General features: G+C 39.4%; 8 protein-coding genes and 1 non-coding gene across 42 annotated transcripts; 3 read left to right on the top strand and 6 right to left on the bottom strand.

Annotated features, from left to right (window-relative positions):
* The first annotated feature begins 67,591 nt into the window (after positions 1 to 67,591).
* On the top strand, positions 67,592 to 74,185 carry tardbpa (TAR DNA binding protein a). 3 transcript variants are annotated; one of them, XR_008607248.1, is made up of 7 exons: positions 67,592 to 68,316; positions 69,586 to 69,749; positions 69,875 to 70,015; positions 70,208 to 70,378; positions 70,937 to 71,021; positions 71,822 to 71,968; positions 72,740 to 74,185. XR_008607248.1 is itself a non-coding variant. In XM_055049804.1 (6 exons), exons 1-6 carry the CDS (start codon positions 68,076 to 68,078, stop codon positions 71,914 to 71,916), a joined length of 897 nt encoding a protein of 298 aa, XP_054905779.1. In that variant the 5' UTR covers positions 67,592 to 68,075; the 3' UTR covers positions 71,917 to 74,185. The 3 variants fall into 3 exon arrangements, 2 of the variants coding, with proteins under 2 accessions (XP_054905779.1, XP_054905778.1); XM_055049804.1 differs by having other exon boundaries at positions 71,822 to 74,185; XM_055049803.1 differs by having other exon boundaries at positions 70,937 to 74,185.
* Positions 74,186 to 74,973: 788 nt separating this feature from the next.
* On the top strand, positions 74,974 to 75,189 carry LOC129372581 (small nucleolar RNA U3). The gene has a single exon (XR_008607261.1). It is a non-coding gene; the product is annotated as a small nucleolar RNA U3 (small nucleolar RNA).
* A 2,558-nt stretch (positions 75,190 to 77,747) lies between these two features.
* pgd (phosphogluconate dehydrogenase) lies at positions 77,748 to 86,671 on the bottom strand. Its single transcript, XM_055049532.1, has 13 exons — positions 86,546 to 86,671; positions 86,067 to 86,142; positions 85,778 to 85,957; positions 82,521 to 82,586; positions 82,310 to 82,428; positions 82,117 to 82,186; positions 81,901 to 82,035; positions 81,621 to 81,810; positions 80,622 to 80,752; positions 79,760 to 79,893; positions 79,515 to 79,614; positions 79,053 to 79,175; positions 77,748 to 78,276 (listed from the first exon to the last, which is right to left on the bottom strand). The coding sequence occupies exons 1-13, from the start codon at positions 86,551 to 86,553 to the stop codon at positions 78,157 to 78,159; spliced, it is 1,452 nt and encodes a 483-aa protein (XP_054905507.1). The 5' UTR covers positions 86,554 to 86,671; the 3' UTR covers positions 77,748 to 78,156.
* Positions 86,672 to 87,190: 519 nt separating this feature from the next.
* kif1b (kinesin family member 1B) lies at positions 87,191 to 147,580 on the bottom strand. 26 transcript variants are annotated; one of them, XM_055049504.1, is made up of 55 exons: positions 147,285 to 147,571; positions 145,640 to 145,794; positions 130,801 to 130,877; positions 130,524 to 130,703; positions 130,201 to 130,269; positions 129,812 to 129,990; positions 129,115 to 129,226; positions 128,114 to 128,191; positions 127,953 to 128,018; positions 127,759 to 127,776; positions 127,395 to 127,470; positions 126,933 to 127,011; positions 126,712 to 126,854; positions 126,102 to 126,143; positions 125,579 to 125,650; positions 123,776 to 123,987; positions 122,867 to 122,946; positions 121,855 to 121,930; positions 121,572 to 121,625; positions 120,980 to 121,042; positions 120,712 to 120,791; positions 120,242 to 120,348; positions 119,679 to 119,762; positions 119,352 to 119,532; positions 119,188 to 119,260; positions 108,942 to 109,047; positions 108,827 to 108,844; positions 108,089 to 108,237; positions 106,541 to 106,719; positions 106,067 to 106,207; positions 104,532 to 104,786; positions 102,580 to 102,698; positions 102,265 to 102,350; positions 101,976 to 102,105; positions 101,528 to 101,681; positions 101,269 to 101,359; positions 101,054 to 101,172; positions 100,485 to 100,540; positions 99,989 to 100,189; positions 98,669 to 98,777; positions 98,499 to 98,565; positions 98,276 to 98,360; positions 97,829 to 97,934; positions 97,504 to 97,530; positions 96,664 to 96,778; positions 96,456 to 96,589; positions 95,705 to 95,766; positions 95,477 to 95,622; positions 94,253 to 94,513; positions 94,103 to 94,174; positions 93,899 to 94,020; positions 92,999 to 93,151; positions 90,978 to 91,170; positions 90,095 to 90,213; positions 87,191 to 90,010 (listed from the first exon to the last, which is right to left on the bottom strand). In XM_055049504.1, the coding sequence occupies exons 2-55, from the start codon at positions 145,743 to 145,745 to the stop codon at positions 89,968 to 89,970; spliced, it is 5,925 nt and encodes a 1,974-aa protein (XP_054905479.1). In that variant the 5' UTR covers positions 145,746 to 145,794; positions 147,285 to 147,571; the 3' UTR covers positions 87,191 to 89,967. The 26 variants fall into 26 exon arrangements, with proteins under 26 accessions (XP_054905479.1, XP_054905483.1, XP_054905481.1 ...); XM_055049508.1 differs by lacking the exon at positions 125,579 to 125,650 and having other exon boundaries at positions 123,776 to 123,909; XM_055049506.1 differs by lacking the exon at positions 97,504 to 97,530.
* Positions 147,581 to 149,743: 2,163 nt separating this feature from the next.
* On the bottom strand, positions 149,744 to 164,817 carry ube4b (ubiquitination factor E4B, UFD2 homolog (S. cerevisiae)). Of its 2 annotated transcripts, XM_055049533.1 has the most exons (29): positions 164,506 to 164,817; positions 162,794 to 163,013; positions 161,270 to 161,405; positions 160,977 to 161,064; positions 160,635 to 160,779; positions 160,285 to 160,510; positions 159,626 to 160,093; positions 158,972 to 159,082; positions 157,999 to 158,140; positions 157,615 to 157,715; positions 157,379 to 157,493; positions 156,757 to 156,840; positions 156,446 to 156,502; positions 155,930 to 156,046; positions 155,605 to 155,703; positions 155,404 to 155,517; positions 155,016 to 155,214; positions 154,717 to 154,855; positions 154,544 to 154,643; positions 154,196 to 154,323; positions 153,965 to 154,063; positions 153,594 to 153,829; positions 152,802 to 152,928; positions 152,536 to 152,680; positions 152,230 to 152,364; positions 151,868 to 152,059; positions 151,526 to 151,700; positions 150,165 to 150,311; positions 149,744 to 150,024 (listed from the first exon to the last, which is right to left on the bottom strand). In XM_055049533.1, the coding sequence occupies exons 1-29, from the start codon at positions 164,527 to 164,529 to the stop codon at positions 149,960 to 149,962; spliced, it is 4,134 nt and encodes a 1,377-aa protein (XP_054905508.1). In that variant the 5' UTR covers positions 164,530 to 164,817; the 3' UTR covers positions 149,744 to 149,959. The 2 variants fall into 2 exon arrangements, with proteins under 2 accessions (XP_054905508.1, XP_054905509.1); XM_055049534.1 differs by lacking the exons at positions 158,972 to 159,082; positions 159,626 to 160,093.
* Positions 164,818 to 166,107: 1,290 nt separating this feature from the next.
* rbp7a (retinol binding protein 7a, cellular) lies at positions 166,108 to 167,487 on the bottom strand. Its single transcript, XM_055049544.1, has 4 exons — positions 167,265 to 167,487; positions 166,885 to 167,063; positions 166,652 to 166,753; positions 166,108 to 166,564 (listed from the first exon to the last, which is right to left on the bottom strand). The coding sequence occupies exons 1-4, from the start codon at positions 167,335 to 167,337 to the stop codon at positions 166,505 to 166,507; spliced, it is 414 nt and encodes a 137-aa protein (XP_054905519.1). The 5' UTR covers positions 167,338 to 167,487; the 3' UTR covers positions 166,108 to 166,504.
* A 1,438-nt stretch (positions 167,488 to 168,925) lies between these two features.
* Positions 168,926 to 173,688, bottom strand: nmnat1 (nicotinamide nucleotide adenylyltransferase 1). Of its 3 annotated transcripts, none has more exons than XM_055049540.1 (5): positions 173,598 to 173,685; positions 173,151 to 173,290; positions 172,016 to 172,199; positions 170,738 to 170,862; positions 168,926 to 169,769 (listed from the first exon to the last, which is right to left on the bottom strand). In XM_055049540.1, exons 2-5 carry the CDS (start codon positions 173,263 to 173,265, stop codon positions 169,366 to 169,368), a joined length of 828 nt encoding a protein of 275 aa, XP_054905515.1. In that variant the 5' UTR covers positions 173,266 to 173,290; positions 173,598 to 173,685; the 3' UTR covers positions 168,926 to 169,365. The 3 variants fall into 3 exon arrangements, with proteins under 3 accessions (XP_054905515.1, XP_054905517.1, XP_054905516.1); XM_055049541.1 differs by lacking the exon at positions 168,926 to 169,769 and adding an exon at positions 169,777 to 170,622 and having other exon boundaries at positions 173,598 to 173,688; XM_055049542.1 differs by lacking the exon at positions 170,738 to 170,862 and having other exon boundaries at positions 169,658 to 169,769; positions 173,598 to 173,687.
* Positions 173,689 to 173,748: 60 nt separating this feature from the next.
* On the top strand, positions 173,749 to 176,982 carry lzic (leucine zipper and CTNNBIP1 domain containing). The gene is made up of 7 exons (XM_055049543.1): positions 173,749 to 173,945; positions 174,172 to 174,297; positions 174,391 to 174,526; positions 175,480 to 175,578; positions 176,145 to 176,240; positions 176,410 to 176,491; positions 176,589 to 176,982. The coding sequence occupies exons 2-7, from the start codon at positions 174,197 to 174,199 to the stop codon at positions 176,642 to 176,644; spliced, it is 570 nt and encodes a 189-aa protein (XP_054905518.1). The 5' UTR covers positions 173,749 to 173,945; positions 174,172 to 174,196; the 3' UTR covers positions 176,645 to 176,982.
* Positions 176,983 to 178,454: 1,472 nt separating this feature from the next.
* On the bottom strand, positions 178,455 to 212,299 carry clstn1 (calsyntenin 1). 4 transcript variants are annotated; one of them, XM_055049535.1, is made up of 19 exons: positions 212,198 to 212,299; positions 197,058 to 197,180; positions 194,075 to 194,104; positions 192,410 to 192,605; positions 191,401 to 191,609; positions 190,791 to 190,940; positions 190,513 to 190,698; positions 189,514 to 189,762; positions 188,625 to 188,746; positions 188,371 to 188,533; positions 187,859 to 187,909; positions 186,789 to 186,946; positions 185,796 to 185,944; positions 185,422 to 185,666; positions 184,082 to 184,252; positions 183,849 to 183,994; positions 183,616 to 183,751; positions 182,779 to 182,963; positions 178,455 to 182,218 (listed from the first exon to the last, which is right to left on the bottom strand). In XM_055049535.1, exons 1-19 carry the CDS (start codon positions 212,277 to 212,279, stop codon positions 182,024 to 182,026), a joined length of 2,946 nt encoding a protein of 981 aa, XP_054905510.1. In that variant the 5' UTR covers positions 212,280 to 212,299; the 3' UTR covers positions 178,455 to 182,023. The 4 variants fall into 4 exon arrangements, with proteins under 4 accessions (XP_054905510.1, XP_054905512.1, XP_054905513.1 ...); XM_055049537.1 differs by lacking the exon at positions 194,075 to 194,104; XM_055049538.1 differs by lacking the exon at positions 187,859 to 187,909.
* Between the last annotated feature and the right edge of the window lie 17,582 nt (positions 212,300 to 229,881).

Genomic DNA, 229,881 nt, shown 5'->3' on the forward strand with positions numbered 1-229,881 from the left:
CACATCAGAACAAAGCAAGCCAACAGAATAAGCAAAAAAAAAAAAAAAAGATAGCCAGAGTTTCTCCACAAATGCTATAAATCACTGCCACTTTTATAGCTTCTAATAAGTTGATGCAAAGCCATTTTTCTTCCCGCCCATCGTTCAAACATTTAGGGCATATTTACAAGGAACTTGTTAAAATATTTAATAATATTTAGTGGCAATTTTGAAGCAGCCTGTCAGAGTGAAATTTACAGTCTTAAAGTGTTTAAAAAGGCAATGACATGAATAACAAAGTGTCAAAATTCCCTAATTTGCATGGACAGGCTATAACTCCTGATACCTTGCTTAAAAAAAAAGAGGTTTTTAACAAAACGAGTCATAAAAGAAGCATTCAAAGTGAATGATGGCAAAGACTCATCCACAAAGTCGCACCCCCACACCCGCATAGCCCCCCCAAACACACACACTACAGATGCCTCTGAGATCAAGTCAGCCAATAAAAGGACATATATCCTGCTGGTTTGACTTATTTATCCGGTGTGGATGAGCTCAAGATGGAATATCTCCTATAGGCAAGCTTAATTAATTGTGATAAAAGGCCTAATTTAGAGTCTGCACAAGAAAAGGGAGCCAAACAATAATATTCACTACAAATCATCTCTGCCTGTCAAATATTTCCCCCATAACTTTCTATTTCAAAGTCATCCGGACGTGAGGCTTTTGTTAAGGAACTTCGCAGAGCCAAAGCAAGGAAAAAAGAAAAAAGAGAGAAACTCCCACACATCTCTGCTGCTCGGTCCGCGCTCCTGACAGATATCATCAGATGAACTCGCAGCTGCTTCACGTCACTTGGCCTTTGATGCACTCGAAGGAGACGGTCAAGTTTGAGGCTGGCTCTTCCATTGTGTCTTACTGGTTTCAGTAAGGCACGGTGACCTGGGCCTGCCCTGTCTGTCCCAGTCAGAAAAAAGGCCCCCGTTGACACTGATTGCAAGGCTATGAGTAGTCTCTCCCCTGTGCCCTCTCAGTGCAACTCTAATTAATAGCCAATTCATCTTCTCTGATCTGAGCCAGCACATGGAGTAATATATCGTTAGTTTGGCAAGCGAGCTATTAAAGTGTAATAACCAAGTACCAGCACTCGATTTGGAAGAGTAGCACATACTTAACCATGAAGTGGAAACAATTAATTTATTGGAGGATCTCCTGTAACCAATCATTTACTAGCACTCACACCGCGATGCAAAAGCCATCTCCTGTTGTGTGTGGCACACATCAGTGACATATTTTGGGCTCAGTGCCTCAAACCTCTTGCACTATGACCAGTAGTTAATGTAGGATTCATTTAAACACCAATGTCACACTTTGTGCCTGCATGAAAAACCTTTCAAACGGCCGGGCAAGACGTTCATTACAGATAAGATCCGGTTACAGATCAGTATCTTTTTATATTACTGCCAGAATTATGGTTTTAATCTTTTATTCTTTGTCATTGCTTCGATTTTAGCTTTTTAATTTTCTGTTTAATGTTTTCTTTCTATTTTGCACCGTAGTTTTTATTATTCCCCATGAAGCATTTGTAACAGGTATGCATGTTTCATCACACGTTGCAAAAACAACCATGTAAGGTTAATTGGAGGTTTGAAATTCCCAAAGGGCTGAATTGTGCAAGCGTAGGTTTTGTCTCATGTGTCCCTGCGTTGGACCTGCATTGGACTGGGGATCTGGCCAGGATGAACGCCACTGCCTGCTTGTAGAAAATTTTTAAATTAAGGTAATTTTGTATAGAGTTTGCTGTCTCATTTGCAGTTCCTTTCAAACTCCAACAAAACTCATGTTCGTTTGAGATTTTAAAGCTATTTACACAGCAGACAAATGTGACACATATCCTGCTGGTTAAGTTTCAGAGAAAACTTAACCACCCAATTCCTATCTTTTCACAGAAAAAAACTGAATTGTGCCACATCCATATGTGACGTTGAGTCGAATATGTATCCAATTATCTTTAAAGCGTTTGCGAGACACGCATCATAATCTGCACCACAAGAAGCCAGATGTAAAAAATAGCTGATAATTTTAGTTTTGAAAACTATGACAGAAGTCTTATGGCATGAATTGTTAGAGGTTGTAGCAAGAATAAAATGCAAAACTCACATATAAAGACATTCACACAGGAATTCAAACCGAGGACCTTCTTGCTGCAAGGCTCCCCCACTAATAACTGCACCACTGTGCAGCAAGCCGACAGTATTATCCTGATATCGTAATGATAATTTAATCTCACACAAAAAGGTGGAAGGACTTTTTTTTTTATCTTCATGATGATGGTGTTTTAGACAATCCATCCCAAAGATATTAGAAGCAGCACAGACCAGGATTAGTTATATTCATTGCTTCCCTAAACATGGCCTGATTAGTACAAATATTTAGCAGGAAAAAAAAGGAAACTCCATAAAACAAAAATAACAAATCAAGAAAATTAAGAGAGAAAAAAAACTAGGGCTTTGGTGTCATCCGTAATGCACCGCAGAACAATAAATCCCTCCTCCAAACTCTAATAATTGCAGGAAATAAATGAAAACACAAAAGACTCACTGTGCTTTTGGTCTTCCTCTGAAGCAAAACATTTAAAACCCATTATTCTTTTCCCAAGAACTAATGACATTTTTTGTCTCTTCAGCTTAACGCTCTAATTGACACTTTTTTTCGAAGAATAGCCCAGATGGAAAAATAAGTACCTCCTTAAAGACCCAACTCCCTTGCTCATTCTGCAAGCTTTAAGTCTCTTATTAATTAAACTTTCACCAAGTCAGGATTTTTTTATTAAAAAGATAAAGTCTGCCGTACCGTTAAACGGAGCTATCCTATTGTTTCTGAAGCTAAAATTTTACTTCTATAAATAACTGAAACTTTTTAATATAGTCAGAGGTACTGGGACCAGAGGATCTACATAGTGTAGTAATTAGATGAAGATTTTCATCCAAAACACTCAGAAATTGGTTAGCTTTGCCCATTAAACATTGCTCCAAATCAAATACATATGCTAAAAACACTTAGCATCACAGGATAATATTCAAACAGACGCAGAATTATCACTCTCAGGCAAACACAAAGTGTAAATATGTGTTTTGCCATCAACATCGGTGTAACAGTGCATCTTTGATGTCCCGGTAAACTGTCATTGTGAGGGGAAATAGAGCTACAGCCAAATATTGACTGCAGTTTTATGATCAGTCATCCTCTTGATCAATCAAATCCCTCTTGTGTCATATAGTTTGCAACAATATTTGTCAATCAGCATCATAACACGGTGACTGGGTGACTGGGTGGCTTCAAAAGGGAAAGAAAGCTCTTTCTTAGAGAGCAAAAATGAAAAAATAGGACAGGCATGCAGAGTGCCTTAGGTGACCTCAAGGTTGAGAATTATGATGCTTTTATTTCATGATTTATTAATCAGAACTGATAGTGTTTTGGTTGCCTTTAGATTATAGGCAAATTTGTCCCACAGAATCAAACTAAACTACTTTGAGCTTTGTATCTCCCAGCTTCCTGTGCCATCATAAACTTTTACAAGAATAAGCATAATGCTGAGTGGGGCCACAATATTCCATAAATCTAAATACAAACAACCAAAAACTTCCGATCCTGGAACCAGACTTTCATGTTTCGCAAAATTATTCTTTAGACTTTGATCAAGTGTGATTGAGAGGTAAATCAAATGGGCTTTTTGGAACACTGACTTTCAACATTTTTGTTCACACTAAATTTGGACACGACTTTAACAGCTATAGAAGTCCAATTTGGGACTTATTTTTAAACAGTTAAATTAATCTGAGTTTAAAAAAATAAATAAATAAACATTCAAAATTGAAATTAAAAGCAGTAATAATTCAAAGTATGCAAGTTTCTTCAAAGAATGTCTTAACATGGAGATGGCTGTGGGCAAGAGGGGTCTGGAGCAAAATAAACAACAATACTGGCCAATCTTTTAAAGCCAAAATATGTTAAGTAGAATGATGTATTAATGTGTTACCTTGGTAATTTTTCAAAAAGAATTTAGAGAAGATTTTAATAGTTTTCTCTATAGAAATGGGAAAATTGTGTCTGAGAGAGGATGCTAGAGGCAGTTACAAATGAGTCCTCGGTGGTTGGTTGTGGTTCGTCCCTTGAGTTTACCCTCTTTATTTCTGATCGGGTTAAAAATTAAAGATTTTCAGAAGCTTGGGTTAAAAATTAAAGATTTTCAGAAGCTTGAAAAAGAAATATTTCAGGCAATTACAGAGATCTCAACAAATCATTTAAGGAACCTAAAAGAAAGAAAACAGTATTTAATGACCAGTGTAGAAGTAGCTGCTCGCTCCATCCATCCACACTCACATCCGAGGTCAATTTAGAAATCTATACATCTCCGTGTTTTGCTTTCATTTTAACTTCCTGGTAAATGAGACTACACATTCAGCGATTCAAAGTCAGACTCCTGATTCATGAACTTGCAAACATTTTGTGGAGGATTGAATTAAACATGCTCTTGACCAAAATCATTGGGGAAAAAATAATACCAACAATTGTATTGCTTACTTTTCTATAAATAAAGCAGCAGAAAACATTTGTCAAGAAAATATTGTGTGCTTCACTCAGGGGTGTCCAAGTTCAGTACTTGAGGATCACCATCCAACAACGAAGGCCTCGTCTGCACAGAGCTAGTTTTCAGTGAAACTGTGACACTTTTGTTGCAATCCAGTTACAACTCCAGATGTCGGAGTGTCTGGCACCAGCTTTTTTTGAAACAAGATCGCGGAGTGGAGCTTTTCAGCTACAACCGGCACTGAAGTGCAGGATGCATGGCAGGTTAAAAGCACACGCTTTGATCATTCAACGATAAGCTGGCATGACAACTACAGCAGATTCAAGAAATCTTGGTGGGCTCGTCTAAACAATATTACACTGCCATCTAAAGGTAGAACTTTTCCCCAACCAACATCCAAAAATAGCAGAAGTTTCCAACAGCGGCCTCATGTTAACAAAGCCTTAAATACTGTACATCCCTTCTCCAACACACCTGAATCAATGAATGGCTCCTTGCCAAGAACTCTGTAGAAGTGAATGAGCAGATGATTAGTGAATGCAGCCATTTGTGTTGGATACGGGATGCATGCTAACGTTAAAGGATTGTTGCTCTTGAGTGGGGCCTTTCTGATTTAGTTTATCATCCAGCTTTTTAAAATTAAACATTCCCCCACAAAAAACAATTTTTTCACTTTTGATCTAAAAAAAAAAAATCCAAAATGTTGTACTTTGAACTTGACAAAATGTTTAAATATTGAATCGCATTAGAATCAAATCTGTGCAGCTACATTCTATAGTTTGTTGATGCAAAACAACAATTTTTCAAGTGAGAAATATTTGTCTTTTGTATTTTTATATACTCACTAAATAATTAAGGCAAAGAGCAGAACTCCATACTAGACAAAAAAGTGGTTGCTGTGCCAGTAAACGTCTCTTAGCTGAAAAAAACACTTTTATGTGTGTATTGGTGAGTAAAGTTGCAAAATATGTGGTTCATAGTGCTCACCTTACTACACCAAAGCAACAGAAACACCTCTAGCCCTTAGAAACATAAGATGGAAGGGGAGAAATTGGTTTGAACTGAGTATTTTTACTTCCGCTGTACAGTCACTGCTTCCCAGCCAGCAAATCACAATCAATTAAGAACCCTTTAAACTTATGAGTCAAGAATCTCTTGTCATGCTGTCCATAAAGTGTTTTATGGATATAAGCCGTCATAGTGGTTACATTTACTGAAAATGTTGCTCATGAGAAAAAAAAAGAGTGACTGTCTTCAGCTTTCTACAACAAAAGAGAGGAAAGAAAAGAAAACATTCATGGAGATGCATGTTTGATCCGATTCCATCATTTAATCAGAATCACACTTTTAGCTTATTCCGGGAGATGAACAGTTCAGGCCCGTTTCCCAAATTTTTTGTGTCAGTTTTCTGTTTTCCGCTAACGAGTTGTCACTAATACGTACTGGAATGCTGTGTGAGCAGACAGTTTGATTGGCCACGACAAACTTAATGATGTATGCCAAATGTGAGGGGACAGCTTCTAAGCACGTATTTTTGTAGACAAACATAGCTGTTGACAATATTTTCCACCCAGTTTACCATTTCTGTCAGGCTGAAAATCTAAAATTAAGGACAAATGTTTTTTGCCTAGGTAACGCATCCGTTAACAAATCAAGTCGAATTAGCATTTCGCTGCAATTGGTCCGATTGTGAGGGTGCATTATTAAAAGATGGCACTTAGCGAGTGGAGGATAATAATTAAAAGAAAAACAGAATTCTTGCATGCACACATTTGGTGGAAACAAATCTGTGCAGCTTAGTTTCTTTCACCCAATTAAAGAAAACATCACATGTGATCTATTCAACGCAAATGCATCCAGTTATTGTGATGTGAAATTTGTTGTATTGTGCACAAAGCAATGTTTTTTAGGTTAATTTGTGCCACTGTGTCTTCCTGTTAGGAGACCCAAGTCATCTTTAAATGGCTTCATTTAAAATGCAATTTGATTATCTGCCAAATTGCTACCAAGTCTTTCCCTCCGCAGCTTGGGGACGGGGATGGGGGTAAAAAAATTTTAATTAGCATTTGTGCATAAAAGAGAAGTCTTTGTAGCAATGCATTTGAACACGGCATCCCAGAATGACCAACACTTTCAAAGAGTCATCACCCAAATGATTTCAAACTAATAGATCCAAAGGGAGAAGATCAGTCCTGGCACCGAATGGGTGGGAGCATCACAGAGGTCTTCAGTGTGGCGATGAAAAAAAAGGGACCCACAGGACATGGTATGTTTAAATAATCCAAAACTTTTCTTTAATCAGAGTTTAGAAAATTGGCTGGGACCTTCAGCAGGAGACAGCTGCTCTGCCCCAGAGCCATTTAATGAGATTCACTGAGGGTTTTCCTTAAAATATTTACGCTGTCCCATGGCACTGCAATATTGTCTTAGAATGGGGAGATAAGAGCCAAGGAGGTGTGTTGAAGTTCTCCTAATCAATTTACTAATTACTGGAGCAGCAATAGGAGAGAGGAGAAAGGAGTACCTTCTGGCAAGCTGTATTCTAATAAATGCTGAAAAATTTATTTACTCTCTTAGCCAAGAGGAATTGTGAAGTGGGATTACAGCGGAGAGCTGATTGAGACGGAGCAGTGATGTGGTTGAGGTCGCAGTTAAAGGAGCAAGGAGAGGTCTCCAAACATAAAAGGATCTCTCAGGACCTCCACCTTTGCATCTGCTCAGGGAACAAAGACAGCAGCCTCTTACAGACTTGGCATGAAAAGACCTGACTGCTAAGGCTTACGTATCAACAAATATTAATGAGACTTGTGGCTCTTGAATATTAAAACAGGTCAAACTGAGAGTTCCAGTATCCAGCACACGGCAGTGATCCCAAAACCAAAATAAAAATGATGAATGGAATGTGCGGCTCTTCAATATTTTTTTGTACATATGAGCAGAGTGCAGGAGGCCTAGACATTACACCAGACGTTAGGGTTATGAGTATGAAGTCCCCCCTGGGGCCTCTGGCACAGGCTGACCTCTTCCGCACAACCTCTGAGACGGAGGGCAACCCTGAATCTGTCACAGGACAAAGCCCACATCTACCTTGGGGTTGAGGGCAAAAGCTGCTCCACCTTTTCAGTGCCACATTTCCTATAAGAGCCTTCCATCTTCAAGGTGTGCAGCCAATAGCATGCTGCAAGGACCGTGGAAGATCACCATCTTCATCACCATAAGTTGATGAAGAGCACCATCAGCTTATTGCTCGGAGGGAATTACCATCAGCTAATCACGAGATGCAGCGGCAGAAACAGAAGGACCCTTCAACATTCTGCCTTCGTAACATCTGAAGAGGACAGGTTTTTAAAACACGTGGTTTGAAAACTACAAAAATCCTCCATCAGTTTAAAGTACATATTATGATGTTTCTAAGTTATTTAAGTGCCCAAAGGTCTGTATTATCGTTATTATTATTATTGTTTTCATTTCAGCAGAAATAACAAAATTATATGATTCTCTTCAGCTGAACAGACAATAGAATAGCACAATTAGCTGTTTTAAACAGGCTGCCCTGGATTACAGAAAAGACTAAGCAGTTAGAATAATTTCTTGTATCAATAAAAGTGAATATTCATCATGTGGAAATTAAAAGGCCGCCACCCATCACTCTGACTGAGATAACAAAGTTTTAAAAGAACAGCAGCAGACCACAGGCTTGCTACTAGAGCAAACAACCAAGCCAAAATTACTGGGAGCTTGTCAAAGTCCCAGTGTTGCTAACTGGTTTAATATTTAGCACCATAAGAATCTTCACCTAAACATGACTATTATCAAGCGCTTTGCTACATTGTAGCTTAAAGTTATCTATCACAATGAAATATACAGTATATTCTGCATATTGCGAACCCATTGAAACAAAAATATTAAAGATTATCTCTTTAACAACAATTTGTGCTTTTTAAACATGAATTGAAGAATTCTGGGATTATATAGAACCACGTGAAATTTAGTTAATTTATTTGTTGAAAAAGCTTGTGTAAGCCCAGCATAGGAACATCAATATATAGTCTAGTTAAATCTGGACTGAACTATTCCAAAGAGATTAAAGTCTCTCAAAAAGTTTGTAATGTGTAAAACTATAACCCTTTACTGTACTTGCAGCCTCCTCAAATCTCCTCAAAATGTTTACTTTAAAAAATAATGTTGCTAATATCCCGTGTTCTTGAACTCAACATTACTTCATCTGAGCTGAATGTAATACCCTCCTTGTAGGATTTTCACTTAATATTATATCGAGTATGGTAAATATGCACAAATATATAGTTAGATCAAAATGATAGGTTGGCAATTTCAAAAGAAGATCCAAGATAACAAGAACTTTTTATATCATTTTTGTAGCTTTACTTTGCCAACAGTAAACTCACAAAAGATACAGAGATTACTGATTATCACTTAAGTTAATTATACTTAATTAAGACTGTTTTCAAAAAATCTGAAATGCATATTTGGAGTTTCTTTCCATGTTTCCCCAGTGAGCTTGTTTCCTTAAATCCCACAGTCTCCAGTGGCACCAAGAACACGTATCTGAGCAAATTTCCTCTGGGAACTGTGGCAAAAACAAAAACACACACACACAAAAAAAACAAAAAAAAAAAAAAACCTGTTGCTGTGACATTTTGTTCCCTCTCACCTCAACGCCAGTCACAATGGACCGGTGTATGTGAGATCTGTGTTCACATCACCATGGCGATGGCTCTCTTGTCTTCCCGGCTCCCCGGAGGTTCGAGGATGGTTGACAGAGGGGTGAAGAGGCCAACATTTGCCAACATAGCCGCAACCAAAATTCAGTTAAATAGGCAGAATCATGATGTAGACTTGCTTCTATAGGTCACCGTTCTTTGTGACGTGACAGACCAGGGTCAGTGTGTAAAACATCTAAAACGTAGGATTGAACTGAAAAACTGACGCTGTTCAAATCACCTGGACAAGTTACGAGTTAAAACATTTTGCTGCCCAGCTTTGAGAATAAAACTCAAAACTTTTTTTTCTATTAAGAAATTAAACTTTAAAACTGTACGACTTTAAAACAGAGATGACTCAGTATTGTTAATGAGCCTTTGCAGTTGTTTTGTGTGATAGCTGCTGTTGATGCTGCGCGTAATATAACCTAACTCTGTTGTCTCCAGGCTATCTAAAGAGAAAACGAAGTAAAACATCAAACCTTCAACTTTCCAATCCAGTAGAACTACTGGACAGTGTTTTATAAAAATGTCTTTGGTCAAGCTTAAATCCTTCCCCAAAACCACCCCAAGCATGTTCAAATAATTCATTCATCCAGGATATTTGTTCAAAAGTTTCGGAACCTGTTCAGATTGTTTCAGGTCATAAATTTTAGTGAAAGGTTCCCAGGGGCCTGTGCTGTGTGGATTTTCATCCTTTCTTCTGTCAATGTGATTGTTTTTATGTACTTTGTTGTCAACAGGTTTTGTGATTGTGTTCAATGTGGCCTGGAGGATGTGCCAAATTATTTTGTTTCAGTCCTCCTTTTCAAGGTGGTCACAGGAAATGGACTGTTATTTTACATAATACCACAGACAGACTATAAATTAGCTAAATATTTCACACAAGGAATGCCTGTTATTTATCTGTACAACCAAGCAAGAGATTCCCTATTTATATTTGATGAAGGGTGTCTCATTCACCACAGTTCTGCATTCAAAATTTGCTTTTGTATTTTACATGAACCTTTGCACCTGTGTATTTTTAAACTAGGAAAGCCTGATATTCTTGCTGTTTTTCATTCATGCTTTGGCAAAAATAAATAAATAAATAAAAAAACAGCTTTTTCTGTCTTCTATATTTGCGCGTAGACATAAAGTTGGACTCTTCATCAGAATTGTAATCGATTTTACACTCAATAATAGTAAAGATGACCAGCCTCATTCACAAATATGATACTTGTTCACAACAGAAGACTAACATTCTTTCCCAGGATTCATTTGATTAACAAATAGAAATGCTTTAATATTAATAACAGTGCTGTTAGACAACATTGAACTGTAAACTTAGTGCAGTATACTCCATCGGATTTCCATTAAAGCAACATGGCTGAACAACCACTACAAGTAACTGGCAATTTGTTAAATGACTTAATTGGTCACCAGTTTATTGAATTCATTTAAAGGGTTGCTTTCTAGACCACTCCCAAAAATCACTGAGCCAGACATAAACTACAGTCAACAGTTAGTGTGTATAAATATTTTTAGTCATTAGATATCACATTTTTCACCTTTTCAGGTCTTCACCTGAATTATTGCATATTTCTACCAGTCTAATGACCAAATATTGCTGTTTTTCACTCATATGCGGATCTGTTTGCTCATTAAATGCCAGGTGGCAGAGTCGAGGAAAAGCTAAAAGCTGGGGTAAAGGGCTCCTAACCTTTACACACCGTCCCCACTTTCTCCTTGAACATCCATCCTTTGCTGCGATCCCTGTCCTGTACCAAAGTGGCCAGCTGGAAACGGTGCGTGCGCATTGACGTCCCTGCTAACCTTGGCCGGTGTAAGGATTACCGTGCATTTACTCTCGATGCGTCTACTTTCCTTAAGACTTATTAAGAATGATAATGAGCTCGGAAAGGGGAAGCTTGTTTCTTTCTTAAGTCTGCAAAAGCTCCTCTTTCTGTTTCTCACTTGGCTCATTTCTGTTTGCGTTCCTCCTCTCCAGTCTCTCTCTGTTTGTCTCTTCCTTCAGCGTATTGAGAGGACTCAGGACAAATCACCAAAAGGGCCATTTTCATCTATGAACTGCAGGATTTAATCGATACTTATTTCATGCCTTCAAAATCAACCGTATATTACCGTTGTCTGTGTGATTTGTTTATTTTGCTTTGGAATATTCCTTGAGTCGAAGCGGGGAGAGAGGATTGGGAGGTGGTGGGGTGGGATTCGATGTAAGGGATGCAATTCACCTTGAACCTCCATTATATTGGATTTCTCTACTGGCTGATCAAGCATGCAAAAAGGACATTTCCTCAGCACTAAAATCAAAACAATAATGATGATTAAAAAAACATGTGCGCTATTTGTGCTGGTATGACCGTACGTGGTGGAGGCTGTATACTTTTGCCGGGAAGACACTATGGGTTGAAGCGACGGAAATTTGTATACAAAATCATTACACTGAGGGCAATTGATGAAGCTTATGTGCTAGGGAAACAAAAGTAATGGCTCCTGAAGCCTGTCAAATGCCACTAGGGATTACTGATGCTTATTTGACATCAAAGACCGGAGGTCCACAGCCAAGGTCAAACAGAAGAGGAATACACATGGGCTTAATTCTACACACACCCTGACAGATGCAGATGGGTACTTATGAGACATGAGGCATTTAACTGACTGATCGGGCTGCAAGCAATAGAAATGTTGGATTGTACGTCGTTTAAACGGCGAGGTCCTAACCCAGTTTAGCTACCCCCACAGGCAGCTACCGCAGTCTGTTTAAGAGACAGATTACCTTAAAGTCAAAAGGCTCAAATCAGATCAGATCTTTTTCCAGTCAGTGAACACACCATACCCAAATGCATGTAAGAATGTGGAATTAACAACACTCTTCAGAGCGGCTGCTGCTACTGAAGGATGAAGGCTCAGTGTTAGTCGTTTTGAGCGTGAGTAAGGCGTTTAAGAATGAGGTCAGAGGTAGACATGTCAGAAGCTGAAAAAAGGGAAGCAGATGAACAGCTCTAACCTCAAATTTGTGTTTTTTTTAAACAGCCTCCCCCCCACCTCATCTCCATCCCCTCCTTTAAAATGGACTCTGACTTAAAGTGTACAATCACACTTTTTACTTTTTACTACACTTGTAGTTTTCTTTTAAGTGATGCTTATTATTTGATATTCATTTACAGCAAAGGGAAGCAAGCATTTCATGGCATGATGTTGACCTGTGTTTAAATAGTATGTGTGACGCTAAACTTCCTGTACAGATAACAGGAAGGACGAACGTCTTACAGAAAATTGTATCTGTTTTATCTTTTTGAGCCTTCAACTTCTATTTCAGAAGAGTTTGGATTTTTAATCAGCTTTTTTGAAAATCGCAATGTTAGATTAGTTTGAGACTGCTGTTTTATCAATCCCAACAGCACCAAATGTGTTAGTCACTTAGAAAGGATGTTGAAACTAGGGTCTAAAACATTAGTTCCTTTAACAATTTAGGAAGAAATTGATTAAATTAATATAATTTTTGTTTTAAAATAAATCAAGTTTTTTACAGTAACATCACAGCATCACATGCTCACAATGTGATGCTGCAGCTCCTCCTAATACAATTATTAGTCTCTTACAGCAGAAAAGTGTTGAATTTTGCCCTGATGTCCACCTATGTTGTAGTTCCTAAAGGGAAACCACAATGAGCTAAAAATCCAGCAGGCTAAAACTAACAAACAGCCAATGATTTGAAATTGGCCACAAGAACTCGTGAAACCTTAACAAGTTGATGGTACGGGATTTGACTGACTTATCTGTTGAAAGGGAGGCAGAGGGAGAAAGCGAATGAGGGGCAGCATGTTTGACAGATGGATACTGCAGCATCTCATCAGAGTCGCAGAGAGATGAGAACCTGTACCGTAGCGGCTGACAGTGAAGGCTGGCTGGTGTCCAGCTAGAGATGGACCTTTGGACAGCAGACACGTGCCATCACTGCTGAGGGTTTCACTGAGGGACGAGAAGCTGGAAACTCCTCAGACTTAGTCACTTTGCAGCTCTGTTTGTACAAAGCACGTAAAAAGTACATCTACGATACGCCATCCGAAGCACTGAGCAGCACTATTGTGTCCCCTGCAGGGGTCACCTGCTGTTGGGTATTATATTTTGGTGACCTCAAAAAATGAAAGACATCACCAGAACAAACTTACCTTTACACTGGCTAATGGTTTCTATTCAAAAAAACACACAAAATGCAAGCCGATTTCATGTCTAAACATGTGTTTTTTTTAAGCGTGCCTGTGTAAAGTGCCAAGTGTGTGCTCGCTCTGCATGCATGAATACATCTGCAACAGTTAGGCTGAACAGCTGCTGCATCGCAAGGATACAATGAAAAAAAATACTTCAAAAGCGCACAGTGCACGCATAAATGCATCTTTTTTACATAAGAAAATGATCTGTTTTCAGGTGAAACGTAAAAAAAAAAAAAAGCATAATAATAATAAATTATGGCATGAAAGGAACATCAGAAGCTGAAAAAGCAAGTGAAAAAACTTTTCTTTACCTTTAGTTGTATAATAGCTGTGGCATTTTTAATATGAAAGATGGCTTTCCATCTTCCTCCCCTGATCTGCTTAAACCAAAGACAAGAGGGAAAGGGAAAAAGGGTAATTAATTACTTTTGTGAGCTATTGCACAGGAGAGACAATAAACCTGCCTGGTCGCCATGGATATGACATATTTGCTCTGAAAACAACACAATAATTAGCAAAGGAGAAGGATCCGGCGAGAATATGAGAAATCTGGGCTTAAAGTGCCAGTGATCTATTCTTGTACTCATTTGTATCTAGTGTTTATTATTATTATGAGTATTAATAATAATAATAATAAACACAAGAAAGCATACAGAAGAAATTTATAAACGCACAAGAGAACAAATGGTGACCTCTTTACCAAGGCATGCTAAATTAAATCTCAGATCATAAAGGTGTTTTGTACAGATCTAAACTAAGCAAACATGCAGAAAGCTCTGATAAGAGTTTTTTTTTTTTCTTCAGCAGATGGAAGTGAGAAAAACTGTCACTGGGGGATGGAGCTCTATTGGCTCAGCATCAGAAACAACTGAGGTTTACGCAGCATTTTGTATGAAACATTTTAGCAATTGTTTATTTATATCAATCAGTTATATTTTCTTAAAAGCTTTAGTCTCATTTGCACACAAAATCTAAATAAAACAAACTGTTGAGACAACAATTTTTATCAGCTTAACTTCCGCTATTCGGGTTTTGAAAATTTACTGCTTTTTTAGAAGTTCCTCTATTTACAGTAAGTGACACTCTGCTAAAGTCTTTACTACCTGTTTGGAGAAAACCAAAAGAGTTTCGACTAAAACTGCGACTTTCGGCGCACCAATAAAAGTCTCTCTTTTTTTATTTATTTTTTTTATTATTATTTTCAGTTCTTGGAGAAGTATGCGGCCACAGCAACAACTCGCAGAATAACAAATAAGGGGCAGCGTGTGTGTTTTATTTCTACTTGTCTTGGATTCACATTTCATAGAGGAGCAGCGCCTCGACTTGCGCGTAAAAAAAATAAATAATTTTTTAAAAAGTTGGATGTTTTTGTTTTTAACTCCGAAACGGGACAGTTCACCTCCAGCTCCCCTCCATTCTCTAAGAGCTCCGACTTTCCCCTGACTGTGAATTATTAAAGTTTATTCGTGTGGCTGTGTTTCAGTGGGTTTCCTCAGGCTGGATGAGTCGCTCCACACCGGCTGCTGCTGCTGCTGCTGCTGCTGCGGTCGGCGCTGCCGCTCCAGCGAGACGCGGACCGGGGTTTACCGACAGGTCTCGCACCCACGCAATGTTACGCGCTCCTTCGTATGTCTACGTGTCCCTGTCACTGTTGGACACCGACACAATTTGGTGTCATTCGCGTGTGTTTGGAAATGAAATGAGCGTGGAGAGTAGTTGAGAGGAAAAGGGAAACTCTCTTACCTGCGCTACTTCGTTGACTTCCAGTTAAAGGGACGTGTGTGGTTACGGTATTAAGCTCTTGGCCGTTCATTAAAAAGAAAAAAAAACTTCCCACATAATTTTCTGGGGTGGGGGGGTTTTAGGGTTTTATTGTAGCATTTTCTAATTTCTTACGGGGCAAGTCGCCCGGAAGATCTGCCCTGGAGACCGGCTCCAAGTGGGAAGAGGAGTCCTTTAATTGAATTTGTCGGTCTTCAAAGTGTTGCTCAGAAAACCTGAACTGGAGTCTAAAGGTGTCCGTCAACTTGGCTTTGCAGCTCAGGAAAGGCACTTTCTGCAAAAAACCTTATTTGATTCAGTGACTATTAATATTATCTTTAGAGCTTCTATCACAAAATCCTCAAGGAACACATGTTCAGCTCAATAAATTAGACATTATTGTCCTTTTAATAAATTTAAGTATTACCTTAAACCTAATGTGAATAAGAATAAAATTGGACTGGGAATTATACTGGATCCAAAATGCCCCCACCAGAATTAGGTTTTAAGTAATATTTCAATCCTTATTGTCTGCGAAAGAGTAATTTTAACAAGAAGCCTGAGCCACCTCAACAGGCTCCTCTCGATGTGGAGAATCAGTGGCTCTACTCTGAGTCCCTGCTGGATGACTAGGTTTCTTACCCCATTCCTAAGTGAGAACCGAGACGCCCTGTGGAGAAAACTCATTTCATTATTTAGATTGCCGATTGTAGAAAAGACAGGTTAGTACAGGTCTTGCATCTCTACACTACCTTTATCGGTCTATTAATCTCCCGCTCCATTTCTCCTTGATTCGAGAATCTACAGAAACATAGTTCTTTCAAACTGAAATTCTTTAAACACTATTTTATAAACTTTTACTGTCTTGTTAGTAACAAACCTGCCACCTACTGTACATATTTCACTCAGGAAGGGCATTGATAGTGGAATGGCTTCTATTTTCATTTCCGATGTGAACAATCTGGCTTCTATTTCAGTCATGATGGCTTAAATATTACAATGGATCGTATTTAAATAATGCACCATACTATGATGTTGGAGTTGTTTAACATGATCAAAGTGTTTTGATCTTGGCCAGTCGGGCCAGAACTTTCCTCCATTCGAGATCTATTGATAAATCCTGCTGTGAGCTTTCAGTTGTTTTCAAGAGTTCATTGTGAAGTGATTCACGCAAACTGCAATTTTCTTTGACAGTGTGGTGGGGACAATGCAATTAAAAGAAAAATAAAGCAAAGTAGCTTCGTTCTCCTTGACTGGGGTAATTTATGGGTGCATGTTTATTGCATACAACAACAAACACTTGTCTTTTTCCATCAGCCATTGTACCTCGTATACAGCCGTAAAATCAGTTGATCAAATATGCTCGTTTTCTAATAATGAAATGAGCAGAGCTCCTTTTGGGTAGGTGATGGGCCGGGCTCAGTTGGGGTTGCTAGGCACCAACAAAGCATTTACTTATTTCCAAAAAGTGGGTGGAAGTTATTTTGTTTGTTTGTTTAGTTCTTTGACTGGTCCAAATATAATAAAACGTTGTATAATAGAAGCCCTTTAACAATCCACAGCTTTTGAAAGACACAATAAAAGAAACAATACCAGTGTGAAACAATATATAAATGCTGCAGAAGCTCTGTGATAATACCACAATTGGCTAACCCTTCATAAAGTCAGCATCTACTTGGGTCTGCTAAACTTTACAGATTTTTTCAGTGTTAGTCTGGACTGTGTTTAATCATGACAAGCCAAAAATATAAAATATTTAGTCTAATTAAATTCTACACTGAAGAGAGATTTTTAATGTTTTTTTTTTTATCTTCACAGACAGCCTGAATGCTAACACACAAAATGTTACATTTTTATTGTATTTTGGGAGGCTTTTGGTGCATATTGAAATCAGAGATAAAGCAGCAAAAAATACAATACCAGAACTTGCCAAACCCAGAAAAAAATATATATATTACATAATGGAACTTTTTAAAATGTAATTTGTGAATTGTGAACTATTTACGCTATCTGTAAAAATAACTAAGTAAAAACTTGTAGTTTTTTTTCATCCCATTTTGTTTTCATAAAGCAAATACAGTGCTTCATCTCATCACAATACCAAACCAAATTTTGTAAAACAAAATAAAATGCTTTACCTGTTTCAGACTGTAAAGTTAAACAGAGGCATTTTCTGAGTAATGCAGTTCTGAAGGCACAGCAAGAAGAAAAAATGTCCTCCATTTATTCATCTTCCTGGTTGACCTTATCCAAATCAGGGCCAAGAATGACTTGTTCCAGTCCCAGCTACAGTTCCGTAAGGTTTGACACTCCAAAAGTCAGTAATGTACACCAGATGCAACATAGACAAACAGATTACATATCACTCACATTCACACATAACACATCCCATAGAACTTAGCAGAAAACCAAAGTGTCTAAAGAAAACATGTACAGGCACAGAAAGATCCATACAGAAACAACACAAAATAAACTTTAATACAGTTTAACGTTTTTGTCTTGAGAAAAGGCATTCACCTTTATTCTCAGAGAATATTTGTTGCAGAACACATGGCTATTTCATTTATTATTAATATAAATATTAATATTATTAAAATTAAAAACGTTAAACTATCTTCAAACAAGTAAAAAGAAATGAAGTCTTCACATGCTCCATTTTAAAACTTTAGCTATCTGTTTATATGACTCCACTGTCTCTACTGTCTGTTTTCGTTCCTCCTCCCCTTTTCGGCTACCTTACCTACATCAATAATTTACTGTAAATTATTCTGTGCATGAGACTCCTTGAAGCTATTGCAGGAGCAAGACCCACAGGAATAGAGGGGCTGTGATAATGTATTTTAAACTTGAACTTTCCTTATCTAAATTCTGCAGTCTCGTGAACTATTGACAAACAGATTATTGCCAATTAGCAGTTTTGTGATGTGTCCCCTTGTACATAATAAAGAATCAAGAGGATCGATAGTAAAGTCAACTAACAAGGTAGATAGTGCCTTAAGCTCTTCCTCTAAGGTTTAGGATTCGAGGATCAAGACCCACTCCCCAGCTCATTGGTTGTGTTAGGGGACTTATTTTTTTGTTTTTATATTACTGTAACATTTCCATTTTCATATCAGGGAACCTGACAAACTTTTGCACATCTTGTGAACCCAAAAGCATGTAACCAGATGAAATTTGAGGCTGAATCATTTTAATGGAAAACATTTTTGAGAGGATTAAAATATTTTGAAAGAATCTGGTCACCTCTCTGTGAATAGAAAGCCTCTAACACGGGAGCACATGTAAATTGAAAAAATTTAGCAAAAAATAAAAAATTAAAAAAAGATTTATGAAGGTTCTTCTTTTATAAATTCATCTCCTTTTCCGTCACTGTATGGTATGTAATTTCATTGCTTGTATATCCAGTGCAGATGAGGCCTTCAAAACTCAAACATTATCAAGAGTTTCAAAGATCCCTTATAAGAAAACACACCATATATTTTCATTCTGCATTCTTTAACAAACTCACCACGGTGACTGCTGTTGCCCGAGCGCCTCATCCATCAGTGAGTTCCTCCTGATGTTGCAATACGATGATACAGAATAATAAAGAAGTAAGAAAGACCAGAAAATCAATAGATTATTCTGCAGATCACTTGATTCAGTAATGACCCAGTCCATTTATCGCCAGCCGTTTATTCATAAGGTGGCCCTCAAGGGCGTGCTCAACCGACCCCTGCCCTGCTGACTCCTTTGTCATTGGAACGACTGACTACAAAACATTAAAAACTGCTCACAGGACATTCTGTTAGGAAAGACAAATAAGTATCAATTCATTAGAAGAATCTGGTATAATGTGGAACTTGAATTAGTTAAACAATTCAGGTTTTTCCTGTGAGTTTAATTATGTTTTTTTTTCTTTCCTACCTTCATTGGCAGGACTTTTCATACCAGCCATGCATTAAATCATACCTACTTTATCTTTGGCATGTTCTACACCAATTTTGACAGTCAATAATTTAAAATTACTTCCAATGATATATTCCTAATATAATGCTCTATAATGTGAGAAAATGTTGTTGTGTATCTATAATAGATTAAATCTATTATAGATATTATAGATACACGTGAGCAACAAAATATTGCTCACGTGTATTTTGACGTGTATTTTGCTTCATCAGTAGACAAGGGTTCCGGTGAAATATTTGTGGTAAGATCATTTTGAGTTAATAGAAGTTAGTTATCACAAATATTTGAAACAAAAAATGTGCGACATGGTATAACTATTCTTATAAAACTATGCTCTCAAATCATGCTTTTGAGTTGCACTCTCAAATCACACTTTCAAACACTTGTCTCTAAGAAATTTGATTGAAATTGGTGGGAATTTTGACAATTAGTTTAAAATTCAACTAGTTTAAAATTTCTGCCATTTTGTGATAAAGATTCACTCAGTGGTAGACAGCGCCACTCCAGCTCAGTAGCTGAACTGCAAATCAAGCTGTGATCTGTTCATGATGTGGTGCAGCACCATCACAAAAATTGCATTAAAAACGTTATGCAATTTTTGCTGGAGGTAGGCTATCTAGTCCTGCTGCTTTACAGACACACATTATTCAGAGTAAGAACAGTGGGTTTCTTTCAGCTTCCACAACGCAACTGTCTGCATTCCAGTAACCTAAAACACTGAATTTCCAAGCAGCCAAATTAGCATTTTGTGAACCATTTATACATGAACATGGAGATCTACTTTTTGATGTCAGAGAAGCACAAGACCATTTTACATCTATTTAGGTAAAACGATGTCCCAGTGGCCAACCCAAATAAAGCTTTTATTACCAAGACGGTAGGACTTTCAGTTTTTATTTAACCATTGGCAGTACAGGCCAATTTGAGCATGCCTGTAACCTACACTGCAGTAAACCTAAATTTGACACCCATGTTGCCTCACACACTAAAACTGAAAACTCGAGTCTGTATACTACTTTTTATTTTATTTTTTTGTTTTTTTAGCATTAACTCAGGCAATATTTTCAAGATTTTTAAGTTTGGAATATCTTTGTCTCGCTCACATGTACAAAAAGTGCTATTAGTAGGCTCAGATCTTTATGCAGCTTAAGCGCCAGCCTGGTGATGTCTAAATATACTATAAACTATATTTTACTCTGGCTATATGACAGTAATAGTTAGTTGGATACGCAATTGAATGAGCTGATGAGAACATGGTGTTGTTGCGAATTTCCTCCTGTGTCATTTTATGACAACTAAACCACCGTTTTCTTTCTAATTCCTTTGTTAACTTTCCCTGTATTTGTCATTGTGACCCATAAACGAGAAATGTTTTAACTCATCTCTTTGTCTCTGATCGGCACAGTTCACAACTCAGAATCTTAAGTCTTAACTTTGAAAAAACTCATAAGAACCTGAAATTCAAAGACCAAATGACCCTTTTTATTACCTGAAAGTTATTTGTGAAGTTTTTATTAAAATACATGGTTTCACATGGATTGGACTTCAAATTCAAAACGTTGAGTTTTCATGATAGGAGCTCTTTTACTCACACCCCTGCTGTCTCTCCTTTAAATGCATCCTGTTTTGACCTATGAGATGTGAAATTGCTATAAAACGTGTAATCTGACTCTGAGTAACATTTGTTCCAGAATGTCAGGCCTCTCATCTGAGAGTGTAATGCCAAACATTTATTGCTGTAATTTGCAGCCAATACACCCCAAGAGTTATTCAGGTGTGAAGAAAGTAAGCTGGCACGCTGAAGCGCCTTTTTCCAGTATTCTATTAAATTCCAATTATCTCCCCCTCACTGCTTATTGAGCACTGGTTTCTTAGATTTACCAAACAATTTGTTGAAAATTTGTCAAAAATTTAGCAGCTTTAAAAAATTGTTACATAATAAAAAACAAAACAGAATACAAATGATTGCAGCTGTCTGACAGTTATGTGTGTTTGACAGCAATATCAGCTCAAATGCCCATTTTACTGTCATCAAAATAAGTTTCAAATTGCAAGTAAGTGACACTATATTACACTGGGCCACAAGAAGATAGTTAAATATAAAGTGTTGGGAAGTTTAGAAGAAAGAGGAGTCAAACTGGCTTACGTTTACTGGATATTAGATCCATGCTGCTACAAAAATGTTTTCCCTGGCTCAAAAACTTTAACATTTTGTTGTTCCTTTTTTTATTTTGTTGTTGAAAAAATGAACAGTTTTGGCGAGTGGAAAAGACAAGCGTGCCTTCAGGGGCGACTGAACTGCACACTTACACGAGCCTGATCAAGGTCGACTTATTTTCAGTCACATTGCATAAAGGAGCCAATGAAGTGGCGTTTGCCTTAATTAAATAAAGACAAATGTCCTTTAGCAGGTGGCCGTCTTCTGGAAGATAACTGTGGTGGCAGCTGCCTATGTATGGTAAACAGAGAGCATTTTTGAAGAGTGGTGGTGGCTAGTAGGAAGAGTAGGAGGGCGGGAGGACGGTTGGACAGCTGTCGCCATGCCCACCTCACTGTGCTGACTTGGAGCTAAAGCCCAGTCCAGCCTTTGTATATGTTTTTCCAGAACATTTCACTGCTGGGTACACCTAGTGTTTGAGGCGGCGCAGAGGCACATTTGGTGTGACAGATGCACATAGCACCATGAGCAGCAGAGGACAGGAGCTGCAGAACATCAGCCTGTGAATAAAGAACCTTGTAAAAAAGAAAAAAAATGAAACTCTTTCTTATTTTGCCACTTTTCCTCACCTCAGATTTCAGTGGATTTTATTGGGATTTTCTGTCACAGACTGACACTGACTAGACCAGTCTAAAAAAAGCTATTATTTGATCTATATCATCCCAATGGATCTCTGGCAGTAAAGCTCTATCCCTATCACCTGTCTCAATCAAATAAGTGTACTCCCACAGCATAATGCTGCCACCATTCTGTTTTGCACTTTGTTTCACATGTTTGTTTTGCTCCCTGCATCGCTCATCCATCTCCAACATATTCACTATGTATGTATACACAGTTTTACATTTTTATTTACCAAAAATGTCACAAACAGTGGGCACTTTTTCTTCTGCTTCATTATTTGCTTCCTTGTGTGTATATGTCACATAAAGCCTTGGTTACAGGCATCAAAGTTTATGGATAAAACTTGATCAAATCGTGGGCGGGGGGGTGAAATTTCTTTCAGAGAAAAATGTCATATTTGTTGAACAAGCACAAAGCATTCAGATACAAATATTGTTTAAATGTCTCCCTGATCCCTGTTGTTTGCCTCTTCACTCATGGCGGCAATATGATTTCTCCATCTAAGATATTTACATGTTTAGCCAGCAAACAATGAGAGGTAGGTGGCTACTTCCTCAATCACTTCCAACAGGAAATTAACATGTGGGTCCTCAGCGAAAACCGCCGTATCGTGGCAATCTCAACTTTTCCAGAGACAAACTGTATATTCTCAAATAAGAGACCCATTTAGGTCCGTGTTCAAAGCGCATTGTGTGCTGCGATATCTCAGAAAAAATAATTACAGAATCTGTGATCACGTGCTCACAGTGAGAGAAACAGAGACAGAGAGAGAGAGAGAGAGAGAGAGAGAGAGAGAGAACAAATCCTTTCGTCAACAACAGTGCTGGCCACCACACCATATGGTGATGATAAGACGAGCAGGTAAAATCAAATTTTAATAAATTCCTAATCAGCTTGGAAGACCACTGAAACAACGTAGTTAATGCAAATGTGTAGAGTCAGCAAGGTCTTCCACAGCTGCGTTTTTTAATAAGATTTGAGAGGCATTACAACGCCACTGCAGTCAATGTCACGTTGAGCAGCTCCTTCTGTCTGTAACTCCTGCAGACTGGGGGGGAGAAAAAGATCAGACAAATAAGGGAGGCAAGAGGAGGAAAACATGGTCATCTGTTTCAAAAGAGCTGAAATCTGATCTCTGGAGAGGGTGAGAGAGGCATATTTGGAGGTACTGTATGGCACATATCATCTCCCTGTGATCATTCATGCTTTCTAATTACAGAAGGTGAAGAGGGCCATAATTTTATCGTATTTGTTTTGCATCACTGCAAAAATAGAAAATGAGGGCTTGCCAAGCTGCACCAATTTACTTCATTTCGACCTTGATTAACAAAAAATTTACTGCCACATCTCTCATTGTGTTGCATGCAGCATTTGGTGACGTGAATGGGGTGGGGAGAAGTGAACTGGTTGTTTCAAGAAATGTACATGTTGCTTTAATGTTCTTTTTGTTGCAGAAATCTACCACTCATTTGGGTTAATTGTAGTTTCTTTTGGAAGTGCTTGATTTTGAGCCAAACAGGCCAAGTTTATGAAGTTGCCTAAAACGTACCTAAAAACTGAGAAACCAAACCTGTTCACTTCCAAAGGTATCAGAACCCATTTAACTTCTTCACATCCTTAATGTGAAATCGTAAATAGACGGTAATCAGCAATTGCATCTGCAAAAACTTTAAGGTATAGTGGGAAGTATTCAGACCCCTTTAAATTTTCCACTCTTTGTTTCATTGAAGCCATTTGCTAAAATCAAACAAGTTCATGTTATTTCTCATTAATATACACTCAGCATCCCAACTTGAAAGATAAAAACTCGAAATCTAGAAATTTTTGTAAATTTATTAAAAATAAAACCTGAAATATGTGATAGCATGTAAACTATCCTGTTGTACTTCTGATGGTGTGTTTAGTGTCGTTGACCTTCCTAAGTCTTTTTGCCAGGAAAATAGACATTTTATAGCTTTTCTTTTAACATGGCTTTCTTACTGATTTCTACATAAGTGCTTCGCGGATTGGAGTTGTGGATGTCTGCAGCTCCTTCAGAGTTACTGTGGTCTTCTTGGCTGGTTCTCTGATTAAGGCTTCCATTGCTTTACCTGTCTTTTTAGGGTGGGTTTATAAGCTTGGTATTTTCAGATGGTGAGCTGGACAGAGCTCTGTGAAATGTTCATAGCTTGAGATACAAGCAAGCTCTGCTTCACACTTCATGTCATGCATTCCATGAGACTTTTCATAAGATTTTATTTTTGGGTATCAATGCAAAGGGAGATGAAAACAAATTACATGCCAAATGTTTTAGATTCTTTTGTCCTCCAAATTTTGGAGCATTTCTACTTCTACTTCAGAGTCATACACCGCTTTGTTTTGGTCTAAATCCTAATAAAGTACATTTAGGTTTGCAGTTGTAACCTGACAAAATATGAAACAGTTTGTGGGATATCAATGTTCTAGCAAAGCACTGAAAATCCTGTTCAGACTCCACCAGCCTTTCCGTCTCCTCCTCTCCCCGGGGCAACACATGTCTCCATGGATCAACTTCAGGAGTTTTCAGTAACCCACGGTGTGTGATTACATGAGAATTTGTCCCAGAGAGGGCTTCCAGGAGGAGCAAAATGCTAAATGCTATTTTTGAACTGAAATTCGCCATCAAGCGGCTGCACCTGTTTCCCTGGGAGAGTAAACAGAGCAGACACTTGACGGAGAAAGGCCCGTCCCCTAACACACACCAAAATCTGAAATATTTATTAGCTTTTGACACTCTTTAAAGTCGCAGCCCGGGACAAAGAGTACCCTGTTCCTCTTGCACTTGTTGGGCCATACATAACATCCCGCCCCTTTGCCTCACCCTGCTGCTCTCGCTGCTCATGTGACCACAGGGACAGAGGCAGGTTGACCCTACACCTATTTGCGGTTGGGTCCAATGAAAAGGTCTAAAACTCTGTGTTCTGGTGTGAACATGTCCCATGTTAATATTTCATGGTCAGTCTTGAACTTGCAGGCGAGCGCGGGGGCGCCGGGATCACTATTTGCCATGCCTCGTCAAGCCAACCGTCGTGACAGCGATGGGGACATTTGAATAATTGATTGAAATAATGTAAAGTAATCTGGCCAGCTTTCATTCTTGGCTCACCTTCCCCTAATTCTGAGATGGCTTTCAGTTGACAGGGGACAGTAGGGACATTTAAGGCCATGGGTGTAACATGGAGGAGGACATTTTACCCACCATTACCCATCGTCTCTTATTTCTGAACTAGTCTTAACGGTGAAGTTGTGGTAAATAAAATGGCGTATTACACCCGCCCCTCAATGAGGCATGCAATCTGTAATATGAGCAAGAATACGCACTCTCTTTGTGCGTAATATAAATATGTAGCGCTTTGCTGTTACTTCATGGGAGATTTAAGGAAATCGCTTCCCCTTTTGTTCCCTTATCCTCCACTTCTTCTTTGCTTGACTTAATAATTTTCACAAATAAAATAAAACCTGCATTAAAGCCTTTTGGTCATGCGTGACAAAGCATCCTTACTCACTGAGTTAGAGCTACCAGACAGCTGTCAGACTCACAGAGGGAGAATTTAGAAGAGAAGATGACTGAGAGTAAGAGGGAGTAACGTTTCCAGTGCTTCTCAAAAGTATTCACACCCCTCAAATGTATTCTCACCTTGTCGTTTCAGAACCCTGAAGTTCAAAATGTATTTTATTGGAAATTTGAGTGACAGATCGACACAAATTGGTCCGTCATTGTGAAAAAGTAATCTAGAGTGAGCTATACATTAGCATCAGCGTTAGGACCTTTTTACTCTTTACCTCTAAATAAAATCCAGATTTTATTTAGGGGTACAGAGATTTTCTTTATGCTTCATACTTGGTGTTTGTCTATATTACTCAAAGTTTGTGGGTGTAACGTGACATAATCTGAAAATGTTCATCTTATCTGACAGAATGAAAAAATCATTTAACGAACTTTGATTTTGTTGTGATCTTTGGCTCTAGTCAGAGTCCCGTCCCCCTTTCAAAACTTTCTGCAGTCACAACTAGCTGTAAAAAGGTTTTGTGACTGTTGAGATTCTGAATCTAAGAGCTCTTCACACTTTTAGGTCTCCTGAAGGCTAAACCGTTCAAATATTGTTGAGTAATGCTGGCGACTGAAAAAGACGAACACAGCCGTAATTTAAAAAGCAAAAAGGAACATATGATCTACCTGCGACTAGTTCTTGGCAGGCGTTTGGCTCTCGGTTAATAAGTGTTTAACTCCAGTTTTTCCTCACTTGCCGAGAACATTCTTCTTAACAAGTAACAGCTAATAGATATGTTCTTAAGTCTGACTCTGGGTGTCCTTCAGTATTTCACTGCCAGCTTCTGCAGGCATTTGCTGAAACACCGCGGGGACGTACAGCGTTCCTCACAGTGTTCTGGCGGGTACAGCAAATCACCTGATAGGCTGTTTATCCTTGAAAGCTTCATTGAATACCTAAAACTCCCCTGGCAGGAGCGCAACTTGACATATCTGTCCTCGCTACAGCTGCTATTGTGTGCACAAACCGGTGTCATTTAACACACGGCCATAATTCAGAGAGGATGTGAAAAAAGAAAACAAAAGGAAAGTTGAAAAAAAAAAAAGGAAAACTTAATCACATGCACGGGTGCAGTTTGTCTTTGATATGGCAGCCAATAGTTCATCCACTCCTCGTCTCTTATAGCAAATAGCAGGCAGCCACTGAAAGTGTTCAGTTTTAGGACATAGGGGTCACACCTGTTGTGGAATATGATAGAAGGCTTATTTATAAACTTTCTGAGCTCTAAATTCCTCCTTCAGAGAAAACGCTGACGCTCAGAGGGGCAAGGGGGGGAGCTGAAAAGCTGGTTTAAAAGCTCAGCAGCAAATGTACAAGCAGGAGAAATGAGCAAGACAAAAGTTACATGTTTTGGGTGAAAGAACGGGACCTTCGCGTTCAAGCGGAGCCATTTCTGTTTCGAGCTTTTGTGGAGTAAAGCATGCAGTTTTAAAATAAATGTATAATGCTCAATATAATACACGTCTGAGCTACGTGTCGTCCGGCGGTGTTCTCCTCTCAACTGCTACCGCTGTGAAAACACTCTTTAAATCATGTCACTTTGTGTATTCGGAATGACCTTCACTGAGTCTTGGTGGTAATTTGAAAAGCAAACACCACACAAGGATGGCCTCTGCTAGACACTGCGCTTTGTTCCCTAAAAAAGGCAAAAAGGTGCTATTGGGCGCACGGCGGAGCCTCTGAACATACTGCCTAAATTTAGGTGCTGAGTTATGGCTCAGGAGATATCTGTGTGAACTCCCGTGAAGGATGAAAAGGTCATACAATGCTGAGTGGATTCTGAGAGGAAGAGGGGAGAAGTTATGGCTGTGGGGGAGAGATCTGAAGTGACTGAATGGCACCACAGGTACAGCTTGATAAACATCCGACAAAGAAACCTTTTGCAGTTTAAAAAATAGATGTTTGGGGGTTTTATTTCTTAGCATGCTTGATGTTTTAACGTAACTGGGCATATTAATTGTTGCATATACACTGTGCAATCTTTTATTTAGTTGCAGTCTCTTGAAAACCTAATTGTACTCTGTGAAGATTTTTACATTTTGCCTTTTTACAGTCACAAATGCACCCGATAGAGGTGGCAAAGGCTGAGGTTTCTCCTCAAGCAAAATAAAGCCCCTGTGCAATTAGCCAGAGCTACAAAGGGATGCATTAGGTCAAAGTATGTGTTAGAATGACCTAGTCAAAGTTCAGACCTAAAAACCTAAAAAATCTTTTGTAAGACTTTCACAAGATTTATAGCCTGTAGATGTGCAAAGCTGATATAGAGTTACCCCAGAAACTTTCACCTGCATTTGCAACGTATACATTTTATACGTTACAAATAAAATGCAAATACACAATTTTCCAGTTCATAGTTCTTCCTCCTTCATAGTTATTTACTACTTAGTGTTGGCTTATCACTTGAAATCCCAGTAAAACTCCTTGAAGATTGTGGTTGTGACCTGATAAACACAGAAAAGCTCAAGGGGTCTGAATACTTTTGCAAAGCATTGAACAGGTCAAACATACATACAAAAAAAACCTGGAAAACCATACATACATTTAGCGTCAGAGGTGTCACAATCCAGATAATTTACAAAGTTTGGCTCTAAATCTTTCACCAGGAAGACACTAATAGAAGCGTCATCATATTCTGCTGAGCCCCTCTCTCCGTCACTCTTGCTGTGCCATGCAATGTTATGTTCCCTTAACATTTAGCAGGGTTCAAGTCATTCTGCACTGCTCAGGCAGCTGCGACGGCTAAGTAAGCAGACACTGCACTTTATTATAGACATCTGGGTATAATATTAGTCACCTCTGCCAATACCAGCAAACCCTAACAGGCGGACCACGTGACAAGGCGCAACAGCAGACAAATCGATGGTACAAAACAGATTGCGCTGCAGAAGATTCCCCCCCTTTTTGCTGACAGGCCGCGGGACAGTTTGTGCTTTAAAAAATAGCGACATCTTTTAAGGTGACCCCCAGAGTGCTTCTTATAAAATTACAAGAGACAGAAATCCATTTGCAACTGTGCTATAACACTGAGATTACATTGTTACTTTAGAGCCTCGGTGCAAATTAATTTGAGGTTCATTTCATGTATTATATAAATGGATGGTGGCGAGAAAATTAAATCCCAGCATTGCGCATTTCTTTATATTGTTTTATTTTCTGCAGAGGGTGTTTTAGATCACTGTGCTTTGCCATTCAATTGGCCAACGGGGCAAGGTTCCAGCAGATTTAACTCTTTTATGGCCTCAGCTGTCAGAAGGTGGAGAGGACAAAAACAATCAAGCACGTGTTGTTTGCGAGAATAAAAAGAAAGGACTAAATATCTCCAGATCTATGTCGTGGGAGGATATTTAAAGAGAATATCTGCTGAAAATGTGGAAAAACATCATGCTTGGGAGCACCTGCATTTTACTCGCTGGTGTTCACCTGCCACTGACATCCAGTTATTGTGTCTTGATGATTTAAGGTGTATTTACTCAGAGGAGACTGCAGCACTGTAAAATGAAAAGTTCTGTTATTGGATTACTTAGTTTGCCTTACACTTTTATTTTCAGCTGTAAGTCATGTCGTAAGTGCAACTTGTCAGGAAAGAATAAAGGCCGAGCTTTTTAAAAGTCCGGCCAATGATGAGACCGTTTTATGCAATTTAACGGGAGAGTTTAAAAATATGACTCATGCTTGTATGAGATTTATAACTGTAGTTTATAGATAATTTTTTTTTCTTTTTAGTATGTCTTCAAATTGGTAAAAAAAAAAAATAATAATAATAATAATAATGTGGAATTCATCAGTTTTTATTTTCACAATGTTTCAGTAGGATATTTTATTGGATGCTTTTTTATGATAAAGTGTCACATTAGCAAGCAACTCCCTTTTTCCTGCTCTGCTGCCTCCAGGATTCTGACAAATTGTAAAATTACATGCTTTTCAAAACTGTAATTCAGTATCTATAAAACATTTAGCTGGTTGTGCTGTGCTCGTGCATTCTTCAAAAACTCAGAAAGTCAGGTTTAGTGGTGTGAAAAAGGGATGAATTCAGTTTTGGACAGAATTTTAGACAGAATCTGATAACCACTATTTCAAAAGCTTTGTCACTATGAAAAATCTCGAATAAATACAGATTTTTCTAAGGTGGATCTCTGATCCCTTTGTTTTGTAAAAATTCTTAGAATGTTAATATGAGTACTTTACTACACACTTGAACTAAGTTTTAAACTATGTAGATTTAGAGTATTTTGTCTTTGTTGCTCCCAAAATGGTTGATTTTGCTCTGATGTGGCAAATCAAACACGAAAGTCTTATTTGATTACAGGTTGATCAGAAAAGCACTTTATTCTTAATAAACATAAAATGTTTGATTTTTGAATCAAGACCAAACTAGTTGTTCTTGTTTTCTTACTTCTGCAGCTTTGGAAAAAATAATCAAATCCATACTTTTCAAGCATGCGCAGAAACCTTTTGGGCCCGTTTAAACACAGTTCCTTGCATTGCTTCAGCGGCTTCTCGCTGGCTGGGCCCGGCACCCTTTGGACTCGACACCAGTGACACATATGGAAAGGGTTCAGAGAGTGTCGTCTGTGCCGCCCTGTCAGGTAAGAGTATCTAAGCGCCTCATCTCCTATCTGGGGACCTTGGAGCCATGTGTCGACATGCATCGCAGTGTTAGCTACATCGCCTGGTCATATCGGGGACAGGAAAGAAGTGGCGGAACAGAAGCGCTCCAGATGTTCTTCATCAGTGGGCCACAGGGGAAGTCTGTTACCGCAACACCTGGCTCGTTCTGCTCGGAGCTCGGAGGTGCAGCAGTGACGCTCCGCTGCAATCTGGCTACCTGACTGAAAATAGACTGCATCAGGATGGCACACACAGCACAAAATGCATGGACTGTGTGTCAGGAAGAGTAGCCAAATGAAACAATGGCATGTGCATGACATAAAGTGCTCATGTTGTCATTTAGAATCAATGTCAGAAGAGTTTAGCTCCAGTAATGTGCATCTTAAACTAGCAAAACACTAAGAAGCTTTCATTTTCTTTAATGTGAAGTTGTTTTATCATTCGAGTCAGTAATCTTGAGCATACCACATTCGCCTGTGCGGTATGCTCCCAACTTTAACCTTAACCACGACAGATTTGGAGCATTCACACCACAGAATGAAGAATCTGAGAGCATGCAGAGGACAGTGAGGAGGGCAGAAACCCAGGTTAAAACGACAGATGCCACGCTCAATAACACCAATGTTACCATCTCCTTGACCCCTCAGGTCATCAAACAGCGACCCAAACTTGTCTATATATTTTCCCTTGCAGGATCAATGTTGGCATAAATTTGAGGCCTCAATGACAAGAATAATTTAGAAGAGATCTATAAATGAGGCAATGTTGCTCACCATGTTTATTGATGCACAGCATTTGCCTTGATTGACAGTAAGCATGGGGCTGATTACCAGTGTCAAGGTGTGCCAAAGTTTCAAAACCACTACAATTTCCTATTAAAGTAAAATTATGGTTAAAATGACCCTTTAACATGTTTCCAGAAAATGTTGTGTGGAGAAGAGGAGTACAGTTCTCCCCCTCATATAGCCACACACCTGTTGCTGCGTGCTGCTCAACAGCTGGCTGAAAGGAGAGAGCCACACTTTTCGCACATAGGGGTAGAAGTTGTAAGGTTACAAAGGGACACGCAATATTCGATAAGTTGGTGAAATTTTTCAGAAACTTTTTTGTTTAATATAGGGAATTTTATAAATATTCCAAAGTCAGAGTTGGTGGTAATTAACTAAAATCTAAGGGTAATCCAAACAGAAATGCAAACATTTTGTTTATATCCAGGAGGTATTTGCAAGTGAGACTTTAATGACATACATTAAAATAAAATTACCACAAAAATATCAAAATGTATTTATCATTGGTCAGTGCTTCCACAGTCATGTTCAAGACTCAGTGAAGTGTCCTCAACAATCCAGGCTTAAATCATATGAGATGGATGAATGCATTTAAGTATTTTTAAGGGTGTGACCTTAATCACACTGGAGTAAGCAGCTACCTATATGTATGTAAATTTATGTCCTTAAAAGACTATTGTTTGACTCATGTTTTGCATGAAATGTTTATTTTCCCAAATCATATATCAAATTCCTGGTTGGGAATTTAAAATACGATTATAACTAAATGACAGGGTGGGGTTTCCCATATTCATGCCCACTTTTATCTAAAGTTTATGTTTGGCAATCCAAATAATAAATTTATAATTTAATTAGTGACATTATGACTGTATGTCATAGTATTTTAGCAGAAAATAGTCAGTTTTGAATATAAAAGCAGCTGGATGACACTCCTAGCTGAGTTCTGTTTAAATATCACAAAACCTGAGAGATTTGTGTAAAAATATCCTAACAAGAATTAAAATTTTTACAATAAAACACACAGCTAAATGTGTCTGCGTGTGTGTGTGTGCGTGCATGTGCGTGTGTGTGTGTGTGTGTGTGTGTGTTGAGCACACCTTACACTATTTGGTGGCTTCATCTGATGAGTTCAAGTGTATATTGAGTAATCGATGTGTTCTGATTTTCTTCTGCTTTTCTGCTCTGATCAGCAAAGATAGGAAGGACAAATTGTTTAAGGTGTCTGAATAAATAATTATATTTATGCTGAGCCCAACATGCACCACCTGCCACCCCCTTACTTAAGTCAAATGAGACTGACTTGAACCCCCTCCAGGGATCACAAGAAAAGCAATAAATGTGTGAAATGCAAAATGTCATTAATGAGCCTCTTTAAATTAATTTTTTTGTGTGTTTCCACAGTTTTAGATTTTTTTGTGTGTGTGCATTTTCCTAAAAATATTGTATAAAAACAGACATCTAAATAAGGATTTAAACTGCAAACCTGTCTAACAGAGCCTGTGCAGACACCATTTTCCTGCTTAGAGGACAAGATTATTGGACTTCACGCTAATACTGTTTTGCAAAGCATAAAAGCCTCTCGCTGATAAATATTAATTTGAGCCTTCATGATGTATTTGAAAATTCCAGCTAAAATGTCACCACATGGAACATTAATGTAATATTTCAAGGCCTGAGAGCAATACTCATATTGATTGCATTTATTCGACTCTGGGGAGGAGAAATAATTCTTCAGTGTGGAGACACATCTGGTAGCCAAAGATGCGGAGCAGGGAATGAGAAAATGCAAAATAACAATAAAAAATAATAGGACTTGTATTTAAATGCATTATCCTCCGGAATTGTTTGGATACCAATGCCCTCAGATTGCAGCCCAGAAAAAGACAGATGCAGACGGGTCTTTTTACTGCTACCTCTGAAAGGTTTAATTTTCTATAAAGTGTTTAATAACCAACAAGAGAGGCACAGATCGTTTGCATTCGGCTATTTTCTCTCTTAGCTGCCTGCCATTTGCAGCAGGTTCCCCCACCACAAGATAAAACTCAGCAGCCAGGGAAACATCTCATGAGCTGCTCTTTGCAGATCTGCAATTGTTCATCTGGAGACAACTTTCTCTGTAATCAAGAATCTGTCCTTTGTTAGCAACGATATTGACTATGAGGGAGTCGAGGCGTCAGAGTGTCTTTGTGCAAATGAAGAGAAATCTGAGAAACAGCACTTTGACCCTGAGCCCATCCATCATCAGTTCTGCAGGCTGTATTATTAAGAGGATTATTTGCTCGTTTGGGTCTTAAATTTGCTAACTTGTGTTTTAATTAAGCATTTTCCTTCACTTTATTGCCAAATGAGGGAGATTCTTTCTGTAAGAACCAAAGTAATAAACAAGATCACCAATAAAGTCTGTGTGCCCTTAAACCAAACAGTTAACAACTCAGAGACGCCTGCCTCCAAGGTGTTAGTTACAGTTAAGGGGGAGGAATGTCACAAACTTCTCTTAAAACATGTGGGACGGTCTTTATCACACTTCACATTGCGTACAGCAGAGAATATGACTGCACTTTTAAACAGATGCAACAAATAAAAGACACCTGACAAAAAAATCCAAAACTTTTTTCATGTTGAGCAGATTTGATACTCTAAGCTTGCAGCTGAAACGACACGGCTAAAGCGCCCCCCACTGGCGCATTTTGGTACTGACGCTTGTACTTCAAGCTCAAAGGGGCTCCAACAGATAAGATGTATGCAGCATCTATCTATCTATCTATCTATCTATCTATCTATCTATCTATCTATCTATCTATCTATCTATCTATCTATCTATCTATCTATCTATCTATCTATCTATCTATCTATCTATATCTATCTATCTATCTATCTATCTATCTATCTATCTATCTATCTATCTATCTATCTATCTATCTATCTATCTATCTATCTATCTATCTATCTATCTATCTATCTATCTATCTATCTATCTATCTATCTATCTATCTATCTATCTATCTATCTATCTATCTATCTATCTATTCTTCAGCCCGCTCAAAAACAGGAATGTAATGAAAACTTTGCAAAAAAAAACAAAAACACTGTTTAAATATGTTAATATATCCTTTTGACATTTCTGTTAATACGGAAGAATAATAATCTGTAAAGAAGAAACAGAGTAAACTGTGTCAGCTTAAAACATCCGTTAAAGTAAATTTCTTCTGCTGGAAGTCCTGGGACATTAGTCTAAGAAGTCAGATAATATTCTGTAAACGTGCCAAAAAATGGCTCTCTACTTAGACTGGCTCAGAGCAAAAGAAACTTGAGCTTAACTCTGGCAGAGCAGCAAGAAATTCACAGCTAATTTTTTACAATGTATTGACAGGGCTACTATTAACTACACTTTATAGAACAAAGGCAAAAGAAAACCCATCAGAAATCATGATTAAAGCTTCCCACAAGGTAGTGGGTACAACAAAACTATGTAAAAGTATTCTCTGAAAAGATCAAATCAAACCCTGTACATCAAATGAATACAGGCATCACCATGTTGAAACATAGGGGCAGCAGCATCATGCTGCAGGAAGACTGTTTTGAGGTTGTATTAGATTTAAACCTGGGGCATTGATTATGGTTTCGATTATGAAAAAGCTTGTTCTACAAAATAAGAAAAGGGCAGGGGGAGCACAAATTACTTCACAATTATGCGCTGCTTTTGTTGGTCTGGAGCATAAAATCCTGACAAAAAAAACACAGAAGTTCATGGATATAATGTTAAAATAGAGAACAGGTATAGGAGGCATACATACATTTTGCAAGGCTCTGTAAAATGAATTCACCAACCTAGGTGCAGACAGTTCCCTTCTTGTCTCACTTTTGACTCGAGCCTCATTTTCAAGCTTCCACCACGGCCCATCTGAACTCCCCCTCAGGGTGTTCTTTCACTCCTCCACGTCACAGGGAACCAACACGTTTTCTCCAAAATCACAACAATAAACATTCAGTCAAGAACGTGCTAAATAATGGATTTGCTCAAAAACCCAAGACAACTCCTTCAAAAAGCAAATACCTTTTACCACCATCTGCATCTGGCACCTGGGAAGATGGGCTTTGTGTGCAGCAGAGTGAGGAGGGAAATCAGAGTTTTGGCTCAGACAATGTGAACATTTAAATAAGAAATGGAATCTGAGCCCGACTGTTTACTTTGTTCCTCAATTCCCGCACCGGTTTATATATGAAAGCAACATGAAGGAAAAAAAAAAGGAAAGAAACAGAAACTTTTTGAGAGTGAAGAGCGAATAGAGATATCTGTCTGTCAATCCAGCTACAGATCCTGCCATCTAGACCTGCATGCTTTCGAACTATTACAACATGTGACATGTACCAGAAGTGTGTAGCTGACTGTTTTGGGCTAAACGAGTTGGCCAGGGCATCAACGGCCGCATCAGTGAGGTGGCTTCACAATGACAGGTGATTTAATGGCTGTCATTGCAGCACCACAAGAGAAGAGACACAGGATTCCAGTCAAAGCTAATGTTTTGTGATGAGTCGCTCTCATACCAGAGGTAAATGTAACACTAATAGACACAGGAATATCTACTGTTAGCCAGTTTTCCTAATGAGCGTGTTCTTTCAGAGAGGTGGTGTCACTTTTGTGGGTTGGATCCATACAGTAAGGAGGGAAATGAGGGAGCTTGTATTGGACAGGGTGTAACGAGAGTCACAGTCAAACAGTTGTGAAAAGCTCGACGGAGGAGCTCGAACGTTTGTTACAATAAGGAACAAAATGCACATATTTTATAGCATATGGCATACAGGTGCCCTGTGCATTAGAAGCAATAAATTGAGCTGCTGTTTAAGGTTTGCTACAGTAAAATCCTAAAACATTTGTTTGAAAACACAAAATGATTTTCTGACATGTTCTACTTTAGACATGTCAGTCTTTTAAAACTATGGCAGCCTAAATAACATTTGGGGAGGTAAGCCCTTTGTAAAGATGACCCTACTAGAATAACAGGCACCAATAGTTACTTTCCTTGTTGCCAATATATTTCCTTTTTTGGCATTGTGTTGACTGTTCTGGATGGGTAAGTAGCTGTAACCTCTTCTTTTACTCTGCTGTTGATCAACTACTTAAGTGCATTTGACTCCGTATTTGGCTCAATGTCTAGAATTTTCTATTGAATACTATATCAAATGTTTTTGGTCATTACTACTAAAAGACATTAAGATTTGTCAATGGTGGGCAGCAGCATTGATTTCACTATAACACTATCAATATTGCTGTTATTCCTTACTAATCTGCTGTAAGACCATTATCGCTTAATATTTTTACAACTAAGTTAGCTTGAAATACTTAGGTCTAAAATCAACCATCACTTTGGGATTTTAACCTCACAAAGACCAGATTAAATTAAGCACAATTTCATGTGATATAGGTTTTATTTACAGATAGTGTTGGTCGTTTTATAGTTGTGTATTTTTACTGGATGAGTAAAATTACTTTTTTTTCTTTTTAAGTGCAATTTATTTTGTTAGTATCTGTTTCATTCATTCTCAGCTTCATTATTTGTTGTAAAAAGAAAAAAAAAACAACTCAGAAAAATCCAATAAGTTTTCCCGTGTATAATTATATTGTTACCATTATGGGATGATGATAGTTATTACCAGGTCATAAACTTTCTCCATGTTGTCTTGAATCTAACATGTGCTTAGAAAACCTGTCATTGAACTTAACAAAAGCAAAGTGCAATGCCCAATGGCAAGACCTTGTTCAAAAGGTAGAAAAAGGACGACGTCTTCCATCTGAATAAGTGAAAAGTGGTTGGTTACTTAAAAGAGAAAAGACATCCATTTAAAGATGTCAAGTGATCATTAAATATTGTAAAATATGAAATCCTGGCTTTTGCCAGAAGCTCTTTAGTAAGGCTAGATTTAAACAAGTTAGTTTTTGACAATAGACAATGACAGACCAACCTTAAATAGTCATAAAAAGATCTCCATGGACCCCAAGTGTTTAGAGGTATGTGTGAGAAACTACGTCCACCTTTTCTCCTTCTATAGAAATGAAGGAGCCAAATGCTGCTGGTCAAATGCACTTAAGTAGCTGATCAACAGCAGAATAAGTGCATCCATAAAAGAAGAGTTTACAGCTATTTGCCTGTCCAGAACATTCAGTCTCTCAACACAAAGATTTTAGCAATTATCTAAGGAAAGTAACCATCGGTGCCGATTAATCTACTAGGGTCAACTCCAAACAATTTGGAGCCTAGAATCCGTGGGAAAGATCATTTACAGCCTTGAAGACAGCCACCAATCTTCCCAGACTGGAAGTCTCCAGCCTAGGTTACAGAACGCATCACTTGAGAAACTGAAACAAAGCCAAAGACCTTTGCTACGCTGATGCCCTCAGCGCACCAAGGGTAGCATCTTATCATGTTATCACAACACATTTTTAAAAAAAAACAAGTCATATGTGGCTCATTTTTATTTGATTTTGGTAGAAAGACAATGTTTTTAGAAATAGGCTTAGAAAGTTGGGTCTAAACAAACTAAAGAGGTTAGAAACTGTTTTCTTTGGACAGATGTGCAAAAGTGAACATTTCTAATGCTTTTGTTGTTGTCGATTTGTCAAAGACATGTTGCCTCATACAGCATGAGATTACAACAAAACTTCAGAAACCAGTTTTAGACACCAAAAATGTCAGATATAAGGCTGTAGCTTATTAAAGAGCATAGTTTGAAAAAAAAAAAAACTTTTTAACTCCTCTAAAACCTGCTAACATTAAAAGTGATCTGACTTTAAAATCTGAAATCTGAAATTCAATGCAGTCTTGTTTAATTACAACAACATTCATCACTTTAATATATGCTCAACTGGTCACAGTTGAAAACATGATTTTGCTTTTTCAATTTCAACCATTTTCAGAAATTAATCACAGTGACGTGGATCGTTCTTTGCAAAGTAGCTTTTTTAGATCCTGTCACCTGGAATGACATTCTTAATGCCACACTGCGTGGTGTCAGTCTGTAAAGTAGGGGGGCTTCTTTTTGCTGATTGGGAAGTGTTTGGTTTCCAACTCAGATCAGTCAGCATTAAATCAGGCCCGGTGATACTCAGAGTGGAGACTTTCTTTAAGGAGGAAGGTCATGGGAAGTGTTAGCGTAACACCGGGGCAAAAGCTGACACAGGCAGGAACAACCACCATTAGGTTGACTTGATAGAGTGACTCGAAAAACTTTTGAGCTTTTTTCTATTGAGTGACATAATGCTGCAGCAAGTTTAGTTTCTGTTACATACACATTCTTTAATATGTTTTCTGTGTTTGCAACGTGATTGAAGACAACATTTAAATTTCAACAATGTCTTCTTACCACCGGCTGTGCAGCTTTTTAAAGCCTTACATCCACTTCTCTCTGCGTTGTGTTGGTATGTCACATGACATCCCAACTATATAAATTTAAGTTTGTGGTTGTAAAGTGCCAAAATGTAAAAAACCAGCCCCTTCCATGGGATCAGACATATTGGTAGTCAACTAAGGAAACTGTAAGTTTAGATTTTCTTGTCTGATTTCTGGTCTTGCTTTAAATTTCCACACAACCTTTATGCCTTTAAGAAACACAGATTGTGAGAAAAGAAAACAAGAACTAAACTCCAGAGCTAAGAAAAAGCCCTAGCAAATTAAGGAGAGTCTTCTAACATTTTGTCAAATCACACCAAACCTTTGTCGTCCAAACATAACAAATGCAGAAGCTTGTCTGCTTTCTATCCTCTGCGCCTCTGCTAACATGCAGGATTTCTGATTCTCATGTGACATTTCCAGTCTCTCCAGCAGCTTTTGTGGGATCACAGACTGGTGCTTGTATTTCAATTTCATGTACCGGAGCCAATGTAGATTTACAAATGTGCCGATATAAACTGAGAACCACAAAAAAGCTCAAGTCACTGATCTCACAATTACTTAGTCCCGTTGGCCATCCACCCAGACTTTGAACTGCCTTCCTGCACTGGAACGAGATGTGGCAGTACCACATGACGTCGCTCGATTCACAGAGGATTCACAATTACTTCGTGGTCTGTTGCGATTTCAGAAGCCAAAAAAAAAAAAACAGCCGTGAAGCCTGTTGGCCTAATTTGTCTTGTTGGGGGTCTCGCTCAGCCCCCACCCTTGCACCCATGTAACTCACCGTATGCCTAACACTCGACCCCTTCCTACAATCCCCCTCACCCCAACACATTCAGCCTCGAGTCCTCAATTGCTTGTTTAACTTGACACATAATTACTGTGGAAATATTTGTGTATTTTGTATGAGTGCCACAAACTGCATTGCAACCGACTGCCAAGTCCTCGCAGCTCCCTCTGCAGCTATCGCAGCCAGAATCCCTGATTAAAACAAGATGCTTTCATTAGAGCCAGCTTTGGAAGAAATCACTCCCAGAGATGGGCCTCTCCCTGCCAAGCCCTGCTGCACTCGCATTTGCCATGTGTGGCAATGCCGACATGCTCGTTCTACCAAAAAGGGGCTCTCTTATTTTCGTTCGAACCCAAATGTGCTACTGAATCACGGCTCCTCCATCAAAGTGGCGCTCTAAGAGCCCACAGTGGAGCTCCACTCAACATGAAACATTGCTCCTAAAACCAAAAAGAGACATTATTACTGTAAAAAAACCCTTGGAGTTTGAGGTCACTGCTATAATTTTTCACAAAGAACCCTTTAATTTCGTACTTATTTAATAGCTTTTTATAATACGATTATGGTATTATGCATAAAATGAGCACTTTTAAAAAGACATAAAAGGAAATTAAGTAGACGCCTTAATTTTAATGACGCTCCTCGGTTTGTGCTTGCATTATTGCTATTTTAATTTTAGGATTTTTCCAAGAAGTCATTTCTTTTAAATTAAAGAAAAGTTCCACGCATTTATTTTCATATATTAAGGGCATATAAAGATCTATTACAAGTCAGTTTTAATATAAATTTATTGCCGTGTTCTCCACCTGAAGCTTGCATGTTAAAATGCCACATTCAGCTTTATTTCCAGTGTTTAAAAAATACTCAGCAAATGCATTTGGCAACACTATCGATGAGATCGTTAGCTGATCAAACATTGGGTTTCATTAAATTAAATTGTCGAGTTACAACAACAAACTTCAGTGTATTTGTGTTTCCTACTCTAGTACAAATTATTCAAATGACCAAATGGCCTCTTTAGCATTTAATCAACTTCTGCAGAGATCTGGTCGCGGACCAGGAAACATCTGAAACATGCAGGACACCACAACTTGAGAACTGGTTATGTAGTTTTTTTGTTTTTGCTTCATTCAATCAGATGACTTTCTGACTCATGATTCTTGTGTACATTTGTTGAACCAAACTCCACAAGAGATTTATCTCTTTCCTCTTAAATTTATGACTTCTCTTCATGTCAAATAGTTTTGTCAACAGATTATCCTTCATGAGCTGCTGCTTTTCTTTTTAGTGCTATCCTTGTATAGCTATTGAGATGACATGGACAGTCATCTTTTGGCAGTTTTGCATTTCTAAACATTTCTGGCAAATGTTCCAATTTTCAGACATTGTTTTATAATCTCACTCTATTTTATATCATTTTCCCTGACCTGTCTGCTGGACTTCTTGACTTTGTTGGTCCTGTTTGTTTTACAATGTTTACAAACCTGTAAGACCCAAAGAATGGCTCATTTTATGCTACATCGCACAGTGAGGCCTCTGCTTACTAATTAGTAATTAGGCAATGGATTTAATTTAACTGTATTTGATTTTTTTTAAAAAGCTGAATAAAACTCTATGTCATGTTTATAAATTGAAATTTGTGATTGTAAGTTGACAAAATGGGAAAAAGTTGAAGAGTTATGAACAGTTATACAAAGCGCTGCAATGTATGTTCAGCAAAATTATTGAGTCTGCTTTTTTTTGCTCGTAAATATCTTGCAAACAAGCAGTGGAGTGAGAGACATGACTGTAACAGGTGAAATGCTCTGTGACAAGCAGTGAAGTCATCATCCAGAGGCAGTGACAGGCGTCTGAAGGGTCAGCTTTGACTCACTGCTGGCCCCGAATCATCAAAGAAAAAAAAAAGAAATCTAAGGAGTCGCTTGATGTCTGTCGTACAACTTTTAGATCCCACTTTGTTTTCTCATTTTGTTCACTTGTTCCTTTTCTCAAAAACATTTGAGAAAAGGAAGCAAACGGCATCCGATTTCAGGAGCAAAATAAGTCAAATAGGGCTCTTGAAGCAGTGCCGGGGGGCACTTTTGAAGCAGTGCCGGGGGGCACTTTTGGGGTAAATTGGGACCTCATTCACAATATCCAAAGCAAATTATCTTCATTAGATTTCCAGAACCATAGCTGTGATTTGTCAAGCTGTGAATGATAATGAAGTTGTCTGGTTAATGAAGGACTGAAGATGCAGGCTTCCACAATCATGATCATCTTCTATATAACCCTTATGAATATTTAAGGATCTTTAATTCTGTGTACAGTATAATTACATGCCGGAGCCTGGCGTCACCGCAGACTTCACAGATAAAGTTTGTAAAGGAGGACGACAGACCTGGCTATATTTTATTAATCATTGGGATTAATTAACTGGTGATAATTTCGGATGTTACAGGATCGACGGGGAACCGTGAAAGAAGGAAATGTGCGATGAAGAAGATCAACGCATTTCTGTGAAATTTAAGTGTGAGAGCAGAAACAGAAACTCACCTTTGCATCTCACGCTGATGATGTTCAGTGCTTGTATACCAGACGAAATGTGGCTTTCAGGGACTTTGATTGTAAAAACAGTGATTGGGCCCCTGAATGTTTCTTATTCTTCACATTGCTCGTGTTATTTGGTTGGCAGCAAAGAAACGGGACATGTTCGTTTTCCTGCTTTGGGAGTAAACTGGAGAAGATTCGAGTCTCATCGTGGAAATCCTCAGTCAAATAAAACAAAGTGGGGCTGCATCGATGCTCTGTCTTGTTTTATATGATGGCTTGAAATAAATGAACTTTAAATGGAACCTTGGCAGCGATTCGAGCTATTGATCGATTGGAGCAGGAGCTGAAGTTTAAGGGCACAGCTTTGCCGGGGCTGGGGCTGTAACTGGAGTAATGAAATTGATTAGGCCAAGGGAGGGAGGGGTGACAAGCCAGTAGAGTCAAGCCCTTGATGTAAGGAAACAAGAGTGCCATCTAATTGGGGTGTAATATGGGTCTTTAGAGGACATTAAGCACACAAGTGGCGGAAGGAACGCCACTCTGCTGGATGGAGCCAAGATGATGTTGCACCGGTGTTATTATTTGGTAATTATTCACTCAGATGATTAGATTATGAGAATCAAAACTAAGAGTCCAGCCAAGGGTCATCTCGTCGCCAAACTGTAGAAGTAGTCTCAGCAGAGTCTCTAAAATTGAAATACTGCTCAAAGAACGGCAGGGAAAGAAATACAGATTGGTCAAATGAAACAGGGGACAGTGCACTTGAAGATGGGTTTCGTCTTTAGGTTCAACAAAACTTGTCACTTAAATGAATTACATAGTTAAACTTTATGCTCTGTTTCGTACCCTAACCAAGAGGTTGTACATCCTTTCTTTAGAGTATGTGGCTCTTACACAGTGTCTCTTAAAATCTTTGGCCAAAACCAAAAGAATTGAGAATATTAATTGAAAAGAAAGGTAGTAAAGCTAGTTTCAACTGTTTTTCTGAGTATTTATGATCAAATTGATCACCAGTATTGGAATGACACTGTACTCGATGCATGTCTTTCCTTTATTCTTGAAGCAGTCCTGTGGGTTCACAGGCGAACTGCAGCAGACCCAATGATAACCTCACGATTAGGCACAGATGGTTGAGGAGTTACAGAAAATAAAATTACTTTTAAACCTTCCTAAAGATGAAAACCTGTAAAACTGACAATCTTCTGACATGTTTAGTCTTAAACAATAAAAGATTTTTGCAAACAGTTTTTGAAAACATGCATATTCAGGTTTTAAGCTTTTGAAGTAAAGCAGAGTGATTCATTGTGATTAATCTGATAAAATGTTAGAATCTATTGACAGCACAGTTCTGGAAAAAAATAAGAGACCACTTTAAATATCAGTTTCTCTGATTTTACTCTTTATAGGTATATTATATGTTTTAGTAAAATGAATACTGTTCTTTTATTCGGTGAACTTTACAATTACAAAATAGAAGCAATGCTTTCAGACCTGAAATAATGCAAAGGAAAAAAAGCTCATGTTCATTTAGAAAAAACAAAACTAATGTTTTAACTCAGGAAGAGTTCAGAAATTAATATTTAGTGGAATAACCATGAGCTTTTCAATGGGGTTCAATGGGTTATTTCCAGAGCTGTATATCTGTATCAATAAATGTGGAGTTAAAAGTGCAATTAATATTATATTATAAGAAATTACAGAAGCAGGACTTGGGTGTTTGTCCAGGTGACGATATTCCCATCAAGAATCATTGCTGCACATTTTACATAATAAAATAATTTCTACTCCTCTGACTGATGCAAAGATTTTTTTTTATTTCTAATCAGTTTGTATTATTATTATTATTATTATTATTACTGTTTGTCTGACTACTTTCAGACACACAAAAGAAAAACACCCTTCCTCACGTCTCCATGGCTGTCATTAACTCTGGAGTAACTCCGGCTGGGATCACAGCGAGTGCACTGTCCCACTGCCAGCAGAGGACCTGTCCAGTGCATGGGGGCATTTATCTCCTGGCCTGAACTGTCTCTCTCAACAGGACGGCCAGAAGTTACGGTGCATTACAAGCACTTAGTGTAGTGATATCAAGGTTCACCTCCGATTTTCAATCTCAGGCCAGAATAGTGGGCTGGGAGGCCGTCATTAAAAAGCCATTACATGCCCATATTTCATATCCCAGTCTCTCCTGTGTTTCAAGGTGTTAAAAGCTCAATGTATATTTCCTCTATATTTAAGCAGCAGGACAACGGAGCAGCATATAGCATCTCACCAGCAGCCATTGACCTTGGCCTAGCCAGCCTTCATTAGCTTTTAGACACTTATCAGTCATAACTGGGTTTGTCCTCTCCGCAACGTTTCCTCCTTCACTTCACTTAGGCTGGAAAATAATGGCTGAAATCCATTTATCTGCCATTTCCAACAAGTGCGTGACATTAACAAATTATCTACTTTTCACTAAGTATGGCCAAGGTACCCTCTAAAGGATTCCTCCAGTCCGCTGGCCAAGGTCAGACCTTTTTCGAAACTGCCTCGTTTTGCTTCCTCCTGAGCTATTTTTTTCCAGCCCATCTTTAAATATTCATTCTGCTTTTGCATGCCGGGCTGAGATTTTATGAGCACCATCAGCCGTATTTCTCCAAACACACATCTTTATTTGTTTCTGAATATTTATGCTCCACTCTGACTTTATAACTCACATCCTAGGAAAACATTGATCCAAGAGGCAAATGAATCTAATTAGGACCTCTTTCTTCTGTGCTAGATATTGACTCGTTTGAAAGGTGCCTCTCTCCATTCCAAGCAAATGTCTCTGGAATGCTAAGTCCCAATCCCTTTAAGGAAAACTTCTAAACGCTGATGAGATATTTTGGTCCATAAATGCTGTCCTGCTCAGATCCACTGTGGCGCCTTGATAATGTATTGCTTTAATTGCAGGATGTCATCAGTGAGCTAATTTCCACTTTTCTGCGACCCCTGGGCAGCATAATCTTTTCTCCCCTTGTTGCAGACTTTTATTGTTCTTTTTGAATGCAGTGCTGTGAAAATGTATTTTCCCTCTTAACAGACTCCCACCTTCTGTCTTGCTTTTTTTGTCAGATCATAGAACAAAATTTAAAATTAGTTGAAAATCATCAAACCCAAAAGCAGTTTTCAAACAATGATTTGGACCATTGAGGGAATACAAAACTGTGCAACTTTCCCAAAATAGGAGTTTCAATTTTGTGAGCCACATCCAGACATGACTACTACCTGAACTGCAAGAAATCCCTTGATTATATAAAACCTGTCCTGCAACATGAAGTAGTCTAGAAGAGCCAAAAGAGTTCAAGGAAGAAACCCTCCGCCACTGTCTATTTCACATCATCATTATCGAATTATTGGGAAAATATTCTAACAAAGTAGGAAGCTCTATAAACCAGTACATCTGATGTGAAATCAAAGCAGCTTTCAGAAAAAGCTGTGCAGGGGTTAAGCACAACACACAGAAGGGAAGTCCTCAACGAGGCCGTTGCAGGTTCGATTCCTGGTCAGTATGTGTTTTTCATTATCATTTGTTTGTGTTAGAGCAACAAATTGCATTTCATTTATTCATTTTGAGAATTCACCACTTGTCTTTCCTTTCTTTCTTTACCTACTTTTGTGTCTTAGGACTTTCAAAAAAAAAAGCCACTGGAGCCGAAAAAAAGCTTTAAAAAAATAACATCATATCTAGACCTGAGCATGGCGGTGCTCACCAGTCCATGTCAAAAGCAACTCTGGAAATCCCTGTCTAAATAAAAATGAAAGAAAAGAAAAACCAAAATGAAGGTTTTGAAGGCCTAGTCAAAGCGCACACTAAACTCTGATTGGAAAAACCCTCCGATGTTGCTGAATTGAGCAATTGTGCAAAGAAGAGTGGATTAAAGTTTCTCCACAGTCATGGAAAAGCCTCATTGTCACTTTTCATAAACCCTTAATAATAATTGTTGCCCCTTACTGCCAACACAATTGATGAGGTTCAGGGGGAGATTATTTTTAAAACACAGCTGAGTTAAAAATTAAACTAACATTCAACTGAAGACTTTATTCTGATTTAAAATTGATCTCCAGCACAAAAGTGTGAAAAAACCTGTAAGGGGGCAAATACTTTTTCACCTAACAATAACTTTTAAAAAAATTCAAATTTTCAAGCGTCTTGTGAAAGCAAAGGCACAGTGTAATCTCTGCAGCACACACTCACACATGCAGAGTCTCGACCCGTCAATCTGGCCAGCAAGGACACCGGGGGGGAAGTGATGATGTACCATTAGTCAAGAATCATCTCAGCTGAGAAGAATCTTTGTTCTTGACACAGAAAACTTGTGCTCCGTCTTGATCAGCGAGGAAATGGGGCCTGGCGAGGCATGCGTCGACTTGCATTTGTCTTGAGTTGCTCTCCCAAGGCACCGGCGCTTGTTCACAGCATCACGCCGTCGGCTTTTGATGTAAAGCCCCTGCATTTTTTGCCATTTTGCACAAACCCGAATCTAAAATATTCTGTCGCATTCCATGTAGCTGATTCCTATTTAAAGCGGTCATGATTATTTTATTTTGCTACATTAATGGAAGTACATTTGGGCTGCAGGAGGACGGTTAGTGAGGAATTTGCAATTCACATTCCCCCCTGCATGATTACATTAAGAGTATGTTGTGTCATATTTGATTAATGTATCGTGTTTTGCTTAAAACAGGATTAAAATATGAAAAGAGGCAGAAATTATTCTATTACAAAGAATGATCAATTTTTAATCACCCACTCAGAGGAAGAAAAATGCGGCAGAGAGGAGTGCACTGATCGAGGTCCTGCAGTATTTTGTAGCGACGGTCACAGACACATTCAAAATAAACCCAGACTGAGCTTTTATTATGTGAAGCTTGACTACAATAGATGACTAACAATGCCTACTGGATGTATGAGCTGCACAATACTGCATGGCACATTTATGTTAAGCCTAACAAGCTCATTGTAGTGTGTAAAACCTTTTTCAACTTGTATAATCTTGTTATTTACTGTAGACATCCGTATAATTACAGAAGCAGTCTTAAAATTTAATGAGGTGTCTTTAATTTCAAGGAGTGACCAGAAATAACTGAGAAATACAAGCCAGAGAAGAGCTTTAAACTGGCAAGAAAGTGATTTTTTTTTATGAAATGTTCTTTCTATTTAGAAATTGTGAGTCATATTCATATAAAAGCTCAATTTAGTCAAGTAATTAACATGAATGTTGCAGAGTTGGAGTTTTTGGGTGTATCAGGAGGTGCTTTTTTTTTCTAGACAAAGTGTACGCGGTTATAAACACGGACATCCAATCCCACTTTCAGCCATTTAGCCTGACCATGGGTTGCTATGAATTAAAAAGAGGGGCCTTTATGTGTGACCCCCCAGCACAAAAGGCTACATCCATAACTTATAGAGACAGCGAGGCCATTAGCCGCCACTGCCGGGCCACCTTTACATAAGTCGGGGTGGGGGAACTAATAACTGAGCTGAGAAGTCAAACTGCGGTTGGATGTCCGCTCTACCCAGAACCCACAGCATTTACAAAGGAATCCAAAAATTATTAGGGGCACTCAGAAATATTCTTCTCGTGTGCAATATGTGTTCATTTGTTTGTGTTAGAGCAACAAACTGCATTTCATTTATTCATTTTGAGATTTCATGTGATGAATCATGTTGGTAGAGAGTTTTCAAACCACTTTTCACTGCAAATGTTGCTGCAAGTCTTTTGGATATGAGGAGAATTTCTTATTTACTCTTCTTTGCTAAGTAGCTTGATCTATGGCATGGAGAGCATCTCTGAACATAATTTCTTAAGCCTTTTAAAAAATATATCATTTGTGATGCACAGGGACAGTGTTTTCAGTGTTCGTGCAGAATTTCGTGTGCAAGTCAAGAAGTAACATTTTTCTCTCATCTACCCAAAGCACCCCTTTTCATATGCTTTCTGTTTCCTTTGTATGATTTGTTGTAAACTACATGGAATTTCTTCAGTAAAGGCCAGATTTTTGTAGAGCACAACCAATAAATGAGTTGCTTTTTTCAAGAGTATCTCCACTCGAGCTGTTCTTTACAGCAGTACCTCCAGAGTAACCACTGGCCTCTTGGTCAGGCTTTTAGTTAGGTGAGTAGATTTGTCTTGGTTTGTTTTCTGCAAAACATTTTTAATTTTTCGAAAATGGATTGAACAATGTATTTTACATTATTTTATACTGCTATCATGTTTGAAATAAAACATAAAAATTAAATAAATAAATATAGTTTCTTGATCTTCAGAAAGCAGAGGCCCCCCCAAAGGATGGTCAGGGTGTCCACAGCAACTGAATTTATTTTGGGCTTAAATTACACAAAGATGGACTCCATTTAGTTATTTCTAAAGTTAATATGTACATTGGATTTTATTTAAGGATATCACTGTAAATGGGCTGCAATACATATGTATAGCAGATGTTTTTGGCTTTAATTCATAAAAAACCTAGTGAAAACCCAGCTCTATGTTCTTCCCCTTAACAATATGAACTACTAACTATTTGTCTGTGAAATAAAGTGATGACATTTGGAAAGGTTTAAAGAGTCTGAATATTTTTCCCAAAGCGTCATAGCTCCACTTCGAGCAGTGTTTCAGGTCTCCTTATCCTTAGTTTAACTTTCACCATGTGAACGGAAGTCTATTTAAGATGGAAAAAAAAATCCCCATTCAATTAAATCCATATGACTTTCCAAATGTGGGGGAGAAATCAAAATGTCTCTGAAAAGCCAATTATTAATGCTGAAGTAGTGCTTTGTCAGAGGGCAAGTAAAGACAACAAAGAGTGACTGCTGAACCAGAACCACATGGACTCAGGGTGATGATACTGACAGAGAAAACAACAAACCATTAGCAGAGTGAATCCCATCTGAGCTGCACGTTGTCTGCAGTGTAACGACTGCTTGGTGACTTAATGTAACTACTTTTAGATTATCTTTATTTTCTGCTATTTACGAGCCATATTGTGTTTCAACTGGAGACCCCAGGAAAGCAGAAGCAGCCACTTTAACATGAGCGAATGTTGACGTTCCCTTTCTAATCTTCTTAAATAAAGTGTAACACAAGTGCATTTCGATTGTGCTTTATCTAAAGCGTTTATGCTCAATGTAAAGTTGCAAGTTCTGCAGAAATAAGGTAAATGATACCATGTATCCTCCTTAAAAAGGGTTTGCAAACCATTTGGTCTGACTGCTCTTCATATTACCTTAATGTCTCCCAAAAGGCCAAAGCCAGGAATGAATTATTGATAACCATCATATGGATTGCACACTGTGGCTCCACTTGCCTATTAGAGGGTTTTGTTCATTCATTTACGCTAGCTTGGACTGCTGCCTCGAACAACGCATCACTCGTCTTCTTTTACTTTTATCCATTAACTGTTAACAATAACTGACTTCATGCAGGTCGCTCTGGCTTTTGCTAAACAATTAAAACACAGGATTGCTGCGAGTTTGCATGTTGTGTGCGGTGCGATGAGGTGACGCTTTCACTGACTCAAACTTGACCTTTGACATGTCTGGTTAACCTGCAGACAACCTGAGACAAGCATCGGGGGTGGAACAAAAAGCTAGGACGTTAATTGCAAAGTTTAACAAAAAAAAAAAATCAGAAATCTGATTTTGCTGATTCCCCTGAGAACTAATGTTGGACTGTCTTATAAAAGGTCCCCCAGTCTCCCAGCAGTGATTTATTGCTGAATTCCAGTCATTTTCAATACATTATAGTTTTCAAATTGTGTTTAAATTGAGTGTAGAGGAGCAAAAGCCATTAGGAGATGCAGAAATGAAGATTATATTTAAATATTCATGTAGATGGTACCTTATTATTGAATCTGTACACTAACAAAATCAATATTAAGTGCAGCTTGACATAAATTTATTTATGAATTTCGACTTTCTAAGTACTTGCGTTTTTTCACTTAAAAAAGGATGAGCATAATGCTGTAATGATATCAAAACAGAGTGTCAGGGTGCATTAGTCTGAGAGTTTATGAACCCGCACATAAAAACTCAGGAGCGTCCCCGCAGAAGTGCTTACTGTGCAGAAATGTCGCTTTTTACAAACATCAGTCATTTTACAGCCCCGTATCGTGGCGTGCTCCTCGGCTGTGGGTGATAGTTAGAGAAAGATGCAGTCATCTTGTTTGTCCTAAATCAGATCTTTGCAGTAAGCCTACTTGTATTAAGGCTTGGGAGTGGGACTGTGTAACATTTAATTATAATGGATGTCTCTCGTCGTACCTAACCTGTCGCCCTAACTCCTCCTTGTTTCCAGGCCATGTCTTTGTTTAGACAACAGTCCAATGTGACATTTATGACATGAGGACGCTGCAGTTCAGAGGATTTTCTCATCGCAGGAGTCTTAATACAGCAGCGTAAATATCATGTGAGTGGCTGTCGCTTGTTTAAAACTTCAAGGATAATTATAAATGCTCTGCTGGTTATAAAGAATCGGCTTGCTGTCTTTCGGTGACTGTCAGATGATTAAACGAGAAACGGCAAAAAAAGAAATTGTCAAGTTTTTACTGTGCTTTAGGAACAAACTGTTCCTTTTTTGGTCTTTTATCTCAGTCAAATGTTTCACATTATGCAAAGAAAAATTATATTTTATGATAATGTAATTATAAAATGTATTATTTGACAAGTAAATACTGGACTAAACGTAATCCACAGATTGCAAACATAACTTTATTTACTCAGGGCGACATGAGCCATTCTGACCCCAAATCAAAAATAATAACTGCCCCCTATACATAATAACTGGTTGCACCACCATTTACCATTTGCACCATTTACAGTGACCATTTTACATTCCTGTGGAGGAATTTTGTTCTACTCTTCTTTGCAGAATTGTTTTAATTCAGCCAGATTAGAGGATTTTCTAACATGAATGACTGCTTCACATCATGCCACAACATCTCAATTAGATGAAAGTCTGAACTTTAAATAGACCACTCCAATACCTTCATTTTGCTTTTCTTGAGCCATTTGGAGGTTCACTTGGTCATAGAAAGCAGAATTCATGGTTCTGGTGCTTTAAGGAAAATCACACAGGACCACCAAACAACCACCACAAAGTTCAATTGCCATCATCATCTGTAGAGTCTTGAAACCTTTGAAATAGCTTTGTAAACCTTTCCAGGATGGCAGGTATCCTTTTTTCATTTCTTTATTTCTTGAATTTCTTTACATTTGGGCTTGGTGTGTTGCTTTTAGTGATATGTTAGCCTACCTCATGTTGTCAGACAGGTCCTGTTGCAGAGATTGTTTTTTGGTTGAACCGATCTAGCAGTAATCATTACTGGGTAACCTCTCCAACAAATGTGATTGATCACAGTTAGTTTAACATGTTTGGGGGGTTTTTTGTCATTTTTTATGTTACCTAGGTCAAGGTATGTTTTAGTTAGCTTCTTTTGAAACAATTATTTAAAAGATTAGCTTGTATTTAATTGGGTTATCTTTTTCTAATGATACAATATTTTCAATGAGTTGAGACATTTAAGATAATTTAATAACAAAAACAGAATAAATCTCCAATAGAGTAAATCCTTTTTATCAGCATCGTATGCCGATGACAGATCTCAAATCATTTTCAATTTTTCTACCTTTTCAAAACAGTTTCCCCTTCTTCTTTTTTATAGAAATGTGAGCAAAGTTAAAAGGCTCTTTATTGGGGCAGTCACATCTCTGGCACAAGATGATGCCATAAAAGCAGGAAGGCATTGAAAAGCAAAACATCAATCTGAACTAAGAGGGGGGAAGCAATAAATCAGTGAATCATAGCCTTCCGCCCCGCCTTTAAAATCATTTAAACAGATTCAAAAACCCCTGATTCTGCTCGAGTCTGTCTGTAAGCACCCTTATAAAGACTTTATGTGCCTCAGACACAGGGGATAAAACCGCAAAACCCCATTGAGAGACGAGGGGTGGAAAAAAGGGCATTGTTCCTGAGAAGTGGAGGTTTTAAATGTTAGTATCGATATCAGCATCAGGAGGCGGAGATGAGCGAGTTAAGATCGAGGAAGTCATCTATCCAAACCAATCCTCTCTAATAGGTTTTACAAACACTTTCAGGTTTCTGTTTCAGTGCATCAGTGCGCTCATATCTACAGTTAGAAAATGTACTTAGGTTTATCAGATGCACCGCACATCCGAATTATGACAATTTGCTTATTTTCCTGTTTAAAAACATATCTGGAGATGGTTAAGTTCAAGGCTGGTGGTTGGAGTGAATGGGGACATGTAAGTATATCTCTGAGTCATCTGATCTTCCCCTCTGAATATTAGATTATAGCAAAGTTTCAAGCAGAATAAGAACTGTTATATTACGTTTGGAAACTTCTGTGATTATAATAAATTTATAATAATAAAACTGCGGGAAAGTTTACAAATGAAATTATTCACGTGCCAAAGAACCGAAATATTTGAATAGACAAGCACATTAAACATCTATTACTTTAGTACAAGTTATATTGCCTTCAAATTTGAAGGGCATTGTAAATCTGTTTGTTGGTTTGTTTTGTTCACATATCTAAAAAAAATCTTATTATGTTGGGCTAAAACAGAAAAACAGAAGAGTATTTTTTGTTCAACTTTGTCAGAACAGGGCATATAACTTTTGATGTGTTGTCACTATATACATAGTGAGTGAGTGAATATTCATCTATGTAGACAGGGTGTCTGCATACCATTACAAGTAAAGTAAATATCTGGTCATTGCTGAAACATATTTACTTTTGTTGAATTTTTTTTTTTGGTCATCTTTTTATACTCCACCTCTCAGATTTAATTCCTGTTTTACATAGTTTTCCAGTTAAAATTTCAAGTGTGTTTTTTTTTTTAACAATCATGTTTGGGCTACTATTCTGTAATATTAGTAAAACACAAAGAAATCTAAAAACCTTGTTATATGCGCTTGCGTACAAAAATAAAGCTCACTTTTGTTCAAAGCAGTTTAGTCTAGAGTGAAAATGCTGTCAAAATTAATTGAAATGCAGTGTGGATTTCTCATTTTTAGAGGGAATGTGACAAAAGTACATACAACCTGGAAGGGGGAAAAATGTGTGAAAGACTGTGAATATTCGCACAATGTGTTAAACTTGATGCTTTGACGGGAATTAATTTTATTCAACATGAACCCAGAAAAACAGAATCTGATAATAAGGTAATAAATGCACAGCCCAAACTGCTAATAAGGGATGTATACAGGTGAAAGTTATTAACAGTAAAGCTTTAGTGCTTTTAGAGGAGAAGCTCATTTATTTTAACTGCTCTCTTCATTCATGTTTTTGCCTGAATATGATGTGTTTTTACCTGAAAGAGGTTTTTTCTGGTGGTAATGAGACCACAGTTTAGTGTTTCTCCACGCTGCTTATATGTCCTCTGTCTGTTTCAACCCCTCAGTCTTCCTACATCCCTGTTCACCCAAGAAATGGACTCATAAAAACCATTCATGCTAAATGAAAAAGGGCACCGTAAAGCTGCATTACACCAGGATACACTCCTCTGCACCTTCCATCCTTATCAATATCACCCTTCGTCTCCTCACATATCTCTCCTCTTCCTGGTCCTCTTGAAACAAAGCATAAAAGCCTTAGAAAGAGGCACAATCTGTCATTCCTGTAATATAAGATAAAAGTCTTTAAAAGCTAAAGCACAGTTTTTTTTTCTTTCCTCTTTCAGCCAGCAGCTTTAAGACTCCACCATGAGATTAGCCGCATAAAGAACAATATATTACGTCCAGAAGAGCTTAGTGAGCACTGTCTGCTTCCATACGTATAAGTCAATTTATATTAGAATTTCCATACATGCATTTTCCTGTTACCACCAATATGCAAAAATGGTATTTACTAACAAATACTGCATAATGCACTGGAGGCGAGGCATCAATAACTGTATTTTAGGACTTAGGAGAAAATGCAAAAAGGCAGAGCATAAAGATGGCTCCTATAAAAGTGCACCACATTAAACAGGAAAATGTCAAAAATAAAAAAGATGGCTCTGTGCTCGGGAGACGGCAAGTCATTTATCTGTGAAGAGGGAGGAGGAAATAAAGAGCTTCCATGGCAGCTCTTGTGTATTTCATACACTAACAAAGTCAGGTTATCTGTTTCCTGCTGCCAGTCCTCCAGCCTCCATCAGAGACCAGCAGAGAAAGAGGACAGGCTAAAAACATCCTTCATCTTCTGAGCTTTTCTGTAAAAGTTAAGAAAAATGCATCCTTTTTCCGCTTGCATACTGTGACAGTTGTCGTCTGATTCATTTATTTGAAAAGGGTTAAAACAGCTGATTTGGAAATGCAATCTTGAATAAAAAAAAAAAGAACTTTCATTATACCTAGTTCAAGCGCACCAGTACTCCACATAACACATGTTCTCCTCTGAGCAGAGAAACAATGCTCTGCAGGTTTTTGTGCCGAGGTGTACTGTTGCTTCTGTTGCATTTTCTCCCACTGCTTTGACATTCAAGATCTCTCAATTATGTATGAACGGCAAGCAATATCCTTTACCGCCAGGCCCCGATGCAACATATTTCATTTTCAGGGGCTGCGGAACACAATCAGACCCTCTGCATAATTACGACTTATTAAAAATGATCCCAAATTATCGGCAGGATCTGAGAGCCTGTGTTTGTGTCCAAACTGAAAACAGTTTCCCAGATTTTCTCCCGACAACTTCCCTTGGGTGAACTTCCTGTCATCAAACATCACTGTTCTTAGATCTCAGAAGACTATGAATTCATTAACTACAGTGATTGAATTTATACACATGTGCATGTTTATTCCACAAAGCACCAATTAATTATTTTTTTTTTCTTGGATGGTCAGACATGATTAGTCATTAGAAAAACTATGGCAGCCTAACTCAACAGAAACATGAAAGACAGAAATAAATTGGTTGCAAAGAATGTGTGTATATTTGCAGAAACAAGGATGCTAACAAATTATGTTGGAGGCTGTTGCGCAGACCGACAAGAGAAGTGGAATGAAAACACCACAACTGAAAACAAATCCTGTTTTACAGCGTGATCAAATGTTACCCCTAATGAGCGGAACAAACTTTTTAGAGAACTTTGAGGTCTACGATTGGTTTCTTTCATACGATGAACTTGAACTAATTATAAACTTTACTTAAAGGGGCAGCACTATGGACTTTCCATTCACAAAGTGCCATTTTATAGCACAATCGAGTAATTATGTTACCTTTAGTTCTGATGAAAAAAAGGCTTGATATTTACATATATATCAAACTTTGCAAAAAATTTTAAAACTTGTAATTAGCTTCTGTCTGGAAACAGATAATCTGGAAACATTAAACACCTTGCAGCATCTTGCAGTGCCCCAGTGCCTTGCAGCAACGGCATCTTGCAGTGCCCCTAGTGCTAATTAGAAACAACCAATCAGTGCCAGGAGGCGGAACATTGCGCTGTCAATCATGACCATGTTTCAGACAACAACAGAGAGGAGGTGGAAGAAATTGATCTTTTCTCATCACATACTGTTCACTGCCATGGTGACAGTTTTAGCAAATATGTAAAAAATATATTTGCTAGATTTTTTGTAAACGTTACATACTCCACCAACTATTCAATAATGATTGTTCAATCAATGGAGAAAATATTTGACTGCTTTTGACAGAAAAAAAATATTTTTTTACCCATTGAGACAACACCTCAGGAACAGTTGTGCGTGTGGGTGTGTGTGTGCGTGTGCTTGTGTGTAAGCAGGCACAGTTCAACTTGTTATTGCTCTGTCTTCAAACTTCACTTTTTTAACTGTCAAAACCCTCTGTGTGAAAAGTAACCCCTTTGTGAACTACTTCAAGGTGGGATTGCGAATTTAGTTTAAAGCGTCTCAGTCGTGAACTAGGAGCAAAAATTAATTAAGTTTTAACCTCTCTGAACCGAATTTACAGCTTGTCCTTGTTAGGGGTTTACTAGCGCTACAGTAGAAATATAAAAGCTGACATTAGCTCAGCATCTGCTTCTACAGGAAGTTAAAAAGCAGCAGTTTAACGCTTCCACTAGTTGTTGCTTGATAAAAAAGAAAAAAAGACGTTGTTTTTCTGGAGATTCATTGCAGAGGGTCTGTTCTTCGGTCTTGCTTAATGTTACCCATTTCATATTTTTGGTAAAACTTATGAACAAGTAAGATTTGGCTCAGTGAGTGATGATATTTGTTTTTAAATTTAAAACCCATTTCACTTTCTACCTATAAAAGGAGAACATGTGATGAGAGCTACTTCATCGGGTGCCCAGCAAAATCAAAACAAGATTTATGAGCGAAAATATCAACAGAGAATAAACTAAATGACAATAAGATGGCGACCAACATGGTCAGACTGTATTTGCGTTGTGTTGTCTGTTATTTGATCATGAAGAACTTTGGCATGTTTTTAATTTATGGTAATCATATTATAGGTGTGACTGTCAGATTTTTAAATACGGTAAAATCCATATTTACACAGTAAAATTCTGTGGTTGCCAGAATTTTACCATATTTTATTGTAAATAAGAGGCGTTTTATTTATTTGTTTTTATTGCAGTTCATGAATCTTTTTTGTCAGCATTCTAGACAAAGCACCTGACAGTGGTGTTATTGGTTAGAACATTGTGGGAAATATAATGAAACAGAAGTTCAGGTTTCTCATATGTAAAAATCCAATAGGCCTACAGTTGTACTACAGTAATAAATTGTTGGGTGTGTTATTATTTTTGTTTTTTTAATCAAATCTGTAGTACCAGCCCATGCCTGTTTGTTATTATCCTCTATTGGTAATTTAATTCATCACAACAAAGATCCACATTGTAAATTCTTCTTTTTTTATGTGATTTTGTTTTACATGTTATGACTTCTGAGGGAAATCAAATGCAATAAACCTGTATTAGTTTATTTGTAGTAATTTCCTCTTAGAAAAAAAAATAAATTTCCATCATTTCTGACCCTCAGTGCCTTGTTATACTTCTGTGACTAGTTTTCACTCCTGATACACAGTCTCACAATAAAGAAAACACCATTCAGCACAGAAAAGACATCTCAAACATCATGTTTACCCTTCACACAACACGGCGAAATTAAAAATGGATGAGTGCCCCATCCATTATTTCAGCCTCCAAATGGCAAAATCTGTATAAAGCTCTGAGTATCCGTCTGGGTGAAAATAAATAAATCAACTCTGCACTTCAGCATTTCCTACTCTTTTTTTTTCATGCAGATGATGTGTGTTTGCAGACGGCACAGCCTGCTCTTGAAAACATGATGAGTTTTCCAAGCTTATATAAATAACTAAGTGTTTTTCTTTTTTTTTCCTAATTAGATTTCACATCTTTTCTGTTAATTTGGCCGATTTTGTCACTTTTCCCAGGCAGCACATGTAATATTTAGACAACTCTGTACTTCTTTCAGACCCACTTTCCCAGTTGAATCCTCCCAATCTGAAGTCCCCTAATTTGTGAACACGGCGGTGTCAGAAGCAATTTTGCTGTAAAGTCACTAATTATATGCAACATCAACGCAATGTGTGGAGGAAAACGTTAAAAATTTAGCATCACAAGACAAATGGAAAAATGCGTGCTGAAACAAGGAAAACAGGCTCCAACATTCACGGTTTTCCAATAAATAATACATGACTTTTTAAATATTTTTTCATACTTCCTCGCTTTATGAAGACTCGCCCAGACTGGCTCCAGTGTCACTCTCATTTCTGTCCCCTAAAATAAAAAAATGTATGTGTTTATGACTTTTCACATGCAGCCCTGCTGTTTGCATCCACTCATTAAGGGAAAAGTTTACTATATGAGGCATTGTTCTCTTGAGCTGGATCCATTAGCAGGCTGTGTGTATAGAGCTGGAAAAACAATGGGAGGAAAAAAAACAAAGCGTGTTCATTTTAAACTAATTAGTACATGACAAAACACAAGTACATTCTCTTCCTCTGCAATAAAGCATTTGAGAAAATCCAACCTGGACCTGATCGGGGCCCTGCAATTTGGAGAGGGACAAATCGGAATTAGCGGAGTCAAAATGAGATGTACTTCTTCTATTTTACGGCAACAGCTGTAGCGTGGTTCTGCTGGCTGTGATAAGTGCAGCGTAAAGGTGACATCAAGTTTGATAGACTGTTGGTGCATCAAGTCGATGGCAGCACAACACAACCTGGCCTCTGACATGCCGGGACGGCGTGCAAACAACTTTTTGAAGGCATTTCTCACAGCTCCCTTTACACAGTAATTATATTCCAAATCATTATGTGTTGTAAAATCTATTGACCCCTGGTAAACTTGTATTTACCAAGCTGGAACAGTTAATGAAATAGTCTTTTAATTAGCTCTCCTCTTAAGGGTGGAACTTCTGACGAGGGTCCCCTGCTTTGTCTCCGTTTCGTGGCCGACTGAAGTGAGCAGATCCACTGTTCCAAGATAAAACAGCAATGTCTTAATTAAGACTTACCGTTTAGCTGTTTACAGTCTAACTCGCGCGGCGCCATTGTTCCATGGGGACGGCACCTGCCCGTTACAGAAATACTCACCACTCTACAAATCAATAATACTATATCATAATTTCTTCTTTTGTTGTTTTGTTTTTCTATTTTTGAAGGGTCGTTTTTCAAGCTTGACTGATTGAAAGTGGTCCGACTACTCAAGGTAACAACTGGAAGGGGGTGGTGGAGTGTGGAGTGAGGGCGGGTGGGTGGGTGAGGGTTCTTTGCAGCTTGTATAATGCAGTCTTTGGCAGGCTCTCTCTTTGTGTTGGATACATTAGGATGGAAATGTGCACCAACTTAAAAATGCTCATGTGAAAAAACATGGAATGTATTAAATTAATGGTCTCTTTTGCCTCGGGGCAAGTAATGAAAAGGGACCCCCAATGAGTTCATTTTTCACGGCTTTGGTTATGCATTCAACACTCTAATTGAATTTCAATGTAAGTTTTACAAAGTCTTTATTATAGCGACTCTTGATGTAAATTACATGTGATCCGTCGCGGGACTTTGGCCCATTAAGTAATTTAATTGTGACATGCACTTTCTATCTGCTCACTTCTTGCCTTTATGCCTAATTCTTCCTCATCTACTTTGTCAGTTTCTTCTGTTATTAGTGCTGTTCATGAGGATAGAAGAAATTAGCCTGCAAATGCTCTGCGCAGCTTTCAGGTTAGGAAATGTAGAAGCATACCTGATAGCTAAATGTTTTTGATATACTTACAAGAAACATCTATCTATCTATCTATCTATTTATATACTGGAAAAAGCTCTTAATGCCATTATGCAGTCAAACCCTTCTTACAATTGGTGACCAGATTTTTGCAAATTCCACTATTGTTTTGGCTCTTTTGCTTTGGTCATGACCTTCACATATTTGAAAATGAAATATTTCTCTGCCATGACCCTAATCTTTAACTCCCTTCAAAGATTCACTTAGTTTCAAGTTGAGGATGCGACTGGGCCAATCAAAAACGCCCAGCCTAAAGAAACCTAATAGCAATTTACTTAAATTACAATGACTGAAATCCTTTATCTGTCTGTGGTGTGAGTAATTTTAGAACAATTTTGGGCCTAACTGTATGAATCTGTATTTAATGTTCATTTTCATAAAACATTAACAGATACATGAAGGGACAAGAGAGTTCTCTACTTTCCTACTGACATACCGTAAATAATCTAAACATTTATAGAGTATTTTGTGTCCAACTAGCTTCACAATCCAGACTCATTTGCATAAACACTGCTAAACACAATTATTTTCTCCTTCCTACTTTCGTTATGTTCTTGCAAGCAGTCAGACTTTCTTGTAATAAGTTTAAGGTGGATCTTTATGTACTTTGTTGTTCGATGGTGACAACTTTTTTTCTTTCAGGTTTTTACAGAGGCCATGTGCCTCTATAAATCTGGCCAGGCAGAGCCTCAGATGGTACTTAGAAGTCAAAAGAAAGATATTTGCAGATAAGTGCACACATTTTATCTGAGAAAAGCAGATTATTCTATGAAGTGAAGTGGAATTCGCTATGATTTTCAGATTTATGCTTCTCAGAGATTCATTTCTCCAACTTTGCATGTGTAAAAAGACTTAAAACGGTGACCTCTAATTTCTTTTGAGGACATTTCCAAGCTGGGAGTCAGCTTTCTGTCTCCATCTAGTGTTTTTGTCAAAACTAGCTTATTGAGCTCTCAAACATCTTGAACATAAATAGAAAACCTCCCTTCCTGTGGCATTTTAGAAACAGAAAAGTGTTTAAAATAAAATGTATACACTCTGAGACGACGGAAATCTTCATCAGAATTTGTACACAAAACTGCAAGTCGACATGCGAGCGATCCATCTGAAGCACGGAGGCCGAATTGACCCGATCATTAAGAAAGGAGGAAGAGGCTTGACCTGATATTTCCTCTGTTGTTTGGTCAGGAAAGGGACGTTATTGTAAAAAGGCCTGTAAAGATAAATAACCCCTCTGTTGCCATGGCAAAACCACAAACAGTGGCGGCTGAAAACAAAAGAGCGCGGGACGATAAATCCAACACTGTCAATTTTGTTTAGTTTTGAGGGTGTTTTTGTGGGAAATATGGTTTCAAAACAAGTGGTCACGTCAGCTTTTCCTCACCGAAAGGGAAATCAGATCGGTATTTTTTTTTTATCTTTTTTTTTTTTTTTTGGAACCAGCCACATTTTCTTCTTGGGCCCTTTTTTCCAAGGTCACGACATCCTGAGTGGTAATAGGAACATCTGACAGCATATTTTGCCTCTGGATCAGGAAACTCCTTGTACAGCTGTATACATGTTTTTATAGCCTTTGGAGGAAAGGGTATTGTCTTTAAAGAAGGACGCTTTGTCCAGCCTTCAAATTTAAGTGGAAAACCATCCAAGCAACTATGTTTTTTTTCTCACATGCTCAACAATGATGAATGAACCAGGCAGATCTGTGAAATGCTTCAGGTCAAGAAGAGTTCGGCTTGTTGAAGATATCCTGGTTCAAAAAAATTATAACAATAATAATTGTCAACAATTCAGTATAAAGAAAGGAATATTTTTCAGGGTGTTCCTCAAAAACACCCATTCAAACAGCAGCTCCATCTTGCTTCACCTATAAGCACGTCCTCTCTCAGCATTACCCACTCTGATGAAGAGTGGTTATGTCGCTCAAATACAAGAGCAAGACACCAAAGAGTCTCTACAGCAGCACACAGTGAGGTCTCTGCCCTCTAAGAAACCTTAAGACATTGCCAGAGCTGTGTTTTATCTTGACAGTTTGTTTCACTTTGTTTGCTTTTTGTCTGTGAAGCTCTGGGATGAAAGAACAGCCTCTGTGAGCTGCGTCTGATTAGGATCTAATTGTTAACATTCGCTGCGCGTCATTTTTTTATTTTTTTTATTTTTTCTCCCCCGTCGTCAGGTATGGGCCTTTTCCCTGTTACGTTGGGGGACTCTCCCCTTTCTGCTCGCTCCTGTGTTTTACTCAAGTACTAGTTAGCACCGAGGTGGCAGGAGACGAGCCCCCAGCTCGACACCATCGACAACAACAACAACAACAACAACAAACAGGAATTGATGGCGAGTGTTTATTATCTGGTTTAATTGCTCCTCATCTGGAGGATCTGACAGTTGCGGTTAATGAGCGAGGGAGAGGAGGCACACGCTGCTGGCAGCCTGTTTCACAGTGGAAGACGTGGAAGTGTATGTGGGCGTGGGATTGTGGCGAGAAGAGGATGGATCGCATTCCAGCTCAACGGAAGATGAAACATCAGACTGAATTAGGCCGCTACATGGGGTTTTTGTAGCGTGCGCTCTGGCAAGATCACCTGTGCAGAACCTTGTAAAAGTATTCACACCTTTTGAACCTTATTCATTTAGGGTGTCGTCTGATAGGCCAGCACAGCTAGCACATGTATGTAAAGTGGGAAGCAAAAGGTTCATGTTTTGTTTGGTTTTTTTTTCAATAATATGTATTTTGTCAATCTTTACTGTGGTGCCCAATCCATTGCAACCAGTTGCTTTAGTATAAGTCAAGCTGTTCTGTGAAGTCTTCAGAGGTTTGTCTGAGAACATTAATTGCACAAATGCAAACTGTGGCTGTGAACCTTAATGACACGCTGGATGAAAAGAGCATTGGAGGAACAGTCAAAAGAACCTTGGTCACTCTGGAGTAGATGCAGAGATTCACTGCTCAGGTGGAAGAGTCAACCAAAGGGACAACTGTTAAAGAAAGACATGATAACTTCGCAGTTTGCTAAAAACTCAAGTGAGATGGTCTGATCAAGGAGAAAAAATATTTAATCCCGCACCTATAAATAATGTGTTGCTTAAAATTAACACACAGTAAAGCTATGTTGGAGAATAATTATTTAATTAATTGCCCTCCATTCAATCTCAATGGCCATTGAGTCAGTCTGTGCAGGTGAATTAACAGAAATGTCAGTCTGTTAGAGACACATATGTGATTCTACAACGTAACGACTCAGTGGAGCTAAATAGAAATGCACTTATTTGTTATCTTTATTTGTTAACGTTTTGCATCATTCCTCTCCTCCTTCAAAATAACACATTGCATAAAATCCTGCACACAGGTTTACAGGCACGGTACCAAACCAGCACAGTAGGTCTCCGCTATGGAGTGAGTCCTGTAACCAGATCATCTGCAAAGGCAGGATATCGTTACAATCGGGCCTCTTCCTCAGTTTTTCATATGGCCTGCAGAACACCTGGCTCACATCCAGTCAGGCACAGCTTGACTCAAAGAACTATTGTGATCAAGTAGAGAGGAGACCTGGAGGATCAGAGCCCTAAAACAGAGAAAAAAACTCATTTTGAATTGGACAAGGGAAGCCTGCTTTTACACATAGCAAAATAAACACACACCACCACAGCTATGCCACCAGAGACTCCCTCTCCCATTCATAAATTTCTCCTCCTGAGAAAAACCAGCATTTCTCAAACAGGCCATACCCACCCCTTGCCTTGCCTCTCCTTGCACTTCTCCGGCTCAGTGGGCCCACATGGGAACAATTAGTGGTGTGCATAAGTTTGGCCAAGATCTGTATAGCAACCGGCCACATCTGTTTTTATTTACCTTTTTTGCTAGAGAATGCCAAGAGGACATCTGCTACTGTGCAATGCAACTGTGGTTACATGCGTGGTTGACCCATGATTCTGTAATTACCCGCTGAAAGAGATGAAGAGGCTCGGCAAACCACTCAGAGCCACACATAGCCTTCCTCCAACCTCCTCTTCCTCCCTCGTGTGTCTCTCCGCTGGCATGTGAAGCCTGTCTGCCTGGCAGAAGTGTCATTTAATGGCATAAAGTTGCACACAATAGTGATTTTCTCTTCATGTTGGCATCACTAAGTCTCCTTTAATGACTCCTTATTTCAATCAAAGTGGGATTAAATGCATCTGCTTGAGAGGAAATGAAACGAGATACACTCACCTACTTTCCTGATCTGATTGCTTGTTTGTGGTCACATGACAGAAGCTTCACAGTTTTGTCGCTGAGCCTTCTGGTTTTATAACAGTGCGCAGTTTCTGTGGTTTTGCACTTTCATGGTTGAGTCTGCAGAAATGCTCAAAACAACGAGCGGCGGGTGAAGACAAGGAGATATGTAAAAACGAAGAAAGGAAAGACTACTGGTTTCAATTATTTTTCCAAAAACCTAAGACGACCAGTAAGGAGGACCTGTTTATAGCAGCGATGAGTGATTATCTGCAATGACAATGAAGACCATATATGGATCACTTAACAGGAGCAATATGTGCATGTGAGTGTTGGGGGCTGGGTGCTACCATGCTTAGCATCCCCCAGATGTGCAAACCATATGCTCCGACTAAAATTACAACAAAAAAGAAACAGTAGAACATGAAAGAGATTTTTTTAACTTTGTAAAGACACTTAACAGTCGATGCACAGAAAGGCTAATAGCCGCAATAGGCCACATGAAAAGAAGGATGTTGGTGTGCCTTTTTTTTTTTTTTTTTTTTGCAGCGCTTATTCCATTTCCTGTTCATGAGTTCACAGAGCAGATGGGAACCAAAGGCTCTAGGAAGTTTAGATTTTCTGCCCCATGGCCCATTGTATATGATGCATGTAACTGCAAAACACTGCGCTGCTGTCATCTACGGGAGCTTTGGTGCATGTCAAGAGGTCACGATAACAAAGGTGACAAGAAAAAAGGCTTATCTTTGGAGCAAAAACATATATTTCTTTACCTCAGATTTCTTCGCAAATATGCTATTCTGTTCAACATAATTATGTTTGTGATAAGGTGAAAGCAAGATAATGCAGCAAAAATACTGGAAATGCAATATTACCCTATGTAATTTATATTTTGAGTTATGACATGTTTGGAGTATAACATGATTTATGGCATAATTAGAAATGAGTGTTTGTGCGGGTACAAAAACTCGCAAAACTGGTTCGCTTGGAACAGGCCTAGAGGGCAAGATGCAGCCCATTAAAAAGTGCTGCAAAAAACAGTCAATACTGCCCTCTCCTGGCGGTTAGAAAGAGTGCAACTCAGAGCTGATTGAGACAACTAGAATAAGATACCAAAGAAACATGCCACGGTGTAACTAAAATGTTTAGTTTTATTCTGTTCAGCTGTGAGACGAAATGAGCCTGGTGCTTGTGTCTTCTGCTGCTCAGAAAAAGGGATGCGTTTATATTTTAGATCACCTGCACCAGTCTGTACTTCTGGATTATCCCCCCGGCTGGCAGAGGTCTGTCCATATTTCTGCTTAGTCAATCAACCTTAGCGAATGTAAATGTATGCATGGAATAAAGATGGCAATTTAAGCAAAACTGAAGATATAAAAAAAAAAATATGGATTTTAAAAAATGACACAACAAAGGCGAAAACTTTGTTTTTCTTCTTTGGAGAAGTATTCACACCCATTGGCTACGTTTTTCACATCATGTCAGGTTACAACATGCTTTACTTGTAACACCTGTTTTTTTTCCCAATAGAAATCTGACAATTGTGTGTTCATTATTGAGTCATATTTTTGTAGAGCCACCTCTGACATAGTGTTTCAGTGTATTTCTCTAGTAGTTCTGCGCATGTTGATGCTCATATTTTTTGCACTGAAAAGCTAAATTTCAGTCTGATTGTAAAACATTTGTGAGCATCAATTTTGAAGTCTTATAGATTCTCAATTAGATCAGTGCTGATGTGACACAAAGTGGCTCAGACTGTGAGATTAGGCCTGTCATTGTCCTGTTGGAACATGAATTTCTTCTCCAGTTTCAAGTCTTTTAAAGCTTCTAACCGTTTTTCTCCCTGAGTTACCTTGTATATTGACCCATTTATCTTTCTATTTTTGCAAACCAGTCACACATTACAAAAAACAGCTGCAATGCTTCCCTCAGCCCAAAATCTCTGGGTTCAAATCACCTGAGTCTTTGTGTTCATTTCCAGTCCTAAAATACTTTTCTGTTAGGATTCCTGAAATTGTCCAAAGCTTTAACTCTGCTTTACGCAGCAGAAATCTCAACAGACTCCAGATGTTCTTAGATAAACCAGACTTCTCAGAGACATTTTGCTGTAAAAGCAACAACTTGTCAATAGTAGATCTCAATTCCTAATGTTAGGCACTTAGTCTATTAAATCTCACTTTAGGCAGAGGCTGAAAAAACTCAGCACAAAGTGTTCAGGTTAGGCATCACTGAGTGACAAACAAAAACAGAGCCAAGTGTGGCTCTATTAAATGCAGCGGAGGAGCTAATGGTCACAATAACATCCAATAATTAATCACCTCTTTAGTTTTACTGTGTTCATCATCGGCACACTCACCTTCGGATGGCACTATGTTCTCCATGCTCCAATGCATTTTGTGATTTGTCTCTTTGAAGGTGAGCACATCTACTCTGTGGCACGCCTGCAGGAGATGTTTGTTATCAACACAGGGCTGTAATTGCTTTGAGCTACTTACCGCAACACATAACATTTGTGTTGCGTCATTTTAAAGTTTAGCCGAAAAATGTACCAAAACTGCAGCACTATCCTTGATTTGCAGTATTTGCATTGCAAGAATGGTTAGAGTCACAAATTGTCTGGTCTCCTCCTCGCTGAACACCAGTGAGCACCAGAGCTCCATCGTTGCTTTTGTCATTGCATTTTCTTTATCATTGCTTCCTTATCAGGTCAAACCCACGCATTATTTCAAAATTAGAACCCATGCCTGGGTAACATCAACTCTTATTTGGAAGTGATGTTATTAATAACATCAACTCCAAGAGGATAACAACAAAAAGTATGTTCTTAAAAGTGAAGAAAATAAATCAATAAGAGCAAATATCTGGAGAAACAACATGGGTTTAATTTGTTGTACATGAGTCTGAAAACTTCTGATCCTCTGTATGAGTTGGTGTCACTAAATTAGAACATGTTTACCTAAGCTCTGTCCATCTAGTCATATCAAAAGTGGAAAAATGTTTGGCTTGAAGCTCAAATTACTTCCCTTAATGTCCGACTTGCTCGCATTTTTTGGCCATCAGCAATCTGAATATGGGGCCACCTGGATTTCAGTTGCACTTTTCAGGTCAGTGGTAATTAAAAGTTATCATCAGTGATGTGCGGTGAGGTTCATGGCCATTGAGGCACTGACTTAATCAAAATTATAAAACCCCTTGCATGTTATTGTTTACATTAGGAAATTTACCCGCATGCAGACAACATTGAAGGGCAAAAAGACTATACTTTCACATACCATCCATAGCCGAGCTGCCAAGGCAACCTCACCTGTCTCCCCTGACCACACGTTACTGGTTATCATCCATTGGAGAACAAACAAGGTTCTCCAATGTCACACTGTCTGATAACAGCTCTGAGAACAGCACTATCTTGGGTCACAATGTCTTTTTTGTTCTGGCACTAAAACTGTAAATTAAGTGACTTTTGCTACACATCTTTCTCTACCAAACTTTTGCAGATACTTTCAATTTTATTTTAGTCTTCAACTTTGGAATTTAATAAATGATAATAAATGAAATCATTTTTTGTAAGATTGGACTCAAGTCAATCATGATCCAGTCTATACTTTTATGTTTGAGCCTTCTCCTTTCTGCATTGCAGAAAACACAACCTGCTTTACAGAAAGCCACATAAATCCAGAATTTAATTCATTTTCTTATGTAGAAAATGAAAGAATTTATTAATTTTACCTAATAGATGTAGGTTCTTCTAGCCATGTTTATAATTCACACGAATGCTTTATAATAATATATAAGCAGCAATAGAGCGACTGTATTGCTTGCTTATGCTTTCTGTATGTCTTTCTGATGTGACGCTCCAAACCAAAGTTCAGTTATTCTGTTTATTAGCAAGAATATTATGCAGAAAAATTATAGTTTGAAGGGATTTACCTTCAACATAACCATTTTATTTCTTATTTGTCGTATGTAATAAGTCTTCACACCAGCCTGTTTCATTTCAACATTGTCTGCACAGAATAAAGACTATACAGAGTTATTAATATTTATAACAATTGCTTTTTTCTAGGAATTTTGGATACAAATTCACAGTAATTATTTTTAGGTTTGCTACAATTTTTAAAAAGTATATATCCAATTTTACAGAATATGAACAGAATCCCTTTCGTTATGGTTTTAACGTGAGACGTCGTGGTTTTGCCTTAAAAAGACGTTACTACGCTTCAGATTTATAAATCAAAAACCGCACGAGAAAAACATTAAAACATCGTCAAAAACACGAACTGTAATTTATTAAAAGAGGTTACCAGAGGCAATAATTTTTATTTCATTTATTTTTATTTTTCGACCTCCCCTACAGAGACACGGAAGTGAGCTGTTCCACCACGATGATGTCATCTTCACAAGGTGAGCGGTCCGCGGCCATTTTGTTAGCCGTGTGTAGCTGTGCAGATTTCGTTCATCAAATTTAACCGAAAACAACAACTTCTGGAGGCTTTTGTTTACATTGTGTTTTCGATTACATACTTGTAAGTCGGGATGGGAATTGTTTACTCGCTGACATAAAGCATAGTCATTCATTTCCGAGCTGCTTTGAGTTTGCTAGCTCTTTAGCTAGCTAGCTAACTTGTTTACGTGTTCCGTTGAGAGAAAACATCGGGCTTTCATGACCGCCAGGTTTTAAATGTTACAACTGTCGAATGAGCACGGTTTGTCCGCTCCTGACTTCCGTTGCTGCACATTTGTGTGTTTTATTTAAACCTAAGAACATTTGAGCCTCGTTTAAGACCTTCCAACTCGCGTTGCGCCTCAGTGGTTAAGCAGCAACTTGAGCTCCGTCATCAGCTGACTGCTCACGGACCAGAGCTCAGCCGTCCCGGAGCAACATGTCAGAGCTGTACATTCGGGTGGCTGAGGATGAGAACGAGGAGCCCATGGAGATCCCTTCAGAGGACGATGGGACTGTTCTACTGTCCTCAGTATCAGCCCAGTTCCCGGGGGCTTGCGGACTTCGGTACAGAAACCCGGAGTCCCAGTGCATGAGGGGTGTCCGGCTGGTGGAGGGCGTCCTGCATGCACCAGAGAGCAGCTGGGGAAACCTGGTCTATGTCGTCAACTATCCCAAAGGTGAGACGGGATGTGCGTTTTCCTGTTGTTTATCAGCAGACTGTCTGCAAACTTCAGCCTGTATTCAAAGTGTGCAGTCACTCAGATTCAACAGCTTTTGCACAAAACCCTCTATGAAATGCCATTTTTATTCTGCATCACTAGTTGTGTTACTTTATAATCAAATAAAGATAGCAAAAGCTAACTCAAAGCACAATATAGAGGTTTTCTTTAGCCTTTGGTGTGAAAACAATACTTATCAACCAGATCAGCGCTCCTTCATAAATCCCTCAAAAACTTTTCACTGTTTCAGAAACAAATTCAAGGTTATCTATATAGATTGTATTTTTCAGACATAGTACAAAAAGTAGTATAATTAAGAAGACAACACAAAAGCACAAAACTAACTACAAAACTATAGTTGATTCAAGAAATCGCAAGTTACATAAGGTAAATGATCAACATGGTTCAACAGAAACATTTAGCTCTTCAAAGGTATTAAAAGCCATTCAGTAATGATTTGTTTTTAGATGAGGAGCAGTTAAAACATGTTTAAAATCACATATAAAATAAAGAATAAAAAGAACCAATTAAATGGTGGATCCGGTGTTTTAAATACAACAGAGTTCTAACTTTAAAAATGGATCCCCATGCGTCTGACCAAATCTGTTTGTCAAAGTTAAGGTTTAAATTAAACATCAAGCGTTGATGTGTGACTTTTGAAAAGGATGTAAGCCACCCAGATCTGTATGAGAAGTGTCAGAGCCAGCAAACGACTGAAACAAGACGTTATATGTTCTGAAGATGAAGCCTAAAGAAAATAAACAAGTGAGAGAGAGGAGCTAAAAAAGAAAAACAGCATCGAGTCCTGTCACACAGGTCAGACCCGAACCAGTCTGACCTAAGTATTGTGGCATTAAAGGACAAATTAAATTGTTGAATCAAAAGATAAAGTCAAACAAAGTTTCCTGAAACTGTAAACAAAAAAGTATTGAGTTTAAATGCTTTCAAAGTAAATCAGGAGGTGTGAGTGGCTTTTGACATGGGGTTTTTAATTTTTTTTTTTTTTTTTTTACAAATTTGTTACAAACCTGTCAATAAATCCTGACATTTAACCTGAAGCTGCATCATTAATAAACGTAGCTATATATCACATACAATGGTACAAAATAGATCATCTTGGTTTATAGTTGATTCTATGGATGTTAACTTTCCGTTCTTTGTGTCTAATGAGGTTTTTGTGATTGTGTTGTTTTTTTCTTATGCCAGAATATTATTTCTTCTTTGCAGATAACAAAAGGAAGATGGAGGAAATCGACGCGGCATCGGCTGTTAAAATCAAAAGAGGTTTTCAGAAAACGTCAGACCTCATAGTCCTCGGGTTGCCTTGGAAAACAACAGAACAGGACTTGAAGGATTACTTTAGCACCTTTGGGGAGGTCATTATGGTGCAGGTACTAATATCTCATTTAACTTTAAATACCCCTGTTTTTTTCCCCTCATGTTAAGCTCTAACTGTACTGATTACCAATTTTAAAGTGGAAATTAATTTGGCATTCTCACTCTTTGCTGTTTCCAGGTGAAGAGAGATGCAAAAACTGGAAACTCAAAAGGTTTTGGGTTCGTCCGCTTTGCAGACTATGAGACGCAAACTAAAGTCATTGCTCAGAGACACATGATTGACGGACGATGGTGTGACTGCAAACTTCCAAATTCAAAGGTCATCTGGACACCATAACAGAATACTCTGGAAAATGAGAATTTGATGTTTTCTTTCACTGTTAAGATTTAGTCGCGTTGCTTCGTTATTGCTGTTTAGAAGTTTTGAAAATCACTTTTTAAGTTATCACAAAAGATTGAACATTATCAATCGCCCTATCTATGATCTGACTGGGCTTCTTTTTCTCCCCAGGCATCTCCCGATGAACCGATGCGGAGCCGCAAAATCTTTGTTGGCCGCTGCACAGAGGACATGACGACGGACGATCTGAGACAGTACTTCATGCAGTACGGTGAAGTCACTGATGTCTTCATTCCCAAACCTTTCCGGGCCTTTGCATTTGTCACATTTGCTGATGATCAGGTAAGAGCTGCTACTCTTCACTTACACTGAATATTAGCTCAAATTTTAAGATAGCTGATTTTACAGTAAAAAATAAATAGCATTCATACCTCTCAAACATTTTTCACATGATTTATTTTACAACCACAAATGCTTGCGTATATTAAGCTTGAATTATTTAACAGAGATGAATGGGTTAAAACTTCAGTCTCAAAAAAGGCAAAGCTGGTAAAGACATACCTGAAAAGACTTGCTGCTGCAGAAATTATTTTTGTCTTCAAACACATTGAAGACAAATTCTGACTTCACATCATTTTTTTGTAAAAACAAATGAAGTACATACATTTTCTTTCCCTTTTTAAAAGTAAGAGTTGCCTTATAATTGATCTACCACCACAACTGTCGCTGAAATTACACCAACGTGCAGTTGTAATGCGGAAACATTTGAGAGGTGAATACTTTTGCAAAACATTGAATTAATGAAGAAAGCGCAAACTATTAGGAATAGTTTTGCTCAGCCGTAGACTGAAGTAAACAGCAACCCGTGGTGTTAAATGTTCTCCTTCTGTTCTTCCCAAGGTCGCCCAGGCTTTGTGCGGAGAGGACCTGATCATCAAGGGCGTCAGCGTGCACATCTCCAACGCTGAGCCCAAACATAATAACAGTAGGCAAATGATGGATCGGGGTCGGTTCGGGGCTGGCGGGTTCAGTCAGGGGTACGGCAGTAATCGTGGGGGCCTAGGCAGCGGTAGTGGAGGGGTTAACTTTGGGGCTCTGGGCCTTAACCCAGCGATGGTGGCAGCAGCTCAGGCAGCGCTGCAGAGCAGCTGGGGAATGATGGGCATGCTGGCTAACCAGCAGGGCTTGACCACAGCGGCAGGCACAGCCTCTACCACCAGAGATCAGACGTATAGCTCTGCCAGCACCAGCTACAGCAGCCCCAGCTCAGCCAGCCTGGGCTGGGCCGGAGGCACTAACACGGCCTCCAGCAGCGGCTTCAGCTCCGGCTTTGGCACGTCAATGGAGTCGAAGTCTTCTAGCTGGGGAATGTAGAGCTAGGTGAGAGTTGATGTTTTCTCTTGCTGTTAGGCAAATCTGGTAAGTATACCTACAGGAAGGAATGGCTTATATCTTATTTAAGAAAGAAACACTGCCTTTTATTTTATTAAAAGCGAACATTTCTACTGGTGTGACTGACAGTGTAGTCATGCATTGAATGGGTAAAACATTTAGTTTGTGAAATCCTCCTTCGTAGTTTTGTTTGTGAGAACATGTTACGAAGAGACGGCTGTGCATGCACCACAACTATTTATAAACATGCACGAGTATGTTGAGGTCTCGCTGCAGTCCGTCAAAAGCTGGCTGTCAGATAATTCTATATATTTATGCATCATATTGTTTTTCTTTGGTTTGTTTTATTTTTCTTTTCTTTTGGAAACACCTTCATGAACGTTTCTTCCGCAGTTCACCAACTCTTTCACAATTTCCCGGGAGGAGTCGCTTCATTGGCTGCAATGTTCGGCAGATCTCAGTATCCTTTCCCCTCCTCCCACGTGTAAATGCTTTATCATCCGAGAACACAGCTTCACTCTGCGTATACAGTTTTAGACGGTGGGTGTTGCCTTTCTTTTCTCTCCCCTCCCCCTCTTTTTTTTTTTTTCTTTTTTTTCTCTTTTCGGAATATAGAAATCTTGTCTGCCCCTGTCGCTTTTTGATCTCGATGAGTAGATTTGGTGTTGGACCGAATGAGAGTGAGCAAAAGGAAGGAAAGCAAGAACTGTTTGTGCTTTATTTGTATATTTTTTTGAAAGACAAATGCCTGGGAGAGGTGAGAAGAACCTGTGGCTTTGTGCGAGTGTGAGAGGAAGAAGCAAAGTACGTGTGTGTTCTCAGTGACCATCACAAGGACATTTCTTGTATCTCAAGATCCCTGAGTTTTCTGCTTACTCGTATTGTTTTTCTATCCATCCCTGATTTTTTTACATTTGAAAAAAAAAATCACACTGAATTGTCAAGTGCTATGAATATCTGTATCTTTTAGTAGATCTTTTCTTGCTGTCCAATGCGATGTGAATGCTCGTCTTATTTTCTCCTTGTTACCACCCTCTTTGTGTGAAAATGTGACTTTGTTTGTGAAGTCTGTGTGAAGGGAGGGGGAAAACACTGAAAGAGTGCTGAAGTTTGGAAGCTGTTCCTGGTGAATGTTTGAATAGTTCCCATTGAAAGTTTGTGTTTGAAGTGGTTTCGAATGCATTTTTCTATGTTTTGTGAATCAAAGGGAAGTGTGAAATAAAACTTAATTTAACTAGGGAAAATACCCTCTTGACACAGACTTGTTTTTGACTTTAATTGAACTGCCAACACTTTAATTCACATGTCTAGGGTCGTCGGATTTGGAAAAAGCCAGATTTTCTTCTGAGCCCCAGTTTGGAGTCGGCGAAGCTTGACGACGAAGCCGAAATCGCCTTAATTCTGGGAAGGATCAACGTCGCCTCATTAGCAAGAAACATTCGAGTGATATCAAAATTATATTCACATATTTGTTTGTTTTGACACATTGGGACCAAAGTCATCCTGCTTGTTAGAAGTTTCATTTTGTCCTCCAAAAACTGTTCAATTCTACCTCACCAGAACATGTTCATTAATACGTCACACAAGTTACTGGTATATGCGAGTATAAAACCTTACATTATTTATTGTGATCAAAAGTTGTATTACCATAGCAGGATATGTTGATAGCTGTTTACTTTCATGAAGAAGTGTATTGGCATTTTTTCAGTATAAAGATCTGAGCGCAAAATCACACTTTGTGTATTGATACTAGTGTTGCAATATGTAAAATAAAAAGTAGTTTGTTTTTTTAAGTTGTATGTGGTCTCAGTTTTGGTAAGCATGTTATTTTCTACTTGAGATAGCTGATAGTTTTGTAGAGTTGCATATTATTTATTCAGTGCTGTGATTTTCATTTAAGACCTCAGATTTACAACTTCTTTTTTTATTATTAGGTGAAATGAATTAATTGCATACAAAATTATATTCCAAGTGTTTGCTTTTTGTTTGTTTTTATGATTCAACACTAGAACTTCTTCAAATATTTTAATTTGACCTAAGATCGAGTTGGAATAATTTACATCATTAAATATTTCATATTCTGACCTCCTGACGCACAAGTCACAATGAAAAGGAGTCGTGTCCCCTCCCCCCCAACTATTGGTTAAGCAGTCATGCAGTTCTACAAGTGTTACTTTTTCTCAATTGCTTTGGTGCATTTTTCTGATTGGAATTTGTTTTATTTTTTAATCACAAATTCAACTTCCACAATGTGTCATTATTTTCCAGCAAATTGTTATTGCTTTCAGACATGAATCAATTGCTTCCATAAAATTCTTTGAGTTTTTAGAATTTCATTTGCTTATGTCAGTCCATATGAACTATACTTATGAATCCTGGATAGCCATTCCCTAGTAGTCATTTCACTGCTGGAATCGTTGCATACCAAACTGCTGAGCTAGTTTTCAAAATCTGTCAAAATTCTGTATTATGTTTTACTATTTCTTTAAAAAGTCTGCCCAGGTTGAGCAATTTCTCTCAGTGAACCTCAACTTTGGTTAATATTGTTTACAGTGGTGTAAAGTTTTCTCTGTTGTAAATAAGTTTGTACTTGGCTTATGCTTAAAAAACAACTGCATAGTGCGTAATGCGGGGAAAAAATGAAGCATTTGTATGCAGATCAAGGCTCTGTAAACAAAGAAGGAATTTTACTTTGGTTTTCAAGCACTCAGCATACACAGTATAAACTTTAGAGGAAATAAAGATCACTGAGCAATATGTACAAGCATTTGCAGAGATTTTTTTTAAATCATAAAGAAAAAAGGTTTGTTGTAACCATGCAAAAGTATTTATTTTGTTTCAGAGCAAACGACCATAAGTGTCCTGAATAAGTACAGCAATGTGTAAGTAAACTAGTTTGAACAGCTTTGCAAATAGCGCAGCATTCTTTAGCAATTTCAGCGAGGACTGACGTATTTGCATGAAAACATAGCAAAGCCACTTGACTATCTCCACAAACATGCCAGGACTTTTCTTTTAGAAGTCGTGAGTTTCATTGACTTACATAATTGCATGTGATCGAGAATTGCAGACTACGAGCTTTTAATTCCATTGATCATATACGTCATAGATATACGCCTTTCTATTTATCTATTTTGTTATTTGGCTTAATTTAGGAACACTGAAGACTGCACATAGCGACCCCCGTTTGCATATAGCAGACCGTGATAGCATATTAAACCACGTGGGACAGCAGCAACTGAGCTGTGGAGCATTGAAACGCAGTGCCTTATGGGTAACAATAGAAGACAAACTTATTTATATCCGAGTTTTTCCTGTTTTAATGCAGCATTTATATTCAAGTTACGGTTCAGTTTTATGCGTAGCTATTGTTTTTTATAAATAAACACCATTTACAACTGGATACTTTAAACTTGCAACTATTGTAATTGCAACCACCTGGATGTATTGTGTTTTACGACATGCCTGCTCAACGCGTTGTCTGCACCGTCACTGAGGAGGGTAAGGGGTTCGTACTAGAAGATGTGGAGGAGGATGGATGAGTTAAGACTATACTTTCAGGGATCATTTCTATAGTTTATGACTTGAGAAATGTGACTCTAATTTGTATGGTCTCGCTTACCACGATGAAGAGTTTCTAATACTCCATCCTGAGCGGGAAGCTTGCAAAGAATGGTGACTTCGGTCACGTGTTCTTTGCATTTGATGACCGTTCATTGTCCCCTGGGGGTCAGTGAGGGATGCAGTATGGTCAGAGTGGTTCTGCGCACTATGTTAAATTATCGTTCTTATTTAAGCTATAGAGGAGAAATTATAAATAATCTTAATATATATGTACTGGTCTGTGATGAACTCCACCAGTTTTTTCCCACTATGGTGTTAATCCTTCCTTCAAGCAATTTCTACTTGTACATTCAGATATAACCACTCAGGAGACATGAATCATGTTTTCTTTCTCTCTCTGCCTGAAGGCAAAACAGCCAAGTATAAATAATCAGACCCACAACCACAAGTGGGCTACACAGTGGCGCAGTTGGTTAGACTTATGGTTTTATCTTTGCATTTGGTAGCGATGAGTAATTTGAGACAGATTAAATATCCTTCCACAACAAATTGCTGGACTTTTGACCCCATTCCTCCTGACTGGAAGGATTTATCATGCTCTGCTAGGATAGCAGCAGCTACATGTTCACATTTGTAATGTCAGGTGTGCAACTTGACTAGTTGGAGCGTAGTTACAGTCTTCCTCCAGCAGGTTGTGCTGTTGCACCTTGGTTATTTCAAGGAATCTTTTTTTCAGCGTATTAAGGAAGCTTGACATTAGACTGCTTAATTGGTAACACCGATCAAATAGAAACAAAACGAAAAACGTTAACTAAAAGCAATAAACTACAAAGGATGTTAGTTATCAGTTGTGTCTTAACAAAGGATAAACTGGAGCCCAATGAACCTCATGTCTTTGGCTCATAGAAGGAAACAAGTGTACACAGTGAAATGTATCTAAATTGAATTTAGAAATGATTGAATTGTGATAGCTGATTAGAAAATGAAATCTGTATCATTAGGCTCAGATTTGGTGCTTGATTCACGCAGCTGGTGTTGTCAGCAGCTCTGGTTACTCACACGGAGGCAAAGGCTGCCTGGTCTACAGCTGTAGATTTGTGGAAATATCAATTACATATTATTGACTTGTTACTTGGTGTTGCTTAGAGATCTATTCAAAGTTATGCTCCAGCTTTTTTTTATAACATTTAAGGTACCTAATCTGTTGTCTGCTTCTTTTAAAAAATGGTTTGTTTTTAAGTTAATGTCACATTACTTGTGGGAAAGGTTTTTATGTCACAACCCCCCGGCATTTTAGTTGGAGGTTGTACTTTTTAGAGCCCTGTTATGCAAGAAATTGACCTGACCGCAAAACAATAAAAAAATAAATAAATAAAACTAATACGACTTTCACACTGCTGAAATAGTTCAGATTGGTTGCATGTCCATTGTGTGGATAAAGGGACATTGATGCAAGCAGCTGCTCCATTATGCATCACCTTAGTGTCTGTCCTCTCTCTAATGCAGATGAGTCAGTTTCACCTCCATAAGGCTTCACTGAGCTTCTGATGCAACAGCTGCTGATCAGGGGTCTGCAAGAAGACAAGAGCCGAAAAGTTTACCCAGTGACCCTCATCGAGTTGCTGAGTCTTAACATTGTGTAGTGAAGCTTTGTTTGCTGATTACCAGTGAGTGTGGTAACAGCTGTGTGGGCAGGAGCAGCATTGTTAGAATTATGTGTTATCACTGTCAAAAGGCAGAACTTGCTTTTTCTTTTTCTCTCTCCCTTCTGTGAGAATAAAAGGCAAGCTCAAACAGAAGGTTCCCAGAACTCGCTTGCAGGAGCTGTGCGCTGCGATTTCTCCTTCTGCAGAAGCCTGGATGAAAACGAATAGACGTCGTCTGTGGTTCTTTTTATGCAGGTTGAGAAAATACCTATCAAGTGTCCTTCCCATGTGGCGGGTGTCATAGCTGCTGCATTGCTCCATCTATTGCTGAAGCTGGTGAGCTAACAGAGAAGCCGTCACAGTAGAAAAAAAAAGGAGGACTTTGTTTTTAAAGCCCAATCTGGCCATCGGCTTGAAGATGTTCAGTGAATCGGTTGACTGATTTAAAGTCAGAGCATCGATTTAATTTTGGAGTTTCAATTTGAACCTTTTCTTCTCGATTGCTGTGATGATTACACAGCGAAATTAAATTGAAATGAATTTAAACAGGACGTAGGTGCAAATGTTTGACTTTCAATCAGTTTGAATTTTTTTGGATAATTTTTCTGTTGGAACGTCCAATCCAGTCAAAGTTTTAGTAATTGACCCAAACTGTCACCCTCACGATGAAAAATACTTTGATAATATTTACCCCAAATCATATCTAAGTGTGTTGACGCTGTGGGCTGGAAGGATCTCTGGTAGCAACAAACACAATTAAACAGTTTAAATTCCAATAAAATCCAACAAACAAATATGATGAGTTTACTCGGAGGCTTTGTTCACTCTGCAACCAGCAGCTCCAGGCCCCCCTGCTGGACAACAACTTCAATTACACTTTACCCCAAATTTATGGTTATTTATTTTGCTGCAAACTTGAAAAAGAGAATTTGCACGTCGTGACTCTCGATGTGTCAACGTCGTTCAAGCTTAACATTCAAATGCCTCCATTTATTTCCAGTCGTCTGTCTGTCTCTGTGCGACGAAATGAGTTTCCTAATTTAGAGTTACACACAAACAAACCTTTGTCTTGTTCACAGCTCACTCGGTGCAAGGACCATCAAAGCTAATTATAAAGGGATTGAGATCTTTATTTAGCCTTTTACAGATCAGTGCAACGCTTCACCTTAATCCAGTGTTAAACGTGTTGAACATTAGCCTGGTGTCCGGATGAGGTCAACGGGTTGTCGTGTGTGTGTGTGTGTGTGTGTGTGTGTGTGTGTGTGTGTGTGTGTGTGTGTGTGTGTGATTGTTGCTACATCAGAACAGACCAGAAGCACAAAGGCAACGCACACACCATTTCTTGATAAATAAAACTGCAAGAGGTCTCTGAAGAGTAAAAGTCAGGATGAAGCAGAGGTTTGGTTACGAAGCTGGAATGTGGGACACCGGCTCTTCTTTTCTGAGCAACGTCCTCTTTTACTCTCCTTATTTGTGGTTATTTTTATTTATTTCTTTTGCACCAGATGACTGCGGTTGTTAAGCGTTGTAGGAAGAAGAGGAGACGTTTCCTCCGTGGCCCGTCCAGTTGGTGTGGATGTAATGCCCGGGGTTTGAAAGCAGCTCGTATGTGTGAGCGCCAAAGTAGTCTCTCTGCGCCTGAAAACGACAGAATGGAAGCGACACGTCAGCGACCGATGACCAAAACTGATACCTTCACAGCACTCGATCTTCCTCACATCTCAACCACAAGTACCAATGACTTTAATTGTAGTTTTATGTGATAGATCAACACATTAGTACATAATTTGGAACTGGAAGGAAAGTTAATAGTTTTTAAATATTTTAATAATAATAAAAAAAAAGCAATTTGCTGCTACATAAAGCTAGATCAGCTAGATTTAGGTCCAGACTTTGACTAGGTCATTTCAACACATGCATATAATTTGCTCTAAACCAGTCTGCTATAGGTGCTTAAAGACTGGACACTGTTTTAAAAACAGTGTCCAGTCTTTAAAACCTCCAACAGGATTTCTTACAGGATTTATCTTCCCATCTGCCACATTTTACGACAGAGGTGATGGGCGTAAAACACTGAATGTTCTCTCATTCAGTGTTTTACGTGCACACCAAGAATTTCAACTTCATTCATTTGACGATAACTTCTGCTGTCTCTCCAGTCTGATTTTTTAACATAACGCCAACTCGCCTTATTCCAAAAATGGCTACTTCTCTGACTGAGCAGACTTGGTAACAGTGGTTGATGGATTGAACAGTGGATGTAATAGTCCAGCACGACTACATGTCCATGTACATGTGGTCACAGAAACAGTTCCCAACACAGTTCTGTGTGTCATCTGACTCCTCCTCCCCCCTTAAGACTCGACCCTCTGCTCAGCGGGGGGTCGATTCCCAGCAGCTGTTGCCATATTTACCTGCAGCAGGTTGGCAGGGAGCATGTCGTGTCTGTATCCGTCGTAGAAGGACAGAGCCGTGGTGAAGCAGGGCATCGGGATGCCGTGCTGGACGCCGGCGCAGACCGTTCGGCGCCACGACTCCTACAGACAGAAAGCAAAAAATGGCAGCTTCATCCAAGCTGCACATCTGGTCAGGAAGAACAGATTTTATATTTGCGGCAAGTCTAAATTAAAACAGGCTTAGTAAATTTTAAGACAAGGACGTCTAGAAATCGGCTGCCAGCCTTTGTTTTTCAGCAACTTGTGCTGAATTTACTTGATCCAAATGTAAAGAGATCTTAGCAGACAGCTGAAAGTTACAGCAATAAATTACAGCTGTAAGCTTTGCATCACAGTTTTTCTTTGTAACAAGAAGGAAATGGCCTTTGTCAATGTGGCTGTTGTAAGCTTGGGTTTGCTCGACTTCCCACTTCCTCATACCTGGCAGTCTTGCACTGCATCACTGAAAAAATTGTCCAGCAACAAGTTCTGCAGGTCAGCGTCTCGGTCAAACGCCTCTTTGATTTTACCGAGGAAAACACTGGAAAGAGAGAAACAGAGATTTATGTGATTTATCTTCCTTAACATCACAGCAGTAAAGCTTTTTTTCTCAGGCAGTGGAAAGACGTTCTACTGAAGCTGTGTATCTTTTATTAGAACATGCATGAAATGAGGATGAGTAGCACCTTCGGATGATGCAGCCTCCTCGCCACATCAGGGCGATGGCGCCGTAGTTGAGTGTCCAGCCGAACTCTTTGGCCGCCTGCCGCAGCAGCATGAAGCCCTGCGCGTAGGAAATGATCTTGGAGGCGTAGAGAGCCTGCAGAAGCAAAAAACAAATCGCTTTACCAGGGCAGAATATCCTGCTGCAATACGCAGGCGCTCACACTTCCACCTGCTCAGGTTTAAAACAGGAAATCTGCCGTGCTCCAGCACAAGTTGACTTCCCTGATACATCAATATTAGAAATGTCTGATATTCAACGACTGCAGCAAAGCAAAAATCAAACTCTCTTTCAGGTCAAATAAAATCCTCCTGTCAACAGCAACAGTAAACTTAATGATAAGTTATGGTGTTTGCAAACCTTCATTAGTGTTGACATGGTTTGTTTGCCAGGTTTTTGGAGCAACATTTGTGTTTGTCAGGTTCTGATTTCATGCAGATTCATCTCTAGCCAAAAATGCAGATAGATTTTGTGATACTTTATTTTCTCAGATAAGCTGCAGCATAATAAAATCTAATATGCAGCAGAATTTTAGCTCCACCCGTAAAGGAGATTTTGCAGGTAGCCAAAAGTGTACAAATTTTTAAATTTATGATCTTAAATATTTGACAAATGCTACAATTTTGACTTAATACTGAATATTATTGTTGTCGTTTTAACCCCTTAACTGCCAGCCTAAAAACACATCCATGTTATCCAAAAGGTCTGTAAGGACGCCAGAGTCCTCATGACAGCTAAGGGTTAAACAAATATTGACAAATAATAATAATGTATTTCAGGAGCCCGATATCCTGCACGGCAGATTATGTGCTGTTAATCTCCACCTTTCTAATGTCCTCCAGGAAAGCAGCCTTGTTGCCGTTGAATTTGACCCCCTGGGGGCCGGAGAGGCTGCGGCTGGCCTGGACCCGCTCTTCCTTCAGGGAGGACAGGCATCTGGCAAAGACGGCCTCCCCTGAGACGCAGGAAAGAAGGGAGGAGAAGAGGCCGGTGAATACGAAATCAGGGACAGACGACAATTAGGTTTCCTCAGAGCAGACGTAGAGGAGCTAACGCAAAGCAGCACGGCCTTATCAACAGAGCACTGTTCAATTACAATCAGCGTGACTCAGCATTATTTCTGGAGTTTAAGTGGGCGTGTCACAGAGCGCAGAAATCTTAAGGTTTGACACATAAATAATAAAATCCTTTTCTACTGTGAAGACTCTGTCAGCATGACTTTGCAAAAAAAACAAACTGGCCCAGTTAGATGATGCAAGAGAAAACTGGTCAGGACTCTGAAACCCCCCCAGGCACACAAGCCGGGACACTTCTCACACAATGAAGCTCTTTCTAGTGTGCGGCGGCCGGCAGCAGCAGAGCGGACAGCATTAAAACAAGCTAATCCTAACAAAGCCTGGATGGGTTTGGCAACTGGTCGGTTAATGCTGAAAAAAAAAAATCAACTTTTCGTCTACGAGCTGCTTTACTTACAGCCATGTCCTAAAGCGAGTTCTCTCTGTTTTTGTCATGTTAGCCTCACTTCCTGTACTTCTGAGGTCATCGCAACAACACAAAAGTAAACAACAAATCCAAATCCTTCTTATGTCACCAGAGAGGAGCGAGCAGCCAGAAAAGCCTCCAATCTTCTTAACCTGCAGCCTCGTATCGATCACATCTAACAAACGCTTGTTGACTTGAAATAAATCTGACCTTTACTCTTTAATAACTGTCTGACGCTGTAATCCTAGCAGGTGTGTCCTAATCCTTTTTACTGAAAGAAACCAGAACTGCAGGAAGATGACGAGGAACAAGAAACTTCCTCATTTCTGATATCCTCCTACCGATCAAAGTGACGGGTGTGCCGTACTCCAGGGCTGAAATGGCCGTCCATTTCCCCGTGCCCTTCTGTCCGGCGCTGTCGCGGATCTTGGGCAACAGGTGCTTCCCGTCGGAGTCCTTGTATTTAAGGATGTTGGCCGTGATCTCAATCAGGAAGGAGTCCAGCTCCGTCTTGTTCCAGCTGTCGAACACCTGGCCGTTTCAAAACAGAAGGGCGTTAACGCGACACCGACAAAAGACGGGAAAAACGACGTTGACGGACGCTCCCTTCCCAAACCGCACCTGCGCCATCTCATCGTGGTCCATCCCCAGGACGTCCTTCATCAGGTGGTAGGCCTCGCAGATCAGCTGCATGTCTCCATACTCGATGCCGTTGTGGACCATTTTTACAAAGTGACCCGCGCCCTCGTCTCCGACCTGCCCCACAAACGCACGACGACGTCAGCCGACGGCGCACAACCGATCCTAAATGTTTAAAGGAGAAACGGCCGCACTCACCCAGTCACAGCAAGGCTCTCCTGTCCCAACCTTAGCAGCGATGCTCTGGAAGATGTCTTTAATATGTGGCCTTTAAAAATGAATAACGTCAAATGTTTATATTTAACTAGCTAATTGCAAACATTCGTTTTTAACTACGAGAGAGAAAAAAAAAAAGAAAGGGCAACTTTCAGTATATTTTTTTAGGACCCACCAGGCCTCCTTATGTCCCCCTGGCATGAGCGAGGGTCCATAGCGAGCTCCCTCCTCTCCACCGCTCACTCCGCTGCCAACGAACAGCAAGCCCTTCTCTTTCAGGCTCTTGCACCGCCGCTGTGTGACCAAAACCCAAGAGCAACTTTGAACATTTTTTGCTGGGAAATAAAAAAAAAAGAAAACGTTTCTGCCAAACGCCTGTGACTTACAGTTGTGTCTCTGTACTCAGAGTTGCCCCCATCGATAATGATGTCACCGGCTTGTAACAGGGGAACCTGTGAAGAATGAAAGAAATGAATACAAAGTGGATTTAAGATGAAGGCATACCAAGCTTTTAAAAAAATGAAATTATTTCATAACCGTTAACAGCTTATGTGATAATGCTCCAAAGCTTAAAATAGAGACGCACCAATCATCTCGGCCGACAGTGAATTTCTCTTCCTTTTGAAGTCTGAGCGGATGATTTCAGATTTCTTCTCTACAGATTTTCAGTTTTAAATTCAACAAAAAATAAAATTATACAAATATTCTTAACTCGATTCCTTTTTTGAATGAAACTCCCAAAATTTGTCAATGTTTATGCTGTTTCATATTCAATGAGTATGAAAAATTATCACCTCTCTCTCTACGCCACATAAATGAACAGTTCTGCCTTTCCCCACCTTTCTACTCTCTCCTCTTGCTTACGAGAATGAAAAACCTGGCTGTTTAGTTTTCATTTCCAGACCTTAAATATAGCTGGTGTCTATTCTGCCATTTCAGCAGCAGTGGGAATAATTACTCCTTCTCTAGATAAGATGAGCTCAGGTTGGTTATTAGGCCCGAGCAGCTAAGCGCTGCGAAGGCCTATTGTTTCTGTACTGTTCATTATTATTTTTCTTCCCACCTCTTTGGGGGGCTTTTTGGGGGCCTTGTCATATTGGAAAACTCACCAAACTTGGCGGAGGCCTTGAGCCTGTTTAAAAATTTTGATTTTTAAGGTCATCACAAAAATCCCACAAGAAATGGCTCAATAGCGCCACCTAGAAATTTTCAAAGGACCCTTTGCTATTCACTTACTTTATCCTAGAGACATGAAATTTGGTACACTTGTAGAGCTCCCCAGGACGCTCAAAATTTACAATTAATGTCATAGTGCAAGTATCACAGGAAGTCAGCCATTTTGGATTGAAGGTCCAATTTTGAGGCCATTTTTGCCGTTTACAGCCTTCGTATATGATCGAACTCCTCCTAGGGATTTTGATTGATCAGCTTCAAACTCGGTCAGTCTGTTCATAAGGCATGTCCCATCTAAAGTTATCTAAACGGTGAGTTTTTGAGTATGTTGAAGGGGGGTTAGCAGAGGTCAAAGTTCACCTACTCGCCGTAAAAACATAAACTGCTATATCTCCTACACAGAAAATCACAGAGGCACCAGAGTTACTGTGATTAATCATCATTGGCTGCCCTACAATACCCTATGGTCGAATGATGACATCACTTAGACCACGCCCCCTGAGAACAGGAAGTGTCATGTTTTACTGAGAAGGGTCGCTATCTGACCCCTTTGACCTCATCAACATGAAACTGTGACCAGACACTGAAGACATGTTGGTGTATTGAGGATTCCAACCCCGACCAGCTTTGATGGAGCAGGTGGGCGTGGCGGCGTGACGAAGTGACCTGTAACGCCATCGCCATACGTTTGGCTCTCAATTCCACATTTTCAGGCCCAGCTGCTCCAAACTCACAAGGATGGTCCCTCATCCACTCCCTGACAGGAATCCATCACAATATTTGGTGGGCGTGGCCTAATTTCTCTAAAGCGCCCCCTAGAAAATTTTAAATGATCAGCCCCAAGCCATGCTTTAACCTACAATTACGAAACTTTGTACACATGTGTATCATGTCAGGACTTAAAAGAAAGTCTCTTGGAGCCATGGTCTAAACCCCACAGGAAGTCGGCCATTTTGGATTGAAGTTCAGATTTTGACCCCATTTTTGCCGTTTACAACCTTCCTATTTGATCGAACTCCTCCTAGGGATTTCGATTGATCGGCTTCAAACTCGGTCAGTCTGCTCATAAGGCATGTCCCATCTAAAGTTATCAAAACAGTGAGTTTTTGAGTATGCTGAAGGGGGGTTAGCAGGGGTCAAAGTTCAGCTACTCGCCGTAAAAAAATAAACTGCTATATTTCCTACACAGAAACTCACAGAGGCACCAATGTTTCAGTGATTGATCATCATCGGGTGCCCTACAATACCCTATGGTCAAATGATGACAAGACTTAGGCCACGCCCCCTGAGAACAGGAAGTGTCATGTTTTACTGTGAAAGGTTGCTATCTGACCCCTTTGACCTCATCAACATGAAACTGTGACCAGACACTGAAGACATGTTGGTGTATTGAGGATTTCAACCCCGACCAGCTACAATGGAGCAGGTGGGCGTGGCGGCGTGGCGAAGTGATATGTAACGCCATCGCCATACGTTTGGCTCTCAATTCCACATTTTTGGGCCCAGCTGCTCCAAACTCAAAAGGATGGATTCCCATCAACTCCCCGACAGGAATCCATCACAATATTTGGTGGGCGTGGCCTAATTTCTCTCTAGTGCCCCCTAGAAAACAGCAGCCCATAGGTTATGTTATGTTATTAATTATTTAAATATACATTATTATAAGTTTTTTTTATATATATATAAGTTTATTTTGTGGGTTACAGTACAAACATTCATTCATTTTTGCCAGAAATAATACAAAGAAAGTCATTCAGCAAAACTTATGACAGCGAAGTAAGACACTGGGATCAGTGTTGATGGAGTACCACTGGCGCCTTGTGGCAAAATACTGGTACTGCTGGTGCAATACCAGTATTTCGCCAGCAGGAGGCAGTGGTACTCCATCCCTGGAGTGCATATGATCGGCTCTAAATGACACGTGGATCATCGGACTGGCGACAAATTGGATACGTATGACCTTTGTTGACCTCTAAAGAGCAAAACAGCATTGAAATGTATTTTGACTACACTGCGCCCCCTACATTAATGCGCCAGCTATATTTCCTCGCTAAACCAATGAATCTATACCACATTTTTTTGCATCGTGAAGGATCGCCGCCGAACGCATCGATGCGTACCGCCTGGTGGACGGGCGCGGAAACTGCGCAACAACTTCTGTCTTAGCACGTGCGCAGCGTTGATGGAAACTGAGCAACAGCTTCCGCGGTGCGGGGGGAGGCGCTGAAAACTGCGTGAGAGCTTCTGTGGTGGCTGGCGTGAGGCGGCGGTTGCTCGTACCCCGCGGTGGCAATAGGCCGAGCGGCTCTTGGCTGCGAGGGCCGTTCGAGGCTGCTTGCAGCTTTAATTTTGTTTTAAATCTTTGTACAAATATATAGAAAGGATTGCATGTGTATTCAAGGGTATTATACAATTGGATTCTTAAGAATTCAATACTTCACACTTGACATTTTGGTAGAAAAACACCAACCAGTTTATCGATGAAGTCATCCACTGCCTGTCCAGCCTTAACCAACAGGATGATCCTCCTGGGCTTCTTCAGCTTGGACACCATGTCCTCCAGAGACTCGGCTCCGACCACCTTCGAGCCCTTTGCCTCGTTCTGCAGAAAGTCGTGCACCTTGGAGACGGTTCTGTTGTAAGCGCAGACCTGCAGAGCAGAGATGTTGCTCATACTGAGGAGAAAAGAAACCCCCACAACAACAGCAGAACGTGATGCATCAACGAGAAATATAAATAAAGGAAAGCCAGGGTCTTACCACAAAGCCGTGGTCGTTCATGTTCATGATGAGGTTCTGGCCCATGACAGCCAACCCAATCAGTGCAATGTCTGCTCTGAAATCAAGAGGAGTCTTATAATATATGCAGTAAGGACCTGATGGCAGATTGGCACCAGACTGGAGTACTAAAAAACGTTTACATCACTGTGGTATGCGTTTCCTGGCTCTTTTACTAAAATAAAGGGCCTAAAGATCAGAGTCCAATATTACTTCAATTCCCAGAGTACAATGTGATTACTGAGTCACTAATCCGTGTAGTTCTACATGTTAAACGTCATTTAAAATATTTATTTGTACTTATGCCGAGAGTTTTTCCGGCAAGAAAACGACTAAAACTTTGCAACGGAGAAGATAACCCCTTTTAAAAGCAGGCTAATGAACTGCTGAATCTAAAGTATAACAGCCAATCAATCGCTGTGCCACTGCAGAAATAATTACAGCGTATTCAGAAAACTTACTGAGCCATGATTTTCCTCGGGTAAAGTAGCTGAAAGGTAAGACGAGGTAAAATGAGAGTCGAGCTGCTTCTCCTCGGGTTCTCCTCTCTCGGCGCTTGCTTCCTCCTTCCCCCTCTCCAAACGCTATTCAACAGATTAAGTACACCCACGTACAGCATCCACCAATCAGAGGCCGCCTAGATGACACAACGCACATAGGCCGAGAATTCTCGTTGGTCCACATCGCTGACCAGAGGTGTCCCGCCTCCTATTGGCTGGTTCGGTGCTCAATCACGTGGCACCCTATGGCAGTGGTTACGCCCACATTGAAGCTTTACGGCGTGGCTAAAGTGCGCCTGTTCAAAATACTAATAAAGAATCAAAATTTCTTTATTATAACTTCAATAAAAAAAATGAAAGGCGGCCTCTCAGCTCAAGTTTTAATTTTATGTGATTAAACAATTCCATTAATTTCTAAACTCTTGACTGAAACTAACTTAAAAAGAAACTTAAAAAAAACAATAAATGTCACTTTAACTGTTCATACAAGTAAAAATAAAAGACGAAAATGTTTTCTTCGTTTTGATGATGGCATTTGACAAAATAAACTTAACTTGAAAAAGAGAGAGAGACAAAAAACAAAGCAGGCATCACACATTCTGCTAATGCAGTTTGCAATTTTCTCTTTTTTATTGTTGCCTCATTCACTAAACAATTCAGTTGTGCAAGATTACCATACACAGAGTTAGGATATCTGCATGACACATCTATGCTATACAGCGGATGGATTATAATTATTACAAATACAGTAAACATATTTACAGTTTAGTTCAAGCTCCGTACAACATAGATATTTACAAAATAAGTATGAAAATGAAACCAGTCTGACGAATAATGTACAGCGGTAAAATGTTCAGGTCTTGTCCTTTTATTCTTCTTAATGCACGAATCCCAAAGATACTGTCAGAGGGGGGCTGATGGAGATATCAGGACTAGTTTTGTTTGAAAGGCATCAACGGAAAAAAGAAAAAAAAAAAGTCACATTAAAAGAGTTCTATCATAATTTTAGTCTATAGCTATGATGTGTTATTTTCCCTGATATTAGATAAGATAAACTAATATAAATCACCTTTTATTAAGACTTCAGACACCTGGCCACCGTGCGTCGTTAGCACATATCTCTTCAAAAGACGAAAGCAGACTAATGAAACGCTTTCTGGTAAAGAGGAAGCACTAATGTAACTCGCCTCCATGAAAAAAAAAAGAAAAAAGGGTGCAGTGAGTCACATCTTAGGTCCCTTTTAAAGAAATGGTGGAAAACGACAAAAACCAAACACCCTAAATCCTACATTCAACTCTCTCTCTCTCTCTCAGTTCAGGCTGCCAAATCTTCATTTGGTTCACTAAGAGTAGAACAACTAAACCGCACAGACTTCACTTGATCAGTTAGTTGAGCCTTTTATTAATATGTGCAAAGAGCTGCAAAGAAATATGTACATCTTTTTAAAAACGATAAACACATAATCCATGATAATATACTTCTGAAAATCACCCACTGGGGTGAAAATGTTTGCTCTGATGTTCTTCCACATGAAAAAGCAGCACTCCCCCACATCATCTCCTACTGAATGCATAGATGCACAGTTTACATCCTAAGATGAGTTCTTTAAGCACTCCCTGACCATCAGGTTTCCTGACCTGTGATCGGAGATTAACTTATCGCAGGCACCTCTGTTTCTGCTCGTGTCAGGTGAGACTGCGAGCGAACTGCTGGTTGGTAGGCCAGAGTTTAACTACGCCCTTCTGCACAGAGACAGAGGCACCAAGCAAACATCCTCACCAACAACAACAACAAAAAAACCCTTTCTCCATGTCGTCCCTTTCATCTTTTCATCCAGTGTAGCTTTGATGTGCTCTCGTTCTAGTTCCTGAAGCTCGGATACAATCCTGCATTACCTGACCTTGCTATAGATGCGAGTTTATGTGCAACAACAAAAAGTGCAACACCAGTAAATGCTGGTTAAAAAAAAAAAAGTAAATGCCCTTTTTTACATATCAAATAACAAAATAAAAAAACTTTGAGAAATGAAAATTATTTAAAAGAGAAGGGGAAAAAAAAGGTTATATGGGTTGGAGAAGTTTCAATTCAGGAAGCTGAACGGAAAATGAAGAAGTGGTCATGTTTGTCGATGCTGAAATGGGCAAAACTTCATTTTAGAGGTTTTGCCCAACGAGGGGAACGTTTCATCATCCTCCTCCTCCTGCTCGGGCTGTGCCTGAGAAGCTTCATCACCTCTTACTCTCACAACCCAGCAACTTCTTCACCTCTAATCGCGTCTTTAGTTTCACACATGTGACAGTGGGGTAACAAAGTTGGGTTTATATCAGCTGTAGAAGCAGAAAGAACAGCTTATCATGGGATATGAGTATTGTAGTGTTTTAAGCAATGAGCTATTCTCTCTCTTTTACTTCTCTCCCGTACCTCCCCCTCTCACCTCCTTCTTGCGGTGGAACACCAAACGGAAAAATAAGTACTCCTGCAGGAGTTGTACATTTTTGCTTCTTTTTATCCAGTAAGCAAGTTTTTTTGTTTGTTTTTTTATGTTTACACAAATGCTGGGACTGAAACTGGCACTACCTGGGAGTTGGCGTACGTATGTACAGTGGCTGAGAGGCGGGGTCCAAGCATCACGGATGATTCGGTGCTGAGCTCGACAGAATTTCGCTTGTAATTTTAAGTTTCTCTTCGCAATTTTCTCCTAGCTAACAATAAAAAATATTAAAGCAATACTAATAGTAAGTAATAGAGCATAACTAAGAGATTGCTTTGATATATTTGCAGATTTTTAACTATTTTTTTTTTTTTTTGCAATTTGAGTTGTTTTCAGGGAGCAAACCTGGTGTTCTCCTGGGGACTGCTGCTGCACTTCTTATCCGAGCACGTTATCAAAAACCAAAAAGCAAGAAGTTAAATCAAACTTATTTTGGGAAACAAATAACACTGATAAGACGTTTTTTTTGTTTGTTTTTTTGTTTTTTTTGTTTTTTACAGATGATTGGGAAACTGAAAATTGAATTTTTTGGAGAGCCGTGCACACACAAGTAGACTACTACGACATGCTACAAGTCAGGAAGTTCAGGAATAACGACAAAGCGGAAAGAAATCAGACCGGTCGTAAAAATTTAAAAGACAAAAGCCGAGGGGGGGGAGGAGAAGAAGAAGAAGAGCTCGGGGTGCCGTAGGGACAGGAGGGGATGGGCCGGGGAGAGGCAAAGTTCAACGGAGCTGAAACGTTTAGTCGCATGAAAAGTAGAGACTTAAGCCACAAGTCTACTTACAAGAGGAAACCTTTAAGACTCACAATAATTAATAAGTGTTAACACTTTGTTTGATCAAAGGCTGCTCAGAGAGAGCGAGAGCCGCGGGGGTTCCTCGGCTCCGCTCAGTTCTTCGTCAGGCCGCTGCGCCTCCTCGCCAGCTTCGATCTGAGGGGGCGACATGTTGCGGTGAGGCAAAGGTACATTCATTCCAGAGGAGCTCAAGACGGCATATGTAAAGCGTAAAAGTACCTTATCGTCCCTGCCAGCAGAGGGTTAAAGGCGTACAGCCAGTCGTTCATATCTTTCTCATTGTTGGCCTGCAGAAGGATTCCTCGATGCTTTGTGCACACCGCAAACGTGTTGGGAGTCTGCAAACATCAAATATTCATCATGAGGCACAGCTTTATCAGACTGACTGGAAAAGTTACTTTTCCGAGGTGGAGGGACTAAATAATTAGATTTAAGCCAATGATTTTCCAAAAGAAGTGGGTGAACCGATATGCACTGAATGAAAGAAAAGTTGAGAGAGTACTCTCCTCTTTAGGCGCCACCAAAAAGCTCATAGTATAATTCTGCCTGGACATTTGATCACTCTTATCAGAACTAGCGGATCGTCTTTGAGTCGGTGGGCTTTCTGGCAAAGATCCTGCTTGGTTTTGATCAAGACGGTTCCAGAATTCTTTCTATCTGGGTTCTTCTCAGTCCATGTTGATGTGACGCTAAGCTCACCGCTGGCGACACCCGTGTTCCAGAATATTCCTGAGCTGTTCCTGAACATCACTTGTCTTACATTTGAGGGTCACAGTTCAGGCAAACTGAAGTAGCATTAAGCTTCAGGATGTTTTATGAACCAATCCTGCCAAAGGAAGAGGCCTAAAGTCAAAGCATCAGGTTTCTCTGCCTCCCACAGAGGGACACTTATTCTGATACGAGGTCTCGATTGATGAAAAGCCGCAATAAAGTAAGGTTCTAATTCATAAAAATGACTGAAGCTGTATGTTGCATAATCAATCCACCCTGGAAAAGGCAGCAGCTCAAACACATTAATGAAAACCCAAGGTCAATATGACATTTACACTTACTACGACTGCATATAAACTTCTGATTTAAAGAAGCCAAAACAGACGAGCACCTTGAGCATGGCCTGCTGGTCTTCACTGTATTCCACCTGGGCTGTGGAGAGGTTGAGAACGCCTCGCTCCACTGGATCCTTGTCGCTGTTGTAGATGAAGACATATGGGCGGCGAACGACCACAAAGTGCTTCACCCACGTGTTGGAGCGCGGCTCCATGAAGCTGAGGAAACCTTTCTTAGACACCACAGACCTGAAATGAAGCGTATATGTATATGTATTTCAAACGACCTTGTTACTTTGTTTTCCGAATTATCTGATCCTTTGACATCATCCAGGATGGACACATACAGTTAGGGCCAGAAATATTTGGACAGTAACAATTTGTGAGTTGGGCTCTGCATGCCACCGCATTAGATTTTGAAATGAAACCTCTACAACAGATTCAAGTGCAGATTGTAACGTTTAATTTAAAGGGTTGAACAAAAATATCTGATAGAAAATGTAGGAATTGTACACATTTGTTTACAAACACTCCACATTTTAGGAGCTCAAAAGTAATTGGACATATAAACATAACCCAAACAAAAAAGTTTTTTCTCAATATTTTGTTGTGAATCCTTTGGAGGCAATCACTGCCTTAAGTCTGGAACCCATGGACATCACCAAACGCTGGGTTTCCTCTTTCTTAATGCTTTCCCAGGCCTTTACAGCCGCAGCCTTCAGGTCTTGCTTGTTAGTGGGTCTTTCCGTCTGAAGTCTGGATTTGAGCAAGTGAAATGCATGCTCAATTGGGTTGAGATCTGGTGATTGACTTGGCATTGCAGAATATTCCACCTTTTTGCTCTCATGAACTCCTGGGTAGCTTTGGCTGTATGCTTGGGGTCATTATCCCATCTGTACTGTGAAGCGCCGTCCAATCAACTTTGCAGCATTTGGCTGAATCTGGCTGACAGTATATCCCGGTACACTTCAGAATTCATCCGGCTACTCTTGTCTGCTGTTATGTCATCATAAGCACAAGTGACCAGTGCCATTGAAAGCCATGCATGCCCATGCCATCACGTTGCCTCCACCATGTTTTACAGAGGATGTGGTGTGCCTTGGATCATGTGCCGTTCCCTTTCTTCTCCAAACTTTTTTTCTTCCCATCATTCTGGTACAGGTTGATCTTTGTCTCATCTGTCCATAGAATACTTTTCCAGAACTGGGCTGGCTTCTTGAGGTGTTTTTGGGCAAATTTAACTCTGGCCTGTCTATTTTTGGAATTGATGAATGGTTTGCATCTACATGTGAACCCTTTGTATTTGCTTTCATGGAGTCTTCTCTTTACTGTTGACTTAGAGACAGATACACCTACTTCCCTGAGAGTGTTCTGGACCTCAGTTGATGTTGTGAACGGGTCCTTCTTCACCAAAGAAGTATGCGGCGATCATCCACCACTGTTGTCTTCCGTGGACGCCCAGGCCTTTTTGAGTTCCCAACTCACCAGTCAATTCCTTTTTCCTCAGAAGTACCAGACTGTTGATTTGCTACTCCAAGCATGTCTGCTATCTCTGTGCTGGATTTTTTCTTTTTTTCAGCCTCAGGATGTTCTGCTTCACGTCAATTGAGAGTTCCTTTGACCGCATGTTGTCTGGTCACAGCAACAGCTACCAAATACAAAACCACACACCTGGAAACAACCCCAGACCTTTTAACTACTTACTTGATTACAGGTTAACGAGGGAAAGGCCTTTTGAGTTACTTGCAGCCTTTGGAGTCCATTGTCCAATTACTTTTGGTCCCTTGAAAAAGAGGAGGCTCTGCATTACAGAGCTATGATTCCTAAACCCTTTCTCCGATTTGGATGTGGAAACTCTCATATTGCAGCTGGGAGTGTGCACTTTCAGCCCATACTATATATAAATTGTATTTCTGAACATATTTTTGTCAACAGCTAAAATAACAAAACCTGTGTCACTGTCCAAATATTTCTGGCCCTAACTGTACATGTTTGCCTTGCAGCTGTAATAACTATTTTACTGCACAACTAATGCAGGTCAGACAATTCAGATGAGCCGCCATCATTTATTACTAACCCCGGCCTCATTTCCTCAATATCAGGCACCAAGTTTAAGAACTCGTTCTTTCCAGCTCGAGCAAGGTAGGACATCTCCAGAGTGGGAACCATTGGGAAGTTCTCATAGTCCGAGCAGGAGGGACTGGAGGCACGGGAGTTGTTCTCTGGGGTCCTTTAAGACAGAAAGCCAAGTTAATGTCAAAATTATCCACCATATGATTTAAATGTGCATTATGTTGTGAACAATGGCTTGCGACTTCCTTCATGTAGACAGATTGTTTTATATGATTTTGTTGTACAACCAAACTTGCTTTTTTTTTAGTAAATCTTTTGTATCAATTATTCTGACATTTAAATATAGTGTAGATAAAAAAAAATATTCTGACAATTTTTAATGTAAACCTTTTTTATACATTATTAAAAATACACTAAAAGATGGAAATAAACAAATAATTCAGTTCATTTTTTAAGTAAGAAGAATAAAGAAGCTAAAATGGAATAAAATGGAATACATCGCATACTGTTTTTTTGTTTTCATTTTGGTGTTTATTTTAACATAAGAACGTGATAAGTCCAGCAGTTTCTGCTTCATTTAATAAGGCTAATGTGTTGATTTTTTTGGGGGGATTAACTGATTTATAATCAGATAGCAAAATGTGCTGATAAAAGATAAAATAAAAGATTTTCTTTTAATAGAATTTGAACCAGGTGAAGCTAAAAATATGCTACTTGAAAGTTTTAGAGTATAACACAATAACAGACAAAAGGCTTTCTTTTTGTATCTTAAATGCAAACTGTGTATAGTTTTTGTTTACATTTATTTCGTAAATGTTAAAACTAGCTGAAAAAAATATCAAAACAGCTGATATACACATCCCCAGTGGCCAATAATGCATCAATGTCAGGAGAACATTATTACTTTTGGTCTAAGGAGCTGCAGCGGGAGTCAGCCAGGGAGGGGCACGTGGAGGAGGGCGTGAGGGTGGCGCTGCTTAAGCTGGTCACCGATGGATCTCGTCCGATGGGCGAGATGTCAGACAGCTGGAGAGAAAGGCAAAGCGTTACGCACGTTTACCCGTTCAAACGTGATCGGAGCGAGGAAAACATCTGAATCGCTTCTCACCTTGCAGTCGCTGATGCTGTTCACCACCTGGCTGTATTCGCTGTTGAAGGTGTGCGTCAGCAGGCGCAGACACTGCAACACAACATCTGTCAGTTCCAGGAAGCTCAGAAATCACCGGCGTGTGTCTGGCCATGTGGGATTTCTCCTCACCTTGGAGGCGAGCTCCTTCTCGCGGTCCACCAGGCTCTCAATGTCCGCCGAGTCGTAGCCGCTGCTCTCGCTGGGCGTGATGGCACTTTCGCAGGTGGCGCTGGAGATCTGCGAGGAGATGGAGGTGGAAGTGGACAGGGTCCCCGAGCTCATACTGGGGGACAGAGACTCGCTTAGGGACTTGGTGATGGTAGTCGTTCCCACAGGAGGCACCTCTACCAGCTTCTCCCTCAGCAGGAGGAGGTGACGGGTCTTCTCCACCTGACGGGAGGTACAAGTTGCGTTTCTTTTGTTTATACATCATCAGGAGTTATTTGTTTTCACAGCAGCAAAACAACATGACAGAGAAAGAGAACTAAGCCTGTCACAATAAGCAATTAATCACATGATAAATTAAACTGAGCTTGGTAACTTCCATTGTGATGATTAATATTTTTTTGAAGGGCAAACTTCATAATTAATTTCATTTATGGCTTTGCTTGTATATAGGTTGTTATTTCAGTTTTGTGTTTTGTTTTTCGTTGTTGTGTTTTATCTTGGATATTTAAAATGTCTTCCAGTTGCAGTGTTAAGTAGGGGTGCACCGATAAATCGACCCCGATTTCCTTAATTTTGGGAGATCCGTGATCATTCGATACTTGCATGTGGAACTGATCACATCCACCCATTTTATCTACTTTGGCAAAAAGTCTCAAAATCAGCCACTGCCCTCTTTTGCTCTGCTATGACAGAGGTTTAACTGACAGACCCACGCTTATGTCTGCACGTTTGCTATATTTAGCAACATTTCAGAAAAAAATTTAAAAATCACTATTCCTTTTAAAGATTGGTCATCAGCGACCATAAGAAAAACTGCAATAGGTGCACTCCAAATGATAAGTGCTCTTTACAAAATTAAAGTTACTTGATCTTTGAAGTTACAATGTTATGCAATTATCAATTAATCAACTTGAAAATTGACTCAAAACATTGCTCTGACACATTATTGTGCAATAATTACTGGGACAATTTATTGCCCAGCTAAATTTGAGGGGCATTTCACTTTTACACTTTGTTCTGTCTTTCACATAGGGTCAACATAATCCTACCGGTGTTTTTTTTTTTTTTTTTTTGACCAACTGGTTCATAAGAGTTTAGCATCCAACCTTCCTGTGAGTAATTTAAAAATGATTTAAAGCATATGTTTTAACATGAGAATGTGAAACCTGAGTTCCAAATTCCCACCTCGTGCAGCTGCTCGAGTTTCTCCAGCTCCCACTGGTGCTCCAGGATCAAACTGTCCCCTCTGGGCCTCCATCCGGCCAGGTTCTCCTCCCCTCGCACGTAGGCCACTGAAGTATCCAGAACCTTCCTCCTCCTCCGCTGCATCCCTGCGCAGGAGAACCCGGCTTGTCAACACAAAAGGTAAAAAACTCTTCAGATTTTTCTTTAAATGATTTTCTCCTTGTTTACCAGGGCTTCCGGTGTCAGACATCTTGCACAGGCTGAGCTCATAGATGCCGGTGACGCGATTGCTGTAACAAAGCAGCAAAAAAATAAATTATTTAAATGAAAAATTCTGCCAAAAGAGTATGAAGTATGGTAATAATTGGAGATTGAATTCAGCTTGAACAGACCTGACATGATTATTTGGTCAAAAACCAAAAGAATACAATCTACTTATGGTCAGTGAACACCCCATACCTAAATGCAACCACTTATCAAAGTGGCAGTTATTACCCCACAGAGAAGTCTTAATGTTAGCTATTCAAAGTACCAGAGAAGTAATAATTAATATATAAGAAGATTTAAAGCCATAAGAAGCTGTTTTCATGCCGTTTGTTAAAACTACTTTTAAGTTTCTGACCAGGGGATAACAGAAATACTGAATGTTTTACAGCAACATTTTCCCTCACTAATGGAAATGTGGAAATATTTGTTGCCATCTGTAAATCTCTGAGAAGTGTCCATATTCTCAGCCGAACAAACACAAAGATATCACAAATTACAATTACTACAGCCGATCATTTCATTTATTCTATGAGGCACTAATGACATGTTTTACACTCCCGGTCTAAAAGCAAAATTGTAATCAGCAGGCTAAAGTTGTACAATAAAACAGAACCTCAAAACTCAGATTGACCTTTTTTTATTGGAGTGTTATACATCTTTATTATTATTATTATTAATAGATGCACCAAAGTGCATCAACCTACTGGCTTACCAGTCAGGAGTTTTGGAGTACCCACTCCCAAAGAGGTTCCTGAGAGAACGGGGTGGGGAGATCTTAGCGTCCCGGGAGTAGAACACCATGCAGATGTCTTTAGTGATGATGGCGGGCTGGATGCAGTGGTCCAGCTGAAAGCAGAGTGTGAGTGAGCCAGCATCCGAGACGCAGCGAGATCGCTGTGAGACAGAGCGGAAAGACAAACCTCCAGATATGCAGACAGAGTCATGTAGATCTTCTCTCCATACGGAGTGACTCGGTTCAGCAACAGGGAGTTGTGCAGTGAGCTGTCCCACACAGCTTCAAAACGATAGAATGTTCTGAAGGAAAAAAAAACAGAGGAAAGCAACAGGAGTTGAGCTTTGGGAAATTGCACTTGAAACAACACTGCTGTTGTGTTTCTCATTGTGATTTGGCTAAAGAACTGGTGTGTGGATGTGCACAGGTCTAAATGGCTGAAAACAAAACTTTCTCACACTTTCACCGTGACAGGATGCGAGTACAAACACAGAGAAGACACAAAGACAAGACAAGACACAAAGTAGGAGCTGGAACATACTGAGAATAAAGTTCAGCATGATGCAACTAAAAGAAAAGCTACCTTTTTGAATATATTACTATGTATTCCTTGTAAAAATCAGTTCCCTTTTATCGTCATCTACCAGCAGGGCAGCATTTACCCACAGACAGTGACCTTACTGAATTTTAGGGTAGTTAACAAAACAAATCAAGAAAAGAATCAAATTGAGGCCACAGTAGGTCAGCTCACAACTTTTTTTATACTAAAGTCACAAACTTACAAAGGTATAAAAGTAGTACTGATAAGGGTGCGTTTGCATTTAGATTACCTTTGTCCATCAACATTTTCAGCTGAGATTTTTAGGAAATGAATGGTAATGGAAACAAAGATATACCTTATGCAACAAGCAGGGAAGGGGCTTAGGAACCAAAAATCTATTAAACTTATTTCTAAGAGTCTACAGGTTCTAAAAGAGAGACATAAATGTCCTTCATTGAAGGCCTTATGCTCTCTGATGAATGGTACCTATCAATATCCTTATCAATAGAAAGCCTGAGGACAATCAAGAGTCCAGCAGCAGCAGGAGGAAAGAGTGCACAGAATAAAAAGAGAAGCAGAAAGAGTCAGGCAACAGAAACAATAAAGCCCTTAAATAAAATAAAAAAAAACAACAGAAAGCTCATGCAATGAATTCATTTTACCCTCAGAAACTATAAAGACAAGAACATTTTCACATATTTAAACACCAAAACATGAAAAGCCTACCCAACAACAAACAGATGGATCTATCCCCTTGTCAGGTTTAGAGTTCATCAGAGCCAAAGTAACTCTCAGAGTTCAGTTCACATACCTGTTGGTGTTGTGGGATGACTTGATATTCTTGGCAGAAATGATGTTCAGGGACAGGACGGCGTCGGCTGCGCTGTCGTCCACCTCGGCCTTGTTCCTGATGCGACCTGATGGAGAATACAACGGCATGATGCGTCAATGCGGTCGCTGAGATTTCTTCTGGTGAGCAAGAAAAAGAAAAACCACACACACACACACTCTACAAACATCTGGACAGAGTCCAGAGGCTGAAAAATGTGAAATGTAATTATTTGGCCCATCTGTGGCAGCTGCAGTGTATAAAAAGCTTAGAATGAGAAGCAAAACAGAAGCCTCTCTTCCTTCCCAGAGGGGTGTGTAGTATATTCACAGTAAAGCCTCTGCTAAAGGGTTTATCCTAACGTTTTTTATCCCATGTTGCTGTCTAGTTTCCATTAGGTCAAGTGACGCTCACGGACAGGTGGCTCACCTACAACCAGCTCACGGACATCCTTCCAGTGTAGCTCGCTGCCCTTCTCGTGAATAAGAGTCACTGTGATCCTTCGCTGGATCCCCTGCAGAAAACATGAAAGGAGATCAAGATTACAGCTTAAAAACCACGGCAACAGAAACAACTTATACATGAGTATCACCATAGACAGACTCGTCTTTATCTTCTAAGTTTTGGGGAGTAGAAAATGTTCTGCCCTTACCTGGTGCAGAAGGTAGGTGCCATGGCAAGGCAATCCGGCACTGTGATCCACTATCGCCGGGATGTACCTGTGTGTGGACAAACCCAGGTTAGACTTTATCGATAAGAGTTTGATGCAATTTTAGAGGCTGGATTCATCCCTCTGGGAAAGGTGCAAAGAGACACACTCACTCTCCGGTCGGCTCCAGCTCGCTTATCTCGAACCAGACAAGCAGGTCGTACTTGCTGACACACTGACCCAGGTTCGACTTGGTGATGGTGTTCAGCTTGGTGGCCGGAACTATCAAAAAAACAAACAAACAAAAACAAAACACAAACACCCATCAGCTAAGTATTTTAAATTCTTAGCTGATACAAGCTAAGAGTCAGCTAGCAATTGTTTTATTCTGACATTGTGATAGAAAACAATAAAGCAAAGACAAATTTTAACAAATGAAAATATGAAAACTATAACTAGCAAAGAAAGTCCCTTGCAATCTAATCCAGATGATTGTTAGTGCAATGAATTCATGCAATGAATTCATTTTACCCTCAGAAACAAACCCTCAAACCCTCAGAAACAAACAGCTTCATGAAGACTAAGGCACACAGCCAACAGGTCAGGGACAAAGAAGCTGGTAAATCACCCTGAACCCAAATAAACCCCACAGTAAAGCAGAGGTGGCAGCATCATGCTATGGGCGCCCTGTTCAGACTGCGTGCCATTCCTCAAAAAAAGAGGTCGAAACTATTTGAGCCTCAACATGCATCCAAGCTACAATCTATAGATCAAAGTGTACTGATGTGCAACGTCGGCCAAGTCAAAGTCCAGACCTAAAATCCAATTGAGAGTCTGTGGCAAGAGATCATCACAGACGCCATTCATCTAATCTGGAGCCTGAGATTCCTTACAAAGAAGAATGGGAAAAAACTTCTGTTTTCAAGTGTGGCATGTATGTCCAAGTAGAAATGCATGCCACCTTTCAGATTTTGATTAGAAACAGCTTTTTCTTTTTTGAAAACCCACATATCATTGTTCTTCCTTTTATTGATGTGTTTTACTGACTGAAAGGTGGAGACAGCGTGAGGAGTTAAATAACAGATTACAATACTGACCGCTCCCTGCTGTCTGACACATCAGCAGGATTATGCTGCTGATGAAACCAGCTAATCTCTCGTTTGCACAATCGATTCTGTTATACATAGCTTGAAACTATTCAACTGCCCTCTGTAGTCTAATCAACTGTGTTTTGCGATAAATTTTCGCTTCATAACTTGGGATGCAATTTAAATTTACATCTACTGGAAGGTAGGAGCTCTGGTCAGTCTAAGCAGCCAGGGGAGGTTTGAGCTGAGCCGTCGGGACCCAAACGTGTCTGCAGCTATCATTGCAGTGCTCCAATATGCACCTGCAGGCACAGAGCAGCACGATAACAAAGCGCTAGTCTAGTCACAAAACAGCATCTAGTGGGGGGGGGCATCTAATGCCTCAACCGCTACCTGTGTACCAACCGTGGTGCTTAGGCACAGTGAACACGGGGTCGTGGAGCGCTGAGAGGAAGGGGAAGTGTGAGAGCTGGTCAGCCTCGTCCTCCAGGCTGGCCACGGCGGAGGAGGCGAGGGCGTTGGCGTGCTCGGATAACGTGTCCAGCACTTTGCCGTTAACATAGCCGCTCACGAGGTAGCGGATCAACTCGATCTTACGGGTGTGGTCTGGATGGGTGGTGTGTGTGTACGTGTGTTGCCGTGTGTGAACGGCAGAAAAGATGGGTAAATACATGTGTGGAGAAAAAAAATGAAGAGTGAGGGGAAAAACAAGGCAGACAGAGTTGGGTAAGAGGATTATAGAGATTGTAGAAAAATGATTCAATAAGACAAAAAGGGATCCAAAGGAAGCGAGAAATGAAAAAAGGACATGTGACGTATGGTTACATAACGAAGTCAAAGTTATGGGGACATGTTATGGGAACATTTCACTATATCGCGGTATTGTGTGATGATTTGTTACCTGGTTTGGACAGAGGCATGGGGATAGGGTAGTATTTCCGTGACGGTGTCGGAGGACTGTTAAAAAGAGGAAGAGAGGACATATGTATTTTAGTGAAAAACGTGTCTTCAATGAAGAACTTTTACCTTAACCCATGAACATTTCCAGATTTTGTTACATTTAAGTCACACATTTATATTTGGATTTAATATATTAGGCCATCAGAAAATAGTTCCTTGTGTGAATAATTTGTAAACCACATTTTGCTGCAAGCACTGAGGGATATATTTTCTCCCTTAAAGTGATTTTTAAAGACATTTTGTTTCAGGATATCAGAATAACAAGAGGTTCAAAATTCAAATGTATGGCAAACTTTTCAGAATTTTATCTGTAAAATCATTTAAAAAATTATGTTTTCTTTTCCTCCATTTGCACAAGAGTTAATCACTATGTGTTGCTCTTCCATCTAAAATGCAAACAAATCAGAAGTTTGCTGTTCTTATGCGACAACATGAGGAAAAAGATAAAGATACTTTTGAAGGCACTGTATTCTACATTTCTATAGAAGTTATTTTTTAAAAGCTACCAACCTGATCAGGTCCTGGCCGTGGATGTGCAGCGGGTGCTGCTGATAGTGGCCGAACACCTCGAACACGATGGGCTTGCTCTTAATGTACTCAATAAAAGACTCTGTGACCTCCACTGAAACCTGCAAAGGAAAGAAGAAAACAAAAAAAAAAAATTAGTTTCTGGTCAGAAGGAACAGTTTGGATTTAAGGAATGACGTCCACGTGTCTGTACTCACATTCTGGACATGGTAGAAACCCAGCGGAGCTCCTTTGCCGGTGTTCTTCAGCGGCTCGGTGGAGAAAGCCTCGTCGTGGCGATGGAGAAAACTGAAGCAAAACGTGAACACAAGTCAGAGTGATTCAATTAATTAAATTTGTACACAAACATGTAATGCTGTTGCAGATTTCCTAAGCTGAAGGCTTCGTGAAACATCGCAAACCAATATTTCAGGCAATGTAAACAGCGCTGCTCGTTTTTGAAGAATATTGACTCACTTGAACTGGCAAAAGATGTCGGCGTACTCAGGTGGGACGCCGCTTGCTTGGAGGACAGTCACACGGAAGGTGAAGATGCTCCCCACCTCCAGCTGACCCGCCAGACCTTCACTGTGACTCAGCTTGGCGTCTGGGATGTTGCCCAGCTTCAGGTCTGAGGAGAACAGCAGGGTCATCAAAAATGACCAAAAAAAAAAAAAAACTTACAGCTGCTGGCGTGTGAATTGCTCCTCTTTAATCATTATTCTTGCTGTTCACTCATTTTTATCTTTTTCTTAGCTTTGTAAAAATCCTCTCACACAACAAATAAAAGACGCTGCATTCGCCTCATTTACACGACAAAGCTCAACTTTGGATCCAGCAGGGACATCTGTCGAGCGTGTTCTCCAGCGAAGGGAAGAGAGGCTGAAAATTTACGAGCGGAAAGGTGAAAGTCTGGCGGCCGTACCCATGTCGTTGATTCTGTTGAGCTCCTCAGAGGGTGTGATGACCTCTGAGCTCTGACCCTGACCCTCCACAATGCGCAGTTCCTCCAGGGACAAGCCGGAGCGGGTCATAACCGTAGAGGGAAAGTCATTCTGATTGGATGGATAAAAGTCAGAGACATTAGCAAATAGCTGGTCTAGAGAGGGCTTGAGTTTCTAAAGTTTCTTTACCAAGTTGGTATTTTTGGAGAAAAAAAAAATAGAAATAAAGTGTCTGAGTTTCAAACTGCTTTCATGTGACTTCAGACTCACCTTTTTGAAGTATTCATCATCAAAGGAGATCTTGGCAGTCCCTGACTGTCTAACCCCGGAGCCGTAATCTGGAGCCTCCTCGTCAGCTAGAAAAGAAACAAACACTCCTTTTATCCCGATCTGTCACAAACCTAAACTGTCAAAGCACATCAAAGGGAATATATTAAAGGATCTGAGGGAATCTCTGCGTTGCCAGATCCCTCAGGACTCTCCCACATGCTGCCATTAGGATCTCAAAGCCAAACTTAGAGCTACACATATTTTGTTAGTTGCTGTAATGATCCCGGAGCATTAGAGATCTCATTAATTACTCACCAGCTATAGCCTGGACCCCCACGCGCAGGAAGCCTCGCACCTCGCCCTTTTCTGTAACTATGGCAACCCGGTGAACAAGCGGCACAGGATACAGCAGGTTGCTCAGGTACACAAAAGCTCTGAGAGCAAAAAAAAAAGGAGAAGAGAAACAATGAACAACCGCTGCAGCTGTGAGTCGCTACGCATAAATAACTGCAGCATTTATTTAGCATCTGAAGGTGGATTGACATTTTGTTTCGCGAGACATGATTTGCAATGGCAGCGATCCTTGTTACACGCTAAAACAACCTGTAGCACTTCGATGAAGACTAATGTCCAAAACCAAAACACAAGACATTTATCAGTAAAATAGTCAAAGTGATGCAGGGACCAACCTGCGCCCATGTGTTGTCTTATTTTGATGCACCGACACTGCTTATTGCTAAATTATGTTTTTAAGAGGAGCTTCTCCATTTTGTAAATTTTTGGCTACCCTGTAGTTACTTATGTTGCTACTTTTAATTCTGAAATTAAAAGCAGCAAATCGACTAGTCTGCCACAGGCCGTTTTTTTTACTGACCATGCATCAGTTTACATCCACTTCAGGGATATTTGTACATATATACAATTTTCTACCATCTATTGAGTCTAGAGTAAGTAGTGTAAGGTAAGGGGCCACAGGTTATTGTGATTGGATCCGCGGTGTAATTGATCACATTTCAGGAGCAACCAAACAGAACCAAAATAAATGTAAACGAGGTGGCAACACAAAGTTAAATATAATTAGGTAAGCGATTTCAACTCTTATGACTGTTTACCTCCAAAATTACTGAAAAAAAAAACTAAACTACATAATAAACACCTGATCATCACTGGTTTGAGCCTATGAGTATGAAGTGATACAAAATGAAAAGGCAACATGTTGGTGCAAAAATAGGGGCACAAACTTGGCAATTTTAACAGCACTCACAGGTTTATGAAACCTAACTCTATTCAATGCATTTTAATTACTTAAAACCTGCAAATTATAAGCTTCTTTACATCTATATGGCCAAATGCATGAACTATATCCAGTTTTAAAGAGCAAAACTAAATATTGAAAACCACTCTAATTTCCAGAGTTACTTAGTAAATTTTTTTAATCATCAGGAATCACTGGAAGCAAGATAACGCAACCAATACATAATAAATTAGGCACAGCTGTCAGCTAAACCATGAGTCAACTATATATATATTTTATTATTTTAATTTTTTTTACAAAACATATGAAGGATTAGCCTTCATATCATTATAAACGGTTTTAGACTACTTTAAAGGTATTTTTTGTTGTTTTGTTTTTATTTCAACTGCTAAACACACCCACTAAAGAAAGTATATGATAAATTGTTTTCCCCAATCGGTCAAATGATAAAAGTCTGAGTTTATACATTTCCGAAATAAAATGATTTCAAACACAAACAAACAAAAAGAAAAACCCCCCAAAACAAATCAAAATGAAAACAATCCAAGTGTAAAAACTGAAAAAGCCAACAAAAAGGACAAGTACTTAGTTTGCTTAATCAGAACAAACAGGCTGTTTTAACAGACAGATGGGAGTTAATGCAGTCAGCAGAGTGTGGTGGTGGAAGATGAGACATCTCACAGGAGGATGACGGCAGGAGGTGATGCTGGCTTTTCATCGTTCTTAGGAACAGAGTCCAAATTAAAAGTAGATTTTCAACAGCCGACCTCAGAGCACAGAAGGATGATGAATTATGTTAAATTAAACAAAATACTTCTCTGAGTCTGAGAAAAAAAAACAAATACTATTTTATGTGCCTCCGTTTCTTCAAATTAATTATTTTTAATTATACTCTTATCTTTGATACTTCAGCTACTCTTCACTGCAGTCAACTAAAGTAAAACAAGCCAACAACAGCTCTCCTGTCCCAGCCTCCGTGTGCAGAGGAAGAGGAAATGCCCAGGTCACCGACCTTCCCACCAGGATGAACCAGGGGGAGCGGTCATAGAAGGGGTCCTGCCCGTCGCTGAAGATGTCCGAGCCCTCTTCGGTGCCCGCATCAGAGCTCGTGTCGTCCACAAACGCCTCGTCATCTATGAAGTCCGACATCTCGCTCTGGCGCTCGTCCGCCAGCTCGGTGATCTCCGAGTCGGAGGTGGAGAACGTGGGCGAGGGCGTTCGGTCGGCCAGGTGCTCGTTGACGCAGCCGTTGAAGATGGGAGAGCTGCTGGGGGAGCGAAGGTTTGGGAACGGCGGCGAGGGTCACAGTCGAGTCAAAGAAGAGTCAAACAAAAAATACCTTCAGAAGCTTTGTGAGGCATCAGTGATCTCATTTCATTTTTAAAAATTCTTGCTGTTTTTCAAAGTTTTCAGGGTTCCTAGACATTTTTCATAGAATCTATTTTAGACTTCTGGAGACTTAACTCTCCAGAGATCTCAGTCCTTTGCAAAACATAAAATCCTAAAGCTTACTATAACTTTGTAAGAAATATTTCAAAAGTGGATTCAAATGGGGAATCTTCAAAAAATAAATTAACAGGATGGAAAGAGACAAAATATGACAAGTGAAAATATTTATCCAGATCTGAAAAATACTCAGATTAAGTTCCAAATTGTGTAGGAACCCTGCTTTAATTCAAATAAATAAAAAGGCAAATAGAAAGCCTCACTTTTCACTTGTATTAATTACAAGCATTAATTTAAAGCAAAAGCCACAAAATAAGCTTATCAGTTTAGGATTCATTTCATAAAGAGCCGGCATTAAACTAAGCGCAGGTGTCACAGCAAATACCAGAAATGGTATTTTAAACCAACATGAATAACAGCACATTAATGGATTAGCATGTAAATCTCTTCACATACGCCGTCGAAAGAGGATAAAACACAAAACGGCAACATTCCCACCTCATCCAAACTCCATGTTAACATAAATTACAGAACACATCAGGAAGAGCATGGCAACGAATGACGACACAAATTGAAGCAGAAATAAAGGGAACATAACAAATGGTCACAAAAACTCAAAATGTGATGTGAAATAAAATAAATACACATTCAAATGAAATAAAATAAAATAAAAAATCACAAAAACAAATAAAAGGGACAAACAAATTTAAATAATGAACAAAACATCATCTGGTGTAAATGACAAAACATGATGTGGGGAACATGTGATATGACTGATACATGAATCTCCAATGAGAAGTGATGGCAATGAAAAATAAAATGCATGAAGAAATCCTAACAGCGTCAGTACAGCTTTGGTAAATAATACCATTTTAAAACAAAAACTTAACTACAAATGAATAACAAACTAATTGCTCTTCTTAAAAAGTGTAAACAATGAAAAATGTAGCCACATTTTTTAAGCCAGCTTAAATACCCTGAAACAGGTAACCAACCCTTCCCTGGAACTGTTTAACAAATTTGTTACAAAAGCACACACAAAAAAAGCAAAAACCAAAACTATTTAGTTGAAATGTGTAGTGTTCATATTCGGCTACATACCTCCCCACGAGCTTAAACCAGTGGAAACGGTCGTAGAACGGATCGTTTCCTGTCAGAGCTCCCTCTCCGTCGCTGTCCTGGTGAGCGGAGGCCATTTCTCCAGCGCGGTCGTACATTTCCCTCATCTGCTCCAGCCTCTGCCTGTAAATGACCACATGCACTCAGGATTAATGGATGCAGGACGGGAATTTACAGCTCATTAAAAATAACCGGAGGGGGAGAAAAACTGATGATGTTCAGATGATTTGAATTTGACTATTTTCTCTGTAGAGATTTTAAAAAAAGACAAAAAATTCAAAACAATTGATTCTTAAGATACTGTATAAAATGATTTCCTTCACATTTTTGAAATTCCTACTACAGATGCCTATATCTAGAGTCAGAGCAATAATCGAACAGTTTGCAACAATTGTAATAGAAGACATCGCATAGTCCAACTAAACTCATGTGTGTACAAATTAAGGTAATTCTTACTTGAGTTTTTCCAGGGACCAGTAGTGTGTAGCTCCATTCTTCAAGTCCTGAACCTCGACAGCCACCACGGTGCGAGGGAAGGGTCTCGGGTCACGTTCCTTCTCCGGCTCTGGGGGCAGGAGCTCAGGGGGCAGCGGAGAGTACAGCGTGTCTGTCAGCAGGACGAACTGGAACTGGACCTGAGGAAGAGGGAGAATTTAGAAAGGACTCCAGCCTCAAACTATTATCAAAACGTGACTTTAAAACATCCAGAGATTGAAAATGCAAGATGAAAACCCAGTGAAAAGAAATTCTGTTGAAAGTGACTTTCTTGTAGCATCTTGCCGTTTATGTGGAGTGTAAATCCCTTCCCGGTGGAAGGAAAACTACAGTGAACCAGCTTTAGATTTGCTCCCTCTTCCATTTGTCTATGTGACAGTGGATCAATGCTGCATTCTGGATGATTTGAAAGTCAGACTAGAGCACATTTTTTTCTCCACCACATTCAGTCAACATAACATTAAAATGTCACATCCTTTATTGTAAAGGATGCCTCTCACAGATGAAAACCTGTGTGAGAGATGCAACGTTTCAGCTAAATAATATCAAAGTCCACCAGAGTTATCATGTGTACTTTGGACTCAGCTTTCTGTTGTGTCTGCCAAAAACTGTTAAACTTCTGAACATAAGCGGATGCTTTTGGTTTCCCTCATGATGCCCAGCATTGCCTGAAAACGTCACACACACACGTTTGTGTTTAGAAATCTAGTCGGCAGATTGTGCCAAGTCTCATTTCTAGTCACACAAACTATTAGAGGATCATTTAAAATCTGCAAGAATGAAAGATGGATGCCACCCAAAAACACCCTAAATTAAAAATTTAGGGTGTATTATTCTCATAATACAAACCAGTCTAATTCAGTCCAATTCAATTCAATCCAAAATTATCACAAAACTGATTTAGACTAAAACTGCCCATCTAAAAGTATTTATCCATTTTGCCTGATCATGCAATTAGTATTAAGAACAGGCCACAGGCTGTATTTTAACTGGATAATCCCAGAAACTCTCTGATCCAATTAAAGTTCTGACTTTGATCCACTGAGAAAAGGTCAAGGTAATACAAACCATAAATTACCCAACAGCTCCACTCATCAAGGATGATGTACATGTCATATTTATTTTTCGGAAACAATTTCCAGAACATTTCAGAAATATACCAAAAAAGAGAACCCAGGAAAAGACCCGACTTTAAATGAAAAAAACTAATTTACATCATACATTTTCTGCATTTCAACTCCAGCAGATGCAATTCGTCCACATTTTGCTCAGTCTCGTCTTGTATGTCATTGTGATTTCATCACCATTCTCCATCAGCTTTTGGCCTCTTGGACGTAGTTTACGTTTATTTATTTGAAGAATCAAAGTTTACCCAAATGTCTCATAATTGGCCTGCAGAGCGGGATTGCATTACCAAATATTGCATCAGACCAGTCCACTGTTACTGCAGTATCACACACATTGTTATATTGATCGTAACAACGTTAACAGCACCATGATTTCTCTCACTTTTTTCTTCAGCTCCACACTGATGGCGTTGGCCTCCTTCAGGTACACGGCGTTCCCCCACAGCTGGTCACGCAGGGAGGTGAACTGATGGTACCTCCACTTCCTGAAGGCCCACTGAGCCAGCTCAAACTCATGCTGTGTCCACGGCACTGTGGAAAATACACCAAGCAGAGGTGACATTAACATAATGCTCACAGGCATTTTGAAGGCAAATTAAACCAGGGAAAAAAATTTTGAAACATTTTTACAGAACAGTTTGGATTGTTTAAACTTCTCCACGGGTTCAAAGAATGTTAAATTAATGGAAGCAAATTGACATTATTCATAATGTGGAATCCTGAAGGCAAATTTTCTGCAAGAAATGACTGTGCAGAGACAGTAAGACCGTTCTGAAATCCAAACTAGACTATTTTTCCAATTCAGCTCCACACAATTTCTAAAAGCGTCAACTCACCAACAGCAGCTGGACTGAAAACTTCAAGCAGAAGCTTTAAGTAAGGTGTTATAAATGGAAAATGAAATCAGGAGGAACTACAGTTGTCTGACTTTTTAAGACAATTTGTAGCTGATGGGCTGAAACATTAAAACAGTACGGTCATTTAAACATCTAGTTAACCGTTATGTTGGATTAGATTTATGGATCTATAGTCTGATTTCAATTAGTACCTTGGGTGGGTAATTAAAATGACTATTAATATGTCAGAAGAAAAAATGACTATAGAAAAATTATATACGCACATCCCAGTAATTTAAGCTCTGGACACAGAATGTGGAAGAAAACACACAGCTCATTTATTTATATACTTTTCATTCATGGCGAATGCAGCAAAAGAAACATCATCTTAGTACACACCTTCCTCCTCTTCTTCCTCCTCCAGCTCTGCCTCATCGGGCGTCTCTGCGACCAGAGAGCGCGTCTCCACCTGCTTCTGGAGCTCCTGCAGTTTGCTCTCGTAAACCTGGACATCAACACACACAGGGGGACATGGACAGCTGTCCATCAGCTGCACACACTGGTGAAATCAGCAACACAATTGAGCCCAAATCACAGCCAAAGACTGATGCCAGGAACTTTGTTACTGAAAACGGTGATCATTTATCCAAAAAAATTGTCTGCAACATTGGCGTAAGTTTACATTTTTTGCATAATCTAGAAAGATGGGCAAGTAAGCATGTTGCAACATGTCAGTACACATTAAACAGCAGAATACTTCTGCACATTGTGTAAAATGTTAATAGTCTGGAAAATGTATTACTTGGAACAACAAAAAACAAAACAAAAATAACATTCCAAACCAGTTTGATTTGTAAATCAGAGAGCAAAAGCCATCAGCAAACATTATTAAAACTTCAGACGCCAAGTGTTTTTTATTTCTTTTTTTCCTTCAGTGGGAGAAGAAAAGAACCAGGAGAAGCCAAGTCAAATGTAATCCAATGAGGGGCGCCATCATCATCACCATCATCACCGTCAGAGAAGAACAAGCAGGCTGTGGTCCCGATGACCTCATCCTGTGTGTTCACAGTCTTCTGGGAAAACAATGAAGCCTTTTCATCTGGTGCTGACCTCCTCGCCTCGCTGCTGAGAACTACCGACAAACCGAAACCCGAACTCTCTGCTCCACTGAGAAGATTTACAGCATAAAGCTGGCAGAACTGTCACTGTCATAAGATACGTCATGCATCAGATTCAGATTCACAATGCGCATTTAAAGTGTTTAAATATTTTAGAAATGTAATACTTAAAGCAGACATGTCCAAAGTCCGGCCCGGGGGCCAAATGCGGCTCGTGGTCAATTTTCATCCGGCCCGCAGCCTCCGTCATAGAATCAATAACGCCTGGCCCGCGTGTAATACATTACTTGCGTGTTCTAAGTGCTGACATCTAGAGGCTCAAATAGGAACAGCAAATTAGTATGTGAGGCCCCCCAATTTTCTAAAATGGCGGCAATTAGCAAAAGGAGGAAAGTTGACAGCGAGGGCCGACGGTTCAAGGATGGGTGGAAATTGGACTATTTCTTCATTGAAATACATAACAACTGTGTTTGCCTCATTTGTAAAGAGACAGTGGCTGTTTTGAAGCGACATTATCAAACTAAACATGCTGAGGCATATGACAAGATCACAGGTAATGAACGCAGAGAGAAACTGAAACCCTTGAAGCTAGCTTAATCTCACAGCAGCAATATTTTACAAAAGCTCGAGAGTCAAACGAGAATGCTACAAAGGCTAGTTACGAGGTAGCAGCGCTGATCGCAAAGCATTGCAAACCTTTCACCGTTTCACTAGTGCGCAGCGTCCTGTCCCCGGGTCGCCAAGCGAGAGAGAGGTGTGCTAATCAACATTTATAGTTACTGTCATATTTTAAATGAGCCCTGCACTTGTTGATATGACAATTTCTCTGTTATTGTGTTTAAAAATTCTGTAAATATTAAACTCCCATTTTGAGATTATTTTTAATGTTTCAAATGTAATTTGCACCCAAGAGTACAATTACTTCTCTTCAACTATTACAAAAAAGTTAGTGTTAAAAAAGTGAAGTTAAATGAATATTTAATTTCAATTTTCAATGTCAATTGAATTTTGATATGTATGTTTCAAATGAACCAAAACATATGCTTAAGATGGCTGAAATTAAAATAAAAAAGCAAATGTGAAACACACAACAGCTCGCTGAAATGTATTTAAATTAATTGCTGTTATATGTAAAGAACGTCCGCCAAGGTTGGCCCCCCTATATTTTTAACACACCAAATCTGGCCCCCTTTGCAAAAAGTTTGGACACCCCTGACTTAAAGGCTTTGAAAGCCAAATGTAATCCTCTTTCCAACACACATGCATTTGTGCAGCACTATCAGTGTGTGATAATCGCTATCATGAGAAACAAAATGGATTTTAATGGATTACTATTCACATGAGTAGAGTACTGGACTCTCCCCTTTCGGTAAAGATCTTTCACAGCTTCTAAAATATTAAGTGCTGCATCCATCCTCATTGCAGCGTTTTCAATTTACCTGAACTAAACTCTGCTTCTGACACCTGTTTTGTTTGGGACTTCATTTCAGCCACACTCTTCTTGACCAAGTTTTCTTTTCTTTTTTTAATCACTTGCCATTAATGGGCTGCAAAGCTTTTATTACTGGATTGTATTGTTTTTGCTCTTTACAATGACATTCCCAGCAAACAGAGAGTGTGTTGGCTGCTGCACCATCCTGCCCTTCAGTGTCATGTGACCTGCTTCTGCAGACTGGCCTATATCTGTCTGCACAGGGAGCAGATGAAACAGTAGTTAAGTTTATTTCCCTTCAAATGCTAAATAGGGCTACTTGGTTAGGAAAAACAATATGTAAAATAATAATGAACTGACTTCAGGCTTAAATCATGATTACTAAATACAAAAAAATAGTTTTTCATTTAGGTATGCAACCAACATTGACCACCTGGATAGACAAAAATTGTTGACAAAAGCAACAAATTCAGTGATTTACCTTTTAGTTTAGCAATTTAAGTCACATAAAGAATATCATATTTACTCCCTGCCAAGATGAGGAGGTATGGCTCCAGCTGGTGATGGACTGGAGCAGCCAGGCATCATGGAGACCTGCGGGTTGGGGGAGAAGCCCACGACAGAACCCACTGATTGTTGAGCTGAGCAAAAACAGCATGTTCTTCCCCAAGTCTCCAAAGAATTTACATCACCAGAAAAAGCTGCAGAATTGTCAAAAGTCACAAAAAAAGTCAGGAGAGGCCTTTGGAAACTTGCTAAATATGTCAACAACATTGCTGACAGGAGAAGCACCTGTTCAGGTGGAAGTCTGTGGAAATACTGAAGCATAATTGCAGATCTGAATATAGCCAGAAGAATAAAGAATATATTTTTTATGATGATTACGAGGTATTTTGATTAATCTGGACACAGAATGTCAGGGTTTCCCTCGGTGTATTAAAAGCCTGGTGGTGTTGCGTCTTGACCGAAATCTTTACTTGTATACTAGTAGCAGTGACAGTAAAGACAGATTAAGCGAGGGTTTATAGTTGACACATTGAATTGTGCTTTTCCTTCATGCTATTATTTCACTTTATCATGCCTCCAAATGTTTTGTAACTTTCAATATTTTTCACCAGAAAAACACGATGAGCTGTTAGTGGACTGCCCAAGCGCTCCTACACCAGGCGTAGCAGGTAGTCTGGGGGAAACCCTGCCAGTGCCACGTTTATGAAGTAAGAGAACAGTTTTCTTTGTTGGATTTGTCCACACATTAACTGGGCTACCATTAAAATATGGTATGAGCCAAATCATTAGGAGTCATTCAGCGTAGCACTTCAGGCAACTGGAGACATCGGCAGCAGAAGGAAATCATGAATTTCTTTTAAAAAAATAATAATAATAATGTAAATGGGGTTCCACATGCTCAGTGGTAGAGCAGGCACATCATATTCACAGTCCTCAATGCTGATCCAGTTGCTATTCCGGTCAATCTACTAAGGAGTAAAGGCAATTAATTCCACACAGATTTTATGAAAATAAAAATAAATACTGTTGAATGTGTCGCTTTGGAGGCACCTACTGAAACAGAAGTCATCCTGCAGAGACTTGAGTTACTGCTGTCAAGACAACCTACCAATGCAGTTCCATGAACATCACTGATTTACATGGAACAATAGTAAACAATGAGCAGATGAAATTCAGAGCTTTGGGAATTTCACTGTCAAATGTCCATAATTAAATGAGTATGACGCAAGAAACTAAAAGTCCTGATTGGGATCTCTGTAGGTCTACAATTTTGTCCTGTGCAGCATTGAAGAGAAACAAACAAAAATAAAACTCTGTAGTAGAAAATATTCAAATAAAAGCAGGTAATTTTATTTCAGTCGTCATTTGAAAAATAAATTCTCCAGCAACACACTTGTGTCCTTTTTTTTTTTTTTGCAAATATACTAGTAAATAATATTCATCAGGTCTTATAGGTTTGGAGAAAATACCTAATATAGTGTAAAAGCAACAGCACACACAGTGAAAATGAGGCACATACTGATGATTCAACAACAAGATGTACAACACTTGTATAGAGGTTATGTGCTTTTCAGAAGAAAAGAGTCCTGTACAGAGTTCATTTGATGTTTTATGCACACTTTCCAGTCTAATTGGTCACCATCAGAACTGGAGCAATTCCGGAATCGCTTTTTTATATAAGGAGCAGGCCCTATACGTTTAGGACCTCTACAATATAACATGCAAAAATAGATAGTCATAAAGGGACAGTAATCATTACATTCAATCTGATAGTCTTTAAAACATATTCCTTAAGCATTTGTTTCTGATTATATGTTATGAAGGACATCTGATATCAAGTTATGAGAATTATTGGGATGTTTTAGAGCTACAGATGGAGCAAGTAAAAGTCATGAATAGGCAAACCTTTATGCTAAAACTATTCAAAGCAGCTACAGCACAGAACAATCGGAGGGAAAAAACAGATGTATGTCTCTGAACGATTGCTTTTTCTGTCTGGATCCAACAAAAACTAAACAGTCCTCAAAATCTCATTTGATGTGGACATTTCTCCTGAATAACAAGTACGCAAACATTTCAAGTCGTTGCCCTTCCTCCAACATTTTTTAAAGGCCAGACTTTGGGAGCCATGACAACACTCAGTGGGTATCCATTGACACAACGTGAGCTCTGTGCTTACCCAATGAACCACAAGACTAATATTTTAGGGCTGGAAAAAAAAAAAAAAAAAAACGCAGTACAATTTACATGGTGAAGATTTTATGACTTTGGGAAAAACTGCTGACTTCTTCAGAAAGGTTTGGACTTTAAACTTAATATCTCAGCTGTGTGTCTCAGCATTAAAACCTTAATGAGCTCCAGGACTTCAAGAAAGAATAGATAGGGGGAGAGTAAAAAAAAAAAAAAAAAAATCTTAAAAATCAAGTAAAAGGTTTAAAATAACCATCACTGTGCTCCCTGGGTAAATACACAGCTTACCAAAGACTTGGAGTGCAAAATACTTTAACAAAACTGGTGGCAGTTACATGAAAAAAAAGCACAAGAAAGGGCACAAATCAAAGCTGCTTGCAAAAACAACTGATATTTTTGGTGTGTTGTGAAGTTTCTTTAAAAAAAAGAAGAAAAAGAGCCAGCACAGTGAAAACATAGGAAAAGAAAAAGAAAATACTGAATTTAAAATGCATAGCAGGGTTAATAAAGTTAGTGCATAAAAAGGCACTTATTGATTATCACACATAATTACTACGATTTCAGTCTTGACTTAAAAAAGGCGCACCTTTCACCGGTGCTTCAAGTTCTTCAAATTTAAATGAGCAAGAATAGTTTGATTGCTAAGTAAGGAGAATGGTGATTTATGATTTGTATTAAAAGAAAATGTCTAAAATTGCAATAAGGACTCATTTTTTCCATCTGGAAGTCAGTCAAATGGCACAAAAATGAAATAAATCCCAACTGCTTTCTGTTTCTCATTTGGGCAATAACTTGCCGTAGTGCAGTGGCTTGAAACATTCGTCAACAAATCAATACTAAAATGGTAAAAATGTAAACTCAGAGATTCAAACATGAGCATAATTTTGGCAAATCAAAGCATGACTCATAAGTTGTCGTACATGCTGATAAATGAAAAGGCGAAGCATTGCTTTCCTGTTAAAAATAACCCCCTTATCGTCTTGTTGGCTTTAAATCCTTGTGACTCTCTTAATGCTACTGAAGACGACCAACACACACATACACACAATGCAGCAAAAACTGATAAAAATGAGGAATAACATGATCATAATGATGAGAAAAGGTCTTTTTTTTTTACATTTTGAACAACACTTGGATCAGCCAGTAACACATTTATCAAGTGAAATAGTTCCAGTCAGTTTTGATGTTGTGATCTGTAATGCATTTGCCTAAAAGTAAAAGTGTTTGAAACTAATTCTGTCCCTCTGTCAGTCAGACTGCTGTCTCTCTGCTGGCTTTTAGATTGGGAGCGGACAATTGCCTGCGCATTCGTGGAGGCGGCTGAAAGCTGAAAGGGGGGTTCGCATGGTCGGCGTGGTGGTACTGCTGGTAGCCGCCGAAGCCGCCGTCTGTGTACATCATGCCGTTGTAGTGGCACGGCGGATGCTGGTAGTGAGGTGGCGGCTGTGCTGGTGGGTTGGGGTGGTAGAAAGCCTGCGTGTGTCTCCTGTTTTCGGGCGGCTGCAGAGACTCCATGGATCCCGTAGGCCGCTGGCGGTGGTTAAAAGAGTTGCTGCGGCCGCGTTCATGCGGCTGTTGGTTGTTCCTATGGTTTTGTCTGTGGCCCTGGTTTAAACCTTGCTCCGAGTCTCTACGGCGATGAACTGAAGGGATCGGCAGAGGCGGGGTGAGGTGGACGACTGAGGCAGCCATCTTGTCTCTGGGCTGTACTGCTTCTTCAGCAGGGCTTTCTCCTTCCTCTTCCTCTACAGCTTCTTTGGGCACCTTTAGCTCTATAACTTGCTGGTCTGTAATAATTATATGAGTACCTGGACTCCATGAGTTGCGGTGCTTCGGGTTACTTTTGAAGGGGAAGCGCAGCTTACGGTCTTCTGGTGGTATAAAGCGGTGAGGTCCAGGATGTCGGCGGAGCTGCTTGGAGATTTCTTGCTGCTGGAGGTTCTTGAGGCGTACCTGCTCTTGGCGCATCCAGCGCATGTGACCTCGCTTTATGGTGGAGTCGTCCCCTGCGCTTTGGCATTTTTGTGCATCCAGGTCCTTCTCCTCAGGCTTCTCCTGCACCAGAGATTTTTCTTCCAGAGGGCTTGGGGTTCTAGTTGCACTAGAGGGAGCTCCTGCCACGGGAGGCTTTTCTTGGCCCTCTGGGGTGATGAGAGGAAGTACCTTTTCCATTTTCACCATTTTATTCCTGAGAGCACGGATTTCCTCGTCCTTCATGTTATTCTGCTTCTTCACCTCCTGCAGGATGTCCTCTAGTTTGTCAATGTGCACTTTGAGATCGTCCATCACTACTCCTCCGGGCCGAGCGCCATTTGTTATGACGTCCTCGATGCGCTCGTCGCCGACTCCCACAGTGTCCCAAACATCCCGAGCCACTGCCCTCCACGAGTCCCGCTCATTGGGGTCCTTCTTGCAGTAGCTCGCACAGAGCTCTTTCATCTTCACGATAGCCAGAGCCTCAATCTCCTGTCGTGTGTGGCGGAAATCATTCAGTGCTACCTCGTAACAGATCTCTTTCACCGCCTGGATCTTCAGGTCAGAGATGGTCACCCACTTGGAGTCCTTGGTGATGCGCCGGCGTTGGGGGATCTGGTACATTTTAACTGGTTCTCTTTTTTTCCCACTGCTGGGTAAGCCACATTTTTTCACTATGGTTTGCAGCTTGCTGGGTGGCAGCTTTTCCCTCAGGGAAGTGATCAGTCTCCAGCTCTCTTCACAAGACCGCTTATCTGAGTCATCCCCACTATCAGAGTCTCCATCCTTGAGAAAACAACAAACCAAAATGGTTCCCAAAAAAAGGAGAAATTACAATGGGAAATAAGGGAGAGGATGAAAGAATGGTTAAAAAAAAAGAATGACTACAAAAAAAGGTATGAATATGCAACATGGGAACCTAAACCTAGAGCAAAGTAGGAGTCATGGGCCAATTATAGAGAATTTCACTGGATTTGTAGGACTTTTTTTCCAAACAAATACTTTTTATAAATTATATTCTATGTATTTAGCCATAGGAATGTCCTGATCAAAGGAATGCATCAGACTTTGGTTGCAATCTGTTCTGATTAAATGGCCAGTGTTTTCTCATCAGGTGAGTCTCTGAATAAACTCATCTCACAATATCCGTTTTACTGTCTGTGATTGTGAAAACAAAGACTAGGAAAACTAGACTAGCTAGATTAATGAGCTTGGTGTGCTCAGATATTCACATGTATTAAAGAGCAAATTGACAAGTTTATGAAGTAATACAACTGCTCCTGAAAGCTTTCTGCACTAAATTCTTACAAGCCAAATTACCGGTAACGTATAAAACCAAAACTCTCTGAAAACATGTTAAAATTGGCCAATAAATTCAGAAAACCTCTTTACACCATAACCTTGTTCACAAGATTTAAATTTAAATTGACCAAAAACTGTGTCCACAAAATAACCCTAGTCAGAGAACTGAACCCTGCAATATCCAGAGCATCATTGATGATAAATAATAATGGAATATATTAATGCATGTAATAGTGTTTGACTGTATTTTAAAGATGCTGAATTTTCAAACATGTCTACAGAATTGATATTGGACATGGTATACATAAGTGCCTGCTCTTAAATGACAACAAATCATGATCAGGACATCCCTACATTGCATACATCGCAACGGTAAAAGATGTATGGCGCCATGCAGAGTCACCTCAGTAATTTCACTCAAACTCAAGATGGAAAAGAAATTCAAATGCAACAGTGGCTTCATTGACATTCTTCTCAGTTTTTCAGTATCTTTACCACTTAAACGGCCACAGTGGTATGAATTTATGTTTTGGTTTTTTTAGTAATTGGGAGCAAATTTTCAGATGATTGTTTTTCCTTTGTTGCATATTAATAATAAAAGTAAAAGCATGTCTATAATGATCAGAAAGGAAATAACAGATGATAGTTGCTGGTTGGAGTACTTCTCTAATGATTTGTGATATTCCTCTTCTTAATTGAAAGTTTTACGATTTGACAGCTGGATCCCAAACATGCGTCAGCGGCATGCACATAGGTGGACTTTGGAGCCTTAGTCCAGAAGGTTTGAGTGGCTTTAGTGTTAGTGGTGAGTTAGAAGACAAGAGTGTTGTTGCAGCTGATCAGAAAGTCAGTAGAGAAGACGACCAGAAGTGAAGGCAAGTGTTAATCCACTACAAAAAAGTTGTTAGTTGGAAAAACAAAATGCAGTTTCTCATTTTTTTATTTTTTTTTTGTAGACAACAGACATTACAGATCACAACCAGTCGGCACTGACGGTCAGTCTTTATGTGTGTGAGACTATGCCTGAAGCCAGAAATGGGCATGTGATGTCTCTGGTAAAGCGATACTTTAATGGCTGATGCTTTTTGCAGATGATCCCACCGAAATATGAGAAAGGTCTTTGTGTCGTTTAACTGTGAGCAGCGAGAACTCCATTGTGAAGCCGCGCCCTCAGTGCACTACGCTAACAAAGAGAGGTAGCCAAAGAAGTCAATGAGAAACCACATTGTCACTATCTGTCAAAAAAAATAAATCTACAGCAGGAATATTTTAGTTATCACAATGCATTGAAATACGTCAGCAACTGCATTGAAGAGATGAAACTCAGGACAAAAACCAGAGCAAGAAAACTAGAGGAGAGCTCTAATCCAAGCAAATCAACAGTCACTTCAAAGAGTTGAACAGCTCAGCGGTAAACACTGCAACTTAGTCCAGAACCAGTAGGAGTTAAGAAAACATGCTAATAACGTGAACCATGCAAAAGCAGCATCTTTTCAGAAGAGAAGGAAAACCTGTGGTTTAGTAACACCAAGTATTTGGTTTAAAAAGATTTTGTTTTTTTCATATCAAATCTGATTCATCTTCAAGGTGCTGTTTTGCAAGACTCAGATCCACTATCAGAAACATAAGAAAGGTGGGAAATGGGGAATTTGGAAAGTTGAGCAATCTAAGTCTTGATCGACTTTCTATGGAAAAATTTCAGTTAAACTCAGAAACGGACACAAATGAAAAGCTCATCTGTCTCAAACCAGAAAACTTCCATGCAAGAAGAACAGACATGCACCAGAAGTAAAAATGTAATTCACACACTCAGTACACAAGTGTCAAGAGTGAAAATTTGTTTAACTGAGGCTTAAAGGTCCCAATTTAAAATAGTATTTAAGAAACTAAGCAGAGCTTGGAAAGACCTAGTTTTGCATTTTCAATGTGGAAATACATTTTTCTCAAAAATCGCACACAAAACAACCCAAATTAGGTAAGTAAGTCAAGAAGCTGCTTCTAGCTAAAACAAAATTATCTTAAAATAAAAAGTAATATAAAAACCCACTGAGCACTAGTCTCTCTCAAACATTTTTAGGAAAGTCAAGTGGGTCTTGATTTTTTCCATCTTATCCCAACTCACCAATCGCTGTTGCTCCAGAAGCTGGTCCGCTTCTTCCTTCTCCTTTTTGTACAAAATTTCCATCTCGGTGAGCCTTCATAGGTGCAGAAAGTAGGTTGTGATAAAGTCAGACAAAAACAAAAACCAAGACCTTCCAAAAAATGAATGAAGGATGGCTCCAATACCTTTTCTCCATTTCCTGCTTCATGTCGATGCCCTGTTTCTCCAGGAGCTCTCGCTGAGCAAACGTCCAGTCCACAGGCTCGACGGGGGTCTCAGCGGTCGGCGTTTTCTCCCGTTCAGCTCGAGCCTGCTCCGGGTGATTAAAGCGGAACACGTGGTTCTTTCCCATAATGATGCGGTTGCCTGAGCAAAGGTGGATTCCAGGAGAAAGTTAACCAAACATGAACATCTCAAAAAAAAAAAACTACCCAAAACTACTACTACACAGATTCCAAAACATTTACTTTTCTAATTTCAATCGACAAAATAAAAAAACAAAGGACACATACCTGAACGAAGCTGGATTGCTTCCTCAACACGTTTGCCATTGACATAGGTTTCAGATCCCTCACATGGCACCAACATGACAATAACTTCAGAGTAGAAAAAAATAAACAATTATCAGACTTAATAAAATCAAAACTGAGTCAAAGAGTAATGGGTTTATGTTCTGATTTTAGACAATGACAGTCTATTTTTTTGCAACATTTATTAATTAACCACTTTTATTCACTTACAACACATGTACGGTAGCATCTGAGTGTATTTCTGGTGCAAATGAAATTCAAAACATTTAATTTTAGCTTGGTTTATTGCTCCCCAAATTATTTTTATTTGTAGTTTTTCCACTTTTATAAGATGTGGTCAAATGTTAAAACAAAGTACTGAGATAAAAATACACCAAAAAACATTGTGAGAAGAAAAACATTAACTTAATTTGACAAAGTTTTAGTTTTAAGTGCTTCCATCTTTAAAAAAAAAATCTACACCTTTCATCTACAACCCATTGTACACCATAATAAACAAACACAAACATTAAACAAACTGAGAAGAAAAATGATTGAGGTCCCACCATCTCCATTGGCATTTCTTTCGCTTCGGAAGATGCAGTGTTCTTCCTTGATGTGAGCTCCACTTAGTACAATGTCCTGCCTCCTCTCAGCGTCAGCCTGACCCACCCTGTCACAAATACAGAGTCCATTTTGAGAGACAAGGTCTTCTGTTTCGTTGTCAACCATTTAGAAAATGTAGCAGATGTCAATTAGACCCACTAAAGCAACACATGCAAGCGGCTAGATGTGAAGTGTAATGTTCTCATCAGTCAATGCCCCGCCCCAGCAGAGGAATAATGTAACCAAATATTTCAAAACAATAGTCTACCAAAAGGACAAGGAGAGGACAGTCATATAAGATGGAATAAAATGCTGGCCGTGCCAGATTTTAAGCCTCCGACTTCTTAGGTTTCCCTTGCTAGACATAAAACTTTAGAGAATGTGCAGATCCTCTGAAACATGTAGGTCTTATTATTCAGGTTTTGGTTACCTTGTAATCCCATCTTTGATATAGTAGAGCAGACACTCAGACATTAGAGGATCCTCATTCAGGTTGACCAGGTGTGGAGTCTGAAGATGAACAGAAAGGAAAAAAGAATAAAGATCACCACAAAAAAAAAAACCTTTCACCAGCTTCAGGCAGCTGTTCTACATCTTCTGTCACATCAGGGAAAAAAATAACAATTGTGGTTTTCTAAAGTATCTGATGCATCACAAATGGACTACGGGTGATCCTACAAATCCAAATCCAAACCAACCTTCTTTGGGGAAAACACCCCATTAAAGTCTGTATAGAGATCACAAGGCTTCTCTCTGAAATGCTAACCCATGGAAAGGAAGACAGCAAAAGGACAGAAATTTCAGTAAAAGAAATTGAATATGAAGATCTGAACAGAAAAGCAAAGCAGAAAATAATGTGCAGCAGTCAGGCACTATTTCTCTAAAACACAACATTTGGAAGAGGTTTGTAAATCCAAAGCTGATTATTATTTTGATTTTGTTAACAATTGCACACAAACATAAATTGGAGTTTTTACTGGCACCACACACTGCTGCTTCTACTTTCAGGGGAGATGAGGCAAATGGAAAGCCTTGTAAGGCTAATAGCTTAAATAAGAGACTTTGGCAGTAAAAGGTCTGAATCATCAGCATGGAACAGCGCAGCATTTTTAAATAATACACCACTGTAAATGATCTGACTTCTAACTAAAAACAAGTCATAGAAGCATAAAAGTTTAGTTCTCAACCATGGGAACAAGCACAGAATAGCTACTACATTAAGACCTCTAGTTCTAGGAACCAATCTACTGCTGGAAAGATACTTTTGTCTAATCATTCAACTAAACAAACCTTCTTGGCAGAAAAGCAATCAAATTGCTCATCTAATGCCCCGTCACAGCTAAGCTGAGTAGGGGGAAAAAAAAGAAAAAAGAAAGTGGAAAGAATGACAGAATGACCAAGTGGATTGTGAGAGAAATGCTGACAGTAAAGGGAGGGCTCTCTTGGGAGGAAAAGATAAGATGGAAAACAGAAGTGATGGGAGACAAGGCAAGTATCCACACCCAGAGGAATTATTATGACTTATTTCCCCTCCATCAGTGCCCGCTCAGCATGTCATCGTTTCCTTCCCTACCTTTTTAGGAGAGAACACGCCCAAAGTGCCTCCATCTTCACGGATTGCCACGCCCATCTCTGCAAGCAGGGCCTCCCTGTAATGAAGACAACATGTATGTATGTATACTCAGAAACAGCATTGCATATATATACAAGGACTTCATAAAGCATGTTACAAGGACTTCATAAAGCATGTTACACATCTTTCTGATGTCTTTAATTTCATAAAAGAAATATTAAATAAGAACTGGAAGAGGATGAGATATAACACTATACTAGAGTAAGTGATTTTGTTTGACTCAAAGGATGGACAGCAGCAGGACTGCAGCCACAGATGAGTGGATAAAGGAGTGAAAAAAAAGTGCAAGAAGGGTGTGCAGCAGCTCAAGGCAACCAAGACAGGGGAAATGGACAGAATTGGTGCAGCGGAAAGTGAGAAAAGCAGCAAAGAGGAATGAAGAGACAGTAAGTAGCAAGAGGTCTGATTGCAAGTTCTAAAGATTTAATGTCAGATAATGCTGAAAATTAAAGCCATTAAAATGTAAGCAAGAAGAAAGAAAAATGAGCAGTCGCGACAGCAGGGGGACGCGTCATTTACAAACAGGGCATTTTCCACTGAGCTCTCCAGGGAGACGTCAAGAAAACCACATTTAGCTTTACACACAATAATATAAAACAAATAAATAAAAAAAACACTGTTTCAAGCAACAGATTAATAGATGAAAGCAAAAAAAGAAAGAGATTTGTGTGAGACAAACAACGGCTGTCACATCCACACATAAAACCCAGCAGGAAATAGGCCTGCACAGCGGATTGCCTGATTGGGAAAGTCAAACACAAACAGCGTCTGACGTCACGGATGTGTGGGGGCTGCTTTTCAAAGCCGTCACACCAGCCGACGCGCATCGAAGGCAGACTATGAATCCCAATTAGGTCTGACGGCGTGGATGCACATGGAGAACACGCACTCCTTTTCCCCCCTTTCAGCATATGCATATGGAAATGAAAATACAGCGTCTGATTGTACTGACCTCTCCATGCGGATTGCCTCTGTCTTCCGTAGTTTCTCCTCCCAGGTTTCATTGAGCTCAGCAATGATCTTTTCTGATTCCTAAAAACAGAAGTGGAAAAAAAAATTACAGCTTAGCGTATTTTAGTTAAACAAACCTCTTTGTGGGCTTACTCTGATCTACGAGTAAAAAACAACTTTAATTATTTAGGCTGAGGCATTTTCTTTTGAAATTAAAAGGGAGTAAATTTGAACTCTGAAAGCAGGTCAAATTGTTACATTTTGCAGTCATTGGCTTTTTATTAAAACATCATAACAGTAAATATTTAATGAAGCAGCTCACAAGCAGACAGTGTAAAAACAGTGCTGGGGAGAATCACATTTATAAGAGGCATACATGTTGACCTTCACTAAAATGTTTATTGTTTTCATTCAACAAAACAAGATGATGTGCCTCACTGTGATTGCTACGAGCCAATAAGAATTGAATCTATTTTCGTCTTATTTCCTCTGTATTTGCGTCGGTGCTTGACGTCACTGGGATGACAGACAGATTGGGAGCCATGGTTGACATGGAAACTGCAGCTCCAGCTCAAGGCGGACTCTTGCAGCCTCTGTGTTGTTACCTTGTCTAAACAGCAAGAGCATACACAGGAGCGTAGGAGCAATATGAAGCTCCGAGAGGACACACGTGGATCTAGATGAGGAGTTTTATCGGTGTGGGGGCTAAGATTGAAGCCTTGGTATTCAGATATTAAACAATATTATTAAAAGCAAAAGGTGTGGTATTAAGATTTTTACTTGAAGCCGATTTCAAATTTGGAAGCTTAAAAATTACCCTCCGCTTCTTGGTAGCGTGCAGATGAAGTGAGCTGTGGTTTACTTACGCTTTATCTATTGCAGGAGCACAAGTGCTATTTACTCCAATTACCTTGAGTCTTTCAATGGCCTCCTCCCCTCCAGGTGTGGACATGATGCGTTCTTGGATGCTGGTGACCGACTGAAGACCCCCCTGGTTGCACAATGCGCCAGAGGACGGAGAAGCTGTCAGGGAACCAATAGGGGCTGTGGAGAAATGGCCAGGGCGTTGGTTCTCTGAGGCTATCAAGTATCTATTCTTATTGTTTTGAATGTCTTTGAGGTCTGAGCCAGCAACAAGAAAGAGAGAAAGATAGAAGTAGGGGGAGGCCCAGGGTTTAGGTTGGAGGGAGTAAACACATAAATGAAAGAACCAAACATTAAATAGGAAGATAAAGGGAAATAGAAAGATTTGGGTGGGGGGGAGAAAGGACACAGGAGGGGAAAGACCAATGTAAGACACACATTTTACATCAGAGGGATAAGACAAACAACCACAATGCAAATTATCTACAGAAAGCAGCAGCAGTTTTCACTCTAGGAGATTCACTGGTCCCATTCAACACCATTCAGAGAAGAATGACTGGAGCTCAGCATCCACTCAGATCCACTACTAGTTTAAATATGAGTCAGCATTACAGACCCTGTGTGAAAACTGCTGTTAATTTATTAACTACAGGATGGAAGAGAGATGGAGACTGCAAAAGAGTGCAAGAGAAACCAACAGACATGCTGCCAAAGTCCAGCCTGCAGATTGGTTGATTAATTTTCTCTGCACATGCAGTCGCAGAGCCAGAAACACAGCAAAGCTGCAGCTGCCTCACTGGAAGGTTAAAATGATGGCCATGAAGTTAATTAAGGTTCTCCAGGAGATCCAAACATTCAAAAAGAGGATAAAATTAGTAGTGATTATCTCACGTGGGGCATTTAGGCTTTGTTAAAACAGAAAACATTACATTAAAAAAACTGAGTAGCAGAAATGATTCATTGTTATTTACGTTTTGAACATGAATTATTTTCCAAGCTAATTGATGTACTTATAATTGCTTAAAATCTACAGTTTCAATGCAAGTCTTCCAGCCAACATAAGTTCACCAAGATGATTTATATACAACTTTATTCAATAAGTTCCTACTTGAAACAAAAACCTGTTACAGGTTAAGGATAATCAACTCACTGCTCATGGAGTCAACATTAGCTTAGCTGTCTAGCTGGAAACAACTATGTGATCCATGTTTAAACCGTACAAGCTAAACTTATCAGTTTCTTTATGAATTATTATAACATTTTTTCTTTGAACCCATTAACTAGTCCACTTGCAGAACTTTATATAAAGCTACATGGCAGCAATTGATAGTAAATTTTTAAAACTCAATAACTACAATAGCTAAAGCAATTAGCTTTAGTCTTACTAGCAACCTCCATTTTTCTTTTAACACTTTTGTGTATAGCTAATACACAAGAGCATATTAGCTATACACTTCTGTGTATAGCTAATGAAGTGAGGAAAGATGGCCATGTTGCTAATATTGCTTAGTTCGTTAGCAATTGTTTGTCAGTGAAGAAGAAAAAACTGATTAACTTTTACTCAAAAATTTGCAACGTTTTCATGTTCCTATGTATAAAACCAAAAAAACAAGGATGTGACAATTAAATTTTGAAATCGAACAACTTTTGAATTTCCTAAACTTTACACCACTCATTACACAGAGCAAGTGAGTGACGACTTTTGGTTCCATTTCCAGAGAGAGGGCAGAGGTGTGTTAGCAGAGGGCACACTACAAAATTATTCAAACTATTAAAGCACTCTACGTTAGTCAACTCCATGTACATACACACTTCTGAAGCGGCTACTTATAAGTAAAAGTATATGCACCTTTCCGTATGTAGATCTGAGCCTCGCTTTGAGAACTCAGAAGTGCCATTCTAAAGCTTTGAGCAGTGTCACCTGCGGTGGATGATTAGTGAAAGAAAACAGAATAAAAAGCAGCAAGAGCCACTGGCAACAAAAAAGAAGCGTCAGACAGTGAGTGAGAGAAGGTGACACATGATTATAAAATGATCCATGGCGGAGACTGATGTACTACTTTAAATTTATACATAGAAGGATTTAAACCTGCAAAAAAAGCAGCTGCCTCACCCCGTCATTCTAAAAAAAATAACAGAAGAGCAAGCACGAAGCATAGTAACCTACTGGCATGCTAACCTTTGTCAAATCAGATCACCTCCAAAAGCCTTGCATTTCTGAGTCTCATTTCTTAAGCCATTTATGGCTTTTAAGCAAATGCATGCAAAGCTGGCAGCAGACTTAATATATAAGCAGTGGGGGTCCTAAGCAATTAGCCTTTAGAATTTTGGCAAATAGTGATATACAAAGCATAACTGGCACATATACACACATTTGATTCCACTTCCTGGGTAATCATCCCCCATTGGATCAACTAAGGGAGGGAGCAGGAACAGATGAGAAGGATCAGAAGTCAGTGAGAGTATGAGAAGAATAACTTGGAAAAATATTTTAGCGCTAAATGGAAACGATGACAAGGATGAGACGCAAGGTCATAGACTGACTGGTTAGGTGCCAAGTTGTTACACAAGATATAAGCAAACATTAGCAAGTAGGCAGTTTGTTATACATTGCGACACTTGGTAATTATTCATGCTGACACTGCTGTCTTTTTCCTAATTGACGGGCCTGTGAGCCATTAATCTTGTGTGTAGCTAATGAACTGAGATATTTCCATCTGGTTTACTTTATGTTGTTAGGCACATTAGAGGAAAGCATACTTTCCATCAGGAACCCAAGTACCCATTTCAAAGAAGAAAATAATAAATCAATACCTACCAATCAAAGCGTATTTTGAAAGCATATTATTCTGAATTAAGCACAAGTACAGACACTTGGTAGGAGGGAACGTGAACGGCACAGAGCTTTGAGACAGTAATGAACAGAGAAGTTGTTGCCAGCTTGGTGGAGGCAGTGGCTGAACAGTGTGGCTGTGCACTCACTGTCCAGGATGTCTCCCAAGCCCTGAGCCCGGAGCAGCTCCTTCAGTCGGGCCACTTCGTCCTTCAGCTCACGCACCAACTTATTGTTGGGATCCTCATTGATAACAGCGTTGCATTTGATGTTCTTGGCTCGGTCAGCGTAGCTACCAAAAAAGAAAAACAATCCCCATCAGGATTTATTTGAGTTTCAGCTTTATGTGAGCTCATGGCAATAATCTTACCGAAGTGTACTGAGCGTTTCATCGTAGTTGATATCTGCAGGACTGAGGGCAGCTACCATGGCTGTTCTTGAATTACCACCTGATGAGAAACATTGAGGAGGCACTTCAGTCATTACTTTGAATTTTTTTTTTCCCACTACAGTAAATTAAATAGTAAAATTTATAGAATCAAAGAAGGGCTGAAGATGCACTCTGTGCTCTTTAAATGCCTCTTCCGAAGATAGAAGGAGCTTCTCGTATTATTAGTTTGAAATACAGTCTGCTGACAGTGTTCCTCTTAAACTTGGCTCAGGGTAAGGCACACTTGCTCCGGATATTTTTTTTTTTCTTTTGTATATTGCCGCTTCAGTTTCTGTTACACAAATGGGTCACTTGCTATGCAAAAATAAAGACTTCAAAAAACGTGAGAGGTGAAGATTTCAACAGATTAGCACATTTATCGAGCATCACTAAGGTTCATACCAAGGTTCTCCCTCAGGAGCCAGGTCAGAACAGAATCTCTGTAAGGGATGAAGTCCGTCTTTTTCTTTTTCTTGCTCTGCAAAGGAACAAAATTGCTCAAATTAAAGCTGGGAAATAGGTTTTAAGAAATTCTCAATATAATGATGTTTCATAAAAAATAAAAAAAAACTGCTGTGAATCACAATACAGGCAGAAAACTATTCTAATGAATATCAGCATAATTTTGCGTGTTGCCTAAAAGCACTGAACATTAGATGATGAAACAGGAACAGTTGAGTCTGTGCAACTTTATTAACAGTATGAACATCAATGAATGATTGTTTTTTTTTTTGGACATTTGTCCTTTAGCTGCCAAAGTGTTTACCTTGCTGGTACAGTTATCCTGTGTAAGCAGGCATTGAAAGGACAAGAGGAGAGAAAACAGAGGGGCAGACATTACAGCATGCCAGGTGACAAACACGCCCCCAGAATGCAGGGTCAAGTTCAAGAGAGGAAAGTAAGGCTGTAGGAGGAGGAACGAATTGGCAGAAAATGGAAAGTCAGGCATAAAGTACTTACCACTTCAGCCAAGGCAGAGATGACTTTCCCTAATGTGGTGAGAGATTTGTTGATATTTGCTCCCTCCTGCAATAAAATAAAACATATTAATTAGGACGCATGGGGATGATATCCACTCTCTGATTGGTGATGCTTTGTGCCACTTTAGATGAGACTCTTACCTTCAGTCTGGTACCTTTGGCTCCAGTGGAATCTGCACGTTCACTTCCTGCCAAGTCTACCAGACTAATTTTACTGACCTGAAGAGAGAGTGTAAATCTATAAGATGCCAGACTTTATAAATAAATTAGATTTGCATTAAGGAAGTCTAAAGGGTGCTAGGCTATGATATGACAAAAAACAAATAGATTTTTCGTCACACATTTTGATAATGTGCGTCGATACAAGAGGTTTTGATGAAATAATGATACATCTCTGATACATCTCTGAGTGATTGTGTTTTCTATGTTTGAACATAGAAAACACAATCACTCTTATACAATTTAGTCAGTGATTATAATGTCAGAAACATGATGCAGAACTAAAACTGAACGAAACATGATCACCAGATCAGATCAGAGTTAGTCTGACCTAAACATAGCACTTTAAACCAGAGATTACTGACATAATAAGAAGACCAAGTATTACAGAGAAATATCTACAACATTAACATTTATGAAGCAAGTGGTTAAAATTCATCCAAATACACACTTAAGCATTCCTGTTTGGTGAGATGCAGCCTGGCAGTAAAAACCGATAGAGTGGCTGGAAACAATGGCCATTGTTTTCAAAATAACAGCAATCTTTGTGTCTTTACAGCGTCAGAGGAAATGCTGGAAGTTAAATCTAAAATGGCTCCATTTCCCCCCCTTCTCCATTCATGGCTGAATTAAGCCATTTTCACAAATTCACTACAGAATGTAAATTTTCTGAACAGCTGTTTAAGTCAGTCTGGCAAAAGCAAAAGTAATTTTTTTCTTAAATTATAATACATCCTAGAAACTATTAAAAACTCCAATGTAAAGTAAACATTTAATAAAAAACTGCTTCTCCTACTTTAATTTCATAGAGGGTACCAACAATCACGCCACCATCAATTCTGTTAAAAACAATGAACTCTCAACATTTAACCACAGAGGATGAATGTTTCTAAGTATTGCGAAGGGTTACTGCCTGGTCTGACCTTTTCTGTGGTGAGGTCCGTCTCGCTGTCATGTTTCTTCTGTGTGAAGACGATGGTGAAAACTGCATGGGACCTGCTGCTGGTCTCGTTCATGTTTGTAGCAGCAACAGTTCTGTGTGTAAGCACACAGGGCATTGTTACCAAATCACATCAAAACAGACATTATACTGATGCTACCTCTATTAAATTAGTGCCTGTGAAAAAGGCTGTATGAATAGTTTTGGGTGTTTCAAGCGCCATCATCTCTGGACTTTACACCTATTAGGGTGAATTGAGTCCAGGGGATTAGTTTGTGTAGCGGAGGGGGATAATATTGTGAGGACTCCATATAGAAAGTGTACAAGGCACACTGAGAAGAACGGCCACAAGGGAGACGCAGGCTTTACACGCCACGTTCTGGATATAAGCCCTCTGAGTCAGCAGAGGGAGATTAAAGCAGAGTTCACTCCTCCCCACAGCAGCTTTCACAACACAGCAGAACATCCATGTATTTCACATTCTGTAAGTTCTTCATGTGTGAAATGTTGGTTAGCAGTAAATGAATGAGAAGTGATTTAGCATAACTGGAGGACTCAGATCTAGCATCTTAAACTATTCAGTCAGTCACTTTAGCGTTGGGGTCAATATTGTTTTACCCATCATCCTATATATCCCCATCTTCCCTCATGTTTCACCTTGACATAGTCGCTTAACTCACCTTGCTTTGTTTCCTGCATCCATTAAATCAGCAATGTCTGTGTAGGATGTGACAGCTAGCTTGGACAGGTCCTCCACATAGGGACCCAGCAGCGGATGCTCTCGCACCCTCAGGTTCCCTTTGTTCTTAGGATTGAGCAAGTCTCGCACCCGTTCACAGTAGATCTCCATGTAACTCACCTAAAAATTTTTTACAAAATATGTCATTTTAAGTTTAAGCCTCAGCATTTATATTCTGGAAGCCAGAGGATTTTAAAACAGGTACATAAATCTATATTTGAAACTTTCTGGGAGAGAAAAGCCAAAAAAAAAAAAAAAAAACTGCTACATGTTGTCAGTAAGTCACCAGGTTGGCAAAAGTGGAATGACTATTGTAAATTGTAAATGTACCTCCACTGAGTAGGACAGTTCCTCTTTGTTGCAGTCTTCATTGATCTTCTCAAATAGATCTTCACAAAGCTGGAACCCAGAAAAAGAAGATTGTTGATTTACATTGACTGAATTTGGAAATAATAAACAGAAGGGAGAAAGAAAAAAAAACAAGTGAAAAGGGCAAACTATTTAACCACTTAATCAAATGATCTCAATGATTAATAAAAATGCACAGAGAGAATGTTTAAGAGAACACCTCTAATAATTCAGACAAAAAGTGTTGTTTTTAAAGGTGCAAAACCACTTTATTCTGTGTAAAGCAATCTTAAAAAAATGCAAACCATAGGAATGATTCCTTCCTGTCCCTCCTCCTGCTTGCCCATCATGGTGTAGGATTTGCCAGCTCCAGTCTGGCCATAGGCAAAGATGCAGACGTTGTAACCCTCGAAAGCATGCTCTAGCATTTCCTTTCCGATGTCGTTGTACACACGGTTCTGTGACGCAAAGCAGGGGTCTTCTGGCTGCAAGGTGGGACATAAAGCATTAGGATTTGCAACTGTTTAGGCTACTAATAGATATTAAAAATAAATTTTCCAGCAATCTGTATGTCTTACTCACCGTGGTGTGTGACCAGTAGGAGTAATCAAAGCTGAAGGTTTTTGCTGGTTCTTTGGGGGCTTTGGGGTTCAAGATAGCTGAGGAGATGATGGAAAAATCAGGAAAAAGGTTAAAAACATCTTGGGTGGTATGATTCGCCTATCACATCTTTATTCATACAGTTTCAAATAAAACCTACAGCGAGAGAGTAACATGTACAATGAAACCAAAGAATAAATTACATATTCCCTTCTACGGCTTTTAAATGTCAACTAAAAGTTTTAAATAAATCGATGCAGCATAGAAAATTTAAGAAAAATTTGTTAGTTTTAAAAATACTACCCGTTTACTACTACACTTTTTTTCTCTTTAATTAAAGTAAATAAAAATTTGAATCAGCAAGTCAGACCTCAAAAAAGGACCAGACATTTCTAATATGCATTTATCCAGAAATGCATATTATCCAGAAATGCATATCATCCAGAAATGCATATTATCCAGAAATGCTGCCTAAGAGGAGCTTTTGAATCCCAGCACCAGGCGTGATATATTTGAACTTAAAAGTCACGAGTCAGTGACACATTACATCTGCTTTTATCTTTTTTAGGGAACATGAAACGGTTCAAGGCTTCCCAACCAGCATGTCTTTGTTCTCTAATGAAAAAAGACACACTTGTGAAATAACTAATAGATTTGAGTAAACCTGTCGTAATAAGCAGTGAATCACATGAAAATTAAAATGGCCTCTATTATTTCTATTGTGATGATTAATATACTTTGAAGGGTGATTTTGTTTACCGTCTATCACAGTGATTTCTGGGATAGTTTATTTGCTATCACCTATCTTTTAGCACCAACATACTCAACTTCTTCTGAAATATTGCTTCAAACATGCTGACACGGTGTTTCCACACAGCGCAGCCGGTCCCCAAGGCCACACACACATTTCTGCTACCATGTCAGGTATGTCGCCCCCCTCAATCACGCTGGTTGGTACCCATAGGACAAGAGTCCTAGCTTCAAGGCTGCACGCTGTAAATGTTAATGTAATGCAGAAGGATGCTGCTGTTTATATGTACACACGCTACAGCAACCGAAAGCTTAAGAGTAAATGTTTGCTCGTCTTTAATTTAAAAACATTACAAGGGAGCCCAAACTATTATTACGAGCAAGATACTAAATGTGTGCATGCTGCGTTTATATTTGCAATCTTCCAGAAGAGGTGTGTAGTGCCAGCTCCAGGGCTGTAATTAGCGTTGTTGTATTTCATTGTGTCCTGAAGCTGATGAGCAAATTCGAGCCCCTTTGGCTACTTCAAAACAAGGTGCTTGAGAGGCTTTTTGCATTGAGAGTGCCTTACACGCTCAGAGGATTTCAGCGCACTTATCAATAATGCAGGAGAAGAGGAAGGGACAGGGATTGCATATCGCCCTCCATGGGTCACATCATGCTGACAGAAAAGCACTGCGTGTCCTCTGAGCTGCTTTGCATTTAATACGCAGCGTTTACGTCTGCACCGAAACGAGCTTTCTTTAAATAAAAACGATGCATTTGCTTCCGCGCTCTGCAAGTTTCAGGTTAAGGTGCTCGGCCGCTGCTTCCATATTGGGCCCTGGAAGAGGATACAGAGAGATGGGTGGCTAAATAAAGACCATTTCACCTCTGACCTGCCTCCGGAGGGAAACTGGAGAGTTGGCGTGAAGAAATCAAGGGGGGATTTAGGTTACCGATGCCCCTCTTGCCCTTTCCTGGAACAATCTACAGTTGCTATTAATGAGCTGCCAACCTTAGCTCGAGAGGCTACACAGCAATACGAATGGAAGATATTGGGACGGAAGAGCTTTGGTGGTAGGTGGATGGGAAAATCTCAACCTAGGGAATCAACAACTGCATTCCAGCAGGATAAATCACTTTCTGAAATTCCTAAAGAGCATTTCTGGATTCATATTAGAGGTATGGTGCTACTATTTAGAATAAAAAGGTATTCAATCATTCTTATGTAGCATGTTTGGCACTTTTGACCACCCAAAGCATAAAGTGAGTCATTACGTCAATGTATCAGATGAGTAGGGTCTTATTAATGAGAAAGATAGCAGGGGGGGTTTGATGCTATTGAACACAAAAGTAATAAAAAATATTCTTTTGGACCAGAAACCAGCATATAGCCTCTGATATTTTACAACTCACAACATACTTGGATGTTACAAATTGGCTGAATAAGAAAACAGACCCAGCGGGTCTGAAGTGAACGCAGACACATTTACCAGGAGTTGCACTCCTCCATCTTGAGACGGAAGACGCATTTTTGCTGCCTCATAAACAACGTCATAAAATCTGTCCCTCTCAACCATGGCAACAGGTATAGGACCAGACTCCGGTTGCCATAACAACTTCAACTTGGCAGAGTCGGGGAGGTGGGGTGGGTTGGAGGATGCGGCACGCTGCGTTCCCTTTTTCTCTCTCCTCTCCAGCTTTCCTCATCGCCGATCGCTGAAAATTGCTTTAAAATACAGATCTGTGAACAATGAGTGTCAATTTAAGTATGGATTTATGGCTTATGGCAGTTCCAACACAGGAAACGTACAGAAAAGCCGGTTCTGAAAAGCTGTGGGATTTGTAACTTAAGACATTAAGCCACTTATAGCGTCGGATCCCATAAGTGATGATAACTTTCTCTACGCAAGGCTTTTTAAATAAATCACTGATAGAAAAGGTGTGCAGGTGCAGCTGTTCATGTCATATACTTCATATATAGTTAGAATTCATCATTGATTTTTACTTTCTTTAAAGAATCCAGATATCATTGAGACAATTTATTCAGAGTATACTGAAATGTTATGTGATGAAAAACTACTAAAGGCCAAAAAAGGCCATGAGAAACCTTATTTTCTCCCAATTATAGCTGCACTGCATCCATAGATCCTGTCCAAAATTAGGACTGGGATTATGCGAGCACACCACAGGAGCTCTCTATTTCAAAGCAAGGTATGTAGCTGTTAACTAACCACATCCTGCCATCTAGAGAGCATCACTCAGCTGGTTATAGCTGGCAGACATTTTCTGCTACAGCGTACAACATGGGGTCTCATAATCCAAGCAGGAAAGCTTAGAAGAAAAAAAAAAAACACCTCCCTAATTAGGCTGTTAGGAGGTCTCCAAGCACCAGCTGGGGACTAAAAGCTTTCGCCTTTCACCTGAGACAGGCCGAGAGTCTAAAATGGCTGAACACATCAGCCTCTCTTTTCAAGCGAACCTCTAGGGAAGTGCTAGCTGTTCGCTCAGGCTGATCAATGCCAATTTGGGATCACAAGAAGGGGAGGGTGGCAGGAAGTAAACCCTCATGTAGACTTTAAAAGGAAACAAAGAAATGCCCAGCTAAAAACAGACAATGAAGAGGATCTGCAGTTATGTAGAACTGAAAGAAAAGAAAAAACAAGCAAACACCAAGGCGGCTGCAAGAACTGAACGCACGCTGCAGCTTAAGATGTTTGGTTCATGCGAGGAGTTTTAAGAGGGTCAGGCAGTTCCAGAAAATGTTCTGCTCAATGAGATGTCTGTTGCTGAATACAAAGCTTCTTAGTCTATCCTTACACACCAGCTGATATCGCAGTAATTCATTTGAACATTTCATTTCCCATGGCAACCTTATTTCATTTAGAGCGAAGGGAACCTGACTCCAGTTGCCACCGAGTTGGAGGAGGCAGCCAACACCATCGACACGTCTCCTGATCTCACATTAAAAGGACAGGTGAGACCCCCTTATGGACAATCCTGTGGCAGAAATACTGTCTTTTCAACCCAACGTCCACGTTTGAAGATGAAGTATCTCATTTAGATTTTCTCCTTCAACTCAATTCAATTAAGAGATCGGTAAAAACAGAACGATGAAACAAAAACTTTCTAAAAACCTGGTATATCTTGATGCAGCCCTTAACCATTGAGGGAGAAAACAGTCTAAGGATTTTCTTTTAGTGAAAAGAAAATTAAAGCACCTAATTAAAGCACGAGAACAAAATTTGAAGAATTTTTGACCTTCTATCATAAGTTAAGTATGAACATTTACTTCAACTCTGACTTTTTCCTGTCACCTCCCTGCTACCTCTGTGAATGACAAATGAGCCAATAACAAACTTCTTACAAACCCCACAAGAGCAACACAATCCTTCAGTAAGTGGCAACATGAGCATTTCATCCTGACACTGATTAAACCAGCAGGATACAAACATGAATAATTATGTGAGTAATACCAACAAAGTTTCGCAGGGTTGTTTCTTTCTGCTCAGAAAGTTTCCTTAATTGACCTTAACCACGGTGAGTTGTTAAGACATTTACTTGGCAACATGTTCAGCTGGCTGAAAGGAGACCAACACTTTCCCTTTGGGAATAAGGATGACGCAAAAAAATAAATGGATCAATTAATTTTATTATGAATTGAAATGAGCTTTGTAACTTCAATTTTATCCTACAAGATAAAATAATGCTGTTATCAATACATTAGAAAATGGTGTATTGCAAACCATATTAATTGAAAATGGTCTCAAAACAGCAATAGTATTGTTCATCACAATAATTTCTGGGACAATTTATGATTCAGTAAAATTTGTTTTCATGATGGCCCAACTTGTCCACAAGAAAGATTCACCTGTTTGGAAATAAGACAGAACAGTCGATGAAGGTGTGAAAACTAAAATAACTCAGGTAATGTTATTTTAAATGTAGAGTTACGAAGATATGGGCTGCATTGTAGAAGCAATCTTTTAAATAACAGCAATAAAACTGTGTTTCACATTTGTTAGATTTTTTTTTTCTGTAAGTAAAATTAAAACTGTTGAATTTTTACTCGGACTTATTCACAAATGCCTGTGACTAAAGCTGCAGAATGTCTCATTGTTATATCAATCTGTGCCAATCACAGATGTTCAAATGCAATATTTGGTAGATAAATTAGATTTCAAGTGCCATGCAGATACACACTACATGCTAAAGATACATTTGGCCAGTTGGACAAACCTTCATTATTCACAAGTAAGCTTGTTATTATACATTTGACAATAATATTGTTGTTTTAAGATCATTTTCAAGTAATATAAACTTTCATTTTATAAAGAATACTTAAGACTGGAACTGGAAGATATTTTAAATATCCAAAATAAAAACACATCAACCAAAAACAACAAAACAGAAATAAAAAACACAAAACTGAAGGCATGGATAAAATGGATTGTGATGTCACCGTAAACAAAATTGCAGCTAAAACCAAAAAAAACCAAAACATATATATATATATATATATATATATATATATATATATATATATATATATATATATATATATATATATAAAACCAAGTTTATGTTAAATTATCATATGATTGATCGACTAGTTGATTATTATGACAAGCTTATTCACAACCAATATTGTTACTGCAATATTCAACAACATTTTCAAGTGCATCTTGTGCAGCCTTATATATATTTACTGGATTTCTGAAATAATTATCACCCGCTGAGTATTTTATTATTTGATAGCACATAAAAGAGTCACTTCCTTTGTTTTTTTCTCACCATTTCCAGATGACTCAGAAACTAAAATCCAGCAGCATATTAGAGCCGCATGCCGTTACCCTAAACAACTTCATAGTCTGCCTGCCTGCATCACCATTTCTGCATGAGCGCCGAAGCAAAACAGCTGCTGACATGAGGCCAAGCTGAACCACAGTAACGCTAATTTGGTTATTTAGTCTCCAACAGGAAGCACAAGGCTGGAACGAGGTGGATGCTGAGGTAACCACAGAAATGTTCTGCGCGTTTTCATTTGTGCTATGGCATACTGTCTGTGTGTGATGACCGTAACCAAGGCTGCAGCGCGGATGACAGAGTTGTCACTAGATGCAGGGCTAAAAGTAGTGTGTGAGCACTGCTTGGCACATTTGACAAACAGCTGAGCTTGCTGCAACCACAACACAACCCGTACAACATCTCCAAAACAGAAAACATGTCCCACTGATTGCACTGCTATTTCACCAGGGGTCTAATAAGTATTCCATAAATGCAGAAAACTTTCCAGTCAGGAGTTTGTCTAGTCATAGGAAGAATGTTCTTTACTAAATCACTTGTGACAAGGTTTCTGTTCTCTAAAGCGCACATTTGGTTCAAACACCTGGAACTCTGAAGGGAAGTACCAAAAGTTGAAAACAAACTCCAATGTTAGAAGGCAGATCACATCATTTTTCTCTTCCTACTGAAGACAAAACAAAAGGTGAAAAAAAAAAAAGGAGGGCAGGAAGACACCAGGACAAAGCGTTGAATGGAGGGTAATGCAGCTGACAACGGGGTCTGCAGAAAACATTAGGTAATGTGTTATGACAAGGCTTTATGTGCCCGGTCCTCCTCTGTAACAATGACTCTTTTCACACGGCTGTCCTCCTCCCTCTCCCTTTGTTTAAAGAAAAAAGAAAAAAGGTCCTCCAACTGGATAATTCGGCTTTAAAGTGATGAAGTTCTATTATATATAAACTCCTCAACAAAGACAAAGGGCTACACTTGTTTTAAAAAATTAGAATAACTTACTTATGATTGTGCCCAGGTCTAACTCGAGCAGGACAAAGTGCTACAGGAAGTCAATGTTGAAGCGCAGTAGTCTGCAGACCTAGAGGATCATTGTTCTGGAAGGTTTGGGTGCATCCCTGCTCCAGCTTGTCTGAATCAAATCAATAAACATGCCAACATCAGGTGTGTTGCATCCAGATGTTGCAGGATGCTGGCCATCCAGGACTTGGAGTTGCTGACCTCTGTGTGGATCAGGATTCCCATTTAACTCCTACAACCTATCAAACTTAAAAGGATTGTGTTGGACATTTAAGGTCGCAGCAAGTAGGAGAGAGCCGGTTCGACACATTTGGCAACAGGTTTTCCCTCTTCTTAATCAAGTGGAGTAAAAACACAATCCTATAAGCTACTGACAGAAATTCAAAGCAGTAGCTGAAAGCATATCCAAGAACATAAATTTGCATTTAATCTTAAAAAAGAAAGAACTTTGATTTAGTCCCCGTCCCAGATTTACGCCAAATACAGACAAAAAAAGTGACGCATACATGTAAATAAAGCGACTATAGACAGGGGGTCGCTCGCTGAACTAGAAAGCAGTGGAGGAGGTCACAGTGTTGGTCTTTACGCCAGCTGTTCCCGTTCTGCTCTGCTGTCTATTTATACAGCAGCAGATGGCAGTTAGTGCTTCGCATGCCGACAGACTGTCAGTGACAGGAAGGAATGGACAGATTTCAGCCGCCCAATCTTTCCGCTGAACTCCCGAGCCAAGCCTTACATACACCGCTCCCTGATACCAAACCGGGGGCGCAAGCGCCTTTGATAGCAGCAGCTTAGACGGGCTCTGCGGCCGGGATCAGAATAACAGCAACTAAAGGGGAGGTTTCTAGAAGAGAAAACATGCTAAGTCAGCGGGACTCCATTCAGAAGCAAAACAAACAGAACTTCAACAAAGAGAGGGGCCACAAGGCAGCCCGTCAGCTGATGTGTTGGGTTTAAACTCAGTGGGGGGAAATTATTAACACAACGGCAAAATTAAAAAAAGAACAAATTCAAACCAAAATTAAAAATAACATTTGTTTTCCCAGTCAGCAAATGCACTAAATGCCATCATTTTGCGGCAACAATCTTTGGTGCTGACGAGGTTTCGTTGTTTTAAATCCATTCCTTTAAAAGGAAAACTAGTTTTTACACGTGGTTGACAAAGCGTGCCATTTCAGAGATAACATGGCACAGACATAAGCTCTACTTGATTTCAACTTGATTTGGAAGATGCAGAACTTGGAAATGTTGGAAAGACTTCAGGAAATTCAAAAATTTATTCCAAAGGAAAAAGCTCACCGCTGAGATTATATGCTAAACCCAGATCAAAATGTCAACTGTAATTATGTACCGTTTTAAAATACTAATAAGGTCCTGTTTTACAGCGACTCTTATGCCACACAGTGTGACATCCCCTCTACTCCCAGTAAATATAGAATGCCATTTGAGAATCTGGTAATAGAGTTCTTGTTCAGGAATTAGGATCTGCAGTCTCACAAGAGCATCTCTAACCAGGAGAGCACTTAAAGCTTCATGAATGACGCCTCAAAAGTCAAAAGATATTTTTCAACACATTCTGTGTCGTACAAAACATTCAGAACAGCACCTTAAATTTTCTTTTGGGAAGTGAGATTGCAAATCTGACACAATGAAACTAAAAGTTTTGCAAAGGAAGCAGTTCTTTCACAATTTTTTTTTTTTTTTTTTTTGCTGTAAGCAGAAGCTATGTCTACCTTTCACCATAGCTTTATTTACTATAACAGTGTTATCACATCCATGACTTTTCTTTTTTTTAATTATCAAAACAGCAGAATGAAATACAAACACTTCTGTGCAAATATCTATTCATTTTTGATCATCAGTAAATTCAAAAGGAATCAATTGCCCTAAATCTTTTAACATGACAGAGGAGTTTCTCAATTTGCCTGAAAACAGCATGGGGATTATCATATGAGGGAATAACACTGTAAACCAGGCGAGGCGGTGCAGAGCCCCGTGCATTCATGGTACACAACAGGCTCCCATTTTATAGAGCGGTGACCTGGATTTCCTCATCCAGCATCCCCTCAGCAACTCAACTCTCACTTTAAATGCTTTCTGCCTTTATATAATCATGACATCACAAACACAGAGGGGACAGAAAAATCTTTCAGAATTAACTTGTCTTTGATCCTTATCTAAAGTAAGAAAGAGACTTTTCATGTAGATTTTATTGTGCATTTATGTATGTTTGAACATAAAATCAGCGTCACACTGCTGCCTTAATACAGTTGCTAAATTATTATGGTTGCAAAAATAACTTTGTTCACACACAAATAATCCAAAATGAGCTTCTTGGCCACCGACAAACTAGCTGTGCTACGACTGCAAAGTTTCTGAATGCAACCCTTAGAATCTGGGAGAAAAACAACAATACAGTCTGGAGTGAGAACAGTGAAAACGAAGGCACAAAAACGTCGTGCTCTCAGAATGTGGGAAAGTTCAGCCTTTTAAACAGGCCGAGGCAGCGAACTAAGCAAAGGTAAAAGAATCAAAGAGGGAGCATAGTACCAGGAAAACAAACATGCCTTTATCTGCTTCGTCATCGAGGCATGGATGAACGAATGCAGGCTGAAGAGAAAAGAAAAGAGAAAAACACTGCCGGTTGAAGATGGTGGCGACTCATGATTTGACCATCTTCATCGAAACATAATCTACATCCAGCCGGACACACCCAGCAAGAACAACCGCTTCTTCCCTTTAAGTGCCATGTAGATACAGTATGGAGTTGAAACATTGATGTTTACATTCTTATCCATCATGCAATACCCTCAGGGAGCCAACAAGTCCAAACACATAGGCAGATTCAAACGTCCATCTTCAGTGATAAGAAGAACAAAGGACCCTGCGATTGCTGATATGCCAGGACTCTCATCTCAACATCCCCGAGTCACTCAAACCTGAATGAGACTGTCTGAGTTCAGTCTAAATAAAAGCAGCTTCTGTTATCAATGGTTCACTTTGGTACAGAAACAACAATTATTCTACGCTCCAAGCATTTTTAATCCTGTGTCGTTCACGTCAAAAAAGTCTGCTATAACAGTTAGCCTTAGTGTCGTTATGTGATGCTGCCTCACGCTGCGCTGCACGTGAACAGCGCTCGTGCTCGACTTTCACCGTCTCTGCTGCCGAGGATGCGATTAACTACCCCCGCTCACTCAAGAGTGGGGGTAGCTATTAGCTCATCCGATATCCAATATTTCCTCTGAAAAGCTCGCTCCAGTTGCACCGAGCTCATTTGCAAGCTGCTAGAACAAAATGTGAGCTGTGCAGAAAAAGAAGAAAAGGACTGAGCTGAACTGAGCAAGTCAGTGCAGAATTTGGTGTTCTCACAGAGTACAGCTATTTGGCACCTTTACTCGCTTTGTCCTTTTGTAAGAATATCAGAACTAACTTTTATGAAGCACACAGCTTGTTCTGCTTTTCCTCATTATTAGTTGTACTTTTCCTATTTGTTGTTTAATTTCAACAAATACTTTTTACAAACTACAAAAACAGACAATTTTAAACACGTATGGTTACTTCACTGAGGTAGATCTGTGAGGCGCAGTGGAGCCGACGACGACGTAGTTGCTTCAGTATTTGAAGAAACTGATCACTTTGCTCTTCTGACCTCGGTTACGTCAAGTGCATTTCAGTCTGTGGGATTCCTCTCGCGGCTTTTTACTGCCATGTTGTCAGTTCTCATTCATTTCCAAACACTTATTAATAAAAAATGATTTAGTACTAATTAACAAAGTCTCAATGGCTCAGTGGAAAGTTTTAGTGCAGCTTTAAGTAATGCCGATTTGTAATTTGAAAACTAATTCCTGAATAAATCATAAACAATTTGTTTAAAGAGTAGATTACTTCAATTTATTTTTAATCACAGCGACTGAATTTCTAATAATCAGAGACATAATAATGTTTACTCCACCCCAAACATTCGGAGAGAAAGGTAAGAAATCTCTTCAATCCTCATTTGAAGCTAAAGATGCAGAGACACCAGCTGGTGACTGGAGCTAACTCGACTCTGGATTATTCAATGTTTTATGTGGAGTGAATGTATCATACTCCAGCTCGTCTAATCAGCATAAAATCTGTTCAGCTTCAAAGACAGCTTCTTTAATGTATCAATATATTGATAAAAGCTGAAGTGAGAGGAAGCCTACAGGCACGACATGCTATTTAAAAGGGAAAACGTTTAAGGCGTTTCTGTGCAAGAGGAAGCTAAACGTTCAACCAACAGGACGGTGAGTCAGCATTTTGGAAATTTCAGGGTTAAAGTAGGAATAAATATTCTCTAAGGAATGAACTGTTTATTGAAAACAGTTCTTAAAATTAAAATTCCCAAAGAGAAACTGGAATTGGCTAGAATTAGCATTGGCGAGTCAAACCTGTACAAAACCAAAGATGGCAAACTAGCCTCAAAATTCTGTTTGTTGGCATCTCTGTGTAAAACTGATAACAGTAACCCAACATATTTACTATCAACACAATCCATTACAGCACGCTGTCCAATTTAGCCTTTAAAAAGCACAGGTAAACCCAGAATATTTGTGAGAAGTCTCTGCATCACTACAAATGATCAAAGTTGAGACATGCAGCTCTCCAGTGGGAATATGGGAGTATATCCAGGGAAACCCACATGGGTCAGAAGGATTACAGCGGCAGGGCGTGGCGGCCTGAGGCAAGCCTGGTGGATTATTGGTTCTAATTGGGTCAATCGTACATGTGTGAACAGGATTCGTCACACCAATGTCTATCCCTCAAACAAATATCTCCCTGAATGTCCCTCTTGTGTTCCTTTCGATGTCAATACCTCATAAATAGCAGATAATAGAGTTATTTCTGCTGCCTGTTTGTATGTGTTAACAGACGGAGGAGTAGAGCTCGGTTACTCCCGGTGGGGATTTTCTAATGTCACCAACCACTTAGCTCTTACTGAGAGGACACTCGGTAGAATTATATCCGAAAGGTGAAGGTTTAATTGATGTGGTGACCTTTTGGTTGCTTTATCAGCTTGTCACTTGGTTTGTATTTTAACACTGGGCATAATACTGAGCAGCATTCAGCTCGTGAACATGTGAAAAGGCTTCGCCATTCATTTGATGTGAAAGACGAACAAGCCGTGGTTCTGTAATCAGATTTTTTTTAATTATTTTGTTTGTTTCTGCTCATTGGCTTAAAGAGAACCGACATAGTTTACATAACAACATGGAGACGAGTGTGAATATCATGAACTGAATGAATAATGTGGACGCCGTGGAATTATTTAACATTTGAAACACCAATACAGATCAGTATAACTGGCCGCTACATCTCTCCTTTATAACCACATTAGCTGTGGTATGTTTCAGGGCCATTACTGAAAGAAGGCCTTTGCTTATTTCCAGGCTGGCTGCAGAGGCCACGCACGCTTGATAATCAATTTGCTGCTACTCTGCATGCACCCAATCCCTGACAGCCTTCTGTGCATTGTGAAAAGACTGGGGGACGGAGGGGAAGACAGCTCGTCCTGCTCTTCTTGGCCCCCAGCTCTCGCTTGCTCTGTGCTGTCGACACAAGCGCACGGATGGACACTTATGCCCTTGAGCAACCACAATGGAGGGAGTGTCACGTCCCCTCGCAAACATCTGCCAAACACCTACACGCTGACCAAGCAACTCGATGAAAAATGCCAGACTGCTTGCAGTCCCACTGAAGCCCAGAAAACCCTTGGAAAGAGCATGAAAATGCCTGTTAAAGGCAGCGTTCGGTTAGCCCTTTCCAACCAAATAATGAGTTAATTTAAATATCAGAATCAGCCAGTACAAAAAAAAAGAGCCAGATTTTTGCCTGCATTTCTGATGACATTTGGGTGTTGCATACTACAGACCCAAACAGAAAAGCACAGAGATATCATGTGCTGACCAGAATCGTCCAATTCACAGATTCATCAGTCCTGACCAATGACCAGATGGTAGAAACTTTAAGAACTTAATTCCAAAGAATTTATTTTAAAAACTTGTTTTTCCTCTTCCAAGACAAGAGTTGTCAGCAGTCCATTTGGACTCAAAGAGAGAGTGAGATGTTTAAAGAATAAAAGAAAGGGTCAATGAAAAAGACTGGAAATAGACATATCATAAACTATTTCAAAGGTGGGCACCCTTAATCATTCAGCGTCTTCTGGATTTGATAATATTTTCTTCTTCAAAATCGCATAAAGTTCATTTTGGTTCATCTGACATGTGATGAGTCATGAGAATATATTATTTTTATCACCTTTAATTGGAAACTATTCAGATACGTCACATCCATGAGATAAGAACATAAGATGAGGTAATGTTATGAAAACACACACAAAAAAGGAAGTATTTCCTAGAGTCTCAAACAGGTCATTATAAATTTGCGACTAAAAGCACGCTAGTCCTACATGCTAAATATGATAAGTCAGGATGTTTGAGGCAGTCTGCTAGAGCAGAAACGTAGTGAACATCAAATCACTGTAAATGTAGTAACCCCTACATGTTTGACCCAGTCGGTGCAGTTAAAACTCTCAGCATCCTAATAGGACAGCGTTCTCAGCATACCATCTGCAATGAAGACCTGATGAAAGAAGAGCATGGCTCCCTGCCAGCCTCGCTCTCTCTGCTCTGCAATCTGGCCATGTGATGAGGAGGTAGAGCAGGCAGTGCTGCAGCCTCCCTTACTTCCACGCTTGCTGACTAACCCCCACCTTAAAAACGCTGCATATGCCACTGCAGTTCTGCCAGAAACCACAAGTTCCCCTGCAGCTCCTTTTGGGTGACATTGGAATGATGAAAAACCCGAGGATATGGAGTAAAGAAAAGTACTGGGGATTTAACAAATCCTCTTTTTGGTAGACTGCGAGAGACAAAGAGCAAGTGAGGCACATCTAGGAGGGACACTTGATCTTATAGGAGATTCATACAAGCTTAGACTAATGAGGCTGATAAGACTGACAGGAGAAGAGCTGAGGAAAGCCAGAGAGACTGTAAGAAAAACAGGTTTCCTCTGCCAGACGTTGTCGTGTTACTGGGTCAGTAGCTGGTTCTGTTAGCGTCGGGGGGGGGGGGCGGTGTTAATCATCGGACTGAAGCAGGACATACAGCACTGTCATGACTAAGGAGGCAGCTAATACTTCACCACACCTGATGACTCACGATCACAAATAAGCAGGTTGATCACATGACTTTTAAAAAGAGCATTGTGTGTTTTCTTTATTATTTTAAGAGACACTTTATATCCTCCATGATGCCTCAGTTAGAATATTTCAGTATGTGATCTATTCAGTTAAATCATTTTTAATTTATAGCATCTCGATCTGGCATCGGTTCTTTTTATTAGCCACTTCTACAAACCCTGTGGCTTGTTTCAACACATCTTCTTCATGTTTAAAAGTCCTGTGGCCTAGAGACCTGTGAAAGAATCAAAACTTTGGGTTCAGTACCTTACTAACTCATCTCTTGAATGTGTTGTTAAAGGGGATGAGAAAAAACTAACAACGAAAGGGCATTACAAATGAATAATTAATAGAAATTCAGGGATAGCTTTTCCTCGCAATACAGATCTCCATTTTATTTGATGTCTGATCTGAAAATTTTTGATTTCACCAATTCGGGGTTTTTTTATTTTAAAAGAACACCCAAAAATTGAAAATGTGATTTGAGTTTCTTAACTAACTTTTGTCAACTGAATGCTGCATCCCCAATAATTATGTCAATAAATCGCTTTGGTTTTTCAAAAAAATGGCAGTAAACAAAAACCAGAAAATCACATGAAGTAAAAAGTTCACTAAGTGAATGAATAACTTTAATCTATAACGTTTTATTTGCATCTAGAAGGTGCAACACAAGCTGTTAGTGTAAGCCCAGAGATGATGCAAACATAAACTACAGAGCCACAACAATGGCTGTGATTAAGCCCCGATGAACTGGGCTGTGATTGCAGGTCAGTCTTTATAGTGACCTCTGAGTCTCCCCTATCAGGAACAAACTGTGGATTTCTCCCACAGACTTCTCAGGCATGTAGGCCCCAATCAGAGGGGGAGGATTTCCCCCCTGCAAGCCTTTTATTCCCTTTCAGTCTGTTTTGCCTTAACCATCCACCATTCAGCTTGCTCATTCGCCGGCTCTTTGCAAAAGGCCTCCAGAAGAGAACAGCACTGGGGAGGATGTGCAGACAAACCTGCATGAACTCAAAGATGTGGTTTGTGAGGATGCTCTCATGTGTGTGCCAGTAGATTACTTACTTGTAGTGTTGCCTTGCATCTGAATGATACATTTTGACTCCTTGCCCGTTTCCCTGGAGTTGAAGGGTCGGACTCGAACAGCGACTTTTACAGACGCCCCAGACATTCTTGCTGCTCAGGTCGGACTCCCAAGTAAGACTGCTTTTATATTCCTCCTAAAGAAAACACAAAAACAGCATAAGTGCATCCGCGTAATCTAAAGCATTTTACCAAAATGCAAAACAGAATCTAACTTAATACATAAGACATATATCAGCCCTAAAGGCACATAAGAAAAACATAAAGTACATATTATAAATCTCTCAGTTGTGGCATGTAACAGTTTTCCATTTTGGTCTGTGTTGTCAGTAGTCAATCTGCAGGGTTTATTGTTAAAGGTTTCGTGCCCATAAACAACAACAAACAATCTATGTTTCATTTATTTGTAGACGAGTACATTTTCTTTTTCCAAATCAATCAAATAGACTATTAGGTCATGTTTTAAGAAAATTGTACACAAATCTTCAGATTCATCAGTTCTTTTGATTATCTTCATTTAACAAACAAAAAACAAATCTAAGATGAACATCTTGTAAATTTGAAGCAGAATCTTCTTTACTGCTGTTTTTAATGGTAAAAATACATTCCACAGTAAAGAGCATTTGATTGAATCAAAGAACTGTAACAAGTTAAGAAACCAAATTTACACTGGCTACAGAAAAATGCATTAGCCAGGGATTATAAAGCATTTCATAGCAAAACCTATAGTGACATTTTAAATTAAGCAATTCCTTGTTATTTTTGACCCAAATTGTTCTATTTTCTAACTTACAAATAGTTATTACATCTTTAGGGATGGATGTCCCTCCCTCTAACGTGCAAAAGTGTTCACCCAAACAACATTGTTGAATGGGCCTCATTCGCCACTGTATCTAAGATTTTACTGCTTCTTTCTGCTCGCTTTTAGTCCATTTCAGCTCGAGATTCCCAAATTGCCCCTTGTTTTTTTTTTTTTTTTGTTTTTGTTTTTTCAAATTCTAGCAGTCAGCCATACTTGCTGAAGCACACGCCCATGAAATTCTATCTCCCCCCTTTTTCCTTGCTGAGGGCTCCGGCCGGACAACGAGCCCCGGGGGGCCCCGTCTGCTGCATGCGACTCTGCATTGGTGCAAATCAAACAGCGTCCATTTCTAACACTTGGAAAATTAAATTCGCCGATGTTGAGAAGTGGGCTAATCCTCCTGTGCTCAATGTTGTGGGGAGGAGAGTTAAGGCTCCCATCGGCAGCGCAGGCTGGGACGCACTGGTCACGTTTACTTAAAACCACTTAAATGGCTCCAACTGGACTTTTAAACCACAATTTGTAATATTTGTTCATTTGAGCACGGGCGACAGGTTTGTGGTTGGCGTCTCTGTCATCAACATTAAGAGCTAGCAGCGAACCAACTGTGCATAAACGTAACAACACCATCATGTACTTTATTTTATAAAAAAATATATATATATATATAAGTGAGCGCGCATTCCGTCACGTCAATATGTAACAGACACGCAGCTCTGTGACTAATGTTGCAGACAGCTGCTGGCCAGCAGACATTAATCTGGTATAACAACCATTAATGTTATGCATATAACGCATGAACCCAGACCGGTCGTTCATACTCACGTTTGACGACTCTATCCAAGGCGGCGGCGGCGGACGGTGGGGAGAAGTCACGTTAGCTCGCTGGCGTCAGGATGTGTTGTCGGTGTGTTATTTAATCAGAATCTGCACACACGTAAACTGCTACAATGTCCGCTTCCGTGGAAAAAAAAAACACCCATCATAGCGGTCTCCTCCGCCGTCTGGATATGTAAAGTATAAAATGTGAACAAAGTGACTCGGTGAAATAGCTTGTTTTTTTGTTTTTCTTTCCCCCCCCAGTAGCAACAGAAAAAAAGCGGCCGCCCGTCTGCGCCCGAGCGAAAATGGAAATCGATGGATCGTCTTGATTCACCGAAGAGATTACGTCAACTCCCCTTCAACGTGCTGACTGACGGGCCAACGGACCAATCAGCGCAGAGAATCGGGTGACTAAGACATCAAGGAGCCAATGGAATCGGAAATCTGGGATGTGGGCGGAGCCTCTCTCTCCATTTTTCTGCCGTGACGCCACACTGCAGGATTTCTACCCCACCTCTCCCAGCACCGCTGTCACTGTGTCGCTGGGGTCACCGCAAACCAGCGCCCCCTAGCGAGGAATTGAATGAGCCTTTTCTAATGATAAAGGATGCGTCCTGCAAAACTATTTGTTATTGACATTAAAGGAAACCAACAGGGCGGTTTGTGGTGCAGTCCCTATGTATAATATCTGCAACAGAATAGCTTTGACGTTACAATGCTCTTTGAATTAAAATAAAAAAATTTTTAGTGGCAAATTATACACTTTGTATAATTGATGAAGGCTTCATAGCCTTCATCAATTTTAGAATCATGAAAAGGGCTTTCTCAGCTGAATTTGTTTTACAAAATGAAGGGTTTTTTTGTAATAGGTAATCTTGTTCTTGAATCTTAAAATAGAGGAAGCATATTTAATTTTCTTAGTACTTATAATAAACAGTTTTAGTCCGTACACGTCAATGCTTCAGCCAAGATCAGTCTGCCTGTTTTCCAGCATGTTATTTTTAAATTTTCTATTTTTGGGTCATTAAATGCATCCCCCTCTAAGAACTCTGAACATTTTCTCTTAATCAACCAAATGCATCTGGGTCCATGCTCTTTTTGACATCAAGTAGAATGAGTAAAATACTACAAAAAATGTTTATACATTTTATTTTGTTCAAAACTGCCTCTAAAGCAATTTTGCTTTTCATGTCTTCTCACAGTCAGTCTAGAAAGGAAATTGCAATATTGTATTGACTAGAAAAAGTGAGCAGTGCATCTAACATTGTAAGTTTCTAATAGTCTTGAGCTCCATGTTGACATGTATTGATCAGTAAAAATGAAATGTGCGTTTGAGGTTTCTGAAGCTTATTTTAAGCCTCAGAAACACAAACGCAATGTAGTTTTTATTTACATTCAATGGAAATTTCTGTGCTCAGACATGCTCATGGTAAATTTATCTAGTTTCAAACTACACCAAAAAACACCTTTGCTATTATTTAACCCCTGCCTTGCTTTCAGTGAATTAGTTTAACGTGTGACGGTGGATGATTTAACAGAATCAGGTGCTCGTTATGGAGGACAGATTCTGACATAATTGGCAATAAACAGAAATAAATGTTTGAACCTTAGATCAGCTCTCCAAGTAAATCAAAAATCATTACTGTTCAGAAAACAGATTCCAAAATTTGTACTACATTGTCAGGACCTGAATTATGGTCCTGCACAAAAAAAGTGCCTGTAAATATTGTACACGTTTCAAAACTGCCCTGTCTCTTGTCAATTGTTTGGACAATTTTCAATTTCTAAATGTACCACAAAGACCTGCCGAAGACCTTCAATGCTCGTAGATATGCAGGGATTATATAAGATGCATGTTTATCATAGACTTGCATGCAGCTTTTCTGTTAAAGAAAATACTTTCTGAGCACTTAAAGAGCTGAAATGGCTGTTACATGAAATGTGAAGTAACATAAAATACTTGCTTATCTATAAGGAGCTTTGTTTCTACTAGTTTTTTTTTTTTTCATATTTGTCTCTTCCCTCGCTCCCCAACCTCTTCTATAACACAGATACTTGACCTTGAGGTGACAATGAGGTTTTTATCTTCAGATCCAGAACACATACAAGTAAATCAAATTAATAAAGTCAGCAGCAAAATATAACTCAGTTTTTTTCTTCTAAAGTTCCTGCTTATTACGTTCAAAGATTAAATTACATTAGCCTACATCCTTTATGGTTCCACTTGTCATCCATAAGCACAAACATGAGCTGAAGAACACAAACAAGTTTACCAATATTCACACTCTACTTGGCTCTGCTCTCACTCCAGATTTTTTATAAAGCCAAGATGGTTTGAAAAACAGAGCGGCCACTGTAAAGATGATCAATAAGCTTTTCGCAAACAGATTTCTGCTAAATTTTAACACATAAACCAGCAACTGTTCATTGTCTTTTGATATAATTCACACAAACTCAAGAGACAAACTCAAAAGTTTTAACTTTATTATGTTTTGTTTTTAGAACCATGATAATGGTTTGAGACAAAAAGGGTAAATGCAAATAAAAATCCAATCAGGTATCCTTTTTTTCCCTCCACTCAAAATGTCGTTCTCATTGGTAGTAGTGACATTAAATTCAGATGATTTGGAAAGATCCCTTCAAATCAGTAACGCAGCCAGACACCGACGAAGGGTTTGTTAGAAAGGCCGAGCGCCCTGTTTCTCCCTCATCCAGGCGTGGATTCTCTCCTTCAGCTCAGGCACTGCAGGAGTAAGAAACACAAACAAAAACAAACACTTCAAATCAACAAATTAAAAAACAACAACAACATAAAAGTTGTTTCTTCCAATGTTTGAGAACTTTTTACTCTTCTTGGCTGTTCAATAAAGATGGTGATGTTACCTGACTCCAGCATGCTCTCTGTGAGGGGCTGCCTGTTGAAGGGATCAGTGGGGGAGTTCAGCAGGTGGCGCAAGATGATGGATCTGTCCATAATGTTCCCAGAGGGCAGCATCACCGGGTCAGTCATCAGAGTGTCCATCAGAGGGTCTGAGGTAATAGATGTGCAACATAAGGTTAGGAGAAAAATATAGCAAACATTTTTGAATTCTATTTTTTTTTTTTATTCTGAAATGCAACATACAACTGATCATTTTTAATTCTAAAGTTTCTAGCCTTTTAGTTTGTTAGTTCTACCGCACAGCCTTCCAATTTGTACACCAGCTCAAATTGTGCATGGAGCTTAGAACCAGGCAAGTCGTCGTCAGTTTTCAAAAACAGTTTTAACCAAACACCAAAAAAATATATATAAAAAGTCCATCCTAAAAAGCTAAACAGGTGCATTAATAGTAATATTAGTTCACATAAGAAAACAAATGAGAAAAATACCCAATAAAAAGTTAGAGTGCCTCCTATATAGTGAAATGTCGAGTTGTTAATGTGAATCCTGTAGGTTACAAAAATAAAAACCAGACGTGCGATATTGTAATGACACAGACAGCTGTTACGCCTCCGTCCTGGATGGCACACTCCCATCAACTGTGGTGGGCTGGCTGACATAGCTGGGAATCAAAGCTGGTATGCAGATCGCATTCTCTTTGTGGATTATATTAAGTCTGTGGTTACAGGATAGCTTTGCTCTAAGCTGTCTATATGATCCGTATGAGCTGCCAAAACCTGCAGCAAATGTCTGGAATTCAATGAAGACCCTCTCTACCTACAATGACCTGGGGATCACACTGAAGCAGCTGTTTCCCCTGAGGGCAAAGGTTAATTTACGCACTGAATGTGAATTCCAGAGTTCTTACTCCGCATTTACATATTATGATGTACTGCTTATGAACAACTCAGGTTTGACAATGGAAAAAAATAAACTGAATAAATACATAAATAAAATTTGTGCTTTATTTACTTATGTAAAGGAAGCACATCTTGAAACATCAAGAATTCATTCTTCCGGTTGATTCTATAATATTTTTCACAAAGTCTGCAACTGTCTTGTTTATATCCTTGAATATAAGATAATACTTAGAAAACTTGATTTGTGGTTCTTTGGGTGAAGTCGGTTTAGAAGTAGGGATTTATAACTTCAGTTATGTAATCCACATGTTATATTATCTGTCCAAACAGACTTTATTCTTTATTGCAAGGAAATAATTGCAGAATATGTGCAAAATGCAGAAGACTGAGAATAAAGTACTGATTTTGCTTTGTAACAGATACTAAACTCCCAAATATTAGCTTTGCTGATTGAAGAAACGAACCTTTGAACTCATCAGGTGCGTCACTGTAGTCCATCTCTGACTGGGAGTTCTTGGCGACTATTTCTTCCACCTTCTCGGATAGCAGCTTGAATTTCTCAATGGCAATAGAGGACTTAATACCAGCCTTTCTCATCTTGGAAATAACCTCCTCAAATAGCTCCCGGCTGTATGATCGCTGCGAAGAAAATTCACAACACTAAGTAAATGACATTGTGACAGAAGCTACTGCAGGGCCACCACTTTACCAGGTATAAGGGTAAACAGTTTCAATAGAAGTATTTCCAGATAAAACACTTTAAATTTAGTCTCTGAATCAAAATCTTTGATGCAGTCAGTGCCAACCTGGTCATCTGCAATTGCTTTAGCAAAGCGGGCGCAATCCAGTTGAAGGTAGATGTCCGTCAGCTGGTCTAAGAGCTTTTTGGGCTCAAAGCCGTATTTCTCTGGGTTCTCCACCTTCAGGTCCCGGCACTTGGGCCCACAGAGCTGCTGAAGGTTAAAGTTCAGCATAGCAGCTAAACGAGGTCCGAGCTCCTGTGTGAAAAAAAGAGAACAGCCTCAGGAATATTGTCTGGTTTGCAATCACCAAGTCAGGCACATAATTTTGACTTTCTGTGAACAATTAGTTTCTTATTATGGAATTAGCTTCACTTAATACATGGAATGAATCTTGTAGAACGTGCAGAGGAAGCAGCAACACTCACAGGCCTGAGGAAAGGCTTCTGAACCTGCTTGGTTAGGATGTGGAACATTTCAACCGTTTCTGTAGCCAGCGCCAGATAAGAGCGAGACACTCGCTCATCCTGAGTCAGCTGGGACTGGCGGCTCTGCTGCTGCTCCTGGAAGTTTGAAGAAGAAGAGAAAAAACTGGTCGATTAAACTGTGCCTTAACATATCTGATGCCATTTTTGAAACTCAGAAAGAACATGTACAAAAAAAATAAATCATTAATATTACTGCAACACAGCAGGGAGTTCTTGATTTAAAAAATAATAAAGTGGAGCACAGACTCTGGGCAGTTGATCCCACTGCTCCTTATTCTTCATCTCTTCCTGAACTTCGTGGATGCGCTTCAGGGACTCGAGGCTCTCGTCTAACAAGAAGGTGGTGTCGTTAATCAGCATGTTGATGTAGCGCACAAACTGCTTGCCAGAGCTGGGGGAGAGGAGACGAGATACAAGCTCAAATCAGGTTGGAAACACCCAAAATGTCTCAGAATTAAGCATCAACAGTTTATTTTTAATCACGTATCAATTTTTATAATCGACAAACTCACTTGAACTCCTCCATGAAGGTACCATGGTGAGCAATGTTCTGCCAGAGACTCTTGAAGATGGTACTGATATGGTACCGTATAGTGAACTTATCGTAGAACTCGCTGGTAGCACCAGTGTGCTCAACGTCTAAAGAGAAAAATGCAACAATTTAGTGAAATACTAAAGAGGAACATCTATATTTGTACAAATCCTGGACTTGAGTAAAAAATTTTTAAAAGTACACGATTGAGTTGACTAAATATTGTGACGACTCTGTTTTTAACAATTAAGCTCACAAATTAGGAATAAATTATGCACAACAGAGGAGTTTAAAAGAGAAATAAAGCTGAATTTTGTAATTAAAATGGAAAAAGAAAACTCATTCAGTTTTAGAAGTGGTTGTTTATGGTTGTCGACTTGCTGGAATGTCAGAACTCAGAGTTGACAAGTACATCAAACAGAAAACGCAGAGTCCAGCTCAGCAGCAAAACCCATTTGTCAAACTGAACTATCACCTATGTCACAAACATAAACATTTAATGACTGTTTTAAGCAAGAAGGTTGATTAAAATATTTTCAAAGCTGATATATTGACTGATGAAGAGAAATATGAATAGATTAAAATCTATATAAACAAAAAATTAATTCAGGCCATCTTCATGATAACCTAAACATGTATGCTGCCATCAGTGCAGACAGATACAGATATTGCACAACTAGGATTAGTCACCACCCCAAATATAGGAGCACACAAATGGGGAAACTCTTCAGTCAAAAGCAGACAGTTTCAATGTACAGTGGATCCGACCCACCAGTGTAAAACTTCATGAGAGCAGGGACCAGGTGTTTGATGGACAACGGGTGGTTCTCCATCATTTCAGAGAATCTCTGAGTGCGAGGCTGTACAGCAGGGTTGGTGACAAACAGCACTTCCACCAACTTAGCTATAAGGTAGGGGTTCCGGATGTAGTGCTGACTGCAGATGAACACCACCAAGAAGGTGACAACATCCTGGACACACGGCTCATACAGAACCTGAGGAGAATACCTGCAAGGAATACAGAGGTAGTAAAGAAGGGAATTCTCTGAAGTACTATCTGCTGAAAAATGCTAATTATTCATACAGGTGAAATGAAATTATTTCATCCAATTTTATTATGCCTTAAACACGTGAAGGACTTACTGCACAACGAAAAGCAGAAACTCTGCCACGTCTTCAACATAAAACTCTGGCAGAGCAGCAAAGCTTTTGGGAATCTCAGGATTCAAAGGAAGGGTAATGCTGAAAAAAGAAGAACATTTTGCAGCATAATGTTTATTTTTGAAGAATGGCATGACAGAAAAAAAAACAGTTCTTTTTCTGTCATCATTTCAACAAACAGTCGCTTGGTGAGTCTGTGGTATGCCGACTCACTTGGGGTAGGCCGGGTCCACCATGCGAAGTATGAGCTGAATGACTGTGCTGTAAAACTGCAGAGATCTGCGCAGCAGGTTCTCGTCCAGAAGGCCCACGTCAGCGCACGCTTTGGCTCGCACCAGTTTCTGACAGGACAGTCACACATGATAAGCATCATGTCTCAGGAAATACGTTCTCTTGCATAATCGCTTGTTTTTAAGCTTTTCAGCACAAAGAACAAGTATGAGTGTTCAAACGTAGTCAAGTCAACGCAGACAATCCTGGTGTGTCTGTGCCTTTAAGCTGGTCCCGAGGATGGGATCAATACATAGCAGACAGACGGTAAGAGAATCTACCAGGACTGACCTTGAGTTGGGTTTTACATCGTTTCAGCATTTCTCTGTGCCGACTAGCCAAGGGAGAGTCTTTCCATTGGCTCTCACTGTTTTTCAGCTCCTCTACAGTCCTAAAATGTGAAATAAGGTTATAAATAACTCACCAGATGAATCAGTTATAACCGTTTGCTGTATACAAACTACCTGTTGAGTTCACGGATGGCGCGCAATCTGCGGATGTAGCGCCGACAGCATGGCAGGATGGACAAGTGATGAGTGTGAAGTGTCAAGAAAAAACACTCGGTGGGGAACTTGGGCTCGGAGAACTTTGAGGGATCCTCATCTGATGATATTCACACAGACAAGAAAAAAAACCAATTATATTTATATAGAGTCTATTTTAGCCAAAGGAATCATTTCTGCATCCTAAATAAAGAACAGAAGATTGTATTTATTTAATTTACTTTGGGGTTTGACTTTGGGGTTTCTTTTTCTCTACTTACGCAGCTCAGCCATCCAGCTTTTTAGCTCCTCCATGGTGGCTTTAAGACGAGTCTCCTCCAGGCTGACACCAAGGCGACATCGTGGATGGAAAATGTAGTATGGGTCCACTGTGTCCAGTTTTATCTTCATGCTCAGCTGCTGCAGTACCCATAAGAAGTTGAGCATGAAGCCATCTGTTGACACCAGCTTGTCATCAGTCTGAGAGAAAGAGAGAGACAAAAAAAATAAATGTCGCTCAAAAAACTTGTCAAAACCGGAGTTTTACTGAGAGGCATGTCACGGGTGCATACTTTATCTTTGCAGTTAATTTTTCTTTTGACACAAATCAGAAACTCAAACATCATGTTCAAGCTGCTGTAGCATGAATAAAGGATGTGCGCTACATACCTGCATCTGCGCTTTCTTCACATTGTAGTTGACTAGAGCTGCCATGTAGTTGAGAGCTAACTCGCGCGTTTCTCCGTTCAGCAGAATGTTATGGAGAACTTTGAAAAGGTCACCCTGATGAAGGAGATAAATTATTATGATAAGAGATTAAGTTAAATAAAAGTAAAAACAATAAATTAAACAATAAATTAAAAGACTCACCCTCGCTGACTCCAGATAGTGCTGCAACGACTGGCTGACAACTCGAGTGTTCTCCATGGTGATGGCTGGGCCAGAGAAATACTTGTCCCCTACTTTGATCTAAACAAGAGAACAAGCAATTTTTGTTCAAAGTCCTAAAGGTTTTAGGAAATGATGGCCAAAAAAATTATATATTGCAAGCATCCGAGCCTCAATGCATGGTACATAAATATTTATCAAATATTTATTCTGTCTTCGCAGGAAGGATGTTGATTACAGTAATATTACGATTGTTAGACTTTTGATATATTGAGGTGAAATTATACAAGTTGAATGTGCAACTTACATCATCCTCTGCAAATACTGAAAGGCCAAAGAATGCCCCAAGGTAGGATAATCTCTGAATTTCTCTGCCACAACCAGGGCTCAGAGGTTTGGGACACCACAGAGGAAGTGATGTTGCCTACAGAAGAAGAGGAGAGACAGATTTACATGTTATAATAAACAAACTCTGGGCATTTTCCAACCCAGAATAAATATCATTATTTTTAATAGTATTATAGTAGTAATTTAATTATAGCACATTTTATTGTGCATTGTGGGTTAATAAATGAATAAAAATGCATAAAATTAAAAACCAAGAATCAAAATTTAAATTGATTTGCATTTTTTATTTATGTTCTTGATTTAATAACTTGATAACTTTAGTCATAGAAAAAAAAACGTATCAAAGGAGGGTTTAAAATTTCTTCTCCGTATTTAATGGAAATAGAAAAACATTTGTAGTTATTAAATTTAATGTTCACAAACAAAACAAAAAAAAGATTTCTCTCATACCTCTGAAAATCATACTTATACTCACCAAGTTGCACACAGGATGAGTCTTTCCAAACTTAATTTCACAAAGCTCAGCTAATGCCTGTAAAAAATAAACAATCTTTGACTTCTTAAAACTTAAAAAGAAATATTAAACAACTTTAGCATTAAGTATTTGTCATCTGACAGTAAATGTCAGCATTTCATTATTTCACCTAAATGAAATAAAAGGATCTGTCAAGTAGAAAAGCTGTCAGTCAGGCTTTTTTGTGGCTTATTCTCTCTTTGCTGCCAATTGTATTTTCTAAGAATTATGATATTTCTCCCTCTCCGCTCTGCAGGCTTCTGTCTTCTTACCATGAGGGGGAATTTAAAGTTGTCGCTGTCAAAGGAACATTCTTTCACTGCCAGAGCGAGCCCACGGAGAATGGGAATGAAGATCTGGAAGACATGTTTGGAAATGCTGGTGTTAGTTTTAGTTTCTGTTGTTGGCTTCAGAGACGTTCGGAAGATTCTCTCATTATTTACATTTATAAATATAAAGTAAAACTATGACTTGGTCATTTAAGTGTAAAACAAAATGTGGTATTGCGGTGAGCTGACGTTCCTCTCGGCTTGCGTTATTACAGACGTAAAGCTTATTTGTAAAACGTTTGTAAAAAAAAAAAATCATTTAGTGTTCAAGATCAGGAAAACATCCAATGGTGTTTTTCCTGCTGAATACTGCTACGGAAATATTAATCATGAATAACCTACATTTTTCTATCTCTCTGATATACGATGACCATTGGAATTAATATTTAATCTTTAATGTGGGGAACAGTGTCTCAAAAAATAGGTTTTAGATATAAACTGCAAACTGGAACCGATTAAATTTGCATTCAGAAGTTACACGGTAAAACTATAACTCTGATTTTGCCCGAGTGTCTGAAATAAAATGGCAAACTGGTCATTGAGCATAGAAGGCCGTGCTCCTCACCTGTTTGAACACTTCCTCCTCCTGGTGGGTGATGCGCACCAGCTCCTGAATAAAGCCATACGGAAGATTCCGACACAGCATGTAAGGTACCAGCAGAGACTGTTGGAGGGGGCTCCTACGCACAGTTAGAGGAGACAAAAAATAATTAACTTTCTCTGAGTGCAAGGAGAAAGAGTAGTTGCTATGGAGACAAAATAAATAGCTGAAATGGGAAAAAAGTGAATGGTTTCACTCACCGAGGCTGAGTCAGAGCCCCCTGCAGGACAAGGGCAACATGGGAAATACACTGAGAGCGAATGTTACTGAGAAGCTGGCTGACATTTGGTTGGCTGCACATCTGGAAAAAATGAGCAAGATGAATTATTTTCCTGGTTTTAAAATGGAAGCGAGGAGATGGATTTCACAGAATCAGATCAAGAAAATACATTTTTAAATAATGTTCCTTGAACAAGACTGGAGCTTATCAGAAATAAGACTTTAGAGTCAGTCATTGTGTCACACTTATGAGAGAGATGCAATAATTAACAATGTTTTAATTCATCCTCTAAAGTCAGTTTTCTTTTACATCTGGACGTAAAGACACAAACACGAGGAATCTCCTCTTGCAGACAGTTGCCTACCTTGGGAGCCTTCCTCTCCTCCATGCCAACGCTGTCAAAACGCTCAATGAGGTAGTTCAGCATCTCTGTCTCTTTGCATGCTTCAATGGTGAAACGGTCGCTGGCTGAATCGCATGACATCCCCCCTCCACAGGCACCCAGACTAAAAACAGACACATGAAACAAGAGAGAGGATTGTTAGAGAGCAGAAGAAAACCCTGCTGTGTTCGGGAGAAGTTCCATCACATCAAACCATCATATCAGCAAACGCAAAACTCTGAAGGATCCTGCAAGGAAACAAGCTTATTAAATAGCATCACAAGTCTCATCAGAACTTCAAAGAGGGACAAGAAGGGCTTAGAAGAGTTCAAATAATTAAATTGCAGCAAATTCTTCCAGGCAACACTCACCTTTATCCGAGTCTCATGTCACTTAATTTAATTTATGCATTTACCAAAACAATGTAGAGATAAAAGCTCAAACTGCTGTTAGTGGTCAGCTGCAACACAGTACGAGTGGGTTCAAAGCCCAGTATGTATTACACAAAACTTGGTTATAAACATGCAATGCATCAATAAATCCCCACTGCTCTCAAATATAATGTATGATAATACCCTAAAACAACACAGCTTTGTCAGGTTATAATGTCTAAAATCTAAGAACAAATGTCAGTTCAGGGATGCTAACTGTTACTGACAAACTATTTAAATATTTTAGCCAAAGATACAACAAAGTAAAATGGCACAAAATCAGAAAATGATTTTCCATCTAATCCCACCCGAGATGTTCTTTAATACTTACCACCTACATTTAAAGAAACATTTAATGAGCCATCCAACAACTGGACATCCATCAGTTTCTGTGTTCTGACTCATATATTTGCACAACCCTAGTGGTAAACCTGCTGGAGCCACTGGATGGACCATGCAGTAAGCACATCCATGTGCAAGCGTGCACACACACACGCATCAACACACACCGAGCATTGGTGTACCTGGACCCAAACTGAACCTGTGCAAAATCTTCCTCCTCCTCCTCCTCAGACTCTTCATCACTGCTGTCTTGAGATATGTCAGAAAGGGCAAAAAACAGGAACGACAAGGGGCTAACAGGACAAGAAAAGGGAAGAGGTGAGTGAAAGAATGTATGGACAAGAAGAGATTAAAAAAAAAAAAATAAGAATTTGGAAAGGTAAGAACTAAAAGACATGGAGGAAAGTAGGACATAGAAAACAGTACAGCTTTGTAAGCCCTACTATGGATGTGTACTTGTAATGTTTTTTAAATATTTAAGCTTTTCAAATTGCAGCTTTAACACAATAAGACAGCTTCCCCCAGAAGCCAAGACACGGCCTACTATACTGAGACAAGGACACTTTAGCTAGAACCCACTTAAAAACTTTAGACACATTTAGAAATGGATTTTCAGATCCAATTCCAAGTGTCAGATAGAATTTAAATGCAAAACGATCAGGAACCCTTACTGCATTAAACTCCTGTCTGATTTTATGTCGGCCCAACTTATAGATTAACACATGCCATGCCTAACATAAAACTGTGGGATTCACACACACAAAAAAAAATGTTTTTTATGTGTTTATTACATAGATCAATCACGCCAAACAAACATAAAATGACAGATGAGATACCTAGATGATGGGATCCTGGCAGCAAAGCCAGCCTGTCGAGAACTCAGTCTGGGAGAAGGAGGCACCACGGGAAAGGGTGGGGAGGGGGGATGGATGTGTGAGCTGGGTGAGCTCAAAAGGGACTGGGGGCTTAAAGGCGTTGCTGGAACCGGGGTGTTTGGAGGAACGGAGAGCGCAGCTGGGCTGGGAGAAAGACCAGGGAAACTATATCCTCTGTAAACTGGGCTCATGGGAGTAGAAGCCACCCAGGGAGTGGTGACAGAGTAGGGTCGATATCTCTGAGAGATGGGCATGGGGGTAGATGACTGATTGAGGGAGTGCCTGGTACTGGCGGAGGCAGGTGGGCTGGGGGGAACTACAAACTGTGGTGCAGAGGGTGGAGCAGGTGCAGCAGGGGTAGCGAGAGACGGGTAAGTCCTCTCTGCTGCATTCAACGCCATTGGATGAGGACTATCGCACCCATACAAACTGTGGATAGCATTGATAACAAGATCATCATTGGCAAAAAGGGTCTGTTGACAATGAAACCAGGGCAGAAAAAAAATGACAAGAAAATCCACAAAGGAACTTCATGGAAAAAAAAATTTAATTAGCAATCTCGTTGTGTTTCTGAAATATACAGAGTTCATGTGCAAAAAACCGTGAATCTGGGTCTTTACCTGGACAAAGAGCTGGCTCCAAAAGACCCAGCACTGGGGCCCATCGGGCTGCTGCCTTGGCTAGACGGCTGCACCAGCGTCAGCCGGTGCTCGGAGGATTTTGCTGCCACAATGGGCTGAGAGGTGGCGGTCAAGCTGGCGAACGGGTTGTGGACATTTGACTGGGATGACATCATTAAGACTTCCATCAGGATCTGGCTGATGAGGTCTTTGAAGTCAGAGTACACTGCAAGATTCACAAAAAGTGCAACAAACAGCTTATTTAAGGCAGAAATAAAAAGTAAATGTTTTCAATTTACAATAAAGTAACTACAGTTGTAATTGCGGACAAAGATAATTCAGAAAAATACCATCTTTAGGGTTCTGGTGAAAATCTGCAGCGAGTGAAGGGAGAAAGATGACATCTCTGTCCTGCTCCTTCCACGATACGCGGAGGATCTTACAAATCAAGTGCAGTGCCTGATCTTCAGAGACATCAGAGTTTGCAGAAGTTTCCTGAAAAAGCAGAGGAAATCTTTTCACTGACTAGAACCGCGCTGGTTGATCAGGTGACAGATATGGTCCCAGGAATGAAAGTTGCCAAAAGTGAAACAAAGAAGAGCCACGTCAGAAGTAAACAACCGTGTTTAATCTGAAGGTCTAAACAATGATGTTATGTTAATGCCTCATTTTTGATTAATGCAACTCTTTACCTTTTCAGTCAAGTTTCTCTTCTCCCTGCGATCACTGTCCTCCACCTCCATGTTCTCAATCCCTGAGTCCACATCCACCTGGGACATGCTGAAGAAAAGAAAAGGCCAACTATGTTCAAACTCAGCAGGCTTGTGAATGTCATACAAACATTTTGAGCCAATTAGTTTATCCCAACATTCTCATTTCTTTTCCAGATGATTAATAAAACATTTTTACAGCTACTTTTTATATCAGTATCTTACGGGAATACTGTAGCAAAAGTCAATAATAATAAAAAAAAAAAAAACTTTACCTCTTTTCACAGGAGGCAGGGTCAATGTCCATGCTCTGCGATCGAGACAAACTCTGAGACTGTGTCTCAAGGCTGTTGGAGGGGGAGCTAGAGAGGGAGCTTACGCCTTCGCTGCTCTGACTGCCATATGCCACCCCTGCAGGAACATTAGTCAAAAAAAAGCCCAAAATTATTAATATATCTGCCATATTTTATTTTAAAAATCAGAGTTCAGCCAATGAGTTTACTTCTGAAAATTAGACTGGCGTCTCTCAAAAGATAATGAACATCGTAGAAGGAGCACTAGTTTTGACAACAGTAATTAAGCTTTATTTATATTTTATCGAGAAAAAGCAAAGGGGGTGTCAAAAATTATTATTATAATAATCAAAAAAATCTTTGTTTCCACTGAATTCCTTTTTATAATTGCAGGTTTCCAGTGGTATTTTGACAATGTATTCTTTGGTGTTGAACTCCAAGTCTTTGAGGTCGGAATGCCTCATTGCTGTTTCCCTAATCCTCAGCTCTCCCCACAGACTCTTTTTCAGACTGAGGTTGGACCCTTGGCTGGGCCAACATGAAATGCACATTTTTTTCAATCAAAACAAAAACATAAACAACATTTTACAGATTACATGAATCTTCCAGGGGCATGAATAATTTTGGGCCTAGTTGTAAATTTAAACATCTGAGGCAAAACAAAATGTGTGTCAGTAACCTGAAGATTTTTTAAAAGCCATAAGCCTAAGAAGCAAAGAAAGACAAAAGTATTTGGTCCTTGATCAGTTGGGGAAGACTAAAAGTATAAGGGTATGAAGAGCAAAGTAGCTACCAGAGTTAACCAACTCTGAAACCACAAGTACCACAAATGTTTACTACTTTTGCTTTTAAGATTTGCTCTGTGAGCAACATGATTATGGGTCAAAATTACCCTAAAGAAATGTAATGGTTGCTCAGAGGCTGGAATTATATTGAAAATATTTATTTAAACATTTAAGCTACATCCCTTGGAATCTTATCCAATAGCCAAGCAAAAAAGTAAAAATGAAATATGTATAAAGAGGTGTTATTGGCACCTTTAAGTAGGTTTAGGTAGCAGAAAGCACAACCAATGTCTACCCAGAAAATGTCAGAAAATGTATGTATCCATATAAACAATAGTAGTGCAGATCATGGAGAAAAGCCTAAATTTCCCCTCTGCCCTACTTTGTCTACACTTTATGTCTCATATAAAGTGATCACAGCAAGCCCATTGTTATTCGATTTTTTCATATTTATTCCTAAAATATATAAAGGCTGCAATAATTAAGATTCCTTACGGAAATTTTGCTCAGGCAACAAGTTTTTATCATGTGTGGCTTACAGAAAATATATCGCCCAGGCTAATTACAGATAAGTACAGGATTGAGCAAAAGTTCACAAAATATGGAGCTACACATGTAACTGTTAAGATGATAATGTTTAACCCAAAGCACTTCTGGCAGTTAAAATCATCAGAATAAAATGCCAGAGTTCAGCCATAACCAATAAACTTTGATTACTTACCAGAGGTGCCCATAGGGGATGTGGCAGGGGTACCACTGTGGACATTGAGACCCAATGATTGAGAGGCAGCTGGTGGTACAGGTTGGGGTGAGACACCTGAGGGGCCAGGGAGGGGTCCAGGTGGAGTCTCTCTCTGTGGGGATGTGAGAGGAGTACTTAGGGGGGTGCTGGGTTGTGATGTCTGTCCTCCTGCCAGCCGTGCCAACCGCCTTCTGCGAATCTTTAATCAAAAATGAAAATGATGAATTCAGAGAAAGTGAAACACATATACACAAATATCCAGCCAGCTGAAATGTTTTCAGGCAGTTTCTAATTAATTACATGCTATTACTCCCTATTTGTGATTATTGTAAGGCATGCCTATGTGAAGTTGAAGAGATAAGGTTTTATTTTATCAAGTGGTTGTAAAGGGAGGAATAATAAGATAGGCAAAATGCCCAAGGTTGTGGGGCAATTGAGCAATGCCCTTGCCATTTGCAATAATCTTTAATGACAATAATCAAGTTTTTATCTTCAAACCTCTTGACGGATGGGTACTATAAGGTAAAGGTTAGGCAATAAGGAAAATCAGGATGACAAAACCTAAAGTTCTGCAGGACACCTTAACCAAACCATTTTGGCAGATATTTGCATTTAACATGCACCAGTTCCTACAGAAGTTTTAAAACGGACAATTCAGTAGTTTTTTTATTTTATTTTACATTAATCTTGTTTTTATCTTACTGGAAGGTGTAAAAACACCAAACATTCTAATTGTTTTCCTTTTTTCAAATTTACCAAAACTTAAGAAATCACCAGATGAAAATGTATGTAGGAAACCTACATTTTTCAGACATCCACACTGTGCAAACTGAGACTGGTTGTGTTGTACTGAAATGAAACCATTACTATATTTTTAACATATTTACAATCAATGTAATTCTGTATAATTTGTTTAAGCCTAAAAACTGTTAAAATGCGCAACATTGTAAACGGAGTCAGACCTTGGAGCTAAGAGGATGACAGTATCTCTTCTGTATTGTAAACTGAGGTTAGAAAAAGCAGGGTATGTTTTGTCTGAGGTCTCAGGGGAGCAGCTGGGTCAACTCGACCATGGTGGTCCACTGTTTTTATGTTTGTTTGCCCCTTTTCTGCTGAGTCGTTTCGCAAACACTGTTAGCAAGTCAACGCTAGCAGCAACAAGAAATGTTACCGTTGGAAGACGTGGAATAACACAAACTTAAGACTAAAAAAGTATCCATGTCAGAAGTGAAAACGGCCAGCAGGATAAGGAAGTCTTTCGCTGTGTTTATGATAAAAAAAATAAATAGTAAAAAAAACATCGTTAAGCACAGCTTCTGAGCTAACATCAACCAGTTAGCACTGTGCCCCTGCTAAATGACACGACACAGGCAGTTACACGACTCTCCATTGATTTCTTCTACATGATATTTCTATTAAGGATTTGCTTAATTTTAAAAAATTATGAGCAGAATTGTTCAACTCAGACATAGCTGTCTTTCAAATTAGAGAACCGTGGAATCAATCAACTGAGCGAGTGATTCCTTCCTATGACGTTAAGCTAAGCCCTCTGTTACCTTTTGTAGCTACCAGGCTCGCTCTACAACTCCTAAAAACTTGCGAGATGAAATGTTAGGGCTGAAAACAACAACAACCATGCAGTGAAGCTTCGCTCCGAATATATTAAGTGCATTCATCCATTGTCACCTTACCTCGTCTGCGCTCAACTCCTCCATCCTGGCGGCTAAGCCAGCTAGCTATTTCACTTTCAGTTGTTTCGGAGTGCCAGCCAGAGCCAGCTAGCTCGCTAGCTCGATTAGAACTGAATATGCATAGTTTAACACGTTCAACGAATAGGTGTCAGTCTTGATTGTCGCCAAGGTAAAAACTAGGACACCGATATATGGTAGATGGCGAGATGCGGATCTTTCAAAGCGTCTGTGGTTTGGTAGATTTTCTACCGAGAGTCAAACAAAAAGAAAAGTAGCTAGCTATTATATACGTCAAAATACAACAGCGGCCATTTTGGCTCTACTCCACGTCACGTGATCTCAGAGAGCTCAGGAGGAGTGTTGCGTCACTGCATCGAAAATATACTTTGGGCAGAGGCGACCTGGAGGAGCGATCTCGTACTTTAATGTATTTTAATCTATTAATCTACTGATCATTTGTGTAGTTCGGAGTGCATTCTTTTTATGGCAGGATTGTTCCTCTATCAACATTCAGTCTGCATCGCCGTTATTTATTTATTTCATTTTTATTTTTACGTAGATTTCGCCTTGAGTTATGAACAATAATGAGACGCTGTTGTATATAAGGACAGCTTTCGCGCAGATTTTCAAATGAAACACTTTTACCCAAGATATTTACACGAGAGAGGATTTGGAAAACTGGAAAAAAAGGCTTAATATCTAAGATTAAAATAATCTCTTTTTTTCCTACAAAAGTTGCCTGTTTGATTTAAATTATATCAAAAATGCTTTATTGGTCCCAAAGGAAAGCTAAGTAATTCAATTCAAACTGATTTGAAATCAGAATGATTAAAGTCACAATTCTGACCTTGTTCTTTCAGCAGCCCTATGACATATTATGAGCAAAGGTTAAAAAGTAATAGAAAACTTAACAAACACATATCCAATGTTATTTCACTGTATTCACCGAACAGTTTTCTCCAGACATGGTAAGTTTTTTTCTGCTAAAATGGGCATGTAGTGTTGTGTTATAAAATAATTTTCACATTTGTATCCTCTATTCGTCTGATTTTGAACTCTATGTTTATTAATTCATAGTGCCTCAGCTGAAACCGTGAAGTCCAAAAAGCAACAATAGCTCAGTTATGTTTTGAACAAATTGAACTTATCTCATTGTCGTAAAAAAAAAAAAAAAAAAAAAAGAAAGAAAAGAAAAAGAAAATGTCTGAAACTATGATTGTTCACGTCATGTAGACAGACATTTGTAGTTGTTCATGGCTATACAGGGAATTGAAAAGTATTCTTTATAGTTGTTTAAAGAAAAGTTCTACCTTCAACCACAATCCTTATTGTATTTATTGCCATTTTAAGCACAATGGCTTATCTGTGAATTTGGAGGAAAGTGAGAGATCTGTTTTTAAAATCAAATATCTGAAAAGTGTGGCATGCACTGACTCAATATTTTATATTTCGGGTTCATTTCAAATCTCAATCCACTAGAAGTCTGAATAATTTTGGTCTTAATCACATAGAAAGTAGATTTACACCTCATAGTTTCACCTTTTTTTGATGGACAAATATTACAAATTACAGCTTTCATTTAAGCAAAATTTATTGAGCAAAATTCAAATCGTAAAAAAATGGATCTCATTTTTGTGTATTTTACATGTCTATGGAAAATACACTATTGAAACAATAAATGCAAACTGAACAGAACAGCTCTCAAGGAGAAATTTTGAACAAGAGAAAAAACAAAAGCACCTTTAATCTGTTTTCAGCCAGCTGAAACAAGTTACGAAACATCCTGATGCTTCATCTTATAAGCTTGAATGTAGCTTCAGTATGTAGTGTAAAAGTGGTGCAGTGGTGCTATCTAGTGGCGTAAGTTTGAAAAAGCCCCAGAGTCCCTGCCTGTCTCTAGACTGGTGTGGCTTTATTTTCTCCAGGGTCAGCAGTTGTGGATGGGACGCATGCCATCTTGCAGCACTGAACGAATTCTTCTTAAACATCTCCTTCCTCTTTACTTGTTTGCACTCTTCTTAAACACCTGCTTGCAGACTTCTCCATCACAGTGGAGTTCCTGAGGTGGAAAATGTGAAATGTTTATTGAATGTGAAACATATGAAATTGGAACAAGTCGAAATTTCTTTGTAATTTCATCTCGTACCAGATGGAGCTTGTCGCCTTCAACCCAGTGAGCCCAGCCTCGGTTCTTCTTCTCTCCAATCTGCTCACACATTACTTTATTCCCCTGCCATGTCACTGTTGACTGCGCAGAAAGAAAACAGGAAAAAAAAAAACAAGAGAGAATAATCAGAATGGGAGCAAAAAATTAGGTCAGCACGTTTCATGCCTCATACAAACACCTGGGAGTGGTACGTTTACAACATCCGTCCTCACCTTGATGTGCCTGTTGTCCAGTCCCTTTGTGAACTCGTCAAACTCTTGACCGATTTTGAAGGAGATGGCGTAGTTTCTGAAGGTGCTGAGAGTTTTGACGATATACTGGTCTCCATGCTGCTCAATCACCTTTCTCAGCTTCAGCCGCAGGGCAATCTTTCTCAAATGAACACTGATACCTGGAATAGTAAAGGATCGTATTTTGCATACTCTTTTCCCACAGTCTCAGGAATACAATAATAACCCTGGTGTAAAATCCCACCTCAGTTTTTCTTTGTATATTTTGTATTCACAGCACAAATAGATTTTCTAGTTGTTCTTTTCTTTTTTTTTTTTTTTAAAGCTTTCATTCTATGGAGTATTTTTGAGTTCAAACTCACCAAGTGCACTCATGTAGCCATCGAAGTTGACATTGCTGATCATGTCCCATGTTCCACACAGACTGGTAGGCATGCTGGTTTCTCTTAGCTTCCTTCTTCAGGGATTCAGTGGGAGCAAACTGTGATCTCTGAACTGGTGAGCCAATGCAGATTAGCTTTAATAAGTGCTGCTTTCAGAAAGTCCCCGTGACACACAGGTAGGTGTGTCATCCCTCCTGTTTCTGTTGAAGTTAAGATCATGTGAGGATTCAGGAGGCACTCTCGTCACTACAATAGCAATGAAAAGAAAAGACTTGTCAGACAGGTTCACTGTCAGACAACTTTTTAAGCTCGGCCTCAGGAATTAAAACACAAATAAAAGAAAAACAAAAAAACCCACAGACCTCGTTGTTTGCTGTCTGTGAACTCTACCAATATTTAGCTAAAAAAATACGAGACGTTTGTAAATTAATTTTAGTACAATTGAAAATACTGTAAAATATCCTATTCCAATATAATGCAACAACTAATTTAATGTTTTATTAACAATTAAATTTAAACTGGAGAAAATCTCTCCTGACCTCAAACCAATTTAGGTGACATTGTTATCAATGTCATAATCACAACGGTCTACAGCAAAATGGCAAACTTTTCTGTGCAGCAGCAAATTGAAAATGACAAATAGATACACTCTAGCACAAAGTGTGGAAGAAATTCAGTTTTCAAGAAAACAAACCACCTAGTTGTCGCAAAAAAGAAAGAAAAAAGGGCCAACAAAAGAAAAATGAGAGAATCTTTTCATTACTCTCAGCATTTTACACACACTGAGTTTTGTCTTTGAACATTTGGGAAAGCCCAGACGGTGGTGACAGGTCTTTGTAAGCTAAAGAGAGGCACACCTATTGATGTTATTACAACGCGTCACCTCCAAAACCCTGCTTTAAGAATTGGCATACATAATGGAAAAATTAAACAAAGTCCGGTATAGAATTGTGAACATCCACCAGGTTCAACATTGGAGCCGTGCTAATAACTATAAACACCATGGAATGGGATGAAATTCCCATTAACAATTGTAAGGACATCCAAACTGATTCAAGTCAGAAAATCTGACTAATTTAACCAATTTAGGTAAATATAACTCATGACAAAAAAAAGGAAGTCTATTTTAATCATTAGGTTATGTGTATTCATACAAGATATTAGATGTGTTGTATCTGTTAGCTTTTTCTGCAAGAATAAATACAAATGTAGAGTTTATTATTTGTGGACCCAAAAATGTAATGTTACATTTTCAGGTTCCAGAATTTAACATTATGGGATTCGCCTTTAGTTCTGATCCTCTTCTGCAACAAACCTCCTGAAAACTACAACCGATCCCTTTAAAAATGAAAATATTGTTTATTGAATTCCAAATGTACATTTTCAGGTTCCATTGTTGTTTAGTGTGGGTTTTTTGTGTTCAACAGAGATTTTTTTTCCACCTTTCTTCATTTATGTAATTTTCCTGCAAACGGCTTTTAATGAGCGTGTGCATAAATGGTGGCATGCAAACAAAATACCTTTGCCTTATGCAAAAGTAGAGGAGAAAAATAGGGAGTACATGATAACTAGGACCCCGAATAATTAGGGATTATCTCTGCCGCATTAGAATAACAAGAATAAAAAGGGAACTCCCAAGGTGAAAATCAAAGAAACCAGTTTATTGTTAATGTGGCACAAATCACTTAGTCCAACAAAAAGTGTTTCAAGAGAGACTTTGGCTTGTTAAAAGGGTTAAGGGGGATTGCAGAGTGCATGGAAAATTCCAGTTCTGAGTGAAAATATATGATGAGACAACAGAGTTAAAGCAGCATCAGAATCATTCAAGTATTCTCAAGTATATTTCTATTCTATAAAAATGATTTGATCAATTTTTGTACAAAATATCAAATGTATAAAACTGTTTATTTGTAGTTGAACTTTAGCTCAGATGTTTTATTTGACAGGTGCAAAATGAAACTATAATTATTCAATTTCTACAATCGGTGGAGCAGGCACTATTGAGAGCATCAATAAAATGTGCGACTTGTTTTAAATTCACAGCAAACCGGTTTCTGTTTTTCGTAAACATGTCAGTAAACTATCCGCTTGTAGAGGCATCAGAGTATTTCTGAAAAGGTGCCAGAACCACGTCAGCGTTTTTCTGCTCGCTCTCGGCGCTGTAGAGGCCATGTTCCTGAATGTAGTGGATGACGCTGTCGGGCAGCAGGTATCTGACGCTTCGGCCTCGACGCAGCGCCCGGCGCACGTGAGTCGCTGAGATATCGTTCGCCACCCATTCATGGACGACGTGGATATTCTTGCGATACTTCCACAGCTCGTCCGACTGGTTGATGAACTTGTGTGGGTCGCCGCCGCTGCGGGTGATGCAAACCAAACCGTACCGTCCCACGATCTCAGCGACGTCCTCCTGCTTCCACAGATTGGGGATTCCGAAGGATTCGAGGACGTCTGCACCACACAGCAGCATCAGCTGAGGGTCATCTGAGCACAGGGACAAGGAGTTCAGCTCTGAAGGAGCTCAGATGGGGTCTCACAACACCTGTTCAAAGATCTATGAGAAGACAACTTCGAAATAAAACTAAGATTCTGTAGAATCAAAGACTGAATTTTCCACAGTTCCAGTCTGTTTCTGGACCATTTTTAAAATAGTTCAGTAAGAATGAAAAGCAAATCAATCATTAGATAGATGGATGATTGTTAAACAAATGGATGGATAGGCAAAACATGTAGATATTAAGATAGGAAATAAAGTTGGGAAAACAAAAGTCTTTGTATACATTTTGGTTTGCATACTTCTCCATAGCTGGAGAAAAACCTTATATAAAAGCTTCTTTAGCCAAGAATTTAACACTTCCTGTCTCAGACTCTATGAAATGGGATTATCACAGTTTCTAACACCAGATTTATTGCTGACTTTAGAAACTTGCCTGTTTCTTTGGAGGTGTTGCCTTGTAATAACATCAATAGTTGCCTCTATTGATGTTTAAAATATATAAATACAAATACAAAGTAAATAAAACAAAGGTAAATGAAAGATGTTTAGTTTTGGTTTAGTTTTACTGACAAAGGACAAAACCTTTTCTGTTTACAACCTTTAATGCTTTTTAAATGTTGCTCAAGTTTAATTAATGATAATGATAAACTCGTGACACCGTCTTTCACATGACCAGCTATTGTTTTGCTCTTGTGTGACGCAATGTTGCTCTAATTTCAAGTGCATCTGCAATTACCACCTCTTTGCCCAGAGGCTATTCTCACGCTGCTTCACTCTGACAACTCACTTTGCTGGTTGTGACTGGCTGTCGTCCAGACCATGCTACAGAGTCCCCACACCCTAAAAGAACCGCATTCTTTCACTTCAGCAGAATGCACTAAACTGTAAATAAGCAAGTACTCCAAAAACGCAACATCTATTTACTTACACAACCTTACAAAAATGCATAGCTTACCTCTTTTCCTGTGGTGAACTGAACTCGCTATATAATTCTCCTCTATACGTCTCTTCTTCGTATACTTGACGGTGTCCACGTTGTCCCTGTTATGTTCTCTAGCGAGCAGCTCTTCATAGTGATGCCTATACGAATAAAGGTAAAACAGCTGTATTGTCAAAATCAGCTGTTCAAATCCCTCAATCCATGTGTTTTAAGATAAAAATCTACATCTGTTATGATTCCATGAAAACCCCTTGCAGGTTACAGGCTGGTCTTTTTGATCTATGAGCCAAGAAACACTTTATGAGCAAAAATATTCCCCAGTCGCAATTTCACAAATTCTAAATATCTTGTTCAGCTTTGAGGCTAAAATTGAAGGAAATGCTTAATGATTGAATGAAAAAAGCCCTGAGGTTCTATCCTACTTTATATTTACCAAAGGAGAGAATCAGAATCTCTGAGAAGTAAAAATGACAAACTATACCCGGGTGATCATGTCTCTTTGCTCCAAATGGTTAACAACCATTCCAGCTTCAAAATGTGCTAATAAAAATATCCAAAAATACAGAAAAAAATAATTAGGGGAGAGTATTGTACAAATCTAGAAAATATATTCAAATCTTCTGTCCTAACTGGTAAGTTCATGTTTGAAAATAATGAGTTTGCTTTAGCTCAAGAAGTTTTATTGCAGCAGCTCTGCTCACATATCTGCACTTCCAGGGTCCTACCCTGAATGTCTCCATATCACACAGAGTTGATGTTGCCATCTAGTGGACGAAGCACGTAATAATCACATAAACCTTTCTTTAATGTTCAAATGAAATGAAGGTAACATGTGAAACTGTTTACATGCAACATAATTCTGAGCCTACTTAAAGATATCAATTACCCCACATACATTTTGTTACAACATTCCTATTTATTTTGCACTTATAAATTCAATATATCACATTTTCCTCATAATCTTTATTTTGAAATTACCTTTTTTTTTCAAGCAACAAAACTGATTTTCGAAACTGTGTGATAAATCCCATTTCATAGAGTCTTAAACAGGAAGTGTGAAATAATAAAAAGGTCTAAAGTCTGAATAACTCAAATACAATAAAAAGAATATTAAAACTTTGGAAGACTTTACCAAAGTCTCAAATCAAGTCATAGTCACCTGCGTCACAACATCTAATGTGAAGATGCTTAAAGACTATCTGTCATCACAGGTAGATGTGAAATGGCTAAAGCGGAGTCAGAGGATAAAAAAAAAAATCCAAGAGAAAAGTGTTTTGTGAACTTTAAACTTACCGGATAACTTCAGCTGTCTCCACCCAGTCTGACTGCTGGCTCTCCCAGGAGTCCACTGTGATCCACTCTGAGCTTTCTGTGGCCAGTCTCGCCATCTCCACCCGGTGGCTGGCCTCAATCAAACCCTTCTTCTTATAGGCATCGCCCACCGGGGAGATGATTCCTTTAATCACACTGTACTGACCTTAAACACAAAGTTTCAAATCAATCTTTGCCTTTTAAACATGTTTTCTACTTTCACTAGTGTAAAGCTGGTATAACATTATATATATATGTAAATACATATGTGAATGTTGTATACTGTAAATATTTTTCCCATTCTGAAGGAAAGTTAATGCACTTTAAAACTTTGCTGTAATACTTTTCCTTCTCTATTATGATAGTTTTGGAGATATGGTTTCGGTGTTTCAATCACAGTGGGAGTGTGATTTGAGATGATTAAGAAATGAAACAATAATGAGTTATGAAGAAATGTTCCAAAATTGCAGGTTAGCCTCAATTAGACGAGGTGTCCTTTCCTCCACTTTGCACCAAGTTTAAAAGTGCATTATTTATTACTGTGAAAAATGAAGAAACACAAACAATAATTTATGCAGTTTCCAACTCTTCAAAAACACTTTTTAAAGTTTAAAATGAACACCTCTGAACTGCTTAAGGATTTTAATGCTTAAAGGAGGCCTTCAGCTCTAGACAGCAATAAATGCATTTTTAGGATCCTTTAACCACAACCTTGTCTTCTGCTGTATAGTAAGTCATGTAAAAAGAAAGTAGACCTCCCTTTAAGTGCTACAATTGTGGGCATTTTGTATGCATTTAACATTACGAGGGTGTACCTTCTTTTTAAAAAATGCACGACTGCTTGGAAAGGATCTGTGTTTAAATAAGGAAAATCATAATGTTCCAGAGTTGTTATTTTTTATTATTTGTTCTACTTCTCATGTAGTTAAAGATGATGCTGCAGGATTGTTCTCTCGGGCAGAAGACGGTAGAAGCACAACACAATTGTTCTCCCTTTCTTCACGGCTCCAAGTTCATTTTAAGATCCATTTTTGATTATGCTTACAAAGTTTCACAGGGAAGTTGACAGAAAACTCTTAACACTAAAACAAAGGATGTCGTCTTAAAAGGCTTCAACCTGTGTCTTCCAGGTGATCTCTGGCCAGCTCAAACATCCTGAGGTGCATGTTAGTGATGGGGTTGAAGGAGCCGCAGGCCAGCAGAACCACTTTGGACCTACTGGGATTCTCCATCACTCATACTGCTGCAGGATTTGCCCTGCAACAAACACGGCAGCTGACATTACTAAAATGTGATTAAACGAAGTCCCTTTAAACCCAGGCACAAACAACAAAAAACAAAAACAAACCAAGAGAAAATACTGAAGGTTTGTTATGCTAAGAGGCTAAAATAGCAGAGCTAAAACGAGAGCTAACATGTTAGCTCTCGTTAAAGTTGAATTTCTCGTTGTGATTTAGATGGTTAGCTCTACAAGTCAGTAACATGGAGGGAACCTAAATTATTTTTCAGAAGACAAACAAAAAATAAAAGTCAGTGTTCAAAAAGAAATAGTAAGTTTTCGTACCTAAAATAAAATAAAGCAGTTTCTGTTTCGCTCTTCTATTAGCGGATGTCAGCTGTTTCCTGTACGTAGCGGACGTCGAGGTGCTACGTAAAGATAGAGAAATCTGATTGGACAGAATTTACGAGAGCCGCACCCACGTTCTGAAGTTACGTTCATGGTCACAAATACTCTAGACTTATGCTACTCTAGACAAACAGTAAAGAGTATTTTTACTAAAATACTAATTTTTCTATGCTTTTCTTGCGGTGGTTCTGTTCGTTAGTCTTTGTTTTTTCCCCGTTAACCTGAAGCAAACGTCCTTCGTTCCTACTACTTGTTTATAACTGGTTATTACAAAGAAAATTCACGGTGAGATGCTGTGCTTTAGCATGCTAGCTTGCTGTTAATATCAATGTTTATCTGAACCTTCGAATTTATCGTGTGAAAATAATCACGAATAGTGACCAAAGACAGTAACCACGGCGAATACAAGCTTCACCAAACATCCAGTTTCGTCTGTTTGGGGACTTACTGATCAATGTCAGCCATTCTGATCTGTTGCTTGTTAATTTGCTTCCTTAAATCTGTCACCCAGAGTTTGGAAACAGGATTTTAACAGAATGGCATCACGGGGTAAGTCCGAAACCAGCAAACTGAAGCAGAACATGGAGGAACAGCTTGACAGACTGATGCAGCAGCTTCAGGACCTGGAGGAATGCAGGTGCACTATAAATCAATCAGTAAACTCATCGGCCTTTACTTTTATCTTCCATAAATCCCTTATCATTTCTTTGTTTTTTGTTTTTTTGTCTAGAGAGGACCTGGACGAGGAGGAATATGAGGAGACAAAGAAAGAGACACTGGAACAGCTGGAAGAATTCAACGACTCACTGAAGAAGATAATGACAGGAGACATGACACTGGTGGATGAACTTGGTGGGATGCAGCTGGTAGGGACATTTATTCATAAGTACTTATTACTTTGTAGAAGTAATACTCCAACCCCGTGATGAAAAAATTGCATCTCATCTCATGGGCATTTGACACATAAAAACAAACAATATTTAAACACTCTCAAAGTAAGAATCTGTCTGAGAAGTCCTTACTGTCGTTTCACTCATATCTTGGAAAAACGCATTGTGTTGTAAAGATTAACATGAAGGCATTTCTCCTGAAGCTTCAAAAAGAAAATCCACAGGGAAACTTATTTTACTGTTATTAAAGATCTAATATATGTTTGTCTAGAATTTGGCCTTCGCATGTATGCTGTGAAATCAGTGATGCTGTTGCGCAAAAACTCAATTTACTCTTGGAAAAGGTTTGAACTTGGCGGTATGACAGTGCTTTCTAAAGTATTAAAAATAAATGTTAATTTTAATTAAATGAAAACAATAACCAAACCCATGCAATTCTGAACTGAAGAAATCCTGTGAATAAGAGATGAAACAGGAGGAAAAAGTCCAGTTGCCTTTATTCAAGCACTTATATGTCCTGGATGACTGATAATCAACACTGTTATATAATAGAAAATACATTTTATTGATTTTATTACTTGGTAATTCGAATGCAGTGCTGTTATGGGAGTCAGTGGCTAGTTTGTTAGACTGACAGATCAATCATGACGGAATAATCAAATGAATTAGTTAGAGTGAGATTAACGATTATAATATAAAATCATAGTATTAGAAGTCAATATTTCGACTTAGCGGTTTGCTAATTATGAGAAGCTGCAGTATCTGACAATAATGACTCAGATGTTGCATAATTCGCTTTTAGCTACCAAGTTGTTGGCACATAAAATTATAAGTTCCTGTGGTTAAATTCTGAGATTGTCTCATAAAAATGAAAATGTATTTCTACATTTGTCCCACTGTCTCATTGTTATAGTCTTTATCTCCATCAGGCAATCCAAGCTGCCATCAGCCAAGCATTCAAAACCCCCGAGGTGATCCGACTTTTTGCAAAGAAGCAGCCAGGACAGCTGAGGACCCGACTCGCCGAGGTTTGAGTTACACTTTCAAACCGATCAGTCACAATCTGAGAAATGGTCACAATGTTTTGTCAATCCCATTTAAGGTTAGACTGCGGCATCAGTCTTCCCTCCCAGAAGCAAAGTGGTTTTGTTCCTTTTTGTCAATTTGTTAAACCTCCTAAACATTTCTTTTGCTGCTCAGTTCTCTCCTGGTTTTACCAATAAATGCCCCTCTCACCGCTTTGTGTCCTCCAGTGCTGAAGCGCTGATAGACTCCATTGCTCCACCGAACATCAGACAACCAAACCCCAGATCATATCCGTGATTACATGGCCAACCCTGTATCGTTATATTGATGTTGGTGTCAAAAAGGCTGTAAAAGACGTAAATTCGTTTTTGAATGTAGTCTGTCAAAACCTGCTTGCTCTGTCTTATCGTCATGAACCCATTTCTCTGTCAGTCTTCATGGAGCTTTGTTAGAATCATTTGTGCCGTTAAATCTTTTGACTGATTTAACATTTGGCCAACTGCATTGTTTTTTCTTTTCCATGGCTCTGCCTGAAAATTGTCCGACCTTTGTGTGACATTCTGGGCAGATGGACCGAGACGTGATGGTGGGGAAAATGTCTCGGGACATGCACACGCAGCAGAAAATGGAAATCCTCACAGCCCTGAGGAAGCTGGGAGAGAAGGTGACGAACCCCGCGCCGCGCAGTCTGATTCGGTGGCTTCTGCTAATGTTTCCATGCAAAATTCCCGCTGCAGTTTATTTTAGTCGTGCGGCAGCCATGATGTTGACAGACTTATTTTTATTTTTTTTAAAGGGTTATGACATTGTAGAGGTTTTTTTTCTCCCAACAGCTCACTCCAGAGGATGACACATTCCTGGCTGAAAACGCAACAGCGACTCTGAGTCAGTTTGAAAAAGTCACTGCAAACCTGGGTGAGCAGAAACACTTTATGCAAATCTTTATTAACTCATTGTTCGGTTTGTACAATTACCAACACTCATCTTGTAATTTCTTTCCTTTTTTTTTCAGGGTCGGAAGACAAAATTATGGCTTTAGCCAGTTCCGGGGTGAAAACCCAGGCATAGATAGTTTACGAAATTACAGTTATAACTCATTGTTGTTATTAAAAAAAAAATAAAATTGTGCCAATTAATCAAGTTTTGCATAAATAGCTGTGCACTTTTTAGTGTTTCTATAGATGCGAACATTTTTAATAGTATTGTTTTATACTTGTTTAACTTTTGTAAATTTCAGTTATTTGTCCAAGTCTGTAAATTGTAATATAGTCGGTATGAATACATGCAAATGAATGTAGAAGACGATGGTGCTGTGATTTGTAGTGTCGGTTTGCTGTGTGCTGTTTTACAACCTGAAAGTTCATAGACTCTTAAGGTTTGAATTAAACTGAAGTTGTTTGGATGAAGCTCAAATCATCCTGAGCCTTTATAAAGCCGCTTCAAGGCTTGAACTTCATCGTTCAAGCTAGAATGAAAATCAATCAATGTTTCAATGATTATTTTATTTATTGTTATTATTTTTAACCGCGCCTAAACACAAGAATTGGGATCACCAGTTTACTTTATTGTGACAAGAAAAGCGTTTAGAGGAATCAAGGTGAGGCAAATGTTGAGCACGGTGTTGGTAGCATCATGCTGAGATCTAGCTATTTTTGCCCAAAGTGGAACAATGATTAAGGAGGATGACTACTTTTAAATGTACTTGAAATCAGCAGAAAGATGGATGAAACTTGGAAATATCTTGTTCAAACAAGAGAATGTTCCTAAAAAAACAAATCCAAACTGGATGTGTTTGGATCGCTTTTCAAAGCTTTTTGAATCAGGCAAGTTAAATAAACGACCAATTTCACTAGATGAATAGAATATAGAGTTTCACCAAAAGTATTTCAACACATGAAAAAAAGCACAGGGATGAGATATTAGTTGCTAATGGGAACTTATCTAAAAACAGTTGGGGTTGTACACATATATTTCAGCCATTACCTGATTGCACAAATCTGACCCTGTTTGTATTACTGAAAAGCAACAATAACAATCTTATACACCTATTTGTTTTTTTTGTTTTAAATCAGAGCTTATTTTGTATGATTGTCCCGTGCTGGAAAAATTTGCGTAAATTAAACTCCAAAAGGCCCAAGCTAAAAGATTGGTTTGTAAACTTCTGACCTGGACTGCACATAATGCCTGCTGTTTGCTGTAAGAAGCATAAAGTGACTTCTGATTGTACAAAGCCGCCCCTAAACAGGCCCAGTAAAAATGTTCTTTATATTGATCACATGTGAATTATTGTGCATTAAAGTATACCGGTGCTTCCTTGAATAATATTCATTGTATTTAGAATAACATTATTTTTTAAAAGCGTTTATTAAAATACATTTTAGAAAAAGTTGTTGATCGCCTTAATTATAACCAATCTAGTGTTTTTCTGTGGACATTTTAGTGACTAAACTGAGCAAAACTCACATTTCAGTGCTGGTAGAGCAGAATCAGTAAGTCACAGAAGGACAAAAACTAAATATTTGTTGGTAAGATATTTGAAAATTAGTTTCACACTAATTTTACACTAACATTTTATCTCTAAATTTGTCTTATTTATTAGTGTGTGTGTTGATTCTGTGATGGTTTGGCTTCCTGGCTTTTAAGCATGCTCCATAAATCTTCAGTAGTGTTCATGTTGGCAGCGTTTAAATTTTATTAACCTGTGATCTTAACTGTGATCTTTAAAAAAAAAAGTGCCCACTTTTCCCTCAACACCAGAGGGCACTACTGCTCCAGACGTTCTGCATGCAGGGGGTGTTATTCCTCCCCAGAAATGCATTTTAAACAGTGGCACAGTTATTGTAACAACTCAAAGAAAAGACAAAACAAGGACAGGAAGTGTTTACATCCCATCAGTTCATCCTTTATTTCGTTTAAGAGCGAGCGTCGACTTGGCTACAACCCGCCTTCCGGCTGCTAGGAAAGTGAGAGCGGCTCCAACGAGCAACAAAGGAAGCATCCAACATTTTTATGCAGACATCACAACCGTTTGTCCATTTGAACAACATTTTAAAGGAAACAGCAAAAAAATAAAAATAAAAAACGACAATCTGGTCTGGAGGGTGATGGATGTGTGAAACAAGACAATCTCGAGAATCAGTAGTGCGTCACAGACTCCTTTCTCCGTCTCAACCCCACACGGGACATTCACAAACGTGTGGCTCATGCAAAGCCGATTCCTAGTAGGGGCGCTACGGCCTGGCTGCGTTTTATGGCAAGAAGTGACTCGTATTAAGGGGGTTGGAGTAACGGCAGAGACTTGTGTTGAAAGCATTACTGACTTTTGAACTGGACTTTGAACTGTGACACGATGAAGATGCGAGTTTTGGAGATGGCAGGCCTTACTGCGACTGCGTAAAACTCATGCTGCCCTCAGAATCACTTCTCAACAGCTCTGACGATGGGACAAGGTTCAAAAAAAGAAAAAAAAAAAATCACCTTCCACTGTACACAGACAGCAAAATTTATTAGTACGCCCACATTATGCTGCCAAAGCGATTTCTTCATGTACTGTACATCATTTAAAGGTGGATTCAGTACAATATCTATAGAAGATACAATATGGATCTACTTTCTCTACACATCAACAAGGACACATGACATCTAATGTAGAATGTTTGTAGTTTCAATAAAACTAGCAGTGGACTACAGTCACTACAAGCTGAAAAAAAACCCATCTCAGCTTTGTAAGAAATCTAGCATCAAACAATAATAAAAAAATGTCACAAATAAAAGAGAGTGGATAAATGTTTTTTGTTTTTTGTTAGACCTGCTAATTTTGCAACGGTTGGCGAAAAGGCACTCCCCACCTCAGCTGGCTCAGACCTGGCCCCGTGCTTTACGTGTCATCATGGAAGGGAGACTGGTCGTTAAGCAATTAACTGGAGATTAGAAACAAAAAATCAACTCTTTAAAAGAAAGCTCTGTCCCCATAAAGAAAATCAGATTTGGCCTCTGAAAACAGACTCATGCATAAAAAAGAAAAAGAAAAAGAACCAAAATCCAGCCACTAATGCTTTTTGTAAACGCTGCTTCTGTGCCATGCAATGCCAAAAATCTGCTAGTAATTAATGCAGCTTTTAGTACCTTCACATTAGAGTAAAGAGCAAAGGATCGTCATCTTCTGATTTTGTAAGACAAATATATTTATATATATGTACATACACAACAGTGACGGACAACAGTGTCTGAGAGGAGACAGGCTCGTCACATTTTCCCAATCGATAGTATATTTTATACTAAATTCCAGCAGGAAAATTAAGTTTACCAAATGTGAACAAATATGTAGGAACAACTCTACCAGTGTGATTCCATGAACAATAAAGTCTAGTGGTCTATTGTGAAGAAAAAAAGAAGTTATTTTTAAAGTGTTTTCCTGCTGAAAATCCGTGATGCGGGTCGGAGCTGGAGAATAGGTTAAAAATGCACAGAATAAACACATGATCGTTTTAGGATTAAACAGCCGTACTGTGGAGAAAAAATACATTTTTCTCTCTGAAAAACAACCCGACAAATCTCTGCTGGTCCAAACTGCAGGAAGTTCAGGACCTCCGTTTCAAAATCTCGCAGCCTTGCTTTCCTGCCGTTCGCAAAAAGAAACAAATGTTGTGAAATAAGCGCAGCCGATCTGAAAAATAAAATAAAAAGATTCCTTCTGTACAACGACGAGTTCTACCGGGAACGCCAGGAGTCGAGCATTGCCACCTGTGCAAGCGGAGCAAAGCGTGACGCATTGATGGGCCAAAAACACCACGATTCAATAAATAAGTCATTTATTAAATATGTATATGTCTTAATCATTTAAGTAACATGAGACAAAGGAAGTGATTTAGCTGTAATTATTTCAATATTACAATGTTATATGAAGCATAATTAAATGTGGAGATGGTTGATTAATATCTGAATTCACAATGTTAAAAATATGAAGTATTTCAATATTTATTGAAATATTTCAAAGTCCTATGGTGGCAATTGGTTTTAAGGCAATAGAACAAATAAACAAACACAAGCGGCTAATGCATCAGTTATGATACAAAATAGCTTTGGGTTGGTTGTTTAAAAGCATCTGATAAGAAGTTAGATTTTAAAAAATATAACAACTTCTGACTGATTCATTGTGTTAGGCTGAAACTGTGGTGCGGGCCGACCAATCAGATGTTAGAGTATCTTTTACAACAGTAAGTTATTTCATGATGACAGAAAATCTGAAACAATTCAATAAAATTATAAAATTCTTGTCTGATTTTAATGTGTTATGAAATTTAAAATCAATAATTTACACATTTAATTATGCAATCATTAATTTATTGACATTTCTTCTTTGTATGTCAATCCAAATTTTGCTTATTAAGTCAGTATTGCATAAAAAGATTTGAGAAATGATTTATTTTTCAGATTGTGGCGCTTTTGGTCCTCGGTAGTAACAGAGCGAAAAGCTGTCAAATCATCCTGCTCACGAGAAAAGCACGGGAACCGATTTCACTTCTCGCAGAAAAAAAAAGGGAGAGAAAAAAAGAAACGATCGAAAGAAAACGTCAAAACTCGGACAGCACTTTGTCATGGAAACCTCCGCGTTAACAGTCCTGGGTTTCTCATCACGAGGCAGACTTTTGGGAAAAGCACGATGGAACAGCTTCAGCAGAAATTCAGCAACATGCTACAGCCTGCGGTGACACAAATATTCTACATTACATACGGCATGTTTTTCTTTTCTTTTTTTTTTTTAAGGTATCGAGCCCTGCTGAGCGGGCTTTCACTAAACACATTGACTAATTACATTGTATTTATATTTACAAAAAAAATCTTTAAAAAGCAATTCATTTCTCTACATGTAAGACTTCCCAAGTTTTCCTCATGCACTAAAACAAGAAAAAAAAACAACAAAAAAAGAGAGAGAGAGAGAGAGATTGCAGGCTACTTCGATAAAACTGCTCCACTGTGGACTACAATCAAGAAAACCGAAGTCATGGCAAGAGACCCTAAAAGCGGTAAGCCAAAGGATATAGGTCGGGAAATCTGAACGAATCTCCGCGCGAAAGCCTGACAGAGAACAGAAAGTGCAGGGCTGGCTTCCTCACACACTCCAGAAGAAATGTAGGCCAAGTTTTCCAGGGAATTAAAAAGTATAATAAATAAAAACCATAAAGTAAAAATCAGCAAACCGGTGATGACTACACTACACTGAGTACCACCACAAAGATAACAACAGGAAAGCCTTGACCCTAAACGCTGAAGACTCTTCTATACTTTATTTATTCTTTTGTCGTCGTTTTTCTTTTTTTATTTTGTTTTATATATATATTTATATATATCATGGCTCCTAGACAAGAAACTGCATGGAGAGGTGCGTAAAGCGGTGACGGGTATGTGTGTGTGTGTCAGAGCATGTGTGGGGGGGCTTGGTGTGTCTCAGTAGGTGAGGGTGGAGTCGTCCCACTCCAGCTGCTGCTGTCTGCTGGTCCCCTGCTGGTCTTCTGGCTCACCGCCCTCCTCGTCCTCGCTGCTTTCTGACTCAGCGCTCGTGATGTCGTCTTCCTCCTCCCCGTCCTCGCTGTCCTCCTCCTCTTCCTCCTCCTCCTCGCTGCTGTGTTGGTCCTCGTACGTCTGCATCACAGGGTGCGGGAAAAAAAGGGGAGGGGGAAGTTTGGTTACTAATGCAACAACAACAACAACAAAACGATTCCAATTTTGGCCGGTACCAATTTTTTATTTTTTATCTGAATTGTTGCTAAACATAGCAAGAGTTGGAAACAGTGGGGTGACTGTTGATAACTGTGGACGTAAATAACCTGGTGCGTCTGTCAGTCAAACCTCTCTCACAGCGGAACAATAGAGGATTAGTTTTACGTTTTTATTGAGGTAGACGGGATTGGTGGATCAGGTCGGCTTCACATGTGAGGACCTCCCAAAGTTGAGGAAATCAGGGCCGGTTCTTTGGAGCACCTTTACTTAATCAGGGTATTTTACACCCAGTTTAGTTGTAATGTTTAATTGAAAGTGCCGCTCATATAGGGGCGCTTGTAACATTGCAAAATTGATCGACACTTCTTTGGTGCTGCTTTTTGTGATTTAGCAGCAGTGTAAAAACGCGCATGTCATTTTAAATATATTTGCTTGAAAATCAGACAAAAACTGTCAATATTCAGTCAATATTTTTTTTCTACCTCCATGGGGTTAACTGTGATGGTCAGGGCCGAGTCGTCCCAGTCCATCTCGTTCTCCTTGCCGCTCTCCTGGTCTCTCATGGTTCGCTGGTGTGCAGCTCGGATGCGGAACACGCCCAGGATAATCATGAACACCAGGAAGCTCACACACACCACAATGACAATGGTGGCAGCGCTGGGAACCACTGCAGAGAAAACAACCCGAATCAAAAAGCAGCGGCGGGAAATTGATAGAAGGATTCCGGTTTTATGCAGGAAGGCGTAAGAGCGTTTCAAGGACAGCAGCAACCACGGTGTGTCAGAGCTGCACATGAAGGCGTCTAGGAGCTCAAGGTGTGTGTGTGTTTTCTTTAAATAGCTTTTCCTGTCTCCTGACAAACTGCTCCACTTTTCCCAACGTGATCCAGATAGGATCTCTGTTCTGGACCGGGAGTATTTGTCAGATACCAGAGACTGGAATACGAGGTTGAGCTCCAAACATGGCTCGTGCAGATGTCACAGACTTGAGCTCAAGTGTAATCTGTAAACCAACGCCATAAAATGAAACTAAAAAGAAAAAAAAAACAAAAACTTGTGTTTCACAGACGCCCTACTTTGGCTAAATACGCAGTAATCCATCTGCAGCAGCGCCCGCCTTTTAACAGACCGGATCATTTCTAGAGCTTTAATTACACAGATTTGATTTCAACACTTAGCATCAATACCATCTGCTGATTAAAACTGGTAAGATACATGGAGCTAAAACAGTTTCATCAGGTTTTGTACAACACAGAAACATTGTCAGCATGATTAAAACAAACCAAAAAAAACATCCAAATGTTCCACAGATTTCAGTACCTGAAGCCTGGTGAGCGTTGACCAGGTTGTGACCAGACAGATCGACAGAGGCATGATGGACAGGGTTGATGAAGTTGGGCTGCACCATGGCGTTGTTGGCGTGCTCTACAGGATTGGACGTGTGGATCACATTAACCTAAAGAGAAGGGAGGCGTCGCCTGTGAACTTCTTCTTTCAAAGAGGGCATTTTGAGGTGGCAGTAATTCATAAAAACGATGGTGATGTGTTCCTACCTCAACCTTGAAGTCGTTGCTGATGTAGCGACCGTTGAGTTCAGAGCAGACCAGCTTGAATTTCCTGTCAAAGAGCGCTTCGGTGTGCCAGTTCTTGTAGCGGATGAGGTGCAGGACCTGCTCATAGTTGGCCATAGTGTTCACACCTGGAAGACGCACAGAAAAGCTCAAGTAAATAAAGGCATCATTTCGGTGGAAGCCATCTCTCTGTAACTTTCTATGGTGTTGTGTACCGGTGATGACGAGGCCCAGGTTAGATGAGCTCATCTCCAGGGCGCGTTGCTGCAGCTGAGAGACGTCCACCTCCAGGCTCTCATGCTCGCTGTCCAGCTCATCTCCCACCACAGACACTTCACACGAGTCCAAGTTGTGCATGATCTCCTCTGACACAACTGTCTCTTGAACTGAAAGAAACCCAGCAAAAAAAACAAGACAAACAAACAAAAAAAACACATTAATAAGAGCTGATGCTGCTTTAGTTGGGTTTCTAGGTTTCTTTAGAAGAATAGCAACTATTCTACACGTAAGAAATGCTGGTCAGTTGTAACAACTTGTTTTAGTTGCTTAAACTGACCATATTGGGAAGACAGAGAGAGAATGTTCATCAGTACAAACTGAGGGTCTGCGTTGTGTGGCATTAGATGAAATACGATAATTGCGTAATTGCTGGGGCATTAAGTAGCATGAGTGTGGGTTTTGTGTCAGTAGTGAATATCTGCAGCATCAACTGATCATCTGAGCTGTGATGTTAAATCTAAACAAATGTTTATAATGAAAAATACGTGCGAGATTGTTTTATGATGATGTCAAACTGAATTTTCTACAGTACTTGAAGCATATGTCACAGTAAAACAAGGTAAAAGCTAGTTATAAATGTTTCTACGTTATTTAAGAGTTGCAGAAAAGGTTAGATCCTGCCGCCTGATATTAATTTGTCTAGATTCAGAGCTTGAATATGCAGTCTAGCTTTTCTTGCAGCAAATTACATTTCTCCGGCGACTACAATTAAATGATTTTTAACATCGGCTGTGACCTTATTTGCTGTCCGGTCATGGGAGTTGGGTCAGATTAAAGCAAGTAAGAGCAACTGATCTTGCTAAGCCCCTTTTGTCCCATATGCCGCACTTTGTACCTCAGTGTATCTGTGTCGGCTCTGGAGCATGTCTATTGTCCTTCCTCATCTTAACCCTGGTGGAAGCCCGACAGATGGCACGGCTGGTCGCTTACCACGCCCAGAAATAAACAACTTAGCTCTGATTCCATCTCATTGTGTCTGTACAGTTCCTCCATCCTCCAGGCAAAGTTATTGCCAGCTACAGTATCTCTACACTGTTATAAATAGTTTCTGCAGTTCCTTTCAGGTTTTTTATTCAAGAAGAAAACATATCAGCAGCGACTGAAAATGAAAGCTCGGATCAAGACATTCACTCCATATAATAACTATGCAGACAGCTGAAGTTACACAAACACTCTGATTAAAAACATGTCTGACTGTTTCCTTTTTACTTCGACTAAACATTTTACTGATCTTCTAAACTGTAAGGTCTTGTCTAAAGGTCCAGGCGTCCCTTACCTGTAGGGTCATCGTCAGTGCCTTCTGCTGCTTCAGACTCTGCGTCGGCCTCCATTTCCCGGGTGATGGTGCTGACGATGCGAAGCTCGGGGAACAGAGTCACACCTTCCTGGCTCTCGAATTCAGCGGCGCTGCGGGCGAAGTGGTCGATGCCGCTCAGGCTGATCTTCGGCTCCTCGGGCTGCAGCACCATCACGTAGCCTTCAGCGTCCGGCACCCCCACACAGGCGTCCTCGTTCAAACACCTGCCGAAGAGTTGACAAATACCCTAAAATCACGGCTGTAAATGAACGAATCCCTGTTCTCTAATTTAGTGTACATGCGGTCCACTCACAGGCTTCTGATATAAATTACGTTTTGCTTCTGTCACTTACTTAACAGTGGTGGAGATGCGAAGGTGCCTAATGCCTGGGGTTGGGAACTGGCGGGAGTTTAAGTAGGAGATGTGCTGCATGACTTTGTCAAAGGCGTCGATGTCGTCACCTTCCACTGTCAAAGAGGACTGGTTGGGGTTGAAATCAACCTAAGTGAAGGAAATGAAGTAGGAGTTTACCTAACTGAGCCCAAAAGTTCATTTATTTACCTAAAACAGATTTTCAAGTGTAAAAATCCCTGGAAGTTAAACCATTATGCCTACGGATTCACCTGTAGGCATTGTTGCACAGGTGACTCATGAGACAATTAAAAATGTATTTAGCCCTTGTCCATCTGCTTTTCAGCATCATTAAACCCTTCTACTCACTTTCTTCTTTTATAATTCACACAAAAACGCATCTTAACAGCCTTCAGTGTGGAAGTTGTTACTGATAGAAGAAGACCTGCTTCTTGGCTGTGTCAATTACAGTTGTGGTGCTTAAAATAGTGTCAAAGGAACCACAAAGATGTGTGAAGTTCTTTAAAGGGAAACAATTTTATTCATGCTGCAAAAGGAGGAAGAGAGCAAGACTTTTGGCAGACAACAGGAAGGCTAAACAGAGTACAGGAGAGGTTTTATCATTTTGACCATTCAGTCTCTGCCTGATGTGAGACAAACTGGATTATAAGGCTCGATATTCTCTAGAGAATATACGCACAGCGACTGTGGTTATGATGTTAGCCAGGCCAAACAAGTGGAGGCCATTGTTCACATTTTAAAACGTTAACGTCACAGTTATTTTTGTTTCTGTTCGGAAAATTCTTGTTTAAGTCCTATTTGCCTCTGCTCTGCTCACAGCAGTTCTGGTATCTTTCTGTTTTAAATTCTAACAAATTACACATATTTTGTAATGTATTACAATAAGAACAAATCAGTACGGTGGACAAAAAAAATTACTACAAAATAAACAGCTACGATCCGTGTGATATCAACTGACCACCTGCTCCCTCACCTTCACCGCTGAAGCTACTTCCTCAGGCAGCTGCACATCCAGGCCTTCTTTGCAGGTGTACAAACAGTCGATCACCTTCTTGTTCTCCAGCTTGCCGGAGCGGATGATCAGGCCTGCAAGGTTTCCTCGGAAAAACTGAGCCATTCGGGCATTCCCGCCTGGTTCAGAAAGTACGGAAAATGGAACAACACGAAAATAAGTGAGTTACTTAAGAGGGGATTTCAATGTTTCAGGGCTGACTATGGAAGCGTGCCGTCTCAATGAGCAAAGCTGGCATGAGTGAAGTTCATGCAAGTTAGTATATGTCCCCTTAAAGGCCCGAGGCCTGGAGGATGAGATGGATGAGCTTATGTATGCCTTCTGCACATGCAACATTCAAATCAATGAAGTGGAGCTATGAACGTACTGTGGATAAAGATATTACAACAACAAGGAGACATAAAGGGGAGGAAAATAAAAAAAAAGAATTTGCTTTTCTCAGCAAATTGAGACAAACGACAGAATTTCAAGATGGGAAAATGTTGATATTGACAAATATCATCAGTAATACTGAGCTTTAATTACCGCAGCGTTAGCCCCAAACCGTACAGCTCAAGGTCAGACGAACCTTCAGCCATGTATGTATTTTTAGGCAACTGCAGGTTTGTTATCTGATATGAAGGAGTTTCGACAAGGTCACACTTGACGGTATGGACGAAAACACGCAGTCGGATCAGAGTTGTTTTTATGCTCTTTATGTTTCTATTTGTGTTCTGCTGGAGACAGAGTATTGGCTGAAACAGAGGACAAACCTCCTGACTTCCGAAGATCTAAATCAATTATTAAAAAGAAGGTGAAGAAAATGAAAAAAAAAGAAAGAAAACATAACAGGTAGGACGGCATCACAAAACTTATACGCAGCCCATCATGCTGTAAAGAGGGTCGATAAACAAGCAAACAACAATCTTTGCATCTAGAATGCTCCTGTCATTCTAGTTAAAATGGTGTGAAGATGCAGTTAAGCTGTTAGCATGGCGGGACGTTCTGGACACATGGACACGTCTGAGGAGGAAGGGAAAGACTTAAGCAACCTGAGGTGGTCTCAGGGGCCGCCTCAGTGTCATTGTCATGTCCCGAGTTTTCTGTAATTGGACGGAAAACGAGAGAGCAAGGAAAGAGAGAGGAAGGAAGGTTGAGGATTTTTGCAGGAGAGACTACAGATGCTACAGAATAAATAGATCATGCCGCATCACTGGAGATTCCCAGGAAGAGTAAAAACAACATTAATGACTAAACAAAACGTAAAACAGACTGTGACGAGTACTGCTAGATGTTTTTAATTTATTCCATCATCATACAGTGCTTTAAGAAAGTATTCACACCTCTTGAACTGAAATTCAATTCAAAATTCAATTTATATCACAGTGTTATGTCATATTAATTTGTCTGTTTCAATCTACGTAAACCAGGATCTTCAATGACTGTCACTGAGAGACACAGAGGTGCATCTTCAGGACAGTGGGTTTCCAGGATTTGTGTTGGAAACCGTTGATATAAACCGTGAAAGCTTATTAAATAACTTGAAGGGAATCAAAGTGTCTACCTTGCCAGCAGGCACCAACTGTGAGCTGAGTCTCGATCTTAGAGGGGTGCAGTGGGTAATCCTCTGTGACCATGAAGGGCTCGAAGGACGTCCCATCCACAAACAGAGAAACTGTGGGGAACTCCACGTTGAGCACATAATGATGCCACTCTTTGTCACACACCTGTAAACATGGCAGTTGAAAAAATAAAAAAAAGAGAGTTGAAAAATCGCATGAGCACAAATAGAGCTCGGTTTGAGGAGCGGTGGCTGACCTGGTCCAGTTTCCAGTGGAACTCTGCTGGTTTGTAGTTCTCTGCCTCGGATGGATCCTGGCGGAGGAGAAGGATTAGCCTACAGTTGTGAACGTAGAGGGAGTAGTGGTGTCTGTTCATATCTGCAGGTAAGAAGAAAGGGGAAAAGATCAGGATTAGACCCTACGCTTCATTTAATCTCCTGAAAATGTGACATCTTAAATTAATAATAATAATAAAAAACATTGCTTTATTCTCGTTAGAGCACCAAAATTTAACGTGTGCTGACGCGTAAGAGCAGGATTCATGCTTCCGTGACTCTGTGCTAAAGAGAGGTCACGGATGGTGCGCTGACATCACGAGCCTCAGAGCGTCCTGTCTGGGACGCAGCCGCCCTGATGTAATTCTTCTTATATAAGCAGCCAAACCGAAACTGACAAGCCGCCACGACGGCCTGCTCACTGATCACACCAGAGACTTTACAGAAAATAAGATAGAGGCGGCCTGTGACTGATCATATAGTCTCTAAAATAAAAGGAAGCACGGTCAGTGAGCAGAGGTGAGAGCGAGGGCTTGCACGCTTCAGTTGGCGCAACACAAACACTGATTATAACTGTGGCTTAAGTCTGAGCCAGAGATACGACGTGAACTAGCAGACTAAGTGTGTGTGGCAGTAATGAGAAGCTGAGGGAACTTGTCACAGGTTTGCCCTCAGATACTCAACTTTCAGATGCATTGACCTAAAGAGGAACGGTCTAGAGTCGGCTAGATCAGGTCTGAACCTTCAGAGGCACATAAAGATAATTACAAAGTCGGCCTACTATCACCTGAAGAGCATCGCTGACTTTTGTTGATCTGATCAGAGCAATGCCGTTTTTCTGCAGAGTATCAGATTATCATAGACCTCTACCTGTTTTGTCTGAGTTGCAGAGGATCGTCTCCTTTTCGTGGGAGCCGGGTCCGTGCCTCATCCACACAGAGATGGTGAAGGGCTCCTTCAGGTTGGTGTTCACCAAACCATCGGGCACCTTGATGGCCTGGGTGCCGTTGAACTCAAACACCTGGTCGCTATCGTGTCCATTATCAGTGGGCAGTCCCACCGTCCAGTTGGCAGAGCTGCTCGGAGCAGGAAGAAGCTCCACGGTACCGGAGCTGGCTCCTAAGATACGACGACGGCAGAAGCAGATTTACGTATCTACACTGGATTCTGTTTTGTGTATTTATGCTTTAACTTGAAAACATGCAACTTTCACATGTTTTTACAAGCAAACAGATGAAAAGGTGGATGAAGTGAGTGACATAGGTGAAAAACAATCCTTAACAAAAATACTCAGCCCCCTAAACTCTGTTTGCATGTTGTCACATGACTACAGTGTATTTTATCTGCTGGCTCAACACAGAATTTTCCACAACTGTAAAGAGGAGGGAAATTTTTTCCCCCAGATGAAAATCTGGGGGAAAAAAAGACATACATATGTATTCTACCTTCCTCAATGATCGTCTTTCACTGTAATTCTTCTGCAAGTCTTGTTGGGTTTCCCTGCCAGCTCAGTGTGAGTCAGTCTCATCTGATCAGATCTTTGCCCTTTTCCCTAAATCAACACTGAGCAACGGACTGATATAATTGGTTTCTGGGTCTTTTAGGACAGATTGTGAAATATGTTTTATTCTCATCCAGGTGGAAAAAGACATGCCCTGCAATTTGGAATTGCTAATTAGGGGTCTTTGGAAGGAACTGGATTTATTTAATTGAGACTATAGGAGGGCAACATATTCTACTCTCATTTTTGCATAATTTTCTTTCCGTGTCACAACTGTGCATTTGTAAAATGTCGAAAAGTTCGAGAAAAAGAAGTCCAACTTCGAGTGCAAATTATTAACGTTTCCAGCGGAAAGTTTATTTATTTACCACACAGCTTGTGCAGTGACTTCTCAGAGTACGTGTCACGGTCACAGCCCTTTCCAATGTGGTTGGTTTCCAGTTCAATACTGGCCCGGACGGAGGTGATGGGCACATCGCAGGTCTCCAGGTGCATGCTGGGGAAAAGAGCCAGGCTACCGGTGCCCGGTTCATACTCAGTCCTCTTATTGAAGCCTGAAAATCAAGAAAAAAGGAGAATTGAGAGATTAAAGGAGTGGTAATCTGTGTAGAGTTGTAAAATAGTATGGGAAGTTTGACTTTCATACCTTGCCAGCTGGGTCTGCAGGTGGGCTTTATGCTGATTTTGACCAACACATCTTCAGAAGCTCGGTTCTTCCCGCAGTCGTAGGCGGTCACGGTCAACTTGTACATGTGCTCTTTGCCGTAGCTCAGCTTCTCAGTGTTTTTAATAAAGCCTGATAAGGCAACAACAAAAGGGAATAAAACTCAAGTTTCATTCATTTTTCTGATGAAACTGACATTTTTCTAAACTATAAAGACGTAACAAATATAAGACCCTCACAAACAGCCCAAAAATATTAAATCGTTGATGTAAAAGAAGAGAAGAAGATGGATGGCCACTGTTGTTGAGGTGCCATTTTGAACTGTCTTTAGTTCCTTCTTATCTGTTGTGCTATTTTTCAACAAAGAAATACAAGAAACAGACATAATGAGAAAATACTGACCACCCTGGATGATATTTGCAAAAGGCTGCTATTGCTTGTGCTGAATTTTAAATGAAAGCCTTGTGGCGTCAGTCTGTACACAAATCAATAGACACCTTGATCCATGTCAATACAATCCATTATCTCAGCCGCGTGCTGATCCGTTTTCCAAGCGGGCAAAGACAAAGGCACGCTCCTTCAAGCTCCTCACCGTCTTTGTCGATAGTGAAGGGAACGTCGGGCGTGACAATTTCATAGCTGCAGATTTGGCTGAACTGGAAGGAGCAGTCGGCATCCACCGCATCCACCTTCAGGATGTTGTCGTATTTCTTCCCCTCGATCACGGTGGCTTTGTACGTCTTCTCCTTGAACACCGGGGAATACTCGTTGATGTCGTTCACCTGGATGTGGACGGTCGCCCTGAGAGGAGCAGGAACACGGTCGGCATGTTTTACCAGCAACAAGAATTTTAGTAGAAGCATTTCACTATGCAAAGGAAATCAAAAGATCCATTTGTATGATTACCAGGAGTTTCACTCAAATTGAAGACAACAGACATCATTTTCAGTTTCTGTTTAAATTGTTTTTAAGAGAGGAGTTGTAGTGAAGAGCAGATAAAACTAATTATCTTCTATTGTGGATTAAACTTTATTAATCTCTGGTGTTCCTTATCTTTGCTCTTATTGGTCCGTCCCATCAATAAGAAGATAAATGGGGCTCCTCGATTGGCTGCTTTGCAAGCAACATCCAATAGCGTGTAATGTGCAATGAGCCTCGGTTTTTCAGCTTCCCAAGCTGGGTTTTCTGTTAAATGTTTTAGATATACTTGCGAAAATATCTGTGCATAATTTGCAGTTACATTTCACAGATCAATTCACAAATATGTGAATATGCAAATACTGAACTACAAATAGTTGAGAAGTATGGCTTAAAGTACATCCATGTGTTTGATCACACAAGGTTCTAACATTAAGAAAGATTTTTAAAAAATGTTCTCAGTATTCTGGCATTTAGAGAAACATAAAATAATCTAAAGCAGAAAATATTTAGTCTGTTTTAATTACAGTGAGTAAAAATGCCTTTGTGTATATTTATACAGTGTATGTAATAATGCAGTAAATCTGTGACTGTAAGATTTTTTTAAACCAGGTTAAAGTCTATAAACAGACTGTGCAATAAATCAAATCAGGGATCCTCTGACGTGGCCAAGCTTGACTCACTTGTGTGATTTCTTCATGTTGGCGCCATCAGGTCCCTCTCCACAGTCGTAGGCCTGGATGGTGAAGGTGTGCTCCTTCTGCAGCTCACAGTCAAGCTTCTCCTTGGCCCTGATGACCCCCTCACCAGTGGACTTGTCCAGGACCACTGCCTCGAAGGGGACGTTCTGCCCGTGGATCCTGAAGCCGCAAATCTCACCTGAGTCAAAAGGGAGTTTGCTCAGAACAGCCGATCAGAGATGCGACATCAAATTTGAGATAAAATAAATAAATAAATAAATAAATAAATAAATAAAATAGCATTAATTGGGGGGAAAAAATCCACGCAAAAATAAACAAACAGCCACAAATTTTGGGAACCAAAGGGTTGTAGGTAGAGAAGTGCATGGAGTCTGTGGAGGAAGCCAAACCGCACATCATGTGAGTGAGTAGTCGGGGTGAGGGTGTGGGGCATTTGAGATAACTTCGTTTTAATTTCCAAGCCACTTGAAAACCAGTGCATCCAGTCATGCAGGCAGAAACCAAAAAAAAAAAAAAAAAAACGTGGACAGGCATTTCACAGGAGCACTCAGGATGTTGTAACAAACGGAAGTCGTGAAACAGAGCTTTAAAAAAAAAAGTGAATACAAAGATAAAGGCATATTAAATTAAAAAAATAAATAAACAAATATAAAGGTGATAAAACACCAATTCCTCAATCAACACCCCCCTCCACCCGCCAATAAAATCTGTGAAAGAAAAAGATAACACTTCCAGTAAGTAGTTTTCACCATTTAAAGAAAGTCTTCCTGTGTAATTCTGCCTGCCTCTCATCCAAAAACAACTGCAAAAGAAACCCAGAAACCATACGGAAACCAAACCAGCACGATAAAAGGATCCAAAAACAAAAAGCACTGGATGAGAACTGGGGTTAGAAATATCAACTTGCTTGACATCCACATCAAATGACTGCAGCCATGCTAATGGTTGGGATTAGTGGCGGAGAATTAAACTCAAAAGAGATCCACTGAGGCGAGGGATGTAAAAAACAGAAGCTTTGCAGCGAGAGAGAGCGAAAAGAGAGAGTTTGCATCGGTTAACAATCTCAGCAAATTCACAGAAATCTGCAGGAGTTACTCTCAAATACTTGTAAGAGGAAAAGGCCAATGATGAGCACGTTAGCACCTTCAGGAAATCTGTGTTTTTCTATCTTTCATTGGAATCAAATTCAGCTGTAGGATTTAGCTTTGGCTCATTAATAGACATTTTCAAAGCTACCAGGGTTATTTTAATTGAACCTGCTGGACAGAATGGCGCAAAAAAGACAAGAGAACTCCTGTTTTCAGAGGTGGTTTTAGTTCTCCAGGTGACAGCTGATACACTGTTAGGGTCTGCAAACTGCAATGGATGTCTCATGCACAGATATTTCTAAGAGCAGTCAGTCCCCACATCACACTTTTCATCCAGCTGTTTCAGCTCTTCAAAAAAAAAAAAAAAGTCAAGGTGAGGCGGGGAGAGGGGGGAAAGAACCAGCGAAAAACAAACGAGGAGGTCAATTACAGAGCATGATAGGGAGTTTCTGTGTAAAAAGTGTGGATGCTGCTTTTTATGTTAGTGGGTTAATTGTGAACAAATAAATAAAAGTAAAAAATAAGCACAAGGCAGAAGGAAAAAAAAGCCCACGATCACCTTCTTCGGTGAGGGTCACCTCAAAACTCTCTATGTGGAGGGGAGAGGAGATAAACCCAGATAGGAAGAAAGTTAGAAGACACGTTGAGGAAAAGAAGAGACATTCTTGAGCTGAACACCAACATCACAAAAGATCATGATAAGGAGAAGGCTCTCTCCGGATAAAAAAAAAAGTGAATTTTAAAAGCACGGCAAAAGTTTTGTTGCTTTTTTTTGACAATAGGGTTACAGATAAGAATCCCACTTCCCAGAGACTGTTTGATCACATTCTCAGCCTTTGGGTGAGTCATTTATCTTGATTACAGATGAGTTTCGCCATAATATAAGCAACATTGAATACAAACTCTCTGGAGGCTTCTGTGAAGGCCTCCGTAAGTTCTCTTTAGGGCTTTTTTTAGGCCTTCGTATCTCAAATTTAAAATTTATTTTGAAATACTAAATAAATACATTAATAAAGCGAAGGACAGTGTCAGCCTTTATGTTCAGCAAAAGTTCATTTGGAAACCCATCCTTACCTAATTCTCTGGAATTGAATTGGCAGAGTTAGAGAGTAATTATTTGTCATTTGGGTCATCCATTAGTGTTTGCTGCCTTACTTCCCACACTTGATTATAATGCACAAACTTAAGTGTTTTTTATTGGGTTTTATACGACAGACAAAGTTGAACAAAACTGTCAAGTTGAACAAAAATAAAATAAATTTAAAAAAAACAATTCCTGGGTTTTGTGGTTTAAATTCTGATCTCATCTGACCTGAGAACCTTTCGCCACATCCTCTGCTTGGCAGTAAATTGGACTTCTTGTATCTTTTTTCCTACAATGGTTTCAGGCAGATTGGGAGGCCACAACCAACAGTTCCCTTGTCAACAGATTTGAAACTTTATGCTTTTTTTGGGGTGGAGGATAATTTCAATATCCATGTCTTGCAGCTGTTCCAAACACCTTTCAAACAATACATTGTGGATGTATTGAACAGTAAGCTTACCTTGGGCTAATTGTTTTTGAAACAATTAGATTTGTGAAGGGTTTAAAACCCTGACCTTGTCTGCTGGGCTCCGACTTGTGTTTTCAAAAATAATGTTCATACTAGAACACCTGTGATTTTACTCCAAAATATATCATTTAGCCAAACCACACATGCATATTTAACTCGGCATGCTACTAACAAAAGATGTGTTTTTCCAAAAAGTTTGAACTGATGTTCAGAAGAGAACCGTGCTGCTCTGTGCAATTCAACTCTAAAATGTAACGCCTACTGATGTTATATTTTATAATAGTAAAGAAAACTTACAGCACAGGTGAAACAATATTCTAGTAAACTGCAAACAACGTAAGTTCCAAGTTATAAATTGAATGATGCTACAGTTGTCCGGGACATACATTTATTTTGCCGTGTTTTGCTTAGTTTTTTCTTTCTATGTAACCTTTAGAAATTATTTTATTGAAGTAAATCATGAGGAAGAAAAATAGCGTTGTTGCTAAATGTGCATCCTAAATACAGCAAACTTTTCAGATTTGTATCTGTGGAAAAATTTAAAAACCTTTACTTTCTGCTACACAATTATGCACTTTTTTGCATCCTTCTATCATATTAAATTCCAGTAAATTACATTTAAATATGTGTTTATAATCTAACAAAAAGGCACTGCAGCACATGCTGATCTAAACCGCAACTCTTCTACTGCAAACATGATTTTATTCACTCTGATCTGACTTAAAGGCGAGTATTTGATTGGGCCTCTGAGCGGCCTGTGGGTCGGCTTAACGGGGAACCCTCTTAGTTGGCACAGATGGAGGGAATCTGGCGTGATGGAGCAAATCACCCCTGCTGCCACGTGAAGCCAGACTGCTTGCTCTGCCTCCAAAGAGACAGAGAGAGACAGAGAGACAGTTCACAGGGACACACAGTCCGTTCAGAAACGCCGCTCATCAAAAGGGGAGCCCCCGTTGAAAGAGGTGGCTGCACCAAGCTGTGTGTTCAGCACTAATTTGCTGTGAAGGGAGCCAATCATCATGCGGAGAATGAAGCGCTTTATTCTGTTTCTGCAGGCTTATCGTTAAAAACAGCGACGGTGCGGCGGTCCGGTTCAGCAGGGCCGTCACCGTCCTCTTTGCTGATGTCGTCTGTTTTGGTGGAAAATGTGGAAGCAGACGCCTCACGGGAACTCAAGACGAGTAATCTTGGATTAAAATGATCACACGAGGAGCAATAAAGCAGATAAAAGACCATGCAACTCATCTGCTGCTTTAAGGCCTGGCCAAAAGTCAATGTTGACGTGATTAAAGACACCGGGAGCAAATGTTTTTCTCATAACATTAAACTCATAAATTGTGGCTCCCCTCTGGGGAGAATAAAAAAAAAACTTAAAAAACAATTTTGATCTGATAAATCAAAAGGGACAATCTTGTGGTATGGCAGCCAGATGTCCATCAATATGAAAGGCAAGTCATAAAAATCCAATGGTGGAGTCACATGTGTGTAACACCGCAGAGAATGAAACCATAATTACAGCAACAAGGTAAGATTTAACGGTTCCTGACCTCCTCATGCTGAGTCAGCCGCTGTTTTAAATGTTTAAAAAAATGAATAAAAAAAAAAATCAAACAGTTTGTCTCAGAGTCATTCATCACGGGAAGAATTAAAACTTATTAAAACACTCAGCATGGCAGAAGACCTTCATACATTAACCATGATGCATTTGTGATTTCAAAGCCTGGCGCTCAGAATAGATCAGAGGCTCTACCTCCGTGTTAAGAACAGCTGTCTTTCTATCTTATTTGGGAAGAAATAATGAATTTGACAAATGAATAATTCATCGTCGGCCTTTAATAATATATATCAGCCATCTACGTCTATGAGTCACACAGTTGTTTTGCATAATATTGATTTCTCTTTCATTTTATGACCTGAAGGTGATCTCAACAGCAGGGCTGGTCATGAACTGGCGAACGAGAGGCAGCGGCGTTGAGCTTTCTCTCTCACCTGCGTAGCGTAAAGGTGCGTCTTTGTCCAGCGCAATTAGAGGGGGGTCCAGAATAACTTTGTCATCGTTCTCCGTCACAATCCCATGGTATGTTGTCTCGATCCACGGTTTGTGCTTATTGACTGTGAGGAAGCAGAGAGAGAAAACATCAGCCCACAAACGACAACGACAGATAATAAGCCGATCATAGCTTTTATTCGGTGGAAGTGGACGCATTCAGATTTTATCTTGTGGCCTCTTATTTTTATTTTTTTGAAAACAAGTTTCTTCCTATGCTGGAATGGCTTATCTCCTACATCTCCCATGCAGCGTGGATGCATTTTTAATGAGGTTAGGGATGCTTTTTATGTTATTTTTAGAAGTGGAGAGACAACCTGCAGCAGAAACCAAAGAGCCAATGAGGAGCTGGCGTGAGCATCGCTGCAGAAGAATTAAATCGCTGTCTGTGTTACATCTACCCTCTTCCATATTAGTCAACCTCCATAAAGAAGACCAGATTATTTCACAATAATAGTAACTGAGAGTTTTTTTTTTTTTTTCCCCACATATTTAACATTCAAAAGACACTATTTTCGTTTAGTTAGACCAAACAAGTAGATAAGACAAGGTCAGGTTTGGGGTTCTGTCCACTTGTCTGCATAGAAAGCATCCCAGCTGCAGACAGGACTCAGCAGGAAAAGCTGCAGTGAGTGACATATTTGGGCCGGATAAGAAAACAGGAGGAAGGCAGCTCTCTTACAGTCAATATGCCCTGCCTCCACCACGAGAGGGAACAATGGCATTAAAGTGCTACTGATCTGCAGACATGACACAAACACTTGGTGACAACAGACTGAGTAGCAGAGATATAATGACTGAGCTAAACCAGGCTGCATCACATTAGGAGAACATGCATTTGTGACTTTGTTGTTGAATAATGTATTTATTGTGTTTCTTCTGAATACTTTTTTAAAATATTTATATTTCTATAAGTCTCAGGCCTTCTTACCACATTTTCTAATAGAAAAACTAGGTAAACATTGACAAGAAATTGAGTAAAAAAAATGTAATCTACTGGAAAAGGTGAAAACTTGTAGTATTTCTGAGGTTGACCAAATCAGGGCAAAAATTTAGATGCTTTCATCTAAATTTAACCTTCACAGTGGAAAAAAAAAACAGGCCTTGTTGGCTGCTGCAGCTCACTGTTTCTCAGACACATAAGACAGACCTGAGTTCAGCATGTAGCTGTAACACTGAACACAAAGAATAAAGATTTCCAATATAACAGACTTAGTTTCCAAAGTAGGTGAAAAACTATTTCTGCAAAATTTTTCTGGACCCAATTCACTGATCACATGATCAAGGCATATCAAAAAGAAGCTGGTGTCGTCTCAGTGTTCCACTTTGCAAAGATTGTTAGCAGTATATGCAGACTTTTCAGACTTGTTTTTGCAAACTTTGTAACCCTGTGCCACAAATCAAGCAAATAAACAAATAAATAATAAGATTTTAGCAAAGTTGTTGGGTCCATAATCATTTTTAAGCTTGTATCTGTTTGATTTTACCAAACAAACTATTTCTATACCAACAAATAAAAGCTAGAAAGAAAATGTTTTTCTTTTTTATTACATCCAGATCAACATCATCACACCAAAAACCTTTATCAGGAATGACACCTCCTTCGCTCTTTAGGATAAAACTTTTTAATGACATGTCAGGCAGATTAAAAAAAAATTGTCCTTATTGATTTTTAAGTCACAAATGAAGGCTCACTATGCCTATCCAATTAATGTCCCATACAAATGATTCAGTCTGACTCAACCATCCATGCATGGACCAAACAGTCAGCAACAATAACCTGCCGCTGCAGCCTACACAATCAATGGCAGGAAATGATCGACCGCAGCACAATGTTGCCAGATGTTACGTGGGATGCTGCACCGTGACATAATCCATCTGAAGTTAAAAATGTCTCCGGAAGTTAAATATTTTTTGATTAAGTGACAGAATGAAATGTGTTTTCAAAGTCCCATTGCAAGACACTCTTTTTAAATTACTCTTTTTTTAATTTACAGTTTTTAGAAAAATCACAATTAAACTATAGAGCTTTAGAGATTTTTTTAGTTCGTTTTTCTAAGAATCAAAGCAAGCTATTGAAAGCCTCGTTTCAAATACCGGTTCTGTCGGTAGAAAAGAAAATGAACAAGCTGTAAATATCTGTCCTAGAACATTTAAACATGAATTATTGTACCTTTTGAGTTTGATCAGACATTTATTAGCAGAAACAAAGCAGCAGGTCAAATAACTAGCTTACTGAGGCTGTCAGACTAAACAAATTTTGCTTTTGCTTTTGGGAGTGTGAAACATTAAACTTATATACGTATGAGTTAAAGAGGACATGTAAAAAAGGACTGGATTTGTTATTTCCATTTTTCTGCTAGCACAAAAACTGAGTTTGGCTTTTTCTCTTTTTTTAGCATCAGACTCACTAAAACAAATACTCTGCAAGATCAAAAAGCTTTTTAAGTTTCATACTTAAAATGCTTGAACCAACAATTCAAAGGATGCAAATGTTTAAAGACAAGATTAAATATTCCTCTGCAATACTTGAATCGGCCGTTGTTGTATCATCACATAATGTAGATTAATCATCGCTGATTGCACAATCAGACAAATGTATCTACAACCTACTTGAATAGATCTGCAACATTATGAAGGAATCAGTGAAGGAAAGTGGTTTTTAAAGCTACTCCCACCAGCAAGTATCTTTATTGCAACGTGTTTTTATACAACAGAAAATGAACACTCCAACAACAAATATTAGTGACTAAAATGGAGAAACTATGCAAAAGAAAGACTTCTGAAAGGCTCTACCAGTCAAACCAAAATTAAATGACTTCATTTTTTGGCACGCCCGGTTAAATCCCATCCACCAAAAGCAGCAGTTAATATGAAAACCTTGTTGTGCTTACGAGTGATTTGGAAATGACCGAGCCCAATAAACGGCTTCGCTAAGTGACTCGTGACCTGAAGTGAAGCAGATCTCTTTAGACAGGCCGCCGGGATAGACTGCCGCAATAATCAGCTTTAGCTTCCACAGAGTCACAGTTACTCTGAGCTGGGTCACATGTGGGCCTGTTGCTTGACCAAGAGCCGCTCGTGTCATGGCCGTCGTCACCGAGGTTCGGTGAACCACTGTTTTTTAAAGTATTTTTTTTTAGTCATGACACTCCTAGCTGACCGGGGAAAAAAAAAACAAGATCAGCAGGACTAGCAGTATGACGGCTAGATGGACAGACTTGGTTTGAAGAGAGGCTCCTAAATAAGGGAAACTCAAAGACCATCGAGTTTGCTCTGCAAGACAAGCAAAAAGCCCGACACACGTGACTTGCTCCCAACAATGGCGACCCAGATTGGCAGCCCAGATCCACTGAAACAAGAGTCGGTTCAGATACATTCACAGATGGCGAACTGTGGAAGAATGCAAGCAAGTGTCAGCGTGAAAACAAAAGAGGCAAACCCACACAACCAATGGCAAATTCAAAAGCTCCGCTACAATGCCGCTGTGCATTGCCGGTGAAATTCAAGTCTGTTTGATTCTTATGCATGCAGCAAGACTTGCATAACATTTCTTTTAAAGCATGAAAGTCATTGTTGTGAAATTACCAACAAAGCCCCTTTGACAAGACGGCCTCATCTCCCCTCCCTGCAAGAATCCACTAGAGAGAAATAATGTTTGTGTTATTACTGCTCACACATAAAAACAAAGATGCAACACGTTCATTTGTTTCACTTAAATCCTATTTTATGTTACTGTATGTAAGAAAAAGGGAGGGAATAATTGTACAAGGACGGAAATCATTAGGAGTCATAAAGGAGTAAGATTAGAGGAAGTGGTTTTGAAGCAATGCACTCTGGGAGAGAATCAAATTTCAAGTAGAGGATTTAAGCTTAAAAACTCAATGCAACAGAATTATACCGTCATCAGCAAAATCTGAAAATTTAGACTAATGATAAATGATGGAAATCCTGGAATGTATTAATTTCTTCAAAAATGCACCAAACTAAAAACTTTTTGTTTGAAGTACTATTCTTTAATGTGATGACACCCAATGATTGATGGAGACTGAATGGACAAGCGGTAATAAATGAACCGACGGACGGACAGACGGAATAATTTTGTAATTTTGGGAATTTAGGGACAGATTAAGATTCATAAATGGCAATAATACAACTCTCTAATTTTCTGCTTGCTTTAAAACCACTACCACTTTCAAAGGACCTACAACACATAATTTATTTTATGATGAATGCTTATTATATTTTAATATTGTATCAAAACAAAGTGTACAGAAATTGGTTAACATGTGTTTTAGTGCTATAAAATAAATTTGAAAACCGAAGAAAACCAAAAATCATGATCGGTCCATCCGCAGTAAAAACAAACCTGTTGCGCTCTACTTCTTTTATTTAATGTGTGCTAAAATTAGCATTTATTTCTGACTTCTATTATCAGGACCCGCTATCGATTTTCAGTTCTGGAATATTTACAACGGTAAATGTTGAAAAAAATAAAGCAGAGACAACAAATTAAAGAACTATTCAATAAGTGGGTTGGAATTTATTTTTCCTCTGTTCCATGTTCAACTGACTTTAGGTTCCAAACATGGTGTAGGAAGATCCTGCTTTCAGGGAATATATTAAAGCAAAACATGAGGAAAACGCTTTAGCCTGAGAGTCTGCTGTAGTTATATTTACCACGAAACACTTTGTGGTTATACACAAAGTGAACAATGCCTGCAAGGCAATTCTGTGGAACAAACGTTAAAGGTAAGTAACAATTAGGGAACTACTGATATATACGAGGCAAAGTATTACTCTGCAATAGAAAAGCTTAAGCTTGCACTCTGTGGGTCAGAGAGGAAAAATATTGCTGATATCCACACATCCAGGTAAGGTGAATTGACCAAAACATTGAACCAGTATACCAGATACTAGAAAAGTATGAAAACTTGAGGAGAATTAAAATTCACATCTCAAGCTGTGACTGTCTGAGCACAGATGGTGGACTGCTGAGCATCCTCCGAGCCCAGCAACAGAGTCCTATGCAATCCTGTTACAGCAAACAAAGCCAATAACATTTAATCCTATGAAGGAATGCCACTTCATTCACTCCAAAGGTCGAACAAGAACCGGCAAACAAAACAGTAGAGCCCCCTGCCAAGGTTTTATTGTGCGCATGTGGAGAGATGCAGTTTCACAATAAAACTAACATAAGCACGAGGAAATAATACACATTACATTTTGGAGGCTCAAAGTGTTTTGGAGAGAAGTTTGGATAAACAGCAGGATAAAGTGGTTGCTTTTGACCAGGAGTTCAAAGGTACAGGGTCCTTATCATGACAGAGCAAATTTTTAGGAGATTCCTGCTGTACAATACGTAACTTGAGAAATGCAGTTTCTTTGAATATTATTATGACTGTTGACGCTCTAATCAATCAGCCAATGGTCAAAGGCTGGCAAGTTTCCCATGATTGACTCTGAGCAATGATTGGCAGCTCACTTAGAACAGAATATTTATGTTCAAGAAATTAATCAAAACTGAAAAGTTTGACTTTTTTCTTGGTCTGTGAATATGTTAACCAATTATCTGCTCTTTTTTTTCCGAACTTACTGAGAAAAAAATTGAAGAAGGTTGAGAACATAAGCGCTAAAGTTTGACATTAGCTTCAGTGGTAGTTCTAAGATGTGTGCATTAATGTATATTAAAGTATATTTTGTCTTTGAACTACAAAATGAGCTGATATAAGAGTTTCAGGAGGGGGTCTCAAGTATATGCAGATCCCACACCTCTCCAAATACCAGCAGTCCACTGTAATCCCTATATTTCAGAAATGATCATCTCTTTAAGCAAACCTTGAGTGCAATTTGTTTAATTGGCGTCAATGTTTATTGGATATAATTACCGATCACTGACACTTTTCTTTAAAAGGTCTAAAGAGAAAAAATATCCCTACTTGACTTCACAGTACGACTAATTACTTCCAAGTCCAACTATAAATAAGTAAATCTGCATATATAATACAACTTTGCTATAGTTTGATTGTGTGAAACATCTTGATCTACGTGAATGTTAAAAAGGGGCTGTATAAGGATTCAAAGACTAACTGACTGCATTAATGCAAATTGCACACAAATTAGTTTGTAAGTACTGAAGTCTTACTATTGCAGCTCTAATTATTTCTCAGAATAAATGACAAAACATTTCAGCTGGGAAATACGACTAAATGAGGTCAAAGAAATTAAACAAAGTTGCAATCACAACGCTGCAAATCTTGGTGATTTATTTTTGTCGGAAAGAACATTCATCTAAAATCTACAGCACATCTCCATTTCAATAATCTTTACTTCTCCTGACACAACAATATAGATTTTCTTGAGAAGCATTCTGCATTCTTCACATCTAAATAAGAAACATTTAAAAATACTTGACAACAGTTCAATTTTATTACGTTAATAAAAGGTTGTTTTTCTATGTTGGTGTCAGACTAACTTTAAAAAGCTCTGTTTAAAACTCTATGACACTTTCTTTAATAGTATTTAAAAAAAACAAGTACAACTGCTAGGTTTGGCAAACCCAGTGAATGAAGTAATGTAACAAACATTCACATGGACACAAAGACTGAACCCCGACCTATACAATTTGACCTATAAACCGTGTGAAGCACTTCCTGGGAGAACGGGACAGACACAATAGCTCTTGGTAATCCTGAGATTCAATAGTCCACCAGCACATCGCTGTTAGACAGCGCGTCTCTGTGACATGGAGGGGAAAGAAATCATTAAACAGCAACTGCAGCTCTGATAACATGTGGCAGAAAATCTAAGACTGTTTCCCTAAGAGACAATTAACCGTGGCTTTATCTGGAGCATTTGCCAAAGGTTTTTCACAGATCCATTAGCCGCACGAGCCCCGAATACCCGTCCTGATTAAGGAAATACATCATATACGTCTGGCCACAGGCTGCTGTTTGCTCAGGAGGAATAACAAAGCCGTCCACACTGTAGCAGCGGCCTGTGATTATCAGATGAGGGTTTATAATACAAGCAAACCTCAAAGGGCTTGTTGTGTAATAATGACGGCGCAGTCACGTGTTGCGGCTGCGCTGCGGTGTGGAGCTCTGCTTCATAAATCAAGAATCACCAGTGTTACAGCAGCAGCAGCCAGAAAATCATCTTCTCCGATCGCCTCACAAGTAAAGCAAGAACACAAAACATATTAGGACTGAGAAGGTTATTTGGTGTAGGGTGGACTAAATATTTGTTTGTGCTGATCGTAACAGATTTAGTTCTCTCTTAAACTATAATTAAAAAAAGACAGATAGAAATGCATATCAGCAAAACCTGACATGTTGGGGAAGATGATGCAAGATGATGCTGCCGCCACCAGGTTTCACCTGCAGGGTCAGGATGGTGATTTAATCTCAATTAGAAGCACAGGATAAAAAAGGAAAGGGAAAAATTACCAACATTGAAAGGAGTGTGAATACTTTAACATAGGTTTCTATAGTGGGGATGGGCATTTATTGCATTGTTCATAATTTATTGTGATAAATTTGCTATCATGACAAAAATGTTGATTTATTGTTAAAATAAATCCCAACTGTCCATATCGTCAAAATGTTAGTTTCATTATTTTCTCCACTGCTTATCCAATGAAAGTATCAATAAATTTGACGATTGATGTGCAGTTGATGATTAGTTTGCTAAAGAAGCATAGTACAACTGTGTACATTTGTGTCCCTCAGGTCATCTAAAAAACGAAATAATAACCAGCCTACTGAATAGCTTGCATCAGTTTCAGTGTCTTTTGAACTAAATGTTTGATCGCCTGCATTGCTAAAAAAATACAAAGAATTATAAATTCTTGACTGAAGGCAGCATGCTCTCTGGAGTAGACTGACGGTCTCTTCGTTTGAGGCTAAATAAAGCCCGTCTGTTGCCTGGTTGTTCATACTTGTGTTATTAGCGGGAGCAGCACACTCAAGAGGGAGGGTTTATCTGCGCTCAGACAGAAACGCCAGACTTTGAAGTGCTTCCCGAGAGAGTCTGGGACATTTTTGCTGCAAAATAGAAAGTAAAAACATATTCTAAATATTCAAGAAACACTGATAACCAGGAGAAAGGCTTTAGCAAACAACTGTACTTTCAACCAAAAACAGAAGAAAAAAAAAACAGCGCATTGCCTTTTGGCAGTGTCAAATGAAGCTCTAGGCCTTTTTTAAGTCAGCAAAGACAAATAGACATCGCAGCCAAAAAGGTGAAGGTATGCAGTGCATGCAAATCCGAGTTACTGAAAAACTTCAATTATGCCGAGAAGTGAACCAGGAATAATCAATGAACAATCTGCTCCCGGTCTCAAACGGCGAGCACACTTCTCTGTTTGTCTTGCCTTGCAGGTTTCTGAGTTCACCGTCGCGAGGCGCTTCCATCACAGACCTGGGACTGTTCTCAGAGGCCCAAGAAGCCATAAAGGAAGGTCTGGGGCCACAGGGGCCCACAGTCCCAAAACATACAACTCAGACAGGAGCGCTTCTCGGTTCCCCTGCCAGGCAACGGCATTTGTTTGTCCTCTGAGCAGTCACAGCCACCCGACGGCGGGAGCACGCCCTGGACGACAGCAGAGCTCTTCTGAAGAGGGGGGCTGATGGGTAGCAGGGGGTTTGGAAACTTTAAACGTAACTCAACCAGCTCTCTGTGTGAGCTGCACGACAGCAGCAGTGAGGAAGAGTGAGACGATGACGCTCCGAACGGCTGCTGGAGTGTAGCGACCCTGCAGCAGGCGCCGTGCTCTCTGGTTACCTGTTTCCCATGGAACCTGAATGTGGATGTGATACGCCCCAGTGTGAATAGCTCTGCTATGGCTCTTTTCTTTCCCCTGGAAACAACGGGACTCCAGGGAGAAAGGTAATCATGCAGATAAGATGTACAATCGGGAATTTGGTTACTGTTCACTCACAGAAAAATAACTTAAAGCAGGATTCCGACATGTAAAAACGACACACGACTTCTTAAAAGATCTTCTTAAAGGGATGACTCAAGGAAGGAAAGAGGGAAGGAACATAAGACTCAAGGAAGGAAGGACCAAAGGCATGAATGAAGGAGCAAAGGAAGGCAAGAACAGAAGAAGGAAGAAAGGAAGGAAAACGGGAAAGAAAAAAGGAAAGAAGGAAGATTTACACAATGGAATCATGAATGAAGTGTGGAAACATAACTGTTCCTCCACTCGCATTTTATTTTTCCATACTTATCCAGAACTGAAAAATACTGAAATCAAATTCCAGATTTCTACTGGAAATTTTACATGTACATATTATTTATTCATGAGTAAGAAATTCAATTGACCAAAAAAGCAATATTTCTGTTTTCAAATATTTTTATCTCATTGAAATGAAAGATTGGTAACCCCAAACTTTTCACCTCCACATTGACGTTTTCCCACCACAAGCATAACCAGGCAATAAACTAAACGCATTCTGCTTTTCTTGGTGACTGACAACTTCCTCGTCATCCGGCCAACTTAATATTCACAACTAAATGACCCTTTCTCAACAGTTCACCGCCCCCATTCAGCTCGTAAAGGCACCAACCAGCGGAAAGTCACTGCCGACCCAAATAATAAAGAGTCCAGCGGTCTCAGACCTTCACAGGCAAATTAGCAAATCAAAATGCCTCCGCATCTTAGCACTTGGGGGATTATCTAATACGCACATTCTTGAGGGGCTTGAGTTGCGAGCTCTCAAACAGCGACCGCACTGTTACACGCTGCTAAGTCAAGAGTCCAGCGCTGGAAGCTTTTCACAGAGAGAAAACGCTGCTGGGAAACATATTAGATCTGACATGTAAAGCACAGTGTTTGCTAGTAAATAAACTGATATTCAGAGCAAATTTTAAAAAAGAAGAAACAAAAGATTGTTTCTACCAGCTTTCAACCAAATTTATGGCACATTCATGTCCTATTTTTCAAGCACAATTTGGGATAAAATTCAGAACAAACATACATCTAAATTTGACAAGGTCTTGTTGAAGCAACCAATCAAAGATCCTTTCATTTCATTTGAATATGGCTACAACCTACCAGGTTGTCGTTCTATCAGCTGTCCTCAGAACCATTTTATCATCCTCTTAAATACAATTATTTTTGCTACCAGCTTCAACAATGAAGTGCAGAAAAAAGTCCAGAGTTTAAACTTGGTGTGCAGTTTTCTAACTGAACGCCATTTGACTTCGCCCCCACCACAACCTCCTGAGATGGTTGAGTTTTGCAAAGAGTGTGTTTTTGCTAGAAATGTAACGTAGACACAGGCTGTTATTAAAGTGAAATGAAATGATTCCACTGCATTGATGCATTTAATAAGATCTAATTACATTTAAAAAAGCATTGATTATTCCCACTGCTGACAAAATATTTCAAATTAACTAAGTAAGTTCAAGTTTTATTGATGATGCCTTTCTTAAAAACTACAATTACCCTCATTGGTCTTACATTAATGTTAGCAGACCTGTTCTTCAGGGAGATGCCCAAACCCTTTAACCATCATCCTCTTGACATTTAACATTGTCATTTTAGAGGAAAAACAAGTATATAAACTGATGCAGAATAATAGCACACAACATTGTCATTGGAGTTGCATGAGAGGAGCGAACAAAGCGGCCATTGTCAGCCGTGTGTATTCATGCAGTTTCTAATCGCCACAACACGGAACGATGACTTACAGATCAGCAATAGCTTCCAGGCTTTAACGGGGCTTAAGTGACGGCTTTCTGCAACACATAAGAAACCTGAGCTCCCTTCACTTCTGAATGGTGTGGTTCAGGTCTGTGGAGTATTTCTTTTTTACATATATATCTATTTTCTTATTTGTTCCTGGGATTTTCCAGCTGATTTATTATCACTGCATAAAAAACATTGGTAAAAGTTAAATAAGGTTTCCCTCAGAGAAATTGCTAAGCCTGGTGTTAGGGGCTCGGCAGCCATTCATCCAGCAGCCTGTCATGTTTTTGAGTTAAAAAAATGTTTAAAGTTGACAAGAAATTTGAAAATATCACCCATGTTATTGGAAGATTAATATCTGAACACCAACCATCAAGTCTTAAAATAAGCAAGCATTAAAAAATAAATAAAACAACTTAAATAAATAAGCAATGCTAAGCCTGATGGCCCGCCAGGCTTATAATACATTGGGGGAAACCCTGGTTTATTATATACATATATGAAATGTTAAGGTTCAGCTTCATGGTGATCTACAGAGAAGCACCAATCCAGTTTTCTATGGCCGACAGTTATTTATGGTTTTCTTTAGAGTACAATCTCTGGAGGTAAAAATATATATTGTTTGCATTTTCAAAACCGTTATTTAATTTTTTTAATTGAAACAAAACAAAGTTTCTGAAAGTACATGAAAACCAAAAATTGTAGGACGTGCTGATGCACTTAATTTGAAAAAATAAACTTTTTAAATCTTCAAAGTGCCAAATCTCAAAATAACCAAAGAAAGTCAAGAAAACGTTGCACGATTTTTGATAAAGCAGTGAAATATACTTAGTTCTGTTCATGAATTCAATAAAGATTAAATAAACACCACAAAGAAAACTAAAGCATTATTTGACTTGAGTTTTTAATAAGTTTCGGCCATGTGAGGAGAACCCATATGTTAATGCCTCACAAAGCAAGCGGGGCATCCAATTTGTTTGACTGGAATTAACTTAATTCAGTGATGAATGAGCCACAAAACTTCCCAGCAGCCAGTGTTCCCTTTGTCTGATTGCTTGCACAGAAGAAGCCCAGGCATTGCAGCAGACCTAACATCTGAGTTGAGAGCACAGCGGACAAACCCAGCAGCTGCTTGTGGGTACAGAAAAAGAAATTAATGACATGGGTGACATCTGGAAAACAAGCAAGGAGCACTTTAATGACCAGAAGTCTCTCCGGCGTAGCAGGGAAACGGTAGTTTGAACACCTTGACCAGCACAGCATGAGACAAATTCATCTGCACTCTGACATTTTCTTAATGGCGGTTAAATGATTCATGCACTCTAAATACAAACTCAGATGTTTACCAAAACATGTGAACTGAACCTTTAGCTCAGTCTGTTTCATATAGAGCTGGCATCCAATCACTTCTTAACAAGCTTTCAAGACCAAGAACCACAAGGGAAACAAACCCTCGGGAGTTTTGGCTTCTTCATCTCGCTGCCAGAAGGCTGCTAATAATAATAATAATAAAAAAAAAAGACAGACAAAAAGCCATGAGGCGGCGCAGGTAACCTTTGGTTAATAAAAGATAAGCCCTCCACGGAGAGTTGATTTGACAGGTTTTCTTTCCTGATAAGAGCAGGGGAAGGCAGCAGGTGCACTTTACACACACAAACCGGGACGCTGGCACGTTTTGCACAGCACTAAGTATTTACCGTGTTCTTGGCCTTTTGATAGATGACAAAGGGAATGAAGTTACTGCTGAGCATTCTTAGCTGTTTCACATGGAAACTGAAGAACAAAAAAAGTTAAATAGGCATGGATAAAGCACTGCCCTAATGGCTACCTTTGAGTTCAGCCATTCAGTTTGGTATTTCCTTCATGAGGCGTAAAAGTGTCAGCAGCACAATATGTGATCTCATTTTATTCATGAGTGTGCAATGAATATACACATTATTTCATTACTATCTTTTTCCAAACTGACATTCACAGTAAGACCAGTGGAAGTGAAGCCAGCTTTATTATCTTCTGACAGTGATAAACCCAAAACGATCAAAGTAGGACGAAAACACAAGTTTTAACACGACTCATGGCAGATGAAACACTTTTTTTGATTGCAAATTAATGTAAATGCACTAGGACTGTTGTAAACGGATATTTCAGTCACCCTATCGATTAGTCTTACGATTAATCGAGTAATCGGATTAAAAAAATTATAAAATAAAGTATTGGTAAATCTGGCATAATCAATATCAGTCCAATTTTTTCATTTTTGAGCTTCCCTCTCAGTTACTTTTTTGTAGTTTAGAAAACTAACATGTTACAATAATAGCTCACTTTCTAAGTTAACCTGAAGAAAAGTTATACAAAGATCTGAAATTATATTCAATTTAATAATGAAGAGGCAGGCTCTGTCTATAATCCAGCTGTTGAAATGCACCTCACATTTTACAAGGTTCTGAATTTTATCTTTCAGATGTGGAGATAAGAAGTAAAATCTATAAATTCAAACATTATTCTCTGCTTTCCTAGTCTTTTTTTTTAGGTTATTTAACTACACTATAAATTATCAACTCCATCCCAGATTATTCATGAACTTGGCGATTCTATGAAAAGTATCATTAGCTTGAACAACGGATTTGCGGCTGAAGAAATTTGACAGGATAATGAACAGGTTAATCGCATAACAGTGAGAATTTAATATGCCGTCAGAACCGGTTCAACCACACAGCACTTTTCTCAGAGTGAAATTGGGGTTAAATGCGACTGGAAGCCAATCTGATAATTGGTTCCAAAGGTGCTTTGAAACACATGTAAAACATATCTACCATTGTTTCCCTGTGGTCGTCGCAGGCAGCATGGAGGCCCTAATATGGCTTAAAAATAAAATCTTAACATTTGTTTCGTACCAAATCTGATTTCAATCGATTGGTTTCCCTTTCCTAAAAAGAAATGATAAATGAAAGTGAATATTATTTGTATTTATATATTCCCTTCCCGTAGCTGACCTGAATTCAAAGTCCAACTCAGTGCAAGATATGAAACTTGTAAAACAAGACGGCATTCCCTGGGCAGGCTGACATCACTCTGAATTATGGAAGCCCAAGAGAGGAAGATAAAAAAAAAAAAAACATAATCAACATTGAATCGTTGCTAATGGTGCTTTGCAAATTGCTCAAACATACGTGCAATAAAAAGAAGCTCCTTATGTCTTTTGATTGAAGAGCCTTCTTTTCAGGGACAATTTCCTCCGGTTCACACCCAATTTCCAAATTTGCACAATCAAGATTTCCCACAACATTTTAAGCCCTAACAATGGATAGCTGCCCAGGCTTGCTGATAACGTCCAGTGACTAACACACACCTGCCTCTCACACACCCCAGATCAGGAAGCTCGCTCTGGAGGTCCAATGCATTGAGTTTAAGGATAAAAACAGTCCATAAATTCATGCGGTGGAGGGGGGTGTTTTATCTCTGAAAAGGGAGGAGCAGGGAGGAAGAGGAGGGAGGGAGGAGGACCTCCCTGCAGCAAATAAAGACATGCTGCAAAAGAAGGGAGCAGCAGCACTTCGACTTCGTACAGTTTCTGCTCATAAGTAGGCGCAGATCTTGCTAGTGGAGCTCCTCGGCTCATAAATATTTACATCCACAGACAAAAACAAGGACATGTGGATTAAGATCTGCAGTGCGGATCCAACAACACCCATCGCGATGGGACCACGACCCAATCATTTGGTCTCACACTGGAAACACAAACATGTCATACTAAATGAATGCTACAAATAAAATAATATCTTATATTATATATATATATATATATATATATATATATATATATATATATATATATATATATATATGCTGCATGTACTCAGCTTAAAATATATGTATTAAGCTAAGTACATGCAGTACCTGCAACAAGGGAGTAATAATAATTTATAAACTCTGCAGAGGGTGAGGCTTGTGTAATTCTTCATGTTAAAAAAAAAGAGAAAACTAAGCAACCCAAAAATAGAAATAGATGGAGATGACATAAAGGGGTCGTCTTGTACGTTTTATTTTATCTGATGAGATTCAAGATTAAATGTCACAAAGTGATAATAATGAGCGCTATTGGTGCTGCAGTTTGTGCGGGGTTATCATCATCGTCATAGCGGGATGCACTTGCCACCGGCCACATTCATCCGCTGCGGCTCCGGACTGGACCACCATCCCCTGAGCAGGTTAGTGCTCGGGCATCCGTCAGTCCGGCTACACCTCCGCTATTTCACCTTCGCTGCTCCCGAACGGAACCAGAAAGGCTCCGGGGAGCCGCCAGCCTGCAGCCCCAGGCAGAAAGCGAGCCTGTCGGACACAGACACACACAGAGACGCAGCGGGCTCGGATAAATCCCAGCTTAGTTACCTTTAGCTGCCTCCACCGCGCATAATAGTCCGAGGACCAGTCCGACTGCGGATGCAAATTGTCCATTCCCTCGGAACCGCATCCTGACTTTGAGTTCAGCCCGCGGGGGAAGCCAGGGGTTCAGGCTGGAGCGCTGAATAGGGAAAATAAAAATAAAGTCCAGGAGATGAGTGTCGGTTACCACGGTAGCTCTAAGATGGCCGTCGTCGCTGCCGCCGCTCTGCTCTCTCTTCAATCACTGATTCTCTCGCAGTTTTCTGCCGGCTGCGTTCTCGGACTGTCGGAAATCACACTGACGTGTCCGCACAAACTAATCACCACGGTTTGCATCATCGTTAGAGTGGCTAAAGTTCAATTGAATATCTAATTGTTAAACAAAGGTAAGGAGAGAAAATATGTAACTTAAATAAAGACTTACAGTAATAAATAATTCCCCATCTTTTCCTGGAAAATCCATCTGAATTGTACTTACTTTACCTTTCACTGATTCCACAAAACTGAAACATAGTAACCAATAAAAATCGCTGAGTTTAAATGGAAAATTTTAAATTTGTTTTGTGTACAAAAAATAAAATGTTCCCCCAATAAATTTGTCCAATTGCTGCTTTTTTGCAACCTTCTGGTGTATGGATCATAAAACAGGTCATATTATTAATGATAATAAAAAAGTAACTAAAAGCATGAGGTTCAGTGTAGCGTATGTAAAACTGGCAATGACTCTTTAAGGTGACTGGAGGAATTTTGGCCTCAGCATAATCATCTCGAATTTTAGTGTCAGTGGCCTTCATCTGGCTTTTTTATTATCCATTTTAACGTTGCCATCATTGACCTGCTGCAAAGTAGTAGTACATCATGCAATCCTCTGGTTGCATGGTGTAAAATCAAAAACCTCAAATACTGACAGGAAAATGTTGAGGTCCATTCCTGAATAGTGAGGGTTGGCAACTCTGTCAGTCATTAAACTGTCAAAATCTATAAAAATGTGCCTTCAAACAAATTTAATTTAACTGCACCAATATTGAGATCTGTGAGAAAGACGAAATTCATGTTGCAACGGTTTCTTTTTCCACAAAGACATAAACAAGATAAAAACCAGAGACAGAAGAATGTAGCCTATCTAAAGGCTTGGAATTTCATCAGTTGCCTGTATCTACAGATATAGCAAATAACTTCAAAATTGTTTCAAACGACAACTCACTAACTGGTTAAATAAATTAATCAAGACTTTTATTGAACATAACCAAATTTCTTATACTGAGTTACTAAAGTGTGATAGCAGAGAAAACAGAAAAGTAAAAAGTAACACAAGAAGAAGAAATGACTGGACAATAAATGAGATGAGAACTGAGTCACAAGATACAAAAAGACCCAAAAACAAAATCGCCCGAAAAATAACAAAGCAGCAAAGCTGACAACTTAAAGAAAAAACTGCCAAAGATGACACATTTCCATATCAAACTGTAACAAATGTAGTGGAAATTTTATGCCGTTATAACTGTGAGATATATACAAAAGGTCAGCATTTTGGGTGGTTACATGTTTAACAAATGTGACATGGATTGATATCAAATATCCACATTAAGTCCATAAAATGTGTGTTTCAGGTCAGTGGGCTTGTTCTTATTTGTCTTTTAAACAACAGAATGAGTTGGATCTCATAAAATTAATTGTTATGTCCTTAAAACAACTTCATCTTATTATAATAAGATGAAGTTGTTTTAAGGACGTTGTTTCATGTCAACAGGAAATCACACATTTTCACCTCAAACTGTTCCAAGCCAGCTGACAATGCCTTACAGCAGTTTTTTTTTTGTATTTCTCATGCAGTGATAATTATTGATCATTGTTTTAAACAAGTGTAACAATCTAACGGGTATCTGTTGACGTCCCTGTAATGTTCACACGGTTGCTCTAACAGAAATTTCCATGGTCAAAATAAAGCATGTTCATGCAAGAGCGTGTTTTCTTGCAGATGTTCACTAAAATGACTGAGAAAATTACCAGCTGTCATCTGTCTGTCTGACTGGTCGTGCAATGATGCAACATGCAGTAAAACCCATAAAGCACGGGAGCAGATGAAGAAACTTCCTCTTGTTTGTTTGGATGATAAAAGTTCTCTAGTCTTTTGTCTTTAGCTGAAATCATATTGCTAATGCAAAAACTCACGAATGATATTTAAACCGAAAATATTATAGCTTAAACGTGGATAAACTCAACTTTAATGAAGGTGCTTCACTTCACAACACTCCTCATGTGTTGTTTCTGTTTGACAGAAACTTTATTGATTAATGTATTGCTCCATGCAGCAGTATTAGTTTCTCCTATGAGACCACAATCATTCACACATACGTGCACACACACACACACACACACACACGCACACACACACACACACACCCCCACACACACACACACACACACACACACACACACACACACACACACATATAGAAGAGCAATTCCAGGGCACAGTTTATATTTTTACCAAAGTCTGCGCCTGGGAAATTAAAAATATGTATCAAAGTGTCAACTTAAACTGACAATACTTAAACCAATGTGCAGTAAACTTTGAACATTAACTTGTGTTTCACAGACGATTCCCGAGATAAGATTTGTTTATTCTTTTATCCTTTCATTATTCTGGGTTTCGTTTGTTTCCCCAACTGCAGCTCAAAAACAATCCACTTGTCTTATTTTGTCAGCCCCATTCATTTCAAGCTAAATATACATGCAGCCCGAATTCCGAGCTTGGCATTCGAGCCTGAAGGCATCACAAGTCCGATGTTGGCCAGTGACGTCAGTGGTGTTATTGTGGGAGCATGCAGCCTCTTTAGCACAGACGGCTAAACTGAGACCAAGGGCCGGGGCCAAACGCCTCCTCCAATACGATTCAGTGATTGTTACACTGCAAAGTGCCTGACTGCATTAAACAGCATTCTGCAGTGGAGGAGGGTCAGGAAACAGCAACATTTTAAATCTGAAACTGTGGATGTAATTAAAAGATATGAAGTGCGACTGTAATTTGGAGCTGAATATGTCATCATGCACCTGCTTTGTCTCCATGCAGCAGTGGGAGAATCCCTGACATCTGCTCTATATCTGGAAATGCTGATCTGTGACTTTGTGATCTTTTCTTAATAAACCATTAAGAAACAGATTTAGTGTTCACCCAAACCACATCTGTCTGATATTAAAATGTGTTTAATGCTCTGCAACATGTAAATGTGACAAAAAAGCAGAAGCAACATCCGTCTATATTGAAAACCACTGGAGAGCCGTACAGGAAATACAGAAGCTGAAACTCTTAAGGAAGGTTAAAAAAAAATAAAATAAAAATAAAAAACAACAAAAATGGATGATAATTTCCAGCAACCCTTCCCACTGTAACACAGCTGCAACACGTGCATACCAAAGTGAGAATAGCGTCTTCCTGAATTGAAAATTGGGAGCTAGTTTCTAATCAACACCCTCCAAAACAGACAGCACCCCCAAGGAGAAGATGCCAAGTAATCACAGTTACTTCGGCGCATACATTTCTAAATCTGCATCACACTGAACAATGTTAGCATACACTCCACTCGAGCTAAAGTAGCTTTGTTTGAGGCTGTTACACCTCAGAAAGCCACTCAAAAAGAGCATCATGAGGAAAGTCTTGTTGTGAATTCAAGCTAATTTATTTGGCACGTCCGTCATTTTACAACAGTGTAAAGCATCATTTACCTCAACTGGAAAACAGCAACAATTTGAGATAACAGAGAGATGACCTTCATAACCCTCGGACGTGTCCAGGAGTGAACGTTATCTCTCTCCACTGGCCAGACCGCTGCAATCACCACAAGTAAACAGCAGAGAATGACCACAATTAAGTGATGAGTCTATAAACAAGAAGAGTCTATTGACTTCAGAGCAGCAGCAGGACTGAAGAACAGGGCTTTATTTGTTCCCAGCTTGGCAACACATGAAGTGGTGGAGGGAAAGCGAACATTTCCTTCTCTCACAGATGTCTGGCACTCCAGGGAACAGATAGTGGCCATTGTCGTGTCTTTGGGGAACAAAGCCGAGCAGTAAAAAGGTTTGGTGGAAAGGTGTGAGACGTCAGCGAGTAATCACAACAGCCGTGTAGGATTGCCATGAATGTCGATGTATTATTGTCTTCTCTTTGTGCTATCTCTCTGTACTGTAAAAAAAAAGATGTTTAAAGCCCTTATATTTGTACAAATTGAATGCACAAATTATTTACACAAGGTGAAGAGACTTTTCCCCCCCTTTTTTTAACACAAAAAATGTATTTTATCAAATTAATTCACATCTCATAAGGGTCAAAACACAATACTACTAACTTTACTGTATTAGATGATAGTTTCAGGTGGGTAAAAATACCTGCTAAAGCTCCTTATCCTTTAAATGTTTCATGCCGAAAGGAAAATAAATGCATCTTCCCCTCAGAAGAACTAAAATATGAAGTGTACTGACATGTGCATGCATGGATGTCTGTTTTGTGTCTCTGTGCTCCTCTGTGATGGACTGGCATCCTTACCCTACAAAATCCCCAGACCTTACAAGGCACAAACTTGTATAGAAGATCAATATGTTTATGCTTTGTGAATCAAAGAAGAGGGTTTCACACAGTTGATTCACTTTTACTGACGTGCAGAAAACGTTCAAAGTTTTTGGAGAAGCAGGACTGTTTCATGTGTGGTGTAGTATGATAGAGTATGTAGTATTTTACAATGTAGTATAGCATGTTGTAGTGTAGCCAAACATGGCATAGCATATGCTATTTTATGGTTTCACATGGAATAGTACCATAGTATTTCACAAATACCATTTAAAGTGGTGAGAACAGTTGTTATTTTTTGTTTAAAATAAAATGACAATGGTGCAACTTATCAAACAACACAAGAAAACAACATTAAAACCATGTTACTATGATGGGTGAAGGTTAGAAATTCCCATTTGCTGCAAAGATTACTCCAAACATCCTTACATCTCAGTTTTGTTTTTCCTCATTTTAAGTAATTTTCAGTGACTGACGGTAGCAATCACTTTATCGGAAACATTAAAGCGAGCAGCACTTACCGCGGGTGGTTGGCGGCAAACAGAGCGTGGAAAGAACCGACTCTGCTTTTATCACGAGAATCAAAGCTGTTGTGAGCACTGCACACCAGGCTGTAAAATACTGTACACCATGATCCAAATTATTATGCAAATTGGATTAAAGTGTCATAAAGATTTTTGTTGTGCTGTTAAACTTATAGATGGTATTGTGTGTCAGGGCTCTTTGAATTAATTAATTTCAGAGAGCTGGGTTGATTAGTTTGTCTGGTGAGCTCATTTAAAGGAAATCTACTTAAGGTGGATTTTCCGCATGATTAAGCAGGCCACAAGTTTCAAGCAATATGGGAAAGAGAAAGGATCTCTTTGCTGACGAAAGTCATCAGATAGTTTAGTGCCGTAGGAAAGGGATGAAAACATTAGATATTTAACAAAAACTGAAGCGTTATCATCGTACTGTGAAGAGATTTGTGGCTGATTCAGAACAAAGATGGGTTTGTACAGATAAAGGCATAATGAGAAAAGTTTCTGTCAGACAAATTCATCGAATTAAGAGAGCAGCTGTTTAAATGTCCTTATAAAGCAGCAAACAGTTATTAGATGCTGCTGGTGCCTCTGAAACCTCCATGAACCTAATATTGGACCCCTACCCAGTGCTCACCAGCAGAACGGTCGCAGTGGGCCCAGCTGTACATGAAGATGAATTTTCAAACAGACTTGTTCACTGATGACTGCTGTGCAACCCTGGATGGTCCAGATGGACGCAGTAGTGGATTGGTGGTGGACGGTCACCACGTCCCAACACGAATATGACTCCATAGTATGGTGGAGTCATATTTTGGAGAAAAGTACTATTCTCAGAGGCAGCTTTGTTCAATAAAATTAGATTTATACTGTAATCGCTCATGACTGGAAAATTATACTGTCAATGATTTGCATTGAATCTTTAAGAAAATCAGAGAAAATATCACTTGCACAATAATTTGGCACACAGTGTTTTGTCTCTCCTGCTTTCTTTCAATACTCCAGTTTGAGACATAAAGAAATTACTTTCTCTTTAAAAAAAATCTTATTTCATATTCGTAAAAATGTATATTCTTCCAGACATTAATTCTTATGAAATCATTTTCTAAAAACAAAATCCATAAAGCGTCATACAATGAGTTTCTAATGTCTGCCATATAAACAATATTGTGTTAATGATGTGTGAAAATCAAACCATTAATGAGCATTTTTTACGAAGACACAGATGACTTATGAAAGAAGTCTCTGTATTTAATGATTACATATAAAAGTAGATACTGTAAGTTATATCAGAGGATTATAGCTGTACATTTTCATTGGCCTTCTTTATAAAATTTTACTCTTTGCCTTCTGATAAGTTTATGATTCCTAATTTTTGGAAGACATTTATAGTTGTTGAACCACACATTTCTTATACAGCTGATCTTAAGTCATTTCTAAGGAAATAATTATAGGTCAAAATGCTTTAGCAGAGAAAATTTAGCCCGACTTCAGAAGTTTGTGATGCCATCAAGTAATTTGAAATGAATTTCTTTAAAGGCCACTTGGTGCTGAAACCACACAAAGTGCTGCAGTGATGCACTGTTGCCATCCAGTTCACACAATTTTCCATAGAAATCCTTCTTAATGTATTCTCAATAACATTATAGACAACATTGGAATTGCTAACAATGTTTTCTGATTCCTTTCAGACAGAATTACTACTAAAAGCAGGACATATTGAGCACAAAGCCAGAGTGAGTGGGAATCAGACAGATGGAGCTCAATAACCCTCAGAGGATGCTTCAGTCCTCTTCATCTTCATCAAGCCTCAAGGATCCTGCAGATTAGGCTGTCTGTCAACATCTCAAGGCAGATCCATATTTAGTTAAATCACTGGAATATGATGTTAAGCATTTTGATTTGCTTTTAGATCTCAGAACAGATTTCAGAGGGCTCGGAGGTGTGTGTGTGTGTGTGTGTGTGTGTGTGTGTGTGTGTGTGTGTGTGTGTGTGTGTGTGTGTGTGTGTGTGTGTGTGTACGTGGAGCCACGAGTTTGATGTTTTTGTTTTTAGGAGCTTGCCCCTTGAACCCCACAGAAGGTCACCTCTGACACGCTGTTGGGAGGGTTCACACTGCGGGTCAGGCGAGCGACACGCTCTCACCTCCTCGGCTTTATTGCCTCAGAGTGTTTGGGGAGGGGGGACCATCATGGCTGTCACAATATGTCCAATCAGTTATCAGTGAAGGGCAGGTCCTCCTGGCTCCGTGGAGTCTCACTTTATGAGCAGAGAAAATTAAACGCCTCGTCCACGGCAGCTGATGAAATTAGACAAGTTGGACTTCGTAAAGTCAGGACTGTTTGAATCTAAATTAGTGGGTGGGAGCAACTGCATATCTGTACACCAGTTTTTACAATGTACCAAAAATATCTTTATAGCAAAGAAGCTCTTTAACTCTTGAAGATATTCATAGCTTTACTACTGGAGAGTTGCTAAGCCACTACGCCACATAAATACAGATCTACTTGCAAGCCGATTCTTTAATTTTGTAGCCATTGTCACTTTGTATTTCCACTTTTTACCCATAAAGCCCATGTGCTTAGCAAATTGGTATAGGTTTAGCTATACCATATAGTTGTATATTTTCATGAAGTATGTAGACAAACAGTCAAAATAATAGTATGATGAATGTCTAGTAAATCGGAAAACATAGTTTTCCAATTTATTTAGGTTCTGATGCTTTTGCAGCTCATTCGACTCACACACAAGTGATAATCACTCCTGATCAAACAGAAATATGACTAAATGGAAGGCTGTCAAATCAAAATGGTGAAGGAAAGTTTTTCCAGGAGGGTCTGAATTTACTTCCAACTCATCCGATGGACAACATCTCCGTTACACACCAGAAAATGCCAAGTAATGAAGCCGGGGAATGATTTTAAAAAATTCAAAAGTATTAAAGGGAGGTAAAATAATGTAAATCTGTGCAAAGACAACAATATAACATTGTGCTTAAACTTTTAAAGCATCACTAAATTCTTTATGGGTTAGTTTCAGACTGGCAGCAGTTTGGGGAAAAATGGGCATAAAAATAGAGATGATGTAAAACTGTGGTAGAAACATGTTATGATGGCAATTAGCTTACTTGCAAAGATGATTAAGGACTGGTTTTGAACCCAATGTGTAATCACTCAACAAACCTTTCAGTCAAATTGATCTCTACTATTTGGTGCAAGCTCATCATCAGCATGTGTTCACCCACACAGTGGATGGAGTTAATAACAGAGGTAGAAAAAGACGTGCAGCCCACCCACTATAACAGGGCTGAGGCATGTCTGTGATTCAAATCTGTGATCCTGATCTTTCTTGTGCAGGAAAACCTGATGTCCAGACAGGAGGAAGTCAGTAGTTTGCTCCTTCATTACCCTTAATGGTAAGTGGGTTATATGGAATTAAAAGGGGTTTAAAAAAACACACAAAAAAAACACACACGCTAAATCACTTTTACCCTCTCTCTTATCTATATGTTTAGATCTACTTAGAGCAGAAATATTCCCCTCTTCCTAACCCTCTTCCAGCTGCTGATTTGCTGAAATACGTTCTTGGGACAGGATATTTTCATTATTAAGGTCAATCACATGTATATCTGAGGGTCTCCAGTCAGACTGGTGATACCACAGCACTGGTTCCTTTGCCCCGTTTTCTTTCAAGCTGTTCGTAATCAAGCTGTTACCCGGCTATTAACTGAAATTAGTGATAACTGCTTCATCAGGTCACTACCCCAGACAGAGAGCAACCAAACGCACGCAGTCGGTCTGCTGTTTCAGAGGACTTTTATGCAGCTAAACATAAAGTTTGCAGCTGAGCTCTGTAGAATCAACTCATCAGCACTGTGCAAGCTGCTCCCGATGCATCCGTTTGGTTAATTACCTTTATTCATTACAGATTTTGTTGAGCTTGTGCTTTTCCTCCCCACCCCACACACACAAGTCAGAATCTCGTCCCAGTTAAAAGGCCAGTAATGCAATGAGTGATTATCTTGGATGGCTCACTGTACTCTCTGTTGATTAAATGTATTTGATAAGTAGGAAAGCCTAGCATCCCTGATGTGATGCAGACACCTCCAGGCCTTCCCGAACCCCAGCCCTCCTTCTGGGGGACTCCCACTTATTTTCAGCCCGTCTGGGAATCACAGTTAAATCATGGATTGGCTTTGATTGGTAATTTTTCATAATGGGGCAATTATTGGTGCTACTAATCAGGTACTGGAACCCCAGTCATTTTACACAAGTATCCTTCTGATTTCCAATTCTATTTGGTGAAGATAGAAACCGGTCCGTGCTGTTAGAAGGTCCTCATTTTTCAGTATAGAAATTATTTGATGATCACATCTATTTAAGAAGGTACAAACACACAGATCTTGGAAAGCCAACCCTCATCCTCCAAGGTTTGAGCCAATGTCGACATCGCCTCAGAAGCTGCACCAAGCTTTCAGTTCATCTATTGTTTCTCCAAACAGTTTGGGAAGACTCTTGATTCACAGGCAGGCCACACCACATTAAAAATCTCAACAGTGAGCACTGAAGGTCATCTTTTACAAATATGTTAACAATTTATCCTGCAGCACTAAATAATAAATACTCTAAGCCTTCTAGTGACTGCTATTTTCATATTATGCTAGTTTAAGACAGACAAAACTTCCGGATCCCCATTGAATGCATGGCTACTTGTTGAATTTACAAAATAAAACTGGTCAGCAGCAAGAACTGCCAAGATAAATATCAGAGGTTAATGAAGAGTAGATGACTGAGAATCAAGGAAGAAGCCAGTGAGGAACAATGCAGAAGGAAGGGTTTAAATACAGATGAAGAGGTGGCCGTGACTTAATCACAGGTGAGTGGGGACACTAGGGAGACAGCAGGCAGAGCGACTTATGAAATGGAAAACAGGTGGGAAGGAGAGCAGAATGGCAGGCAAAGAGAGGACCAAAAATATCAAAGCTGAGAGCCGAGAAGCCCAAGAAAGTAAAAATACAGGAACACCATAAATGAAAGAGAAAAACTTGAAGCTAACAGGAACAATAAACAAAAAGAGACACCAACTGAGACTGTTCAAATAATGAGATAAATGGACTAAGACAATAAAAAACTAAAATGGCACAATCTAAGGAAATGAGCTATAAAGAAATACAAACTAAAAGTTTAAACACCTACAGATGAGCTATAGTACACAGTTCTAACTGCACAGTGGGACATTTTGTCAACCCAGAAAATCTATATTTGTAAAAATAAATTTATGAAGTGTTTCTCAGTGAAAACGTCTCTCAAAGCTTTAAGTCCAGCTCTTCTTGTCTCTCTCTGCGATCAATTAGAGGCCAGTTTTGGTTTCCCATTTGCCAAAAGTTGCATTTAGCCAGGCATTCATCTGTGGTTTCTAGTGACCTTTTAATCATCGATTTTTAAATCCTCTGACATCATCTCTCCTATCATCCCTTCTTTTCTACCTCTCCCATCCTTGCTTTTTTTTTTTTTACATATATATATATATATATATATATATATATATATATATATATATATATATATATATATATATATATATATATATATATATATATATATATATATATATATATATATATATATATATATATATATATATATAATTATTTCAAATCTGTTTTCTCTCAGCACAAAATCTATCTGAGCAACACAAACATCCAGCGCTCACTCACGCTCCCCGCTGTGTTCCCTCTCTCTCCCGCTCCTCTCCTGCCTCGTCTCCCGTTTTTAAAATGTGTGGCTGCAGGCTATGAGCTGCGATGTCAGAGGGGGGAGAATGAGAATGGTAATTCGTGCCCGACTGTCACCTCTGCTTGGAGGTGAGTAAGCACACCTTTTCCCCAGTGAGGCGGTTGGATTCATCTGTAGTCCTGCAGTGATGTCAGCCTCAAGCAGTCACCTCCGTTGGAGCATATAACGTGGAGTGAGATAAATTAGGCATCTTTCCGTTGGTGCTACGAAGTAGAATACTTGTTTACATGTGAGGTCAATGAGTAATATTACTAGAAAAAATTAAATATCTCAGAGAATAGTGACGCATCTCTACCTAGAAGAGATGTAGGTCCTGTGTGGGTCTGACAGTCCTTGGGAAGAGGTGTGGATGTATTTTCCATAGAGGATACAGTGCAGCTCACTGGGATACTTTTCAAAATAGACTGTCACACTTCTTATTGTGGCTCTATTACTGACTCCATGGGGACTCACACACACACACACAGAACTTTGATCAGTCAACCAGTCAAGACTTTGACTGAGCCGCTCCAAAAGCTTCATCTTATTAACAAACTTTCTGGTCTGCTTCAAGTAATGAAGCACATTTTTGCTGCACGTTTGGTACAGAGGTCACAAACTGATGGTCAATACTTTCTGGTAGAGAGGAGCATTTACTGGTCCCACCAATTATGGCAGGCAGTCCCGGTCATGAAACAGCGAAGCAGCCCCAGACCACCATGTCTGACTGTCGGCATGTTGTAGCAATCATCAAGGTTTTATCCTTTCTGTGGATGCTGGTTTTGTTATTATTGAATCACAAACAGCATAATGGAGACAAGTCAGGCATGTGGAGCTTTAACTGTTAGAACCATTCTAAGACTGAAAGACAGCAATGATTGTGTTTATTATCCGTAGCTGAATTTCTTTAGTTGAGAGCTTGATGTGTTACTGTTTGAGTTTTTAACCTTCGTCTTGTTGACAGGCTGTTTTAAAGGAAATTCTTTATTGCAGGCATCAGGCAGCAACCAGGCCTGGATGTTGCTTGTGAAATAAAGTTTAGCCTTCACTAAAAATATATTTATTTGCAGGAATTCACTTAACAAGATGCCTTTTTTTTTTCTCTACAGAGAGACAAGTTGAGCTTCAGGCTCAAAACCTTTTTCTTATGTATTTGAAATCATCATTTGAGAAACATTTCATTTTTACTCGGTTTCTCGACATCTGACATGAAATATATCTGATTTTCTGGAACATTTAAAGGTGACAAAGATAGCACAAATCCTTAAGCGGGCAAATACTTTTTCACAGCTCTTAACTTTTAACCTCTGACCCTCAGATGAGCCATGCTAAAATTAGATTTTTTAAAAGATGCAGCAGTGCAGGAGGTAAAGCGTAACGTCCTCCCTTTGGCAGATTCATTTCATAACACAAACAAGCTAAACCTGCATGCCTCCCAGTGACACGTTTCTAAATTATATTTTTGTACGCTGAGTCGAATAAGTGGCTCCCAGGATTTCCCCGCCTCGCGTCACCCTGCTGGTAAATCCGTCCGGAAACATTTCAGGAATTCGTCCCACGACAAGATAATCCTGGGACAGCTGCCCTCTAATTTTGAGTGCAGGGCAGGAGGATCCGGGTGTTTCAGTCAGAGCTGAGAGATTGGCTGAAATTAAAGTTGGCAAAAAAAAAAAAAAAAGTAGAAAAAAGCATTTTGCAACTGCGAGGGCTTAACGGTTTCCCGCCGCACAGATTCATCAAGGGATGTGGAGGAGGTCAAGACCTGACCCCGAGGCGCAGAGTGAATGGACAGTCAGTTAATGATTCATTCAGGAAGTATCATCCACCGTTACCGAGGCAACAGCACCTGCGTTCAGGTAAAAAAGCCCGAGCCGGTGCCACCTTTCTGATCAGACAGTGGAAAAATGAGTACGCTTCTCTGTGTGTGGCTGTTTATGCTTTTACCACGAGCTCACAAGATCAGCTCGCAAACAGCCATCAGCCACCGGTGTGTTGGTGCAAAAGCGTGCTGCTGCTGCGTCACCTGTCACTTACAGTGTGGCGTGACGCCACACTGTAAGGCTCATCAACGTCAGAACACCGGTGCACGGAAATGCTCTGAGCGTCGTCTTGCTCCTCTGCTTTGTGTGAAGCTTTGGATGGTATTCAAAAATGGTTTTCTTTAGATTCATCCAAGTGTTACGTTGGACCCGAGCTAACTTTTCACTCACTGCCATGCTGCATATTGGATTGGCATATTGTGCTGCAAGAAGAACCAGTTCTAAAATCCAACAGGGCGAGATGGACGTCATGTCTTTCAGCGGGCGGCTCTTTTGAATATTGTATGGGTTCAGCTATACACAGGTGTGCTAAGATAAAGAAACAAACAAACAAACAAACAAAAGCATGCACATTTGCAGTTAGTCTATTACCACTGTAGTAACAAACCAAGTTGTCACTGACCAGATGACAACTGGTCATCTGGAGTGGGTTGACAACTGGTCATCTGGAGTGGGTTGTTGCTGGAGTGGGTTGTTGAGTATAATATGATAGAATATTTTTTTTAATTTTATGTCTGATGCATGCAACGTCTGTTGCTCTTTAAAGGAGCGTCAATCCCATGCAGATTGTCTGGTTTGATGATTCGAATGCAAAATTACAGCAATTTTATGTTGCTAAATAAAAATCTTATTAGACATTTTGAGGTTATTGTTTGTTTACATTCTTAGCAGTCCAGGTATGAGTCCAATTTTATAGGTCTGACATTAGTCATCATGAGATGAGCTGCTTTTTTTGGGTTTGAAAACATGACTCTGCGTGCTGCATCAAAATTCTGCTTTATTTATTAATATTCTCCCCCCCCAGCAGCAGCAGCGTGGCTTCCTTCCCAGACTCACTCTGTCAGAGCAGGCGGCCCGGCAGCCGACAGGCTACTACAGCGGCCGGCGTGATGGATGTCTGCTCTGAGAGCCCCAGCTGAGAGCGTTGAGTCACTCAGCAGATTCCTGCCGATCAGCAGGATGCTCCGGCGCTCCAATTATTTATCCGAGGTCAAATTCCACAAAAAAACAAAAACGAAGCCCACCTTTCAGTCAGATATGACGTGCTGCGAGGATCTGAACTGCTGGTTTTTACAGCGCGTAAACGTCAGAAGGAGTTGATCGGTTTCAATCAAGGGAAATGAGTCACACAAGCATAGTACGGTCTGCCTCTCTCTCTCTCTCTCTTCCTCTCTGTGACCGAGTTTAGGCTTTTGCAGACTCCATCATCTGCTGAGAGGAGAGCCGAGTAATAAATACAGCTTTGAACTTGAGAGCTCGGGGTCTGTTTCATTAATCAATGCCGGAGCTGCGGCTGCTGCTGCTGGCTCTGCATCAGTCTTTTCCCTCCTCTGCCTCTCTAGCTGGGGGTGAAGTGGTGGATGGGTGGAGGTGAGTGTGTGTGTGTGTGGGCTAACATTACTTTAAAGTTCAGCTTTTTAGGATTCCTCCTTCAGGCTGTGGAACAAAAATAGAAGCCTTTGGGGAGTTTCAGCTTTATTTCCGCTTAATCTGAAAGAAAAATGTGTCAATTTGGAGTCAAAATGTAGAGATAATAATAAAAGCAGGATAAAGTTAGTTTTTTTTTTTAAGAGAGTTGTGGATAATGTATTTCTTCAGCAGGGTGTTATTTTTGTAAGGGGATCTTTTCTAAACATTGTCTAAATTTATGTCGGTCCTGCAGCAACAGGACGCGCTCAGCCTTTTTTTAGTCACCATGTCACATACTTGAGGCCTGCTGGCATTCCCTCAATCTGGCTCTGAGGCTCGAGTGATTAAGTTAGTATCTCCCATCTAGAAATAATGATAATAATAATAAAAAAAAAACTACAGATTTTTCCCCCCTTCTTTCATGACACACACACAAAAAAAACAACTCTTGGAAACATACATTTTTTCTTCAGTTTCTTTTGCAGGAACGTCCTCAGAGCTGCAGCCTGCATTATGAAATGCGCCTCACGTTGACGGAAGCAAAGGAGTGGGAATCCTGGAGGTGGATAGTTATCCCGAGAATATATGGTGGAAATAAGCTGCTGTCAAAGCGAAATCACAGCCACAAAGAGCCGGAGCAGATGGCAGGAGCCTTCAGGCTGAGCTGTGCGTCATTACCCTCAGGTGGGCAACAGAGTGGAAACTGCAGATCTTCCTGTTACTGATGCCGTCTCTCGTGGTCGGTGTTTGACTTGGTAGAAAATGAGAGTTTGTGTGTGTGTGTCCACTGCACAAATAATTGAACATATTGACCGACAGGCGTTTGTGTTGCGGGATCAGACTCATATTTGGACTAGGGGGTTAAACTTTTTCACGTTTTTTCATGTCACAGCAATAAATCCGATTTGGAAGACATACCTGTCCAGAAGGAAAAGGATGAAATTTCTATTATTTTCAAATAAAAACTAAAAAACTTAAAGAACAGAATAGAACAGACATGTCTTTTTGTCTCATTGTGGGGAAGTCCATGTGTTAAGCATGGATACTCACACCATGAAGTAAAACAATGTGAAAATAAGAACAAACTGTACGTTAAGGTCAAAGTGCATGCAGAAGAACATACTGTTTACAAGAAGTAGAAATGTTGGGCCGACAGAGGGAACATCAAGATCCCGATTTTTAGCACAGCATGGCCCAACCTCATGCAGAAATGTTTGGCTGCGATGCAACAAAACGATGAATTGACTCTTTTTTTTTTGTTTTTGTTTTTTTGCTTCTGCTTCAAAAAAATGTTTGTCAGACCTAATATGAAGCAACCGTCACTCCCTTAAATGTAAATCGATAAACTATGTAAACTCGAAGGTCTGCCAAATTTTTAAAATTCTCGTTTTTTACATGAACACGCGAGGTTTACTGATGAATATGTATGAGAGAGAGCGACCGATCAAGGCTGATGAGTACAACGGGGCTCCTCGTCCTCTGTGGTGAAAACTTTGGACCGTTCGAGCTGCAGGAGCTGAGAGCGAATCTCATCCATTAGTCATGAGGTTCCGAGTGCAGGCAGGGCTTTGTGTAGGACTGGAAGTGATTCCGCAGCGCTGTGCTACGCCACATTCGTCCTCTGTCGTCCTCCTTCCTCGTCCCTGGATCCGTCCCGGCACAGCTTTAATATGTTGAGTCACAAAGAGGGGAGAAGGGACGCCTCTCTCCCTGCCGCTCTCTGCTGTCCAGGTGTACAAAAAGAAATGAGAAAAGACGAGGAGTCCGATTTCTCACGTAGAAGTACAAAATAAAGCCATAAATTAGAAAGTCAGGACATTCGCCATGTAGCTTTTCAGGATTCCCTGTTTTTATTGTTTTATTATTTTATTCTGTTACAGCTGAGTTCATATTTGTGGTTGTAAGAATGAAACAGTGTCAAACATCTCATCTTGCTCACTTTGTATGATTTTAAACACATAAAATTGGGCTGCTGACAAAAATGAATAAAAAACCCCTAACATTTTTCCTTCTGCATCTTGATCATCTGAGGGCAGATTCAGACTTTTGAATATTTTATAGGATTATATTTATCCAGAACATCATGTGGGTCACGTAAAATACTTTAAACAGAGTCTGCTGAGGCTTGTTAGCAAGTAGGCTTGAGCTCATGATGGGTTTGTGAGCGAAACATGCAGATTCCAGCCTGGATATTCAAGCCGATCCATGGCTGTCAGTGTTTACGTTTTATCGTCCGAATGTGAAACAATAAATTATTATTATCCAAGTCAGAGAGACCCAGTAGGTAAAGCAGGGATTCGTTGTGCTGTTTGTCTGGGCATGTCAGCGTAGAAGGAACATCAGATTGCCCCTGATCAGGTTCGCTTGCAGTGATCACAGCTGAAGATTAGAAACTAACTTTAGTCTCAATAAAACAAAAAGTCCCACTTTGGTGGAGTAAATTCTCCTGACACTGTGAGGCGACCGGACCCATAGTTCTGCTGGCTACAGCTGCCATGAAAGAAAACAAAGACGAGGAGCCATTTTTCAAGGTGTTGTGCATTGACTGCTCAAACTAGAGATGTTCAGATGTGGAGAACATGCTGGTCCTTGGAACAGAAACCGGGCGAGAGGTGGGATACACTCTGAAGCTCTCGCTTCAAAAATATATCCAGCAGATGAAATTGACCGACTAAAGTTGTGTTTGCATGATGGAGCTTTGACCCGACTTACAAACAAACAAACAAACAAACAAACAAACTAACTAACTAACTAACTAACTAACTAACTAACTAACTAACTAACTAACTAACTAACTAACTAACTAACTAACTAACTAACTAACTAACCCAGGGAGCCGGTGTTCTGTTTATCTGTGCTACCCATAAATTCGTCCTGCCTTGTGGTAATGTGCACATCGATGCTGCGTCATTTACTGCTCATTTCCTCAGCAGATTTATGATAAATGGGAGTTTCATGTGTTTTATTTCATCGAAGATCACGCTTTAAAATATTTTAGTGTAATTACACTCTTTTTTGCACTAAACCTTTCTAAATAGATCTTGTTAGCGAGATCTATTTAGAAAGATCTCGCTAATATTACACAGATTGAAGCTGTGTAATAATGATAACTTAATTCCAATAAAACCCTGTTTCCCCTGTTTGACACTTTCATTCTTACAAACACCTCCGTGTTTACAATATTTTTAAAAAGGTACAAATATTTACATTCTAGTAAAAGGATTCCTGCATACATCTGTCGCTTTTCGTTTTAAACTCGTAGAATATTCAGATAAAGGAAGTGATCAAGTGCTTTCGTCACGTTCACAAATTGCTCCAATGCTAAGCTAATCATAACTCCTAAGCTTCCGCTTCAGTCTCGTCACTCAAATAATGCTATCCG

This window comes from Poeciliopsis prolifica, unplaced genomic scaffold, assembly GCF_027474105.1.
Source record: "Poeciliopsis prolifica strain line A6 unplaced genomic scaffold, Auburn_PproV2 SCAFFOLD029, whole genome shotgun sequence".
Classification (NCBI taxonomy): domain Eukaryota; kingdom Metazoa; phylum Chordata; class Actinopteri; order Cyprinodontiformes; family Poeciliidae; genus Poeciliopsis; species Poeciliopsis prolifica.

Excerpts from the sequence above, each read along its gene's own strand:
- tardbpa (XM_055049803.1), top strand. The coding sequence starts at position 68,076 with ATGTCAGAGCTGTACATTCGGGTGGCTGAGGATGAGAACGAGGAGCCC. Across the intron at positions 69,750-69,874 it reads GGGAGGTCATTATGGTGCAG|GTGAAGAGAGATGCAAAAAC; the intron begins GTACTAATATCT and ends TGCTGTTTCCAG. Across the intron at positions 70,016-70,207 it reads GCAAACTTCCAAATTCAAAG|GCATCTCCCGATGAACCGAT; the intron begins GTCATCTGGACA and ends TTTTCTCCCCAG.
- pgd (XM_055049532.1), bottom strand. Across the intron at positions 79,176-79,514 it reads ATGCAGTGCAAGACTGCCAG|GAGTCGTGGCGCCGAACGGT; the intron begins GTATGAGGAAGT and ends TTCTGTCTGTAG. Across the intron at positions 78,277-79,052 it reads TCCCTGCCAACCTGCTGCAG|GCGCAGAGAGACTACTTTGG; the intron begins GTAAATATGGCA and ends TGTCGTTTTCAG.
- kif1b (XM_055049504.1), bottom strand. The coding sequence starts at position 145,745 with ATGTCTGGGGCGTCTGTAAAAGTCGCTGTTCGAGTCCGACCCTTCAAC. Across the intron at positions 100,541-101,053 it reads CACGGCCAGGACCTGATCAG|TCCTCCGACACCGTCACGGA; the intron begins GTTGGTAGCTTT and ends TCTTTTTAACAG. Across the intron at positions 94,021-94,102 it reads ACAGCATCAGCGACTGCAAG|CTGTCTGACATCTCGCCCAT; the intron begins GTGAGAAGCGAT and ends CTTTCTCTCCAG.
- ube4b (XM_055049533.1), bottom strand. The coding sequence starts at position 164,529 with ATGGAGGAGTTGAGCGCAGACGAG. Across the intron at positions 161,406-162,793 it reads ATCCCCTATGGGCACCTCTG|GGGTGGCATATGGCAGTCAG; the intron begins GTAAGTAATCAA and ends ATGTTCCTGCAG. Across the intron at positions 157,494-157,614 it reads GGGGCTCTGACTCAGCCTCG|GAGCCCCCTCCAACAGTCTC; the intron begins GTGAGTGAAACC and ends AACTGTGCGTAG.
- rbp7a (XM_055049544.1), bottom strand. The coding sequence starts at position 167,337 with ATGCCTACCAGTCTGTGTGGAACATGGGACATGATCAGCAATGTCAAC. Across the intron at positions 167,064-167,264 it reads TGGCTACATGAGTGCACTTG|GTATCAGTGTTCATTTGAGA; the intron begins GTGAGTTTGAAC and ends TTACTATTCCAG. Across the intron at positions 166,565-166,651 it reads AAGGCGACAAGCTCCATCTG|GAACTCCACTGTGATGGAGA; the intron begins GTACGAGATGAA and ends TTTCCACCTCAG.
- nmnat1 (XM_055049540.1), bottom strand. The coding sequence starts at position 173,265 with ATGGAGAATCCCAGTAGGTCCAAAGTGGTTCTGCTGGCCTGCGGCTCC. Across the intron at positions 172,200-173,150 it reads AGATCACCTGGAAGACACAG|GTCAGTACAGTGTGATTAAA; the intron begins GTTGAAGCCTTT and ends TTTGTGTTTAAG. Across the intron at positions 169,770-170,737 it reads AGTTCACCACAGGAAAAGAG|ATGACCCTCAGCTGATGCTG; the intron begins GTAAGCTATGCA and ends CCCTGTGCTCAG.
- lzic (XM_055049543.1), top strand. The coding sequence starts at position 174,197 with ATGGCATCACGGGGTAAGTCCGAAACCAGCAAACTGAAGCAGAACATG. Across the intron at positions 174,298-174,390 it reads CAGGACCTGGAGGAATGCAG|AGAGGACCTGGACGAGGAGG; the intron begins GTGCACTATAAA and ends TTTTTTGTCTAG. Across the intron at positions 175,579-176,144 it reads TGAGGACCCGACTCGCCGAG|ATGGACCGAGACGTGATGGT; the intron begins GTTTGAGTTACA and ends CATTCTGGGCAG.
- clstn1 (XM_055049535.1), bottom strand. The coding sequence starts at position 212,279 with ATGCGGTTCCGAGGGAATGGACAATTTGCATCCGCAGTCGGACTGGTC. Across the intron at positions 188,534-188,624 it reads TCCACTGGAAACTGGACCAG|GTGTGTGACAAAGAGTGGCA; the intron begins GTCAGCCACCGC and ends CCATGTTTACAG. Across the intron at positions 185,945-186,788 it reads AAGTAGCTTCAGCGGTGAAG|GTTGATTTCAACCCCAACCA; the intron begins GTGAGGGAGCAG and ends TCCTTCACTTAG.